At 37.8% G+C, this 288,358-nt stretch overlaps 19 protein-coding genes and 5 long non-coding RNA genes across 35 annotated transcripts; 8 read left to right on the forward strand and 16 right to left on the reverse strand.

The window, feature by feature from the left end:
- Positions 1 to 19,368: 19,368 nt before the first annotated feature.
- LOC135439215 (uncharacterized) lies at positions 19,369 to 38,540 on the forward strand. Its single transcript, XR_010438005.1, has 3 exons — positions 19,369 to 19,461; positions 38,215 to 38,321; positions 38,407 to 38,540. It is a non-coding gene; the product is annotated as an uncharacterized LOC135439215 (long non-coding RNA).
- On the reverse strand, positions 23,947 to 38,404 carry LOC135439214 (sodium-dependent nutrient amino acid transporter 1). Of its 3 annotated transcripts, XM_064697889.1 has the most exons (7): positions 37,850 to 38,404; positions 30,194 to 30,269; positions 29,772 to 30,081; positions 27,683 to 27,944; positions 24,735 to 25,476; positions 24,400 to 24,676; positions 23,947 to 24,327 (listed from the first exon to the last, which is right to left on the reverse strand). In XM_064697889.1, the coding sequence occupies exons 2-7, from the start codon at positions 30,266 to 30,268 to the stop codon at positions 24,083 to 24,085; spliced, it is 1,911 nt and encodes a 636-aa protein (XP_064553959.1). In that variant the 5' UTR covers position 30,269; positions 37,850 to 38,404; the 3' UTR covers positions 23,947 to 24,082. The 3 variants fall into 3 exon arrangements, with proteins under 3 accessions (XP_064553959.1, XP_064553960.1, XP_064553958.1); XM_064697890.1 differs by lacking the exons at positions 27,683 to 27,944; positions 37,850 to 38,404 and adding an exon at positions 25,595 to 25,832 and having other exon boundaries at positions 30,194 to 30,322; XM_064697888.1 differs by lacking the exon at positions 37,850 to 38,404 and having other exon boundaries at positions 30,194 to 30,322.
- A 7,471-nt stretch (positions 38,541 to 46,011) lies between the features above and the next one.
- Positions 46,012 to 198,906, forward strand: LOC135438898 (uncharacterized). 5 transcript variants are annotated; one of them, XR_010437954.1, is made up of 6 exons: positions 46,012 to 46,215; positions 60,483 to 60,530; positions 134,846 to 134,966; positions 161,068 to 161,503; positions 178,216 to 178,238; positions 198,743 to 198,905. XR_010437954.1 is itself a non-coding variant. In XM_064697447.1 (5 exons), the coding sequence occupies exon 5, from the start codon at positions 176,147 to 176,149 to the stop codon at positions 176,462 to 176,464; it is 318 nt and encodes a 105-aa protein (XP_064553517.1). In that variant the 5' UTR covers positions 46,012 to 46,215; positions 60,483 to 60,530; positions 134,846 to 134,966; positions 161,068 to 161,503; positions 176,092 to 176,146; the 3' UTR covers positions 176,465 to 176,519. The 5 variants fall into 5 exon arrangements, 3 of the variants coding, with proteins under 3 accessions (XP_064553517.1, XP_064553518.1, XP_064553516.1); XM_064697447.1 differs by lacking the exons at positions 178,216 to 178,238; positions 198,743 to 198,905 and adding an exon at positions 176,092 to 176,519; XM_064697448.1 differs by lacking the exons at positions 134,846 to 134,966; positions 178,216 to 178,238; positions 198,743 to 198,905 and adding an exon at positions 176,092 to 176,519.
- LOC135439008 (uncharacterized) lies at positions 87,098 to 87,859 on the reverse strand. Of its 2 annotated transcripts, XR_010437967.1 has the most exons (3): positions 87,599 to 87,859; positions 87,205 to 87,547; positions 87,098 to 87,136 (listed from the first exon to the last, which is right to left on the reverse strand). It is a non-coding gene; the product is annotated as an uncharacterized LOC135439008 (long non-coding RNA). The 2 variants fall into 2 exon arrangements; XR_010437966.1 differs by having other exon boundaries at positions 87,098 to 87,547.
- Positions 88,021 to 88,452, reverse strand: LOC135439007 (uncharacterized). Its single transcript, XR_010437965.1, has 2 exons — positions 88,311 to 88,452; positions 88,021 to 88,253 (listed from the first exon to the last, which is right to left on the reverse strand). It is a non-coding gene; the product is annotated as an uncharacterized LOC135439007 (long non-coding RNA).
- On the reverse strand, positions 91,648 to 92,634 carry LOC135439412 (uncharacterized). Its single transcript, XM_064698136.1, has one exon. The coding sequence runs from the start codon at positions 92,532 to 92,534 to the stop codon at positions 91,758 to 91,760; it is 777 nt and encodes a 258-aa protein (XP_064554206.1). The 5' UTR covers positions 92,535 to 92,634; the 3' UTR covers positions 91,648 to 91,757.
- Positions 148,310 to 149,796, reverse strand: LOC135439370 (outer mitochondrial transmembrane helix translocase). Its single transcript, XM_064698093.1, has one exon. The coding sequence runs from the start codon at positions 149,720 to 149,722 to the stop codon at positions 148,571 to 148,573; it is 1,152 nt and encodes a 383-aa protein (XP_064554163.1). The 5' UTR covers positions 149,723 to 149,796; the 3' UTR covers positions 148,310 to 148,570.
- On the reverse strand, positions 154,401 to 155,781 carry CSN1a (COP9 signalosome subunit 1a). Its single transcript, XM_064698086.1, has one exon. The coding sequence runs from the start codon at positions 155,699 to 155,701 to the stop codon at positions 154,475 to 154,477; it is 1,227 nt and encodes a 408-aa protein (XP_064554156.1). The 5' UTR covers positions 155,702 to 155,781; the 3' UTR covers positions 154,401 to 154,474.
- On the forward strand, positions 177,002 to 177,510 carry LOC135439392 (uncharacterized). The gene is made up of 2 exons (XR_010438047.1): positions 177,002 to 177,075; positions 177,195 to 177,510. It is a non-coding gene; the product is annotated as an uncharacterized LOC135439392 (long non-coding RNA).
- Positions 198,907 to 204,107: 5,201 nt separating the features above from the next.
- Positions 204,108 to 205,706, forward strand: LOC135439354 (E3 ubiquitin-protein ligase KCMF1-like). Its single transcript, XM_064698074.1, has one exon. It carries the CDS (start codon positions 204,304 to 204,306, stop codon positions 205,555 to 205,557), a length of 1,254 nt encoding a protein of 417 aa, XP_064554144.1. The 5' UTR covers positions 204,108 to 204,303; the 3' UTR covers positions 205,558 to 205,706.
- A 416-nt stretch (positions 205,707 to 206,122) lies between these two features.
- Positions 206,123 to 206,737, forward strand: LOC135439426 (uncharacterized). Its single transcript, XR_010438055.1, has 2 exons — positions 206,123 to 206,423; positions 206,507 to 206,737. It is a non-coding gene; the product is annotated as an uncharacterized LOC135439426 (long non-coding RNA).
- Positions 206,738 to 235,596: 28,859 nt separating this feature from the next.
- Klp59D (Kinesin-like protein at 59D) lies at positions 235,597 to 238,719 on the reverse strand. Of its 2 annotated transcripts, XM_064697867.1 has the most exons (3): positions 238,461 to 238,719; positions 237,231 to 238,395; positions 235,597 to 236,744 (listed from the first exon to the last, which is right to left on the reverse strand). In XM_064697867.1, the coding sequence occupies exons 2-3, from the start codon at positions 238,383 to 238,385 to the stop codon at positions 235,629 to 235,631; spliced, it is 2,271 nt and encodes a 756-aa protein (XP_064553937.1). In that variant the 5' UTR covers positions 238,386 to 238,395; positions 238,461 to 238,719; the 3' UTR covers positions 235,597 to 235,628. The 2 variants fall into 2 exon arrangements, with proteins under 2 accessions (XP_064553937.1, XP_064553936.1); XM_064697866.1 differs by lacking the exon at positions 238,461 to 238,719 and having other exon boundaries at positions 237,231 to 238,414.
- A 2,616-nt stretch (positions 238,720 to 241,335) lies between these two features.
- On the reverse strand, positions 241,336 to 241,868 carry LOC135439515 (ataxin-8-like). The gene has a single exon (XM_064698271.1). The coding sequence runs from the start codon at positions 241,833 to 241,835 to the stop codon at positions 241,443 to 241,445; it is 393 nt and encodes a 130-aa protein (XP_064554341.1). The 5' UTR covers positions 241,836 to 241,868; the 3' UTR covers positions 241,336 to 241,442.
- A 2,300-nt stretch (positions 241,869 to 244,168) lies between these two features.
- Positions 244,169 to 244,557, reverse strand: LOC135438967 (heterogeneous nuclear ribonucleoprotein A1-like). The gene is made up of 2 exons (XM_064697534.1): positions 244,546 to 244,557; positions 244,169 to 244,480 (listed from the first exon to the last, which is right to left on the reverse strand). The coding sequence occupies exons 1-2, from the start codon at positions 244,555 to 244,557 to the stop codon at positions 244,169 to 244,171; spliced, it is 324 nt and encodes a 107-aa protein (XP_064553604.1).
- A 1,856-nt stretch (positions 244,558 to 246,413) lies between these two features.
- Positions 246,414 to 251,733, reverse strand: Phlpp (PH domain leucine-rich repeat protein phosphatase). Its single transcript, XM_064698080.1, has 4 exons — positions 250,786 to 251,733; positions 250,574 to 250,727; positions 248,819 to 250,242; positions 246,414 to 247,673 (listed from the first exon to the last, which is right to left on the reverse strand). Exons 1-4 carry the CDS (start codon positions 251,104 to 251,106, stop codon positions 246,612 to 246,614), a joined length of 2,961 nt encoding a protein of 986 aa, XP_064554150.1. The 5' UTR covers positions 251,107 to 251,733; the 3' UTR covers positions 246,414 to 246,611.
- Positions 251,734 to 253,269: 1,536 nt separating this feature from the next.
- Positions 253,270 to 257,828, reverse strand: LOC135438890 (myb-like protein AA). The gene is made up of 3 exons (XM_064697435.1): positions 256,229 to 257,828; positions 255,519 to 255,983; positions 253,270 to 255,253 (listed from the first exon to the last, which is right to left on the reverse strand). The coding sequence occupies exons 1-3, from the start codon at positions 256,979 to 256,981 to the stop codon at positions 253,925 to 253,927; spliced, it is 2,547 nt and encodes an 848-aa protein (XP_064553505.1). The 5' UTR covers positions 256,982 to 257,828; the 3' UTR covers positions 253,270 to 253,924.
- A 301-nt stretch (positions 257,829 to 258,129) lies between these two features.
- Rpn3 (regulatory particle non-ATPase 3) lies at positions 258,130 to 259,894 on the reverse strand. The gene is made up of 2 exons (XM_064697439.1): positions 259,611 to 259,894; positions 258,130 to 259,539 (listed from the first exon to the last, which is right to left on the reverse strand). Exons 1-2 carry the CDS (start codon positions 259,775 to 259,777, stop codon positions 258,219 to 258,221), a joined length of 1,488 nt encoding a protein of 495 aa, XP_064553509.1. The 5' UTR covers positions 259,778 to 259,894; the 3' UTR covers positions 258,130 to 258,218.
- A 293-nt stretch (positions 259,895 to 260,187) lies between these two features.
- On the forward strand, positions 260,188 to 261,936 carry l(2)37Bb (lethal (2) 37Bb). The gene is made up of 2 exons (XM_064697438.1): positions 260,188 to 260,697; positions 260,759 to 261,936. Exons 1-2 carry the CDS (start codon positions 260,311 to 260,313, stop codon positions 261,902 to 261,904), a joined length of 1,533 nt encoding a protein of 510 aa, XP_064553508.1. The 5' UTR covers positions 260,188 to 260,310; the 3' UTR covers positions 261,905 to 261,936.
- Positions 261,887 to 262,764, reverse strand: LOC135438897 (calcium load-activated calcium channel). The gene is made up of 3 exons (XM_064697445.1): positions 262,607 to 262,764; positions 262,455 to 262,532; positions 261,887 to 262,384 (listed from the first exon to the last, which is right to left on the reverse strand). Exons 1-3 carry the CDS (start codon positions 262,665 to 262,667, stop codon positions 261,972 to 261,974), a joined length of 552 nt encoding a protein of 183 aa, XP_064553515.1. The 5' UTR covers positions 262,668 to 262,764; the 3' UTR covers positions 261,887 to 261,971.
- A 270-nt stretch (positions 262,765 to 263,034) lies between these two features.
- Acn (Acinus) lies at positions 263,035 to 266,456 on the reverse strand. Of its 2 annotated transcripts, XM_064697437.1 has the most exons (6): positions 265,591 to 265,713; positions 264,749 to 265,514; positions 264,465 to 264,675; positions 264,121 to 264,388; positions 263,951 to 264,063; positions 263,035 to 263,881 (listed from the first exon to the last, which is right to left on the reverse strand). In XM_064697437.1, exons 2-6 carry the CDS (start codon positions 265,495 to 265,497, stop codon positions 263,699 to 263,701), a joined length of 1,524 nt encoding a protein of 507 aa, XP_064553507.1. In that variant the 5' UTR covers positions 265,498 to 265,514; positions 265,591 to 265,713; the 3' UTR covers positions 263,035 to 263,698. The 2 variants fall into 2 exon arrangements, with proteins under 2 accessions (XP_064553507.1, XP_064553506.1); XM_064697436.1 differs by having other exon boundaries at positions 264,749 to 266,456.
- Positions 266,457 to 266,749: 293 nt separating this feature from the next.
- Ttc19 (tetratricopeptide repeat domain 19) lies at positions 266,750 to 268,347 on the forward strand. Of its 3 annotated transcripts, none has more exons than XM_064697440.1 (3): positions 266,753 to 267,679; positions 267,774 to 267,921; positions 267,978 to 268,347. In XM_064697440.1, the coding sequence occupies exons 1-3, from the start codon at positions 266,973 to 266,975 to the stop codon at positions 268,236 to 268,238; spliced, it is 1,116 nt and encodes a 371-aa protein (XP_064553510.1). In that variant the 5' UTR covers positions 266,753 to 266,972; the 3' UTR covers positions 268,239 to 268,347. The 3 variants fall into 3 exon arrangements, with proteins under 3 accessions (XP_064553512.1, XP_064553510.1, XP_064553513.1); XM_064697443.1 differs by having other exon boundaries at positions 267,549 to 267,688; XM_064697442.1 differs by lacking the exon at positions 267,978 to 268,347 and having other exon boundaries at positions 266,750 to 267,688; positions 267,774 to 267,899.
- Catsup (Catecholamines up) lies at positions 268,231 to 269,957 on the reverse strand. Its single transcript, XM_064697450.1, has 2 exons — positions 269,507 to 269,957; positions 268,231 to 269,450 (listed from the first exon to the last, which is right to left on the reverse strand). Exons 1-2 carry the CDS (start codon positions 269,859 to 269,861, stop codon positions 268,483 to 268,485), a joined length of 1,323 nt encoding a protein of 440 aa, XP_064553520.1. The 5' UTR covers positions 269,862 to 269,957; the 3' UTR covers positions 268,231 to 268,482.
- A 400-nt stretch (positions 269,958 to 270,357) lies between these two features.
- On the reverse strand, positions 270,358 to 277,294 carry mib2 (mind bomb 2). Its single transcript, XM_064697434.1, has 7 exons — positions 276,907 to 277,294; positions 275,846 to 275,942; positions 274,121 to 274,288; positions 273,317 to 273,986; positions 272,954 to 273,116; positions 271,119 to 272,886; positions 270,358 to 271,056 (listed from the first exon to the last, which is right to left on the reverse strand). Exons 2-7 carry the CDS (start codon positions 275,910 to 275,912, stop codon positions 270,698 to 270,700), a joined length of 3,195 nt encoding a protein of 1,064 aa, XP_064553504.1. The 5' UTR covers positions 275,913 to 275,942; positions 276,907 to 277,294; the 3' UTR covers positions 270,358 to 270,697.
- An 87-nt stretch (positions 277,295 to 277,381) lies between these two features.
- Positions 277,382 to 278,998, forward strand: Nthl1 (Nth-like DNA glycosylase 1). Its single transcript, XM_064697444.1, has 4 exons — positions 277,382 to 277,686; positions 277,745 to 278,125; positions 278,185 to 278,355; positions 278,415 to 278,998. The coding sequence occupies exons 1-4, from the start codon at positions 277,549 to 277,551 to the stop codon at positions 278,817 to 278,819; spliced, it is 1,095 nt and encodes a 364-aa protein (XP_064553514.1). The 5' UTR covers positions 277,382 to 277,548; the 3' UTR covers positions 278,820 to 278,998.
- Positions 278,999 to 288,358: the final 9,360 nt, after the last annotated feature.

Genomic DNA, 288,358 nt, shown 5'->3' on the forward strand with positions numbered 1-288,358 from the left:
TGGCAGTTGGCATGGCTGGCAAATCGGGTGAATCGATAATGATGATGGGTTTATTGATATGCAGCGGGCACATTCTGCTTCACGTTGGGTCGTTGGGGCTTCGCTTTTCAGATCCGACTATGGCTATTGTGCGATATCGAATGGATTTCGCTCGTGCCTGGAGCACTTAGCACATAATTACATTAAGTTCTGTGTGCGTGTGTGTGTGTGGGTGTGTGGGTGTGCGTCTATGTGCGTGTGTGTGCATAGCTTAGTTGCCTTTCACTTCGCGTGGGCGTGACACACACAGCCAACCAACTGCCGAATGTTAAACCTTAATTAAGCGATGTTGGCCCGTGCCACGTTTATCTGATGCATGCAATGCCCGTGCCTCTCACTCCCTCCCCTCTCTCTCTCTCTCTTTCTCTCTCTCCTCACTCCACCACCCCTTTTAGTTTGCCTGGCATATTGAATATTTTGGGCATCCTCTTTGTACCCTGCGGCCCGAAAATGATTGTCGACTAATGAGTTTATGTTTGAACCGAACAATTTGCTAACTGAAATGAAATTTAACTTCATTTGTACCGCATTAAAATCTTTGATCAGGTTCGATGTTTTCTATTTTCTTTACACCTGTTGAAACTGGGCCAATTGGGAATTATTAGTATTTTCTTTTTTTTTTTAGCAATTCAATTTTTTAAGCTACCTTGTGCCAAACTCATATGATTATCATGGGATACCGCTTCGCACATTTTCAAACCAGTTTAAAAGTTGTTTTCAAATTAAAATATACCATAAAGCGCACAAAAAAAACAATAACTTAAATATAAAATTCAGAGCGAATTAGTAGATAAATAATTAATTAATGACTAGCTCTTCGAATGTGGGCAAAACATGGACTTGAAAACTAATATTATATTTAACAACTATATTAGTTAGTCAACGCACTAGGACATCTACTTTGTACAATATAGTCCAAATATATCGTCCCCCTTTCTAACGAAAATCTTTTCTTGAAAATTAAAAGTTAAATTATATATCTGAAGCTCGACTTGTAAAAGAAGTGAACGTGCTTCGAAGCTATTTGCAAGGAACTTAAAACGAAGTTCCAGGCTGGATATTTGATTGAAAAATTAAAAGAAATAAATATTTCCCAATCAAATCATGTTTTGTAAATTTAATTGTCTATAGCAAATACAAATAATTATACTAAAACTGTAAAATTGTGTTGCGTGTATTAAATAAAGTACATTTTTTTTTTCTGATACTGCAATTAAGGCCAACCGAACCTGCGGCTGCAACTCACTCTGAGCTCAGAAATTTTGCTGGCTCAGCAGGACAAGCGAACTGCGGGCGGGTTAAATGTCGCTGTGTTGACCGGAAAAACGCGGGAAATTAAGGATAATGTAATTTATTGATGCATTGTAAAAGTTAAGCTCCAGTCGCCGTTGCCGCTGTCTCATATAAATTACAATTTGACAGCCTGGCGGCGACACACAGCCCAGACACAGATAGAGAGAGGCAGAGAGAGAGAGAGAGAGAGAGAGAGAGAGAGGGAGAGAGAGGGAAGAACTTGTGTAAAACCATGCGGGCAGAACAAAATGTTGATAATACTTTGCGCTCACAATTTTTCGCACAATTAGCAACTTTTGTTGTCTCCACACTCGATTTACATAATTTTTTATGCACGCATCACGTACAAAGAAATTACACAACCGAAATTATATCAACTTTTTATATGCCGCTGCACGTTTCAAAATATTTGCACATCCGGTTGAGTTGGAGCATGAGCAGCGGAAGCTGGCAATAGCCAAAAGTCAAAAGTTAAACATAAACAGACGCTTTTGTATTGTTGTTAATTAATTAGGAAACATTTTGAGAGGCTTCAGTTGCATAGCGGCACGAACTGGTTGGAATTGGAAATAGACGCGTGCCACTCATTTTGGCCATAGAGTGTTTGGCTAAGATGGCTAAGGCCAACTGGTGTTATTAGCCTATTGCCACTTCGCTGCAAACGTGCGGTTTATAACGTCGTGATTAAGCCGACTTGAATATACGGTTTCCAGATCGGTATCTCAACTCTGGACAAAGACCTCAGAAGGGAGACAGCCAATTCGGAGCATTCGCCAACCGGTATAACGAACACTTGCAGCCACAGAGCAACAGGGTTGGCCTCCCCTCGTGGGGAGGTGTGTAGTCAGAAGGCTTTAAAGAAGATCCTTTAATGACCTGCTCCGACTACAACAGAGGAGACGCTCCAGAGTCCCAACAACTCCCAATAAGCCGCTTTTGACCACGTTGTCCACGACAGAACCTGAGCACCCGAACGGCCTTGGCGAAACATGGCCTTAACTTCTTTCCGTTGGCTCTGGTTGAAATTAGAAATAAATTACTTATGTACATCTTTCCATTCAACTAGTTCAGACATTCCGATTTCTATATTGAATCAATGAAATGCGAAACAAACTTTCAGTTTGTATTTAGCTTTTAAATTTGCGACAAATATTACAAGAATTATTTTTGCAGCCTAGTTATATTCCTATGCCAGCTTGTTAAAACTTGTTGCAAGCCTTTTTCTGCAAACTCAACTAAACACAAGACAAGTGTGATGTGCATAAGTAAGTTTAAAAGTAGTCTGTTACTTTATAGCTCGACTTTGTCAGACTCGTATTTAACTTTTTTATATGTGCATAAATATAATTTGTTATTACGCACATTTTCAACGTGCATGTGTGTGTGTGTGCTTTTTTTCTTTGCCATAGCAGCCAATTATGTGTGATAATAAAAACAACACAAAAATGTGGACAGTTTAATTTGCGAGAAATATTTTTGCTGACCTTCGTCTCCGTCTCCGTTTGTGTCTCTCCCTGAGCTTGCAGAATTTGTTGGCTTGTCGGCGACACAGAAAAAACCTTTTAGTTAGCTACGACATTTTTGTCGGTTCTGACCAAACAATCAACACTTTGCCCAAGCACACACACACTCGCATTTTGCCAACTGCCTTTGGCTTTAATTTCGAAATATTCGAGGCGTTGGCATTTATTTTGTATATTTATAACACCCAGACAGCACATCCCGGCAGCGCAACGTAAACGCCTCAGTAGATGACCTCCAACCTTACCAACAACCCTCTCACTCATACCAACTCTCTCTCTCTCTGTCCTACTACAACTGCGAAGTTTCTAAAGAGCCGACTTCATAAACAAAGCAGAATTTAAAAATTTGTTAAGAAATAACTCCTAAACTAAGCGTATAATTGCAGTTTGGACTCAAATTCGTGATCATGAGCAATTGTTTTCCCAAATATCCTGTTCTCATATTTAACTATATTTCTTATTTGTCGTTGGTGCAAATACAATGTGTGTACATTGAAACAGGACTCTAAGGACACGTCAAACAATAAAAAGCGACAAAAATAGCAGAAGAAGAAGATATATTAATTATATTGTTAGACTAGGGCACTGTAAGTGAAAGTTTGGGTAAATATGATACCGCTGCCGGAAAGATATGTGAGCTGGCTGTTATTTTCATTTGTCCGAAACGTGTTCGGAAAATTAAATTTTTTTAGCATAGAAATAGAAAACACAAGTGGCGCAAGTTTTGACAGTTGGTTCCGTTTCAAATATACTGGCGCGGCCGTGCGGCCAACTAGTCCGCCCCCCTGCCTCCCCCTCCCGCCTCTCATACGTGAGTCTCTCGCATTGTTTGTTTATCATAAACAATAAAACTTATTTTGACATGTGGGGTAAAATGAAACAGCTACTCGGCAGCGGGCCTTAAACTTGGCCGGCAACTTTTTTCCTTATTAGCTGGGCGTGGCCAAGTGCAACGCCTACCATATGTGTGTGAGTGAGTGTGTGTGTGAGTGCGTGTGAGTGTGTGTGGTGTCCAAAAGTTTCAACATTTGCATGACATGCGTGGCGCCATCTGCCGGCACCGTTTGTCATAATACAAATTGCCAGCAGTTATGCAAACTTCAAAGTCCTGAAAACGTCAGACAAAAACGTCGCTGTGATTAATTTTGCAATGCGCAAGCAGCTGAGGCAAGCAGCTCAAAACTAATATTTGGCATGGTTCTCTTTCAGAATAACAGGACACACAGTCACACAAATACAAGTACAAATACAGAAGCAGCCTCAAGGAGCGCTAAATGTTTACTTACCCAAATATTCATACAAACGCACATGATTGTTCTATAGCCATATATTACTGTTGTATTCAAATACAAGAAAATAAGTATAGAATCGAGGCAACAGAATGCTTAAGTTTAAATGGAAACTCTGCTGACGTATTTGAATTCATGAGAATCGCATAGTGGGGCAGTGTTCAAAAACATAACCTTCCTAACTTCGAGCGCAGCGGAATCTTGGATTGCTCTAGGTATTAGTTAGTGTATGTATGTACACTCCTACATAAGCTTATACATAAGTAGATTTTTGAACTTAAACAAATTGAAGCCTTTCTAGCAGATAAAAGAGATATTTATTCCTATAAAAACCACAAAGTACTGGACAAATTAATGATTTAACCAATGGAACTTCTGGCTTATGCAGTGCATTCTGCAATCGGACAGAGCTCATTTCGTTTATCATTCATAGCCGGCAATATTTTCAATTATATCACGTTTTATGTTTTTGCATCCCACTCGAATCCAATTTGTAACCAACTGCTGGACAATTTTTTTGTTGTCCACTCATTTTTTAGTGCGGAAAATCGCCGTTGAAATTTTCATGGCGCACGCGATGCTGACCAAAGGACCTGTGGGAGAAGGACGCCACCGCGAACGGGGGGCTGGAAACATTGGCAACTCAACGGCTACTCAGCACAGGAATTATTAACGCAATGTGCCGCATTTACATGCAAGCCGCACAAAAACCTCTCCCCTCCTTCGAAACCACCTCTTAAACTCATCCCTGATATTGGCTCGTACATTTTTTAGTCAAATATTGAATTGTTGTCCTTGTAGCATAACAAAAAACAAAGTAAGTAAATAAATAAAAATTTAAAAGGCAAGTTGAAAAAACATATTGATGAGTTTGGAAAGGAGAGCTCGCTGGGGTGTACAGCAATTTGCATTGACGCATTTTATTACTCTTTGTGGAATGGGTACTTAGGTTTTGTCACCTTGTTTGTAGTGCCCTGGCATAAGCTTTAACCAATAATCTCTTAAAAGGGTTATCGGGCTGTGGAAATCTATTAGAAACTGTGACCATAGTAATATTTTTAAAGTTTTAAAATGCATTTTACACTTTGAAGCTGTAAATATGAATGATTCTTTAAGCAAAAATTTAATAGGATTGCCGACGATTTAAAATATTATTATTTAAAAGGCTTGGAAATAAATGTTAATGACATTCAAAAATGCTGGTCAAATTCGAAGATTGTCAATTTTTTAAATAATAATAATAATAATTAAAAATAATTATTTGACAGAGAAAAAAAATCAAAATATAAATAATTATAATTATATATATAATATTTTGTATAATATATTTTGTATACATAATCATAATCATAAAAATAAATAATAATAAACAAAAAATAATAATTAAAAAACCCCGAAATGTGTAACTATCGGTATTATATTATTTGGTCCTTTAGTATAATATACAATTTGTATATTAAATTAATCAAAATATTTATAATCAAAGTTTAAATCCTTTTGTAAGGCTTCTATATATTGTAAAAACGACATAGGAACTAGATAAAGCATGTTTATTGAAGACGCTAGAGATTTGAGATTTAAATATTTCTGTTTTTTTTTTGTTTATATTATTTTTAAATTGTAAATAAATTTATGTGAATTCTTAAGCTGCATGAAAATCTTTTAAAAGCGCATTTAAAATTTGAAACGATGCCAAATTTATGCCTCTATATAATTTCTTTCGTAAACATTTATTTAATATTTGGACTTTTTTCTTATCCAATGACAAATATAATTAATAGCGCACCAGGCGGCGGCCTCGTTGCATGCGGCACAGGCAAAATTGTGTGCTTGGCCGAGCGCTTTGCGCAACAAAAACAATGTTCGATAAATGCAGTTGCGCATATAAATTGGTTATTTATTGTTGGTTTAACGCTAGCCAAAATTTCGATGCCAAAAGGAGAGTTTTTTAATTGCCATTTGCCTTTAAAAATGTGAAATCAAAGCGAAGCAAAATGCTGGAATACTATGCTGGAGGATTTTTATTGTTGGGAATGGGAAAACTGGAGGCAGTCACGCACCCACAGGAAATTGTATCTAAATTCAATTTATGCGCCTGAAACCTGTGCCAGCTACACATCTCTGTCTCTGTCTGCCCAGGCACAGTGTGTGTGTGTGTGTGTGTGTGTGCGGTTATCCTGCGTCCTCTGTAGCTAGTCCTGGCCTGTGCCGGCATTAGCTGACGAGCCCCACATTAAAAGTACGTGTCAAATTAAATTGTTGTGCTGCAAAACAATTGAATTTTGTGCCGTGCTCCATTAGAGTGGCCGCCGCCTGTTAAAGCCAGCGTTTAGCCTAAAAGTAAGCCTGTTGCCAACATTTTATTTTTTTCTCCAGCAAAATGGCCGAGATTTATGTTTATGTGCATATGTGGAATATTTTGTTTTCATGTAGTATATGTGTGTTTACCTATATTTGTTGGTGTCCTAAGTGTTTTGCCTGGGTCACAAATTATATTTTATAGATTTTGCTATGCTTTAAAGAAAGTTCTAAAATATTTACAACATTTTAATCGTATTTTTAAATGACTTTAATCTTAACCAATGTTTAGTTTTACCTATTCTAAACTAACTTAAATAATTATAAATTATTTTATTATTTCAAAAACTACCCACCTGCTGAGGTGAATACAAAATGGAGCATAAAATATCTGGGTCACATTTTTTAAAATTATGCCAAGTTTTCAGTTCAAAATCAAAAATCAGTCTTTAAGGCTGTTTTTGATGTGCAGAACTTGATGTCGCCTAGAATTTAATGCGTTGCAGCTCTGAAATCCGTTTGACAATTGCCAAGTATCGGAATTGGAGTGAAAACGAGCTGTATGGAAGACGATGCCGGGTGAGGAAAGGATTTGGCGCACTCGGTTGGCCAAAACGTGCGCAACTTTTGTCGAAAAGTTGTTGATGGATAAAAACCGGGACAAGGGTCACCAGAAACACAGAGAAGAGGGAATGCAGAGGGGAGCAGCGCAGGGACATGGCACATGTTTTCCAGCGTCATTGCAGCACCAAGGGACATGGGTAATTATTGAAGACAATACGCGCAAGGCTACCAAGTTTGCCTGGGGCCACAGTGGCTCCTGGTTCAGTTTCGCAGATATATATATATATGTGTGTGTGTGTATATGTCTGGTTTTTACTGGCCAGGAAGTGCAGTAAATTGTGCGACACAAAAATAGTACCTACGACAGGACAATGGCGTTGAAAATGCACCATGCAGCGAGCAAAGGAGATGGACTTGATAGACAAAAGAGAACTAGAGAGCGGGAGAGAGAGAGTTACAAAGAGAAAGAGCGAGAGAGATGGTCAACTAAAGTGTGCAGGAACATTCAATATGGGTGCCAGTCGGGCGCAGCTCAACAGACGCTTGTCAACAGCAGACGTGACTAGACGACGACGACAACAACAACAACAACAACAACAACAACAGGAATAAGCAGCAGCAAAGACAAAACATGTTGAGGGTATGTTTAAGGGGGTTTTTGGTATGAGTGGGTGGGTGTGTGTGTGTGTGTGTGTGAGTGAGTGGCTGAGTGCTTTGAGTGGGTGGGAACACTGCGTCGTTGCGCAACGGACGCCTGACTGTTGCTCAAATAAACCCAAGCAATTGCGCATTAAATTGCACTAAGCCAGCTGGTGTGGATGCCACGGAGCGCTACGTTGAAAAAATGAATACACATTTATACATGCACATTATACAGCTAAATCTAGTTGCAAGTAGCGCCCTTAAAAAATAAACTAGCCAATTAAAATCAAGTATGCAAAGCAGGATTTGAACCGAACCGAATGAAACTAGCCAAGCCAAAACCTTAGGCTTACGAATCGTGAACCTAAGCAACGCCTGGGTTTTTTTTTAATTAAAGCTACGTCACTCAGTTTAGATAAAAAAAAATTTATAGTAAATACATAAATCAAAAATAATAAATAAATGATAAAAAAAATAATAAATAAATAATAAAAAAAAATAATAAATAAACATTAAATAATAAAAATATAATACATAAATAATAACTCAATAATAAATAAATAAATAATTAATAAATAAATAATAAAAATTAATAACAATATTAAATTTATTATAAATTTATTTTTTAATATTTTTTGGTTATTTTTAATAAAACATTTTCAACAAGCCTTTGAAATCGTCCTATAGATATCACATATTATTTCTATATTATGTATTTATTTATAAATTATATATTACTAATTACTTATTTTTAATTATTATCCGTTAAAGTTTTATATTGTTTTTCATTAAAACTGTTAACGACATCTATTAATATATATATCTAACATAATCATCTATCAATTATAAATTAGTTGTAAGTCCTTCATATATTTAAATAATATTTTTTAATACTTAGCGCATCGCAAAGAAAAATATATTAATACATTTTTAATTAAAACACAAGATTGAAAATGTGCTTGTTCAAGGAGTCGTTACAGCTGTTGCTCAAAATCAATCAACTTGACTTTGTAGCGCCAGAAAAGTTCATTAAACTGTCCGCTTTGTTACATTAAGCTGTAAATACCCGCTCAGCCCTCCAGGGCCAGGGAACTCCCCTAGTCTGGCAACCCTGAACTTAATATGTTGATTCGTGTAAGTTGAGCCACTAAAAACACAAACTGGCAACCAAGTGAAATGACTTTCCAATGTGAATAGACAAAGCGAACAAAGACGACAATGGGAATGAAAATGGGAATGCGAATAAAAATGGAGATGGGAATAGAAAAGTCAAAGGACGGGAGGCAAAATCATTTAATTAGTTGTACAGCTCAAAGCAGACAACGTAAAGCCACGGAATATGGGTGGAAATCGTTAGCTGCTCAAGCTTAAGGCAATATCCAATTACAGGGTATAGTCAAAACTTCAACTGGCTTAAAGGTTTTTTTTGTTGTTGTTGGAGCATATTGGAGGTTGGTTTGTGTTTAAAACGAAATGAATTCTTAATTCGCGTGAAACGAGAAATTAAACTCGTTACAAATGGGTTCGAAGTGCAACAACAAATGGCACAGAAGAAATGTTATCAATAAATTTTTGATTATCAATTAAGTGAAGCGTAAATAGAGCATTTAGCATTTAGCACTTTGCCATTGCCATTCGAGTTGTGAATTGCCGTGCAGTGGATTTTCGGTATTTCGGTAATCGCAATTTGGCATTTATTTTTGCGCGTCGAAGCGGAAGATGAATAGGGCAAACGGTTTTGAGTTGCCCCGTAGCCACCCCCTTGATGGGTGTATCTGTGTGTGTGTGTGTGTGTTGGAGTGTGTGAATGAGATTTATGTGAATTGACATCCGGCGCGGCAATAAAGCTGCGACTTGTGTTTATAATTTGTAAAATGGGTTTTAGCTTTTCATTAGTTACGATTCCTTTATGTACCTTAGAAGTAAACCCGAACTTATATTAACAATAACTATACTGATATACGTTTTTAAATATATATATTTAAGGTTAGAGGAAAATTGCCCGGCTTTGCCCAGCTCACAAACAAGCCTACTCCAGGCAGATACAAAGCTGAAGTCGAATTCTATGCACTTGTCCACAAATTTAGTCTAATTCAAATAAAATAAACAAAGATTTTTCTAAACGGAGCTCGGTTCGATTCCTAAACTTTTTACAGTCTAACAACGCTGGCCAGCTTTGAACCAGCCACCTCTCGCTTGTAAGTCCGAAGCACACAGTCTCATTGTCACGTACGCAAAGCAAACATATATGTCTAGGCTATTGTTCTTTGTTTGCTTTGGTTTTTTACATAGCAACTTTGAGCATCTTTTTCTTCCACTCACATTTGCCAAAGCTGCATTCCAGACAAGCTCTTTTATGTATATATTTTTATTGTTGAAAACTAAATTAAACTCCTTGCGTTGATCTAATTAAGTGCTTCTATGGTAACTGCATTTTCTAAATGCATTCCAAAAATCCCTTTGAATGTTTTTCCAAGCTAAAATACTCAGCTGTAGCCAACAGCAGGTGCTTCTGCAACTGAATTTCGAGGCGATGGCGTGGTGCTCTGGCATTGCGTTCTTAAATTGGCATTAAAAAGTATTTAGCATGTTAACAAGCCAACGTTGGGTTTTAGGGCCCTGTTGGGTGGGTTCTTAGCCGTACGCAAAAATCAAAATAATAATAACAAATTGATATGAGGCAAAGTTCATATGTAAATGCTAAAGAACACACACACACATAGAGAGTGAGATAAACACACATGCAACATAAATATAAACATCTATACGATATGTATATGTTATAGAAATTGGCTTTATAATCGGCTTATGTTTTGATATGGGGACAACAGGCAAGCAAACAAGCTTAAATTGAGTCTCATATATGAAAAGAGCAATAACAAAAAGTAGGCAGCTCCTGCTGGAGAGTGTCTGACTATTAAATACCCTTTAAACAGTTCTGAGACAGTCTAGATTTGATGTTAATATCGTTGCATTTTGATTGTTAACTAATATAATTATTTACATTTTAAATTTAGGTCCCAAAACAGTTAAAGGTCCTTCAAACTACCCAAGACTTTAATACACAGGCATCTAGATTGTATGTTCTAGCATGTCCATTTGAATAATTTATATTTATACAGGGTATACAAATATATATATTGTAGCAGGCAAAAGCTAAATTATGAGCATAAATAACATATTTACATTTTACCATAATGCTGATTGCAGCTACTAAAAACTGTAAGATATTCCATTTGGGAAAATTCCACAAAAAATGTATTTTCACATAGCCTGTGAAGCGCTTACGCAGAAAAGCTATGCAAATTGTTGAAATATTGTATGCAATTAAATATTAAGGTACTAAAAAGTTTGTATCTAATTGGTGATTAAGTCTATCGATATCATAGAATGTTATTACTGATGATATATTGCAAGTAAAAAGGAACAACTAATGGAAAAATTACGAAGAATAAAATGGAAATATCTGTGAAAATTCGAGTAGTTTGCAACATTGGTATTTAATTCTATATTCTTATCCATTATTTCTAAATAATGAAGATTGATTAACGAAATGCTAAGATGTTTATTTGACTTGAGAAAAGCCTCTTATGAAAAACAAATCTATTTTAATCATCTTCTCTGACTAAAATCAGTGACCTCCCATGGTACGTCAAAAATTCCTTCATTGAAAACCCACCAGAAGACTACATAAAAACTGCCGACCTACCAAGTAGGAAAAATATCATAAAGGATCAAAATATGCTGATCAAAATAATAAAATAATACTACTAAAAAAAAATAAATATATAAAAAATAAAGTTCTAAAAGGTATTGCAAATAATACAAAAGTTTTAAATATTTATAAGCTAATATATATTCAACGAGCTAAACAAAATTGTTTATAATTATTTAAGGGCATTATAAGCCTTAAGTGCTTTTTCACTTATTTTTATAATTATTGTTCAACTAAAAAAAGAAAGAAAATGAAGACAAATAAATGTATGAGATAATATAACAAAGAAAACAAGTTCGTCTATGAAGAAAGGACAAAGAAAATGAAGTTAAGTTAATGTATGAAAAAGAAACGCAACAGAAGTTCTTCTATAATAAACCAGTTATCCATGGGTATTATTCGTACCTTAAGCAATTGTAATAAGGCAGAAACAAGTGTGTACTTCAAACATTAATTAAGCCTTTATTCATAATACTTGCAGCTAGCAGACTTATTTGAACCCATTGAAATGTGCTTGCATTCATGCTAAGCATCTTAAAGCGACTTATTGTGGCGCCACAAAGTATGCAACTCGTTTATTGTTGCTGCCTGATGATAAGACGCTGAATTCCAAAGATGAAAACGACGGCCAGGAGAACCAACCCAGGACCATTTATAACGGTAGCGAGCTTCAAGCTGACATACAGCCAAAGCGTCGAGCTGCCATTGTGAAGGCATCGTCTGCAGCGGCTGCAGCAACAGCAATGCAGAAATTAATGCACATTGCGGCAGAGCATTGATGGGGGAGAGGTGATGGCGGGGTAAGGCGCAAAACCCAAAGCGCTAGTTGCTGCGCTGTCAGACACAAAAGACACTCCCAGCAGGGACGAGCAAGCGGACGCTGGGACAGACGCAGCCACACAAAACAAACGATGTGGTTGCAAATTAGTAGTAAACCACCAACTACATCAAGCGTGAGTCCAGGGCTGTGGATCAGCTAGGAGGCGCTGGCGGTGGCGGTGGCGGTAGCATGGGCGTGGCGCCCCGTTGCACTTAGGTGCAAAAAATATGCAGAAACTCGCCAACTGCAGCCCAGAGCCAAGCCTGGTGAAATAGTGAAATAAGTCAGTCAACCAGTCAGCCAGAGCTGGCGGTGGGTGAATGGCGGCAGCGGGTTAGCCGGGCAGCAGGGGGTAAAGTGTCGGAGATGGAGTTGCAGCTCTCGTCTGAGATGAGAGGACATCGTGTGCGCACAGCTAACAAACAGAATTATTTCGTGCATCCTGCAAACGGATGCATGACAAAGGCAGCATCCAGTGAGATACACAACATCAAGAATGCGAAATCTTCATTTAACTATAACGAAGTTTTAATGCCCTCCTGTAGATAATTTTGATCATGTATTTAATTGCAACCTTTAAGCTTTAAGAAATATAATTTCTATTCAATAAAAGAGTTAAAGCTCAGACGCTTGATAACTCTCACTTATTAATGCAAATTTTTATTTACTTAAAAAGAAAACTCATGTATTGTTGACAATAATTAATGCGATTTTACCTAATTTAAAAGATAAACAAAATTTGTATAAAAAGTGTTTTAAAAGTAAATAAAAGCTTTAAGACAAATTTGATTTAAGTTTTAGAAAAAATTCTCCAACTGTGAATTCCAAAATTATTAAATAAAAGCAAGATATTTTACTCAACAAATGGAATTTTTGATACAGGATGAAAATTAATACATTTATTTTCATTTATCAAAAAACCTAAAGTAAAATTATTTAATTATTAGTTAAGTTTCTTATTTAATATTTACTAAACTCATGTAAAAAAAATGTAAAGCACATGAAAGCTTTAGAACAATTATGTTTTTGTTAAAAGCACATGAAAGCTTCAGAAAAACAACGATTTTTTTGTTATTAACGAAAGCTTCAGAAAAATGGATTTGTTGTAAAAAAACACATTTAAGCTTCAGAAAATAAAGTTTTTGTAAAAAAACATTAAAGCTTCCAAAAAATAATTTGTTTGTAAAAAGCTTGGTATTCGCAGTCGATCACGCAAAAGCTCTACAAAGCTTTAAACCTTAAACATTTTATAAAGCTCTTATCTAGCAATTCTGGAAAAGATGTTGCCTTTTCTAAACTATTGCAAATCTCATGGCGAACCTTTGAGAGAGACAGCAAAGCAAAGTGTATCGTAAACTGCATTTGGCATCTCTGACCTCTCTTTCTGGTTATCTCGCACACAAACTCGCATGTGCGTTAGCCTTCCCACTCTGGCTGCTCCTGTCTATGCCGTGATAGTGTTGCCTTAGCGCATAAACTATGATGTGGCCATTGTTGTTGTTGTTGGCAGTTGTTAGTAGCACGGCGAACGTGTGACAAGGCCACAGGAATGCTGCCAGCACCAGCAATAGCAACGGCAACGGCAACGGCAACGGCAATGGCTACGACAGGCACAGAGAGCGAGAGGCCAGGCAGGAAATACCGGATGTCACCGGATGTGGAACTGTGTGCGCCGTTGTCGTGTGACTTTGGTCATGGTTATGACTCAGGTGTTTGCCTCTGCCTCTTGACTAAGCCTCGCCGTTGCCTCGCTCTTGTCTGTTGTCCGGGTGCAACCTGTGTCACCTTTGTGCAGTCGCGCTGTCAGTTAAATGTCAACAGGATATGTGACTATAATAATTTGTTGGTTTCACTCAAACCAAGCACCCTGCCCCCCCGCAGCCCACTCCTTTTTCTTTAGCACCATTCTAACTATTGCAGCTGCATTTTTATCGATAGCTGCTCCGAAATATGCATCGCAACGGAATGTTGAATATAATTATCTATTTTAATTACTTAATTAAGATATGGTTAAAATATTTTCAAAAAGTTAAGACAAAAGGTAAGAAGAAATTGGTTGAAATATATTTTAAAACCAACCTTGTATAATTAATTTGCTAATCTAATCAAACACTTCTATTTTCGTACTTTTACTCTGAGAAGACAAATCAAGAGGTTTAAAGAATTTCAGGTCTTCACCATAAAGTCTTTTTTCATATATTTAAAAAAATATTGTAACTTAATAGAATAATTAGTTTATCTTAATAAAACCTTTAAATTATGTAATTTGACACTGAGAAAATAGAGTAAGAACTTTAAATATCTTCATGACTTCATGATAAGTCTTATTTTAATATGTAAATAAATGTTAAACAAGGAAAAAAGATCAGGCACTTGAAATATCTTAAAATTTTACTAAGTAGAGTCTAGAACACAACTATCCCAACTTAAAAGATTATAATCCATTTTCCTTACATAATTGATAACATTGTTAATTTCCACAGTAGGTTAATTGAACAAACTATTATCATCCTCGAAGGAACTCGCTAATAACTTAATTATCCAATGCAGCAAAATTTCAAAAATCACATTTAAATTAAAATGACAGCTCTGTGAATTGTATTGCAACTTTGTAGGCTATCATCACACGGCGTGTTATAATTAATTAATCATAGGAAATGAAATGCCGCAAAGTTTCTCACCTGGCGCATAATTTGAATTTTCCAATTTCCCACGCCTCATTCGGCAATTTGCCAAACGGGCACATCGAAAACCCTCCCCCCACCCACCACAACCCCCGCACAACATCCAGTCAAACCGATGCGAACTCCTCTATTATTTTTCAAATGTATATTTATTACCGGAAATGTAAAACAACAACAATGAACGCGCCAGGGGGTAGATGCAAGGGGGCGGAGGGGGGGTTGGGTCTGTGGCAAAATGACAACGGCGGCAACAGATGCTCCAAATGGTGTATAATGCGGTTGGCTGTCGCTAGATGGCGCTGCTGCTGGCACTGTCATTGACAATTTTTTGAACAGGAAATTATTTTAATTGATTTTGTGTGGCATTTGTTATTACAACGTAAATGAGATTTCGCTCGGGCAGACACAATTGCGCCCAGGCATAACATGACTCAAAAATAACAGCTGCCAAATGCCTTTAGTAAAAATAAATCTATGCCACAAAATTCCATTTCATATCATAACAGAAGAAGAGGAAAGTGAGAAAGTCAACTTTTGGAGAATTTTAAGCGGTCGAAAAAGTTGCTCAAGGTCACAAAATTTATGCAGCGCAACAAAAGCAACAAAACTAACTACTTTCTGCGTTATTAAATACACTGTGCAACAAAGTCCTGGCGATAAATCAAGTAATTAAATCTTCGGTATCTACTTAAAAGACTGAGGTTTGATTTCAATATTTATCGATAACATAGAGGCAACTATTGAACGATAAAATCTCTATACATAAAACCGTTTGACTTGACTGACTGACTTATTGACTGACTGATTGGTGATCAACGCACAGCCCAAACCGTAAGACCTAGGAAGCTGAAATTTTCAATGTAGTTACTGAGTCACTGAGATGAAGGTGCACGTTGAGATGGGGTTTCGGAAAATTCCACCAGCATGTGAGGAAAAATCGAAAAAATTTGTTTGTTTACCATCCGATCGGGTCAAAATCATTTTCTATAATATTTGTGTGATACGTTCTTGGGTGCTGGTCAAAGGTTAAATAATCGAGGGTTTATTCTTCATCTTCAAGCTCATCGCAAGACTAACATGGGCGGAAACCGTTGATTCCCATGCTTGGTTCTTTATTGCACTTAAAACATATTTTTAATTAGAAGTGGAGAACAAGATGGGTAGATTTAAATTTTCCACGGGCGTGTTTCCAGTGGAAAGGCAATATCTAACATTTTTAGAACAAACGTTCCACGGGCAAGGCCGGGTAGTACCAGATAGTATATATGTATATATACGTGTGCATACATATCTTATATTATACTAATTCCCCATTTAAATGGTTACATTTTATTGCCAGAAACTCTGATAACCAAGTAAAGTTAAGAGTTAAAATTAAATATTAAATATTTTACAACACATTCCGCTATTTTGCTGATCAGTGCCCATTTAACCACTGTTAGACCTGACAGTACGTATATAGCTGCTAAATGAAATTCACGCCAGGAAAAAGCAGGCAAAACATTCAACCAAATCTGACAGACACCAATGGAGACATAACTTGGCCTGAAAGAGGCAACGGAAATTGGTTCGCTGTCGGTGTCCGCATTCACGTTCCCATTTTCTTCCCTCTCGCACCCCCCCCCCCCCCCAGACCCCCTTTCACGTTGGCATCCTTGTTTTGGTTATTTGTTCAAACAGATGTTGCAGATATTGCCAGTTGTTATATATGTAGTTGTTGCTGTTGCCGCTGCTGCTGTTATTTGTTTCACTGTGGTCGCCATTGGTTTGGTTTAGTTTTGCGGCCTGGACTGGAGCCGGAGCCGGAGCTGGAGCTGGAGCATTGCGCGAAAGTCGAGGGGCGTGCCGCCCGAAACTTTTTGACTAAAGGTGGGCACAATTGCCACAGTGGGGTGTGGCAAATGACTTCTGCGTTTTTGCTAAATATGTAATTGTAAAATTTGAACTGAAACTTTGTTGCTGTTGCTGTTGTTGTTGTTGAAACAGTCGTGCGAATTAAATAAAATATTTGGGAAATGTAAATTTTTGCGCTGTGCATTAAGCCACATAAACCCCAACAAAAAATGTTTGTTACGTTTTCAAAATATACTCCATGAGTTAATAGAGCAGCTAGAAATTCGGTGTAAATACAAACTGTGGTAAACAGTGCAAAATTTATAACAATTTTGTCGAAGGAAACCAAAAAATATTTTGGCATGGATTTTTAAACTAATTGTTCAAAAAGTCTAGACAAGGCTATTTTTTGATTAATTATAAATTATTTTAATAAATATATAAGAGCTTATCAGGCAAAAGAACGAGATCTAATTTCCGAATTTATTATTGAACTACAATTTTTAAACAAACAAAAGCAAGGAAGGACTAAGATACATTTGTTTATGCAATTTAGAATTAACTTAAAAACATTTCAAATTGTTTTTAAATAATACTTTAAGGTTCAAGTCCTCTCAAATATTTTGCCCAAAATTAACCGAGGCCATCGACAAAAACCACTTCCAAAATTTGCAGCGGTTTTGCTCCGTGCAATGGAAATCATTCCAAAATGTGCGTTGCTAAATTTAAGCAACGACCGCAGCCTATTTATAAACATTTAACTGAATTTACGCACACACACAAATATTAAAGTGTGGGTGAATTCATGGGTTGCACATCCGCTTGTGGCACACCACAAACGCTGCGGCAAACCCCGTTCCTGCTCGATAACTATTTTCTCTTTGCCATCCAAAAACAAAAAAAAACGTGAGCAATCAAATTTATGAAATATGTACTTCAAATAAAGCTTACCTTGATTCGCTTTAACATAATTTTATATTAATCCCGTTTCTTTATCTTTATTGTTCTTTTCTTGTGCGAACACAAAGCGAAAAGGAAAAAAAAACACACACATACACACGCGCAACAAACAGCTGCAGCTCGTCTGGCTGGCGTCTGGAAAACTTTGAATTCACTGACTAAAATGATAAATACTTTTACAACATTAACATAATTACAATATTGTTTTATTAACTTATATTAACATTTTGTACATCGCGAGTATTTGCGAGCAAATTGAGTATCAAAACAATTAATATGAATTCTTAGCTCTTCTTATTAGCCTTACAGCGGGCCCACAAAAAAAACAACTTGTCCGTAGCCAACACAGAACAAGCACAGCTTATCCGACTGCAGCTCAACTGGACAAACACTTTTGCATTTTTATAAACTTTCATATTGATTCACAATTTTATTTTTTAACAATAGCGACAGCACTCAAATTTTCTATGTGTATTTTGCTTGTTGCGTATATTCGGGACCAAGCAGAACTATCGATAAGATCAATATCGATTTGAAATAGCACCTTGTGACGTCAGACAAACAATTTTCTTATTTGGTTGGCACGTAAAAAAAAACTACAGCCCTGTGTCTCAACCGACTAAAACTCGGCTTATATTTAGACATACACTTGTTGTATTGTTGCAAGCTTCCGTGTTAAATAAAATAAATATTTCTTTTAAAATCTCGACAGTTTTTTCACAACACAATTTTTTTATTTCTGCTTACTGCGTATATTCGCGAACAAGCAAAGCTATCGAAACGATCAGCACTAAGCGCAGCCATTGCTATTTTTTGCTCAAATCTTACACAGCTCGTGACGTCATAAGATCATTTTTCTGATTTCGTTTAGACGCGGCGTCCGCCACAGCATGGCCCAAAAAAAAAAACACAAAAAAAAATTCGCAGCGAATTCATATGTATATGCATGTAGCTCACACTCAACAAGCACGACTCATTCGGCTGCAGCTTAGCTGCATATTGTTCATATAGCAAACACCTTCTTGCAATTGTTTTATGTTTTTGTACGCATTTAAACTATTTAATTCTTTAAAATTTCGGATTTTCCTGCGCAGCACAAAAATGTTACATGTTTTATTTATTTATTGCCATTGCAAAATAATGTTCAACTCTTACGCAGCTTGTGACGTCATACGAGCATTTTTCTTATTAGCTCTTGTTCGATCATGGGAGCATATACAATAATTTATCATCCAGGCACTTTCGATGGAAATGGCAATGACACCTTGTTAACCAACATAAATCTTGGAAGCTTCTTCTTCTTGTTTTGATGTTTGTTCATTTGAGTCATCCCGAAAGGATTGTTAAGGCCGTCAAATTTTCGACTTATTTGTCGACATCACCTTTTTTAATTGTTTTCGGTGGGTGTGCAAGCTAACGCGTGTCTGGTGAAAGGCCAAAGGTTAACACAGAACAAGGTTAAAGTTACGCATCGATGACGCGCGACGCGTCGCCTTTGATGGGCGCCTAATTAGCGACAAGCCGGTGCAAATTGTTTGCTAATTGGGAAATAAAGATTGTATTTTGAATTAAACTTCAGAACAGAGATGACCGCGTGCCTTTCTTCACATAAACCTAAATATCTATTTACCAAAACGTGCAAATCAATTGCAACAAAATAAATACAGTGTAGTATATTTTTATTTAGTGCTAATTTTTTTATTAAGATTCCGAGCGATGTTTTGTCAAGTTTACAGTGATTCGTGATCGCGCTAAATAAAACCTGCTTTACTTCAAAGAATTCACCTCTAAAACCCATCAGGTAAATAATTTTAGATTAAAATGTTAAATGTAGCTTATCTTTACTGTGCACACATGTACATACATGGCACAAAGAGAAGAAACTGTAAAACATAGCACTCAACTGCAAATAACAAGAAATACAATTGCAGTTAGGTTTTATATGCAGGCACTATGAAAATTCAATTACTTAATTTTTTGCTCACCACTTCGACCGCCGCACACACACACACATAAATATACAAGCACGGACGCCATCTGCCATCTGCAGAAGAAATACATACGTACATACACAGCTGGACAGAGATAAGAAAAGAATATGGACGTGCATAGTGGCGCCACCTGTCAGCTCTTCTAAGCATCAGACAAATTCGCGTATACGCCCACCCGACCCACACTAAATTACATAGACAATTTTCACATTGCCAAGTAAAAGATGTGTGCGAATGTCTGGCACACACTAGAACACAGTACGCCAAAAAGAAGTGGAAAAACCATTGGAGAAACTGGGCTCTAAAAAGCATATATACCCCACCTAGACCATCTGCACTCCGCACACATTTGCGGCTCTTTGCATGAGCGCGCAACTTTTCTTGCAAATCCCCAAAATTTTCTGCCTTTCATTTCATGCTGGTTTTGCTTTTAGTTGCAATCTTTTTCTACCCTGTAGAAAACAAGTGATTAAATAGCGGGTATTTTAAGATGAACAACATTAGCTATTTTGCTTAAATATCGGTAGACAGCTATTCTGCCAAAAAGATACTGGAAAAATAATTACAGTAGAATAAAATAATATATAAAGAGTTATTTTCTTTAAACCTGGTTACAGGGCATCTGCTAGTCGCACTCTCTCGAACGATGGTTGCTTGCTTCGGAGAGCGAGTCTCGAGCGGGTAACGTGATCGTACTTGTTTAACATAAGTTGATCTTTTCCAACATTAATTACAATTATTTATTAAAAATCAGATTCTTTAATTTGTACTCTATTTATTTTTATAAATTTATTTTTTTTTTTGTAACAAAAACATATCTAAGTATGCAACTATCGCTAGTTAATGTGAGTGCAATAGTTTTTTATGCGCTCGCATCTCTATCGAAGCTGTTTGCGTTTTTGCGTCTCCTTTGCTTTGTGCACACTTTCTGTTTTGTTTCCTTTTTTGGTCGCGCTGCTGATGCAAGACAAATGCGTGCGTGGGCGCTAAAGAGTAAGAAGGAAGGCAAATAGTAAAAGAGAAGGGAGGCACAGTATAGTAGAGAGAGGGAGAGAGCGCGCATTGAGCGTTCTCTATGCTGGCGCGCTTTTTAGCTTTTAGTTGAATAGAATTTTATTTGGATTTGTTCTGCCAGCATGAGTGTACTCATATGAATGTATGAGTGTGGCCGTGTCTGTGTGTGTGTGTGTTAGGTGTTTGTGTTTGCTGGACTTTCTGCTGATTGGCAACGTGTTAGCCGATTGAAACTAGCAACAAAAAAATGGAAAACGTCTTCGACAATTTTTGAAATTGTAAAACTTAAAAAGCAGCGTCCCGACCAAATGACTTAGCTAATTGTACATGTCGGCCGATTTGCAGGCTTTTCTTTCACACTTCAGCTCAAAAGTAAAAGCCATTCAATGGCTTCCCATTAGAATAATTATTGTCATTTAGTAGCCCCAGAATGTATGCTACATAAGAAAACATTAAGGTGCGATCGAGTAGAAAATGTAAATACAAAACATTTATTTTATTGAATTGCCAAATGAAATGATGCCCCTTTTAGGTTAATAAAAATTTGTACTCTCATTTGCATTGGCTAATTTGCAAAAATATGCCTTAACTAACTTAACATAAACAAGAAACATGATAACAAAGGGGAGCCGACTAAGCGGCATTTTCCTTTTTCGTTGCTTTTCGCAGCCAGAAAACTTAATTATGTTGCATTTATTACATGAAATAAACCTCCTGTTGCCTTTCATGATAATTACGCAACCAAACACAATAAAAAATATATACATAATGAAAAAAACAAACAAACAAACAAACAAACCAGAAGAAGAACAGCAACAACAACAAGATATAACCGCAACTACTTAGCAACATTATACACTTCCGTGCAGCTTCCAAAAAGCGGCCAAAACGTAATTATTGTTGCGGTAAACGCCAGCCACGCCCCGCAACCTACGGCCAGCGCCCGCCCACTCGTAACCACGGGCCGTGCTTTTTAATTTCTTTATAGAAATGCCGGCTGAGCGAGTGAGCGAGCGAGTCGGAGCGCGCGAGTGCGAGAGAGAGCGCAACATATATGACAACGTGCCGCGAAAATTAATCCATTTGCTGTGACAATGACTTTTATGCGGTTTTGCAGCAACGCGGCCGCCATCCGGAATCCCGGACACGGCCCAGTTCGCGGCCAGGAAGCCGGACAGTCGGAAAAAGTCAAGCCGCAAGCCAAATGCGGGCATAGGGCAAAAAAAAAACCAAAAAAAAAAAAGGTACAAAAAAAACCAAGTTGGGTTGCTTTACAATGCCGCGACATGTAAATATTTGGCGACATTTATAAAATAAAAAAATAAAAAACCAGAAATGTTCACCGTAGCGCTGCTCTGGTCCAAGTCCCCTTCCCGGTCCGTGTCCGGGTCCGGGTCCGAGTCCGAGTCCGGCGTGTCCTTATCAAAGCAATTATCTCGAAGATGGCGTCGCCGCCCGCAAAGTATTTCGGCTTTCCACAGTCTTTGTTTGCAGTTGGAAAACGTAACGGAGACAAAGCACACAACATTTCTCTTGATTTTTTCCTCCTCACCGAGGGACGGATTTTGCCAAATTCCAAATTGTCAATGTGATGGTCAATTTGTGGCCAACAGCCAAGAGTGGAAAAATGTACGGCGAGTGCTTAGTGCGGGAGTGGGAAATGAAGCTAGTGAATGCTTTTCCCGACCAAGGCCAAGTAAAAGTGAGCTGATTAGGTGCTAGATGGGAAGGTAGCCATGGCAAATAAATGTGAGCTAGATATTTGAGAACCTTAAAGTTAATATGAAGTAATTGTCTATTGCTGGAGTTTGAAAAGTTGCTCTTAAAATATTGAGTCTTTCGATTCAGAGCGTGTGGAAAAATATATACCCAAATATTACAGTGTCAGGATAAATAATTAAATATTGTTTCAATTGGTTTATAAATGGGAAAAGCTAAAGAATCCTGAAGATTCTTTGGTCAATATATCATATTGCTTACGATGGGATATTTTTTTATGAATATGAGAGGTTACTTGGAACTAAATTTTGGATTTGTTTGGAAATCAAAATTTAACAATAGATTTTATATTAACCTTTAAGAACCTTTATGTAAGAGATTATATTGCTAAGGTCGGTTTTTTTTTATTTGTGAGAAGTTCGGATCGTGATACATAAATGATTCAAATGATTTCTTTAGAATATTCTAAATGAATAAAAAACGAGAAAGAAGTGCTATCTTCGGCACACCGAAGATTTAATACCCTTGCAGACCCAACCTTTTCAAAATGCTCATAGTGCTTTGCCCGTATCTAAGAAGCACAGGGAAAATAGTTAATGCCGAGTATGGTTAAGATATCATGAAAAACAAAACAGGTTTATATACAACAACTTAATTTTCGACCGATCGTTCCTATGGCAGCTATATGATATAGTAGCCCGATGTGAATAAGATTTTGCATAAGTGGAGGGAGCATAGTAAAACTAATAAATGCCGAGTTTGGTCAAGATATCTTGAAAAACAAAAAAAATTCCATACAACAGCATAATTTTCGACCGATCGTTCCTATGGCAGCTATATGATATAGTAGCCCGATGTGAATAAGATTTTGCATAAGTGGAGGGAGCATAGTAAAACTAATAAATACCGAGTTTGGTCAAGATATCTTGAAAAACATAAAAATTGTCCATACAAAAACTTAATTTCCGACCGATCGTTCCTATGGCAGCTATATGATATAGTTGTCCGATCTTAATAGGATTTGGCATATATATGGGGAGCGTAGTAAAACTAATAAATAAAAAGTTTAGTCAAGATAACTTTTTAAACAAAAATGTTTTTCATACAAGAATCTACTTTTCGACCGATCGTTCCTATGGCAGCTATATGATATAGTGGTCCGATCCAGCTGATTTTGACTATATGAGCTGCGTACAACAAAGAAAGAGGGAATTCTGCAAAGTTTCATAAAGATAGCTTTAAAACTGAGAGACTAGTTCGCATAGAAACAGACAGACGGACAGACGGACATGGCTATATCAACTCGGCTGTTAATACTGATCAAGAATATATATACTTTATGGGGTCGAAGATGTCTCCTTCTATGCGTTACACATTTCACGACAGAATTATAATACCCTCTGCAAGGGTATGATAAATAATATAAGAAATAAAACCGTTTCTCAAAAGTGGGATTAAATAATACTTCTAATTTTCGAGCAAATCTTCTCCGTACAACATTCCTTTCCTTCTGATTTTCATTTCCTGCTCTCTTTCCTTCAAAAGAATAGTCGAATTTCAAATATATCTCAGTAAATTTAATAAAATCTTTTATAAATTCGTTACATTTTATTGGCACACTTATAAGTTATTATCGCAAAATACTTTTTACATTAATTTACACACAACTCTTACAAAAAAAACCAGAGATCTCACAGTTTAACCAAGTATATTCTGCTTAATGCTAGCCCAAAAGCCTTGGCCCCGTTTGGGCGTCAGCTCGTGTTCAATTTTCTTATTATACTGCTCCCGGAGCAGCGGATCGGAGGGTCCCCAATTCTTCTTCGGCTTGAAGGCGCCGCGTATCTTCTCGCGCCACGTATTGCCCGGCTCGCGAATGATGGCAACCAGCATCCAGAAGGGCAGCTGCATGACGCCGAAGGCAGTAATGGTCCAGCCAACGCCTGAAAGGAAGCGGAGAAAGGAGTGTGAGCGTGGAGGATTAGGTTAGCAGAGTAGGGAATCTCTCGAATTACCGTAGGCCCAGGCGGGATATGGCTGCTTGTTATAGGTGAGCGGCTCGTAGGTGGCATAGAAGTATATCAGGATGACGGTCATGATGAGCGGCGTGAAGATGCCCCAACAGAGGCGCCAGTAGAGGCCCACCTTGCGGCCGAGCATGAACTCAATATCCTTGCAGAGACGATCCGTGCCATAGATCCAGCCAATGGTATATAGTTCCGCAATGCCCAAAACCAAGGCTATCATCGAGGCGCCAAAGAAATCCACCAGTGTGAGCATATACTGACCGCCCTATAAAGAATAACAATACCTCGGATCAAGAACCCAAATCCAGCTCCGCAAACCTTACCGGTGTGATGTACATCAGACCTATGAAAAAGCTAACGACGGCAATGAGTAGGGAGCATTGCCACTGCTTGAAGTTGGGAAAGCGATCGCGTATCGCAGTCACCGTGCAGGAGGTCATGGCTATATTGGAGCCAATGCCCAGGACGAAGAGCATGAGGAAGAAAAGGACCGAGAAGATCTGTGGCAGCTGCTTGAACTTGGCTATGGCATCGGGATACGATATAAATGCGAGTCCGGCGCCGCCTTTGACCACCTGGCCAATGTCGTCCGTGCCGATCTCGTGCGCCAGGTGTCCCAATATGCCGAAGATGGTGAAGCCGGCCAATAGAGAGGTGGCCGTATCCAAAGCAGTCACAATGGTCGCGTCCCGATGCACATTGTGACCGAACTTGTTGTACGAGGAGTACATGATGATGTTGCCAAAGCAAACGGACAGCGAGTAGAAGCATTGCGTGACAGCCGCATACCAGACCTTCGGGTCCAAGATCTTGCTCCAGTTGGGCTTGATGAAATACCAAATGCCGTCCATAGAGCCCGGCAGGGTCACCGCACGCACCAGCAGTACGCCCATGATGACATACGGAAACAGGGCGAGGAAATAGGAGGCCTTGCCCGAACTCTTGACGCCGCGCCGTATTATCAGAAAAACGCAGAGCCAGGAGACTAACAGGCCAACGACTAGTTCCCAGTTGGGCAAACCAATGCCATCCGCAATCTGGTCCTTCTCGCGCAGCACCTCCTTACTAAGGAAAAGTTCAAAGTCGATTGAGTTGGCGACAAAAAGCTCACCCAAAGCCAACACCTCTAGAGTTTTAGACTAGATCTAACCCAACTAAGCCCAAAATAGACCCAAGCACTTACACATAGTACAGCTCCGAGCTGGATATAATGCGATCTGATATATTTTCTACCGAATTTTGTCCTCCCATCCAATTATTGGGCGCCGAGTCGATGCATTTCGCGCCCCATTCCGTACGACACGCTGCCCAGGGCAACGGGTCGTGGAACGAGTCAACGAAATACCGACAAAAAATGGCCACCAGTGAGGCGTAGTAAGTGCTTAACATGAACACCTGGAATGCCTGGCCAACGCCAACACCTTGATGATATTTGGGGGTAGGGAGGAAAGAGTTAATCACAGATCAATTAGATGCCATAGCCAAATGTTGGGTTTGTGAACTTTTGATGGAGACATGAGGCGAGGATGAGCCTGAGCTGAGATATTAGTTGAGTTGGGGAAGTGCACGTGTTTAGTTTAGAAAAAGTTTAATTTAAAAAAAACTTATTAATAAATTGTCTTAATACAAAATTAGAAACTTGCCATGCAATAACTCGTATGTACCTAAAACCATTCGTAAGAGTAGGATATAAATATAATTCATATTAAAAAAAAAAACAAAATACATTTAAATTCCTGAGTAAAGGAATTCCTAATCTCTTATATAAACATCATCTCTCTCTGCCTCTTAACCATAAGGACTCAGACTATAATCTCTGAGAAAGCAAAATGTGGATAATAATAATTTAAATATATATATATATATATATTTATTTAAGTCCCTAGGGAACTCGGAAAAGTTCTTCATATTCGTCTTATTTAATCATATTTCACCACATGAGAAAAAGTTATCTATGCCTCTTAACCGTAGGACCTCTCACTCTTCATACAATCTCTGAGTGAAAAATATAATAATTATAATAATAAACATATATATGAATAAGGGTGTTCGTCTTGTTTAATAATATAACAGCTGAACTTTAGGTTTCTATGCCTTTGACTTCTGACTATATGTATAATCTCTGAGAAAATGTATAATAACAATGATACAATACCAATACAATAACTCCACAAATTTCTATCCACCCTATTAAAAACCTTAATGGAAGATACCATATGAGAAATATGCTTGTGTGGACTATTAACTATTCCTCTTCAGATTTTACTAGAGTGTTTATCCATGAAAGCTATTTGAGGAACAAGCTCCAATCTCTCCACAAATTGCTAATAAACTTTCTTCAGCATAAGAAATCTTATATGATATTGTAACTGTCGATAGAAATTAGAGACAGGATTGGCACAGGAATCCTGTGACGGCAAAGGATTTTATAATATTCAGAAAGGGGCGGGATTTCCGTGTGATTCCGAAATTACTGACAGGTTCTGGACTACTATTTCAATTGCTAGTTTTCATTTTGGGAGAGTTCAGAAGTGAAGACTTTAAATAATATGTAAATTAAATTAAATAAATATAAAAAAATCAAAATTATTTATTGGATTTGTTATTATTTTCTTTTTAAAAAAAAAGTTTATAATAATTGAAATTTTTTACAATTTTCTCTATGGATTCTTCGGATTGTGACGGGTGAAAGAAATTTTAAAAAAAAGTCCAGACCACATCTCGTATAGGAACTTAAGTACAACTAATTTGTGGATTACTTTAAGTGAGAAATTAAGAATAATTATAAGTTCAGTTATCAGAATGATAATGTGATTTATTTGTAAAAGCCAGTAATTGTTATTCCTATGATAGATGTGAGGCTTGAGTTTGTAACCCTGTTCCTTCCGTCACGGTTAGATGTCTGTCAATTGAACTGGCCTTGCAACGCGTCACATTTCAGCTATTGGCTGTTGCAATCGCCTAGGGTATATTGCAGCATCGTCTAACCTCAGTGGTCAATTGCTGTCAATTTAGGCGCCACAAGGGCGGGGCGGGGCGGACCAGCAGATTTGTTGGACTCGTAGCGGGACTCATTCAATTAATGTCGCATGCCAATAAAGCGAGCATTGAACGACCATAAACTTGAATCTGGCGCTGAATGCTAGAGTGTGCCGCGATAAGATTACCACAACAAAGCGCACAAAAAACCAAACAACCCATGCCCCACACACACAGCACCAGGAACGAGCACTAACAGCTAGATTTGACAATAGGTAGAAAAGCCACTTACATAAAGTACAGCTCGGCGGATGCGACGGGCTGCTGCTGCTCCAACTGGGGCCCAAACGAATTTAAGCTGGAGCTCGGATTGGAGCTAATGTTGCCCCGACTGGAGGCCACACACTGAACGCTGTTGCCCCAAGCGGGACGGCATTCGGACCAGGGCAGCGGCGTGCGAAACGAATCGTAAAAATAATTTAACGTAATACCCATTATTCCTACGTAGTACGTGGTGACTAGCGATATCGATATCACCTGTCCAATGCCAATGCCTGGGAGTTACGATTCGTTGATGCCAGTTCGTTATGAATATGATAGATGAATTGTGCATGAATAATATAGATTCATTTAATATAGATTGTGAATCATACGAATAGCTTTTTGATTTGATATAATAGCTGTGCATTTTGCCAGCCTCCCGATTTCAATTACAATTTCAAATTAAGTAAAATATAGGTACATATTTCATTACAAAATAGTACTAAGTTTATGGATGCATAAGCCAACCTGGCTGTGGAAGCCGGTTCAAACCTTAAGTCGACCATTTGTTTGGAGCTTCCAATTACGAATCCATATCTAAATATGACGATATGTTGATAATAGTCTATGGTCTATTTCATTGAGTTAGTCTTAAAGCTTGATAAAACTTTCGGAGTGAACAAATAAATATATTCTATTGTTAATTTTCGCTTTCTATTGTACTTCACCAAGTTCATCTAGAGAAATGCACAGCTATTGCATTATTAACTAAATAATATTTATATACACTTGCAGTTGGTTGAGATCTGCCTTTGAATCGTAAAGAATTTGGCTTTATATAAGTTCTTAACTTTTCTTTTGGGGATGATATAAGAAATGTTTTTGTATCCTGATTAGACTTTTAGCTTTTTATTTTGCTATTATAATGTATTAAATACTTAGGTTTTGTTGCCCATTAATCAATAAATCAATAAAATAAAAAATAAAGAAGTAAGAGGTTCTAGTCGGGAGCTCCCGACTAGGGGATACCCTAAACCCTCTTCTTCCAACAGGCGATAGGTATAAAATGAAAGATATATATATACTATTCTAGAAGCTACATGTCAAGTTTGGTGACTCTAGCTTATGTAATTTACCAAAATTGCTCAAAAAACATAAATTCGATATCGATTATCATCAATTACTTGGAAACGGGGCAAGTTATCTAATATCGGAAACAAACTCGATCTGCGCGGGGACGAGGAGGACATACAACTAAAATTTCTCTAGTCTCTAGCTCTTATTGTACATGACTTTATAAAAGCCAAAAGCTTAAGAATGTCTTCTGGAATATCTCACAAATAATTAATAATTTATTTTTGTGTTATGATTAATATATTATTCACAACATTCGACTTATCTACCTTTGTTTACTTCAACTCCTCAGAATCTAAATTTTCCTTTGTTAAGCGTACTAAACAATATTCATTGTTAATAATAATTGAAATATTGTTATTACACAGAACTGAGCAATAACGAGTTACTTTTAATACTCCAACAACAACATCGCTCAGAAATGATTCATTAAATGGAAATTCAAAAATGTTAACTATCTTTAACTAAAACTGACAACAACTTGTCACACTTTTGTTGCACATTTAATCAAAATCAATCAATTAACTTATTCTAGAATAGCATGTTAAGATGTCATCAGGGCTGCAAACTGGATTTGAACCATACTGGTTCGAACCTAGAACTCACTGGGAACCCAATCTTAAACCAAATAAGTTGCTCTATAAACAGCTGACCCAAAAAATTAAATATTAAAATAGCTGCCAATTTGGGATAGAGATCAAATTTAGAATTCGCGCTTATAAATGAAAAATAAATTGTAACATTATAATTTGAGCCAAAATCATGGCTGGAAGCCAGTTCAAACCTCAAGCCGAGCCAAGCTTTTAACCCCTACAATTTTAGGAGATTGCAGAAATGTTTTTTGAATCTTCTCCATCCAACAAATATTTATTACTTCCCCTATTTAAATATCTCGCCAACTGTTCATCCCATTCTCGCTGCAAGTGCATAGAAACTTCGATTTGGTTCGAAGTTGGCATCGATAATTTCCGTGAAATTTCGCTTACCTTTCATGGCGGGGCACAAATCGAATACCTTAACGGAACCGCGACTGGAAAACTGCCCAATTACCATTTCCAGATAGTAAATCGGTTTGCCAATTAGGAATAGCACAATGAGATATGGTATGAGAAAGGCGCCGCCGCCATTGTCCAGCGCTGTGAAGGGGAATCGCCACACGTTGCCCAGGCCCACGGACATTGCGATACAGGACATTAGAAACTCCACGCCCTTGCCCCAGGTATCCCGTTCGCCCGGTCTACCGACCGATTTGCCAGCTTCCTGTTCGGCCTCCGTCTGCGTCTCTGCCGGCAGCGACTATGTGTGCGTGTATGTGTGTGTGTGTGTGTGTGTGTGTGTGTGTGCGGGGGGAGCAAACGATTAGTTTTGGGTCATTCAGATTCCGGCCATAGCTTTTCTGGCCACTTACCGACATGGCCAACGTGCTGGTATTGCTCTGTCCATCGTCGCCCACAAACGCTGGATTCCGCTGCGACATTTTCATTCTGGACTCGGTGTATTATTTGAAAGAGAGAGAGAGAGAAAGAGTTCTATGAGCTGCGGTCTGACAATTAACACTGGTTGTTATTTTGGTAGATTTTCAGCGGAATTGTGATCATAACAGAGACGCGCCATAAAACTGACAATCAGATAAACCGAGTGCAGATAAAAGCTGAATATGCGAGACTGCCCGACCTGGAGTTGCCCCTTGATTTCGTTTTTAAGTCATTTTTTTTGCTTAATTATTTATTGGTAATCTGTCTTAGGACAGTAAATAAATTGCTAAGAAATTAAAGTAAGGATTGTTTGAGCTCTAATGAATTGAAATATTAGGGCTCAATTTATGACGAAGCTCCAGATCCAGATCCAGAGATTCAGATCCAAATTATTTTCATGATTGTCTAAACTATTTTTATAGCTAACAGGACATATATTTATTTAATTTTTAACAAAGGGAATGTTTGGGTCTGTATGTCATAGTTGTGCATATACCAAGCAGCACCTGTAATTGTTCTTAGGGCTAAAGACAGGTACCTTTGCAGGATTTCTATGTTGGAACTGCTTGGTGTTCCCCATTGCTGCATAGCGTATGTCCAAACTGCTTTAATAGCTTATTTCCACTATCAACATTTCTTACATTTTTTTGCGAATGTTAAGTATGTGTTCTGGACGTTTTTCCATAACAGCCCTATTACTCGATCAACATTTCTTACATATTTTGCGAATGTGAAGTATTAGACTAATTCCACCATCAACATTTCGTACATTTTTCGAATGTTACATTGGAATGTGAAGAATGTTGCCTGTACGTTTTCCCATAAAAAGCCACATTTTCTCATTGTAGAGACCAAACTTTTTCCTTTTTTTTGCGCATTTATAATATTGTATAAAATCTAGGGTACTATAAAAGTACAGCTTATAATATTTGTTACTTATTTTAATTTAGCAAATACATACATTGCTTATAATATAATATTAAGATCGTATTACTGTATTATATTGGATATTGTATTATAACTTGAAAGTATTTTACTAGCTTAAAAAATTTTTTGCTTCAAGAAAATATTTTTCCACTAGCGGGTATAACCCGGCCTTGCCCGTGGCACGTATGTTATAAAATCAAAAAAGCTTTGAAAATGATTTTGAAACTGATCGGACGGGAATCAAACAACTTTTATGCAAATCGGAAAACTCTTAAAATTCACCAAAAAAATCTTAAAAATGCATTTTCCACCGAAGGAGTTTAGATTTTGCGAGAAATGTGAAACGTCTCTAATGATTTTTCTTATAGATCTTTGGAAATAAATTTGAACACTAAACGTCATCCACAAAATCTTCGACCCCCATTTGCACCAAGGAGGGATGGATTTTTCAAAAAGTGTGAAACACCCCTCAAATGATTTTGAATATAGATCTTTGAAAATGAGTTTGGGGCCGATCGGATGGTAAACAAAAAACTTTCATACAACCGTTTTCCGCCAATATACCACTGTTGCGGGTGGAATTTTCCAAATCGTCGAAACACGTATTCATTAAGTTCTTATTGAGAGCTTTGCAAATAAGTTTAAAGCAAATCGGACACAACTTAAAACTTCGCCCAAAAAATCTTTAAATCGCATTCCCCCCGAAGAAGTTTGAATTCTGCGAAAAGTGAGAAACACGTCTCAAATGATTTTTCATATAGATCACTGGAAATGAATTTGAGCGCGAAACGTCACCCACCAAATCTTTGACCTCCATTTCCACCAAGGAGGAACGGATTTTTCGAAAAGTGTGAAACACCCCTCAAATGAATTTGAACAAAGATCTTTGAAAATAAGTTTGGGGCCGATGGGATGGTAAACAAAAAAGTTACATACAAACGTTTTTCGCGATTTTTCCACACTTGCGGGTGGAATTTCCCGAAACCCCGTCTTAACGTGCACCTACATCGCATAAGGTAACTACAGTGAAAATTTCAGCTTCCTAGCTCTTACGGTTTGGGCTGTGCGTTGATCACCAATCAGTCAGTCAGTCAGTCAGTCAGTCAGTTAGTCAGTCAGTCAGTCAGTCAGGACAAACAGTTTTATATATAGAGATTAAAATGAAAAACAAATATCCATATCTAAGCCTTAAACACTTGAAATCTTTCGGACACTAAACGACAAGGTTATATATGAATGCATTTTCCGTTGTGTAGTAAAAACCAATTTGAATATTCTTTATTTATAGCTGCCTAGAGGATATCGCCTAGTCGGTCACAGCCGAAAAAAGCACTTTTACATTTCTTTGTATTGATTGAAGGGATTTAATTGTAAATTGTAGCCTTGAATATGGCTCGATAAGCTCGTCTGTTCTAATTGATCAAGATCAAAATTATATATTTATATATTACATATAGTATTATTTAGAGTTATATTAAAATTAACTATTTTGACTTTTTATTTATGCTACCTTCAACCAAAGACAATATATACAGTATTTATATTGTCTTTCCTTCAACCCATTAACCCATTTCTGCAAGTACAGGGTATTTAAATGATGTCACCTTCACAAGCCAAATAGCTGAGCGATAATTATAAGATAAAGGGCGGAAACATCCCGAACACAACTTTGTATTTGCAAGTCACCAAAAATGCAACAGTTTATGATTGGCATACGGATCGCATGATAAACAAATTATAATGTAGACACAAAAAAAAACATGATAATCTCTTGAGATTTTGTTCTGCATATAGCAACTGCTGATAAACGAAATGGAATTTTAATAAATGATTCACACATTGCACCAGAAGTTGAGAAAGCATTTGCAAGAGATATTTATAAACGAGAAAAGATTTTAAAGATATGATTTTATAGATTCATTTTGAAGATATGTGAGAATTGTAAGACTCGAAAATGCTGAGCTTGTTATTATATACTATATAGGAACCTACTTTTAACCGAAGTTTCCTGTTGATAAGATTTTGTAAATATGTAGGGAGCATTGTGCAACTAATAAATGCCGAGTTTCTTCAAGATATTTTGATAAACAAACAAGATTTCGATTCCTTGACCGATCGTCCCAATGTCAGCTACTTGATATAGTGTTACGATCCGGCCGGCTTCCACTTATGTACTAGGTAAAGGTCTTAGGATGATATCTTGAAAACTGAGACTAGTTCGCTTAGAAACAGAAATACGGAGAGTTGGGCATGGCTATATCAACTCGGCTGTTGATGCTGATCTGGAATATATATACTCTATCGGTGGGAGATGTCTCCTATGCTTTACACATTTCATGGCAAAATTATAATACCCTTTACACCAAAAGAATGAATATGATATCGTATATGCAAAATAATACTTCAATTTTCACTGATTCCATTTGTATTGCAAAAAATGAAGTCAGCTTTTTAAAAAATGCCGCTATGTTGTTTTGTTAATTCAATAAATAAATAAAGTGCAATAAAAATTATGAAATGCACTTGACTAATTTCTCGATTAGATGTCTGGAAGTGTTAAATAAAAATCAGAGTGTACACAAATAAGTGCCCCCCATTAAAATGCAGTCAGGTGTCATAAAAGATGTCTAATAGTGAAATTTACTGCAGTTTGCGGCACGCAAACAAACGCTTAGCCACAAATTCGAGCACTTCTATAAAGATAACGATCCCCAACAAGCCATTATAACTGGCCGAGTACTGCAGTTTTTGTTGATCTAATGATAAAAGAAAAAACTCGCTCTGTTTGTGTATTTGCAGATTTGTTTTTAACAATTTACACATCGTTTCATTTATGGCGATTATTAACCTAACAATAACAAGCTGTTAATTATATTTGGGAGACGGTTAACAACTTTATAATGTGTGCGAGGCTCAAAGCGGGTTTTTCAATTTCTGAGAATAATCGACGCGTTTAGTTTGTTTATTGCTCTCATCGGACAATTAGATGTCTATTAAAATTAATATATATAAATTACTAGCGGGTATAACCCGGCCTTGCCTGTGGAACGTATGTTCAAAATCAACGTTCTCAAAAAGCTTTGAAAATGATTTTGAAACTTATCGGACGGTAAACAAACAATTTTCATAGAAACGTTTTCCGCCAATTTACCAATGTTGCGAGTGGAATTTCCCAAATCGCTGAAACACGTATTCATTATATTCTTATCTAGAGCTTTGAAAATAAGTTTGAAGCAAATCGGACACAACTTAAAACTTCGCGCAAAAAATCTTTGAGTTGCATTCCACCCGAAAAAGTTTGGATTCTGCGAAAAGTGTGAAACACGTTTCAAATGATTTTTCTTATAGATCTCCGAAAACGAATTTGAGCGCGAAACGTCACCCACCAAATCTTTGACCTCCATTTCCATCAAGGAGGAACGAATTTTCCTGAAAGTGTGAAACACCCCTCAAATGAATTTGAGCAAAGATCTTTGAAAATAAGTTTGAGGCCGATCGGATGGTGGAATTTCCCGAAAGCCCGTCTTAACGTGTACCTACATCACATAAGGTAGCTACAGTGAAAATTTCAGCTTCCTAGCTCTTACGGTTTGGGCTGTGCGTTGATCACCAATCAGTCAGTCAGTCAGTCAGTCACTCAGTCATTCAGTCAGTCAGTCAGTCAGTCAGTCAGTCAGTCAGTCAGGACAAACAGTTTTATATATAGAGATTACTGCATTACAAACAAATGAGCTAGCTTGGCTTTGCTGCTTGAGCGTCGAACCCTCAAGCAGAAGGTCACTGGTTCAAACCCAGTATTATTTTGATTTATATATTTGTAATAATAAATTTTGGAATGGTCGGGAATTTGATCGGCTTTGTATCTCTCTGATATTGGCGCGTTTGTTGACCCGGACGAAGTCTGATAATTTCTTCTAGTATATCATATATGTTTTATCATACGTCTGTGATAAGACTAATCGGTCAAGGCTTTAAGATTTCGGATTGTTTGTGTGATATGCGAGCAAAAAAAAAACACAAAGCAATGCCCATTTGCTATGTTCAAGCAGAGACATTAAATTGCATATAAACATTATATTGCAACACCGAAGGCCGAACAGATAACAGATAAACAACTTTTTATAGAAAGAACCCTGCTTTAAAGATATGGTTATATCTTAATTTTAATTCAACATAGTTTTAAGACTTTTTATCTAGTTAATTTCTACCAGATTGTCTACTAGAACCGCAACTTTGTTGTAATTTTGTACACTAAAAAAATCTAATTATAATTTACGTATAATTTGCAAAAAAAAAACAGACTTCGTAGAAATGTTCCATATAACGTTTCGAAAATAATGCGTTTTTTATGCCCTTGCAGAGGGTATTATAATATTGAGATGGAATATGTAACGCATAGAGACAACTCCGACTTCATAAGATATATATATTTTAGATCAGCGTCAACAGCCGAGTATGTCCGTCAACTCAACTCTTGTAAACCTTAAGATCAAGCTCTTAACATTCAAATGTGGAATGAAAGAAAGAGGTAAATGTTCACAGTCAGCTTCCCAGGTAATTATAAGTAGATCAGGGCTAGGGCAACGCTCGCCAAAAATTGCAAAATAATGTGAATATAATTAATTTTTTAACAACCCAAAAATAGTTATTAACAAAAATTTCAACAAAACGAGCGCTGACTGAAATGGCGTTAACAAACTCCTACAAAAAAACAAAAACAAAGAAAGTAAAAAAAAAACCACATGTTTTTGGTAAAATTGGGAAAAAAAACAGGTTTTTAATTCTGCTTAAAAATGTTTTTGTTTTGTATAATGAGCAAAAGAAGAAGCAGAGCTGGAAACAATGTTAAATCAACTTCAGCTGATGAGTCAGCCAAGCTGAAATTATGTTAAATTATGTCGATTTTCAAGTACCACGCTTCGAAAGATTCTCAAAACTGACGTCACTTTTGCCATACGCAATCAGCTAAGAGCGGTTTTAGCTAGTTTCAAGCCGAAAACTTGAAAGTTGTTCGGACAACTCTAGAAACGGATGTAATGCGAGTTACTATCAGAGAAGTTAAGGTTAAGTTAAGGTACTCGTTTATTTTTTTAAATTCCTTTCCATTCGTTTTCCTTTTTTAAATTTGTTAGTTATTTTGTATATTTTTCTTCTTCTAATCAAAATATATTGTATAATTTTAATGGATTTCTTTTGCTAGCTATATTTATATCAGTTTTTATAAAATTTCATCTATAAATATTAATATTATTTGCATTATTTTTCTCTATTTAGAATAAACTTATTTAACTGCAATTAAATTTGTCTGATCCACTTGACGCTCATTATAAACGATAATATTTGTGTCATGTTTAACAGTACCCCCCCCCCCCCCCCCACCCCACCCTCCCCTCCTTCAGGCCCATAAACCAGTTCAATTGACGCTTGTTAGTCTTAAAATGCCCCAATGTCCGGGCCTTTGCATTAGTATGCAAAAACGTGTTTCATGGCGTGCTTGTTACGCTCGTCGCCAAAAAAGGCCCAAAAAAAACTACAAAAATACAAATATTAATGAGCATGTTGTATACATTGCGTATACGTCACAAGCCAAACACACATTAAGAAAGAAACAAAACAGAAAAACGACATTTAAAACAGAGTGTTTTAAGCCCGACGTTTATATACTCTTCGTTAGTGTTATATCGTATAAGACAATTGATTAGGTTGGCTTCTGTTTGATGTGCTTAGTTTTTACCAAGGAATAAATTCTATATTCTATATACGGCCTTTCGAATAGATCACAGATACTAGTACAATTCTACTTTTTTTTTATTTAAATTAAATTTATTTTTAATTTAATTCAAATAATAATAATTTTTATTCAATTATTTGTTATTTAAATTTATTTTGGATCACTTTTAAATTAAATTTTGTACATGCTAAGCGCTATATTTTTGTTAAATTCAAAATTTAAAATTCAAATTAAATTCAAAATAAATATATATATATAATAGGATATATATATATATAGATATAGTCGGATATATAAATATATATATATAAAAATATAAAAAATATATATAAATTTAAAAAATATCTATGACATATACAAAATATATATGTATGATATACATATATATTATATATAGATATATATATATATTTCTAGTATATTAGATATTTATTTATTAAATTACAAAATGAAAACAATATCGGAAAAAATAGAAAAATATATCGGAGAAGAAATATATGAAAACAAAATTGTTTTCAATTTTGATTTTATAAAATTAATCCCCGGACCTCGACCCACATTATTAAAAAATAAAAAAAAAAATTAAAAAAAAAGATATATATATACTATATAAATAAGTATATGTGTATCTAGCTTATATATTTAGGTACACCTTACATATCTAGGGTTCAGTTCAAAGACCACTCAATTCGACCAGCTGAAGCTTTTGTTAAGTCTCATCAGAGCCAATTAAAACTAACCTTAGCGAAGCATTTTATGCTGGGCTTTTATGCTGTCAGTGGCAGCTGTCCCTGGGCTTGCACCCCTCCCCCCCCCCCCCCTCACGCACCCCACCAGTCAATCTACCAGCAAAGACATTGCACAGTGGGCAAACGAGTCACGCGCTTGCGCAGCTGCTGCAATGGACCGTTGAGAACTTGCTGGGCCTTACCTGCACTTTAACTGTTAAATGTAACTGTTGTTGTCGTTGTTGTTGTTGTTGTTGTTGCTGCGCCTGCTGATGTCAAAAGCTTCCGCTGCTTGACTTTTAGCTGCCTGCGTCTTCTTCTTCTTATTATTTGTCTTTAACTTGGCTACAATTAAGTTTATGCTGATTTACAGTTGTGTTTGTTGTTGTTGTTGTTGTTGTTGTTGCTGTTGCTGTAACTGTCAGCCAGTTGTAACCGCTTTGAACCAGCCAAAAACCACTTTGCTTTGCCTTTATTCAACTTTAACTTTTGGTCCGCACTTTCAAGGCTGAACTCTTAACTATTTCTTAAGTATTCAAATTATATAATTGTTAATTTTTTATTGCAGAAACATCTTCAGATCTCTTCTGAACGCTGCTTCTTCTTGTTTTGCTGGGACACTTCCGCTAGACACTTTGAGGCGCACGCAAACGAAACCGAAATGTGATGCCGAACGTAAGAAAAAACCCGTTATTATAACTATTACTGCTATTATTATTATTATTGTTATTGTATTACGTGCGTATGACAATGGGCAAAGCCGTTAAGTGAACCGACGATCGCTTGGGCAAAGCGCCAGCAGCCAACTGAGTGAGCCAAGGCGCAGCTCGGAGGGTTTTATGGCGAACTTGACTTCAGCCGCGCACAGTGGGAAGAGTTACTATAAAATCGAACAAAATTCTTATTTGCCTTTAATAAAACTCACGACAAAACGCTTGAAATTAAAACTTAGCAAATATTTTAAATAGTATTTGCTTGAACAGAAAAAATATTTACTATGCTTAAATGAAAAGTAGAATATATTAAAATGCATTAGAAATTGATATGCCTAAAAGAAAATATATACAAGTAAATATATACAGTTTGTGCTAGGCATGCAAATATATTTCAACAAATATTGTGAATAATTATAAACCTGATTTTGAGTTTGGCTGCTGCCATTTTGTCCCACTGTGCCAGGCATCGCAAAACCGCGTCGATCGTTGTTTGTTATTGTTGGCTCAAAGACGGCGGCAGAGCGAATCACGAAATATAGGTGAAAGCTTTGCACACGACTCAACAGCTGACGGGTTCGTGTCGCGGCTAAGCTGATCTTATACAAGACAGTTTGAGAGCAACTGTTGCCTGAATAAAAAAAACGAAGTAAAATCAATTTATTGATACAACTTATACACTTGACTTGTTTAATAATATTTTCATATAAAATATATAAAAACAGTGAAAAATGTATGCAAAAGTTTCTTTGCCAAATCCGAAAACAATTGGTTGTGTGTCTCGACTAATTGATCTTCTACGTTACAGTTTTAGGGCTGCTGTGTGTGGCCTTAAAGGCTTTCAAACTGTGAGAATATCTTTTAATTAAAGGGGGAAAGTGTTTCAAAGAAGTGATTAAGGTTTGAGAGCTTTTGTTTCTGTGGGCGATCGGTCCTATTTACAGTTGAGGAGCAGCTGCATGTGGCTTTAGAGGCTTTAAAACTATGAGAATATCTTATACTTAAAGGGAAAAAGTGTCTTAAAGAAGGAGTTACAGTTTGACGGCCTTTGTGCCTGAGGTTAATGTGATTGACTTTTAATGTTCAAATGATCGATACCTAAATTTTAAGCTATAATTATAAATATATTTTTATCTATATCTACCTTTATATCCATCAAAATCGTCATCTTTAATTCCAAGCATCTTGCATACAAAACTATCTTTTGCTTCTTCTTATTTGTTATTTTGTTTTGTCAAGTTTACTCAACTTAAACGAAGCTTTCGTATTTATTTCTTTAGCCTCGTCTTGCTTTCTGTAGAAGTTGCACTTACACTTTTCTCATTAGGCGCAGGGCAATACACACACACACACACGCACACACACACACTGACAAAGAAAGTTGCTTCACTATGTGGCACACTTGGTCCATTGTTCCTGGACCGCAGTACAACACAAATTGTTATGATAAAAGTTTTTATCAAGTTTTCATTTTATTTTCGGTTGTTTTTTTCATGTGCTTCATCGTATTCTGTGTGCCGTTGATATACCATATAAGTAAAATGGCGACCAGAGTGAGAGAGAGAGTGCGAGAGAGAGAGAGAGAGAGAGGGAGAGGGCAAGGCTGAGGCAAGTCAAGTAACTGGGCAGCTGTATGCAAAAACAATGCCTCGGGGACGGCGCTGCCTCATAAAATTTTAACTACTTGCAAAAATACTGCTAACTGGTAAACTTTAAGCCAAAAATCATTAAGTCTGCAGCCTGGACAGTCACTAAAAGAGTTTCCACTTCAAGACTGTGCAAAATGCTAAACAGAGAGACATCCAGAGAGTGCGTGTGTGCGAGAGAGAGAGAGAGAAACTTTTAGCTGTGCTTGTTTTATGCTAACAAATTTGTTGCATGGCCATTTTGTGGTTCCTCCGGGCGGGATTGACTTTCATCTACATCCTTAGTATAAGACTGCCCTCTCTTCCAGCTATACACTGTTTGGCATTGTCATTATGACTGTCACTGGACCTTGGAGACACTCTCAACCGAGGAGTGGCTGGATGTGGGGTGGAAGGGGGGGGGGGGGGGCGAAGGCAAGTTTGGGGCGTGTGGAGCATGTGCCTGTCTACTCTTGCGGCTCTCTCAACTTTTTAATTGCAATTAAAAACTAAGCAAAAGACTTTTTGCAACCAGCAGCCATTTTTGCTTGCAAATTTTATGGCTTAGTCGATTCAGAATAATACATATAAAACTTATTTTTATATGTATATAATAATAACGGCTAGCCCATTTGCAAAAGGCAACTGTGAATTGGTTTAAATTGAAAACAAAATAATCTATGAAATTATTTTTATTAACATTAATAAATAAAAATTTTTAATTTTATGTTGTTTATTTCTATTTTGAGCGATTAATATTTTTGTTGTTATTATTATTTTTTTGTAATATTATTATTATTATTTGGATGTTATTATTTTTCAAATTTTATTTTTATAATTATTCTTATTCAGATATTATTATAATTATTTATATTATTATTAGTTTGAATATCAATTTTATTATGTTAAGTTTTATTATATTTATGATTATTATTGGAATTATTATTTTTATTATCAATATTAATATTGTTATAATTATTATTTCTATTTTAAATATGAATTTTTATTGGATTTAGTATTATTATTTTCATTATTTTTATTATTAATGTTAATGTTGTTATTATTATTATTGTTACTATTATTATTACTTTTGTTATTATTATAATTGTTTTAACTTTAAATATTATATTGGACTATAATGGCCTATTTCTTACAAGATATATATTATATATTTATACATTTTACACCAGCCACGGTCACTCTATGAGGTCATTTCTGATCCTCCTCCTCACCTTGGCCATATACAATACTTAAATTCTGCATTGTTTGTCTCGAGTGCATTTTCATTGTCTTGAGCATTTCCAGTAAAATAACTCTCGCAGGCCGCATCTGGCTGCTTTTGCGTGGATTACATCAACTTATGCCCTGCCAGGCCAAGGAAACTCAGCCAAGACCATTTTACGGCTATCCATTGCAATTTGGGTTAATCCTTGAGCCTTGCCTGAGAAAAAAACAAATGCACTTAAATTTCTGGACACATTTAAATGCATTTCTGAACAAAAAAACATATACCCACCCATTCAGACAGTTGTGTTGGCGCTTTCCAGAGGTCGTCAGCCGAAAACTGCTGAAATTTCGAACTTACTATTTAGCTATTTATTGAGCTAAGACATCGCATTAAGCCTTTTTAAAGCTATTTCAGCTTCTTTTGGCAGCGGCAGCTCTGCCCGCCAGCCAGTTAAAATTCAAATTTTCTTCGCAGGCAGCTGCAACTGCAGTTGCGCCTCAAAGCCGGCTCCGGCTCCGGCTCCGGCTCCATTCAGTGATTTTGGCTTTTGTGGTGTCTCGACGAGCGGCACAAAAAGTGCAGAAAATAGTTGTAGTAGTCCTAGAAGAAGAAGAACAAAAATATATATAAAATAATTTTTGTCTTTGGAGCCCACTCACATGTTATGTGTAGGTAATCTCCTTTATTACTGCGGCAACTTTTTGTGGGGCAAAGCGACATAAAACAGGATTTTGAGGGCTGAGATTTTGTGCGGCTGTTCGTTGCGGCGGGTAGGTTGACTCGTGGGGGGGGGGGATGGTTTGGCATTACCAACTTTTGCATAACATGCGAACGAGAGACAAACTGTGAGCATTACGTAAATGTTTATTTTTGCTGAGAAAAGCCACAAGTCATAAAACAAAGTTTTTGGCCCAAAATTATATTGTAGATGTCGTCTGGCAAGAGATGCGCTAATTGAAAATGACTTTGGGCCATAAAATGTGCATTTGGCTAATGAAAATGCTGCTACAGCAGCCTAATTGGGCCAATTGAGCCACTTGCCACAAGTATCTGGGCTGATTCATTTAACTAATTGAAGATAACTTGATAACCTAACCGAACAACTCTCTCGCTCTTCCTCTCTCTCGCTCTCTCTCTCTCTCTCTCTCCCAACTGCAACTCAAGGCCTTCTCAAGTAGTGTCAAAGCAAGGACAAAATCTTTCTCCTACACAATATCGCATTTGCTTTTGGATGAAAAAACCTCAGTTAAATTTGGAATCCCCATTTAAATTTGCACAGCCTTCGGTGCCGCAACAAGAAAGTTCCACATTTTCCGCCTTCGTTTTTTTTTTAGCCTTTTCCTTACTTTTTAGGTAGCATTTGTTTTTTACTGCCTTACGCGTGCGCCTTTACAATTTTATGGTTTTTCCTTTAATGGATTTATAATTTTTTGGCCATCGACAAAAAAATAAGCAGGTCCTGAGCTTTATTGCAAGTTAGTTGAAAGTAGAACCTAAAAGGAAAATAAAGAAGAAAGTTTACAGGATATTATGACAAATATTGGGTATGGTATTTCATTTAAGACTCACCTATTTAAAGCTAGAGTTGTTTGAAATTTTAAAATGAATAAATGAGGTTTAGTTATAGAAGATATCTGAGGTGTCTCCCATATAAAACCGACATCAACTGATTCTATTATTAATATATAATAATAATATATATAATTAATATATAATAAACGAAAAAGCAAGGATATCTTCAGCACGCAGAAGATAAAATACTCTTGTAGATATTTTCTTTTTGCAGATATGTGAGAATAGTGAAGCTCGTAAATGCTGAGTTTGATGTAAATTGACCCATCGTTCGTATGGCAACATATGTACTGCCTGTAACAGAAAGACGGACACATGTAAAGTTGTAAGACTAACTAAGACAGCTCGTCAATATATACTTTATGGGGTCTCCTTCTATGCGTTAAATTTTTCATGACAAAATTATAAAACCTTCTACAAGGGTATAAAAAACAGAATCACCAATAACCTGCCAGACATAACATAAATATGTAAATAATAAAGTAAATTAAATGATGACCAGACGTTAAACAGAGCTTAATAAGGCCTTTACAAAATTAAAGAAATACAGAACATTTAACACGTATTCAAAATAAACATTAAAAAGGAACCAACATTTTAAATAAAAGGAAGACACCGTATGTGTTAAATTGAAATAAACAGAGATCCAAAAATAAATAGCAGAGCTATTGAATATGCGCGTATAAAGTAAAATATTAGAGTTATGTGCCAATTTACATATTTTGCAAATGCAATTACAAATTGATGCAATGCCCAGTTGAAGTGGCCAAAGACATAACCCAATTTGTTTTGCAGGCTTCCTTTGGCCTTTCTACTCTAGCCTGCATCCTTGCGTTCTTTTGCCTGCTTCATGCCATCAAATGCGGTTTGTTCCAGTGTCCGGTTTGCTGTGCAGTTCCATTACGTGCATTTCCCGCATCGCGTGTCTTTAATGACGCACAACGGTGACTGCGATTTGCCGCCCACTTTTTGCATTTTCCGATGCAGCTGCCATAAAATTGCAGCAAGCTTCTGGCCCCAAATTGAGCCAAATCCGAAGTCCGAGGTCCAGTCCTAGAGGGCAAAAAGGCAGCCAGTTGCCTGCCAGTTGACTGCAGTTTATTAGCTCGGAATTGCAGCTTGGATTGCCGATCGGAACTACGAGCTGTTGCAGTTCAGAAGGATGCTCAGCTTTAAGGAGAGCCGGCCACTGGGTGTAGCATACAAATTTGTGGCATGCAACAGGTTGTAGCAGTCAATTTCGTACATCTATGGCATATAAATAGGAAAATTTTGTATTCAGAGACAATCAGTTATAAACATAAAATACCTGCATAAATAAGAATACGAATTTCTTTAGACATTTTAAAGCTAAAAATGGAAAGGAATCAGTTTTATATAAAGAAATTCTATATGTACTCACAGCTTGTGGCACAGCAGTTGCTTGACAAGACAAAATCGTTTCTCCGCTCAAATTTGAATGCTCTGCAATTAAATACAATATTAGATCTTAATTTTCCAATTAGCAAACAATTTTCAGCAGCTTGTCGCTAATTAGCCGCCCATCCAAGGCGACGCGTCGGGCGGCATCGATGCGTAACTTTAACCTCGTTCCGTGTTAACCTTTGCCCTTGCGCCAGACACACGTCAATTTTCACCGCCAACGCGCCGAAAACAATTAAAAAAGGTGATGTCAAGAAAACTGGCGAAAATTTGACTGTCTCAGCGAATCCTTTCAAGAAGCGCCCAAGTCAAATGAACAAATGCCAACAGAAGAGAAATAACTTTCCAGAAAACATCGTCGACTTTGTTGTTGGGGGGGGGGGGGGGGGGTGCATGGTGCCCTGTCATTTCCATGGCCATTGATATTGCTGTAAGTACTTGTGTAAGGGTCCAAATTTATTTTCTGAGCCATCAACTACTTATTTTTGTTTATAAAATGACAACTTTTATACCTTACTTTTTTTCCTATTTGCATTTAATAAGAAAAAATATTCCTTTACGAATCTGTGTGGGAGATCAAGAAATATTTATCGATAGCTGAACTTGTGCATTCTTCTTCGTGCTTATATCGATAAAGATAGTTTCGATAGTTCTGCGTGCTCGCGAGTGAAGAAAACGTGAATTAGTAGTGTGCGGCGCATAAATTATCCCAATTTTATAAAGAATTCAATTGTTTGCGTACGAAAATCTTTTAAAATGCAAAAAGGTGTTTGTCTGTACAGCAGATAAGCTGCAGCGCTTGTTCAGTGTACATGTGAGCATATGTTCTTGTGTAATTTTGTAGGCCGGCCAAGCTACGTGTGCCGCCGCAACTAAAGGCACAAAATTTATTTATAACGCCACGAGCTGTGTGTGAGTTGATCATTAAAATCAAAAAAATGTCGTGATCTGTTGCGAATTAAAGTATAAATCAATACAAAATGTTGTAAAAAAATGTCTATAATTCGGCCAGACTGCTGTCGGGTGGGCTGCGCTTGTTTTGTGCGTGCTACGAGCACGTACATACATATGTACATACGTACCCCTATTTTTTTTTTAGTGAGCTAGGCTTTGGTTGACGCTGCGCGTTGCGGGAAAAAATAAAATATTTGATGACGTCATAAACGGTGTGAGAGTCTATTAAGTGCAATTACAGCTTCTTCTTTCATTTAATTCAGTTCATTTCAATAATTTTGCTTGTCCGCGAATATTCGCAGTGAAGAAAATAAACAAAATTGAGTGACGCGGCTTATAAGGAATTAAAATTTGAATGAATGCAAAAGTTTGTATTTGTCTATAATGCAGCCAAGCTCCAAGCTATGAGCACGTACCCCTATTTGTTTTTGGTGAGCTAGGCTTTTAGGCCGCTGCACCTTAATGGAAATACGAAAAATGTTATGACGTCACAAGCTGTGGGAGAGTTTAAAAACAACGCAATAACAGCTTGGTGGATTTTGTTTAGTTTTGCGGGGTTTTGCGAATATACGCAATGAAGAAAATATATAAAAGTTTAGTGTTGCGATACGTAAATGTTATGACGTTACGAGCTGTGTTCAATATTGATTGTTTCGATAGTTTTTTTTTACATGTACGCGAATTTACGTAGTGAAGAAATCCAGAAAATTGATGTGTTGTGCGATAAAACTCACGATTTTAATTAATGAAATGCTTTGAATGTTCCGAAACTGTAAAAAGTGTTTGTATTTTAGATAACTTTGCTGTGTATTGCAGGCACATGTTGCAAGTGGAGTTTTTGTTTTGTTTTTGTTTCGCTTTTATCGCTTTTAAAAGAAACGGTAAAACACTTGCTTAGCTTATGTTGATGAAGACATGTATGTATGTGTATGTGCATACGATGCATACAGTTATTTGAGTGACAATTGAATGCCAAATTACGCAGCAGAAGAACGCGGATGAAGGGAAAAATAAAGAAGTAATAAATGAACTGAAGCCCCGTTATAGTCAGAAAGGTGAGTTGCTTAAATTCCCAATAGAAATTTCACAATATAAAATCTTTATATACATATATTGTAGATACTGCATTAATGCATACTAGTTTTTTTTGGGTTGTAATGTCGTTGGCCCTTGAGTGCTAAATTGTTACGCATTTTGAGCAAGCTGCACCCCTTTCACGCTGACCTCCCTCTAGTCAGCTGCTCAGCAGCGAAAATTATCATTGGCGGACCGCAGTGCCTGCAACATTTTCAAGCCCAAGTGCCTGCGAAAGTGGCCGCCAATTTTTCTGGCTTGTTTGACAATTGTTGCGGTGTGGCTGGAAAAGCATGGTCGACATTTAGTCCATTCGTGCGCGCAACTGCAACAGCCAGCGGAAGCAGCGGCACGTGACCATGACAACGATGCCGCCAAGCATCCATTTGGTTGCAACGACTTCGAGCACCGTGCACCGAGCACCGAGCTCTGCTAATGTTGTGCTAGTTGTTATGGCTGTTGTTAGACTCAAAGAGTCATGCAATACTACTACTTCTTCTTCTTCTTCTTCTTTTGTGGTGATTCTTGTACCCTGTAAACATAAAACGTGTACGAAAAGTGTTACAACCGAAGGAGACATCTTAGACTAGTTAAAAGTATGCATTATTATTTACTTTATTATTTTTTTTCTTATATTTTCTCATTATCATATATTACTTATTATAGACGTTTTATTTATTTTATATTTTTCTGATAATTTCATTATTTTTAATTTATTTCTTCTTAAATGTTTATAATTATATTTTTATTATTTCTTTATATTTATTATTTATTTTTATTATTATTTACCTAATTATTTTTGGTTAATTATTTATTGTACTAATATTTATTTAGTTTTTATTATTTATTTTATTGTTATGAACTTAATTTTTTTTTTAATTTTTTTATTTATTTCCTATATATGCCATTTATGCTATTTATTTCATTAACCTATATCATTCGATATCATTTGTTAAAAATGAATTTTTCAAATCTGCGCTGCTTTTGTTTGTAAAAAGAAACATTTTGTATATAGCCTGGATTTTTGCTGCCTGCATATATTTTTGTAAATAATATGTACAATGTTGAGTACAGGGTACCTTCTCGTCGTACACACTGACTTGTTGTCGCTGCTGCTGTTGTTGCTGTGGTGCGTGCAGTTCACAACTTCTCAAGTTTTTCGTAGTGAGACACACTTATTTCCTTGCCTCTCTCATTCTTTTCCTTCACCACACACCGACCCGAAAAGCGCCGCACTTAAACTTGCGTTCTGCTAAACAGTCGCTAGGAGACCGTTGATTGCGATCAGCATCTGCAACTTTAAAAGGCTTTAAAATGGGAACTTGACTGTGACTTAAGGCTGCACTTATAAGCCGGATATAGTTGAGATAAATAATGAAAAACTTTATCGTAATCTTGCTCTAAAATATATAACACATTGAAGGAGACATTTTCGTCCCCTTGAGGTGCACATATACTTAATCTGTTTTAACAGCCGAATTGATCTATATATGTTTTCCTGCCTGTTTCTACACTTACAAGTCTCTTAGTTTAAAGCCCATCTCAATGCAAGTTGGAATCGTGCAAAGCCTTCGGAACATTATTTTTATTTTATAAGCTGTTATTTAAAAAACATAGCTAACTTAAATGATATCGATTTGTTGTTACACAATCAATTGTTTTACAATATTTATACACAATCTGCGCTGACTTTACGATAGAAGGAATATATTTCAATGAGCAGTAGTTGGGATGAAATTGGCTTTAACCAAACGCTAAACTATTCGACTTTAAACACTTAAGCTCTAACATAAATATACATAAATACGGGGCAGACTATGAATAAATTAATTCGTATGTAGTACACATAGTTTTTATCATAGTCGAATCTATTGACACACAAATATCTTATCACTTTTTATAAGTAAATTGTGGAACATAATGTATTTGACAGTCCTGACTGTGTTTAAATAAATGTTGGGTGTAATTCTTAACAAATGAATATAGTTTGGATCAGTTGGTAATCGTCTTGCTTTAACGCTTCTGAAGTCCACGTATCTACTGTAATGCCTTTGCCATTAACGGCGTCTTCTTCTTGCGCATTACCAAGCGAAAGATTAGGAAAACAATTATAATATATGAAGGTGCAGCATAATGTATCTTAACACTTAATAGAATCTTATTGGGACATTGCGTTAGGCATGTGATCTTTGGTTATCCTTAAGTGATTCTCGTGCAAGGGCGGTCGCTCAGGTTAGTCGAAAACAGACTATTAATGAAGCCTTTTAAGTTTGAAGATATTTTGACCAAACCTGGCAGACGCGAGCTTTAATTCCTTTTCATATATTTACAAAGTCTAACATAGTTAGTATTTTAATAGAAACAATTAGTTAAAAGCTGAGTTCTTAAATGTGTTGTGTTGTAAAATCTGTTATTCATACATAACAATAACGAATCTAAAAGCATAAAAAAACATTAAAACAAGCTTAAGGAAAAGCTATTAAAAGAACTTGGGAACTATATCTTTAAGTGTACAACAATTTTACACCTACTTCTAAAATCTGATGCAAAATAGTTTTTTTTAATGGTTCCTATTAAAGTCTGATTTGCTGTTAAAACAAAAATCGTTATGCATTTGCAATTTACAGAGCTTTGAGGCATGCCGATTGCCTGTATGATAATTGGAGCAATCGAATGGATGATGATCAAGAAAGAAAAATATATGAATAATGTATAATAATGTAAGCAAAATGCTTTGTGAGGTATTTTTTTCTTAAGTTTTTTAGCTTGTCAGCTGTCGCAGCCATTGCGATTTACCGTTATTGCGGCCATGAGAAGCAGCAGGTGTGCCAATCCATGCCATGGATGCCAGACCGTTTGAAATTCACTTGCCTAATGCGACACACGCGCACGCATGTGTGTGTGTGTGGGAGAGAAAGAGAGTGTGAGTGTGCATAAAACTCAATTCAAAAATACTTAACAAACATTTATTTGAGTTTTCTTATTTTATTTTTGTACATTTTTATATATAAAATATATGTATTTTAGTATTTTCTTCTTGCATGTGGCAAAGCGACCAACTGCTTCTTTGTTGTTGTAATAAAAATGCAAATAAGTTGGATGGGTTGCGTTGTCGGCGGCGTATGCAAAGTGCCAAAAGCGAGTTGAGTTTTCTCTCTCTCTCCCCCTTTCTCTCTTTTTCTCTATGCAGCAGCAGCCATACACACATTCACATAATTTTAATGCCAATTCAATTTAATGGTTCATTTCATATGAAAATTGTAAAAAGTCATTGCTGGCCGAAAGAGTAAAATACCAAAAAAAAAAACACCTAGAAAAAAGCAAGTAGGAATGCTCGAGTTGAGGGTGATCGAGTCGTATATACCCTATGTAGGCATCAGATTATACCGCACCGCGGAAAAATAATATATATATTCATTTTTATACTTGTTATACGAGCATTAGATGAATGTGATTTTTAGTTTGTGGAAAAACTATTCAAAAAGAATAAAAAAGTATGGTACCATAACCTCAATGAATACACTGTTCGATATTTCGATACCCGATTCGATATATTTAATAATCTATGAATGTTCCAATCAATATGTATATACTTTAATATATATTTTATTATGCGATGCTTTATTGAATACTTTTCTGCACATCCCTCAATACCCTTTTTTTACCAATTTATATAGCTACAGGGTATCAAAAAAGAAGTGGAAAACTCAGCTCGAAATATTTTCCCTTTTGCCACTTGGTATTTTGTCATGCGTGGTTTTTTCTTAGGGCTTTTTTTCGAATGGTTTCGTGCGGGGGGCTTGGGGGGTATATCGGTTGGTAAGCAGTGGTCCATTGTGTTGATGCAGCTGTGGGTAACAGAAAGAATTTTTCATATACTTCCCCCTCATTCTCTCTCTCCCTTTCTCTTTCTCTCACTCTCTCTGTATATCGTAATATATATTTGCGTGTACACACACGACGCATTAAATATGCGAAACATGCATTTGCATTTTGATATCACAGAGCTGAAAGCGAAGCAAAATGCTCGCATATCTACAACTCCCTCACCGAGTTTTCTGTGCGTATTGTAATAGAAAAATCATAAATAGCAAGCATTTAAATGTGAATTTTCCCCTCAGCTAGCCAACTTTCTCGAAAGCATTTCTGATTTCTTTTTGCAGTTATTCGATTTCCCTATTATAGTGAATAACTGTAGTTATGGCAACTAATGCTTTATGCTCTGTCAAAGGATGTCCTTGGCAGTGTAAACGCAAGTGTATTCAATTAATGCTGAATTTTGTGGCACATTGAATGCAAAAACGATAAATATTAATAATGGCCTAGATAAGGGTTCTATTGAGGTAAATATGCAGTGATTGGAATTAGATTTAATCCTCTAATCCTCAAAAAGTATCGATTATTTTTTAATATAAAATATAACAAGTATAACTTAAAGATTAAAGAATCAGATGTTTATTAAAACATGAGATATAGTTGAGGAATGCTTGTGTTTTTAAACTTTGTAACTAATATGTTTATAATCTAAATCAGGTGTAAAATGATCACGCTGTTTGTACACATTTAATCGATATTCGATTATTCGTGAATATTAAATATTTAACTAGAGGAAATACAAATTAAAATAATTAAATGTTTATTAAAACATGAGAAATGATCAAAATATGTTAATAACATAGAAAGGTCGCCAAATCCAGCGTTAGATTAAAAATATGTTTATAAATCTTTTAATACTGAAATTTTCAAAGTTTTTATAATTTATATTATTTTTTATATTATATTTTATATAATTTTATATTTTATATAATTTTATATTTTATATAATTTTATATTTTATATTTTCAAGTTTTCTTTTTATGTTTTTCAAAGATTTTTATTTTTACTACTTAGAACTAAGAACCTTCCTTTTTAATTAAACTAAAAGTTGTTAATGATTCTAGTTAATGACAAAAAATAGCTAATCGTAGCTCTATCTAAACATATATCAAGCTCAACTCGAGCTGTTTATTTATAGGGTACAGGGCAATGTCTTAAATGCTCTTCATCTCAATTTAAATTGTTGTGTTCTTTTTTTTTGTCGTGCAATCTACATAATGTGTGTGTTTTGCTGCGACTTCGTCGTGTGGCCATTTTCAATTTGATGCAACCTTAGAAATAGCTCAAAACTCTTTGAAATTCACATGTTTGCGGTAGCTCAGGGTTTTTGTGGGTTGAGGGGTTGGGCTTGGTAGGGAAGTATCGCGGACATTGTTGGGATTTCTAAGCAATTTGTAAATGTTGAATGTTCCGATTTTAAAGCTCTGCTTGGTTTTGAGGGGCCGCGCAGAAAAGCAATTTTTTCAACTATAAAACATAGTGTCAATGGAATTATAAGAGCATTGAAAGGCGCGGGCGAGAAATTGCAATACCAGAGTCATACTTCCATTCGAAATAGATCTCCTTGTAAGCTTGCGCCAATCTTAAATCCTCAAAAGAGTTTCGGTTACAGAGGTACCTGAAATGTTGTTCGCGCCGCGAAAACTCATTTGCCTTTATGGTCCCGAAAAAGGTTTAGCTAACGTGTTGGGCAACTCCCTAGACAGCTTTCGAGATTCTATAAAAAGCTCCACGTGTTTTGCTCTACACGTTTGTTTTTTTTTTTGTTCCTCTTTTATTCTACACTTACCAAATTGAATTCGCGTTTTTTTTTTTCGACCAACTAACAGAAATTCCTATGGCGCTTTTTACCTTTTTTTTTTGTTGCTGTTTTTGTTTTAGGTGTGTGTTCCCGAGCAGATTTTTTCAACTGCTAGGCTGGTGGGCGGGTGGGCGGGGGGGGGGGTGTGTGTCTGGCCGGAGGGGAGGGGACTTAAACTTTAAATGTCCTGTAAGTAGGCAATGCGCCGAAAATATGCGGCACGCTAATGGATTTTGGGCTAATGGAAGCGTCGACCTTTAAAATGTAAATAAATGTTTTTTCTCTGGCTTGTGTGTGTGTTTTTTTTTAATGTTTTATTTTGTTTCGGGCTCTCGGCCATGGCTCACCTTGTGCTTAACCCCTTGGCGCCGACGGAGGACGGACGCTTTGCCGCTTTTAATGCCGCGTAAATTTTGCAGGATAATCCAATAAAGAGATTTTCGCTGTGGCTGCCGTTGACGGTGCCCGTTGGCAAGCGCGCTGCTAAAAATTTCCCAGGGACAAAGCAACAACAAACTGAACGAACGGTTTTGCAAAAGTTGGCTCTGAATCTGTAAACAATTGTCGCAACTCCCTGGCTCTGGCTGTTCTGGTTTGGTTTTGCGTCTGGCTTTGCCTCTGATATGTGTTGGGGCCAGCTTCCCGGTTGCTCCACAAAATGTTTTCTACGTTATTTAGTATTGTTTTCGAGCTTAAGCAAAGCGTGCAAGTTCTTCCCGATGCCAGGTTTTTCAGACATGAATGATATTTGTCTGAGCTTGGGTTGAAAACTAATTGAATTAATATGAGTTTATTTATTCGATGAAACGATATATATCAAATCAGTTGGAATTAGCATAGAATTAATAATAAGCTATATTAAATATTTAACATATATATGTTTCATATATTTGATTGCATAAACATAAAAAACAAAATCGTTTTTTGGAACTCAAAGTGCAAACTATTTACATTCATGGGACTGAACTAAATCAGTTGAGCATCTCCAGGGACAGCTTTGCAATCGCGACGCATACAAAGCTGCGCTATGGGAATTGTCATCAGCAGCGCATTGAAATAATTGTTAGAGTCCGTCAGAGATTCAACACAAAAAAAAAAATAGGTTGGAATAGGAAAAAAGAAGGGAAAAAGAGCTTTAACTAGAGTGTTTTTAAATCATTTAACACGTGTTTGCGGCAGCTTAAACCCCCCCGTTTTTTTTATTTGCAACATATTTCGATTATTCCACAAAAAGGCCTCTCAAGTGGATGAAATGGCCACTCGACAGCGCTAACTACTTGAAAAAAAGCCGTGAGTGTAATTTCCGAATAATAATTCATAACAACAACAACAACAACAACAAGTAGAACAACCATCGACATAAAAATTGTTTTCAACAACTAAAATTCATTGAAGCGTTGACTCATATGCATATTACTCATACGCACAGTTGAGCAAACACTTGAACAGAGCGCAAAGTAAACGAAAAATCCTTTAAACATTTAATTTGTTACACGTATTTTTAAAAGCTGTACAAAAAGTACGCGTCATAAGTTTGGATTACAATTTTAAATATATTTAAATACATTTCTTTTTGCAATAATAAAATAGACTTTTGGTAAAGCCGCAATCAAATCAACTTGCGGTTGCCTTCAAAATACAAAACTATTTAAATTGGGACAATTTAGACAGTAACTGGCATATACTAAGCTTTTAGTCAATATTTGACATAGATTTGTGTTTTCTTAACTGATGTTAATTTGTATTTTTCCAACCAAGTTGCCAGAGTTGTCTTCATTGAATTGCTCGATTAGTCAAACCTTATATATATTTAAATAACTTTTTTCTGCATATTTAAATTCCAACAAAGAATAAGATGTGTATAGTTTAAAATATTTATTAAATAAAATTTCTAACCACAAAATATTCTTTACAGACTTTAAGCTCAGTGAAATCTCAAAGCTAAAACTGAAAGCCAAAAGCGAAACTCAAACATCAAATGCGATTCATTTGCTATGTTGTATCTTCCAGTTGTTGCTGTTGCCTTCTCATTTCATTTGATTTCATTTCACATTGCAGTCGAGAGTTGAGTGCGAAAGACAAAACAAATAGCAGCGAAGCGTTGCGCAAATTCCTTTAGCAAAAAATCAATAAATTTCAAAGGAAATAATTAAGCAAGTAATTGACTTGGATTTCTTTTAGGAATTTCCACATAAATCTCGCTGCTAAGCCAGCCAAAGCTGAGTATCTCTCATTGACTGTGCTTGTGTGTGTGTGTGTGCCTGTTTATGTGTGTGTGTGTGTATTTCTGCTGAAATACGAGCTGCTAGCAAGAAAGGCAGCGGCCGACTTGTTAGTTATGTCCCGGCATGTGAACCCTCAGCCAACAGCTGAAGGGATGTGCGCTGTGGGTTCTCCAGAAAGTTGCAGTTGCAGTAACACACACACACACACACACACACACATATATATAAATATATATATATATATATATAGAAAATAAGAGAATGATATTGAGAATGAAAGGGCTGGCTGTAAAGTGGGAGGGTCTGGGTAAGTGTCTATTTTGCAGTTTCCACATGCTTGGCATGCGAACACTTACACTTGAAGATGTTTACGGTGCGCTGCGGTGCTCGGTTCGGGGTGTTATAAATAGACAACATAAAGGACAACGCCTCGAATATTTCGAAATTTCCAAATTAAAGCCAAAGGCAGTTGGTCCGAGTCGCATAGTTGCGTTGTTTTGTGTCAGTTTCTAACCCTTTTTAATTTGGCATATAACTGGTGAAGTTTAAGGGAAAACAGTAAAAGGTTCCTTAAGTAGCCACAACTCCTTAATTAATTGCCTAATGAAAACATAGGATTTTTGGGATGATAACGTATGATGATGAAAATTACAGCCCAAATTGCGATAAGAATCTTGGAATCTTATAATTTGAAATTTAAGGTAATTAAGGTAATTGTAGCTGCCTGCAAAGTAAAATTGGAGGAATACTTATTGATATTAATAAAAATATTTGATTTGGGAGATGGTCAATAGTTTCAGCCCGAATTGCGGTGAGACGCTTAGCTCAGGAGTTATGCATTTTATAAGAATTATTTTAACTTTTGGGAAGAAATATAAAAGATCATTAAATGGCCGTATCGTATAATTGTTGAAATTCCTGATCATAGTCAATATTTTTGGCACTTACATTTCCGCTAACCCGTTATTTCGAAAGTGGAAAAGGTTACAGCTGTTCCAGACTACTTTATGCCCTCAGTACTTGGCAATATCAATTCCATGGCACATTCAAATTTAGATGTGCTGCCAGTTGTGTCGTTGAGGGGGGGGGGGGGGGCACTATGGCAAAGGTCACGAGCATCAGCTACAGTGGCTATTTGAGCAATTTTCTATCTCGCCCGGCTGTGCGAAATGTTTGCAAAGCGAGTTCAGAAGTGGGCAGCCATTCCAACCGGGTTGCTGCGGTGGCCAGTGGCTGTCATATTAGTAAGAAGCCGTTGGAAAAAAAGGTGTGTATAGAAAAATTGAAATGCTTTTTAGCCAGCAGATTGCTGCCAGTTGTCGGTGTTTTTCTGGTTTAGCCATTTCTTTCTCTCTCTCAATAACCTCCATCCAATACAATTCAGATTTGATGCATTTACATTTGCACCTGTGCCACACACACACATTGCAGACGGTGTGTTGTTACCTTAAGTGCCATTACATGCAATCGAGTTTTGAGCCGAGTTGAGTTCCGTTTTGTGCTTTCAGTTGGGCAGTTTTGATCCTCTTCCACACTTGTTACCCATAAGCGCATAATGCATATTTAAGCATATTTTGTAGTCTACTTTTATGGGCGACCAGCAAGAGCGAGCGACCCAGGTTGCAATGTGAACTTCATCTAGACAATTTGCTGGATTTGCCCAACTGCCGCCTCTGGTTAGATTTCTGAGCGTCTACTATGCAACGCCAGCAAATACAGTTTAAATATTTAACCTTTTGGTAAACCAGGTGCTTAAAAGTGCAAGGCAATTTTAATATCGATTTCATGTGGATTTTTAAGGGCAGTCAAATATTGTAATGCCTACTTGGAAGCGATTTTCATTTTAAATGGTATTCGAGCAGAAAGTCTTGTTTTGTAATAACTGGCATGTGGTCTCATTAGTTTGATTTGTCCAGTATTTTAAACAACATAAAGCAGCCAGGTATTTATTTGGCTGTAAATTTAATGGATATCCTTTCTTTCCAATATTAGCTTATTATACCACGAAAGCGCAGCAAGAAATTTATTGTAAAACTATATAAATATTTAAAATATTATATATATATATATATTATACATAGTGCGTATTGCCCATGGAACGTTTTTCCGTACCATCTTAGAATCAACGTTTTCCGCCCATGTTAGTCTTGTGGTGAATCTGAAAAATAAACTTTGCTTTAAGTATTAAAGAAAGAGTTGCCAAATTTCCGAAATATTTCCACAGTTGCGGGTGGAATTATCGAAATCGCTGAAACCCGTGCTCATTTAATTTGTATGTAGGATTTTAAAAATTGGTTCTGAGCTTAAGCCTATTAGGCAGAACTTTTAAACTTCTCCCTCAAAACCTTTCACCCTCCAAGAGGGGCGGATATCGCGAAAAGTGTGAAACACGTCTCAAATTGTTTTCCAAAAACTTCGTTTTAGCGTGCAACTTCGGAAAGGTAACTACAATAAAAATTTCGGCCAGTCAGTCAATTTTATATTTAGAGATTGCTTTAGTTAAATCTCATCTACGTACTCTCTATTTGAGCTTTCATTACTTTTCTTAATCGTTGCTTAATTTGTTCGTTTTATATATTTATTTCTTGTGCTCTGTCCGAAATATGAAAAAAACCCTCTTTTAACTCTCGTAATTGTGCGAACATCTTTTACAATCATAAACCCATTAATAATCCCAAACTACTGAAACAAATACAAAGAAGCCACTCTTCGCAAGTGTCTACTATATACCTGGGTTAAGTACTCTTCACGAACAAATGCATCGCATTAGATCAGCTTCTACTGACTTAGAACACAACTTAACTTGTTGTATGACATGGACTTTTGACGCCGCCATCAACAGGCAAGCGTTTGGCTAAGGATGGGATAAGGATAAGTATTGGTGAAATAAAACTTAACCTTACCTTAACCTGTAACATGACTGAATAAACACAATTTTCTTCGGTTTTGCTGCTTCGCTCGCTCGTTCGTTTGTTCGTTTCATTCATTTCGTTTCCATCGTTCGTTTTCGTTTGTCAACAATTCAATTCATCAAGCGAAAGTTTCGTTTTGGCGTCGAATTTCGTTACTTTCAGTTCTATTTTCCTTAACTAAAACACCCTTGAGAGTTATTTTGTTTACTCTGTACGCGGTGAGAAAATGGATAGATTAGTTGCCGTCCATGGACGCGGCTTTGCACTGTTTTTAGCAGCTATTTAATGCGAACAGAGTATTTTTCAGTCTAAGCGTTTCAACTGCAACGATTTATACCCTCTACCCTTTGAAATGGGGTGTTCAGTAAAATCTTGTAACTAGCCGAAGAAGGGTTAAACACTTTTTGTATTATATTTGTATATTATATTAAAAAAACGATAAATATCGGTTTCCATTCCAATTTTATGAGCACATCTGAAACATTAGTGAGAGCTCGAGAATCCTTATGGTGCATAAATATGCTCACAAAATTTTTTAACAGATAAAAGTGCAAAGCTTTTTACAGACAGTGTTAAAAATTCAGCCTTTTTCTAGCTAAGGTCGACTTTATTTCGATATCGTCAACCGAAAATAGATAAAATTTTAAACTGATTTAGATATCTGCCTGCATTTCAATGACAGCCGGCAACTCTTTTTATAGCCAATTTCTACTAAAAATGCTCTGCTATTTTGAGTGGTTTTTACCACTATTTCAAGCTATTTCATTGAGGCGTTAGTTGACTACCCGAGATACAGGGTATTTGCTGCGCGGACACTTTAGAAAACTTCTAAATGTTGCTTGTATTTCGTTTGTACGACTTTTTTTTCTGTTTGTTTGATCATCTTGGCTGCCACTTGCAGTGCACACACACGCACACACTTACACCCACACAAAACACACTCAAACAGATACAGACACAAATACGGACACTCACACTCACGGTCGGGCAGACAGACAGACAAACAGTTTTTGGCCAGAAAGGCAAGACGACCTTCTGACTGACATCCTTGACTTGGCTGCCGCATAGACTTTTACTTTTGGCTTTCGCATATAGCAAATGTTCTACTATTTCGGTGGAAATGCTCGTGTGCGTGTGTGTGTGTCTGTGTGGGAGCAAAAAGTTTACAAACTTATATTGAAAAATGTTGTTAACACGGAAAAGTTTTTCGCAACGTTTACACAGCAGCTACAACAACAACAACAGCAACAACAACAGCTAGAAAATCAAGCTAAACAAGTGGAATTCAATAACTGGACACACTGTGCAAACAAATAACTGAAGCGTAGGTCATGTTAAAGTGCTTGGAAGATGCTCTGGGATGGGTCGCCAGCAGCCCCTGGGATTGGGTCTGGCACTGGGCGCCAAATGTTTTGGGGCTCAATTTGAATAACATGCGAATGTTTTTTTTTTGTTTGTTTGTTGTTTTTTCTTTTGGGAACGTGCTCACCTTTTCTATGGGCCTGTGTAAATATTTATTTGAGGTTAAGCTCAACAGCCATTTGGAGGAGCTAGCCCCGCCCCTATAATCTATAAGTATTTGCCTGTGTGTTAATTCAGTTTGAAGTAACTTTTTCACTTGTTGTTGCCTTTGTCGAAAGACTGCTTAAGCATAGGCTAATTTGATTTGGTTGCTAGCTCAAAAGATGCACTCAAAGGCAGCAATCCCCAAGCTGCTGCCCTTCAATCACGGACATCCTATTCAAAAAGCTGCTTCTTTTTCTGTTTGTACAAAGTTTTTATGTACAAAGTTGAATTAAGAAAGTAAAATATGGAGTGTTGTTATACTAGAAATAACTTGAATAGAAATGCATACAAAATGAGCGAGGCAAAGTATTAATATTAACAAAATTTAGTTAATACACTGACTGAAAATATAAAAAATAATGTAAATATTTATTAACTTAAATAAATAAACTGCTTAATTTCTTAAATGCTTCAAAAATGGAGCCAATATTAATATTTTCCTCCTAACCTAAAAGGTATAATGTTTATATTTTTATACTTAAGTAAATAAACTCATAGTTTCTTAAGTATTTTAAAACTGCGCCAATTTACTTTCTTCCAAGCATAATATTTTTCTTAAACTTTGTTTATCTTATACCAAAAGAGATTGTCATTAAGTGTCATTGAATTTTAAGCTAAAAGAAGTGCGCAATTACGATTAAATTTTAATTATTCCAATATTAAATACCTCTATATATTACAGGTAAGTTTTGTTTCTGCTCCGCTTTAGGTGGAAGATTTGTTTTGCTGACGAAATGAGTTTAATCAGTAATCGTTGCAGCCAGCTGGTGTTCATTTAAACCACTTCTTAGATACAATAAATTTATTATTCTATTGATTGACATTTCGTCAAGTGAATGTCTTCATGCGCTTGAAGACGTTTGCTTTTCACATTTCTATATTGATAGTAGTTTAGTTTAAGCACAAAGAGTCGAAAGAACCGCGCAACTCAACCACCGCAGGAAACCACAATTTCAATTCAATTGTTAACCCAGCAGAAACCACAGCACATTTGCTTTTCTGTCTGTCTGTCTGTTTCGCATCGATACATTCATTGATGCTAAATAATTCACACATAATTTAACAAAGAGTTGACATCGACTACGACTGCAACAGCCAGCGAAAGCGACAGGGACATTTGTTGTTGCTATTTGTCGCTTGGTTTTTTATTTATTTTTATTTAAATTATTTACCATATTATCAAACGTGTCACACGCAATATCCACACACCACACACACATGCCTTCAAGGATGCGAATGCCTGCACGTAGAAGCCGGGAATGGCAGTGGGTTGGGGTGGTTGGTGGTTCAAATGGTTGGTAAGGAGAGGCTTTGGGTGTAGCTCGGTTATGTGTTGTTTTCGTTAGGATTTCAAGTTGTTGCGATGCGCTCATACATAGAAAATGGAAATCATAAATTGTTTGTATAGCAACAAGCAAAAGAAACAAGCATATAAAGAGTTCTGGATACTCTTTTTAACTATATATATATTTATATTTGTTTGCCAAGAAACGGCCAGCGATTTTGTCCCTAGGGGCCACGCTTTATCGAATGGACATAGTTTAGGTGAATAGGCTGTTAAGAGCGTATACACATTTGTTAAGTGTTGTATAACGAATATAGAGTAAAGCTAACAACGCCTGAATATCTATGAATATCTTTAGGTAACCAACAAACAAAGCTTAAACAAATATGTGTGTGCAATTCAAGTTTAATAAAAGTGTTTAATAGGACTATTTACTTGTATATTCTGAAGACCGACATAGATATGTGTCTGATGTGGCAGTTGTAAAACATGGCTCGATAACTGATTATGTAAAATATATAAATCCCAATCCCAATAAAACCAAAGCAAACTAATGTATCCCTTATTTATTTTTCCATTTCAGTGTTGTTAAATATTATCCAGTGCTGTGAACCGACAGATTTAATACAAGGTAAGTGACTGAAGCAACTGCTTATATAAACCTATCTTATTATAGAGAATCTGTGACTTTCAATTCCCGCGGCAACTGCTGTAAGAGCAACTTTTCGCTTTCGTTAAATTTAAAGCAAAAATCTAAATAAAATCCGACAAGTTCCCGCTAGCAGGTTTTGCCAGCATATCGGTATACATATATGATTATATTGAAGTACTCGCATTGCCGCTGACACCCCCATTCCCTTCCATATGCCTCATTTTGCTTTTGTTTTATCGAGTTGGCGTTTTGGCGTTGTGGATTTTGGTGGGGTGTTCGCAAGCTGTGAGCCAGCTAATCATGATTTGCAATTTAATTTGTTTGCATTCGCGTGCGTGGCGCAAATAAATTGATGGCACCAGCCACGCCCCCACGTACAGGATGGAGTTCCCCTCTCCCCACTCTTACTGCTTAAAGCCAAAAACAAAAACAACAGCATAAAAAATTGTTGTTTGAGATACTTTGCGCGTAGCGCTTCGTTTGACTTTGCACACACATTTTCATTTTGCAATTATTTGCATATTTGATCACGTAGACACGCCCACAAAGTACCGCCCACAACTTTACCACTGTTGTTTTCGGACTGGGTGTGTGTGTGTGTGCTGCAAGTAATTAAATTTCTTTGCCTTTTACACGGGGCGCGTGTTAATTTGGCAATTGCATTTTAATGCCGTTTTTCATTTGGCGCCACTTTTTGTTGCCACTTTATACAGTGTCCGCTTTTTTTTAATACTTAACATATATATGCCTTGACAACATAAGTAGCTAAAAATATAACAAAAATGTTGTCAATTGCTTCGAATTATAAAGTTATCCTTTGTTCCTTCCTGTTTTGTTTTTGTAAGCCTTATAACAATTTCAGTTCAGGTTTTTTTGTTTACCCAAAGTTATGCCAAGACGCAGCGTAAAATATAAAAAATCATAAGGCCATTTGCACTTTGCCATAACATTTCCATAAGTTGAAAATATTTTAAGCCATTTAGTTTGCAATTTGGCCCCACTTCTTGCATCGCAACTGGCATCAAATTGAATTTTCTCTGCGAATATTTGCCAAGACCACTTTTATTGCATCTGGTAGGTAATCCTTGAACAAATTTGACTTATCCCAGAGTTTTAGATAGTTACGCCAAAAAAATAAAAATAAAATGATGCTGACATACCGCACAGCACTAGGAAGTTAGCTAATAAAATAAGCTAGTTTAATTAAAATGATATCTGGTTTGGAATTGAGCTAGAAAATACTTAAGAGCTGTTCATTTCGTTTGGAATGTTTACCACATGTGAGAATCATAAATTTTAAAGCCGGCGATTATGCGATATAGGTCTGTGTTGTCTTACCGTATATTCATATTTGTATATAAATTTATATAATGATAAATTCTACTTAGCCTGAAATTCCTAAACACACGCACAATTATCTGATTGCCGTTTTGCACAAGACTTTTGTTAATGCACATTACAAAAAGAGAAACAAGACGTTGAATATGGTGAGATTTTGATCAGCAGAGATAGCAAAGGATTGTCAACCAGAGTTGATTGGAGTAGGATAATGAGCTGAGATTAAGTTAATTTGGCAATAATTTAATATTTATATTTACAAGCAACGCATGATTTAGTTACTTGAATTCATGAGAATCGCATATAAGGGCAATATATACAAATAATTTGTTTTATGCGCAGTGCATCGGAAAGTTAAGTTGGTATGAATTTGTTGTAAGACAACATACATCCAAGCACATAAATAAACATACATTTGCCTATTAAAAAATGTGCAAAAGCGGCAGGCTACACAATTTTGTAAAGAACGAGCTCATATATCAAAAAGTATTTGAGATTTAATGATGACATTTTTTTGTTAAAAAAGAAATTAAAAAAGAAAATGTCGAATATGATTTCATCTAGTTATCGCTATGCTCAAACGTTACTTTTATAATAAAAAAAGAAATTCAAACATTCCACACAAATGTGTGTCATATTACCCATACGTTCGGTTGATCAAGGCCAGAGACAAAAGCCAAATTGTCATGTAACACAAAAATGAAAGCAAGCAGCGATTGAAATGAACAGATGAATATCGAAAGCTCGATATCACAGAAAGCAATTGAAAATGATTTACGTAACACGTTTACATAGTGTGCACAGCAGTAGATGGGGCAGCCTCACAGAATTTAACTGGCAGTTAATTACAATTGACACTCGGCTTTACGAAGTTCTAATCGTCTATTAATAAACTGAGAAGATTTATGACGTTGAGGCCATAGGTGCATGAGTGTGAGAGCGGCTTTGATGGAGTGTTCCGCTGTGCTAATTCTTTAAAAACGTCATGAGACAAGCGCAACAATGAAAATTGCCACTCAAATCACTTGAACACAAGCGGGGGTAGGGGTGCTCATTGCAATCTATACCAAGAAAAATGGCAAGGCAATGTACTTAAGTGCCTGCTCTAAACGACAAAGTGCAGCAGCAGCAGCAGCAGTCGCCCATTGTTGTTGCCGCTACGGCAGCCATACAATTCCACTTCCTTATCGTCAGCTCTCAAGTATAGGGCCCCCCTCCCCCCAATCCCCTCCCAGCACCGTCGAACCCAATGAGAACTTCAATTTACAGCGCCACAATGAGTTGTGCTTGAGTTTTAGCCAAAGCTAAAGATGAGGCTAAAGGCTGATGCTCAGACTTCAGCTTCAACTTCAATTGCGTCGGCGACAAAAGGCGACAGCATTTGATTTATCAAAAGCGCAGCAGAATCCAGCTAAAAAGTGGCAACAGCAAAAAGCGCAAATCACATCCGTATAGAGAAAAAAGACCAAATGCCAGGCAGGAGGTTGTTAGATCGGAGCCAACGCCTCAGCATGTTTATGACTTGGAATTTATTGCGTTAGATACGCGTATTTCCCAATACAGGAAGGAGAGCTAGCAAAGACAGAATCGAATGTTTGCAGGCACTTTTATTTGTAATATGTATAATATGTATAACCTTATCTTTAGTTGTATTTTGAGCATAATATATATTTTTTATTTATTATATTTTTAAATACATTTTTATATTTTTTTTTAAAATATAGTTAGCCTTATATTTTATTATTATTTTTATACGATTTTATTTTATTTTTGTATATTTTATTTTATGTTTTATTATTTTTGTAGTCCTTTTTATTTATAATATGTATTTGTAATATTTATAATATGTATAACCTTATCTTTAGTTGTCTGATAAGTACAATTCATATTATTTGAATTCCAATATTTTTATTTATATTTTTTAAATTTAATTGTTATATAAGCTTTTAAATATATATTTTTTAAATATATTTTATATTTATTTTATTTTAATAAAAATGTTTATTTATTTTTGAATTTATATAATTAAGTTTATATTTTGTTTTTTTTTTATACCAAATTTTTATTTTTTTGTAAATTTGTGTTTAGCTGTACGTATTTTTTTCTGTTTTCGTTGTGCCAGCTCCGTTCACGTTTGTTGCTAATATTTTTATTTCTATTAATTTATGTTATGTTTAATTTAAAAATATATTTTTTTTTATTCAGCTCTTTGTTTTCAATCCCTTTTATAAGAGTTATCTAGTATTCTATATCTTCTGTGGCTAGATTTTCTCAGAGATCAGTTCGTTGCCTTCGTTTGCATGCGGCTTTAGAAGAAAAATCGAGAGGAAAACCAGAAAAACTTGGCCACATGAAATTTGCTCAATACTCACGTATTTGATAGCTGATTCTGCTCTTGCTTTTATAGTTGTTGTTTTGCCTGTTGTCTGGTGCTGGCAGCAATGCAAAAAGGACCTCACATAAATCTTAATAAGCAAGTTGGGGGCAGCCACCGCAGCCTCTGGTTCTGCTCGGTTCTTAGTTTTCGTATCTCGGTTGTTTCCTTTAGTTTTACCTGTGCAGCCATTTGGTTTGAATTTCCTGCGATTTCCTTACACGTTTTCCCTCTTTCCCATCTTCAGCTGCTAACCGTCTTTGGTAACTGCTAATTTTTTGCACGCCTTTGCCTGTAAATAAAACACGTTGCAAATGGCACGCCCCCAAAGCAAATACACACAACACTCACCACACACACACACATGCACATGCACAATAGCCGCCATAATTCAACATAAAATAAAGCAGATACCTGGCTAAAAGAGCTGCTACTGCAGGTGCTTGGCCAAGTTTGGCTCAAACACCGTCTAAAGTTTTGTTCAAGAAATAGTTTGGATTTTGGGTAAGGACTTAAATATTAATAGATTACCTTTTGACATTCAATATTTTAAGGTAGTTGGAAATGTTTTTCCTCTTAGCTTGGGTGTAAAAAATATAACTAAATGCAATCTATAATTTAAAGTCTTTCTAAATAATAAACATATTATTTTATTAAGAACAGATTTTTTAAAACTAAAAATCCTTTAAATGATAGCACATGAACACCTAATTTTTTCTATGATATTTTATGCATATGTGTCGACTATATAACGCCGTAAATGTGCATTATTTATTTTTACTTTGAATTAAATGCACAGACCCCGAAACGAAATGAAAATTGAAAGTCAAGCAATATCTAATTTACAGCCGTCTACCGTTGAAAACTCAAAACTACAATAACACAAAAAATATATACATAATATATATCTACAAAAATAAAATATAGAAAGAAAGGCCGAAACTTTTCTTATTTCGCATGAAAAATGCAAAACTTTTTTAATATGCACAAAGTTAAATTTCATTTAAATCAAGATTGCTGCGGATGCTGTTGTTGTTGTCGTTGTTTTGCTGCGGGGGCTTCGCTTGCTTTCTTGACGTTTTGTCATGACTTTAACTCTTTTTTAAGCTTACCCAAAAAAAGGAACCAAAATTAAATAAAAGGAGTTGTCAATTGAACTTTAAGCGCGGCCTGAAAAAACTACACAAAAATAAAATAGTAAAAGAATAGAACATAAAAAAATACAGGACAAGAAAAAATGTGCTGGCAATTTGCGTTTGTTGTGTGTGCAGCCAAGCAAATGCATTGGAAAGGCAGGTGGGCGTAGAAGTGGGCGTGGGCTGGCTGTTTATGCATTGGATGTGCAGTGGTGCGCATGCTGCTTATTGTTGACAATGCAATAACAACAATAACAGCAACAACAACAGCAACAAAAACAACAACGACAACAACTATTACTGCAACAACTATAATGCGGCTGCTGCAGCTGAAAGTTTTGTGTGTACGTTGGGAATGCTTTAATTAAATTTGCAAGCTATATAATTCTTGAAAACAAAACCTTTCCAAATTCGTCACTTCAGAAAAACATTATAAATAAAAACTGAAAAATGAAAAAATTTAATATTGTTGTTACAAAAAGTACAATTTATTTACTTTTTTTTGAGTCATGAAGTGAAAGTTTTTTGAGCTGCTGATTTTTAGCATTCCAATGTAATAACCGGATTCCACTATGCTCAGAATATGTCACATTTACAAACTTCACATTCTGCGATTCCATTAGCAAGTTTCAGATATGAATGGCACAAGTACCGCTTCTTTAAATAAAGAGCTGATCGGTTTGATTTGATTTCAAAGGTCAAATAATACGGCCTCGAAGAAGAGGCTACATATGATGGACTCTTTGCGAGATTTGGCCATCTTAAAATGTTAACAACTGTGGAATTGGTAAAATGTAACATTTTTATTTAATTGTCCTTCTTTGTTATTTCAGCTGTTTGTGGTAATGATACTTTCATATATTCCATTGATACGAAATTCGATAAATCATCAATAAATTACAGCTAACATTCGAAAAATAAATGTAAGAAATGTTGATAGTGGAATTAGGCTATACAACTAAGAAGCCTTTTGCTCAAAAATGCTACCAAAATAGAATTCACGTTGCGTAAAATTTTGCATAGCATTTTCATTTTGCATTTTCTTTGGCGAAATGAAGTAGAAATCGAATCGTGTTACCAAGCATTTTGCTATGCCCAAACGACGCGCGGCTTTTAATGACATGCAACTGTGCAGTAAATTTGGTCCGTCTATATAAACACATACACAAAGAGAACGAGAGAGAACGAGAGAGAGCGAGAGAGAGCGAGAGAGAGCGAGAGAGGTAGAGAGAGAGAGAGTGAGTGAGTAAGCGAGAGAGAGAGGTAATGTGGGCATGAGAGTGAGACATGCAGTGCATGCAAATGCATGCATGCATGCCACATGGGCAACCACAAATGCCAAAATTCTCTTGCTGTGCTGTGCCCTCAACTCTCGATACTTCTTACCTCTGGCACGGCCCGCTGTTGCCCCTGCTCTCGGCTCTGTCTGCCGCTTGCAGTTTGGCAGTACGTTGCAAGTCCATGAAATTCATTGATTGCAACTGGTTGCAAAACAAATACAAACATTCCGCTTCCGCTTATTGGACAATAATTGGCGTACAAAATTATGCAATGAACATTTTGTTGATACTTACGTCACTTTAACCCTGCGCCTAAGGTTTTTTAACGCTTTCATTAGTCACAAAAATGTTGATAATTCAGAGAAAAAATTAAATATATAAATTTACTAAAAGATATATTTACACACAATTTTCTCTAGTTTTTGTTGAAGATCTAGCTTAACTTTTAATTAGGAATAAAGCTTATTTAATAAATAATATTATTTTTATAAAATGCCTATAAGACATTATTTAAAGCTTTGGAATATAAAAGTATATATATAAGATCTTCTATATATAATAATATTATTAATATAAATAATTATTTAATAAATCATTTGCAATCACTTAACCCCAATTATATGTTATAAAAAATATAAATAATAAATCTATAAAAATATAAATAATTATAATAATATAATATGACAATATAATTAACAAATACTTGAATGTTGCATGAAGCCATAAAATGTATACGCATGTCAAAATACTTAAGATCTTCTAAGGGTATTTCTTAGTCGACTAATTGTCCACTTGCCTAGCTTTATTTTACATGCAACATAATAAGTATAATATATAGCTTAAGTTGCTTTAAGCAGAGTTTAACTAATTGCCATTGGCGCTGCCAACTCGTTGCAAATTGCGTGTTCGTGTTGAGTTCGATGGAAACATCAAAGTGCGCTGCCCACTTGAGTTAGGTGCAAAAGCAATTACGCGCATTGACTTTGTAATTAAAATCGATGACAATATAATTAACAAATACTTGAATGTTGCATGAAGCCATAAAATGTATACGCATGTCAAAATACTTAAGATCTTCTAAGGGTATTTCTTAGTCGACTAATTGTCCACTTGCCTAGCTTTATTTTACATGCAACATAATAAGTATAATATATAGCTTAAGTTGCTTTAAGCAGAGTTAAACTAATTGCCATTGGCGCTGCCAACTCGTTGCAAATTGCGTGTTCGTGTTGAGTTCGATGGAAACATCAAAGTGCGCTGCCCACTTGAGTTAGGTGCAAAAGCAATTACGCGCATTGACTTTGTAATTAAAATCGATTTTCATCAAGTTTTACAGTCTGCCAAAGCCCTTTTGATTTTCAACACCATTACGCACCTCACACACACGCACACACACACACACATAGGCAGAGAGATGTGAGCCAACAATCAGTTTTTGTGTGCCGCTGCTGTTTTGTGGCCATTTTGATTAGAAATTGGGCCGTTCCCTTAGTCAGTCGTCCGGTGTCTGTGTGCCTTATCCCCCTTACTCGACCCTTTTTAACAGATTTACGCTCTTGAATTAATCTGCTAGCTGTGGAGAGTTGTAGCTGCAGCTATTCCTACATTTACTTCCCATCTGGACTTTGCCTATTGCAACTGCTTCATCAGTTCTGTTTAAGCCGGCATTTGGCATATAAGCGATAAGTGCTTTGCAGATTACTTCTCATTGTGCCAAGAGTTGACATTAAAAAACAATTCATTTAGTTTAATTCATCATTTAATAATATTAACTAAATATCATATAATATTGAATAAAATAATCTGTATTGTGCTTATTATGTTAGCTTACTGTCAATGTTAAAGTTAATTAAGCGTGAACACAATCTATTAGGGCATTCTTTTAACTGAGGCTAAATTATGCTAGCGCAAGTTTTATATTAACTCTTCACAACTCTTACTTAACAGTGTTCTCTGTTAACTAGCTGTCATTTATTTAACATTTCCATTTAATAATAAATAAGAAACTTGGCAGATGTAAAATATATGTTCTGTATTTACACAAACGCTTTAATTCCTTTAACATTTTCTTTATTTGGTTTATGCTAGTTTAACAGTAGTTATCTAGGTTGTGTAACTTACTTAAGTAGAAAACATTAGTGCTATCATTATAACACTTTTAATATAAGGACTCACTTCTAAGTGTTCCTACTACTTCGCCTATAAATTGCTTTTGAGAGTCAAACCTGCAGTTCTATAGAAAATACTATTTAATGGGAGTTCAACTTAATTAACAGTGGGTGAACATGATCTTGTTTGTAGCTTACAGAAATTCGCTCTTTTATATGAGAAGCTGTTAGGTATATGTTAATGTTTCATGGAAATTTATTGCTAGCAACTTAAACTGTTGCATTTATTGTCCCATTTTCATTTATTACTGGATCCGTATTCCAAAAATCATTTCTTTACTTTGCACCGAGGAAAACATGGATACATATTGGTAAATGTCTTTCTTGAATCTGATCCACAATAATATCTTCTCTTCTGTTATCTCATTTTGCACCTCAGTTCCAAAGAGAGCTCACTATAATTAAAATCTTATGTTGACCCTAAATGAACCTTATCTCTGGCTTCATAATGCAGACGAGAGTCAACAGAAATCTGTTATTTAATTATTGCCGTCCTGTGCCTGGAAACTCATTGCAAGGAATAAATATTCAACGAAAAGCATAAGCATACGCAATTTTATTTTATTCCGTTGATTTCTTTCTTTTTTCTGATTATTAAAATAAAAACAGGTTGATATAACGTCTGCTGCATGACAGTCGCCTATCTTAACGTTATGCCCGCCTTTGCTTTTGCTTTTACTTGTGATGCATTGTGCCAACAACAATTCAATTCAATTGAATTAAATTTAACGCCATTACTCGAGTGCTTGTCCTCGTCATCGTGTCCCAGCGCGTGGCCCGTGTAGTGGTCCTCGACTACAAGTCATGTCCTGCCCAGCGTATTGCCCATATGTGTAATCTGTTTGCCAATATTAAAATATTCATTCACCTTAATTGTCAACGGCCGGACCAGGGACCCAAAGACAGAGCCATAGCCATAGCCATAGCCAGAGCCGGGTCAGCCCAGCATATAGATCGCCACAACCGCGCCAAAAGCTCTCCACATACACACACACACACACCCCCTCGCACACACACACACGCACATAATAACTTGATCTCTGTTGAGTTGTCAGCAGAACATCACGAAAATTGTAACGAGCGACATAAAAACATGTTTTTCTTTTTGTTTTATATACACTTCAAACAAAAGGGTCTCTTACTTTATGTAAAACGAAACGTATTTTTAATGTTTACAAGTGCATAAATTATAAATTTAATTGCAGTCAATTATAGCTTATTTAGGCGTAAGACAACCTAAACTCATTGGATTTAATCTTGAAAATTACAAATGCAAAGCTGATATAACTTATAAAATATATGTTATAATTGAATATATATTAAATTTATTTGATGTGAATATTTAGAGCATATATTGAATATAGTGATATATATGGAGGATATATGTGGATGTATCTAAAGAATACATGTGGATATATATAAAGAATATATGTGGATGTATTTAAAGAATATATGTGGATATATATAGGTATATATAGATAGATATGGATAGATAGATGGATAGATAGATAAAGATAGATATATGGTTAACAAAATATATTGTTTTGGGATATTTTTAGTATCTATATAGTCTATCAAAACAACACTAAAAAATGTTTTATTTTGTTGCATACAAAAAATGCTAGAAAATGTACTTAAAATGAAAAACTTTGAAGCTTTAGAAAATATGTTTATTTTTATATTGATTTAATGTATATATAATATATTTAGATATATTATTTATTTATGTATATTATATATTTATATATATTATATATTTGTATATATATGTGTATAATCATTTTGTTTATTAATTTTTTCTTTGAATTTTTTTTAGAGTATATTGTAGGCGTCTTTCATTTATAGAAATCATTTTTATTTTTGCTCGTTTTAACATTTTGTTTCTGTGTGCGAAATTTTTGCCACGGCTGTCTGCTGCTGTTGTTGTTGTTGTTATTTTTATTTATCTGCTTTCGTTGTGCTTTTTACGGCATCAGGCCAAGTGGTGGCGGCACGGCTGTGGGTATGGTTCCGGCTATGGGCAGCCCACAGCAGCGGCCTTAACGGCAGCAGCAGCAGCACAACAATTGTAATCACTGAGAATCAGCATGTTTCACATACCAACACGAAAATCTGTCGAACATAAAAAGCAAAAATGTTCCCACCCTCATAAAATGAGACTGTGTAGGTGCCGCTCACACGTGTGTGTGTGCGTGTGTGTAGGTGTGCGTATGTGAGTGTATGCCGTGCCCATTCTGGTACAAAATGCTGTGCTGTTCAAAAAGCAAACGGACTGTGGAACCCTTGTCCTTTTCTCTTACCCATTTTTTTTTTGTTTCTCCTCGCTAAATGTACAAAGTTGCACCGTGCCACAATGCGAGGCAATGCAAAGTCCCCCGCCCATCCCCGACGCGTTTCACCTTTGCGTCGCATATGAAAATTCAATTTGCTTTTCAATATTTGTCTCACTTATTTTGTATTTTGTTCGTGAGCGTCGGCGAGCGGCATTTAAATTTCATGACGAGTTGTTGTAATTAATGATTTTTATGCGCTGCAATAAAAGCGCCCAACAAATGGCAGTAACTGACAGAAAAGGATGCAAAAGACTAAAGGCATCTAAAGGTCCTCAGCCGAGTTGTAAAAGCGCAGTTATTTGTGATGTTCAATTAGCACTGAGTGCCAGGCTCCAAGAGCTAATTACAATCTGAGATGGCAACTCGTTCGGCATGCAAAAATTATTAAGACCGAGATTGAAACAAAAAAACTTTGCAGCTACGGGGAGTTCTCCACTGGGCTCAAATTTCGGATATATAGATATAGATAATGATAAAGATATAGATATAGATATAGATATAGATATAGATATAGATATAGATATAGATATAGATATAGATATAGATATAGATATAGATATAGATATAGATATAGATATAGATATAGATATAGATATAGATATAGATATAGATATAGATATAGATATAGATATAGATATAGATATAGATATAGATATAGATATAGATATAGATATAGATATAGATATAGATATAGATATAGATATAGATATAGATATAGATATAGATATAGATATAGATATAGATATAGATATAGATATAGATATAGATATAGAGAAAAATAAATACATTTGTATAATTTTTTATATTTCATTTATTAAAATTTTAATTCCTCAGATATTCTTTTATCTTTTATATAATATCAAGGCATTTAATTTATTTATTAGGTTAAACAAAAACTGTAGAGTAATTATCAAGCGTAGCTACTAATTACATTTTATATAACACATATATTTTAAGCAAATATATATACCATATAAGCATAATTTTGAAACTTTCTTATAAGCAGAACAGAGTTGATTGATAATACAATAAAATAAAAATAAAAATAAATTTATATATGAAAAATAAGGTACGCAAAAAATAGCACATGTCTGCACAAATAAATTACTAATCATTTATTTAGATTAATAATAATTATAAATATGAAAATACTTTTTCAGTTCTTCATATGTTTATCGAAAAGAAAAGAAATGGAATAACCTATTAAATTAATGACTTTATCTGTTGCAACATTTTGCTGGTGATTTATCCAATAGCAAAAGCCTTAATTGGCAATTCGAATATGTACTCGATGAGCTTAATTTCCGATAAAGATTATTTAGTTACACACCCAGGGCTAATTTTGTATGTCCAGCTATTGCTGGTATGAGATTTATGCGCCTGCCTTTGTTTGCTTTCGCCCAGGATTTGGCCACTTTTTGGGTCTCAGACCCCTCGATTTCCCATTTCCTCTACTCCATCCACAAGCACCCTGGTGGCATGTCAATAAGCCATTTCGTGGGCTTCTCTCGCTTAGTTTCGGAAATATCGCCTGAATGATTTTCGTGTTAAATTAATTAAATTCAATGCGTGCTCCGCAAACATTTGACCACCAGCCGATAGAGCCAAACGAAACAGCTGCTGAACGCTTGCCAAATCAAATCGTGCCATAAATTCGCAGACCTTGTAATTGGCTAAATACAATGTGTTAGTTGTGTGGGTTTGTTTTAGCCAAGGTATCCAGCCTTAAGCAGCAAATGACAACAGCAACAATGTTTTGCACAGCTTTAGCAGCTGCAAATATAACTGTATTTCAATAAATATGTTTAAAAAAGGCTTTCCTTTAATAAAGCTTAATTGCAATGGCATTTTTTTTTTCAAGGCTAACTTATGGCAATTAATTGAATTGCTCAACTGTTTTTTTTTTGCATTTTATAATTTATATGTTATCATTTTACAGTGCATATGCAATCGAGTGATTAAGTTAAGCAGGGTTAATTAATGCAGCGTCATATTTAAGTCTTATGTTATGATATATTTAGTGAAATATTTTAATGTATTGATTAATGATCAATATTTATAATAATATTAATATTATTATTACTATCATTATTATTATCATTATCATTATCATTATCATTATCATTATCATTATCATTATCATTATCATTATCATTATCATTATCATTATCATTATCATTATCATTATCATTATCATTATCATTATCATTATCATTATCATTATCATTATCATTATCATTATCATTATCATTATCATTATGATTATCATTATCATTATCATTATCATTATCATTATCATTATCATTATCATTATCATTATCATTATCATTATCATTATCATTATCATTATCATTATCATTATCATTATCATTATCATTATCATTATCATTATGATTATTATTATCATTATCATTACAATTATCATATCACTATCAATATCAATATCAATATCAATATCAATATCAATATCAATATCAATATCAATATCAATATCAATATCAATATCAATATCAATATCAATATCAATATCAATATCAATATCAATATCAATATCAATATCAATATCAATATCAATATCAATATCAATATCAATATCAATATCAATATCAATATCAATATCAATATCAATATCAATATCAATATCAATATCAATATCAATATCAATATCAATATCAATATCAATATCAATATCAATATCAATATCAATATCAATATCAATATCAATATCAATATCAATATCAATATCAATATCAATATCAATATCAATATCAATATCAATATCAATATCAATATCAATATCAATATCAATATCAATATCAATATCAATATCAATATCAATATCAATATCAATATCAATATCAATATCAATATCAATATCAATATCAATATCAATATCAATATCAATATCAATATCAATATCAATATCAATATCAATATCAATATCAATATCAATATCAATATCAATATCAATATCAATATCAATATCAATATCAATATCAATATCAATATCAATATCAATATTAAACTACCTACTCCTCCTCTAGGTATAATAAAAATCAGCCTTATCCTTATCAGTTACAGAGGTCAAACTGCATCTTTAATCCCATTATTACCGAAAGTTCGCTTCTTAGCGACCTTAACACTATCAAGCCGGTTTACTCACCGGGCCCTGATGGTGTTCCTGCTTGCGTGCTTAGATACTGCGCTGCAGCATTATGTAAACCTGTTTTAAAACTTTTTGAATTGTCCGTAAACACTTCATCTTTTCCGACTATCTGGAAGGAATCATATATTATCCCTCTCCATAAGAAAGGGAGTAAGTCCGATGTCGAAAACTATAGAGGTATTTCCAAATTATCCGCTATACCTAAAGCTTTTGAGAGAATTATAACATCTCAACTGCAGCATTTATGTAGTTCTATTATTTCACCTTCCCAGCATGGGTTCGTGAAGCGCAGATCTACAACCACTAACCTTCTTGAGTTTACTTCGTTTGTAATTGATGGGTTTAAGAAAAGAAAGCAGACTGACGTCATCTATACTGATTTCAGTAAGGCTTTCGACTCTGTCAACCATTCCTTGCTGCTTCATAAATTAAGCCTTCTCGGCTTCCCAGTCAATCTTTTGAACTGGATTTCAGAGTACTTGCGTGACAGAACCCAAAAGATTCTTTTCAGAAATTCATTCTCTAAACGTATTCTGGTGACTTCCGGTGTTCCTCAAGGTAGTCATCTTGGCCCGCTACTCTTTACTCTTTTCATCAATGACCTTCCCTCGATACTGTCTCACTCTCGAGTATTAATGTATGCTGATGATGTAAAATTATGCCTTGCATATAAGGATATGGCATCATGTTATCTCTTACAAGCGGACATTGATGCGTTTCAGGCTTGGTGTCTAGCCAACCTGTTAAACTTAAACTGCTCTAAATGTAAGGTAATGACCTTCTATAGAAGCCCTCCTCAATTGGTTTCTTACAACCTTGACAGCATACCGCTTGAGCGTGTTAATAGTACTTCTAATGAAGTTAATGATCTAGGTGTCATCCTTGATCATAAACTTAAATTCGACTCTCATGTTAATACCGTGGTGAATAAGGCCAGAATAGTTATGGGTTTCATCAAGCGATGGTCGAAGGAGTTTGACGATCCGTACACGACAAAATCACTTTATATATCTTTGGTACGACCTATTCTTGAGTATGCCTCATGTATCTGGTCACCACAATATGCTACCCATCAGGACAGAATTGAATCCGTTCAGAAACAATTCTTGTTGTTTGCCCTTAGTGGTTTAAATTGGGATCCTCGTGTGCGGTTACCGTCATACTCCAGTAGACTTCTGTTGATTAACCTTCCTTCTTTAATTAATCGTAGAACCATGCTGGGTGTAATATTTATTCATAAATTAATTACTGGTGAAATCGACTCTTCTGTGTTGACTAGCCAATTAAATTTCTCTATCCCTACTAGACTAACACGTAATTTTGTACCTTTATCGCTTCAATTTTGCTCAACTAATTATGCCTTGCATGAACCGTTCAGGGTTCTCTGTGATGACTATAACAAGCATTACAGAGTATTCTGCTCGGAAGCTTCTCTTCCTCGTATAAAGTCTTCTATTCTAAACTATTTAGCAAGTAGATAGTCCTATCTTTATTTGTAATTGTATTTGTAAACATACTCGTAGTTTGTATCGACTTTTTTTTAATATTTTTTTTTTTCATATTTACTTTGCATTTCGTGTCGTACGTTACACGACTGCGCCCCTCGGTCGGTTGGGCGGGAGGTGGGATGCAGTACGTTGCATCGGGATTCGCGAAAAAAACAAAAAAAAAAAAAAATCAATATCAATATCAATATCAATATCAATATCAATATCAATATCAATATCAATATCAATATCAATATCAATATCAATATCAATATCAATATCAATATCATAATTACAATCATTATCATAATCATATAATTATGATTATCATTATCATTATCATCATCATTATTATTATTATTATTATTATCATTATCTTTATAATTATCCTTATCATAATCATAATCATTACCATTATCATTATCATTACCATTATCATTATCATTATCATTATCATTAACATTATCATTATCTTTATTAGCGATAGACTAACAAAAGTTTACTTTAAAATAAACTGTTCAATTGATTCTTAATTAATTATTAATAGTAGAAATCTTCTTTGTGTATTCTTATGTGCATTTTATAAATTCCTTAGCAGTTTTGTTCAGAATAAATACTTGCAATATAGATAACTATTTTTTATGTACTTAAATATTTCATTTAGGCCTTAATTAGTACACAGTCGGGGAAAGGATTTTTTAGCCTGTTTGTTGATTTTTTCATAAATAAAAACTGTTCACAGGAAATTCGCATGTGGTCAGCGCTTCTTCAACGTTTTTGTATGCAGCAGCTGTGCAAATATCTCTTATGCATATTTACTCCTTTCCCCTAAAAACTCTTTTTTTTTTTTTTTTTTGGTATGTATACATAGAGTTTGCCACCCATTGCTGAGTAATTAAATTTAACGCTTAAAACAACAGCAACACCATGGGAAAGACGGAGACAGGGCGAAAGTGAGACAGCAAAAAAAACTGTCCACGCAAACAGAACTGAAACCGAACTGAAATGCAATTGTTAACGGCCGGCAGTTGGTTTTGCAAATCGTTTGACAGCAAACGAAACGAAAAAAAAATAAAATAAAATACGCATTTAAAAACAAAATAAAAACAAATATTTCTGTGGTCGTGCAAAGCTAATGGAATCGACAGAAATGTGAGATGATGGTGATGATGATGCTTATGTTTTAATGGAGGGGCTGCATATAAATTGCCTGTAAATTATGTGCAAAAAACCATCGATTTTGAGGCATTTCAAAATTGTGGTCTGTGTGAAAATTTGTATTAATAAAAGCTCATATTTACATACAGTTTTTATATAACCCACTTTTGCTTTTTTTTTGGTTTTGTTTAACTTAATGTTCATATTTATTCATGTTTATCACAGCTGTTGCCTTTGGATTAAGCGGGTTTATTTTGACATTAATGACAGGCGTTCCGTGTAATTGGCATTTGTGGCATAAGCGGCTACGTTTAAAAAGTATTTAAATCAATTGTACACAATGCCGTTTTTAGCTAAAATGTTTTATAGTTAATCAACGTTTTTTGTTGTGCATGAAAGTTTCTTTTTATGTGATTTTATATGATTCGCAATTCCTTATTAACATTTAATAATAATATAATTAAATATTGTGTCGTATATTCTTTTATTTTCCTTTTATTCTTGAAATGAAGGTTGTTTCATATTTGCTTAAGAATTTTTATATTTCTACAAACTGGAAATAAAATTATATTTATTTATATTTAATGTTCAATTCCATAAACAAGATACTTGTTTAAATTTTTGCTGATTTTATTTATAAAAAAATTATACTTGAGTTAAATTAAGTTAAAACAGAATGTTTTCCTTGTGAACAATTTGGATTATTTTGTTAACACAACTTACATTAACCATACTACAAGTTTTATTTACTCAAGTCTATTGACAAAAGCTGGTTAAAATGCTTTGGTAAATATTTTATTCATTTCCATCAATTAAAAGAACTTTCCATGGAACACTTTTCATGGGGCCACTCATTATGAGCCGACTACGATCAGCACCCAATAAAATGAAATAAGCTAATGAACTAAACAAATATAAATGGTGCGGCATTAACCAAAAGCTGTGAGAGAGGGGAGAATGGGTGAGATGGGGCAAAGAGCAACAAAGAAAAGTTGCCGCAAAGTAAACAATGAAGTATGATTAATTGAGTGGCATTTGTCAAAAGGTCTTTGGGCTGCAAATTGAATGTAAAGCGTATAGATAAGAGAGCAGCAAATGCAGCAAATGTAATCAATTCGTGGCTATGTGTAGGAGCGCATGTGTGTGTGTGTGTGGTTATGAATGATGAGCAAACATTCACAATTACGGCAATTGCTTATACGCCCCCGCGTACCGCTTGTAATTTTAAGGGTTGGGTGGGATGGAAATTCAATTATGGCCAAGGCAACTTTGTCAACGTGGCCCGTTATTTGTGGCTAACGCAGCGAAGCGTTCCTAAACCGGATGAAGATGGCACTGGCAACGGCTGCTGCCTGGTCAATTGATGGGCTCAGCGAAAGAAAGAGAGAGAGAGAGTGAGAGAGATAGAGAAACAGAGCGATAGAGAGAGGCTTTCCCTCATTGCATGTAATCAAACAGTTTGCGTAGCAATTTTCGATTATCGTTTGACTGATTTCGTGTTAAATCAATTAAGACATTGCCCAAGTTGCCGGCCCAACGAATTGGGACGTGCGGTTGCCCAACGTATTCGTGCCTGCCGCCTATTTATCTAATAACCCTGGCCAATACATACGACCCGCACACACACAAGCACGCACACTCCCATCTATATAGAAAGTCGGAGCGAGACAAGACAATTGTCTTGTGCCTTATTGATTTAAGCGCCTGAGTTCATGGACTTGTTTTGTTTTGGCCGTCTTGATTAAAGCTGTGTAAGAATACTTTTCAAATTGTGCAGTTTTCAATTTATGAAACAGAAACCTTCGCCCCTTTCATCCCCGTATTTTGCATCTTTTTTGCCAGCTGACAAGCGCAGAAGTTGCTGCCACTGTGGCTAAAAGTTTGTCAAAAACTTTGGACTTTATTTTGTAGCCGCATAAACACTTTGAGATAGACCGATTCCAAACGTAGTCGAGGCGAGTGGAAAACTTTCCACGTTACACTAGCCCAGCCCAAACCCCCATCCTCCACCCGCCACCTCACCCTCTGCATAAATGCTCGCTAACAAGCCGAAAAGATTGCAACAAAATTCAAATTGAAATTTGGTATTTTGCAAAAGAAAATTTGTTACAAACTGTCGCATACTTTTCGGCCAAAATGGGGACAACGTCTTCAAACAAAGCTTGCAAACCAATTCAAAATGTTTCCTTATTTACATTTAAAAATTTTAAATAACAAGGAATGTCTTTAAATTAGAAAATGCTTAATTTGAAGAATGATTTTATTTTTATAGATTACTGTGTTCTATTAAAGACATTTAAAATAATTTAATAATGGGTTTAGAAATTCGCTTAAATATAGTTGTACTATATTCTTATTCCTTTTCAGCTTATATCCGTTTTTTGTTACAATTAAAAATAATTTTTTAGCTCCATTTTTTTTGCATATTTTAAATGAATATTTGTTGGTTTGTTTATGCCTCAATATCTCGCAAATCAAAATATTTAGTATAGTTTTTTGGTCAACTGCTAATCGCATCAATTGTATTTATGTGGCCTCTAAGTAATTGCAATCTGGTTGTAAACAATTATGCATGCATAATTGAACCTGGGGACTCGAAATGAGTGCGCAATTCGGCCCTTAACCTTTTACTGCCGCTGTGCTCAGTTCCAGCTCCAAGTGCCAGTTCCAGTTCCAGTTCTAAAGAGAGCGAGAACGAGACGGCATGAATAGCCGATGAAGCAAAAGTGCCGTCATATGAATTAATGAGCAGACACTGTACTGAACAGCAATAACAGCAGCAATTGAGAATGTGCTAGTATAGAGTAAACGACTATAAGATACCCTGTACTCATGGTCATATGTATGCAGTTTAGCATCAATGAAGCTTTGTACACCGAATATTATTCAGATAGAGATAGTCTGAAAAATAGTTTTTTAAAAATAAAGGGATGTTTTTACATATTATGTATTAGATGGTTTTATCCAGATCAATTTCATAACATATATAAAATCTATATCCATAAAACTAGAGCTCTTGTTAATTTGAAATATTCACTTTTTAACGATCACGGTTAATTCTCCTACCACGTTTCATACAGTAACTGACAACAGGGTATAACAAGCCAAACTATAACTCAAGATTCCTCGACTACACAAATATATACATATATTCACATGTACATATCAAATGGCACTATTGAGTGTTATAATCCGCAGGCCTTTTGCATTTGCTTTCACTTGTGCCGAATGCCTTTATGTTGCGTGTGAAATATTCATGTGTTGCTTGCCTGAGTGTGCGTGTGTGTATATATATATTGGATTATTTGAGTGCGACTTGCGTGCGTGTGTGTGCGTGTAGTGTCTTGTGTGTGGGAGCAACATGCAGCAATGTCTTAAATATTCTCTTCCTTTTTTTCTTTCTCTTTTGGGAAAATATTTGATGTACTTTAAGGATGCAACGCGAGATGAAAAATGTTGTTGCGTTAGAAGCTAATCAAAGAGATTGTCGTAATGAGAGTGGAAGAGAAAGAAAAAGGGAAAAACGTTGACTTTCGTATATATTCTGACCTGTAGAAAACAGTTACTGATTGATCTCTTGGCGGTTCAAATCACGCGATTAATCAAGAAACTATAAAAGAAACATGTTTTATATGAAAACAAACAGTGAGGTAGAAAAGAAATTTAATTTAATTTAAAACATTTTTTAAATTAACTATAAAATATTTAAGTGCAAACAAAAAAAGTTGCTAATATTTAAGCAATTTTAAGCTATTCGACATACCTAATAGTAACCGCTGCGTTGCTGGACTTGAATTCATGTGCCCCAAAAAGCATGCAACATAATTTGTACACGAGCGGAAATCAGTGTGACCAGAGGTGACAGAATAGCATGAATATGCTGCGAGCTGCAGTGCACCGCTTGGGGCTAAAGTGAAGCGTGGGTTGGGCGAGCCAAACGTTCATTTGGCAATGTCAAAAGGTTGGCCACTGAGCTCATTTTACCTAGAGCCACGCCCACCACTTTGCACAGATTCATGCATAAAATTATAATAAATCATGGCACGCAATAAATATGGCACCCACATCGAGTCAGATACAGTCTCTCACACACTGCGTCCGCCCCCTTGCTTTTCCCCTTGGCAGCATGTGCGTGGGCGTCGATAAGCTGTCCACCCCCGCCCGGAAAAGAAAAGCATCTAAACATAATCGAAAACGCGTTCGCATCTCTTACGCTGCTTTTCTTGTATTTAAATATAAATGAAAATGTTTTGCAGCCTGATTGCGGCATATTTTGACGCAGCCGCCGGGCGCTCAGCTGAGACAGCTGAGCCAGGGGAAATGTTGAAGGGGGGGCTTATATTTTGCTTTTCTTTGATAAAATCACGTACAGCTTCTGGCCAGAACTCTCCAAAAAGCGCTTCAGCTCTTGAGTTAAATGCGCCACAAAGAACGTTGCGCCTTTTTTTCTTACTGTTGTTGTTGTTGTGTTGTTTGGCCTCAAGTGTTGTTGTTAAGGATTCACTTCCTCATTGTCGCACTTGTGCTGGTTGAGAAGTCACACATATGAGAACCGTTCCGCCTGAATTGTGTTAAAGCCGGCCATTTTATAGCTGTTAAGCGTTACCACTTATAGCATCTTATTTTCAATTTCATGCCTGATTGCAGCAGTTGGCTTCGGCTTAACAATTGTTTGATTTTGTCATTACCGATAAAGCTAAGATTTAAACATAATTCCCAACAATTGAAGTGATATCAAATTAGATAGAACAACTGATTCCTGCAGACAGGCGTAAAGAGAAAAACTATTTTCTTATTTATTATGAAAAGATTCATAAATTTCTTCTAACAATAGTTATCATTTTTTATTTCGATTAACATCAGCGAGTAGCATTTATATTTAGATACATAGGTTATATCGACAGGTATTGCATTTGCTACTTGTTTAAATATTTAGAGGTAGTTTTACCTTTTTAGCTGATTTGCCTCTCGTATAATGAAATTTCAGTTGCCAATCGCGCCAGTCAGCGTCAAATGCAAATTTAATGGTCTATGTGAAAGGTAGCCCGGGCAAATGCTTTTAACCACATCCGCTGCCATTAGATGCTACAAAAAAGCAACAACAATGGAAAATGACGCCAGTGGAAATGTGAAAATCAATGCGCATTAGTGGCTGGCGTTATTTCATCTTATTCTCTGCCCGAGACGGCAAACCGCATCGCTAATAGCATATCAAGTAGAGGTTGTTGGGCCCCACTTCCGCTTCCCCATTTCGCTGGCTTGCGACGCATTTTGCATTTGGCCAAAGGTAGTAAAGCCCACTCAATTTATCCAGAAAGCAGACCACCCGCTTAGCTCAACCGCAAGGCTCATCAATTTCAATAATATAACTGAAATACACGGAAACCTTAATCAATTGCTCAGCTAGCTACAGTCGTTATTGCTTAAGTACGAATCAAGCAGGTGAGCAGAGAATCTACAGGATTTTTCACTAAAACGACGTCTGACATATTCCACACACAAGCGTGAAAAATGAATGGAAAACGGTTTTGTTTTTCATCAAAACAACTTTTATATAGCAATCATACAATTAATTCGTGTATCTATTTTGTTGGGGATTCAAAAATCCACAAATACACAAGGAATATGGTTGAAAAACTGAAAAATTAAAAAAAATAATCAAATTAAGTTTTTTCTAAACAGTGCTCACTGTAATTATATTGCTGTCATGCAATCCGAAATGACAACATTCTCAAACAAATGCTGACGGTGCGTACAACTTCTCGTCCAGCTTGGGAATGAAGTTGCTTTACTGCTGTTGCTTCTTCTTCATCTGCTGTTTCTGCTTCTTGTGGCATCGCCTGCCGTGTCCTGTCATTCGTGCATGCAATCCTCACACACACACACACACACACACCCACACACACACATTAGACAGGCAATGCATTCAAGCGCAAATTAAGCTTGACAAGCAAAAATTAAACTGTGCATTTGTATAGCATGTGAGATTGTACATGTATCTGTATCTGTATCTATGCGTGACACACAGACTCTCTCTCTTTCTCTCCCTCTCTCTCTCTCACACACTCTTTTCGTATCTGTATCTGCTGCTTGCTTGCAAAATATAATTTCCTCATGTACAGTTCATTAAACAGAGCTAACCAAGTTGAAGCCAGCACTTAGCATGGGATTCTCTGTGTCCCTTAAAATCAAATAAATATGCAAAATGAAAACAAACAGAAAAATAGGGAAAAACAAAGAGGTAAAATACAGGAATACTTTTTGAAGTTTTCAAACTAGAAGCTGCAAACACATTTTCAGGTAAAATTTGTATAATTAGTATTTCAAAATAAAAGAAATTTATTTATACTATCGATATCTTACCAAATAATGTTATCAGTGCAAGCAGATTATTAAAACTCAGCTATAAAAAATTCCACTATGATTGAGTAGCATAATAAGCCAAAGGTCGGCACACTGACTATCAAGTTAAGCTATCGTTTCCCCGAGAAGACAGAAAAATATGTTATCGATATCTAATGAGTCAATGTAATCGATCAATGCCGAATACTAAAATTCTTCTGTAGAAATATCCACTAAAGTGTAATACCCACAGTTTGCTGGGTAATATATTTCAATCATAAGGCCCCAGCCAGCATTACAATTAACAGCTACGGATCGCAATAATGCTTGGCATGGTATGCGGCATAAAAGTACTAAACGAAATGTGAAACAATTTATTATCGACATGAGGCAACATTTAATGAATTATAGTTTAGTTGTGATGCGGTTTTATTGAATAGCTGGCTTATTGAATTAGAATGCAGATATAAATATGTGTATACATCTATTCATGATGTTGTTCATGCAATGCGCTTAAAACAATAGAGACATAAATTTCAGCTTAACAGCGAGAAAAGCAATTCATACTCGCACCATAAATAAAAACCACTGCAACATAATTTTTATGTTGCTTCCTATAGCAAAAAAAAAAATGGAATAGAGTAAAAGAAAAAGTGGCAAGAAATGACAAAGGATAAGCTCAATGCGTCAAAGGACGCTTTTGTTTGTATTGTGGCACAGCATTGGAAGGGCCATAGGCGTCAAAGCACTTAACCGCTAGACACAAAGACAAAGCCCCACTCTTAACAGAGTTTGAACCTCGAACCCTCTAGTTCAAATCCAATGCCCGACAATGACAGCCATAAAATGTCTGCCCTTTATACGTTTGTTGTTGTTTTACTGGCTTCACTCTAGGCCTGGCCAAATCAAGCACTTCTGCAAGCCCATAGATTTATTTGGTTTACTTTTTTTCTTCTTATTTTTTTATTTCTTTTCTCAATTTGACATTGAAGCGCATTAACTTTGACATTCGCGTGAGTTTTCTACGCTCTGCGCCACAATGATTATGACTCTTGAGAGTTTTTGCCACTCTCTCTCTCTCTTTCATTTATTTTTTTTTTTGGCATGACTTTTGCACTTTGCTCAAAGTTGGGGAAATTAATATTAGCGACTGGCGCAGATACTTTTCGTAAATTGCAATCTCATCGCATTCTTATCTCAGTGCAGCTGTTGAAGTTACGAACTAAGTGCCCTGCATGACAGGGAATCTATATAAATAACTCACGATTGAATCGACCGCTCAATACTTTTGACTTTTGCCGTTCAATGTGTGATAATCCCAAAGTATTTCAAGTTGAATCACTCAGATACAAGCATTTAAGAGATACATTTATGTGGAAAGATTAAACTCTTGTTAAAGTGGCTTCCAAATTACGCACAGATTGTTTCTTTCATGCTCAAGGCTAATATAATTAATTGAACTAGTTCCACAATGACACTTCTGTAGGAAAATGTCATGCAATTAATATAATTTTAACAATTAAACTCTTATTAAAGTTATATAATAAATAAAATAGTTCAACTAGTTACAGAATAATTTTAGATTAGAGTTCAGTTATGGACTGGAATGTCAGAAAATACTCATTCGATATGAACAAGTTCCGATATGACAACATCCTTAGCCCAGTTGAAGGGAGCTTATGTAATTTTCTTGATTAAGATTCCCATTCATATCAAAAGCTATTCTTAAGCTTTTCAAATAGAAATGAACTAGTTCCACAATGACACTGCCATCCACTTCTTTACGAAAAGGTATTTTATTGTTGGGCAATTAATAGAAATTATAGTCAATTCATTAAAAAATTGTACAGAAATGAATAGTTCCACCGGTTACAAAAGTTATTCATATCAGTTGAACTAGCTCCGATATGACAGCATCCTTAGCCCAGTTGTATAAAGCTTAAGTTATTTTCGTAATTAAAATTCCCATTCATATCAAAAGCTATTCATTTGAATAGCAATCGCTATGCTTGAGCTAAATATTAAGAACCTTTTGAATAGAAATGAACTAGTTCCGCTTGTCTTAGCTTGAATATCTTTGAACGCATTGATTCACATGCCATTCATACTAAATCGTATATGGTTTAAGCCACAAAACAATTGCCCGCATTACACAAAATGTCAGCTCTGGCCCCGAACACTTGGCTTGGTAAACACGTAAGACAAATTCTATCTATATGCAATCAGCAAATATGGTTGGATGCCATACATAATGCAGGCACTTTTTCCAGGCAAGTGGAAATTATGTCAAAACAAACGCAAAACCCAAAAGCAACTCAAGTCATTCAGTTCTGTTCTCTTCAGTTGAGTTCCGACTGACAGTTAGTCATTCAGTCAGTCAGTCACGAGAGGCATTTCAATTATAGGCATGCACAAATGTTCAACTAATATGATATGCAGAGCGTGAGCGAGAGCGAGAGAGTGTGTGTGAAAGAAAGAGAGAGGGTAGGGCTGGGGTTTGAAATTGTTGAGAAATCGCGTCAAAGACACGAGAGCAGCTGCCATTTATCAGTGCCCAAGCAATCTGCAAATTTCTACGCTGCACGCTTCGTCTTCTTCTTCTTTTTTCTTCTTTATTTATATGCCATTTACAAATTCTTATTGAGGGGGTTGCCACACCGGGTCGGCTTGGGGGCCGGCTTTACTTTGTGCAATTGCAGTGCAGTTTTATTTTTGCATATGTCTGGCAGCATTTGTAAGGATTTGCCATGTCTTTCTCTCTCTCTCTGTGTGTTTGTGTTCGTGTGTTTGTGTTGCAAGTTGACTTCATTCAAAAAAGTTAATTCATAAATCGCACAAAGCACATAGATACGAGAGACGCACATGATAGCAGCAGTACCCGAACCCCTGCACCGATCAAAATACAAAAAATGCCATATGCAAAATGCATTTAGTCTCTAAGATAAAAGCTCGCCTGCAGCGCGCAGCGCGTGTAAAAAAGCTGTGGCAAAGGCGGGCTGCCAGCGGGGTGGATTGGTTGGCAGCTGGGCCGGGTGCCTGGTGGATTGGGCGACCTATTCAAATAAAAGATTTCTATCAGGTGGCTCTTATGGCGCATGAAAGTACTTAAATTTGTTTGACTTGCATTTGCCGTGGTGTTTCGGCCTTTCTTGTTCACCTCACCATTGCGTTTCATAATGCGAACAAAGCCGCTCACGACTAACAACTCACGACTGACGACTTGTTTAACTTGCATTCATCAGCGACTAGCGACATTCTGTTTGCAAAAGCGTTTAGCAGATTGGTTCTAAAAGATAAAAATACAATGCATCCTCAAATGTGTTAAGTGTATCTTGAGCGTGTCAAGCTAGCCACTTTTAAATAGCGACTAGGCTCTCTCTGGAAACAAACTGTCCTCTGATTAGGTCACACAAGAAACTACTTTGCGTTGGAAAATCCAATTGTACCTAAATTCTTTGGGAAATTCGCCGCAACTTCTAAGAGATGCAAGCCGCTCTCATATATATATAATAGATTTTTTTATTATTTTTTTCTTGTGAGTAATAAGTCCAATAGACAAACAAATTTTAAATTGCTAGTGAATTTGTACCTGCAGCTTCCCGCTTGTTAGTTCGATTTCCTGGCATCTCGATTTATTTTAATGATTCTTATATCCTTTTATTATATAGTTTTGGAATTTGAGCTAAGATTTTGTCTTCAGCCGGGTTGGTTCAAAACCCAGCTTCCCTTGATTGAAAACTGGCATTAAACCCGTGATAAACCAATTGCATACTCAAAAGTTGTATTCTATTCATTATAAAATGCTATATAAAGCAGTTACAATTTAGAAACATAATACAGCATTACTTAAATAGACTTGACAAATACTAACAGAATGATATGGCAGATGTAAATACCCAAGCGCATGGCTGTGTCATTGCTCCTAGTTTCCAAACACTTGGACGACCATGTGCAGAGCGATGCCAAATAAGGTGATATGACAAATACGACTAAACTGAACAAGCATAGATGGGTCCAAAAAAGCTTCTTAGTTTTAGAACTCTTCAGAGCCGAGAACGTTGGCGTTTCTTTCAAGATCATCTTAGTTGATTTCACGTTAATCAGCTCAAAGTCAATTCGGCTGCCAATTGTAACGCCTGGATGAAATCGCGCCAATTTGGGTGCAGCCAAGTTTTGCTGCTCCACGCTGATCCAATACACCATATTCTTGGACTCTGTAGAAAGGGTATTTATTGTGGATCTAGACGTTTTGTTTCCAGACCCACCTGGCATAATGTGTTTCTTTCGCCAGTTCTGCCTTAGGCCTTGCATAAACTTCTTTTGCCTTTTCATATTGCGTATGGGCGTTATGCGTCGTTTCGTCTTGACTACCCGGCTCGGCCGTGGAATCTTACGCGGAGCTGAAGTTTTGACTCTTTCCAATAGCTCTCTGCTGGATATCTGATGTACATGCTCGCTGCTAAGCAGTTTTTCCAATTTATATGATTTGAACACTTCTGTGTTCGATTTGATTCTCTTCGATCTCTCGCGGCCACCTGAGCTTGGCGGCACACGTTCCTTTGATGTTTTTGTAGCCATATTCAGCTTTATCACTTGATACAGACATTTGGCACGAATAAGTTCAAAGACATCAGCTGGGGGTATATTCTGCTCGATTGGGGCGACTTTTGGCTGTTTGTTCTGTCTGTTCTGCACTTCGACAATGTATGGCTCCTCGTAATTGTATATATTAATGCCCAATTCAGCAATATGTTTGTTCTGCACCCCAATCAATTCGCCAGTTGTGGTAAGCCATGTGGTTTGTCCGGCATTGGGTTTCTTAAAGATCCACGAATTTGTTTTCTTAGCTGATTCTCCCTTGCGCTTGGTTTGGCGGCGAGGCTCCTCGGGGCCCAAACGTTGTTTGCAGACTGTACGTTTCTTTGAGATGTCGATCAACCATATTATTCATATTATAATGGGCTCTCCAGCACTTACCATCGTTTATATTGTGTATATCCTATACGAGTAATGCTTCCTGTATGTTTTTGAGAAAAAGCAAACTCTCGAAAATATAAAATAAACTATCCCTGTTCAGCCTGAACTATGACTAAATTCTGAATCTAAAAATCATAGGCATTTATTTATTTTAAAAAAGTTCCTAAGTGTTTTACTTGAAAGAAATGAAGGCAATTAACTATGTTATATCAAAGGTAATTGTAATTAAATGTTAAATGTAAGAATAATAAATAAAAATATTTATAATATTGAACAAATAAAAATTATATTAAAAACTAAATAATAAATATAAATAACTGGTACATCATTTAAAATAAAAAAGATTTGAATTGACTTCTCTGTTAAATGAAATTTTTTTAAAAAAAAAACTGGGCAAGTGAAGAAGGAGTTTCAGACTTTCAATCTTGCCCCCAAGTCTGGTGGAAATTCTGGAATTACCTTAATATTTTTTTCTATTATAATAGACATTTTATAATATGCTATAAATATATTTTGATATATTAACAATATCTTAAATTCGTAACTTTTTATATACATTTTTAACATGCTTTAAACTCCTTATAAATGTACTCTATATCCTCTCCTGTACAGCCTGTATATACAAATATATTATATATATGTATGACACGTTAAATATGGCATATATTCAGAGTTGAGTCCTTGTGGCATTGTCGCCATAGAAAATCGAATCATTGTTAGCATCTGTTTGGGTAATACTCATGAATCATTCATGAAACGTTTGCACAAAATGCAAATCGGGTTAAATCCTTACAACAAACAAAGGCCGCTCGCACACAAAAACGCCGACTAAACAATGTAAAATGTTAAATAATTATTTAAAACAGCTGCGGGAGCTAACGAATGCAGCAAAACACAATAAACATTTATTTACTGTTTACTTTTTGGCCATAAATTTATGGCCTAATGTAGCTGCCCTAGCACCTATCGACTTATATTTCTGTCGCTTTCATATTATAAAAATTAGGGTTTTGCTTTTTTTACATAAAAAAATCATATACGCTGCGCAATAAATTGTAAAATTTATTTTCGTTAAATAAATAGTACAATTTATTTAAATTAATATAAATACATAAAATAAAGCTCCACGAAATAAAATATTGAAATAATAACATTAAAATAATTTCATAATTTCTATGAAAATCGTGTCAGACAATAGCGACCACAATAATCTTCGGGGTAAATATGTAAACTGGCATTAAATTAAATAACACCTTTTGCACACACACACACACACACACGGCACACAACGTAAAGCTCTTGGCTAGGTGTAGGAAGCGTGGCTTTAAATTTAGAAGTATTACGAAAACTGCTGCCTTCGCCCGACTGGCAATTATACACATATTTATGAATGTACCGAGGGGCATTCGCAGTGTTTACTTCAAAGCAATTAAAAGCAAACCAGAAGCAAAGGCAGCAGGAACAACAGCATCAGCCCCAGCGATGCGAGTGCTTTATCATATTTTGTGTTGCCGAGTATTTGCTAAGGTTTTCACTGGGGGGCAAAAAGCGGGTGGTTGGGTGAGCTTTTTCTTGTTTTTTCCTTTTGCAGACATATGAAAAGCCTTCCAGTAAAATGGCCACTCAGGAAACGAAGTTCGTTTATATTGTGTCAGGATATAGTATAGTAGCTTTGTGTTTGTGAATGCGAATGGAACTGGAGCGCGGGTACTACAAAACTGGGTGCTGGACACTGGAAAATAAATATAGAACGCAGCTACGTCTGCAGTGCACAAATAAGCCCGGGGCCATAAAAGAAATACGTTTACTATGTACTAAAATTGAGTAAATGCTGCCATTACAGGCTGCAGTCAAGCCAACGAACCCCTCCCCACCCTAAGCCAAGCCTCAGTTCGCCCTAAAGTGGTGCCGGCTGCTTGTCTTCTATGTGCTGGGCCATTATTTTGAGTGCACAAACACACACGCACACACAACATGGCCAGCACAGCAGTAAAAAAGACAACAATAGAATGGCCAAGCACCAGGGCTTCAATTGTTTGGCAATAATTGTGAGACTGTGTGTGTGTGTGTGTGTGCAACATAAAGGATGGGGTGTTTGAGGCTCCGTTGCATAACCGGTCCATCAGGCCCCTGGCCAAAGAGCCTGCGTTCAATTAATCGTTTGCAGCGTTTGCTAAAATCAATTATCGCCTGCCACTGCTATTGATATCGATAATCGAATTAACCTCATTCGACAGACTGGCACAATATCGAATGCCGTTTAAGAGCTCCATGGCTCGAGCAAAGGAATTCAATCTGAGCAACGGCAACTGCCGCCAACAGAAAGCCGGAGCTGTTCAAAGAGTTTTCAATTTTTCTGCAGGCAATTTCACAATTCTATTTTATTTAATGAGTATTGATATTTGTGAATACTAAATGCTTGCTTTTAATTTAAACTGTTTCTGACACCAAAAAAATGTCCAATAATTTGTACAAATTATTATGTTGTTTATTGTGAATTTTTAATTACAATTTAAACTATCATTAGATGAAGCTCAGACATTGAATATGGTTCTAAGATACAACATTTACTGAAATATCCTTTGCAAAAAGTATAAATCACATGTTTATTAAGTTAACCCTCACTCGTAATTTTCTAAAAATGATTTGAGCCATCCATGCTCGATGCATTTGCCGAGGCATCTAAATTGCTGTTGATTTCTTTTGCCATTTCGTCATAACAAAGCCAATTGTCGGCATGCCATGGCAACGGAGAAACAACTCAAAATGATTCCATTGGATTGGAGTTTGCAAATGCGATTAGCAGCATAAATGAAAATGCCAATGAAAATGAGCTTGAAAAACCGCACTTTAAATTGTTGTGATCCCGAAGCAGAAGCTAATGGAATGGAAGTGCCCCGAAATTCAACAGGAAGCAAACTGAGTTGCCACTTTGGCAACGTTTCGTATGCAAATTTACAAGCACACACCCACGTAAGAGAGCTTGAGATACAGATACACTTCAGGTAACAATCAAAGCATTTCACAGTCAAGTATTTTTTGTATTTTTTTTTCTTTCTTCAAGTGGCTTACCACAGCATTTTGCACTCTTGTATTGTTTGGTTAGCACTTGAGTTGCAGCGGCAACGTCTATCGCTTAAATTTACAAATATTGTCAGCATTTTACGGCTGTAAACATTGTTGTATAAAAGCACAACTAATCAGAAATGATTACTAATTTGCAAAATTACAGTACGCCGGTTCAAACCCATTGTTCAACTATTTGTTGTATTAAATGCTGATTTAAAGTCAGGATACAAATCCAATATCCGAACTGTATTTAATCAGGATTCAAAAGTTTTACACATTCGTATGATTGTAATAATTTTATTAAACTCAAGACCACAAATAAGTTCTAAATATATATCTAGAATATCTATAAAATGTTATATATGCTCATGTTTTCCCTCATGATGTTTCAGTATTGCCGTTCTCTTTGTTCTTCAATACCCTCTCAGCTTCCGTATAATAGTTCTTGTTGCGATTCAGCTCCAGCGAGAAATCGGATTTCTTAACCATTATCATGTTGGTGAGAAATGCACGCCGTTCGGCATTTCTTGTCTCACTACTGGAATATATATCTGTATCTCTATCTTTGTCTTTCGACTCATCTGCCTGGCTAGAGGTTGGCACTGTGGGCATAGAACTGGATGCCTCGTGGCCTGTATCATTGATGATATAGTGTTTGGTATTCTTAAGGAATTCCTCAGCTTCACTTAAGCGTTTGGTGAACTTTTTGTCGCGTGGTTTTTTCGTCGAATGCTTATCCGATTGATCCAGTTTCGAATAGATATTATGCAGATCCAGAAATATTTCAGCAATATCCTCGCTCAACACCTTGGAATGATGTATGTAGGAATTTAAAGATTGCTTAATTGTCTGCACCTCCTCGTGCAGCTGATCAAAGGCATGCAAATCGTATAGCACTTTCGGCACCACCAGGCTCATTATAGTATCGAAATCCTCGAAGCGGCACACTTCCTGCATCTGTTTCAGAGTCTTCTCCACAATTCGCGTCACCTCCGCCTGCTCGGGGCTGTTGGTGAGTGATAAGTTCGAGCTGCTGCTTATCTTCAGCATCGATTCCAATCGCTTGGGCGGGCTATTCTGATCAATTTTCACTTTTTGCTCTTCCGAATTATTCGGTATTTGTGTCCAGGAATTCTGTGGTGTTTTTGTAAACATTTTGCACAATTTATTTTTTATTTTGGTAACTATAACATAGAATTTTGAACATATATTTGTAAGTTTTCTCTATGTCTAAGCTAGTTTTATAAATCTCTAAAATGCTGACTGCTCAGGAAAAGGTAACTGTTAAGGAGAATAAAGAGAATTAAGAACAACTTTTGTTTTCGGTTAAATATAGAAGGTGAACCCTGGTTGTCCGGGTATCGAATGTTGTTGGCGTCAACTTTGGGTAGATTTAATTTAGCTCGAATCGAGACAGAGTCAACAAAAACTTTATCTCTTAAGGAATTGCCAATGCGGTTTCCGGCGGATATCTCTTACCTCCATTTATTCGTAAAATGCGAGCAACAGTTGCCACGGCCTGAAGCTCCCCGAATAACTTAAGTGTACTTGTTCTTATTAACTTCATAAAAATTGCCGCTGCTGCGAACTTTATTAACGACTTACTTTTTTACGCACAGCCATATCTTGAAATTCCAGAAAAAACCAAAACCTACATATATGTAATTCCTTTTAGCCAGTTTTTGTTTTGTATGTTTTTGCATTTGCAATGGCTGTCTAACGAAATTTGGTGTATTTGCTATGGCCACGAGCGCTAAATCAATTGCCAAAACAGAGAACTGCGCACTATTTCCTGCCTGCCATGGCGCTCGAACATATTTCGTACCATTTTTATGACCCATGCAAAAAAAAAAAACACACACACACACACAAAAAATGCCTACGCTCAGCTCTGCAGCAGGGATTGTGCGTGTTAGGGGGGATTGTGGAGGGGTACGACTGGTAGCTGGCCATTGGTCATGCTGCTGTTCATGGCATTCCGCGCGACGCTGTGCGCTGTCAACAATCACGAACCAATTGTCTATAAATACCAGGAACGTTAAGGCAAACTCACTCACAGCACGAGCAGCAGTAGCCAACTCCCCTACCTCTACCCATCCAGAAACCAATCCCCAATCCAGTTCTGTACCAATCCCCCGCAGACTACGCACAAAAGTGTCCATGGTCATGCCGTGCTCTGGCAACTGGCTGTGGCACTGGGTGCCCCATTGCAACTTCCGTTCTGTCGTTTTTCATTACATCGCATGTAACTTCCGGTTTGTTAAAGCGACACGCACTGCGACTCCCACAACTGCCCCATAGTCCCCCCCGCCTCAGCCCTGTTCGTTGTTATGGCTGCTGACATCCGTGCAAACAAACGAACCATCGAACGTATACGTACCCGACAGCCACTAGCCAGACTCGAGTTGTCCCTATGCTGCTTTCATTCCCGCCACCGCCTCCCCTTTCCGGGCGCCTCTGTTTGTCCGCACGTTTAGACTGGAAATGACAAATTCACTGTAGGTGGGCTCTCGCTCTTGGGTCTCTTGGCCGCTTCGCTTAACTCCTCCAACACGTTTGCGACTCAGCAAACACCATCATCAATTTCCGTGGGGAAATCACACAAAATTTTTAGCACAAACAAAATGTTTGCTTTTGCTACCAGCCAACCGATTTTTGCATGCCACACACTGTGGCATATCTCGGCTTATCTGACCACATCGGTTAGGAAGGGGCGAGTTATTTTTTTTTTCTATTTTTGTTTTGTCCCTCTGCCAAAAGCTAAAAGAATTAGTAAATACTCGCATAGCATACCGCGTTGTATTGCCAATCGTTATTTGATTTTACTGCTCGAAGGTTTTCCGCTGGCATTAAAGTAACCACAAGTTGGTGACTTTATTTACCATAAGCTTAACTAGAGGTTATTTCTTAACATAAAGAAATCCATATCATGTTTTAACTAATAGAAAATTATAGGAAAAAATGGTTTTAATAGAATCTCGAGCTCCTACGCTTTCTAATCAAGAATTTATAGTTCAAGAATTGAATTGACAACGACATCAAAGTCTGTTCTTTGGGAATTGTATGATCTATCGTAAAACTTTGTTTTATATATGCCTTTTTATCAAATTGTAGGCCATTGTCATTGCATAAATGGGCTCTTGTCTGACCTCAGAAGTCACTAGATGGAGAAAGAGAAAGAAAGACGGGGAAAGAAAGATTTTAAAGATTATATAAACGGCCATCAGAAATGTCCATGGAATCAGGTGATCCTTGCGAGACCCAAAAAGTGTATCAGACTCAGATACTCAAATTAATTTTATAAATATTTTTGAATACCAGTCAAAAGGCAGTCTAAAATCCGCCAGTAAACTAAATTCTCCACAGTCTAGTCGCCTTGGAAATTCTTCGGATAATTTACAAAGTAAAGGAGAGAAAGAGAAAATGTTGAAAGTTCTTTGTGGCATGACAACCTGGAATTAGCGCAGTTCTGTATTATTTCGACACGCATTCAAGTAAAACCCGCCCATAAACTCAACTGTAGCCAGTAGACTTGCCTTAGCTCTAGCTAATCTTACAGATTTCTTTTTAGAGCCGAGAAAAGTAACACTCTCTCGCTCACTTTTTCTCGGGCGGCATTCACTCTGTTCTCTACACTTTGGGCAACAAATTAACGCGAGCACTGTGAATGCTGGTGGAGTTAGCCAGAGGAGCTGAAGGAGCTGCTCGGGCAGCAGCTTTGTTGGAGCGGTGAATGTAATTACTTTAATGTGACCATTTGCCGGCGCACTGCTGAGCTGGCCGTGGCCCAGATAAAGATAAACTTTTGCAATTACAACGCGTCGCAAACGAAGCAGAAATACAAAGCGCAGCGCCAACTGATGGAGCTGACCAGACACGGGCGATGGGACAGCAAACTGTAGAATATATACACACAACCAAAGGCTGTGGGCGGTTTCGGGGGGCAGCGACGGCTGGCGGTATACTATAGCGCAGCTCGATAGCATCGAATCAGTTTATTTTTAGTGCATTTTCCTTTTGGTGCCGGCTAATTAGTGCGCACAGTTAAGACCGTTAAACTTAAAGTCGCGTCTCATAAAATTATGCTTACTTAAATTAAATCGCACAGGCTTTAAATAAAAAACTTTCCCAACTTACCGGCGTGTTGAAAATTCGTCCAGCAAGACAATAAAAGCTGTAAGTGCTCTAGTCGACCGAGCCCAACTGGCAGATACTCTGCACAAAATTAATTTTAAATCACATTTGGAAACTGACTACATAAGGAAAGTTCTGCGTTTGATATACAAGAATTTATAGTACAAAATTGAAGTCTTGTAGAAAAATAAAATCCATTTTTAATATTTTAGTTTTGGGAGTATTGTTACACAAAGTTCCAAAGATCTGTGCACATGAGTTTGAAGCCGCTGGGAAGGAAAATAAAGAAATTGCTTGCAACTATTTTCCGCGATTTTTCCACATTTGCGCATGGAATGTACCAAAACCTCAAGGCTTCCTAGCTTCCTAGAACATGCGAGTTTAACTATACTTTGATCTCCGGTTAGTAAGTCAGTCAGTCTATCAATCAGGCAGTCAGTCACCCTAGACAAACAGTTTTATATACACAGATTACACGATATCGATTATACCCTTTATGATATATTTTCAATGGGTGCAGGGTATTGAACAAAAAAAACAAAAAGCATATGCCAGACAAGGCTACGTAACGGCCGGAAGGAATCATGTCCTGACTTAGGTGGCCCTGACTACACATAAACTTTTGATGACTTTTTGAAAGTTTTACGTTCTGAAGTGGGGAACACAAATTACGCGAAAACGCGGCGCATACCGTGGGTAAAATAGACGGCCTCTGTAGTGGCAATAACAAAAACAATAACAACAACAATGACGGCAATGTTCGCATTAAAACGTCAACAGATTGCCGAAAATTGTGCGTCAAAGAACATTTGCCATGCACATAACTTAAAGCTTCAATTATATTTAAATGATTTTCAAACGGGACCCGAGTGGCGGGAAAAGATTTAATGAGTGGAGGCATAGAATTTAAGTAGTACAAAGTGAGATAAATCTAAAAAAGTAAATGTTGTACAAGTCGACAACATGTTTGTCATATTTCTGAACGCACAAACATATGCAGCAGATGATGGTCTAGTGTGACGAAACTAGCGACCGGCTTTTGTCTGCCAGTATCAAACTTCTTTACGATTACGTCAGATAATCTTTATAGTTTTTGCCAGATTTTAGGCACTTTGATTGCTTACAAAGTTCCGGTCTGTCTGGCCGTAGCTTTAGAAAAATGTGTCATAAATACGGTAGAAATCAATAAACACTTTAGAAACACAAAAAAAAAATCGAAAAAGTGCTATTGGAACCAACTAGCGTTTACCTGTCAAAAAGTTACAATTAATACATTTTTTTTATAAACAATACCAAATCATGGTTAGTAATTCGAGTTGCACAGTAGCTAAATTGCATATATTTTGTACAAACAATGCCCATAGAAACCTGTTGCCTCTTGCAAGCCTGATGAGGCGAATGCCAAGAGAGCCCAAGCTGCATCACGTCCCACATGCCGCGTAGACAACTATGGACTGGCCAGAAAGAACACGCTCCTAGGCATAACCGAGCGCCTCAACAGGCAATGCTATGATCTGTACAAGGTGGATAGAACCGAATGGCTTGTTAACGAGGCCGAGTCGATTGGGGTGCAGGAGAAGCATAAACAAGAACTGGGCATGATAACGCAAGAGTTCTTCAAGCCCAGCTTTAAGGGGGCACCCGAGCTTCTGCTCGATGGTCCACTTGTGCGGAAGGCAGTAAGCATTTCCAAGAGCCAGATCTGCTGCGAAGCCACGCTATGCGATGAGAAACCAAAAGATTCGGGAGCGTATAAAATGAATAGTTTAAAAAATCTGCTCAACAATGAAAGTGTTCAGCTAATTGACAGCAAAGAGCTGCAAAATCGCATTAAAACTGTCTGTTCAAGAATCACGACACGAAAATACAAAGTAGACAAGGCCAAAGAGAGAAGTAAGGCACCCAATGAAATACGAAAAATGACTCCAAAAGAGGTTCTGCGAGCGTGCAATAGACCAAAGCCCCAAGGGAAGGCGCTGCCGCCAAAGATGCCCTGGCGAGAGAACAAGAATGCAAAGCCTGAGATGGAGCAGTCGTCTCAGCCCAGGACGATAAAATATAAACAGAATGATACTCTATTGCCAATAAATGAGGATGTACGAAATTTTTATGAGAGATATAAATCGGTCGAACCTAAGCGAAGGTTACTCAACATGCCAGTCGAGCCAAAGAAAAATCAACAGAATAAAAACTGTGAAAATTGGCTGCAAAAAATGTTGCCTGCATCAGAGGTAAATAACAAAAAAGAAAGTCCACAATGGAAATGGGGTCAGGAGCTAAAAGCAAAAGTGATTGAAGCCAAACGAAAATTAAACGATTCAAATAGGAAAAAGTCGGAGATTTCTCAAAAAAAATGGAAAAATGCCTTAAATATGAAACTCGATAAGATGAACAAGAAATTACCAGTGGGCAATACAAAAAGGAAAAGTTCCACTGATTCGAATTCTTGTTCGTCAATATCTCAGAGCTCTAGCGATCCGGATAAGACGCCCAGGCCCGATTATTCTAGTGATCCGGAAAAGACACCAAGACCTCAAAACTCTAGCGATAAGAAGCCAAAACCTCTCACAAGTTCTGAGAGAAGAGATCCAAAAGAAACTAAATTGCATAATAACAAGGTGGAGAGTCGAAAACAACATAAATCAAAGCAAATACAACTAGAAAATTTAGGTCTATTTCTTGATAAAATTGAAAAGGAAGTTAAACCAGAAGACGTATTCAATGAACACGCTGAGGTATTAAGTAAGAAAAATATTAAAATGTTGAAAATGAAGGAAAGAGAAGAGAAGGAGACCAGGACACGAGACATGGTTGCCAGAAAGAAAGACTTGATGGCAAATAAGAAAATAGTAAAGGGGACCAAAAAACAAGAGAAGGATCCTAGATGTGATATCAAAGAGATTAAACAGAAACTATTAATAGAAGCTAAAAGTAAACAGAAAGATAATATAGAAAAGGTAACCAGGGAAAAGCTTGAACAGAAAGTATTAAAGCAAAATGAACAGAAAGTGAAGACAGAAAACGAAACCAAAGCACAAGAGCTCATTTCTAGAAGGAAAAATCTAAAGAATACCCAGAAAGTATTGATTGAAAATAAATTAATTGAAATCGAGCAGAAAGATAAAATAAAAAAGCCAGTCAAAGAACAAGACAAGAATTTCAGAAGGGTATTCGTTAAGATTGGAAATAAGTTGTTAAAGACGGAAGGAAAAGATTGCACAGAAAAGAAACCTAAAGAGCACTTGGAAGATTTGATTAGGAAAATCTTAAGTAGTCAACAAGAAAAAACCAGACAAGAGGTAGATTTCGATTTTGAAAACCTTACCTTAGAACGGCTAAAAGGGCTGATAATCAAATTAAAAAATATCCATATAATGAAAATACAAATTTCCATGGGCGGTATAAAAACAAAGAGTCTAAAGCGACTGAAAAAGAGGTCAAGAAAAAAGTTGACTGAATATAGAGAAGAATCCAAAGAGCTAAACAGCGGCGTTGAGAATAAAGAGAACGAAATAACTTCGTGGGATTTCAATATCTCCAAAGAATGTTTTGCCGGCAAATCCATACAGTCATTAAACGCGCCAATCGATAAAACTGAAATCCTCAAATCAATTACATATAACGTTGAGAAGAAGAAGACAGCTGTTGTAGAGGGTTTAAGACCAATGAGGCCGCTCTTTTCAAATGAGAAAATGGACGCGAGGCGGGCAGAATTGGCGAGGCAGGTGCCGGAGAATCTAAGACTATTTTGTCAGACATATATCGATCAGACCATCGAACATAAACTAGGGACATTAAACGAAGCCGACAGCAGTTCCAGTATAGTCGTAAGAAGTATGTAGCTAATATTGTTAGGCCTATTCAAATACCTAATCGCATAATCCATTTTTAGATTTACAGATTGCCAATGAAGTGCAGTTTGCTAAAATTCAGCCACATCCAAAATTAGGTATACGTAGGGAATACGATCTGGCGATGATATCAAGAGAGCTTGAGTGTGCAGTGTCTTTAGAGGCGCCCAATTTACGTTATAAAAGGGATTTAGTTTCTGACACACTTCAGAGCTTCTTGTTTTGCCTCTATTTTGTGCTGTTCATTTCTATTTTATTTATCGTATTTGCCGAAATGAATCCAATCTATTGGCGTTGGCTGCTGCGGCGATTAAAGTACTTTTATTTTGATAAAAAATTAATTTTGCAAAAAAAGTTAAATTTATAAAATTAATAATTAATAATTACCTTTGGTTAACAAATAAAGTAATTATTGTTAGAGGTAAATAAATGTGGTAATATTTTATAACTAGACGAACTAGAAAAAATGCAGTCTATCGATAGTCGATAGACTCGCCAGTTTAGAGGAGTCTTTATATATACAATCGATTGTTTTAAATATTCGCATTTCGATGTACTTAATTTAAACATGTTTGATGTCTTGAAAATGTTTCCGTGTTATTGCAAAAAATGTCTGTTTTTCACTGTTACATATTTTTTTTTTTAGGTTTAAAAATCCATTATATAAATTATTTGTCCTATTGATGGGGGCTAGGTTCAAAAGTGCACGATAACAGCTCTAAATCGATAGTTTCATCGATAAATTTATCGATTGTTTTTCAAAAAGGTACAGTTAGTACATAATCATGTTGTTCGCTTGCCAGCAAAGGACTTTGTAATCTGCTCAAAAATATTACCTCCAGCTTTAGTACCACGCGTTGTACCTAATCTCTTAGGCCTTAATTAAGGTTCAGTTCGCGGTCTCTTAAACCATTCTCTGATTCGCCGCTCCCATTTCGTTACCAACTTATAGTCCAGCTTAAAAGAAAAAAATAACAACTGGGCTGACAAACTTTTCAGTTCTTAGCCATAAACCATATTGGACTCGATGCAGCCTGGCGCGAGAGCAGCTGCGCTGATAGTCCAACAGGACGCAAATTGTGAACGCAGGGCAGGCAGAACGCAGCCTCCGCACTTAAGAAGATTAAATACCCGTTTCGTTAGTGTCCACATGGTTTTCTTTACCAGTTTGTAGTGTATTCGCGCTCTGCGTTTACATGTGTGATTGGGAGCGACTTTCCAGTTAAAAAGAAAAAACTGTTTCAATTTTAACATAAAAGAGAAGAAAATAAACAATTAAAATTTCTTAATATCATGCAATATCCATAAAGTGATAATACATAAAACTCCAGTTAGAGATATTTATACAGAAAATAAATGCAGTTATTTGTTTGCCATTTCAGTCGTCACGCTGTTGTCCAACTTTTCTTTCAAACAGCACCAATTTCCAATGAAATACCAGAGAGGGGGACAAATGGCTGATACTTAGTGCTTGCGATAAAGAAGGGGGGGGGGGGGGGGTGCATGGTAAGCGGGAATGTGTCAAATCAACAGCAGCAAATTCAATTGCAAATAGTGAAACACATTGTTCTCCTGTCTCACAGTTTCGTTGACAATTTCTTTTTTTTTTTTTTGTATACTATGTTTCGACAGACAGTTCGTCGAGAGCGAGGGGTAGGGGGAGAGGAGGTTTGGAATGCGCTTTGGGGATTTATTGAAAATGCTTCGATTTATGTTTAGTGCGATATTTGCATTTTGGCTGACAAACAAAACGCCGATGCGACAAATGCAACGGAAATATGCACTCAAAGTGTCGCAAAGGGGTGGCCAGATTAAGAAGGAATCGCAGCAATAAAATCCAGTGGGACGAGAACAGAAACCTTGAGCTATATATAGTTTTTTAAATAACAAAAAAGAATATACAGTTTATCTTGAACATGCTTCCATTATGACAAAGTTGTATAAGATAAATAATAAATAATATTAAATACTACAAAATTAAATATAGTCAGGATTTATTAATAAAGGTTAGGTTTATGTAATGAACAAATGTAAAAGATAATATTTACAATAAAGCCAAAGATGTGATAAGCAGATTTATACGAATGCATAATACATTATGATGCAAAGGCTTAGCGAAGACCCAAACCAGCGACATGCTGCTCAGGTTTGGTGTCAAATATCGAAAAATATATAAACCTGCTGTATACAATTGAGTTCCAAAATTTTATTTATTTGGTTATTTTATCAGAGTTGATATTTTATTTTTGTTTTATTATTTACCTGAATAATCTTATTCTCACAATAATAAACTATAACTTCAACAGAATGATAATATTGCCTGAATTATAAACTTTAGTTTACTAATAGTCAAATTAATACAATATTTTGCAAAAGTAAAATTCAAAATTAATAAAATTGATTTTTTGTAAGAAGTTTTATAATTTGTTATGCTTATATTTCAAAAATAAAATAATTATTAAATAATAATTTATAATTCCCATTTGTTTCTAACTAATGCAATAACATTTCTTGACTTAACCCAAACTGTTAAATTCAAAATGTAACGTACCGAATTTATGCCTTTATACCAATTCACATACTTGTCTCTTTTCTCTCTCTCTCTCTCTCTCTTCCTGTCTCATTTGTGCTGTCCGCTCTTATACGAATACATTTGCCGGCATTTGCTGCTGCTGCTGTTGCTCCAGTTTTAGTTTCGATTTCGTTGGTCTTGTCCTACCGCAAGTAAAAACTTGGTCAACATGTCGGGTCGAATAAATCGCACTCTCTTGCGCTCTCTTTCGGAGTTCGTATTCAGCGCTTGTGCTGTAGTTCTCCTTAGCTGAGTCCTAAATATGCTCTCTCGGTCTGCCTTCTGTACTTTTTTTTTTGTGCTGTGTCAAAGCTATGTTGGGCCTCGTTTGTAGTTTCGCTTTAGGCCAGTCGAGTTTATGTCTTCATCGCATTTGAAATTTATTTGCATGCCGGTCAGGCCGGCAGCCAGCTCTATAAATTAAACATAAATCAGTTGCACGGCAAATCATTTGATTTCATTTCGGGGCGACTCTTTAACAAAACCAAACCCTCGGCCATATACCCCTTGGCCCTCTAGCCCAGAGCTCGCAATTACACAAAAGACGCGACTGTCACGTAATTCCCATGCATGAACAACTTTGAATGCCCAGCGCCCAAATTATTTCTAGCCATAAACAACAACAATGCGACAATTGCTTTTGAATGGGTTGGGAAATGGGGAAAGCTGGAAAAAAAAAACTGACACAAAAATTGATAAGCAAATAGCCATTTAATGGACTTGAACTGAATAGCAAAGTACTCGCAATGATTAGCCGCGAATGAGCTGCTGCCCCTCCACGGGTCACCTTTGAAAATCGATTGAGAAATTGAGCATTTTGATTCCCCTGGCAGGCACCTGGCTCCCACACAGCCCCGCATCCCTATACACATTCACTCACACCCATCGACATACATATATATATTTTACGACACATTTTCCACTAAATTTACGAGTTGCCATGCGAAACTTTAAAAGAAATTCGCGAACGGTGCGTCGTTTCCTGATAAAAGGAGGGGGCGACGGATTGGAGGGGGCGCCAAAACAAAACGCACGTGTGGTCGTAAAAAATCTTAAAGGGTTGTCTTGTTCGATGGCAAGGCGAGGCCAAGTGCCCGGAAGTGGGGCCCTGGGGGTAACGTCAGTTAAGTTAAGTCATGTTCACGTAAATAACGGTACGTTTGGCTTTGCTTAAAATGATATTGTCCTTTTTCGTGAAAAGATTTCCGGAAAATAAACCATACGTAGCCGTTAATATTTTTTATTGTTCTTGGATCGAATTAACGTTTTACTTATTTATTTTTTAAATATTTTGTACCTTACATTTTTAGATATTTGTTTAATTTGGTGTATTTATTGAACAGCATGTATATATTTTTATTTATCTGTACTTCATAGGTAAAATTTATTTATTTAGTTTTTATATATATTTTGGATTTGGTATATTTCTTAAACTTAAACTTATCTGTACATCACAGATAAAAATGATATATTAAGATTTATTCATTTATTTTTCTAAATATTTTTTATTTCTATTTTTAGTTCAGAATATTTATTAAACAGGTTTTATATTTTTCGGTTAAATAAAAGTAGATCATAGGTACAAATTATACATCAAAGTGTTATTAATATATTTTTGAAATAATTTGTTTTTATATTATAAATCTCTTTTCTATTTTAATAACTTTCTTTCTTTTTCCCTACTTATTGTTTATTCTTAAATAATATAGTAAATTAAGATTATTTTTAGTTTCATAGATAAAATTACACATTAAAGATACATTGATTTATTTATGAAATATTTTATTTTATAAATATTATAATTGGGAATATTTATTAAACAGCTTTTATTTTTTTAATTAAAGATAAAATATATGTTTTTTTTAATGTATTTCTTAAATATATTTTATTTTTATATATTTATTTGTTTTGGTATATTTTAAGCAGCTTGTATTTTTCATCTTTATCTCTACACCATTGATAAATATTATAAATGCATTTGCCGATCCGTATTGCTATTCGATTTAATACAGTTAGTATAAATCCGCTTTTTACATTTGGCTAAATGCATGGATAAATAATAAATATATTAATGCTGATAACCAAACTAGCTTCTCATATCTAAATTTTGCCAACTATCTTACTCATTTGGATAGTACTCTGCACTAGATAAAACAATTTGTATAAGCTTCTTAAAGATACTATTTTTTTCAAGAAAAACATAAATCTTCATAGCCACACGCATGAAATTCATTGGAAAAATCACATAACTAGTGTATCATAGAAAACCATCCCAGCAGCGATTGACTTACAAGAGTGTTCGTGTGTGTTTGTGTGTAGATTAAATATTATATTTATATTTACATAAAAGACAAAAACTATATTTGCTCATGCTGATCTTCACTGCTATTTGATTATATAAATACTATACATGCGGATATATACATAAATAATAAATATATTCCCCGTAATTCCTGACTTGACTCTAAATATTTTTACAAAAGTTACCCATTATCTAAATCCATTTAAAGCCTCTCTAGACTGCACTTGATATAGGGGCCATTTAAACTAATTTATTTAAATGATAAGCTCCATAAATATATTATTTTGTGAAGAGAAAACACGTATCTAAGCTACTCGCATGAAATTCAATGGAAAAATCACTTAACTCGTATATCATAGAAAACAATCCGAACAGCGAAGGATTTACAAGTGTGTGTGCGTAGGTGTGTGTGTGTGTGTTAGGGTATGTTTTGTGAGCATCCTTTGTTCATTGTCTCAATACGTTGCCCCCACCACTAACGCTTATTGTTGTTGTTGTTGTTGTTGTTGTTGTTGTTATTTGCTGCTGTTGACGACAAAGTGAAATACGCAATAAAATCAAATCATGCTCAAAATTTTATGAATATTCATGACATTAAAAGCTCTTGAATTATTAACGAAAGATTTCCGACTAGCAAATGCGCACTGGAAAAGCACTTGACTAGCACACAAACAAATGCACACACCCTCACACTTGTGTACACACACACACACACACACACTAACAGATACAACTCCTTCCTTTGAGCCAAACTGTTCAATTATGAATTTTGACAATGTCTGCCTGCCAAAAGGTGCAAAATAGGCGAAAAACCTAAATGGGAAACATGCTGCAAGCGGCTGCGGGCCGTTAACAACCCTTAAGTGGGCTCCGATAAGAGCTTGCCTCTTTTGTGTGTGCGCGCGTGTGTATGCATTGGTGTGTGTGTGTGTGTTGAAGTGTCATTGAAAAGTGCAGCATGCCAAAAGGCGCAAGTGAAAGTGCAAACAAAGGCGCTGATTAAACGTTAGAGATAAGCACATGCAAAAGGGACTGCTCTGGTATGCATTGAATGCACGTTAATTGAGGAACCGAATCTCCCAGCCACACCCTCGCATAAAAGCAAGAAGCTGTGTCTGGCAAAAACCTATGGGCTGGAAAACAACCTTCAGCCCGGCTCTTTTACATGTCTGCATGTGAAATGCCAAGCCCGAAATTGGGCAACATTCGGGCCAGCCTATTCTATTGTTGTCTAAAACAATGGTTAAGCAAACTATAGTTTTCACCAAAGAATATCTGCACAAGTGCTTGTATAGTCAAGGCAATTGCTGAACCAGACGTTGGCGAAAAAGCCCAAAAAAGCTGACGCTGCAAAATTAGCTGCGACTACAAAAAAAAATACAAACAGAAAACCAACAAAATTTCCAAACTAAATTTGCAACTTGTGGAGTGTTTTCTCGTTTCTTACGCAGAAAAAAAGGTATGAAATCGTCTAGACGTAAACCTTTGACTGATTTTTGTTCATCAGGTTTATTGACTTTTTCGGATTGAGCAAATTTGCATAGCCGAAAGAGTAGAAGGTATATGCATCTAAGTCATTTCATATTTAATAATTCATTTGAGCACAAATCTGACTAGGCAACTAAATATTTGATTGGCAGCATGCAAAATTGGTAGCTGGCTAGAATTAACTTTGTGCTCGTATATACATGTGTTTTAATGTTAGCTTAACTTCTATTAGCTAAGGTGTATTTCTATGTGGTTGAGGCTTAAAAAACGGCAAAATATTACGAAACATTTTCTAATATTTAATTCATTTAAACCGACGCACAAAATATTTTTCAATAGAAATATTTTTTGCTTTTAGACAGCGTCTGACGCCAGAGGCTCGACAATATGTCTATGCCTAATGACCTACTTATAGACTAATTACCGCCACAGCCAAGGCCAAAAGCTACTGACTAATATAAAGTCTGGCCACAGCTTATAGTTAAAAAGCTGGCCCAGACAAAGCTAATGTCTGCACTTGTAGTTGAATGTTGAAGTGTCTGGCAGTACTTCCCTTGCACAAAGGAAAACTTGGATTTCTTTTTCATAATTATTTTCTACATTATTTTGGGCTTATTTAAAACTATAATAAATATCTTTTACTTTAGCTACATCATTAAATTTGTATTAAATTCGTTTAAAGTTTATAGAGATAGCTAAATTTTGCCATTGGCTGCAGCCTTGGCAACGGTTCTACCATATTTCCTGGAATGGGAATTTCAACTTGTTCTGCTTCTTGTTCAGGCACTTCTTCTCCTACTGCTAGCTGGCTGGCTGGCTGGCTGACTGGCTGGCTGACTGTGTGCAGTTGGCACTTGGCTGCTGGTGAAGCAAATTAACGCTGATGACTTACAGATTAACGAGCATGTTGCCAGCCAAGTGAGACGAAGTGTGAAAATGATTAAAACTCAGCATTTACTGTTATTACTGCTGCTGCAGTGACTATGACTTGTGCACTTGCAGTTGCAGTTGCAGTTGCAGTAACAGTTATTGCATTGCTCGGTTTTGCTGGGTCAGCCCATTGGAGCGTATACTTAATATTTTTAATAAACTCTTCACATAATGCAAAGCAACTTGCAACTTATTTGATTTGATCAATCAACATCGAGTAGCCTTTAACCGGTTTTTGGTCAGCATCTTTTTCCACTATTTGGGTTCAGGGTCATGTGAGAAATTAGTCAAGGGGCAGTCAAGGATAAAGCAAAACGTGGCATCAAAAGTTCAAATGTGGCCCGCGTTACAATTTTCGCTTCGCTGCTGCAGCAACTGCCAAAGGGCAACAACAACCACAGCAACAACAACAACTGCAATCAGCTGGCAAAAGTATCAGTAGACGTCTTTTTGTATCTACAGCGAAGTCGCTTCGAATTTTTTAGTATCTGCTGTTGCGATTGTTTGGCGGTCAATTTTTTGTGACCTTGTCCAAAGCATGGGAAGAGTATATCCAGGATTGCAGTCATGTTCTTGCAATTTGTGTATTTTCGATTTTATTTAGATATTTAGTGTATAAATTATATAAATAAGTTAGTTTAACTAAAGATTATATTTTATTTTCAGAAATTATTAGAAAATTATTCTTTTGACAAGAAATTACAGATAAAATATGTCGCAGTTTTTAACGAAAAACTTTGCGAGGAATTTTCTAATTTTTAATCAAATATCTGCTTAATAACCATACACTTAATTAAAGAAAATTTTATTCAATTGTATTTCAAACTAAAACTTCAAAAAGAATTTTTAAATTCTTAAATAAATTATTGAGCACATTTTTTCAAATCTTAAATAATATAATAATAAAAAATGCTGCAATTTATTCGCAAAAAAGCAGTTAAAAATACATTTCTCTTGGCATTTATTGAAAACTTCAATTATTTCCAAAAAGAAATGTAGGCAACATACTTCAGCTTTTTATTAATGTCTTATATTATTATTCTTCGAATCAATCACAAATTCATAAGATAAATCCTCAAGAAATGCTTTAAAAATTCCACACAGAATTAAATCATAAGAGCAACCAACAACTTATTCAGTTCTAAGAAATATTATTTTAGATAATAACAATGTCAGTTTAACAATTGAGAGTGTTTAGCCTTAAGCACAATTCGTAATATAATACTTGTCCTATCTTATTAGCTTAAAGTCGGGCGAGTGTATTTTTTTGTTTTGTCCAATATCAAAACCTTTGCAAGAGTATCTCAACTTCTGAACATTTATACCGGGATAAACTTTTGTTTATGTTGTTGTCGTTGTCGCTGCCGTTGTCTCATATTGCAGCACATATGAGAACGTGCAGCTCATCCTCGACGTGGCAATTATCGTGATACTCGGTTGTGGATGCTCTTATATGTATCCCTAGTTGTATTTCGCAGTGTCCTGCGACTTGTTCTTGTTGTGATTGCGATTGTCATGGCAACTGCGATGGTAACGCTCATATCCCTTGGCTAAATCAGAAAACAGCGACCACCGTTGTTGTTGCTACAGCTGCTCCTTTTTCTTTTTCCATTTTCCCCCATTTTTTTTTTGCTCCTCTTTTTTTTCTTGTTGCGTCCAGCTTCCTACGTGCTGATGTTAGAATTTCACTTTTGTAACGCTCGCTGCCAGACAATTGCAACATATTGTTGCGCTTGTTTGCCATATCTAGCCCCCCTGCCACTGCATCATGCCCCCTCTGACAGCACCCATGCACCCATCCAGATGCCCATTTCCATTTTCGATTGCTTTTTGCTGGTATGTTTTTTATTTTGTTGCTTTATCTTTTTCTTGCCGTTGTTTTTGATGTGCTTGTTGACAGCGGCCAAATGGAATTCAATTGCGTGAAAGTTGAAAATATTGCTGAGATAGTTTAGAAACACATGATATACAGATGCTATCACTTCTAATTAGGTGTCATGCTTGGCTTAGTTAGTTCGAGTCGGAATGTGTAATTAAAAAAGAGAAGAGATGGTAATAGAAAATATATTTAATTTATTTAAACCGATGCAAGATTGTCGATAGTTTTCTTCTTTGGCATTTTACAACTTATTACTGGTTGTGGTATCTGATAAAAGTATCGATAATTAAATTTTTAGAAAATATAATAATTACATCTAGCTTAACAACAACAATTAATACCATTTTACTTATTAAAAGCGACTAATCATAACTTAAGTAAATTCTTTTTACCGTATAAAATATAAAAATTGTTTGCACTGTTCGCTTGAATAATTACCCAACACTATACAAACTTTATCCATTATATAACTTATACAACACTATTGTTAGAGTATTCAACCGCTTTCCAGCACTACACAATTTTATTTAGCACTTAAATAGGCCAAGTTATTCAAAGAAATCTTTTCCATTGATATTTTTTGTTATAAATGTTAGTTAACTTAATTCGGAACAATGTTTGTTATATATATTTAATCTAAATTCGCTCAGGCTTAGGTTTAGTCATATCAAACATTTAGCAAAATCATCATTATTTTTGTTTTTATTTTTTGTTTATTTAATATTATTTATTCCTTTGATACTTGTCAGTCTACGCATTTATTGCGCATTCAAGTTGGCTGGCTTTAATTTTGTGGTCGCCTTTGAGTCTCATTTGAAATTTATTAAAAAAGTACAGAAAAGCACATCGCTGTCTCGCTTCTACTCACTCCATCTCCTACTGCTCACAGTCGCTGTCTCTTTCTGTGTGCGTGTGTGTGTGTGTTTGTGTGTGTGCGGGTGCTTTGCTCTAATCTGTCACGTAAATTTGTAACATTTTCTTGCTGAAAATGATGAACAGGCATTAGATTTATTTATTCCACAATATAAATGCGCATTGTATATGCCGTTTCCATTATGTCCAACCCCAACCCCTCAAGCTGAATGAAAAATAAAAGCCACAACAACAACAATAACAAGCTTACAAACTGCCGTAAGAATGCGAAGAGAAATTGAGAGAGAATCAATTTAATTTTACAATATCCGCTTTATACCTGGGCGCAGAGCCAGCGACGTGACCAATTTAGCCAAGTTACAAATATTTTGTTATTTATTTTGTAATGAAATCGACGTGCGGATATCCGCAACAAATACAGGACAATGGGACAGAAGTTGCACCCACAGCAGCAGCTGTGTCCTTGCGGTAATCGACGTTTAAGCATAATTAAGTAATAATTTGATTTGTTTTTTTTTTTTTTATGTCTGTTTGTGGTTTCGCTTTTTATACGGCTCTTTAAAGAAACTGTTTGCCAACTTGAGGGCGGAATTTTCCATTGCCCTTCCGTTTCATGTGTCCTTTTGCCATTCGACTACAGCTACTTTGGCTACAGCTACAACAGCCTGTCGCCTGTCAAATGGCGGGTTTGAGGTAAACCTCAATATCAGGCAATGCTTTCGGATTTTTGGGGCCAACGTGTTGACAGGCGGCGGCGACACATGACATCTGCGTCTGACAAAGTGATTTGTAAAGTGTAGCATACTTTTCAGCGAATTTCCTACTGCGTTTACAACCCGCTTTCATTGTCGCAGCTCGCTAACTAGCTGAAGTTTAACATTCATCACGGCATGCCCTTGGGTATTGCAATGCACAAATAGACCAAAAGAATTTGTACAAAATGCTTGACACAGAAAAGTGTTTACCAACACTGGCTAAAGATACGAGTATCTTTTCAGTGAGTGAATATTTTTCGACTGGTAACCTTTTTTATTGATAACATTGATCGATAGGACAAACTCTTCGATTACATTAATCGAAGCTTGTGAGGCATTATTAGTCTAACATTTAAACAAGGGTGCTTATTAATATTTTTTATTTATTTTTATATACATTGATGATTTTGGCGACCTTTCCATTTTTAAAATATTGGTTGGCTGTCTCGAGGTCCGTCAAACCGTCTTCAGGGCAACCGAAATATATTGGAAGCGAAATATTAAATAAATGTATTTTCATTGTTTGTCTTAACAAACACGGACCTCGAGCCAGCCAACAAATGTTTTATTTTTATATACTTTTATTTTCTGATAGGAGTTATCGATAGTAGAAATGTCTCAGTTATCACAGCTTGAATTAGGCCTTGAATGCATCAACTTGAATCTATTTTCTTAAGACACTTTTCAAGACCTTTTACCCAACTAGTGACAGTTTATAATAGCTGAAACTGTTGCTGCTAATTCAAGTAGTATGCCGAACGTTTCGTCTGGCTGCTTCCATTCACGAACTCAAAACTCGCATCCATTTATTGTGTAATCCGAGTTTACTTTACCTGCATTATAATCTAATTAAAAGCCAAGCAACGTTTTCCACTCTGCCAATGTTTTTATTTATACTTGCCTGCCTGACTGTCTGCCACGCCCCTTCGCTAAGCAGCGCCTTCAGTATAACGCCCCCATAGAGAATGGCGCGGAAATGCCAACGCACTTAAGCAGTAAAAAATTGTGTAGAGCAAAAGCAACAACTGAAAATCAGCTAGAAGTTGCAACAATGTTGCGGCATCAATGGGCGACCACGCCCACAAATGCGTTTGCGCTGTTATTTCATAAGCAGAAGAAATTAAAAGAAATTTACGTGTTATATATTTTTAGAATTCGACAAGAATTGAAAAATTGCAGTTATAGTTGAAGCAGTCGAGGAAGTTCGAATATGGCCTAGGAAGTTCAACAAACTATATTTAGGTTGCAGCCGCAAATGATGTGTGAAATGAATGTTGTCTCGCATTTCCTAAAAGCATCTTTCACACACACGCACACACCCCGAAGAACACCTAACTTTTGTGCGGCAAATTCTGCATACTAATACTAAAACACCGGCACAAAGCACATCAAAAAACCGCATTTATCATGAGGAGGTAAAAACTTAGCAAAACAGACAACAGTCAACGAGGAAGAGTCTTTCGGGTTTTTCCTGTTCTACCCATTTCAAGTTCTAGTTTCTGTTCTCGTTCTTCTCATTGTTGTTGTACTTAGTTGCAGCGCGACAAGTGCTTTATTTTGTTGTTGTTGCCTTTCTTTGTAGTTTTCTCTTAACTCAACATTAAAAACAGACAAGTGATGCTTTGTTTATCCTACTGGACTTGCCATGACTCAATTGCATGTGCTCTGCAAGGGGTTATTTGAAAGGCATATTTAAGTAATTTTAATTGCATTTTCGTACAAAAGATAATTTGAACTTCAATGCGCTGTTGTTTACTTTACTTTATTTATTTTCAAGTCGCCTAAGAACTTAACATTAAGTATTTTTAGTGCCATTTCAATTGTCTACCTTTTACATGATTTGTGTATTTATGTTTATCTTTATTAATTATCCTTTATCTATTTAATACAAAAGAAATTTTCCATATTTTACAATATTTATATAATGTTTTTTAACTGGTATAAATAACTTTATTTTAATTGATTATGCGCCATTTTATAAGCTTAACAGAAAAATAATTATCATAATTTTAAATAACGTACTGTGTGGGACATGCACGACTAGCGAGTACCCTGTGTTAAATACTATGTATTTAAAATCTATATATACATATATATATATGTATTGAGTTGAGACATCCCAATGATTGTTTTCTTCTAAAAGTTTAATTTGTCGTATTAAGCGTTAGAATCAATCAGTACCTCCGGATCTCTTCTAAGCGAAATACTGTAACATAAGGTATAGTAACAATGATCGCTAAATGGTATTTACATTGAAGGGAATTTACAATGGTGGGATACTTACAATGAAGCGGATTGAAGATATGGTCTAATACTGTAGGGTGTTTAGATGATTCGCAGTTAGGTCGCAGGAATATAACCTTTGGAGGCGCCTCTCTGTGATGGGGTCAGCCAGGAGCAGGTAATCGGCGAAGCGTCTGTTGAAGAAGTTGATCTGATCTCCGACCTTTGTTAGGCGGAAATCGCTCACAATCATTGTATAGAAAAAGGCTGGTGTGGAGAAAAACAAGTCTGTCCTGTTTCGTAGTTTATTCGCAAGAGAATATAACCATAAAGCTTCTGTAATTAATATTTTATTTATATATCACTTTATCGAGAAGTTATATGACATGGTTGCACTGATATAAACAATATTTTAATATAATATATAATAATAATAATTTATAATAATTACGTGGTATAGTTTTATAAAATGATTGACAGTCTGTCTTTCACAGCTTGAACTGAATGTTAAAGTTGATGTAGAAAAAGTCAATACGCTGGTAGATACAATTTTGGCCTGTGATACCTGATTAATATGCCCTTTCTTAATGCTTACAGGGAATATAAAATAATCCAATTAGGTTAATTGCTTTCCCCCTTATGATGAACACTTACCTCACGATATCTTCGAATATAGTTTGTATATATTTGGGTGCAACAATAATTAATAATTATTGTACGTTTTTAATTGCAAATTCACGATAAGCGCAAATTATTGAAAATATATGTTAAAAAATCGGCCTGACCGTTGGGCATGACCATCGCGCAACCCCAAAATGATTCAATTAAAGAAACAATTTGCATTCAGTATTTGTTGTTGTTGTTGTAACCGGAGCAACAAGAACAACAGCAATTACAACTGCAAATAAATTACATTAAAATAGGCAGAAAAACGCTTGCGTAAAAAAATTAAAATGAAAATGAAAACAAAACGATTCGAAATTCCAGCGAGTGTCAATTTAAGTTCATCAGTCGACAGGCAGGCGGCAGCGGTCCGGCCCAAAGAATTGAAATTATTTTCAATAAAAACACAAGTGAAGCGCTGCAGAGCGTGCGGCAATGCAGCTGAATGCCAGCCGAGTTCGTGTCCAGCGAAAAGCACATGCCAATAATAATAAACGCACGTGTTTGTTAAGCTCAAGCAAAAAAACAAATAAGTTAGGGTACTTATAACTGTGTTGTGCAGCGAGTAACAAGACTTGATCTATTTGAATTATCTGTTAACAAACGTAAAACTATGCCAAATTGTACTTAAGTCAGGCTAGCAATGTCTTTATTTGCATTTCATCAGACAGCAGAACTGTTGAATATGAATATGTTAGGTTACAGTGACTTATGATTAGGGTTTTGACGTATATTTATTAGTTATAAATATCATATGTGTGAAGTTGGCAAACATGAGGCTTGGGCTTTTCTCTGAATAACATTTGTTTTGAAAATTTGACATAAATATTTATTTTTAGTAAAACAATCCTTAAAAGTCTCTAAACATAGGCCTGAACCTTGTTTCAATCAAATTCGTATATATATAAAATTGGTATGTTTTCAAGAGTCATTTGTAGATAGTAGATAGTATATAGATATAATTTAAAATATTTATTTTTGGTACTAGAATGCTTAAAAAGTCTCTTAACATATGCCTGAACCATGTTTGAAACGATTTAAAAATATTTTACAAATCTTTTATATATATTAAAGTAGTATGTTAGAGACACATAAATGGGTAGATAGTATGAAAATAAAATCAAAAATATAAATTTAATATACTTGTTTAACACTTTTAATACCTAATTCTCAAAATATAGGCCTTAACTATGTTTTAAACAATTTATAAATAGTTTACAGATGTTATAAATTGTAGTAGGATGAAGTCTCGCATTCACAAAAGTGTAATCTAGCAGCAGATACGTAAAAGATAAAAGTTTATGCTAAGCATAAGTGTTAAGCAGAGTCAGTCTGTGACTAGCGTTGAACAAATAAAGAATCATGCAACCAAAGGAGAAATAATTACAGACATACATACATATACTTAATATAATAAATACACATACCCAATAAACTTAATCAACCGCTCACAATATACATTTAGTATGTTAAGGAGAGACATAAATTGGGATATATTATGTTATATAAAAACTACAAATTTAATCATATATGTCTAGCCGAAATATATCGGAAAAGTACAGATTAAAACAAATTTGTTTTTCATTTTTGTTTTTAATAAACTGAACCCCGGACCACGAGCCAGCTAAATAATAATCGTTATAAGCTTAACAAAAAAGCTATCTTGAGTCTTAGATTTAGGGCATAAATTGACTTTAGTGTTATTTATTTGTTTTCGTCTGCAAAGCTCAAAAAGTTTCTGAGAGCACGTCTGAGTATTATTAAAAAATAATTTTTCAGATTTTACGCATAATATAATATAATAATTAATAATATTATATTATATATTAAATAAACTAATTAATTAATTAAATTAACTACTAATTGAAACATCTATGAACTGGTTCAAAAGCTGGTCTACATTTAGAATTGATTTTAAATATTTTAAAATTTTAAAGTCCATATTCTAATTTTCCACATCTTCATATATTTTTTTTTTTTGCATTTTCTTCCAATATTTTTTAACAAATTTACCTAGTACATCGATATGATCAATTAAATAAAATAAAATAAATTAAAATGCAACTATAATAAAATAAATACTTCTTTTTAGAGTATTATCTAGTTAGCGAATCAATAAAACCTTGCCTCATTGTTGTTGTTGTTGTTGTTGTTGTTGTTGCAGTTGTTGCCACTTGCACAATTTGCATGTCAATGGGCGCCAATTCGTCTCTGGCAGCCAGCACGAACCAGGTTGTGGGTGGTGCTGGTGGCTGGTGGACGATCATCGGCTGCCACCTTCTCTGGCTGACCATCCATCAGGATATTTCCATATGTCGGCGTCCTTTTGGCCCAACGCAAGACTGAAAGGCGGCAATTTGTTGTTGTCACTTTGCACCTGGCAAGCGCGATGCGCGTTTTAAATTCTTTTAACCACAAAAATGTTAACCACAAAGCGTTAATGCCACGCCCACTTTTATGCAGCACGTTGCACATTGCGCTGCTGAATTTAATTACTCAAGTGGCAGGCGAAAAGGCGAAGTGACTGCTGCCGCATGTAAAATATAAAATTTATAGCCAACATTCGGACATATGCATTTTATTGTGGTTCGCATGTTGTGCACGCACACACGAGCACACACAGACACACGCATAACCAGACATACAAATGATGGCAAGTTATTTAAGGACAACACATTTTTATATGTATATGCATCTATATAAATATATATATACATACGAAATTAATTTATCTCGATTGACAATCTTTGACTTTTAACCAATTGTCATTCGCCAGCTTACAAAAATAATAAAAGGCAACGCATTTAATTATTTTCAATTTCTGAATTGTCATTATATACATAATGAATTTTGTTTTTAAACTGTGTAATTAGATTGAGTAGCTTAATGTACACGCTGAGCACTAAGAAGAATGGGCAGAAAAAAAATATTAATAATATATTATATATATTAGAGCTGTTGCTTGGTCTAGAAAGAGACCGAAAGAATTCCTGAATTCAAAAGAAAACCTTCTTAACCAAATATATATTTAAAATAACAACCATTAAATAATATTTGAAAATATTAATATTATTATATTTGATAATTTCGTCTGCGGTTTTCAAAATTTCACAAGAAAAGTACATAGGTATTTTTGAAAATATTTTTTTATAATTCTGTGATATAATTATTACTTTCTCTCCGACTAAACCTACCTGTAGTTCCATATAAATAAATATTTATATTTTACGCAAGTGTTCCTTTATCAAATATATAATTCGAGCAACAATGCAAGATGTTATTACAATAAAATTATTTGTATTTATTTATCTTTAATAATTTTGTCACAATTTTTCTAGTTTAATAAAAAAAGTACATAGTGTAAAATAATTATAGCTATTCCTGAAATTTTTTAACCTTATTTTATTTTTTTCTTTTTATTGTGTTACATATGCTAATTGCAATGTTATTAAAAAAATTAATTTAATTTAATTATCTTTTATAATTTTGTCAGCCTTTTTCTCTAGTCTTCTTAGATAAATTCATAGAGTAAATTAATTTAATTTTAATATCTTTTATAACTATGCCTGCAATTTTTATAGAGTTTTTGAATTCTGTTTTTTTTTTTTTTTTTTTTAATTTTGTGACATATGCTAATTGCTTACTCTCAGACTTAACCCATCAGAAATGCAGTCTTCGGCTCCAGCTCCATATAAATAAATATATGTACATACAAAGTTGAGGCAATATTTGATGTGCCTAAAAAGTCACGGCTTCACAGACTTAAATTGAAGCTGCTGTGCACTTAAGCCGTTTGCCATTAGGTTGTGCCTGGTGGCGGCTCTGAGTGGCAAGTTGTGGCTCATGGGGCAGTGGCAGCGGCATCGACGGCAGCAGCTGCTGGCAATGGCCAATTCCAGGGCGGAGTGAAGACTTCGACTAAAATATTCGATTTTTGGCACTTGCCAGCCAACTCTTTAAATATGCATTATGCTCCTTTTGAAGCATGCCAAGTACATACACACACACACACCAACACACTCACACCAGCACACACAGACACAGGGGCATAGCACAACAAGTGTAACACTCTCTGCGGAGCCTTCAGTTGCAGTGCCTAATGGCACTTAAGCTTAGGCAGCTCCTGCAGCCTACATATGTGTATATACATACATATATATGTAAATATAGCTATAGAACTATAGAGATATGCAGTCTGGTTGTTTCCGATGAAAATACATATATATATATATATATACACTTCTATATATATATCTATATATATATATATATTTCATGTGAACGTGATTCGTCGCCAGGTATTTGGTACGTTGCGCATTTTTGCAGGTGCAAATGCAAATTCATGGAATCTGATTTCGTCTATGGATGCCTTTTACATAATTTATATGCACTATGCAACAACAGTCGAGGCACAGAACCCAACACAGATATCACGCACACAACCTGAATGTTGAGAAAGAATGAAATATGAGTCTTGGGTACAAGTTTTATTGAGGTAATCGGTTAATGGAAAGTTCTTACAACAGGCTGGTGACAACGATGTTCAGTATGTGCTAAACAAAGGCACTTCATTTGAACCTATCAATTGCTCAGCGTGTCGTCAAATGCACTTACATAAAGCAAATGCTTTATTTTCCATAAGTGAACACCTCCATGTTCACATTATTTGCAGACCTTTAAATGCAAATCAATATTATTTTATCAGAAAGTTTTTCTACAAAGAGCTTTTGGTTATGTTTACAAAATTGGGAGACTCCATGGCTTACGTGTTCCAGCTTTGAACTAGCTAAAGATTTGGCAAAAACAAATATGTTTCGTTCAGTACGCTTGACAATACAGATAACATACAATATGATATCTGCACTTACTGAAATAAGTAAAAACCTTTTATTTTGCAAAAGAGGCAACATCAATAAATAGTGTAAAACAAACTCAAAAAGAGCAAACATGGAATAAAAAATAAAAATAAAAACAAATGACACCACAAAAGTCCGTGCTGCATAGCCGCGAGCTGCATTAACACAATCCTTGTAAATAAGCTTTTATCCGCTCTGGCACACGGGCTCCGACTCCGAATCAGGCGCATTGTCCAAATCCAGGAGGCTCTCTTTTTATCATTGTGTGCAGCGGCTTTTGTTTGAGCAGCAACAATGCTGCAGCCTCATAAAGCCTCAGACGTGCAGCATGGCGTATGCGTAATGCATGCCCCGCCCAACATATGTGTGTGTGTGTGTGTGTGTGTGAGTGAGTGTGTGTCGAAGCCTTTTGTGTGTTAACGGTTGTAATTATTGCGCCTGCTTTCCCCATATGTCTGCGTCCCTCTTTGCAACAGCGGCAGTTGCCTCAGTTTTTCGAGCTCTTTGTCTGCCGCTAATTAGCACAGTTTGTGGCCTCTGACTCTGAGTCTGAGCAGCGGCTCTCCTGTGCCCTTTCCTTTCCTCCCTGCCTGCTCTATGCGTCTGAAGAAAGCCTGTGAACTTGCAACATGTATTGCTGCGGATATGTTGCAGCTGCTTGTCGCAACAATTATACAGAGAAAAACAACCTGTCTAGGGGCATGAATTGTGAGGGCATTAGCCTCGACAATCATAACAAAATAATTTTCCAAGATAAAGTTACAAAAGTCAACGCGACCTTCTTTAAATTTCAACTACGAAAATGTTTGCTTGAAATAGCTTTTTTAATCCTTATTTTTTTTTCTAACTTTCAAATAGATACCAAATATCAAAACTAGTATTAAAACAAGCGCTCGTCTAGGGGATACCCTAAACCTTCTTTTACCTACACCAAATGCAGCTCGTACTAGAGGTGAACTAATACATACTTGGTCCGTATATACTATTCTAAAAGTTACGCAAATTTGGTAGCTCTGGCCATTAAAAATTAAGAAATTTTTTTTAGCAAAAACACGGTTTTGATATCAATTCTTTTCGATTGCTAATGGGCTATCGGAAATAATCTAGTACAGCGTAGAAAGTATGAAGACCTACTTTTAAAATTTCTCTTGCGCTATAAGCTCTGAGATCGACGCGTTCATTTATACGGACAGACGGATGGACGGACGGACAGAGGGACATGGCTAGATCCACGCGGCTATTGATGTTGACCAGGAATACATATATATATATATATATTTCTATACTTTCTTCAGCCTGTTACATACATTTGCACAAAAACATTATACCCATTTTCAATGGGTTTTAAGGGTACAAAAATGAATAAAATATAGAATAGTAAAAGAGCAGCGAGATATGTTTAAATTTAACTAATATACAAATTTGCTTTGGTGTTAAATTAACTCTCTATTAATGGATCCAAATAGTTAAAATACACTTTTAAGACTTTTTATTAAAAGAAAACATAATAATAAAACTTATATATTATTTTTCCAATTTGATTGATTGGGTTAATATATAAATTATATAAATTTTTAAATTAATTTAATTTAATACTCTTGGTTTCGCAATTCGATTGATTAAGTTAAGTTATATTTTTTATATAAATATTTAAATCAATTCAATGAATTCAGAATATTTTATTTCAGAGTCTGACTCTAATCGATTCGCAGGTTTATTACAAGATAATCTGCCTTGAATAGGTCTAATATCCGAAAACAAGAACGAGATTGAAGCCCGAAACCTCTTGTTTGCGGACAGCATTTCTTATAGATATTAGTTTAAAAAAATGCAGTCAAAAAAATAACATATTTTTGGTGTCAGTGGCATTTAGCTTACTGCAAAATTAAAGAATATGTTGGTTTTTTAAATAGTATAACAAATGATTAAATTATTATTTGCTTCATAGTTTGCCTCGTTTAACAATTAAATTTAACAAGCTTCATTGAAATTCAAAGTAAAGTAAATATTTAGATGACAATTACGAACATAGAATATTATTGAGAGCCAAACAAAAACAAGTGTACGTACACATTTGTATTCAGAATATATATATTCATGCTTGTATACTCGTATTCGTATTCGTATTCGTATTCGTATTCAGTAATGACCATAATATAATTTAGTGCCGCAATCAAGTGGTTGAGCTGGAAATGTTGTCGACTAAATGCTAGAAAGTTGAAATGAGCGCAGGGCAGGGCAAACTGATGAAGAGTAACAAACCAACAACAGACAGCACTCAATTTGGTGAACCAAAAACTGGAACTCAACTGGGCCTGGGGAGGGAGCAGCGTTACAAGGGACGAGGGGCGAAAGACTCTGCAGCTCAGTCGTAAAGCCAACGTATGCAAATTTCGTATTCACTTTGGCTACCAACACAAAGACACTTGAATGGTTCGAATAGAGAGATGTCCCTACACACACACACACACACCCCCTTACACAAACGCACACACATGCATCCGTCACCAGCCACATCATCATTTATACATTGTATTTGTCTGTGTTGTTTGTTGCTTTTGTTGCTTTTTTAGTACATAAAACTGCTGACATTTGTTGTTTTCAATTTAGGACACTGCCAAAAACCCCAGAAACTCTCTACCGCCCCCTCTCTCTCTCTCTATCGCCCCTCTCTCTCTCTCTCTCTTTGTTACATGCAATTTTTCATTTTCGGTTTAGCTTTACATTAATTGATTTACCATTTGTCAAAACTAAATTATGTTGAATTGACAATTTCTGTCGGACTGATAAAGGTTTTGCATATCTCAAATGTTCATAATTTATTTGCATAAGCCTAGAATCAAGAAATGTCTATCAATCATGACAATTTACAAATAAATAGTTGTGGAGTTTCAGCATTCAGTTTTTTAATTCGAAAACCATTTTTTAAGCCGAAAACAAATTTGGTCATAGTATAGAGTACGTGGGTCTATTTTTTAGATTTTAATTTAAGTTAATGCCACATTTTGCATATATGTAAAACAGATATTTAGAAATCAGATTTTAAAATATCTGTTTTATATGCAATATATACATATATCTTCTTCTATAATAAAACTGTTTGTCCTGACTGATTGACTGACACAGTCTGCACAGCCCAAACCGTAAGAGCTAGGAAGCTGAAATTTTCACTGTAGCTACCTTATCTGATGTAGGTACACGTTAAGACGGGGTTTCGGGAAATTCCACCCGCAAGTGTGGCAAAATCGCGAAAAACGTTTGTATGTAACTTTTTTGTTTACCATCCGATCGGCCTCAATTTATTATTTTTTATTTTCAAAGATCTTTGTTCAAATTCATTTGAGGGGTGTTTCACACTTTTCGAAAAATCCGTTCCACCTTGGTGGAAATGGAGGTCAAAGATTTGGTGGGTGACGTTTCGCGCTTAAATTCATTTCCAGAGATCTATAAGAAAAATCATTTGATACGTGTTTCACACTTTTCGCAGAATTCAAACTTCTTCGGGGGGAATGCGATTTAAAGATTTTTTGGGCGAAGCTTTAGGTTGTGTCCGATTTGCTTCAAACCTATTTTCAAAGCTCTTCATAAGAACCTAATAAATACGTATTTCAGCGATTTGGGAAATTCCACCCGCAACAGTGGTACATTGGCGGAAAACGGTTGTATGAAAGTTTTTTGTTTACCATCCGATCGGCCCCAAACTTATTTTCAAAGATCTTTGTTCAAATTCATTTAAGGGGTGTTTCACACTTTTCGAAAAATCCGTTCCTCCTTGGTGGAAATGGAGGTCAAAGATTTGGTGGGTGACGTTTCGCACTCAAATTCGATTCCAAAGATCTATAAGAAAAATCATTTGAGACGTGTTTCGCACTTTTCGCAGAATTTAAACATTTTCGGGTGGAATGCGACTCAAAGATTTTTTATTGCGAAGTTTTTAATTGTATCCGATTTGCTTCAAACTTATTTTCAAAGGTATACATAAAAATGTAATGAATACGTGTTTCAGCGATTTATGAAATTCCACTCGCAGCAGTGGTAAATTGGCGGAAAACGTTTGTATGAAAGTTATTTGTTTACCGCCCGATCAGTTTCAAAATCATTTCAAATTTGTTTGAGAACATTGATCTTATAACATACGTGCCACGGGCAAGGTCGGGTTATACCCGCTAGTATATATATATATATATATGTATATATAAACAGAGGGTTCGAATGTAACTCCTTTATTATTACATATCGTAAATATAATATTTTTTCCTATAATATATTTTGTCCCCATATAATTATTTATTACATAAATAATATCTAAATATCAATTGTTTGTATATTTGAACTGTACGAACGCTTCGATCTAAGAGCTTATAAGAACTAGAGACTTAAAATTTGAATGTAGGTTCTCCTAGTGATTGCGTATTACGAGTTTGTTTCCGATAATCGATATCTTGCCCTGTTTCCAAGCAATTGATATCGAAATCTCATGAGTTTTAATGGCTATAGTCATAAAACTTTACATATATCTTCTTGGATAGTATATATTTAATTCAAGTATTTTTCATTTTATAGCTACCACCACCCAAAATGGTGGACCATAAAAATGTCTGCTTCTTTGTCTGATAATGTTGTGCATTCTATATTTCTGAGTCACACAGCCCCTAGTCGGACAATAGTTTCCTGATGATTCATCTTCTTTCTTTCATTAATCTATAAGCTATGCCTGGTGTAATATTCATTCATAAAGTAATTACGGGTAAAATCGACTCTTCTGGGTTGACAAGTCAATTAAACTTCTCTGTCCCCACTAGACTTAGACGTAATTATATGTATTTATCGCTTGAATGTTGTTCAAATAACTATGAACCGTTCCGAGTCTTCTGTGATGAAATCAACAAGCATTGCAACGTTTTCTTTTTGGAGTCTTCTCGTCCTCGTATAAATTCATATACTCTAGTCACAATATCCCAAATATTGTTATAGATATTACATCTTCTAGTTCGATGCGTTACATTTTATTTCAATCCATTTGACTTAGCAGCAAACTTTAATTTTGTGCTGTTCTTTTATTCTACACAGAACTCCGCCGCCGCATTTGGCTGGTCGGCTTCCATTTTCACCTCAATTTCCACCTGTCTGTCTCAAAGAGCAAACGCAGCTCATTATGCAGTCTATTTACAATATGCTTAAGCAACCAGTATCTGGCTCCTTACCCCCTTGCCCGCCCCCCTTGCGCCCTGCTGCGGAGTGCATTGTAGTGCCACTTGCTGCTGCCTGCCGCAGTATGTACCCCGCCGTCGTCGCCGCTGATGTTGCTGCCTCTTCTTGGCTGCTTTCTGAGTGCTTCGCACTGAAAATTAAAATTACTTTGGTTACGTCAAATAATGTTGCCTGTGGGTGCCAGTTGGCAACGTTGATGGCAAAGCCGAGACGACACCCCCAACCCTCGGGACACCCCCGCAGCTTCGAGCAGCAGCAGGCAACAATTTATAGTGGCTGGAAAATAAAGTGCAGGTAGTGATAAATATGACATGACCAGCAATGCCACTGCCAAAGAAAACACAGAGGCAGCACCAGGTGGAGGCAGCATGCAGCCAAAGGAGCACAGTGTCCAAGGTAACTGAGGTAATATTTTTAATTATGCCAATGCAGACATTTTGTTTCAAGGTGTTTAACTGCAATAGAAGTGGCTACTCCATTTACCTTTTCAAATAATATAAGACTCGCATTTCTTAAAAGTTGCAAGTATCTAGGCACAAATAGTTTTAATTGTATTTCTATTTTGCATTTAAATATTTTAATTAAATGTTTTGCTTACATATTTATTTATGCCAGGCATCTGATTACTGTATTTCTACGTACACAAATTGATTCGACTTTTGTTTAGAATAGGTTTAATATATTGACAGAAAGTACAGCAAAGTAAAAAAAAACTAAAAATGACATAAATAGCTTTTTTTTAATTTGCAAACATTTCTTAAAGTTATAAAACTATTTTTATTCGCTTTAGATTTGGGCGAGGCATGGTTCGAAATGGGTAAAAATGGTATAGTAGTGTATTTCTAGAAACATCTCTGACCTCATGAAGTATATATATTCTTGATCAGCATCAATACCCGAGTCGATCTAGCCATGTCCGTCTGTCCGTCCGTATGCACAAAAGCAAGTAACGCAGCACATATAAGAGCTAGAGACTGAAATGTTGAACGTAGGTCCTCCTAGTGCCCGCGTTGTACGAGTTTGTTTCCGATAATTGATAACTTACCCCGTTTCCAAACAATCAATGAAAATCGATATCGAAATCCTGTTTTTGAGCAAATCTCAGTCACCAAATTTGACATGTAGCTCCTAGAAAAGTATATACTGATCAAGTTTCTTTCATTTTAGTTAGTTAACGAGTGCGTAATACGAGCTGCATTTGGTATTGCGAAAAGAAGGTTCAGGGTATCCCATAGTCTAGCACGAACTATGTTTGTTAAACAGTTTAAGAAAAAATATATGTATGGGCCATTAAAGTCTCTTATCCTGAAAACGGTGGGATTAATTTCTTTGAGTACCAAATATATTTGCATATCTTGCTTGGCCCTAATTTATAATTTTTTACTAAAATACTAGACATTTTTTTTTTGGTTTTTTAATAACTTTTGCCAATCTGGCAAATCAGATTAGAGTAGTTTTAATAATTGTTTAAATACAATTTATAAATAGAGATAGGTAAAGAACAAGATTAATTTAATAGAAATTTGTGGACTAATTGGCATTTTGCTTTACATTGTGTGAGTGGCAGCCCTTCAAAATTTAATTAATTCACAGGCAAATATTAAATGCTTGCCGGCTGAGACAAAGCCCCATTCAGTTTTGTTTCCAAATCCCCTGCAAATGGCGTTGAACAATGCCTATTATTAATAAATACACAATCTCATATACATATGTACAACATATATATTATATGTATATACATTTTGAATAGTAGCTGAATATTGATTCAGTTTTAAAGCACTTTAAATATTGTGTTCTTGTTGCTTGCATCATCCGCTGTGTCCTGTAACAATTTCTCGTGTTGCAATTATTCTGCCATGCACTTTTGCCGATCGTTTAAAGCGTTGGGTAAAGCAGGAAGAGTCGCAGCAGAATAGAAAAAATAAAATATAAAAAAAAAACCAAAGAGAATTCATAACGAGCAAAAAAATACTTGCTGGCAATATTTTATGGTAATTTTATGCAATAAACGTTGAAATGTTTGTCATCAATTTCCTTAACTCATATTTCATGTGCACCATTGGCAAAGTGCACCCCACCAACCGGCCACCCCTTGCTCCTGCCCGCGTCCCTGCGCTGCTCAACAAAGGTCGGCATTGGAGTTTTAAGGGAAGTTACTTCTATTATTTCAAAGACACTCCCCTATCCCTTTCCTTTTTTGTTGCTGCCATCTCTGTCCCAATGATTTTTACCAATAACAAAATTAAGTCTATAAAGGGTGTTATGAAGTTAACATAATAAAAACTAGAATAAATATAACACGCATTTAAAAGAATATGCATTCAACTGCATCTTTATTTATTTTATTTAATATTTATGAACTCTTCCATAATTTTCGAATTTATATACATATTCTAGACATCTAGGCTTAATATTTTAAATTTTTACCATAAACCTTACCTAAAATATTCATTAACTTTTTCATAGCATATGCATACATATATATCTTTATAATATATTATATTTTTAGCATATAAATGTATGTAATATTATTAAAGGATGTTAAGCAATATTATATAATAATAACCCTTATATATTTTATTTTAAGCACATAACTTATTTCATATATTGAAAAGATTTTAGGAAAGTTAATATTATAATAATAAACTTAATATATTATATTCTATACATATAACTTCAAATAATGTTTTTAAAAGATTTAAAGAAACTATATTATTCTATTTGTTGGAATGAATATATATTTTTTTTATACTATGTTTCCTTTTAAATCATGTTTTAGATGTATTTTTCACAATTCTGGACAGCACCAGCAAGACATTTTAATTAATCGTAGGTTGATAAATCAGATTCAGCAGAATCTAAAATATATTCTTTTATAAAAAAAATAGTTTTTTTTATATATATTATTATATATTATATATAATTATGATTATTTAAGTAAAAATGATTTATAAATTATATGAAATTAGAATATAAATTCATAAATAATATAAATTAATACTTATACTTTATGGTCTGCTTAACAATGGGCATTTTTCAAATAGACTTTCTTTCAAAATATTTTTCTTCTTCAAAAAAAAAAAACACCCTTTATAAGTGATAGTCCGTTTAAGTGTTGCTGCGGCAGATCCGTGCATTTTTCTTTTCAAAAATTTTAACGCGTTTCTTTGGTTTTATGCGCGGCTAATGTGATTTCCAGCGCATAAAAGCGATAAATCTATGAAGAAATAAAGGTGGCTGGAGGGGGAGCGGGGGAGCAGGACTATGCGGTAGGGGGACTGTGCAGTAGGAGCAGACCTTGGACTTTTCGTTTTCAGTCAGAGAGCGTGCAATTTTTATGTGCCTTCGATGGCCGGGCTAACGAGGCAGTTAAACGGCAGCAAACGCCAATTTCTGACGCCGCTGCAATCGGCTCCCATTAAATGCACATTTTTGTATGGAACGGCAGACACTTCGATTTCTGCATATTTTCCCTCTCTTTTTTTTAGTGGCACTTGCTTCTTTTTTCAATTTCTGCATAGCCACTAAAATTGTTTAGCCAACAAACGTTTGCACTTGTTTAGCCAAACAGATTTTCATTAAAGCAAGAAAAAAAAAATAGAGCAGCAGCCAATAGAAGAGTTGTTCAAACACACACAAACGCATCAATGGACTAGTATATATTTAATTGATTTCAATGAAGGCCATACTAGCTCCATAAAATTGTATTTTCAACGCAAAAACTGATTGTAAGCTGGCTTAAAATGAATAACGAAGTGCACTTGAATTTAATGCTCTTGCTAATCCTTTTAAATAAAATTTTGATATATTTTAGTTGAATTAAATATGAAATTTTCTATTTCTGATTTAATCAAATACAATTTAAAGAGGCAAGTTATGAAATATAGTTATAATTTATTCCAAAAAATTACTGCCATTCACGGCAATCTATTAATTATTAATTAATATTTTAAATATTTATCGATATGTTTCATAAATTTGCATTTTGTTACAAACGACATGGGAAACATTAGTTATCCCTTACTTATTTATAATTATGCTCGTATATTAAATTGGACTAAAAATGCCGCCCACAATGGCAATCGAAAATGCATTGAAAAGGCGAAGAGCTGAGTGGTTTTCGTGTACAGCGCTGTGGGCGTGGAAATTTTTAGCAAAAATTCAAAACAATTTCGCAATTTTATGAACAAGAACAAGAACCGCCAAAAACATGCCCCCGAATTTTTTTGCACATCTGAATTCCAATGCGTGGCGCACGTTGAGGCTTTAGAAAATTGTTATTTAAAATAAATTGCAGCAAAAATGTTAAGCCAATCGAAAACAGAAACTAATGTTCAAAATATTTTCTAGCGCTAAGTTAATAAAAAAAACTAGTGTTAAAAATTGTTTCAAGTGGTACAAGAAATTTATAAAATTCCGAAGATATTGCAATAGCTATCTAATATTATAAAAATGTATATAAATTTTTTTTATTTTTTTACTCACTCATAGAATGATCTGTTTTTAAAGTAAACAGAGTACATTTGCTGTAGGAACGAACTTTTTGGATATTTTATTAGCGTCAAAATTAACTTGTTTAAATTTAAATATATCTGTCTGTATCAGACAGATGTATATTAAAACAGATTTGTTTTCCATTTTTGATTTTAATAAATTAAACGCCAGACCGTGAGCCAGCTAAATAACTATTTTTTATATATTTTTCAACTTGAATTTTCTGATATATTATTATATGATAATTAATATTTGATATTCTATTTCAAAAGTATATAGGGTGGGTATGCACTCTTCTTGCACTCCTTAATAATATTATATTTGAAAAGTTAATAGAGTATATTTACCTGTATTCATGAAAACTTGCACTGCTATTTGTTAATCCTAACTGTTAAAATTTCCCAAATTTTTCAAAATTAGTTAACATTTTCACAATCTATTTGCTGCAAAGCCTCTAGAACACATAATTCAGCCCTTAAATAACATCAATATATTATATAATTTTATATATATAATATAACATTCTATAGGATTCATAAGTTTTGTTCATATTTTTATTTAATCAAACACATAATAATATTTATGACGTCTTAATAATTGATTTGGTAACATACATCTATTACCTGCACTAACTTGTCTATCCGCACACCCCCTTCCACCATCATACATATGCTGCTGCCGTCAGCAGGGGTGTCTACTGTGCCCCCATTGTACACTGTGCTCTGTGAAACTGAGGCAGGCAACATAAAATATGCAGACGAATAGCAAATGCGATGTGTCTTGTGCCGAGTTGAGTCGAGGCTGATGTCTGGTAGTTAGTTAGCTCAGTAGCTCGGCTCAGCTAGTTGTTGGGTAGTTGTCTCGACATGACACGGACAATAACAACAACAACAAGAACAACGACAACAACAAGAACAACAACAACAACAGCAGCAGCAGCAAGAACGGGAGACAACAGCAACTAAATACAAACATTTATTATTTTTTTTGGGCCTGGGCCTTAGCAAAAGCAAAGCAAAAGCGAAGCGACTAATTAAACTGATGAGAGACAATGCCTCATGTAAAACACAAACAACTAACAGCAACAACAGCAACAACAACAATAAGAACAACGAGGCCAAATACTAACCATACCCGCCGCCCGGCTCTTGTAACTGGGACATTGTTGTATCCAAAACAACAACAATTCAGTATTTCGTCTTGTTTTTTGTTGCTGTAACAGCACATTTAAACAATTGTACACAAACACACACACACACATGGGCAGTGGGCGGCTGGGCTGGGCGTGACAGCTACCCCCACATATACGAAATGTTGTCATGGCATTTGCACAATTTCCCACAATGAAAAATAAATAGGTGCAGGATTCATTAGGATTACAACATCGCACAACACAGCAGCAGCAACACACACATACACACACACACACACACACATACAAAATACGAAACTCTGGACAGACGCCATTTTGAGTGATATTTCAGGCTAGTTCTAGGCTCGTTGATAGAGTGTGTGCGAGTGTTAGGTAATCATCAAGTATACAACAAACAGTTGTTGCACTTGCCACACACCCACGCACACACACACACACAACATTTTCAAATACTCCTTCGTTCAATACAAAATGTTGCCATTTGCACATGTAAATGAGATGCAGCTGCTGTTGCACTCTATCGCATCTCTGCTTATATTATGCACTTCTTAGCTGATTTGTCATGACTTGTCAGGCACTATAAGTTCGAACCTGGGGGTAAGGAAATTGCTAACTGTGTGTTTATTTGTGTTAAGTATAAGCTCTTGCTACGGTTACTATCAGGTAGTAAGAAGATGCAGCGTCTTGGTCTGTTGCATGTAACGTCTGTAAGGCTGACTATCTTTATAGAATACAAATATATATTAAGATCTGCATAAGGTTTATTTTATTAAAAAGCTAATGGGCTAAAATTTTTGACTAAAATTTGTTCCTTAACTCTTTTACAAAAATCACAAAATTTAATTATAATTAAAATAACAATAATAATCATGAATATGATTAAAATTAAAATATTAATTAATTAAAAAATAATACATTTTTATTGCTTTTCTTTTAGTAATTTTTTAAATTCTATTATTATTTATTTAATAGTTAACCAATGCAGGTAGCTTTCGGGTTATCTTAAATTAAAATGATTTTACCTTATAATATCAATAATAAAATTAATATATTATAATATAAGAATAATAAAAAACATATGAACGTATGGCTCATAATTTTCTTATAAAATAATTAAAAACAAAAAAAAACAGCTTGAACTACATCAAAAAATAATTAGAAAGAGCATAGAAAAGTTGTAATATTTAAAAATAACATGGAAATACAATTTGTAAATGTTATTGCTATTGTTATGAGTTAGTGTTAGTCGTCTTTTTTTTGTTGTATGTGTGTTTTGTTGTATTTATATTTGCCACTGATAACTTTCTGTGCTCGATAAATAGTTACGAATTTGCATTCAGTCGGATTTGACATTTGGGCCAATCAGTTAGCATAGGCCACACAATACGCATTGTACCTGATTGTTGTTACCAAAAAGTCAGTCAGTTTATTAGGCTAAAACCGAGTTAGAGTCTGGTGGGGAAAATACAATAATCAATTGAATGGGTTTTGTTTTAATGATTAAGCACAATTAATTATGCACGCATATTGGGAAACAGAAGATAAATCGTAATGGAAATTCATATTTTAAAGATAAATTGCATTTAATTCTCGCATTAAATAAAACAATACACGTTGAGTGCCAGTTTAATTTTGATTATTTCCAGTTCGTTAGATTGTTAATATTAACTTTTGTAGCTGTCATCATTGCTCTCTCTCTCTCTCTCTCTCTCTCTCTCTCTCTCTCTCGCTCTCTCTCTCTCTCTCTCTCTCTCTCTCTCTCTTGTAGTATTATCTGTTAAATTACCTAATTGCAACTCCGTTTGTGAGCTCACATATGGGCCGTTGACTGTTGTTTACCTGAACATTTTGGAATATTTTACGCAGCAACGCCTTCTAATTATGGCGCAGCAGCGCTTACACTCACACACACACACACACACACAGGCACACACACACACAACAAATAGCATATGTTTACGCAACATAAACAGAAATCTCTGGCTCACAAAATGTTGAGCAAATAGTCGAGTCGAGTCGAACTGAGAACCGTAAGACAAAGCCTGTTGCCAAAATATTTGCTAATTTATAAAATGCACTTGCAACAGCACGTGACCAGGTTCAAGCTCTCTCTCTCACACACACACACACACACACACATTTATATATATGGGTGTGTGTATTCGGGTGTGTTTTCTGGAGCCTTTGACATATGACTGAGTGCAAAATAAACAACATGAAAAATGCCAACAATGACGAACTTTGTGCTCATCAGCCTCGGCTCTGTTATCAAAATTAAAAACTATAATATACACTGACTAACCGACTGCTTAATACCCTATGCAGAAAAATGTTCGTATACTAAAATGTTTTTATTTTTAAATGCAAATCAAAAATTGTAAGACTAAATGGTTATATAATTAGAAATTTTAATAATCTGATTTTGTGCTTAAATTTTAAGAAAAGTGTGCGTATTTTATTCCTTTCTTCAACTTTTACACATTAACATATTAAAATGATCGAAATTTACCAACTGTAACTGCAAATATATATGCCCCAAATATGCGCTACAACACGTTCACAGAGAGCATCTCAGTACTTTAACAAAATATCGAATACATAATAAGTTATATGCGAACATATAGCGCTGACTGCGTGCATACATAATATATATATATATATTTAATTATGTATATATAGTGCATAACGTGGCAAACATAATTCATTTTTGAAAATCGATTTGCTCGCTTTGTCCCGCTTACTATCGCTGGCGACTGCGGCGTCGACTGCGACGTCGACGTCAGCGACGCTGCAGTTTATGAGCTTATTGTTTACGCTGCTTTCAGCCATAAATATTTGCAAAGTGCTTGTAAAAAACAAAAGGTGGCCCAGAAGGAGAGAAAAAGAACGCGTTGGGCCGGAGTGGGTGTAAGCTGGTGTTGATGATGGTCAGCTGCAGCTGCTGCGGGCTGTAAAGGGAGCGGGCAGGGGCGGCTGTGGCAGCCCCAATAACTTTGTTAAATGCGGGCGCCGGGCTTTGTTACGTCTTGTTGTTTATGTTTTTCCCCTTTGTTGCTGTTGTTGTTTTTGGCTGGCATAAAACTTAACTTTTAGTTTGCATGTTGCGCCATTAATGGAGCTGAATGAAATTGAAGTGCACTTGGCCATTGCCCCAACCTATATATATACCCACGGCAGCCAGAAAATTCACAAAACCCACCAAAAATCAACCCAAAAATCAGCAAATGCCCGACAAGAACAACAATAAAGCGCAGCCAAACAGGCGACTAAGTCCATAATTGCCAACAAACGGCAATCAAAATTGTATTGACGATTTGCCCCGCACCGCTTACGCCTCCCTCTACGCTGGTCGCGATGCTAGTGGTGGCAGCACGCATTAAGTAGTCATAAAATATTGGCTTACCCTGCAGCATGGCACGCTGGCGCCCTCTATTGTCGGCACCTTCAGTGCACGGTGCTATAAAATTTAATTTATTTGTCTCTAATAATTTCCCATGGCAACTGTTTATTCAGCGGCCTCCACCTTGCTGCAGGATATATAACCATGAACCGTGCGCCCTAAATGGGCGTATTAGCTCTAGAGGCTACGTTCTTATAGGTCTTGTCAAGTTGTTTCCCTATATCTAGGTTTAACTGATGTATTTATGAATTATTAAATTATTATAGCATACTTTCTTGAGCTTCTACTTAAGTTTTTGAAGATGTTAATAATTATAATTATTTAAATATGTTTAACAAAACTATTTCACAATAAAACACATTGAAATAATTGCACACAATATCTTTACCACTTGAGCTTTCATTTGCTTTATTTAACTCAAGGTATTGCAAGATTGAAATGTTGCTTTTATTTTACATTCTAGAATGTATGACTTAATATTTCCTTTACAGGGTATCTACGCGTGTAGCACTTGACACTTGTACAGCGCACTTGTTGTCGCAGCGAGCTACTGTTTGCATGTCAACATCAAAGTGGCAACAAGAAGACGTTCCTCACACACACACACTCGCGCACACCCACTGCAACACAACATAACTTGATTTGGCTTGCGTGCTATTTTGAATTGTTCTATAACAACCGATGCGGCTCTGAGGAGCCCAGAACCAAGCCTAAGCCCCAATCCCAGTACCAGTCACACTGAATGGCAAGAGCTAGAGGGGAAAGGAAGAGAGCTCGTAAAGTTGGGTCCACTTAAGCGCAATTGTTGGCCATAAAACTCGACTGGGTCTGCGCCAGCTGTGAGCGATGTGTGTGTGCGGGTGTGCGAGTGTGCGTGTGTGCTGGGCAAACAAACTGAGCGTAACAGGGGCCAGGCCCAGGTCTGGAGACGTAATGCACAATTAGATCGTCGCCGCAAATTGAAACTAAATGCAGTTAATAATGGAGAACCCAAGAGCTCAAGTCTGTTGCAATTGTCTTCGCCCAGTTTTCACTCTGTGTGTGTGTTTTTCTGATGGCTCCAAACAAATCGCATGTCAATTGTTTATTTAGTGGAACTGCAACCGGACGCTGTTCATTATTTTGCGATGGAGCAGCAGAAGTGGGGATTCCAGACAACAATTGACTTATCATTCGACTTGTGTGCGGTGGAATTTACGCGTAATTCCCCGTAGAGAATTTCGCCCCAACTCTGGGCAAACGCTGTACAACAACAGTCGGACAATGGCAAATGCCACGCAATCGGCTTATGCTGACATTGCTGCGGTATGATGCCACAAACTACGACAACGCTGACGATTGTCAACCCAACAACAAAAACAACAACAATAACAATAACAATGGGCATCAAAATCCGACCACAAGCAAAAGCGAAACAATGAAGCGCTTAGGAATAAAAAAAACACAGAGAGAGCGAGAAATCAACAATTGTGACAATAACAACAACAATGGTGTGCGACCACGCCCCAAAGTCCCTGCCCTGTAAGTAATAGCAATTAAAAGTGTTTTGCCCCTTTTGTTGACTCTCAATAAAAATGCCAATTTATGATTTGAGTCCTTCGACTATACAAATTGACAATGCCAGCAATTATTTCTGGCCTTAAAGAAGTTTATTTGAACTACAAAAATGTGTGTAGATTGTATGTATTTATCTAAATTTCTATATATATATATATATGTGTTGGTAAGCACTTATAATATAATATATATATATGCAATAAGTACCTGTAAGCCTTCATATATATCTAAGTATATAAACACAAGGACTCGGCAGATGGATTGCCTAAGTAACCCGCACAAAGGGACTACTGAACAAAGAGTTTTCAGGTTTGAGGTTCATTCTAAAATATGAAACTTAAATCTGTTTTTAAAAATCGGACGTAAATATAAGTAAACATAAGTCTAGTAAGACTTAAGTTAAGTTATAATTATATTTGTTTTATTATTTAAGTAACTTCTAGACTAGATTATTTAGTTAAGCTAAAATTGTATTTTTACTTACAACTAACTTTTAGACTTTGTATTCCAATGTTTACATGTTAATATGGTTTCGTCTTTTGATGCTGATTAAATATTTGTATACCTTTTGGACTTGGAGCTAACCTCTTCAAAGAGTTACCCATTTTGTGAAAGACAGCGAAATTAAAAGTTGCTGGTTCAATTTAGGGTTCAAATCAAATCTCTGGCAATAGATTTGGTTCGTGAAGCTGAAGCCAGATTTTGGCTTAAGACTTAGGCTGTCATTTATGCATATTCAAATTTGTAATAAATAAAATTTAATTTAAGGTTCTAACTGCCCGTTCTACTGTAAATATTCTAAGCCTTAGATATTTTCATATAGAAATTGCAGGCTTCATTTTATATACACCTTAAGTTGGCATCTACCAAATATTGTTGGGTTCAATGATAACTATTTGGGGCTGAGTCTCCCCCTGAAAGGTATATAAATTTTAAGTCAAACCTTTTTTAAAAAAAGATAAAGTTCGGTTTGGGTTTTTGGAACAATTAGTTCTTTTAACTTCCAGGTTTGATGTGGTTTCAATCCTGTTTACAGTCTTGATTTCATGACATTCTTATAATCTATATAAATTTATATAAGTATTATAACACATATAAGATCGTTTATCGATTGTTTCTTTATAGGTATGCAATTGGGCTTCTGCTACACCTACAGCAAAGGGAAATGTTTACCATAAAATGATCTTAGATACCAAATTATATTAGTCAGAACTATCTGGAGTATAAAAAGCTGTCTTATCATTGGGTAAGTACTTAAAATACTTTCAATTTCCAATTTTTCTATAAAATTTAGCAGAATTTTGAAATTTAAACAGAATTTAAAATATTTGCCTCCACTTCTAATTGTTAATTCTGAGAATAATTCTTTCAACTCTTATGAAAGTACTCAGCAAAATTTGCATGAGTTTACATTGCCTTTGAATGTCTGCTGCAGGCATTCGCTGGGTGTTCGGTCGTTGCGTCTCGTCTGGCCCCAGCTCGAATCGAGTCGAGTTCTAATTGAAGCCTTTCACGGGTAGCGTTTAGAACAGAGCTGAGATAAAAATTCAATTAAGCCCCCGAACAACACCTTTGTCAACTAATTACATGTCCCGGCGACGCGTCGACGAAAGGCCAAAGCAATTTCTAAGGTGGCATTTTAGCTTTTAATTGAAAAAAAGCCGGGCGCATTGAGTGACAAAGGTGTGATTTATTGTTTGGATTGCTTTTTAGATTTCTTTCTCTCTCTCTCTCTATCGTTTCTCTCTTTGATTTGCGCACATTTTTGTATTTGCACTTCATTTCGGGCCGCTACTTTTCAATTGTCTGCAAAGTTTTTTTTATTCGGCCCAAGCAATTGGCATTTAAATTAAGCCCAAATTTGCCTCAATGCTTAAAGTAAATTTTAATTTCAGCATCGTTAAGCAAATGGCAAAAAGGGTTCCAAGTTGGCCAACTGGGTTAACAATTAATTGTGCTGCACAGGCTTAAAGGACAATTGATTTTAGCACTTTGACGATTGCAAATAATTTATTCCAAGAGTTTTACACAAATGTTTTGATTTCGCCATTTAATCGATTAGCTGTGAATTTACAAAAGCAGAAAATCAAATCCACGAATTCAAGATGGAAACGTGTTTTATTTGCTTCCAGCGAATATATAAATATCTATATAAATACATATATCTACAAAAGATTCCTTGCAAATATATATTATTTAAATATAAATTTGACATACCGTCGTGTCAGCTCGTGTCTGTATTTTGTGATAAAATCTAGTGTACTTTCATCACTAGCTAAAATTTTAATAGAAGAGTCGCGGCGTGCCATTCAAGAGAAAAAGGAAATTAATTTATTGAGCAGCTGCTGCCGAGCTGTTGAGATATTTGAATATGGCTGCAGGTAACAATTTAATTAAAAATGCCGTGTGCCGTGTTCCCTGACGCGGCCACATTTTGCGGCAGACGAACGGATATCCCTTTGCCGCAAGATTGATCAAAGTGTTCGATATCGATAACGATTTTAATTTCGATTTTTGTCGTTGTTGCCAGCTTTTGAAAATGATTTCTCCAATGCTTAGAAAGCTTGTGGCGCGCATTTTCCGCCGCGCTAATTAGATTTGTGCAATTGGTGCGAAACCGGATTCGCATTAATTTACTTTCGATGCATATTGATTTAAATTCGCGGCAAAGGAAATAGAACTGCCAGAACAACAAAAATGGGTCAAGCAACATGTTTATTTATTTTTCGTCTTTGTATTATTTTTGAAATAACAATGGTGAATAATTTATTTAAATTTTGGCTTACTTTATATTCATTATGCGTGTAAGCTCCATTTAATCAATATTGTTTTAGTTTCTATTATATTGAAAAAAATTAGTTTTTCCTCTTTTGAATTCAAAATGCATACTCTTTTGTTCAACAATATGATATACATGTTGTTTTTATTAGCAAACATGTCAGAATTTGCTTTCTAAAAAAGTAATTAAAACAAAAATGCATTCCACAATTTGAAACAAGTAAGAGGCTCAAGTCGGGACTTCCCGACTAGGGGATACCCTCGCTCTATTTAAAACAAAAATAGTTCCCTTAATAAGACTTGAGCCCATACTAACAATTCATTTTGACGAAAATAGCTAAAGAATTAAAGATGCTTGATAAATATATATACAACTTAAGAAGTAACCTAAAACCTAAGATTTGTAAAAAAAAAAGGATTTCGATGTCGATTTTAATCGATTGTTTGCAAACGGGGCAAGTTATCGATTATCGGAAACAAATTTGTACTGCGCGGGCACTAGGAGGCGCTACTTTCAAAATCAAGTCTCTTGTTCTCATAGCTTCTGAGATCCTTGCCTTCATACATACGGACGGACGGGCAGACATCGGACAAGGCTAGATTGACTCGGCTATTGATGCTGTTCAAGAAAATATATACTCGGGTCGGAGATGCTTCCTTCTGCCTCTTATACCCTTTTTACCCGTTTTTATTGGGTTTAGGGTATAAAAATGTGGAGTAGTGTTAAAGCAACCCAATTAACATTAGAAAACATATGATGCAAAACTAACTTCTTATTTAATAATTGCAAAAAAGAAGAGCAAGCATTTCCCAGTTTCCTTTTGGTTTGCGGCAACAAAGTGAAAAATTAATTTTGCATAAATTCATTGCGATTATTTGAGCATCTTGAGTGGTATTTATTCCGCAATTTGCTTGTCAACAAGCTGCTTAGAAACGTGCCGATAAACGAGGCAAGCTCACATATGCATATAAGTATATATGTATATATATATATGCATACTTATATGTATGTACTCAAATGCTACGCCCACATGCTCATAAATAATAACATACCTGGCTTGCCTTTTGGCAAACCTTAATTGCTTTTGAGTTCCTAATAGTCTTATAAAACAAACACGGTAAATTATCATGTGAGCGTGTGTGTGTGTGTGTGTGTGTGTGTGTGTGTGCGCTGCGTTTTACGTTTGCCATTTCCCTGGCAATATTCTTATCAAACACTTGCCGAGCCAATTGCACTTGCATCCCTTCATGATGCATACCCTATTAGTTCGCCAGGTAATTTGTCTGCTGCCATAAGCTTGAACCTTCAACTGCTTTTTGCCCTTAATAATTGCTGATACTGATTTTAATGTTTACCAACACTTAACAATGAAAAACGTCCTTGGCAAAATCAAAGAAAATATTTGTGGGTTAATGTTAATACAATGTTAACAATAATTTTAAATTATTTCATTTAATTTTATTTTTTTTAACACATGTTTTTAATTGATTTTTATAAAAACAACCTAAAAAAAAAAAACAATAAATTAATAAGTTAAAATTCGTATTGTTTTTAACGCAAATGTTTTCCGTAAATATTAATAACAATATTTTTTTGAGTGTAATTTAAAGAGCATCCATTTATGATTTAACTTCCCTTATATGCTCATCATGAGATGTTCGTCGAAAATAATTTCTTAGAGTGTAATTTAAAGTGTATCTATTTCTGATCTAATTGGCTTCATTGAAGCCAGCTCAATTGTATTGAATATCCAAGCATGAGTTTTATATAGAGCATAGCTATGGTAAACTTATTGCTGCTGTACACATAATTAGTTAACAAGTTGCATAAGCACTTGAAAGTTAAGAAGTTTAAGTAGCTTTTTAGCCAGTGCTACTTGGGCAGAAAATGCGACCAGAGCTATGGAGCCGGGGCCAGTAACTAGGGACTAGCAGGCAACGGGGGAGTTGGGGAGTTTCAGCAGAGCAAATCTAGTCGCAATTCGTTGCCACTCGGTTGGCTTTGGCCACTTGTGCTGCTGCTTGTTGTCTCTAGCGTATATATGTGTGTGTGTGTGTGTGTGCGTGTGTGTGCAGGCAAGGACATTTCATGGCAGCTAATGATGTATTCATTTGGCATATGAGAGCACTCGAGTCGTCAGTCTTTTCAGCCTTTCAATTGCGAGCAAATGAAGCTTCAACTTGTGCGACTGTCAGAGCGTGCGACAGGTTAGAGCACTGCAAATGCTTCAACTAGGATTCTTATGAGCAAATAATGCGATTTGTTTAATGAGCTAGACAGCACACACACACACACACACACACGCACTGACATTTAAACGGCCTGTCTGTCTCTTTTAAAAGTAGGCAATGCGGTCAGCGACTGGGCTCGACCGGATTCAACCTTGAACTTTGAGCCCAGCTCTTAATTCCATGCATATTAACAGTCCTCCCCCGGTCGGAAATTACACAAGTGGCAGGCCACGTGGCCTCCGCTTGACGCCCCGCAACCAGGCGTCGCTCCCAGGAGCACTATAAATAACCCTTTCGATAACAAACATTGCGATGTGTTGATAATAAAAGGCTTGATTTATTTCTATGCTATGTTGTGATTTATGGACTTTAATGGCATCGTCGCACAGCCAAAGGACCAAAGGAGTAGGAAGTGAGGCGGCGGCGGGCATGGGCATGGCTTTGGCAGAGAAGTCGGAAGCGCGACTGACGACTTTCGAAGTATCGGTTGCCATTTAACATTTAACATTGAGCAGAGGCAAAAAACAAGTGTTAACAGGGAGAGACTATTTTAAAAGCTGAGAGTTAAATACTTTAGACTTAAATGAGGCCTTTCGTAGTAGCTAGGCCAGTCTATAAATTTTTAGTTATTTTCTTTTATATCTAATAAAGGGTTGCATTGCAAAAGTTTTGTAAATTACGATGGTCTTCTCCACCATCCTTTCAGATCGAATATATGTATGTAAATATATATTACGTGGCACACCTCATATCTTACTTTTATAGAGCATATTTAGCTGGAACACAAACTCCTTCTATTCCACATAAACTTCAAGAGTTGTGAAAAAGCTTGAGATATGGAAAGAATGTAGCATAATGCGGTAGTGATGAAATTTATGCTCTCTACTGCAATAATTTCATCAGACATGTTGATGGGCATTTTGGTGGACTATTAACAGCTCCACAAAGCAATTCTCTAAAGCGGCTGCAAACTTTCCGTTTGAGCAATTAAAATGAACGAATGGCAGACCTGGAGCTGGGGCGAAACGCCTGGCTGTCCAAATTTCTAGGCAACAATACACATTAACTACAAATTACATTCACATTAGTGTTTTGGCATTTCCTGCTCCTTCTTTCTCTGGCCACATTTCTTCTCTCTTTTTTGTGTTTGAACTGCTCTTTAAAAATAGAAGAAGAAAAAAACAGGAAGCACAAAATAACAGGAACCACACACCTAATAAATCAAAGCGGCCTCCCTGCTGCCTCCCTGGAGTATGCTTGTTAAATGCTCGTAATAAATTAGCTGCCGCTCGGCAGACCGCGCCTCCCAGTCCTCCTAGCCCGCCCAGCCCCTGATTATTGGCTTAGCTGATGGGTCTGGCTTGGCCAGTTTACAATGGTCCTTCGTCCCGGTATCGAATCCAATCGAAGGCACTTCTCCTCCCCACACCGCTCTCACATGCTACAGACTCATTCATTTTGCCAAGTCCGTGAATTTGCTTGCAATTTTTCCTTTACTTTATTTTTAATGAAGTCAGCGCTAAAAATTTTCGCTGTGTGAGCGCGTTTCAGTGGGACGGGGGCGCTATGGAAAGAAAAATTGGGGTCTGACTGAAACTTTCGCGTATTTGGCTTACGATTTTCTGCAATTCATTTTTAATTTCGTTTTGTGTGAACTTTCGACTGCTTATTCGAATGCTGTTCGCTTTTTCTTCGAGGCAACTAAATAAGCTATTGGTTTTTTCCGCTTTTTGTTATCTATTTTATTTATAAATAGTGGCTGAAAGACTTTCCTTTGAGCATATTTGATCATTTATGCAATTCAATTTAAAGCTATAACGACTTGAAAATATTCGGCACTCGTAATAACAAAATTGGTAGAAATTGTCATGTAGATAAACTACCTGGCACACTTTAACAGCTAGATTAATATACTATAAAAGCATACCAAAAAATAATTGGGTATTTCCCTAACAAATCGTCATAAAGTAATAACATATAACAATCTTTAAATGCATTGATGTTTTCATGTCAAATATATAACCTCATGTCAAACTACCTGATAAATTTAAACAGTTCAATTTGTCAAATATATGAGCATAACAAATTAAATTGGGATACATCTAGCATAACAGCTGAAAAGCAGCAATGTTATCTTCGTGGCAAACATTTGGTATGTGGATGAAGTAGCCTGTATATGCTTTCTGCCAGATTCATCAAATATTTCTGCAGCAAATTATGCAATGATTGTGCCTTGTCAGTGTTAAGATGGGGGAAATGATTCGCTGATACTTTTACTTCCGCTTTGAAGTTAACAAAAATTATGAAGCTGTCACTGTCAATTTGATGCATGCGCTTAAATGTTGCATAATTGTCGCATGTTCGCATTGACAATGTTACATGCGCAGCTAACGAAGCGTCGACTGTGAGTAGCAAAGGCAAGTTGCATCAAGTCGATGCTAATTAGGACGCCAGGGAGACAGAGGACTCCAGCAGGACTCATCATACGCAGTGCTAGGCAAATTTGTAGCCTGAAAGTGCAGCTGATGACAGGCTGCCTCAAATGGTTGCATGGGGAACTTGCAACTTGCAACTGGCAAACTGCAAATGGGCAGCCTACGCTCTTCGCTTCTGGCACCTTTTTTCAGAGCGTCTGCAACTTTTGCTGCTGCTACTCCTCCTGCTGCTGCTGCTGCTGCTGCGAGGCAGTGAAAAGTGCTACGTCAACGCCTCTAACATAGACACCCGGCAAATTTAGCTGGCTCTGTGGCGCTGTGCATGTGCATGTGTGTGTGTGTGTGTGTGTGTGCAACTGTGTGTTTGCTTAAATGTTACGCTAATTTTCGCAGCTGGCTGAAAGTCACACGCAGCGGCAGGCGACGCGTGCCAGGCAAAAATTAAAATGCTTGCACACTCAAAGGCAAAAAAATAAGAAAAAAATCCTGCACGAAGGATGCCGCTAATATGCACGCTACATTTTATGTGCAGTTGCCTATGTCCTGGTAAAATGAAATGAGCACTCTAAAAAAAACTTAACCACCTTCAGTTTTTGGCTCGTGAAACTGGTTCTCCACATCCAAAAGGCTTTAGTTCAAACTTTGGCTTTTTTTTAGAATTTGAATGATAAAAGCAATCTACATTCTTTTTATATAACGATTTGGTATGGTTTTACGTCCAGCAGTTTTTTGAGATACTGATTCGGTTATATTTTTGAAACAAAAGTGTGTAGCCAGCCTCTCTTTTGACAAGCTCTGTTATTTAGAAGGTCAGGAAATATAATAATAAGGATTTATCGAACCTCATAATCTCATTCACATAACATGAGTTTATCTGTTACAAAGAACTTAATTGAGTTCTCCCAGCTCTCCTTCAGGCGTTTAGATTTTTATAAAATTTTAAAATGGGCAACTTTTCTTGAGGCTTGCCAAAGCGACTAGCCACATTTAATATTCTGAACACATTGAAATTGGATAAAAAGTGTAAAATGTTAATGTGAAAATGTATGTAACAGGCAAATGGAAGCATTTCCGACCTCATAAATATATATTCTTGATCAGCATCAAAAGCCGAGACGATCTAGTTCTGTCTGTCGGTCTGCCCGTTCGTTCGCAAGGATCTCAGAACTTCCAAGAGCTAGTGACTTGCAATTTTGAACGTAGCTCATCCTAGTGCCCTCGCAGTTAGAATTTGTTTCTGATAATCGAAAACTTACCCCAGTTCCAAGCAATCGCTAAAAATCGATATTGAAATCACTTTTTTAAACAAATCTCTTAGGTTTTAAGAGCTAGAGTCACTAAACTTGGCATAAAGCTTCTTGATTAGCATATCTACTTATATCAAGCATCTTTCATTTCATAGCTATTGTCGAGTTCGTAGCACGAGCTGCATCTGGTTTTGGTAGGCTGAGCTCAGGGTATCCCCTAGTCGGGAACTCCCGATTAGGGCCTCTTACTTGCTCACCTTTAGTTTGTTCGTAAGTTTTTTATGGAGCTACGAAAATAACACCAGAAGTTCCAGTTGCGATTCGCATTTATTATTCATATGCCCAAAAAGAATAATAAAAAAAAAAAATTCAAAATAAATGCTGCAAAAATATAAATAAAAAGTGTTGCATGTGGCTAAAAAGCTAAACAAAATTTTTAATAAATGCAACGGACCGTCGTCGTCTGGTTCGTGCAACTTTCTGTGCTGCCCTCAACTCTCGGGTCGCTCGTCTTTCAACTGGCTAGTTCTGTTGGTCACTTTTGCCGTTGCATGCGGCACGCGTTGCCTTTTTGGCTTTTACGCCTTGGCCGCCGTTGACACAACTGTTGCCCCGGACGGAGTCGGCAGGCGGCTGCCGGAGACGGACACGGACACGGCCTGGTGGCCAAATGAAAAATCACAGCGCCGTGCCAGAAACTGCTCAGCTTGCCCATAACTATGCGAGGCAAAAGTATTTTTATTGTGCGGCTGCCCCGGCTGCTGCTGCTCCTTCTCCTGCTTCTGCTTCTGTTGCAAAGTCATATTCATTCGTTCATTCATTCAGTTCAGAGTTGCAACACATTTTTATGTCTCCTTTTTATGCGCAAAGTGTGAATGTGAATATGAATGCTCTGCTCCTCCTTCTTGTATCATTTTATTTTCTTTATTATTATTTTTTTTTTGCTTTTTCTTTTTTTAGCATTTTCATTTCCTATTTGCACATTTTTCACTTGTGTCCGTTGGCTTTTTGATGCGTCCCGTTTGTGTTTTGTGCAGTTAAAAGATTTATAAATATGAATATTATACATTGTGGCATGAAATATGCAAATTCTAGAAATGACCAAAGGAAATAGAAATGGTCAAAGCGGAACTAGCACCTCCTCGGCTGCTGCTCCCCCTCTCTCTCTCTCTCTCCCCCTCTCTGACCACCAACTGGTCTGGACTGTATCTTTTCAAACGATTCCTGTAGCTTATATATTTTTTAAATATTTTTTTTTGCGCTGCACGCAGATGCATTTAATGACCGGCAACAGCAAAGGACATGAAGTCTCTACCAACTGCCTGCAGCAAATGCAGTAAATGGTCCATCGAAACCATTGAAAGGAGAGATTTAAATACCCTAATAAAAAAAACTGCGATTATTTATGGACTGCATTCCGTGCTGTATAGGTAAAGGCTTAAAATACCAAAATACCCTGGGAATTAAATGCTGCTAGAATCAGAACTTCTGATTCAGGGTAAACAATTTAGGGCTAGAGTTGATGCAAATTTACTTGTATTTATTTTATCTTTAAAGCACGGCTGAAGTAAAGGTATTAAGAGTCTAATCTAGAAGGCATGCTTAACCTAACTTAACCCGGCCCAACCACACTTTCCATACGTGTCTTCCATATCAATCAAATTGAATGTAAATACTCTACGTTATATATTTTACAATTAATCATAGGGTATATAAGCGTCGACTCAGCAGCTGTTCAAATAGTTAACTGCTAAATAATTAATTGCTATTTATATTTTTTTGGCTGTTCTGTTGTTATGTTTTTTCTGTTGGAAAATTTTTTGCCACTTTTTTAAATGAAGTTGTCGTTGTTGTTGTTGTTGTTGTTGCTGGGTGCCATAAATCAGGGCATTTTAATGCAAATGCTGTTGCAATTTTATGGCTTAAATTAGCAATTGGCCGAGCGGCTATTGGCCATTAATATTTATTAACAGGCGGCGCATGATTAATGTGAAATAATAAAATTAGTTATAGAAAAAAAGCAAAAATTTGGTATAAACAAAAGGCAAGCAACTGACATTTACAATTAAATTATTTAAAGTTCGCAATGCATGGTTTAATTAATGTCAAATGTCAGCAATTATTCTAATCAAACGGAAGCCGTTGAAGCAGTTCCTGAACAGTGGTGGGGGGGGGGGGGGGAGAGAGAGGGTAGAGGGCAGTGTGTGGTCTAGCCGCAACATTAAAATCAATTAAATTATGAATGTAATTAAAATAATTTAATGGCAGTGCTCTTTCGGCCACTCGATGACAGCTGTAATATTCAATTTGATTACGCAATTGCAGTTAATTAATAATTCAATAAATTACGCAAAAGCCACTTAAATTTAGTTGCTAACAATTGTCAGCGTCAACGTACGCACAAAATATAGAAGAGAAGAGATTCACATTAATTACACAGGTTTATCAACCGCGCAGACCCCGTGCTCAGGAATGGGTTTTACAACATAATTGAAAAATATTCAAATGTAACAAAAAATATTCGTTGCAAATTCCTATTTAGTTAACTATTTGTGACTAATTTGATTAGCATCAGATTATTTGTGTGCGGTAATAAAAATGATTTCCCAGCCATTTGCCAAGCCGTAAACAGAGCAAAGATAATAGTTGGCCTATCTGTACGTACACCTCACCAATTTAAGCTCAATTTTGAGAACAAGCGAAAACTTGCTGACTATCGACAACATTTGCAGGCTGGCAAACTTAAGTACGAGCTAAATCATCATTTGCTCTAAATGAATTCTCAAATTTGGTCATAAATTTCGTGTCAGTCTTCAAAGTTCTAAGCAAGATGCGTGGCTTGTTTTACGATTCCCAGTTTTATTCCCATTCTCATTCTCATTCGCATTCTCTGTCTGAAACTCATTCGCATTGACTGTGGCATTTCTCATCAGATCTGCCTGCTGTGTCGAGATACTCAAAAACTTTGATGGATTTGTATGCCTGCCTCATGCCGTTTCGCTGTGGCATAGAGCTCTCTCTGTGTGCTTGGGCAGGATTATGTTAATAGCTAAGTTGGAATTAGCCTGCAAAGGATTCCTCTGCGTGTGCTGCATTAAAATTTATCGACTGAGTGTCTATATGACTGTGGCGTATGTAAATTGATTGTGGCTCACGGTTAAGCCGCGGGCTGTTCCATGGCTGGCTGGTTGGCTGGCTGGCAGGGAGGGAGGGAGGTAGGTGGTGCGAATGTACAACATCTCTCGTAAAGTTCGTCTTGGCGCAATTATGACTTTTAGCAGGCAACTGAGTGGCCTCATCTGGCCGACGGGTTTTTAGGGGTTTACGACTGCGACATAAACCCACAAGTGGCCACAATGCAATCGTAAATTTTGTGACTGCAAATCAAATTAGTGCAGCTCTCTCAGGCTTATTTACATGTAGAAAATATATACGCTAGATGTACAGCATTTAATTCGTATGATGTGCTGGAAAAACAATAGAAATTGGGCTAAGCTCTTAACGAGACATATCATTTGAAAAAATATTTGTAAAATATTATAATAATATCGAAAATATTTATTTACGTACTTGAATTGAATTTTCTATGATTTTAGTGCTAAGTCATGTGCACTTTTTGTAAGTTTGAAGTTCACAAACATATTGGCCAAGGGTGAAGAACTTTTAAATATAACAATACATGGTTTTTCGTTGCATAGCGCTTGATAGAACAAAAGACAGCTCAGCTTATGCTGTAAAATATTGTTTTATACAAATTTTGATACCCACGCTCAATTAACAATAAAATGTAAACTCCTCAATTTGCTTTTGTATATTTTTGGTTTATTTTGTTCAAAATCGGCCAGCAGCCAAACCTTATCTGTGCTCAAACTTAAAGCTTAAGTGTGCAAGGACTTAGTTCGTCTGATTTACTTTCTTTTTATACCCCTATTCAATTTACATCTGAATCGATTTTAACTAAGTATTCTAGTAACAGAGATTCTGGACATCTTTTTCTTATTTTTAAAAGAATTTTGGGCTTTTGACCGACCTTAGTTCCAGTTATATATAACATAAGAACATAATTAAAGCATACATTTGCATTTGCAATTATATTTTCCGTAAAACAAAACAAGATTATATGTGTTAATTTACTGACTATAAAATTTATATTTTCTTCTTGGGAAAAACTTAAAATGTGGTTGTGGAAAGTTCCTCAATTAGTCCATTAAATGTTTATTTATCTGAGGAAGCACATTTGATTCAGTAAAGAATGCTTGTTGCTACTGCTTTCTCTCTATCTCTCTCTCTCTCTCTCTTTCCTTCTCTCTCTCTGTCTCTCTCTCTCTCTCTTTCCTTCTCTCTCTCTCTCTCTCCCTCCCTCTCTCTCTCTCTCTCTCTCTCTCTTTCTACCTTAATCTCTATCTCTATCTCATATCTCTGTTTCTATCTCCATTTCTATCTCCATCTCTATTTCTCAATTTCACTCGCTATCTCTGTTTCTCTCTTTCTCTCTCTCGTAGCTGCCTGTTTTCTCGCTCATGTACATATAGAGTTATTAATGCAATTAACTGCCTGCGGTCTGACCGCCTGCAACTTATTGTAGCATACTTTTCTGCGCCCACGAATAGATTCTGACTTATGTGTGCGTGTGTGTGTTGGGTTTTGCATATTTGATCGATAGACGGAAAAACTCGACTTGGCATTGTGTTGCTGCTGTGTTCTATAGAGTAGCTGCAGTTGTTGTTATTGTGTGGATGCTGCTGCTGCTAGTTGCTGGCTGCTCTGCATAGAAATGCGAGAAATGCGTGTTGCCCAGGCCACGATGCCAACGGCAGTCAATTTTCTTGTTTACAATGGCACCCACACACACACACACACACATGTGCAGCGTACACACACACTATGACAAATAACAAACAATTACAACAGCGCGGCGGTTGTCTCTCAGTCGTTGTTGTTGCTTTTTCGCCGCAATAAATACAATTTGCATGACAAAATAGCAAACAACGGCAACTTTTGCATACGTGCGTGCCTATGTGTGTGTGTGTGTGTGTGTGTGTATGTGTGAGCGTCTGCAGGTTCACTCAGCCAAACAAAACTACACACAAAAACAATCAACTGCCAGGGCCGTCCAACCGGCAGCAGCAACAACAACAACAACAACAACAACATCATCATCAGTTAGGCTTTATTCTGAGCTGCTGCAGCTTCTGCCTCCGCTTCTGCCTCTGCTTCTGCCGCCTCCCGCTCCCCCTCCTGCCGCTACTCTGTGGAACAACTTATGAATATTCAATTTTACATAAAAGATTTTTGTTGTTGTCGTAACTGTTGTTATTTTGATTTCTTTTTGGCTCGACTCTCGCTCGCTCTCGTCCCTTTTCTCTCTCTCTCCCGCTCTCTGCTTCACTCAGTACACTTCATGGGCGAGAAGACTTCATGCATGCTATGAAATGTGGAAAATATTGGATAGGCTAGAAGGCGAACTGGCCAGTAAGAACAGCAGTAGCAACAACAGCACTGAGAAAAATTTAAGACAATATGTTTAAATGCTAAAAGCCATTTTTGGATAAAATTAATTTGAAGAGTCGTAAGGTAACAATATTTAAGAGGAAAGTAGGAAAATGTTTAAAGCAAAATTGCGATACTAGCTGATACCCTGTACGGACTTGCTCTTTAAAACATAATAGCTAGTGTCCTGAAATCTTAGAAAACAATCGACTAGCTACCATTCTTTGCAGATTGAACATTCGTAGTCCAAACAGTGTTAGCTTATAAACAATTCTAAACCAATAAAAAAAAGTATAGTTGTAAACATAATAATACACATACATGATTTTAATATACATGCAATCCTTTTAAATGCAGATATTAAAGACCCTTTCCTTTCTCGCCCGCTTTGTATAGTTAACAAGATATATCTGAATATTTTTATTTAATATTCATATTTGTTTCGTAATATAACTAATATATCAACTTTCAAAGCACATAATTTTTGACTATAATTTTTGAAAAACACTGGACAATTATCATAATACCTTAAGGTCAACATTTTGAAAACAATTCGTCCTATTTGGCTCGCCAGATTAATTCAAATCAAGCGATTCCGTCAAACGGCAAATGTTCCAAAAATTTTGGTTAAGAATATTCGAATGTTTTTTTTTTGTTTTTTAAATTATCTAGTCCAGATCGATAGTTTTAGCCAAATAAGTATTGCCTGTTTGCAGCTTGGACATATTCATGGTGACCAAAGATTTCAATAAGTCATCCATGCTGATGACCAGATCGCTATCAGTTAGCAGCTGGTCGTCCATGACGCTGCCCTCCTTGACCATAATATCGTGCATAAACTGACGCATGCGATAGATGCTGGCATGCCGACACAGCTCCCGCAGATCGGAGCCCGAATAGCCTGGCGTCAGATTGGCCAAACGCTTCAGATCGACAGACGAATGCAGCTGCTCGTGCTGCAATATCACCTGTAATATGGCCAAACGTTGACTCTCAAGCGGCGGTCCAATGTGAAACTGTGCGGGCATTCGTCGCAATATGGCCTTGTCCAAATCCTGCGGGCGATTTGTGGCGCCCAGCACAAGCACCGAGCAGCTGGTGCTGCTAATCAGTCCATCCCACAGCATCATGAACTGTGTCTTCATCATGGCCGTTGCCTCATGATCCCCGGTGGCGCGCATGCGCAAAAACGATTCGATTTCATCGATAAATATAATGCACGGCTGCAGTTTGTGGGCCAGCGTAAAGACTGCTGTGGCCAGTTTCTGGGATTCGCCATACCATTTGTCCGTGAGCACTGCCACATCCAGATTGATGAAACGCATGCACGCCTCCTTGGCCATTGCCTTGGCTATCAATGTCTTGCCACAGCCGGGCGGTCCATAGAGCAGCACACCTTTTGGCGGCCGCCACAGCTGTGAGCGCTGAAATAGATCGCTGTGCCGCACAGGCAGTACAACTGATTCTCGCAGCTCCTGTATAACAGTGTCCAGGCCTGCAATATCCGACCAGCTGACATCGATGTCTGTCGGCGCAATCAGATGCGAGGCTATCATCAGTTCATAGCAATTGAAGTCGTTTAGCTTCAGTTTGCCTTGGCCCTTGCCCGTCATATCGTTCAGTTTCTTCAACTGTATCTGGGCCAGTTCCTTGGCCTTCTTTTTGGCCTTGCTGGTCGGATCTATTGAGGTAATTAGCCATTTGGCGCAGTAATAGGTAACTGCTGCAACAATGCCAATTCTCACCAGCTGCGTCACAATTTGACAGCCCGACCTCTGGGTCGCATCCATTGCCAATTTATAATTATTATTAAAATACATTTGCACAAATCTTAGAAGACGAGAAAACGGGACAGCTTGACAGCTGGTACAATGCAACAAATTTTATGTAAAATTGTTTTAAATAAACTGCTGATACGAGCACATGCTGTCAGTTAAAAACATTTCGATAGGTTTTCAAATTTCGGAAAGAATGTATGATTATTTTTTATGTATACGTTATTATAAAGGGAATTGATTTTCACGTCACGCGTGAATTCATTCCGTTTAATCGTGTCGACAAAAAAGTTTCTGTGCTTATTTTCTTATAAATAGGATGGAAAAAAATATTTGTATAATTTCTGCAAATATCTGATATAGTTAATATCTGCGTTTCTTTCATGCATATGATACATTGATTTTAGTTGATTTTCACATGTACACGTGAGTTCAGTCCGTTTAATCTTACAAAAACTATGCGCCGGTACAAGAGCAAAACTCACTATTAATATCGGCACAATTTAAAATTGTGTAGATAGATATACATCGATGATATCGATTTCCACTTTTACCAACGACATGACAAAGCCATTTCGCCTGCCTAAGTGAATTCAATTCGTCATAACTCAGGTAATCCGCAAAATCTTGCTGAATGAAGCCAATAAAACAAAAAGTGAAAAGGAATTAAAACAAAAGCAAATGCATTGCATATTTTTCTTACATTTTTGATTCCGGCAATAAGTCAAACCTGTTTGCTGACTCCATGCTAAATGCATTTCTCTCAGTGCATGTTGTTTTTTTTCATCTACTTCTCAATGGCGCTTTGGCCAGGCTGCGCTTAATTTCTGTTTAACTTTTCCTGTTTGCTCTGGCCCTGGCCGAGCAAAAAATGTTTTCTAGTTTAGCATCTTTTAGCGGAAGTCAATGTAACAAAAGATAAACTTGTCCAGCCAGCTGCTGCTGTTGCTGCTGCTGCTGCTGATGCTGCTGCTGCCTTCTTGTTTGCTGCGCGTATTGAATGCGTGTAGGACGCAACAAGGAGTATGTCCGGGCTAGGGGTCGGGGTTGGGGAGCAAAACGTTCAGAGAAGCACAAGTATTAACTAAACACTGCAGCAATTTATCTTGCTCGAACCGCCAGAGCTTCAGCCACGAACCTCTAAGCCAAACTTCGCTTTTGTCCAGCGAGGCGCGCGTAGGTCAGTTTTGTTTTAAAGTTTCTTAAGTCGCATCTTACATGCCCCCATCCAGGCTGGGCTGGCCCCGCTCAGCGGAAGTCGCTGCGCACTGTTGTTTTGCGCTTCCTTCCGCATTACAAAAGAATTACTCAACACAAAATGTCTGGCCAAAGTTGGCCAAGAGATGAGATGCTCTGAATATTCGCTGGATCAGCAGCGACTTGCCCAGGTGCCAGACGGCCTTTATAAGCGTGTCAAAAATAAAAAAACTAAAATAGAACAACAAAAAATCAAATCAAATGCAAAAGATAAGCAAAAATAAAACAAAAGTAGGGCTGTTCGTTGATTAAAAATATGCTCAAGATTGTGTGTGTGTTAATCTCAAAACAAGTTTTAATATTGCAAAAGCAGCTTTTTGATTACATTGAAGCTAGTTTTACCAAAATTACATATTTTAATATATTGCAATATGGAAAAGACACTCTATAATAAAATGTGAGTATAAATAATAATATATATTGCTTAAATTTGTTATTATTCCATTTTGCAAATATTTTACACTTCCTAAAGGCTTAGTTTTCCTAAAAGAATCAATGGACCTTAGCTTGTACAACTTCTATTACACAAATTTAAATTATAATTTTCAAATAGTTTTCTTTTATTTAATGCTTATTTTGGCTTCCTTTCAATTTTTAAAATATTTTTTTAGTTGGCTTGAAGTTCGCGTTTTAATTCATTTAAAAACATTTTTTTTTTATAAACTTATCCTCGGACCACTAAATATTTTAATTAATTTTTTTTATCTATTTTATCTGTCTAATAAATAAAAAGCTGATTTTATTTTTATATATTAAAAAAAAATAATAGGCATATTTCATTTTACAAAATTAAAAAATAAATAAGAACTTATATATACAATTTATAAAACCAATGATAAGCTTATAGATTTGGATAGTTCGAATGGGACTAAATTTTAAGGTACACACCAGTTGCTTGTGGAAAAAAACACTTTTATTTTCGCTTCATATATCTTTAGAATTATTTCCCTTTTGATTAATTATTATATTATTATGAACACTATAAATATTTTTCATTAATCTTACAATTTTACTATTTTAAAACATCTTTAAAATCCTTAAAATATTAGGATTTTCAAGTCCAATTATTTTAAAAGTTCACCTAGATATATAATATATATATTTCAACTATATATTTCCAATTTCGTAGCATTAAAATGTCTCAACAACTTTAGTATTAATTTTCGTTTAAAACTTCTCCAGATCTTAGCTCGTACAACCAGCCATGCATTCCGCAATCTTCTGATATTCCTTAGCAACTGCTGAAAAGCCTGCTCCTAGTCCTGTTTGCTGCACCTTGTCTGACGTATTCCTGGCAATTTCTATGCGCATTTCGGGCATCTTTATCTTTAAGCTCGTTAGCGTTCGCTCCTTGTCCTTGTGCGTCCCCAGCTACTTTTGAAGAGTTCATAAAAATCACTTCAACTGTGCAATATTTCATGATTTCGCGTCAATCTTTTGAGCGCCGCTCAACGCCATCCAGAATGTGGGCGCCAATGGGCGTGGCCATGTTGCTACTTGGACTTCTCTGCCTCTACTGCTACAATGCTCCACTCTTTGTGAGCGTCAAGTTCGCTCGTTCGTTCTACTGAGCACACGAAAATTTAATTATGTTGTTTGTTGCTCTTTTTGTTATTCCTGCTGAAGCAGCCGCTTTCACTCGCCGCCTTTTGTCACAGTTAGAAAATAATCACACAAAAAAAAAAAAAAAAATTTGAATTCACAAAAAATAAACAAAAGCAGGAAAAATATTTTGTCGTCTAGTTGAAGTTTTGATACACTCGAATGTTTGTGGGTTACACTTTTGGCAAACTATCTCAAAAAAGAAATACTAGTAAAAAACCAAAAAAAATATTGAAAATTAAAAAAAAACTACGAAAAATACACAAGTTTTCTGTTATATGTAAGCCCATTAATATAAGAGGCGTATCTCAAAAGGAATTTTTAATTTATATCGGAAACTATTTTTCTACTGTTTTTTTTATTCAATAAAACAAATATCACGTTTTCCAAGTATTGGAAATGTTTTTCTGCATATTTTTTAAAACATCCCACCCTTTCAGAACTCTCGAGGAATATTTGTCATATGGCTCATCCAAAATACCGAGCAACTCTGTTGGTTTTTTTTTTTTGAAGGGAATCCCGAAAAAGTCTTTTGACAGTCGTTGGAGTCGTGCATAAAAGAGCAGCATGAAAATCACACGCTTTTCATAAAAATATTTTCGCCGCTCCCCTCTCGTCATTCACATACTTGCACAACCCCCAAAAAGCCCAACTTTCCTTTCTTGTTCATAGTTATTGCCTGGCTTACTTTCCACTTTCTGTCAGCGGCAGCACAAAATATGCGAATATCTATGTAAAATGTACATTCCCCTGCCAACGCCTGCCCACCCCATCCTACCTTTACAGAAATGTGCCAAAAACGGTGAAAAGGTGCGCCAGCTAAAAAAAAATCCTCACAGAGAGGAAACTGCTAAAACTTTGCATCATAGAAGTTCCCCATTTCTACTTTCAACCTCTCCCCGCATTGATGTTCTGTTTCTTTATTGTTGCTCTAAAGTTAGGAATGCAATATTTTGGGCCACAACTAATGAAAATAGATGACAGCACTGAAGAATTACTTAGAAGTGCTCAACAGTACCAAAAGATTATAACTACTAAGGTAAAATATCCATAAATAAAACTCTTCTCCCGGCTAACTGACTAATTAACTGGCTGACCAAACAAAAGGAGCTGAAATTTTTACCGTAGTTATCTTTTGGGATGAAGTTTCACGATGAGACGCGGTTTTAGGAAATTTCACTCGCAAGCGTGGAAAAATCGTGGTTAACAGTTGTATAAAATATTTTTGCTTATAATTCGATCGGCTTCAAACTCATTTACAAAAATCTGTTGAAATTTAAAAAATGTTGTTTTCTAAACGAAAATTTATTTTTCGGCAATCAGCTTCATACCTACGAGAAAAATGTTGATTCCTAATTTTGCTTCTAAAATCGACAGACTTCAAACACACTTTTAAATATATTTGTAAGCTTTAGATGTGGAATTTAAGATCGTACGAGTAGATTCATAATTTTCCCGTGCGCGAAAAAGTTGAAAAGTGACTGTTTAAAATTACAAAAAAAATCTTGTAATATCCGAAATATATTTTATATATATTATAAAGTCGACTGCTTAAATTATGCAGCTCTTCGTACTCTTTAAGAATACATTAATTTAAGTCTTATTCAAATTGGAATACCCCTTGCGAGGGTCTGAGAAAACTTTCAGTAATAAACTCAAGATTGTCCAGCCCAACGTTTCAAATGAAAGTTTTCTACCATGACGTAATTTATTAAATAGGACTTGAATAAAAATTTTGAACGGAATTAGAATAGTAAACGTTCCATAAAATATTTCTATTGTGCACAATTAGACGTTTAACTTCCAGAATCTGTAAGGACAGTACGACAAACTAAATTGAGAAACCTTGTTTATGCAGGCACTATTCTACCCAGGAAATATTATACTTATGCATGTGTACATCTTGACCAAGTGAACTATTTTTTTTTTTTCCGTTTGTTACAAATCTGAATCTCTGAAATAAATGCTCGTTTCCCTTTCGGTTATTTTCAATTCCTGCATAGTTACAAGTGAGCTTTCAGATGATAACGAGCCACTGAGGTGTCTTCTCTCCTGAATTCTGGTCATGATCTTTTGATACAGTGCATCCACGTGCGGCGCCAGATAGAAATCTAAACGGACGCCACTCTCAACCTCATGCAGCAGCCGTATGCAGTGATCAAATTCGTTTCTAAAGAACTTGGACAAAATCTCCCACATGATGGGCGACAGATCGAAGAACGGCTTGAATGCCTCCGAGTTCAGGCAGCCCAGCTGCAGCATTTCGGGCTCCAATGTGGCCATGCCGCACAGGCCAGCATAGAATGCCACATCCTGTGGCGCCACAATCTTATCATAATCGTAACGCTCGAAGGGCGTCAACAGGAAACAATGCGCCGCCGTCTTATAGATCTTCAGGCCCATATTGGCCAGACCCGCAGCACAGCTTAGCTGGGCGGGCACGGCACGTGCCAGATTCGGAAAGCCGCACGCATACTGCTTGGCCTCGTCAATATAGCTGAGCACATGCCACCAGTTGGCCATGTAGATGGACACCTGAATCAGATTGCGGAACATATTGATCACATTGTCGCTGGTGGTGCAATAGGGACGCGCCCGAGCATAAAATTTCACAGCCAGCTGCAGATTGCCGCTCTTCACATGATAATCCCCAATCTCTTCCAGAATGCGTCGCACATAGGCGCTGCCCGAATTTGATTTCTTAAAATTGAGCTCAGCATCGAGCTCCTGCAGCAGCAAAGTCGCCTCCATCGTGTTATCCTCCACCCAGTAGGCGTCGTAGAGGTGTGCCTTGCTGGAGCCGCTGTCTGCTTCAGCATTTTCGGGTCTCGACGATGTCGTAGTCGAGCTGGAAGGTGCCCCCTCACTCGCCTCTGTGACGGCCATGCAGCGCTCGCGCTCAGTGCACAGCGTTCGGTACAACTCTTCGTACATCTTCACATTGTACGTCTTCTTCACATGATTGATGGCCAGCTCCAGCGCCTCGACGCGCAGCTTGGGGCACACCTGTGCAATGAACTTGAGCCGTATCAGCCGGGCAGTATCCATATAACGTTTCGCATAGCTGATCAGAACTATTTGCGGATCCTGCACAGTGGGACACTGAGAGACGGTGGTCGATTGCACAAAGCTAGTCTCGCTCCGGGATGCGGAATGGGAAATCATTTTTACAGCTGGCAAAATGAGCTGGCCGGTCAGCTGGAATATATTGTGTAATTTTGTTGATTATGTGAACTAAAAGCAAAAAACAAACACTCAGTTACATGCCAAATATTACCTAGCTTACCAGATCTGTGCAGCGAACTTCTTCAATAGAAGCTCAACAAAAAATAGCCAATATCGTCCACGTGCATCTATTTCTTTGTAGATGTGCCATTTATACAATATATTATATATTATATATATTCCAATACAAGCTATACGACATCATATATACATATAATTTTACTCATAAGCAAGGAGCACAGTAAAGTGACTGCAGAGTTTCTTTTTAAAATTTCGTGAACAAGGAATATTTTCTAATCAGAGCTGCAAACCCCCGAAAAAAAAGGTCGCTGGCTCAACTAATGGCTCACACCAACATTCTGCTTCAAATGTGGTTCGTAAGCCTGGTTTTCCACATTCAAAAACCCAAGTATTGGTCTGAAACCTTGCTTTGTCATGTATTTCAAAATGTTTAATACTTCTATTTTTAATTTTTAACTGCCCATTTTACTAAAAATAGTACATGTAATATATATATGTATATATTTTCATGGAAAGTCAAGTTTGGAATTTACCAAATATGGTTCGATAAACAGAATGTTTGAGTCGCAAGCTTTTTATGCCTTAGAGTTGAGTCTCAAAAATTTCTTTTGAAAAAAATTATTCGCTCCCGACTTGGTTTCAATTGTTTTTTATGGTAACTGGTTTGGTTAAATGTTTGGTTGATATTTAAAAATTAAATCGAAATTCTGGCTTTAATTGAAAATCTGTTTGCAGTCTTGTTTCCAGCACGATATAATATTAATTATCAATTGTTTCTTTGGGCGACATAGCTGTCAGATTCGCTTAAATTTTCTGAGTTCGCCCGAAAAGTCTTACCAGAAACCGTTGTTCATACAAAAACTCTACTAGTACTGATAGTCCGACGATGTCTTCCCCAATGCGCTACACTTTTTGGGCGAAATTTATTTCAAACGAGAAAGAAGGACTATTTTTGGCACGCCGAAGATTTAATACCCTTTCAGACCCAACCTTTTCATAATGCTCATAGTGCTTTGCCCGTATCTAAGAAACACAGGGAATATAGTTAAAGCCGAGTATGGTTAAGATATTTTAAAAACAAAAAGTTTTCCATAAAACAACTTTTCGTTTCGACCGATCGTTCCTATGGCAGCTACATGATATAGTGGTCCGATATTAATATGTTTTTGCATAGAATCAGACGGACGGACAGACTGACATAGCTTATTACTGATAAAAATTATAATACCCTCTGCAAGGGTATAAAAACACAGAAATACTATTTATCGCATGTGCTAGCTCCGCATTGCGCGCCAGTATGGAAAAACAGATAGACGAACATTGCACAAAATCCGTAAACTATATACATACATATAATTCATTCCGGAATTCGATCCCGGTGAAAGAGACATAAAAGGGTTGCAAAATACAAGTAATTCGCACGATTGAATACGCTGCCATTTAGCAGAAATCAAACATGCGAACTTTCCAATCTGACCGCCAGGTGGCGTGACAAGCTGCAATTGCACGTGTGCGTGTGTGTGTGTGTGCGCGCGCGCATGTGTGTATTTGTGTTCGTGTGAGACTAGAATTGAGCTGAGCTCAGCTCAGTAGAAGAAATTCTCATGTATCTGCAGCTGGGCAGCCGCTAACAATGTGCACACCCAAATTCCATTACGAAGATACAAATCAAATTGCCAAATGGCAATAGTAGCTGTCGATGGGGTAGCGGGGGCCACCAGCTGGCGGGCGGGAAGGAAACGTGCTTTCCTTTGGCAGTTGGCGAAAAAAAAAAGATATATACATATATATATATGTATGCAAAAATCAAATTACCCGAGCTTGAAAAATCGCAGACATCAGAGACACATAAATCAGAGGGCGCCAAAAACTTCAAAAGGCCAAAACGAAACCAAAGAAATTGTTACCGCTATTTAACGGTTTATTGATGCGTCGCTTTAGCTGAATTTATTGGCCTGGTCGTTGGCCGTTTTTGTGCTAGCCCGTCGCCTACCCCCAAAACCCAACCCAACCCACCCAGACCTGCAAACCGAAGTGCCAATGCAAAATGTGAAGCTTGAAAAACGTGCAAAATGCTTCAAATTGATTTGACTTCTTGGTATTTGCCTGCGGTAGTCCAGGTAGCCCATTTCTCAAACGAGGTGTTGATTCCGTTGCTACCCACAAAGGCAGAGCAAAGAAAAAATAGTCCAAAAGATAAAAGGAAAACCTCAACAATAGCCTATACTTGCGCTGATTTCGGTCTTAATGATTTCACTGATGATTCATCATGATGATCAAATGTTGATATCAATATTATTAATAGAACTGAATACTGAATGATGGAGATGTTAATATTTAACTTCCAAATGCTGCTTTAGAGACAATTTCTTTGTTGCAAATCGTGGCCTGCTAACTTATTCTCATTTCTTGGAACTTTTTAGAATATGGCAATGCTGTATTGTTAGGTTGGCAGCGACTGAACCAGCTCCAAAAATATAGCCAGGCTTAAACACATGACACTTAAGATTAAATGAAAATATAAATACTTAAAACTCGAAGTTTGGAGAAATCTTAAAAAAACCAAAAAATGAGAAAGTACATAAAAGGTTTCACTTGCTTGAGCAGCAGGCCAAGTTGATTTCTTTGAGGTGAGGAAATGTTTTAGCCTCCCCGAAGTTTATTAAGCTCAAAAATATAGAATACATTTTTAATTGCAAGCAACCGATTTTCGTTGTAAAGTGTGTGCTACCCTGAGGCAGCTCTCAATTTGTATGCTCATTATAAATATTTGCCATGTGGATAAAGTGCCTTGCAAATATAAAATAGAGAAAAACATCAATTCTAGTGAGGCATAGAAATGAATGTTAATTCTGATAGGCGCCTTACAATTATGCTCTTAGAAATTGCATTTTAGGTCCAGCTCTCGACGCGGTCATTATGGCTAGGCATGTGTCGGACGTAGGATCTTTGATTAAGAGTAACAGAATTTGGCGGCCTGACGACAATGTGGAGTCGCAGGCTGCCGACGGCAATCAAAGTCACAAAATGTTGCAATTGACATGTAATAGAACAGGACCAGGGCTGCAGTTGGGAGGGTTGGGGTCGAGCGCTCGACTATCGCCCACGCGCTGGTATCGCTTTCAGTTTGACGCTTTCGACGCGTGCAAGTTTCTAATTTCATTAAAATTTGTTCGTTCCGCTGATCATAGTGGGCGGGGTGGGGTGGGGGCAGATACGTTGCTCAGACGTTGACAGACACAAATCGACAATAGACGTCAACACATGAGCGCTGTGAAGAGAGGGCAAGCGGGGGGCGGGGGGCGGGGGCGTGGTCTATGCCTGGACGACAGCTTTGGCAATCAAAATGCGCCGATCAAAGTAGAAAATCGATTTTAATTGCAATCTAGCGACGCTTAGCGCTCGATGGCCGCTCGAGTATGTGCGTGGGGCGCGGGGCGCAGGGCGTGCAAAGGGCGTGGCCTGTCCTGCCCATCAGTAGTAGAGTCGGTGTGTGTGTATGTGTGTGTAGCAATTGCTTTTTGCAACAGCAACGCAGCGACATGGCGACGTAGGCCACAAAAAAAAAGGGGCCAACGCGAAATATTGAATCAAAATTTTGGATGCCGCAGCGAGATGCGCATTGGATGATGTCGCAACCAGACATTGTCGATATTTTGACTAATGTGTCGCCATTTGTAGCGTCACTTGCCGCAGCTACTCCACACAGATACACACGCACACACGCGCACACACAAAACATCGAAAACCATTAAAACTGCGGCACAATTGCCGCTCAAAGGCAACTCAATCCGGCTGTCAAATTTAACAAGAGCCCAATTAGGCCACGCCTACAAAAATTTGACAGAAAAAAAAATATGGAAACAAAGCGAAGCATCAGACGAGACATTAATTATCGCATATATGACTGCAAAAAGAATACACAGTTCCTGGAATATAAAGGCAACAAATCGATTTATGGATTTCGAGTGTCTGGCTTTTAACGCGCCTATTAAAGTAGATTTTAAAAGTACGTTTAACGTTTGCTGACCAAGAATACTAATAAAGATACATATGTAAGTGTATTTTGCTCCCTACATATATGCAAAGTATTATCAACATCGGATAGCTATATCATATAGCTTCCATAGGAATGGTCCTTCGAAAAGTTGGTTCTTATATGTACAACTTTTTTATATTAAGATATGGTATGATATATGTATTTAAGATCTTATCAGTATCTTATATAGCTGATTTAGAAAAGATCGGTGGAATAGTATGGCAAAATATTCTGTTTTCAAAGATGTTTTCAACAAACTCAGCATTTTCCAGCTGCACTATTATCACATATTAAAAGGCAAATTTCTACAAGGGTGTTAAATCTCCGGCGTGCCGACAATATTCTTACTTTCACGTTAATTTTTATATGTTCTCGTTGAAGATAACCTTGATTTCCATTTAAATTTATATTTTTTCTTTCTCACTTCTGTATTATAAAATTATTCTAAATTATTGTAAAATTTTCTCATAATGAATTTGTTAGCATTTTCTTGTTATTAACAATTATGAAAGTTAATTGAGCCACATAATTTCTTGCAGTGTAGTTGCACTTATTTATTTATTTTGCATGCACTTTTTTAAAGCTCTTTGTTGTCCTTGCACTTGACTTGATGCACCAGGACAATGTCCATTGCTTGTGCAGCACTTGAAAGTTGTCTGTCCTGCTCATAATTACGATAAACAAAATGTGCAACAGTTTTTGCCACACTTTTGCGGCAATGTGTGAAATTTAATTATATTTCAATTTAATTTACCACCCCTACCGACCCCGCCCCCGCCCTCCTTTGCTCCCTTTCACCGCAGGAAATTAACAGCAATGGACGAGCTGAAGCTTTTCCCATGCTGCCTTTTAAGGAACATGGGCGGGACATGGACGGGCTGCTGCAATGCGTCATATTGCCACGCCCACAGCACAGCCGCCTTGCCCTTTATTGCTGTGCTAATTAAGTTTGGGTTTTGCGTTTAATGTCAGTTGGGCTGAGCATTTGCTCGTATAGATGAGGTGTGTTGGGGGGCGCGGCCTATTTTCCGCCATATTCTTTGCATTTCTTTTCTGCTTTGACAAGTTTTTCATTATAATGTTGGCATTAAAATTAAGTTTAGCTGCAGATCTTTATAGCCCCAAGACTACGGAGAAGTTGTCCTCTCAACTTCTGTCCTTTGCGACTGCTTGAAAGCCTTTTCCATTTTTTCTAATTTATTGCAATAATTTTCTCTTTTAAATATCTTTTCATTTTCACGCACAGGCAAACTTAATGGAATTAAATTGCCTGTTCAAAGGCCGAAGCGGGCACAGGGATTTCACATTCTAGAGGCTGAAAAGTGGTATTCAAAATATATGAAAGTGATAAAAAAAGCAAATATAGTGAAAACATATAATAAGAACATATAACAATGTATAATAATATGATATAATATACATTTTTAAAACATACAACAAATTTAAAAGTCAAATAATAAATGGAATACGAATTAAAATATATGAAAGTCATAAAACTAAATTAAATTTAATAAATTGGTGATAATAATAATAATAAATAATAATAACAAATAAATTAAATTAAATAAAGTAAACAAAAATAAATAAAAATGTATTTAAATAAATACTGAAAAAAATCACAAATTAATGGAAGTCATTTGAATGTTCCTAGCATCTAATCACCTCAAGGATCATATTTTTTGGTGAGTGCTTAAAGTTTTTATTTTTAGAATAAGCCAGAATTTGTATTATTTTAATGGTGCATCTAACGATGATCTCCGTTTATTATCGAAGTAAATATTCGTATTAAATAAAGCCAGGCTTAAATCAAAGGCATGAAATGTTGTTGTGGACCTATCAATATAGGTTGAAAGTGTTTCAAAATGGATATATTCCATTAAAGAATGCGGGATGTTATTTAGACCTGTTAATTTTCCTCATATAATACCGGAGGGTATATTATATTTTTAAGACTACGGAATAATATTTCAATGAAACATTTAAAGATATTGTGAATTATTTTGCTAATAAAACTCCGGAGGTATTTCAATTAATCATTTGGTGGAAGTGGATCCTTTTCGCTTTTTCTGTTTCGTTTGATTTGATATGATAAAACTAAAAAACGTAACTAAAATAAGCCAAGTCCGTCCTCTCCAATGCTTGTAAACTCTTCCACCCCACTTTAGTATTATCCTTTGATGAGGCCTTGTAGGCAGAGCTTTAATAAATAATAAATAACACCATATATGCAAATAATTATGAAATGAAAGTGAGCAAGTGCCTCGAAGGCAATGACCCAAACAGAGCCATTCAATGTCTAGATAGATGAATAATTGTTTGTTTTCAACACAATTTATTGTTGCATGCACCTGCGGCATGCCCAGTGCCAGAAAACGACACACACACACACACATACATACACACAGACAGAGGCCAAAGATATTCAGCACAGTTTATACCCTACAGCCCTGGGGGGAAGCATGGGATCGAATTGCATGCGCATTTTATGCCTTTCAAAATTTTGTTGCCTTTGGTCTCGAAAATATGCCAGCTGTTTGTTGTTGCTTTTGGAGCATGTGTGAGTGTAAACTCGGTATAATTTGTATGGCAAACAGAGAGAGACTGAGAGAGAGAGCGAGCTAGTGGCATTTCAGTTTGATTTTGGGCCCGGTTGGGTTTGTTTTGGCCAGTTCTGTTGACCGTTTGGCTCATGTAAATAAAACATTTAAACCGATTGGCAAATATTTGAATGTACAGCGCTTTAAGCATCCCAGCGCGGTATTCGCACGCTTTAAGTGTACGCCCACCCGCAGGGGCAGGGGCAGAAACAGCAGCAGGATCAGGAGCAGGAGCAGGAGCAGGGGTAGTTAGGTAGTTGTTAACCAAAGCAGGCAAAACCGAACCCGACTAACAACAAGAACTATGGCCAAGCTCGAGCGGCAAAGTTCAAATTCAATTACCTTTCAAATATTTGCATTTTGCGACACAAAGTTCCGTCATAATGTGCACAATGGCTGCCACTCGAATGCCACTTGAAAGCCAAGCGGATGGCCGGGGAAGGGCTAGGAAGGGGGTGGGAAGCAGTGGGAAGGGGCGCAGGATAGCAGGCGGGCGAGCGGGCGAGTGGGCGAGTAGTCGACTATAAAGAACGAACCGACAACGGAAGGAGCACTCAAAACAGTTGCCGCTAATGTCGTTCTGCACGTCCAGGACGTCGTCCTTCTGCTGCTGCTGCTGCTGCTGCTGCTGCTGCTACTGTCGGGATCGCAACAGCAACAGCAAAAGCAGCAACAGCAACAATGACGTTAACTTTTGCCGCCTACTGCCGTCCTCTTTCAAAACAATTACAAAACAAAGGCCAACGACAGCTCGGGGCGCGGGGACTGTGCGTGTGGGTGGGTGTGTGTGTGTGTGTGTGTGTGTGTGTGTGTGTGTGTGTGTGTGTGTGTGTGTGTGTGTGTGTGTCGCTCGCATAAAAATACCAAATAAGCCAATTTCGAAACAGGACTTGCTGCAACATTTGCCAGCCACCTACTGTCACCCACACACCCCCTCCAAAGGCCCATCCCTTGCGTGGCCCTCTGCCGACGCTGCAACCAAGCCAAGCAAGGGCGAAGCAGCGAAGAGGTTTGGCAATTTTTTCAATGCCAACCCAGCGAAGTTGGGTGAAATAGTGTATTAAAAGCATATTAACTATATGGATTGGCTGGAAATAGATCGAAAGCAAGCAATTGAAGTTAATAAATCTTTAATTAAATTGAACAAGTAAAAGAGAAAAATATGTATATTGAGAGAGAGGTAGACATAGAGATAGAGGTAGAGGTACAGGTAGAGAGAGATAGAGATAGAGATAGAGAAAGACAGAGAGAGATAAATCCAGGTAGCAAAAGAGAAAGGGAGAAGGCTAGATAGACAGAGGAAGAGAGGGTGATCAAGGCAGAATGTATAGAGTGAAAGAGATAAAGAGCGTGCGAAACGGAGAGAGATAGAAAGCAAGATGCCACAATATAGCCAAAAGATCAAAACAACAACAACCACCAAGAGAGTTAGAGAACCACTGAGGCAGCGAGAAAGAGAGAGAGCGAGAGAGAGCTTGCAAACAGAATTAAAAAACTAATGAAGCAGTCCACGGATAGAGACACTAAAAGTAGAGAGCTTGTAATTGAGATTGGCCCAGAAAGTCTGAGAAAAAGAGCTAAGGATCTATTTAGATAAAACAAAAAAAAAAAACAAGATACAATTAAATGTCAAAAATAAATGTTATCCTAAATAAAAATTATGCTAGCAATAGTAATTAAGGCCTTGAGCTACATTTTTCAATATATTTCAGATAATATAAACGTAGTTCAGTTGTTAAATTTATAAAACTATTAGGAATTATATTAGTATTAATAATATTATTAATACTCGTTTTTAGTGTAGCCAAATGTCGCCCATTTGTCTTTTGATCCATATAGTTTTATTTTATTTGAGGGTGGGCTATTTTTTATTGTAATTTTATTTTTTATTTTTATATTTTTTAGAATCGGTTGTGTTGGTTTGACTGCCACGAAAAGTTGTACTTGGGCGGGGTTGTTGCTGTTGCACGTAACTTTTGCTGCCAACTATGTGAAACGTTGTTGGAGGGCCAATTTTAGTATTGCTTTCTCTAGGTTGGCCACTTCATGTGTCCTCTGCCCCGTCTCTCTCTCTCTGTCTCTCTCTCTCTCTCTGTCTGCGTCTCTGTCTCTGTGTGTCCTTCTGTCTCTATCAAAAATGTGGGCGCATGTGTCTCGTTGTTGCAGTTGCAACAAAGTGCATTGAAAATTATTTCTTTTGTTTATTAAAATTGTTTTGCGAGCTTTATTGAAAATGAGACGGAAATGGCATAGCAGTTGGGTCCTTGGATACTTGGGTCCTTGGGTCCTTGGGTCCTGCCCTTGGCCAGTTTGTGTGTGCGGCACGCACCTTCGCCCGGGCGCCTGACAAATTTTAGCCAACTCTGGGCGGGGAACGGACGGGGGGCATGTGACATGTGGCATGTTTTATGCATGCGGCTGCAGCCAAACCCGCTGAGAAGAAACCAGTTCCTATACCAAGTTGCGAGCTTATTTACATGTTGAACTCTTCTTCTTCATTTTTTACCACGCATCAAATGAACGCGTGCTGAGTGCACATTTGGATTAAGGACCAAAAGCTGGATATCAGCGTTCAGCGGGCTGAGGGTGTGGGCGTGGCAATGCCAGCGTCGAGCATGATGTAACAAGATGCGAGTGGGCGGAGGGTGCGGGTCGTGTTCAAAGATGCCTGAATGCATTTGGCGCCCAATGCCAAAGTAGATCTGCATACGAGCATATCATATGTACATATAATACACAGATATATGTACATACCTATATGTGAATGTATAGTATAGATAGATGTGGCTGCATAGCCACTGGCGCTGGCGGTATATAAAATGCATAGAATTTTCGCTTTATTCCATGCATTTAAAGGCAAATTTATGTTATGCATGTTGCTGTCTAAAGCGAAATTGCAACAAAGGGGCAAAGCAAAAGGTAAAAACAACAACAACATGCAACAAACAAGCAACAACCAGCAACAGATATAATATTAGACATAAATCGCTGACACGCACGTTATGCGAGTCCTTTGAATATGTTGCTACTCTTGATTGAAAATACAACAGCTAAAGTTCTTTGCATACCCTTTAACCGTCAAGTGGCTGACAAGGGTATGAAAGAGTTGTGTAAATGTTTGTGACAGGAGCTACAGCAAATTGCGATGTTTGTGCTTGTGTGCGTTAAATCTATTAGAAATAGGCAGCCTGTGCAGGGTATCTGCCAGTAGAGCATGTCCAGATAAAAAACGCTTGTAAATAAGTTATGATTAAACATTTTCTGTACACTTTGTAACTATTTCCGAACCAAACCCCAAAGAAACAAGATATTCTTCTTTTTTCTAATTTCGCATAAAGTGAACAATCTGAATGGAAGGAAGAACATACAAATAATGAAAGAAAAAAGCCTTTTTAACAGAACTTTCTACTCTTTAGTAGTTCAAGCCAAGTATTAGTACTTATTTAAACAGCATACTTAAAGCACATGCTCTGAAAATCCATTAATTTCAATATTTAATGCATTCCATCTAAATCCCAAAAGCAAATCACGACACGACAAGAAAACAAATCGTTAACATTAAAAATGCGATTCGTTGTCGCGGATGCGAATGCGAATGCTGCGAATATGAATGCGGATGTACTGCTGCGAATGCCAAATCCTTTACAAAGCTGTGCAACATTTTCTTACAATTTAAGTGGCAACGCTTTTAATTAGCTCGCCCAGCTACACTGGCAGAATTAGGGCTGAGTCCAACCCCCCTTACACGCCTGCAAAGGATTTATGCAAACGCATCAGCTGCGGGGAAGTTATTCGAAAGCTCTTTTCGCTGATTCCCTGCGACTGCTCGGTGCTCATTATGCTCACTATTTACCACCAGCAATTATGGCCATGGATTTCGATAGTCAAAATCTAGCAATTCCATAAGCTGGCCCATCAATCTAAACAGCTTACGAATGTCTCCAGTTGCAGTGCAGACACAAATTATTTAGTTGTGCTCGCTACAAATGCGCAGAGAGCGAGAATGCGTGTCTGACTAAGAGAGGAAAATATAGAGAATTTCGATAAATTTGTTTGTCGTATGTGTGCTATATCAAATATTTAAAAAGTATTAATTTATAAATGATTGTATGAGGTAATTGTTGTCTGAACAGGGGCTTTATTTAGCCATTTATAGCCGTTTGTAGCGGTTTTTAGATGAATTTTAGTAGTACTGCATACTTTCGTGCTGTCTACATAATACGTTTGAGACTTATTTTTGAAATTGAAATATCTCGGGTACCATATGCCCGACTTCGAAATGATATACCTCTTGCTTCTCGTACGGATTCTCGAATTCTAAGAAATGGCCCAATTTGAGAAAAACTATTATGTTTTTTGCAAAAATTACGATGTTGGCTGAAAACGGCTGTGACCACGAGTCGAACGAGACCAATCTTTCCAAGATCGGGGCTTATTTGGCCGAGATACAGCGATTTAAAAAACGCGAAAAAATGACATTATAATTTTGAAGATTTTTCGTTTTTTTGCGATAATTCGGCTAAAATGGTCCGATTTTGGAAAGTTATGCCTTTTTGAACTCGTACTGATCTCTGGAATCGACTTGCATACCACGTTTTTTGATTTTGTTTGGAAATCCAAAAAATATACATATTACGAAACTAAGCTAAAAGCACTGCCTAATTGCAAGCAGTTTTTATTAATGAACAGACAACATTTTTCTATACAATATATTTTACTCTGCATACTTGTAGGTAGCTTCTTATTTTGACTTAAAAAAAGATTTCATAGCTTTATTTTAATTTTGCTGTTATTATGAGAACAAAGTTCTTATTAACAAAGTTAGGGTGACTATATATGTATATCGATCTGGGAGATCCCCTCCGCGTTCGGACTCCTCCAATTCTACGGCTCTTAAGAAGGCGCCTAGCCAGTCGATTTGAATGGCTTCCCAGTCGCGTTATGTAGTTTGCAGTCAGTATGTTTATGACGTCCCCGATTTTGGGCTAAGTCTAAGTCTTTTTTCAAATCGGAGGTTCGCATATACCAGGGGGCAGCAGACTGATAGCGGAGCGTTTTTGCTTGATTTTTGTAAGGCGCGATTTGGCAACAAACTTGAATAGCATAACGCCAGGCGGGAGCTAGGCAGGTTTTGTATAAACTTACTTTATTTTTTAAAGATAACGCATTGCTACTGTTAAGCAGCCATCTAAATTTGCCTAATCTGCTTTTCAGGGCTCGTTGATTTTTGACAGGTGTCATTCATCCTAATATTTTATAAAAGTACAGCATGCTCTTATGCTGATCTGATTATTAAAGGGGCGTCGATCAAATATTTTATATAACTCTGCACTCTTTTCGGCACTTTTTTTATTATTTACGGGCGGCAATGAACAAAATATAATAAAAGTTCATACTTTTAGACAGTTTTGTCGATAATTTTCTTCAACTATTTGATATACCCCCGAATACTTTTAGGCAGTTTTTCTTATTTACAAGCTACAATAACGTGCAAAATAGAACTGCATAGTTTTATGCAGTTTTTATTTGTACGCAGACGATATTGTTTTCTTAAAAACAATATTTTCAAATATTCAAATATTCATTCCGTTTGGCACCTTGTCTAAACTTGCAATAAATAAATAAATCATAATAAATCTGAATTATGACAATATTTTTATATTCTAAATAGCATAAAATGATGTTGTTTATAGTTCAAGTTTTTACAAAATATTTCTCTACGGCTGACATTGTATTTAAAGCTCGAAATTCACATAATCAAAGAAGGAATAAAATGTAGCATGAAAAAGTTATCTCATACACAGATGGCCCATTTATGCGTATAATAAATATTTCCTCAAGTATTTCTTATTTAGTTTTGTTTTTATAGTTTACTTATTAAATTTGTTTATTATATTATTTGTACTCCCAGCAAACGTTTAATTATTCACTCAGTTCGAGTTCAAGTTGAAGGTTAATATAAGTTTTATACTTTTTATTTCATTTTTTTTCAACGTCTGCATTTTTGTTGATTCATACAATCAAATTGGTCGCTTCCCAATTATTCCCTACGACAGACACGTCCATAAATTTTGAGAGGCGCCTGTGGACTGATAAGCACCAGACTAAGTAAATAATGAGAAGGAACTAAACTCATTTTAAAGTCGAATACTAAATGCGCTTTTGAAAAATATATATTTTTTAATTTGAATAATTTATTCTTGATCAATGTAAAATACTTGCAAAGTTATGCTTAAGACTATTAATTAGGGAATATGCATTTAAATTTCGTTGTGTTCGGGCTCGACGCCTTTGCAAAGACGGACAGACGAACGTATATGGCTAGATCAACTCAGTTCGTATACCCGATCAAGAATATATATACTTTATGGCGCCCGAGCTGCTTTCTGATGCCTATTGCATATATTATCACAGATATATTATACCCTTTGTTTTGGGTTCAGAGTAAAACGCCCATTTTTGAGCAATTTACTCTGTGCCAGGTTTTATCAGAATCGAAATTTTGGTTTACAGATTAAACTGGCAATAATGACCAAACCCGTCACCACGATCAAGACCGTTTATTTTATAATACCCTAACAAAATACTAGCATATTGCATATGTAATCTAGTAAATGATAAGACATTTTCGTATACTCTAGCAGCTTAGAATTAAATTTGTTTTTTTCCGCTGCTTGTTTTGATTTTGAAATCGTTTCAATAAAAAATCTCTCTCTCGATTGCTGGGTATAAAAAGGCCCCCCAATTGAAGCTGTACAGTTAGAACTTATTTGAAAGTGCTGCAGCTAAATCAACAAATCAAAATGAAATTCTTCGTAAGTTCGCTTGAAGATCCTTAAATTGAGCTCAACGACTTATGTCCGAGTATTATTTACTTTTAAAGATCGTATTCTTCGCCCTGATCGTCGGTGTGTTCGCCGCTGGATATGGTCAGCAAGGACATGGCCAGGGCGGACATGGCCAGCAAGGATTCGGCCAGGGTGGACAAGGTCAGCAAGGTTTCGGCCAGGGTGGACATGGCCAGCAAGGATTCGGCCAGGGTGGACAAGGCCAGCAAGGTTTCGGCCAGCAAGGTCATGGCCAGCAAGGTTTCGGCCAGCAAGGTCATGGCCAGCAAGGTCTCGGCCAGCAACATGGTGGACAGGGTGGACATGGACATGGCGGACGTTACTAGGACGTTTTAATCAATAAAGATAAAGCTTAGCCTGATAACTTAACCTTACCGCGGCATTTATTTTATTGTGTTTTGTTGTTGCGCATGATAATGGGTAACAGGCAGAAGAAGGCATCCCAAAGTATATTAATTCCAGGCTAGCATCAACGATTCATGACAATCGAAATGGCTGTCAAATACCAAGAAATGCCGCCAAATGTCAACTTAAATCTACCTAAACATTAACATATATGCATATGTAGAATGTGAAAGGTCGGAGGAGCCTATCGCTGGCCAAGCCAATCCGTTTTTACGACATGCAATCTGCCATCTTCCTAGAACTCGGGTCGAAATATGCATTACGAAATTCCGATATTGGATGAGTGCTGCATATGCTGCCGATAAGCCGACCCACACAAATGTTGTTAAGTGCATTTTCCTTTTGGGTTTTATGGATATTAGGTCGCCAGGTATAATTTATGTTTGTGACTTTATGCCAACGCACTGTCAGCAGTTGCGATTTTTGGCTTTAAAAGCGTTGTACGCAGCGCAGTTGAGTTCAGAGTTGAAAGAGCAGTCGCCATGAAGTTGCTGGTGAGTTTCAAATATACTACTGAAAATATATATTTACTTTTGAATATTGCGGACAGATCATTTTATTTGCGCTATTTGCTGCTGCCTTGGCAGTGCCGCAGTTCGGCGGCGGATATGGGCGTGGCGGCGGGGGCGGCAATCGTGGCGGCAATCGCGGTGGCTACCATAATCCACATCATAATCCTCATCACCATCATCAACATCATCATCGCTACTAGTTGCAGCGCGGCTTTACGCACAAATATGAAGCGTTCAAAAGCGGTATAAATAAAAGCATTTCAATACTGTTTAAACAAAAGAGTGTTTATTTTTACAGTACACTATTTGCATAGATAAACTACGTGTAACCTGTATTTTTGTTGTACCCTTGTTTATGTTCCTCATGGCTGCTATCTTGCTCGCACACAGTCTTTGTTGTTGTTGAATGCGTTGCTAAAGCTGCTGTCCTGCTCGCACACGGTCTTTGCTGAGCATTCGCGCGTTCTCTCATTGTTTTCAGTCGTGCTTTAAGGAGACCTTTGTGTTGTTGTGACTGATCATATTCCTAAACTTTGTTTGCTTTGAGTTTTGTGTGTGTGTTTTCTTTTTACACTTTGTACACTTTGCTGTTATTCTTGCGACATTTTTTTTGCATTGCCTGCCTAATTTTTTTGGCGCTTTATTCTTCTTTTGTATTCTTCTTCTAATGTGGGGAGGCGGTGAAATTTAATTGTAAGCATGAGAGAGAGAGAGCGAGATACATATATACATATATTAAGGTAGCTATTATGTTGATTATGACTGCACGCCATAAATCATCTAGATTGAGACATGCAGAGAATACACATGCATGTTGTGTCCGCCTTGCTTAAGATTTTCCAGTTATTTTCTGACCCCAGAAGGAACTCTAAATTAAAAGCTTTATTTCAATTCGCAGACAATGAAATTTCGCGCTCTTTGGGATATATATTTTGAGTTGGACATAAAACGCGATACTAATTACTGAAAGATTCCCAGCCACATGTGCAGTGGAAGATTACCAGATTACCAAGAAACTTATTTGTATACTTTATGGGAGTTTAATTGTTTTAGCAAATGGCCCGAAATAATTACGAAAAGTAACCGACTACTAACACATGTTTGTTTGCCTGAGAGCAGCAGCAGCAGTAGCAGCAGCAGATTATAGTATCCTCATCAGCTTAGTTGACGGCGCCGGGTGGCGGTGGCGGTTGGCCGGCGCACCAGGGCGTGCAGGGTGGCAGCGTGGGACGAGTGGGCGTGTCCCGTGGCGGGCTAGCGCTCGCGCCGGCCAGCAGCAGCGATAACAACAGCAACTGCGAGAGCGAGTGAGAGAGAGAGTTGGTGAGAGTGAAAGCGCTGTCGATTATTTTTGTTTTTTACAAACTTACACAGTACTTAAAATTCATTGGATCTGGCGAACTTTTTTGATGCTCTGAAAATTTCAAGAACACTCTGCTTACTTTTATACGCACCGCACGGACTAGAAGCTTATCACTAAATGAGAATGTTTAGCAATTTAAAAGAAACAAATGAATATAAAAATAACAAAATTCTCTACAGAAAAAGTTAATAGAAATTGTACAATTGTGATATGATTATTTTAATATATATTTTTTCTTTGGTTGAAAGGAATTATATATTAAAATATTTCACAACAAATATTTGTCAGAAAATTTGTCAGTTTTGTTTTCCACAAGTGACTAGAATAATAATATTTAGTAATATTTTTTAACAATATGCATATATAAATTGTTTCACTTAAAATTCCAAGTGATATCTAAATAGTAAGAATAATACTTCAAAATAGGTTTTGAACAAATTTGAATACCTTTTTTTTAGATTTTTTATTTTAACCAGATCGTCAATTCTAAAACAATGAAGTATATTATTAAAAATTATATATATACATATTATCAAGCAAAAGCGTTCTTATCTTTTTTATTTAAATATAATATATTTATATCTTCAATTTTGAAAGAGACCCAAAAACTGTTTAGGTAAATGTACAGCCTTTAAGTTAAGTAATATATGTAGTTGAGAAAATGCCTTAAATTCCTCAATTGAATCAACTGTAGAGTGCTGTCAGTTGCCCAATAGCCGACTACTTAAAGTCCACATCTTTCGAAATTGTTTGTACATATTGTTTATTGGGCAAGGTCAATTTCCAGCTGATAGGACGCACTTTAATGGGTCATGTGTGTCGAGTTGTATGCAATCATTGCTCTGTTCTCTGATTTTCCCGTCGCTTTTATTTCTTATTTTTATTTTGTTTGGCTTACTGCGCAATTCTTAAATGTCACGGCTATCTGACCCAATAATCAGACAACTTAATTGCAATTGCATTTGCAAAATATTTTCTGCACACTTTGCCAGTCGGTTTGTTACCTTTTGTTTGCATTCCATAGGGAGAAATTTACCAGTCGGCCACCCTCCGTCCTGCTGAGAGATGGTCAAGGGTGCGAATGTTCCACCAGAAATGCACCCTCTGCTCAACCTATGCAAATGGGGCTTGCATATTTGGGGGGCTCTTGTATGTTGAACTAAGTGCCAAGTGTTGCAGTTACAAGAAATATGTTTACCGAAGAAAGTGTAGCTAATTTTCAGGTTTTTCTACTCCAATTGCTAACAAACACAGAACTATTGCTAAACTCATTTTAAAGTCGAATAATAATGCGCTTTTGAAAAATATATATTTTTTAATTTGATTAATTTATTCTTGATCAATGTAAAATACTTGCAAAGTTATGCTTAAGACTATTAATTAGGGAATATGCATTTAAATTTCGTTGTGTTCGGGCTCGACGCCTTTGCAAAGACGGACAGACGAACGTATATGGCTAGATCAACTCAGTTCGTATTCCCGATCAAGAATATATATACTTTATGGCGCCCGAGTTGCTTTCTGATGCCTATTGCATATATTATCACAGATATATTATACCCTTTGTTTTGGGTTCAGAGTAAAACGCCCATTTTTGAGCAATTTACTCTGTGCCAGGTTTTATCAGAATCGAAATTTTGGTTTACAGATTAAACTGGCAATAATGACCAAACCCGTCACCAAGATCAAGACCGTTTATTTTATAATACCCTAACAAAATTGTCCCAAAACAAATACTAGCATATTGCATATGTAATCTAGTAAATGCTAAGACATTTTCGAATACTCTAATATTTCCAGCTTTGCTACACCAATTGCTAACAAACACAGAACTATTGCTAGTAAGCTAGCTGGAAATTGTTAAAACTATGCTAAGAGAGGTTTATATAATATTTTTGAGTGACATCTTTGCAGTTGTTCATCCTCGAAGCGGAATACTGCGTTTCTGTTTGATGTTTAAAGCCAAATCAATTTTTAATAAATTTTGAGTATTCAATTTGCATAAGCTATTGAAGCTATGAAACTTTTGAACTATAATTGATATTTATGATTTAATATAACATATATATTAACATATATTAAATTGAGGCCTTTCGGATCCAATATTAACTTGTCACTATTTAACTGCTAAGATCTTAAATGCATGCAATCAAAAATTTGATTATATTATTAATTTTAAAAATGTTATAACGTTTTATAAATTGCACTATAATTGTTCAGTTAGTGTTTTTTCCCATTGTGCAGCAAAAAAGAAACAAAGCTTAATGTTTCGAATACAAACCGATTCCCTATTAGAAAACTAGTTACTGTTCAGATTCGTCAAGCAAAGGTATTGACCCTTAAGTTACTTAAGCTATTGTATCGCTTGGCATTGCTTTAATTACAAGCTATTTTTTTTTTGATTAAGCTCTTCACACAATAAAGAATATATATATATTTACTTGCTTGTTTTTTGTGTGTCGCTTCCAAAAGTTTAAGTCGAGTAAGGCAAAACCGGAAATTTATTTGTGCGGCCATTGCAAGTGGTAAATAAAAGAACAGCAACTGCTTAAGTGGCAGTTTCGGGCATATATACCCAATGGCCATTTTGCAACCTTTGCCCTTTGCCCTTTGCGCTACGTCGCCTTTGCTGTCTTAAAAATGCAGCCAAGTGCAAAGGCCACCTGGCAGCATCTCTTGGCCAAATTGTTGCTGTTGCTGTTGCTGCTGTTGTTTTTACTGGCATATCTGTGGGCTTCCGGTTCGTCATACGCACACATGCTGCCACGCCCACTCGCCACAATTTGGATGTGGGCGAGGCGAGCAATGTGCAGCCATTGAGCGCAAATGTGCCAAATAATGACTTGCAGGCGAGTGCAATTTATATGATAAGCAACAAAAATAAATTGCAGGCAATTCATTTTACTTAAATGCAGCAGCAACAACAACAACAACAACAGCAACAACAACGACACGCGGCAATGAGCTGCTGCAGCGTTGGCAACTTTCACCCATACGCACACACACACACGCACACACACGCTCGCCCACACACCTGTACCTCAGGTAACGTGTGGTATATCATTTGAAAAGTTTGTGCTTACCTGGCAACTGTGTTCAATATACTTTGAGCCTGCCTAATGAAGCCCCAGCGATATGACAAATGCAACCAGCAAAATATTTGAAATTTAATTTGTCGATTTGCGGGCGATTTGCCAAGTGTTGCATAGCTTTAGGCTGCACTTTTGACACTCAGAAAGTATTGCTAAAATTATTCATATATATTATTTGTCCAGCTTTCAGGATTTTTTCAAATGTTCGACAACTTTCCTCGTGAAATCAATAAAAATATATATATTACACTCGACTTATTTTGAACACATATGTATGTAGACATTACACGTTTTTTGCTACATCTCCACTTCTGATCTCAGAATTTAATTAACATTCATTTGTTTGCCACCTTTATGTCCAGAAATGTTAATAAAGATCGACCTGTTAACACCGTTAATTAAGGACTCAGTTTCTATAGTGTAGCCCCAAGGAAGTTGATGGGGTTAGGGTATCTACCAGTGTGGCACGCTCATAGTTTATTCATTATAAATGTTTATTATAGTCACTCGAGCGTAGAACAATTGACTCAGTTCGAGTTCAATGGTAAGGTTAATCATGAGCCGAAAAAAAAAACATTTACACTTAATTGATTCACAGAATCAAATTGGGCACTTCCCATTTATTAAAGTCCAAAGATTTTGAAGGGCGTGTGTAGACAGATAAGCCTCAAGACCAAATAAATAATGGGAAAGAACTGTGAGTCGAAAATAAAATATGCCTTTAAAAAAGTATTTTTCACCAAGAGCTTTGAAAAAATCAAATACAGTGGAAGCTCCCATAATATTTGGGTTTAAATATGTTTATTTCAACCGCTTTGTTGAGTTTAAATAAACAGAAAGAAATTTTATTAAATTATTTTTGTTACTATTAATTTGAGCGACATGCAATATTGCCAATATTAAACCTTAAAAAATAAAAATTCTTAGCAATTGAGTTTCTTAGAGAATAAGAAACTTGAACTCTTTGCAATTGCTGTTTATAAGTTCTAGTAGTTGAATATGTGCCAGGTTTTATCAGAGCTGTCAAATTATTTTTGGCACAGAAACAGATTAAACTGGATATAACGACCTAGCCCCAACCTGTTGTCACGATCAAGACAAGGCACATTACAAATGGAATCTTTCAGTTATAATACCCTCTCAAATGTGTGCCAAAATAAAGCATGTTTCATATGTAATCTAGTGAATGATAAGACATTTTCGTAGGCTCAGACAACTGAGAATTAAATTTGTTTTTTCCGCTTTTTGTTTTGATTTTGAAATCGCTTCTACGTAAATCTCTCTCTCGATTGCTGGGTATAAAAGGGGCCCCCAATTGATGCTGTACAGTTAGAACTTATTTGAAAGTGCTGCAGCTAAATCAACAAATCAAAATGAAATTCTTCGTAAGTTCGCTTGAATATCCTTAAATTGAGCTCAACAACTTATGGCCTAGGATAATTTACTTTTAAAGGTCGTTTTCTTCGCCCTGATTGTCGCTGTTTTGGCCCAACACGGTCACGGTGGTTATGGTCAGCAAGGTGGATTTGGTGGACACCAAAATGGATATGGCCAGCAAGGATTCGGTGGACACGGCCAGGAAGGATTCGGTGGACATGGCCAGCAAGGATTCGGTGGACACGGCCAGGAAGGATTCGGTGGATATGGCCAGCAAGGATTCGGTGGACATGGCCAGCAAGGATTCGGTGGCCATGGCCAGCAGGGCTACGGTGGACATGGTCAAGGTTTCGATCAGCATCATGGTGGACATGGACACGGTGGACGTTATTAGGCCGTTTGAATCAATAAAGATGATAACATCATCCAAATTTTGGTATTTATTGTGAATCGTTGTTGTGTAAACTGAATTCTTTAAAATGGGGAAAAAAAGCATAACTCCTCACATTGCTCACGTAAATTAAGTGTATTGTTTTGCAAATTTGATAACTTGAAATGTTTCCATGATATTTATAGAAATTTATATCGAAATCTTGTTGTCTTGGCATATCTATGTATTTAGTTTCTAATATATACAATTGTCCAGAATATTTAACTTTTTTATACTTGCTCCCACTCCTTCGACTCCTTACGCATTTCTGGTACTATAATCTTGGCCTTTGATATTTACACATATTGACGCCACATTTATGGCCTGCGCATTGCATAAAGATGGTCCTGATAGCATTTAAGTTCATCATGGACCTCTTCATCATAGTGTGAGGACAAGGGCAGAAGAGGCACAATAATGTTGAAATGTTTGTACGGGCAGCTTATTCAGTGTATCTTCCAGTCGAGTCCAGCTCCCGATTAGCGCACATCAACTTGGCAGTACAGATTGTTACAATACCCATGCATAGTAAAAATAAAATGGGCTTACGTAATATTTTCATTTTCATATTATGCGACTTTGATTATGCTTTAATCGAACTTTTTCAGTCTCTGCCTTGATTGTGCAATTGTAAGTATAAGATATTGAAAGAAAATCCTTGTTTGCGCCACAGCGTTTCGAACGTAGCCAAAGGCGAAAGCAGCATACTTCGCTGACGACATGCAAATTGAAACCGTTTTTTTTTTTAGATGTAGATGTTCGAGTTGGGGGCTTGCTGGCATTTTGCAAGCTGTTTAACGCTCTTACAACCCTTTACCTGTGCGCGTGTGTGTGCGGGTGTGTGTGTGTGTTTGGGCCAGCTCGAATTGCTGTGCTGTGCCTCCAGGGGGGGCCAGGCTCGGGTTGCTAATGAGCCGACAGCGTTAGCTAATTGAGCATGTCCGAAGCTACAAACGAAATTAATGTGAAAATTGATGCCCCGATGCGACGACCCTCAAAACTTTTGCATTTGAAAAAGACAGAGATAGTGGCAGAGAGAGAGAGAGAGAGAGAGAGTGAGAGAGCCTGCAAAAAACATGCCACTTTAAATGCGACCAACTGCTGCAGCTGCACAGCAGTGCAACAAATCCAATTGTCCGCACCGTATTCATATGCAAAATTAATGCCAAACTCTCGCAGGTCTCTCGAGCGACAACTGCAGACGGATAGCTGCAACTGGAGAGCAGCAATACATAGAAACAAATTAAAATACAAGACAAAACAATGCGACCAACTGCAAGATCGAAACAGACTTTAACTTTTACTATCCTGGTCTGGAATTATATAGATTATCAAGAGAAATTAGTACTTATATACATATATCGATTTAATTGTTATTGAATTTCAGCACATGAAAAAATATCAACTAGTTAAGTATTTATAATTCAAAAGCTGCCCTTAATTTATTATACTTTTTATTACATTTTTATTATTTTACTTTGATTTAAATTAAGAATTATTTTATTACATTTTTATTTTTATTCTTGAGATGAGAGATTATGTATATATATATTTAATTCGTATTAACTTAAACATTGGAACTATCCACAAATTATTAACACATGTACTACTAGAACATTCTAATCTTGAAATATAAACAAAAATCGAATTAATCTAAAAAAAATGATAAAATATAAAAACAGAAAATTGGGTTGTGAAAAAATTTTGAAAATTTACAGATCCCTAAACTTATTAATTATTTTTAAAATTTATTTTTTCTTTTCATTTCAGATCGTGTCACTTAAATCCCATGGGTGAGTTCAGTTCTTTATAAAATTAAACCAGTTTCTTGACAAATGGTAAAAGGCTTTATAATTTTTAATTCAATTTAGGAATCTTTTGTCAACAAAGTAAAGGAAGTATATACTATGTATATAGAATGAGAGAGAGAGAGAGAGCTTATATATGTATATATTATTCAGTTTTCTCACAATTCGAGAATATTTATTATGTATTTGTAATATTCAGCTTTCTGTCTCCCTCTTTCCTTTGCTCTCTGTCTCTTTCTAACTCTATATTTCTAATTCTTTATCTCTCCCGCTCTCTCTCCCTCTAGCACCCCCTCGCTCTCTCTCTCTTTCTATAGACCCCATTGTAAAGCTGTTTATGCCCATTGTCATGCCCTGGCAAAAAGCGCAGCACATCCGTTGACCCGACAGCTTCAGTACAGTCCGTCCGTTCCGCATCCCTTCAGCCTGCACGACTCCTTTTTGAGTGGCCTTCATTGTTGAAAGCTGAACCTTGGGAGCAATCAGTGGATTATACGCTGCTTTACAAGAGATGTGGCGCTGGCAGTTGGCCGTCACTGCACTTGAGTCTGCTTCCCCCCACGCCTCTCTCCCTCCCTCTCTCCCTATCTATATGTGTTAGGCTCTGAAAGAGAGAGAAAGAGAGAGAGCGCAGAGTTCGCGTTGTATGCAACACTTTTTTGCATTCATTGTTCGTTAAGAGTTATGCCAGTGTGTGTGTGTGTATGTGTGGCTGTGGGGTTGTATGGGTGTGTTGTAACATAAATTTAACTGCAAGCGCATGGAGCGTGTGACAAGGCCACAGGAATTCAAAACAAAAGTTGCAACAAATACCAAACACGCCATAAAGACAACAACAACAACAACAACAACGGCTACCAACACATAGACATAAATTGCAAGCCTGCCACGCTCTCCTACTCTCTTTGCCACTCTCTCTCTCTCTCTCTCTCTCTGTCTCCATCGCGCTCTCTTCTGCCCATGTTCCGTACCTCTGCCACCCTGTGTGGCGAAAAGAATGACAGGAAACCGGATGTGAGTGCATGCCTTTTGTGCATGCAACGAATTATTCAGTTGACATACAGGATGTGTGCTTTGTTGTTGTTGTTGTTGTTGTTGTTGTTGCTGTTGTTGCTGCTACTGACTGCCTGCCTGCCTGCCTGTCTGCCCTCCCCTCTCCACCAGGCCTGGCTATCCGCTCAGCTGACTCGCCAGCCTGGCCACTTGAAGGACAGCTCTGCCCTCTCTGGACCCTTTGTTAATTTCGTAAATTTCATAATTTTTGGCAAGCTGAAAAGTCCGATTTTAAATAGACAACTTAAGGGAGTAAGGTGAAAAATTCATTGTCTATAGCTTATCCTTGAATTTGTTATATTATTTTGTACTGTAATCGACTTTAAGGACAAGCTTTAAAACTGTGAAATCTAAAACGAAATCTACCGAAACTACCTTACCTTTTGGCCTGACTTGATAATATCGCCAAATTATCGCTTTGGTAAGCCATAGGCGATATAAGTGTTTTTGTTAGTCGAAAAACCATCTTCTGAAGTTATAATTCTTTTGTTTACCTTTTGACTTTACATATTCGTACGCTCTATTTGTGCTATTGCCAAATTATCGCTTGAATGAGGCAAAGGTTAAAGTTATATAAAAATTGTTTAAGTTGGCCGTTTTGGCTTTATTTCGCCAAACTATCGCTTGGGTGAGCCAAAGGCGAAATACATGTTGCTTACTGTTGTAAGTCGAAAAGCGATCTGTCAGAGTTGTAATTCTTCAATTCTTATAATTCTACAGAAAGTGTTTATGTTTTTCGTACGCTCTATTTATGTATTTGTATAACCGCCAAATTATCGCTTGAGTGAGCCAAAAGCGAATTTAATGTTTTGCTATCGGAAAGATTTTTATAGTTATACATAAACTGTTTATGTTTTGACCTCAAAAAATTCGTTCGCTCTAATATATATATTTTTTATTTATATTTTTTCTATTTTAATAATTATTTCTGCCTAGTAATAATTGAGTAGCAGTAACACATAAAGCTATTTGCAGGATATGAAATACCCTAACATTATTTGCAGAGCATTAAAGAGTTGAGATGACTTTTCTCGCTGCTTTGATTGTTATTAACTTTGCCGCATTCTATGATGGCGTGCTTTATGATTATTGTTATTACACCCATGTAAGTCTTTCATTTGAGTGCCACACACACACACGCACGCACACACATTACACCCACACACACACGCACACAGACAAACCGCACACTCGCACACTGACAGGCATTTTTGAGGCAATTTTTCAATTTTATGTAGCCAACTCATAAATAAAACCTGGTCGAGCTTTTCGGTGTAATCAAAAAGTGCGTGCTAACTAAATTGTTATTGCTTTCAAATGTCACGTATCATTATCATAATTTTTTCGCCTGACATTTTTAAGTAGCTGCCATAAATGTTTATAACTTTTACACACACACACGCTTGGAGTTTCTATTAACCCTGCGTTGCCTGTGTCCTTGTGTGGCCTCTTTGCGTTATTGGACCCCAGGGAGGCGCCAAAGGGGCGGGGCGGTGCCTCAGCCACAACACATACACACGTAGACACCTTGCCATTCATATTCATAATTTATGGCTGCATTTGCCGACTGCCTTTTATTATTGTTGTTGACGAGTGCGATAAGGCATAAGGCCGAGGAGCCTGCGAGGCGTTTGTGTTTCTTGAAGCGTCGAAGGACCTCTAAACGTTGCCAATGTCGCTTTTCGTTAACTTGCAATTATCATGAAAACATTTTTAATAACAATCTGCTGAACGTCGGCAAGCAGGAAATGCTTCCATACTTCACAGCAAACCCAAACTTTGTGAGAAAGTGCAATAAATTTAAGGAATTTTAGAAACATTTTAAAAATACAGTAAATACTGGATATTTTTTGCTGGGAATTAACATTGACTTTTTGAGATATTAGTCATGTAAGGGTGACAATATTTCTAAAATATATGAAAGAAATAAAAATTGGATGACAAATATATAGAGGCTAGCTGAACAAACGATAAATGAGCTAGTTTTATTTTTTATTTCTAATATCAGATCATATCATTAATTTTCAGGGTATTAGATCATTGGGATCACTTCTTCTTTCTATATTAATTTATATTATATTAAATTACATTGTAATAATACATATAAAATAATAATATATTATACTATAATATATTTGTATATATATATTTTATTAAAATTGTGTTTTATTGAAGAACTTTAGCTATATAACTAAGAAATTTGAATATTTTTAAAATTATTAAAATTATTTTTTTAAGACTTATAGTAGTTAGTAAAGAACGTTTTAGTTCATTAATCGTTAATATTATATAACTTTATATCAAATTTTATCATACATTATGTACCCATATAAACTGGAAAATATGTCTAGCTATTTTGATTTCTTGAGGCTTACGCACAATAAGAATAATAATATCGTTGACAACAAAGAGGACGAAAACAAAATTATAAATATAAAGTATTTTGTATTATGTGAAAATCAAATTTCGAATAAATGAATTTACAAATGCTGTCGCCGACGCGACTGAGCCAACTAGATAAAGCGAAATCGCGGGAGAGAGAGAGAGAGAGAGAGAGAGAGAGAATGAGTTTGACAAAGGGCCAAAAACAACAAATATGAGAAATTATTTGGCCAACATATTGTTGTTGCTGCTGCTGATGTTGTTTTTGTTGTTGCTGTTGTTGCTGTTGTTGTTGTGCGCAATATAATTTGCATAATTTTATTGCATACATTTTCGGTGGCATAATGAGTCTAGACATTTTGTTTCAATTTATGAAATTGTTATTTTATGCAATATGTTTGTGATTAGTTGACTTTTGCATAAATGTGCATAAATATTGCTATGGGCCGTGCTTGGGCAGAATATAATATATTTACGTTACGAATGTTAAAGTTGAATCAAGTAAAATGCAAAGTTTATAAAAATTACAGAGCGAAAGAGACAGCGCGAGAGCTCGAGCGTGAGCGAGGCAGAAACTTAAGAACTTGCCTCGCACAAACATTAAAAACTAATCAAACTTTTAAATACACTTCAACCGCAGCAGCCGCAGTCGGAGTCGCAGTCGCCGTCTTAAGGCGTTTACGCAGCTAAAGTGGGCGTGGGCCGGCACAGTTCGACAGGCGTCTTAAAAACGCGACGTCGACTTTGATTTGTTGCCCCCTCTGCTCCCTCCTCTGTCCCAACACCCCTGCCACGCCTTGCGCCTTTGCTTTTGGCCTTAACTTTGGCCGGACTTTTGCCTTGTTGTCAACGTCAACAGAAATTGATTGCTCACCAAGCGTCGCTCGCTATCGCAACAGACCCCCCGCTCCCCACTCCATCACCCACCCCGCCCCCTTCCAAATCACACACACACACACACACACATACAGTTCTCCCCCCTCTCGCCGATTGGAGCTTTCGGTTGCCTCTGTGGCATTTTCATTTCATTCAGTTGAGTTTACTTTGCGCAAAAGTTTTTGAGCTCGTCTCTCTCGGGCGGCTGCTGCCACTGAATTATCCTTAGCCAGCGGACCAGTAAGCGGCCCCCTGCCCCTGCAGCCGCTTCTCTTGAGCCGCCCAACTTTGACACAGTTTAGAAGCCAAAAGTTTAATGGAATTTGTCTATGGCGTCGCCTTGGCGGTCGCCGGAAATATATAAATAAAACAGCATTCAACTTGTTTTTGAAGCAATTAAAAATTCTTTAAGACGCCGCCGTCGCTGCAGCAGCAGGCCGCAGATTGAGTCTTCCCGCGATCGACGGGCACCCCCCTTCGACCGCCCACGCCGACCGCAGCCCACCCACTTTCACGCCCAGCGTAGCCGCAACAAATGTAAACACAAGTCGAAGTAATAACTAAAGTTCCTAATTTTAAAACGATTTATGTTTGTCCACAACATTTTTGAGAGCTGCAAAGCCCAGCAGGAAAGAGGCTTTGATGGGATTATAAATAAGGCAACTGCACCTGAGTACAAATTAAAATATATATGTACATTTATAAACCTCAACATTTTATACACGTTTTTTATTTAATTCATTTTTGTAAGCATTTATTTTATTTATAATTTTTTTATATTTTATTTGATTTTTAAAATCCTTTAGCTTAAGTACTATAAAGGTTAAATAATTAAGACTATATTAATCTATTTATTAAAATTATTTATAAATAAGTTCTTATCGTAATATATTTTGTATACTATTATCATGAATTGCATGTTTCTTATAGCAAAAGTTTTTATATAGCTTAATTATTAGAATCGAAAAAGCATATCATAAATTTGTGCAAGTACCAGAAAAAAACATTTAACTTAATAATTTAAAATCTCTGTGAAAATCGTCTATCAAATTCCTCAGTTATTCGAAGTATGCTACAAGTTTATTGGAATCTGCTGCGCAGAAGGAATTCGTGCACAGTATATTCAATGTTTTGTTTGTTTATTTGAGCATTTAAATCGACTGGCAAAACAATTGCAATCTAATTTAATTTGCTGTCGCTTAGTCGAACGCTCGCCCTTGCTCACATGGCGTATGAGCAATGCGGCTTGTTTATTGCTCCACGCACCCCACAGAGTGCCACACACATAAAACGCACAGTTCTCATTGTTAACACACACACATACACGAGAATCATTATCAGCACATACACACACACACACACAGACACAGTGAAAAAAAGAAAAGCATAAAAGTCGTTGGAAGAACTGCTCTTAACTACTTTCTGCACGTCTGCAGATAAAATCGATAAATTCCTTTTCGCAAAACGAATTAGGAAACTAATTGACTTGGATTTCGCTTAAAGAATCTCACATAAATCGTGAGCTTAAGCGTGATTCTGGCAGTCACCGCAGTTTCCATGACCCCCCACCCCCTTCGGCTCCTTCTTAGGAGGCTGTTAGTTTCCGCACTCTCTCTCTCAGTTTTCCTCTCACTCTTGGCAACTTTTGCTCTGGCAAATGGCAAATGCTTTTGCGGCATGTAGAGCACTCGTGAGTTTCCTTTATTTCTATATATTTATTTAGAATTTTAATTATGCTGCGCCGCCTGTTAAATGTCATTAAATGTTTCAACATCATGCCATAGCCAAAGTTGCCCCTCCGCTGTCTTCGCCCTGCCCACAGCCGTATCCTTGGCCCCTCATCATTCAGAGCCAGCGAAGCGTTGACAAACTAACAAGGCGCAAATATTGTGCTCGCATTTCCTGCAATGCCTTTCAATTTAATTTACCACACACATAACATTTTCAGCCTGGCAAATATTTATCCTTCCTGCCTGCAGGATCTGCCCAGCTGTCTCACACTCTCGCTTCCTCTCTCTCTCTCTCCCGCTGTGGACATTTTATGCTTGGCTTATTTGTGGCCCGAATTTGCGCCCTGTGAGGCAGCCTGAACACTTGCAGCTCTTGAATCTGGGCTGTAAAATGCACAGGTTAAAAAGACTTTAGACTTAACACCTCGGTGAAAGGATTAATAATAATATATCCATTATTATTATTAAATCTTTCTTTTATTATTTCTAATGCAATATATAATAGAATTAAATATCAAATGAAGTTGAAAACAAATTAAATTAAGCTAATTTTTCATTATCAGATATTATTACAATTAAAATTCAAATAGTATTATACATTTAAACTAATATGTACAGAAGATTATTATAAATTATGTATAGAATATTATAATATATAAAATAAAATATTATTATAATTTAAATAAAATAACTAAGGTCCAAGTCTTGGTTGAATAAAATATTTAAAATTTTCTTGCAGAGAACTTAACTCTTAATTAAGGAGCTCCTTGGTATTGAAAATATGTTGAAAGGTGTTGCACATATATTAAGAGCACATGACTGCTAAATTTAATTAAGATATAAGATAAACTGGTAAGCCGTATTAACCTTCCTACTGACACCTATTTTATATAGTAGTCTGATCCTTTATACTATATGCGCTTAGAGTTTATTTACCCTGCCTACATACCAACACATTTAATTTATTAATCAAAATTAATCAAATAATTTCCATAAAAATCGTACAGTTGGTTTTCCGGTTTTCTTGGGTTAAACTTTATCGTGTGCTGTTTGCGTTAAGTGTGGAACCTTTTCGGAAGCATTACTCAACATAAATGCCAGCAATGTCCGCGCTTTGTTAATGAGACACAGAAAAGGGCGTAGTACGCCCACCGCCCACGCCCCCACTCCCCACCGCTTGCCGCACATCAAATCGAGCATAACTTCAACATAAAATCGCAAGTTGCCAGTTGCCAGTTGCCAGTTGCAAGTAGCGCGTTGCAAGTTGACAAAATTGCGTTTCATATTTATAAATGCATATGCAATTGCAATTTTTGCCGCTGCAAGTTGCAACATTGCTGGCTTCGTGCCTCGCTCAAATTGCAACAAACATGCAAATATATAATTTTAATAAAGTCCTGAAGCTCTCCAGCTACCTGAGCAGCCAGCCGCGGGTAGTCCAGAGGGGGGGGCCTAACCGGGGGGTCGTGCTACGTGCAGCTGGCTCATCAAAAATGCCAACCAAGAACTGCGATGGCAAGTCATTTGGCACAGCAACAACAACTAGCTCAAGTTGTTCTTATAGTTGTTGTTGTTGTAGTTGTATTTGTTGTGGTTGTTGCTGTTGCTGTTGATGTAGGGCGAGAAGTTGGGTGGGGTGAGGTGGCAGCCACTTGATATGCCCCCTCAGAGCGGCTGCAAAATGTGAAATATGAAATTTATGTAGTACCTACAAAATATTTTCATGTAGATTCCCTGCCGTCAATGAGTGCAATTTATATGCAATTTGTTTTCCAGTAACAACTCGAACAACACGAACAACAACAACAAAATCAACATAATGAGCAGGCAAAAACGAATGGGGAGAATTTGTTTCGCAGCTACAAAAGATAACCCAAAATTGCCAAAGACAACAAATTAAACATATTATGAGGGTGCAATCCGAGTCAAAGTTTGTTAAGTCTGCTCAACAACAACAACTGCGAGCGATAACAATTATCGAATACTTCAAGCAAGTTGGCAAGTTGTATTCGTACAAGTTAAATGTTTAACAACATTTATTTAACTACATTTTGTATAAAATTTGAGCCCCTAAAGGAAAGTTTTTGAGAAAAACGTTTTCTTTTATACAGTTATTTATTATTATTTTATTTACTTATTTATTTAAGTTGCAATTAAAACAATTTTAACACAACTAGTGTGAAGCCTAAGAATAAGTATTATTTATAGGAACTGCTGTCTTTTCATTCTTTAAATAATATATAACATGATTGTTTGTTAAATATTTAGATAATTATTATATTCAAGTATTATTTTTGGAATATTTCTCCAGTTAATTTTGTTTTGACAGTTCTTGCGTTGAACCTATTTCTCTTGGCTTTATGATTTGATTGTATATAAAATATTAAGATAATTATATATAAAAAGTAAACAAGCATTTATTAAAAAGAGAGTTCTCCTAAACCAGCATTAACAAATTAGATATTTAATATATTGAAATAATATCTTAAGAATATTTCTCCCGGGAATTCTTTGCTGATGGTTCCATTTAATCATTAGATTATTATTATGATTAAATATTATTTGTAGAACATTTCATCAGAGATTTCTTTGTTAATGGATCCGGTGTAGAACTTATTTCTGTTATCTACTCATCGACCCTATTAATAATATTTATGATTTCTATTTAATCTATAGTTCGTGATTATAAATAAAGATTATTGTTAGAATATTTCACCAGAGATTTCATTGCTGACGGTACAGGCTAAAAACCTATTTCTGTCGATTTCAACGGATATCTTTTCTCATTTCTCATTTTTAATTATAACAAAAAAAAAGGAGGTTTGATGCGAATTCTTCGTAAGAATTTAGTTTTCTGTTAAACTTCAACTTACTACCTGTAACCAAGTTCATTTATTATGCCATTGGCACTAAAAATAAATTGTCCAGCTAAATTCAAAGTACAGCCTCATTGCTTTACAGATTTATAATGCTCATAAGTTGAATTTATAATATACATAAAACGTTTTCTAAAAATAATTCAACGTATTCACTTGATTAATGGCACACACAGACACCGACACACAGACACACACAGACATACAGCCCGGCAGCATGCAAAAACTTTACAGACCAGTTTCAACTTTCAACTTGCACAACCTAATAATAAAAATCCGTAACTTTTGCACGCCTCAACACTTTTGGGCCAGGTCAAAGCAATTCGAACTGGACACGGACACCTAACCATGAACAAATTTATTGTTTCAATGCAAACACGCAACATATGCTCAGGCTCAACTAAAAAAAATAAAAGAAAAGAAAGTAAAAAAAAACTAATATAATGGAAATTGAATTTCTATTAAACTTTGGTCGCATGCAAACGACAAAGTTTTGCCGGCCAACTTTGGCTGACGCTCACACATGAGCCTGGTTTTAAGGCGCCGGGGTAGGTCAGGGGAAGATCAGTCTATGTCCACCTATCGGGAGCAGCTGCTGTTGAGAAGTCAAGTTGTCAAAGAGTTAAGTAGTCAATCACTGCGCTCTCTGCAGCGCTCTTAGCTACTTTTTTATTCGTTTTTGTTTCAAGCGACGGCCACAGTGCACTCATGGCTCCATAGAGGGCGCTGTCAACACGTCGACTTCCGTTGGACGTCGTCGTCGCCGTCGGCGTCGCTGCTGTTGCTGCTGTCAGCAGAAATGTCACATCTTGCACATGCATTGGAATTGGCTCTGCAGGCGGGCGGCGGCGACAGCAGAGGCAGCGGCAGCAGCAGCAACGTGTGGCGCCCTCTGTCGCTCGTTGTCGTCTGTCCTCTTGGCCAGCGCATTATTTGCTTTTATTTTATTTTTTATTTTCGCTTCTTTTTTTTTTTGCAAGTCAATAGCTTTGGCTTTTAAATTTATCGACTGACGTTTGATGCGCTTCATTTAACTTGGAAACATTTTTCAACTCTGCCCTCAACCAGCCAGCCAACCCCCCACCACAGCTCCCGCGCCCAAAAACCAGCTGCATCCGTTGCCTTTGCCACTTTCCGTTGCAGCAGTTTTAGAAAATACATGGAAAACTCCTCTAGATAGATAAGTTTTGTGCATGGCAGACGTTAAGTGTCATTAAATTTTCTCGTACTGTTGTTGCAGCTGTGTTTAAGTCGAGATATACAGTTAAGCAACGCTATGACTAATTGACAAATTAGTTAGAAATTATAAGTATTAGTGAAATAAGCTATCCAATTAATTTTAATTAATTCAAGTATGTGTTGCTTATAATTGCTTTTATTTCAATTAATTTTGTTATATTTATAATTATCGAATGAGTAGCACAGTGTGTAAGAATTTTGCGGCTCAAACCCGCGAAAAGAAGAAGAAAGGAATATATTTTTAGAAGCAAACAATCTAGTTTTTCTTAACAAAAAAAAGGTTGCCCATACACACATGAGTATTGTAATTAAATCAGATAATCCTTAACACTAATTTTGCTTCTCACATATTCTCTTTGTTTTTTTATTTTGTTCTCTGGCTTACATAAATATGCTTTACAATTATGGCTTGAAGCTCTATTAACTAAGTGTACTTTTTGCAGTTATATTTAAAAAGTAGCTTAAGTAAATTATTTTTTAATTCCTGTAAGCAACTGTGGCCAGGCTCAACTGTAAATGGCTTCGACTTTGGTTTGCTGCTTAAGTATTAATGCATCAAAGTAGGCAGGTCGGAGCTGCTAATTCCACTGGTAACGAGTGTCCAGGAGTGTCGATGACCGTGGCAAAAGTTTCAGACACAAACAAGCGCCAAAGAAAAGAGAGTGAAGGAGAGAGAGAGAGGGATAGGGATAGAGAAATGGAGACAAATGCTGGCGCTGTCTAACTGAACTTGTGGACCTGAGTCCATAAAGCAAGTACATTTCGTATACAAAAACTGAATGGGGCTACTTGAGCGCGAAACGAACGTGGCACAGGGGCGTACCCGTAAAGCGTCAAGGAGGAGGGGGGAGGAGGGGTGTGCTACTGAAGGGGCACTGGGGCAGACGCTGTTGACCAGCATGGCATCCATTTGGTTATTTGCCAGGCCAGCCGCACTTCAAAACATTTTTACAAGCCCCATGCACAAGCACAACAACAACAACAAGCACAACAACAACAACAACAACAACAACAACAACAACAACAATGGAAGCCTGATTCGTTTAGGGTTGGCCAACGGTGCGGGCGGCGATGTGGAGGGGTGGCTGCGGGAATATGAAAGAAATGTTGCTACAATAACCAAAATGCACTGAACTGCAAAACATACAACTTCACGGTTATTTTCTCTTTAGTTAGCTGCAATTTTTTTTCTCTCTACTCCTCCTCTGTGTGGGGGCGTGGCCAGCTGACCCAGGCATCCACTTAACAAATATCAACTAAAATGGCTTTATATGTTGAGATAATAAAAATCCAGCAGCTGCAGCTGCATCTACCTCTGGTCAGCCAACCGCCCACCGCCCATCCCGCCGCCCCAACAGCTACGTAGATATACCTAAGCCGTGTCTCTCTCTCTATGTGTGTGTGTGTGTGTGTGTGTGAATCCTTTAGTTATGTGCCTGCCTGCACTTGAGAGACGGCGTTGAGTTTGTCAGCAACAGAATTGTCAGCTTAAAAAGCGCATTGAAATTTCAACACAACAATGAAATTCAATTCGCTAAATGCGACCTCCATTTGCTACATTCAAAGGAAACAAAATTCTTTTGTTATTATTTTTGTTATTGTCGAATCGTTTTCATATCAGTTAAAAGTAAATAAGAAATGGGCTGGAAGAATAAGTAAGAGTAGGCAAACCTATATATGTTTTTATTTCATCATTTAATTTAATTCCATTTATTTAAGTTTCAATCAAATTCAATTTAATCAAAATTGTTTTTATAATATACGCAAATGATTTGCCTAGTTAAGACAAGTAATAGGACCTCGTTTCCTAAAGGTTAACACTTATCTAAGCTCTCTCTATTTTTGTTCCTATTAAAAATGTTAACGTTTAAACCTTATTCAACTTGTTTACTTGCATGAAGCCCTAATATCCTAAAAGATTAAGTATATTATATGATATTTCTATAAATCTACACAGAGTATCTATTAGTCGATCACACAAATGTAAGGCACAATGATTCCTTTAGACATAAGCTTTATTTATTGGTGTATGATAGTTTATTTTATTGCTCATTTAGGCATCTAGAGGGCATAGAGGGAGAGCCCTCTCTCTCTTTCACACACACTTTGTCTCTATCTTTATCTAACACCTCTTGCAATTAAACACGTTCAATTAATACTCTCATAACTGGCGCATAGATTATCAGACAGCTCGTTGCTTAACAATTTCGAGCACTTAAAAACTTCTTAGGCCCCAAAACAAGCCCAAATTGGCCAATTGAAATTCAAACCAAATTGGCAATTACCTGCGCTGTAAGCGACGCCGAGAGAGAGAGAGAGAGGGAGGTGTGGGGAGGGGTCAGCAGTCAGGTTATAAAAGTATTAATAAGCATAAAAGTTGCATAAACTCAAATTAAACAAACGGACAGACAGCCAAACATTGCAATTCGATGCCGAGTGCTTGTCCCTTGTGCTGACGGGCAGCGGCAGAAGGCGAGAGCGCACACACACACCCGCACACGCACACACACACCTGCACAGGGCGCACTTCCGGCTAGGCACACGCACACACACTGCGGCCACCAGGGGGCGCCACTACAGGCGTCATCGTTTTGCTAATGAACTTATTTCGCATTTTGAATTCAAAAGCAGACTCTACGAAATTGGCTTATTACAATCAACTGCCGTTAAACAATCGATGGCGCTAATTGTAAGTAAAACAAGCAAGAATGCTCAAGTCGAGTGTGCGCGACTAGGAGATACCCTGCACCCAATTGTGAGCTGCCTAACTTGAGAATTGTATTTGCCCCTTTTACTTTAGCCACGACGAAAGAAAAACTTCATTCTTCAGTTTTTATTTGTCGATATATTTACAGTTTTGGATAGTGTTGGAAAATGTGCAATGTACCGAAAACCAAAAACAAAGCAGCGAACTTCTAAATCGCTGCTTTAATGTCAAAAATTACTTTCAAAACCAGAATGACTCGATTGTTGCTGCTTTTGCCCTTTTCCCACATTTTTGCACAACTGAAATACACAACTTTCTTGTTACCTATTTTTACCGGGTGCAGGGTATAAAACGGGCCACCAGAGTCGTGGCGCATGGTGCACGACGCAATCGCAATTCGAGTGCCAACGAGCTCATTAATTCATTAAAGTTTTTATAACCCAAATACCATGCAGGACACAAAAAAAAAACGCTACAATTAAATTGCATATCCAATGGCTTCTAGTGGCTGCGAAATCTACGCTGCCAATTACCAAGCGTACAGATTTTCCCGAACCGAGAGGACATAGTTGTTAAAGCGGAAAACTTGTGCAATATACATATGTATCTAAAACATGCTTATTGCAATGTAAATTTTAAGATGGGAATCGGTTTAAGGATTGCAGTTCTTTTAGAAGGCCTTGTGCTCTTTGGGGTGTGGTAAGACAGCAAAGCCTTGCCTTGAAAGAAACTTATATAACTTGATTGAAAATTTTACATAAACTTACAGGACTGTCCAACTATTAAGAGGACACATTTTTAATATTTTGTGGAATAAGGGAAACTAAGCCGAAAATTAAATGTTCCGCAGCAGAGTAATGTACAAAAGAACATACATATCAAATTTGGTATAGCTAGCTCTTCAAATTTCGAATTATCGATACTTATCGATATTTATCGATCGTAAAATAATAATAAACTTATTTTTAATCAGTTTGTAAGTCTTTTTAGTCCAATTGACTCGGTTAAAGATATGTTGGCTTTCTTTAACACAAATAAATGCAGAGGTATTTTTTTCTCTTTCTCCAACATATATTTTTTTGTACATCTATCCCCATTTTAAACATAAACGCCCCTAAGTTAACCAGCTAGTTGTCTTCATAGACTAATTGACTTGGAGCTCATCAGTGTCTCGCATAGACAGCTCGATCAAAGAGAAAGCTGATTATGCCAGCCACACAAAAGCCGTTGACAAAAGATAAACCTTTGACTTGGCCGAGTTCTATCTGGCGACTTGCATCTGCATCCCACCGACGCAGCGCTCTCTGTTGCAGTCAGACTGAACTACAGTTCCGGCTAGACAATGGGGCAAAGGCTTTGAGCAAGGCGGATGTGTGTGTGTGTGTGTTTGCAGCTATTGGCGTCGCTAGTGGGCGTTTGTGGGCGTGGCTGGCTTGTAATAACTCACGCCTTTTGACACAGATTAAACCAGCATAAAGACAATGGCCAGACGGCAGGCAAGCGAAGAGTAGAGCGAGATAGAGATATAGTTTGGTTTGACGCAGAGAGGGTGAGCGGGAGAGGGAGAGGGAGAGATAGAGCAGCAGAGAGGGAGACTAAAGAGAACGTTGACGATGACGAGAACAAAAGCAAACTTGGCCAAAGCATTTTATGACCCTTTTCGGTGAGTGTATGCGCATATGTGTGCGTGTGTGCATCTCTGCATGAGTGTGTGTGTGTGTGCGTGTGTGTGTTTGTCTGTGTGGGCGGCTTGTGTAAATGTTATCCTTTATTGTTTGGCCGGCTTTGCTGCACATGTCACTAGGCGAGACTGCAACCCAGTTGGCCTCCCTCCCGCCCTAACTGCACCCCTCACCCCTATTGGCTCACATTCTTGGCAATTCCTTGCCGAATACCGCTTCATTGTAAGTGACAGCTTCTATTGTCCTGCGAGCTCCAGCAACAGCAGCAGCAGCGGCAGCAACTCCTGCCGAGAGTTGGCGGCTGCATTTTTCGCGTCATGTTGTGCACACCCGCCAGCTCGTAGCCCCCCATTTGTGCGAATATTAAGTATAACCAGGCGTAAGTCAAAGCTGCCTCGCTCTCGCTCTCTCTCTCTCTCTGTGCCCATCCCCTTCCCCGGCCGGATACTACACTCTGGACGGCGCATCTCATAAATTTAGCTGAGCTGAGCTCATTCCAAGCCGAGACATGGCCAGACACGCCGCATGCTTTCATTGTTTTTATAATAAATATACACAGTTAATTTATGTAAAGCTGCAGCTATGTTTATGCCACACAATTGGCTGTCAAGCAGCTGCCCAAATGGGCGTGGCAGGCTAACTTTCATTGGGCCAGTTTTACTTAATAATTCAGATGTGTTTTCGTAGCACAAAAAGAAAACACAATGTAAAAGATATGAAAAGTGCTCAAGGATTTATTAAATCCATATTTCCACTATTTAAATTGCATTTATTCTAATGTAATTAAATATTAAACATATTATTTTTAATCATACATCTTTAATTTATTGTTTCTCATTTTACTTTTACTTATTGCATGCATAAGGTTATAAACATTTGAATTTTAATAATAAATAAGACAATATTTACATCCACAAATAATTTAGCAAACAAAACTAAATAATAACAATATAACAAAAAAATACTTCTTTCCAAAATTAACAACATAATACTTTATTCACTTTAATTTATTTATAAGTAATTTATTTTCCAAAATATATAATATTTATTAAAGTTCATAACCTTGCAAAACAGTTTAAGTTTTGCACAGCTTAACAAAAATAATACATATCTCATTTCCTTTTTAAAATATATAATATTTAAAGAGTTTTTAAAATCTTTTAATAATAGTAAAATAATATTTGTTCTTATTTTAATATATTTTTTCTAGTTTATAACATTTAACAATGTTTTAAAACTCGTGAATATAATAAAAAATACTTCTTTCAAAAACATGTAAATCTAACAAAATAATATTTCGCCCCATTATTACTTATTTTCTAAAATATATAAAATTAACGAAGTTTCAAAACTTTGTAAAAATAGCATAATATATTTTTTTCCATATGTTGATTTATTTTTATATTATTTAACAACGTTTTAACACTTGTAAATATAGCCAAAAAAAATCATTTTAACATATTTAAATTTATTTTCTTTTTTTTTATTTAACGTAACTAGTTACAATATGTGTAAATATAACAAAAATAATACTTGTTTCCTTATTTTAATTTATTTTCTAAAATTATACTTTTTTTATAATAAATGTTATTATATTTTTTTTTATCTAACGATGTTTTGGAAACATGTAAATATAACAAAAAGCAAACCTATTTCCATATTTTAATATAATAACTTAATTTTATTCTACTTAACTGTGCGATAGTCAAATATTTTAATACGTCTATTAAATATAATCTCTTGATTAAAATCTCTTTATTATATAAAGAAGAAGATTTCGAGTTATTTATCGCTTGTTTATTTTCCAAACCTTTTCTCTTTGGACTTTTTATTTCGACTACTTAAATTAAGCAAAAAGGAATCAAATAAAAATTAAAGTTTGAGGTTTGTATTAAAAAACATAATTTTCGTTATTTAAATATGTAGTGCAAATAATAAATAATGCCTATTAGAGAAGTATAGTATATATTAAATATAGTATATATAGTATATATTATATAGTATAATTAAATATTTAAGATAGGGTATTAGATCTTTGGCATTGGGAATTTGCATGAAAGTTCTCTGTTTTTGGTTTGTATTTTTGTGTGTTATGTGTGGCATGTGTGCAGTGTTTGTTATTAATTAAATAGATGAATGTGTGTTGGTTTTTATGCTTCTTGTACTAGTTGTTGTTGTAGTTGTTAGTTTTGTCTCAGCAAACATACAACCGCAATGCACAGCAGTTGCACAATAAATAAAATTGAGTTGAATGACTTGCATGCTTTTGACAAACACTCGCACACACACACTCACACTGACACACACACACACTCACACTCTATCTCTCTCTCTCTCTCTCGACAGACAAAGACAGTTGTTGGGGGCTGCTGATTCCGTTGGGTCTGGTTTTAAGCAATATGTCAAGGCAATTTCAACTGCAGTTTACGCTATGCTGACCCAACTCGACCCAAAAGCAAGCTATAACAATAACAACAACAACTGCAGCAACAAGAACAACTACAACTACAACTAGAATATTTGTTTAGTTCTTCTGCGGGTCACAGTGCGTATGCGCAATATATTTGCTGCAAATTTATGGGCAACATTACAAACGATGCCGCCGCTTGCTACGCAGCTCCACTAAAGCTGCGTATTTATTTACTTTTCATTTAGCAAAGCACAAACTTGCCATCTTTAGATTTGCGAGCACTAGCTAAAGCTAAAGCTGGCAAATTTGAAAATTTTTGAACCAAGCGAAACTTTAAGAGCTGAATCTTAATGCATATATTTGTGAAGAGCAACGAAAAAGTAAGAGATAATCATATAATGAGAAAATCAATGCGGAGACATAGTCAATTGATAAATTCACCAACTGATAAACTGCTATTAAATTATTAACAGTAAGAACATTATATTTGTCAGCATTATTCAATATTAAACCTTATTTGTAGTTTGGACCCATCCTAGCCCTAACGCAGCCCAAGAACTCAAACCTTCCGTGCTTGGCGAGCCAAGGATCAAGTCCCAGGTTATTAATCTTGCTGGCGGCGAGCACAGTTTGAGTTTTCTTGCTGAATTTGGGGCGACCGACCTTTTCGACGAGACGACAGCGCAGTGTCTTCTCATCTTAACTTTAGTAGAAAAGGCTTAAGGCGTGATCCTTGAGGCGGAGAATCAGGAAGGCATAGTCGTTCTTGCAGCTATCTTAGACTAGCTTCTCGCTGCGATATGAGGCAAGTTCATAAATAGAAGGCAATTTCAGTTAATTTTATATAATTCGCCATATCCGTCAATTTCAGACGATTTTCTGCCGTTTTGGATGGCTAGCAGCTCGCTGCTCTGGCAGACTTCGGTGTTTTTGTTGGCTTGATCTGGCCGAGTCTACCAATGCCCGCTGCTCGTTGTAAGTACAGGATCGCCATAGGTCTGTGGACTAGATAGGGCGTCCTCTGCTGACGACGCTGCTGCTGCTGTTACCACGCTCTTCAGATTCGAGGTATTTATTCTATTAAATGCAAATTTTGACCTCAAATAGGATATTTATATCTGCTTTCACAAGAGAAACTGCTTCACGCAGCAACATTTCCCATGTCGAGTCCTTTGCAAATTGCGCCGACTCCTCTGTCAAACAACTCAGCGAGCAGAGCTATCAACGGACATTCAAATCCAACTTGCAGTATCTGAGCTGTCAAGGATTTTGCGATTGGCATTCAAGGATTTCCAGAATTTAACAAAAAAATTTTGCTCAAATTTTTTCTAGGGGGTTATTCATAAAATTTTAAAATTACAAACTTTGCCATTTCAAAGACTTTCCGGATGTCCTTTGGTCAGTATTAGTCCTCATCTTTCTATTAAAAAATATGCAAGCCGAAGGACGATTATCTTTCAACCAGCTGAGAAAAAGGGACTTTTTATATACACAAAATAGGCTATAACTCGTCTATATTCTTGAATATCCTGACGAGTTCTGTGACAAAAAAACTGTATTGACTAAGAGTACCAGATCGCCAAAAGCACATCCAAATCGTCCTTGTAATTTTTTAGATATCAAAGATTTTCTTTACTGTCTAATTCCTAGTGCATCGCGATAAAAGTCCATGATTCTTAGAAGACCCAATAATGTTTTAATGCAGGTCGATGCAGTTGGTCCCCACGATCCTAACGCACCAGGCCTTCGAAAATCTGCAGGGATATGACCGAGTTATGGCTGTTTTTCTAAAAAGAATAGTATTGCAAAATAGGCCATAAGTTGGGCATTTCCAGGACTTCTGGCGTGTCCTTTGGCCATCAGACTGTTCGTGTCTAGCCCATTCAGGATATATAATGAAAAAAACGTTTGTCCCTCAAACACCATTGTACATTAAAATCGCTATATCCCAGCCGTGTCCCTGCGAATCCTGACAAGTGTTAAGTCAAGCAACTCGTATAAGACAACAACTCGACTAGGAATAGGTATATCAACTGGCCAAAGGACATCAAAATCGTCCTTGTGGTTTCCGAGATATGGCTAGTTTTCTTACAAGGACATTTTATTTTTAGTAGATAGACTTCATCCTCCCATTAACGATATACAACCCAAAGGACAAAAGTATTTAAGACAAAAAAGTTTTGAGGACAAATTTGTAAACCGAAAATAGTTTATAACTCGGCTTTATCCTGACTTATCCTGCCGAGTTCTGTTCCAAAAAAATTGTATTAATCAGGACCACCACCTGTCCAAATTACATCAAGATCGTGCTTGTAGTTTCAGAAATATCGTGATTTTACTGTAATTGTGTAATTTCATCCAATTTTCCTTGCGGCGCGCGATTGAAAAACTACCAAGTCCAAGATTCTTAGAGAACCCTCTAATGTTTTAATGCAGATCGATGCAGTTGGTCTCTTCGAACCTAACGCACCATGTCCTTTAAAAATCTGCAAGGATATGGCCGAGTTAGGTCTGTTTTTCTTAAAAGGATATTATTACAAAAGTTGCTATAACCTGGGCATTTTAAGGACTTTTGGCATGTCATTTGGCTATCAAATTATCCTTCTCTAACTTATTTAGAAAAATAAATGAAAAGGACGAAAGTCCTTTAAACAGCCAAGATATGAGGTCATTTGGTTTGTAAATTAAAATGGCTATATCTCAACCGTATCCTTGCGTATCCTGACAAGTCCTGTGTCAAACAACTTGTATAGGCTAGAACTTCAAACTGGCCAAAGGACATCATAATTGTCCTTCTGGTTGCAGAAATATGGCCACTTTTCTAAAAAGGACATTCTTCTAATAGCGATAGCTCGGCCATATCCTTAAGGATATCAAAAGGATATACCTTTCTGAACTCGTGAGGAGCAGGACTATCGATTGGCATTCAAAGATTTCCAGGATTCGACAAACAATTTCACCAAAATTTTTCCAAGGGGTTTAGTCAGAAAATGGCCAAAAATCGAAAAATTCGGGTCTAACTTCGCCATTTGAAGGACCATTGGGATGTCCTTTGGACAGCAGATAGTCCCCACCCTCCCATTTAAGAATATACAACCCGAAGGACGAAAGTCATTCAAACAACGAAGTTTTTGGGCAAATTTTAAAAGAGAAAATAGGCCATAACCTGGCTGTATCCTTGCGTATCCTGGCAGGACATGTGTCAAAAAAATTGTACTGACCAGGCCTACCAACTGGCCAAAGGACATTAAGATCGTCCTTATAGTTTCAGAATTATAGCGATTTTATTAAAATTTTATGATTTCACGCAATTTTCCTTGCGGCCCGCGACTGAAAAATTACCAAGTCCAGGATTCTTAGATGACCCCCTAATATTTTGATGCAGTTCGATGCGGTTGGGCCCTATGATCCTAACGCACCATGTCCTTAGAAAATCTGCAAGGATATGGCCGAGTTATGGCTATTTCTTTCCTCAATATACCCTTCTATCTCTCTTATGACATTTTCGATTCAAATATGTTTTTATCTTTTCAGATTGAAGGATTCAAGGACTCTAATCGATTCTAAGGACTTTTACGAATCTAACGAGGCTAATCCTTCCAGGATCGGACGTATTTTAAGCCTGATATAGCCATTTGAAGTGTAAAAACGAAAATACATGCATAAATCAACAAATTTGTTAATATTGACAAAAATAAATAATTTATATTAAATTTCCCGTTATTTTACTTCCAAGGGATATGGAATTGCAATCTGTTGCATACCCGTAAGGGGCGTCCGTTGGCGGCCGCTAGCTACCGAGATTTTTCTTAAATTCTGCTAAAATACCAGGCGAACAGAAACGACCAGCAGGTCGACAAAAATTTTCAGCCGACGAAAAATTTCTGTTGCATACCCAAAAGGGGCGCGCTTGTTGGCGGCTGGGTCCCAAATTTTGGCTAAAATTCCGCTCAAGCACCAGGCGAACAGAAATGCTCAGAAGGTCGACGAGTATTTTCGAATAAAAATTTTCGTTGCATACGCGTAAGGGCCAAAAATGTAACTCATTTAAAATGAGTTATGTTAAACGAGTGCTGTAAGGTCAGCTGTTAATTAGCAGCTGCAGCTGCTGCTCATTTACAGGGGCTGCTGAAAGAAAAAGCATACATGTTTTTGGACCATATCGAAGCAAATTTTGCAGGGATATGATCCTTTAGGTTGCCAAGGACTATATCGATGGTATGGTATAACCAAGGACATGGCAGTCAACTAGCAACCATCAAGGGGGGGCAGCTGAAAGAGAATGCATACATATTTTTGGACTATATTCTTGCGCATTTGCTAGAAGTCAGTCCTCTAGGTTCACTAGGACTATATCCATGGTATGAAATTACCAAGGATACATGGGTCAACTAGGTGCCAATATCTTTTGAATTTGTTCTAATGCGCTGCAGGTTTTGCTGAATCTAAAAATAAACAAATTTATTAATTAACTACTATATCTGGTTTAAATATAGTCCGAACCTGGTAAGGAAAGCATCGTGAAAGTCCTTAAAATCGATTAGTCATTGTGTTCTTCTATCTGAAAAGTTGAAAACATATTTAAATCAATAAGCCATAAATGAAATTAAGCAAACGACTAAGTTAATGGTCATTTGCATCATTAAGCAATTACATACAAACAATTTTAAGCAGGTGCACAAAATGTACATTTGCGCATACATCTATGCATACAACTCGCACTCACGAATGTTTTTCACAAAAAGAAAAATAAATTATTTATCGCGTTTTATCAGTTGAATCAAGTCGATTTGGGAAATAAATACCTTTAAGTATAGCAAAAGTCTTTAAAAACCTCACAACATTAAAACTCTGATTATAGAACCGATTCCGAACATTTAAATGTCAATTAATGCTCACGATTCGTACGAGTTAAATAACTAACGTATACAATTAAATTAACGGACGAGATTTACCCGAGAAATTAAAGTTAAAATATTTTTTAACAACTTTACTTGGTTGCTGATGTCTAACTAAAACAGAATTATGTTGCTAAAAGCGCTCAAAGATGGGCGTTCAGAAAGTTGAGCAGGCAACCAAAATTCGACTGAGCGCATTCAAAGCCAGATAACTTACAAGCCACACACCTGCATAAATAGATATCACACAAGAAGCACACAACCGAATAAGTGTACGCAGAGGGAATTGCCAAATATGTTTATACGCATGTGTAAATGGCTGCTCGCGCATTATCTATTGCGCTCTCCCGAATTTCTGATCGCTCTCAACAAGATTTGCTTTGGTGTTCGCTCGCGCAAGTTCTTCTTCTGATGGCAATTACACACATGCATACACACAAACAGGTGTATGCAAAGGCAATCGTCAAATACGTACAGTTGAATGTGTATATGTATACTCGTTTGAACATTGTCTACTTTTGCACAGACTCATACTTTTTTTTTACTCAATGAAAAATGAATTACTTTTTAGTAATGGCGTTGTAAAAGTCTTTAGAGTCCACGGAACATTGAAAATATAAATTTCAGAATTGACCCCGATTTGGGTAGAGTTTTAATATAAACCTTGCCATTTTTATTAAACTTAAGAACGTGATTTATTTAATGTTACTCCGTATTCGTACGAGTCTAATTCTGTAAGCAATTAGAGAAACTGACCGTATTTACCGAGAAATCACACTTAATTATTTCTAGACAGCATCACAAGGCTGCTGCCGTTTGACTAAAACCGAATTATGTTGCGCAAAGCGCTCAACAACGGACACACAGAAATCAAGCGAGCAAACGATCCCAAGATAAATTCGTGCACAGTTAACTCTTGCATTAACCAATCAGCGATAAGCACCTTCAGAAACTCACGGGAGCGCCATGCATAGAGAGTATGCAGATAATACAACAGCGAACACACACCCAAAAAACAAGTTTATGCGGAGAGAATCGCTAGGTGTGTACATGTGTGTATGTATGCCGCGCTCGTGCCTTATCTTCCTATGCATTGCGCTCTCCCGAATTCTTGATGCTGCTTATCGCTCTAAGCAAGACTTGCTATTTTTGTAGTCCGCTCTGCGCTCGCACACACACGTATATATAAATAAACAGATGAGATGAATCGTCAAAAACATGTATGTACATGTGTGTACAAGCGCTTATCGCTTCGAACAACACTTGATATATTTAATATGAACCGTTTTATTTTGGGCGCAACTTAATTATCAGGGTTAACCCCAATGCTCAATTGCACATTAATTTGGGATGAATATTCTCCACAGCCGCAAGTTGCAGCTGGGTGTGTAGAATGTGATGCATACTAAATGATCAAATTTTTGAATTGGAGTTCTTTAATTCTAATTAACAGTTCGTACAAGTCTAAAAAATATTAATATTAAATCGGAACCTAGATATATAAAATCTATTATATGAATTATTTTATGAATATGTATAAATTTAAAATAGCTTTAATTGAGGTAATTGAGGTTCGGTCTTCGGAACTTATACTTTTTAGAAGACTAAATCACTGATTAAAACCACAAATTCTTACATTAATAATAAATTAATACATTTCTTAACATAACTATTTGCCATTTTTGTCACTCCTTGTCATATTGAGGAATGCGTAATTGACTACTGGGCTCAAACTTACACAGAACTTAGTTGAGAAGGAGCAAAGCAGACGGAAAAAACGGCGCACATAAACTTGAGCCAGCAAACGATCACTAGATAAATTCTGTTTTGGAGCAAGAACATTCACACACGTACATAATTAGATAACCCAAAAGCATACTCACGCCCAAATAAGTAGATGAAGAGGGATTCTGCAGTTATGTGTAAATGTATGTGTATATACATAGATGTTTGTGCATTATCTACTTTTGCATTGCGCTCTCAAGAATCTATCAAGCTTCTTATCGCTTTATTTTCTGTGCGCCCATTCTTATTTCGTTTACTTTGCGCCCGCTCAACTTAAGTCTGAGTTGGTTTGACCCCAGTAGTCAATAAGCACAGGCTGAAGTTGTTGAAAACATTTGACTAAATTTCAATCGGAATCCATAAGAGTTATATTTTTCGCAAATTGTATTTGGATAACTTTATCGAATATTAAATAATCATAATATATATTATTTATATATTCCTAAATTCCCGTAATATTACAGGGCACTTTTTATGCTGCTGCTTGTGGCAGGCGCCAGCAACAGGATAAAATGATGCAACAATAAACTTTTTTAATGCCGCCGGCAATGAAGTAATTAAAATATTTTAACGCAGCTCTAAAGTCAAACAAAGTTGAACAGCAGACTAAGACAGACATACGCATAAGCACTTCGAGTTTGTAAAAGGGAGAGAAATATGTATTTACTTAAATATATATATAAATATATATAGAACGATGTTGAACAAATTATATTCAACAACTTGTTCACCACCTATGCAGGGTGTAACGTAAAGATAAAGTATTTAAAAGCGAATTTAATTAAAAAATTGAAATTAAAAGAAACATATGGCCCAAGGCAACAATAAAAGCAGAAAACTGACAAGCAAACGCTTGCTGGGATAAAATTAATAGGAAAGAAGCAGAAGCTTTGAGCTTTTAATAGACTTCAAACGGGAAGTCTACTAATATAGACTATGTATAAATTATAGTCAATTGAGTGTGAAATGGAGAACAATTATATTGGCAATTTGTAAGGCAGTTTTCCCTGTAAAAATAAATGCTATAAAACAAACTACAAATAATAATAAATAATATGTCATTTACATGTGTAGTTACTATACTTATATTTTATTCTATCTTAATCCAAAAATATTTAAATAATCTAAAAACTTTTTAAATCTTACTCTCCTAAGCATACATAATAGGATCTAATTTAATGATTTCTTCAAAAAATTAATTGTAAGATTTTGAACTTCATAAAATTGAAGCATAATAAAAAAAAAAGTTGATCATGATGAACATGACTTGAAAAAATAATTAAATAAAATCTCAAAAAAGTCTTAAAATGTCTAATATTAGAATATTAAAATGTTTATACTCTATTTATAAAACATTGACTTTACTTACGTAGAAGGATTTTAATATTTTCTAGAATATTTTATATGTTTGAAAATTTTGATTGAAAATCTGTAAAAAAAAAAAAGTACAAAATATTTAAAATAATTTATACGATCAAAAATTATTGAAATTTTCTAGAAATGCATTAGATCTTACTCTCTATTGAATATACATACTAATATCACCAGCAATTCCTCGTTCGAAAATGCAATTTAATGCTTTTCTACTCAATAAAACTAAAGCTTAATAAATGATTGTTAGTCAAAGAAAACGCAATGTCTTAAAAACTGACTATAATTAGAGTCTAAGATCAAACTTTACTTACGTAAAAATAACTAAATATTATCTAGAATATTTCTTTCTGTTTGAGAATCGATCGTCGCAGCTGATTAGAAATCTGTAAACAAATGTTTAATATATTATTTTATAAAATTATTTAAATCTATAATCACACTTGCGCTTACTCTTTTTCAACTTATAGAATAATATATAATTTGAGAATATTTGAAACTATTTCCAGCGTATGTTGGTGAGAAAACCGTAAAATAAAACGTATATAGTTTTAATAAAAATAAATGGTATTTAAAAAATATATATAATTGTTAATTGTTAATATTTGTTTCTATATACGATATTGTCATTTCTATTTTTTTCTATATACGATATTGTCATTTCTATTTTCTTCTATATACGATATCAACATTTATATTTGTTTTCATTTGCGATATCATCGCTTAATATCCAAGCATTTAAGTTTAACTATATATATATATATATATATATACATATATTCGAAACGTTTCCCATATATTCGAGCTCGTATTGAAAGTACTCTCCACAGTTAATCGCACACTATTTTTGATTCTTGTCATTTGATTTCATAAAATAGAAATTCAAAACGCATTGTCAAGACTTTTTCGACCCATATTTTTGCGTAATTAATTCCAGCCCGAGCATCACATCGCATTCTGTTCGACAACAACAAATCGATTATTAATTCTCTGTCCAATAAACGAAGAGGCGACAATTAATTAACTAATCAGAACAAATCTATGGGCCATCGAAATTTTTGCTGCGATGGCTGTCAAACACATAATTTCCAAGGACGAAGGTTTCACTGTTTGCGCTGTGTGAACTATGACCTGTGCGGCGAGTGCTATGACCAGCATGTGGAGACGCTGGACCATCGCTTGGAGCATCCCATGCAGCTGCTGCTCGACCAGGAGCGGCACCAACAGCTGCCCGAACTGCTGCTCAATGGCGAGATGCTCGAACTGATGCACTTGCCCAACTGCTATACGTGCCCCTATTGCGGCATCTTTGGGCATACGGCCAAGGAGCTGATCGATCATGTGGTCACCATGCATCGCCAGGCCGACAGCCATGTGGTGTGCCCCATGTGCGCCGGACTGCCGGGCATTGAGCTGGTCGCCATACGCAATCTGGCACGCCATTTGCTGCTGAATCACATTGAGCACGCCAATCTGCTGGATCCGAATACGCCGCCGTTGCGTCATGCCTTGGCGCGCGTGTCGCGTCGAAGGCGGCGCCAACAGCCGCCAAGTCCGGGCAATCAGAATGGCAATGGCAGCAATAGTCGCAGCTCGGCGCGATCCAATAGCAGCCGCATGGACTCTGAGGCCGGCATAGATATACTCTATCAGCTGTCCGAGCTGCGTCGCCTGCGTCCGGAGCTACGCCTGAGCCAGACGCCGGCCAATTACCTGGAGGGGGATCCGCGCTCACGCCCGACCACTCTGGCAATTGCCAGTCCCGAGGCGCTGACCAATGGCCCAGCCCAAGGCCCTGGCAATGAAGCAGCTGGCAGCTCGGCGCTGCTGTTGGAGCACTCGGATGCGGATCGCTATCTGCTGCACCAGTGGACGGCAGAGAAGCACGCGGACCTGGAGACAGCGCTGCGGGACAACAGCCAGCGACAGCAGCACGCGCTCTTCACCGAGCACCTGCTGCTCTCCATGCTGTGCGAGGAGCAGCTGCAGCTGCCACAACCCAAACTACAACCCAAACCGGAACCGGAACCAGAACTAGAGTCAGTGAGATTACAGCACCTGCTATTTCCAGAGATCGGTGAAGAAGAAGCAGATGCACAATCTCTGGACCGAAAAAACGAGTATCTGATCTCTCTGCTGCCGTGCAAATATATACCGTCGCAGATCATGATGCTGATGTCGCTACCTTGGATCAGGCCCTGGTCAACCCAGAGCAAGCTGCGCTACATTGAACTGCAGGGCGTCACCATGGACGAGAGCGCACTGACTAGCTCGGAGCAGCAGGATATCGACTAACAGCTCACCTCACCTCACAATGGCAAAAAGGAAAAAAAAAACTAATAAAACCAAGCAGAATTATTGCCAATCCTTACATGTATTCCGTAGAACACAAACATTCTAATTTTAAACAATACGCAAATAAAAATTTTAATGTGAAAATTTAACGAGAGCAAGATATAACTTTTGCCTAAAATGGGATTATCGTATAGTGCAATACGGTCGAAGGATTCAAACAACAAAAGACGGAAGAAACTCTCAAATATATTATCTAATCTTTATAGAATCAGTTCTTGACTTATATTTCAGTAATTATTTTATAAATTGTAACCAGGAATAAACTTTTGAAATTTTATAATTTATTTAAAGCAGTGCGTGCTTAAACCAGTTGAGAATTACAAGCATCACAAAGTATTGATTAAAGCAGAAAATTTGTTTACCATCTGCAGGCATTTAGCCTTAGAAATGTACAGAAAACTTCAGTAAGAAAGAGGTTATTATTGTTGACAATATTTAAAACTGGTTTTAAACATTTAATTTTGTTTTGCACGCATAAATAAATATATCATACTTTCTAGAAATTGCTCCTGATGTATGCAGATAACAGAACTACTATATTCTTAAATTATAATTCAATAGATTTTCAATTCTAATAGTCGTTGCTTAAAGCAGTTGAGAATTATATGAAAATTAACTCATCCATGACAAACTACTGATTTAAGCAGCCAAAGTCTCATCGCTTGCAGGCTTTGCAATATATAAACAAGTCGGGAGTTCCCGACTAGGTGATACCCTGGACCCTCTTCCACCAACTGAACCCACTCACAACCGACCGAAAACATTTGTAAAAGTAAGCGAATTTGTTGCAACTATTTACAGCTCAGGTAAAGAATTTTTGAACTTGAAATTCGGTTTGTTCATGTTTTGCATTCCTAAATGAATATTTTACTTTGCTTTAATATTGCAGCTCAGCCAGCAAATATGTATTTTGCGCCTTAATTTCTTTTCGACTGACTTACAGAATAATTTCGTCCGGTTATGCAGTTTGCCGACTGGATTTACCTGGGCAGCTTAACCCAAGAAAGCACCAAATTCTGTTGCAGCTTCCAAAGCAATTACTTTGATATGCGAATTTAAAATGTAGAAATTTGTGATATTAATTAAAGCTGCACTTTCTTTGATATTTATATTAAATCTATCCTGGCCTATATCTTATTTTTGCTATATTTTGGGCTAGCAATTAGCTGGAGGGGGTTAAACCGGCTCATTTTCATGCTGAATCTGGCTCGCCTTTTCGTAGCAGCTTTGCTCTGCTTCTACCTATCTGCTGCTGCTGCGCTGGTGTTGGTAATTATTTTATGGACTGTTGCTGCCTTCTATTCTGCAGCATCCAGTTCCGTTACAGCACCGTTCCCTCCCTCCCCCCCCCCCTTCCCGCGCTCCAACAACCTGCAGCAGCCACTGTGCGTGGGCAACTTATGTTTACCAAGTGCGAAAGTGGAAACGTGCTGCAAACACGAACTTCTCCAGCTGCAACATTACCATAGCCTCTCCCAGTCACTCTCTCTCTCTCTCCCAATCACTCTCTCTCTCCCCCTCCTCGCTAGCCCAGCCTGTGCCCCGCCTCCCACAGTGCAGTGCTTTGCGTTTTATAATAGGATTTGAATACAATGGCATTGTAATGAAATGTGCAGCAAACGATGGCGACTGCTGAAGTTTAGTTCTGCGGTTCTGCCAGTTCTCGCCAGGCATGTGCTGCTCCTCGCCTCGCCTCGCTCCTCGCCTCTCCCTTTCCCCCCTTGCCCAGCTGCTGGTCTATTCCTTTTACCGACGCCTTTTGCCTCTCTTCTGCAGTCCTTGCCAAGTACAAGCCAAACAGCTGTTCCAACGTTTTTGTGTTCCCTCTTGCTAAATGGCGGCCAAATGTAACTGAGCATGGATGTGCATGTGTGTGTGTATGTGTGTGGGTGTGCGTGCCCCATTGTGTATGTGTGTCTGGCCGTGTAATTTGAGTTGGTAATTAAAAGTAAAGCAAAAGGCAGGTACTTCTAGAAGCTCTGCATAAAATGACCGGGCTCCACACGCACACACTCACGGGCTGGTGTGTGTGCATATAAGTGCACATGTGTGTGTGTGTGTGTGTATCTAACAATTTATAAGACTGTTTACCATTGTGTCTAATATCGTTGCGTTTTAAAGCTGCCAAGCAGCATTAAGAAACTAATAAAACGCAAGCAATTAATAGGGATTACGTCAGGGTATCCTTAAGCAGAGTGTTTGCAGTGAAGAGATGGAACTATGCTGGAGAACATAAAGTTCATGGTATAAACGCTGCAACATATGACAATTCGTAAAGGGAAAAAATATGAATGTCTCAGCACGATCATACATTTTTTTAAAATATCATGAAATACATGGCTTATCCCTAAGAAAATTGTTAGCAATGAATATATGGAACTATGCTGGATCGATTTATAAAATAAAGGTTTCAATACTAACACTTGCTTTTGATACGTTTTAAGAGTCCAAAATTCGTGGGTTATAATTTAAGGAAAACATTGAATTCATGGCATAAGCCTTGAAAAATACGGAACTTCGTAAAATGAAGAAATTATAAATGCCTCAGCGTAATCATATTCTTTTTTAGTGTTTCTTTTAATATCCTGAAATGCTTGGCATAAACGCTGTAATCGGATTTCGTCAGTGTGTCCTTAAGAAGATTGTTAATAATGAAGTGATGGAACTATGCTATTTCGATTTCTTGATCATGCTTAATATGAAATTTGCCAAATTTTATAAAAAGAAGTTTTAAAGAATTACATTTATATTTTTAAATTTGTTTTATTAGTCCTAAGAGTCAAAAAATTCATGGGTTATTAAATTCATTAAATTCACGGCAAAAACATTGCAAAAGATGCCAATACGTAAATTAAAAAATATGAATATTTCAACAAATTCATGTTTCATTAAGCGTTTTTTTAACTATAAAAATATTGTGAACTACTTGGCATAAACGTTGCAATAGCTGCTCTTGCATTATTTGAACTTTTGAGGTAACTTTTTTTTTTGAGAACTTTTTTAAAATATGTAAATTTTGATGACATTGATTCATTGAATGCGCTGCCAACTGCGCACAGCTTGCAGGCAGCCGCGATATGTGTCAGCGATAATTACAAGCATCTTGTCAGACACTTCGCCCGCCCCCCTCTCTGCCCCCCACTGAGGCAGCCCTTTTCCGCTTACAATATCAATTATCGGGCGTCAAGTGTCGCTCAAGTGTCACGTCAACACCACAAAACACCAAAATGGAGCACGCAGCTCACATGACAATCAACGCGTTCTGTCCGTGCGAGCCAACTGGTTCTTTTGAGCTGACGAAACTGGAGATGAGAGTAAGTGAGAGAAAGTGTGGCAGCATTTTAGAAGCGCAGCAAGGAGCTTACCTCCTCTCACTCGCACTCACCCCCGCCTGGCCACACTCACACACACACATATTGGCCGAGTGAGCGCCCTGACTTTGATTGATTGCCAAAGCAATTGAGCGCAACTTTATTCTAAAAATCGGAGCAAAAAATAAAAATAAAATCAAATTAACATAAATAAAAAAGGGAAATTTTCTATTGACAGCTTCGAAAATGGAAAATGGTAGCGCAATTAGCTGTGATGTACCCTGGAGACCCGCGGGGCAATAGGTTAATGAGCCACGCCCCATCAATTTTTAGCGGTAAGATTTTTTTCCAGCTAGACGCTGCCATTAATTAGCCAAAGCAACAAAAGAAGGCGATGCCCGGCCAGTAAATGAAAATAAAATTCCAATTACGTTTTATTGATAAATGAATCGGCAGGCGTGACAGAAGTTGAATGATGTGAGACCCAGAACCCGATTCTCATCTAAAATATAAGTTTTTATGTGATATTTATGGCCAGGCTTGCTATGCCAAGGATATTAGAAGGATATTTCGTTGAAATAGAAAATATGATATACATTTTAAGGTGGACTAAGCCATAAAGCATTTTGAAATTCGGTCCCAGCCATAAGATATATCCAACTATATTTGATGTATGCAAATTTCCAGTAGAGATATAATATAATCGGCAAACTCTTTATAAAAATATCTACGGCATAAATCGGTATAAATGAGCAAATAAATATTTTGAAAATATATGACAAAAATATATGAACCAAGCAAAATCTGCCGAACTATCGACCCTTTTTTTAGTCCTACTTGAAAAAGTATGTAGGCAAATATTTATAAAAATTAATTTAATCAATATTTTCAGTCTAAAATTGGAAAAGAAGTTAATTGATCGAGAGTCCTTTTTGAATACACACAAATGTTGAGCAAAGGAATCCAACCAAAACAAAATGATTGCTTTACAAATTATTTAAAATTACAATAGAGTATTTAAAACTTCGAGGCCCATCGATTAAGTAGCTGTATTAATTAAAACAAGCCAGTTTTCCATTGCTAACTGCAGCAAATGTAATCTTTGGCTAAATCTTAACTGTGTTTGGTAAAATGTGTCAACCCGGCAGTTGGCCACAGTTTACCAAAAGTTGGAAGTGACGTTGAGTCGAACAAACTGTTGTCAGATAATTGTTAACCATCGGGTCGCACCGCAAATCAAGTGCAGCAATTGCAGCTGGCCTGCAATTCATTTGTGGCATGGCTACAGGGTGTCTAGGGGGTACCCTCCCCCCCCCCCCCCCTCCCACTGCACAGCCCACATCCAAAAACCAAAGACTAACCGCATGCAAAGTTGCCAACGTAACCAAAACAGTTGAAACCACGAAGCTACCCTGAATCCCGTCAGTGTAAAGTTTCGCAACAGGAGGGCGAAACAGCTGCATGTTATCCGAATTGTGGACTAAGAGAGGGGGTTGATGGGTGGGGTTGGGGGGGGTGTTCGAACTGCTTTCAGTTCCATTAGGCATTCGTCGTGGCTTATCAAACTCCAGAGACGGCCATTCATCAGCATTAGAGAGAGAGCGCGCTTTGAACTTCTCAACTATCTTTCGCATTTGGGACATATTTAATGTACAGATTTACAGAATTCCCAAACTCAAAACAATATCTATCATTAGTGTCAAACATAATGGCGAGGCGAGGAGAGGCACGGCGCGGCGCAGCCGAAAATCCTTTTAATGTCAGTTTAGCTGGAAAGCTGCTAACCTAAGTCAATCGGGTTCAGAATGTCAGCCATAATGAGCATAAAACAGACCCTGTCGCTGCATAACTGGATCTGCCAGGCCAACAGGACAACATTAATATTAATTTATTTGTATAAATTATTTATGAAATTTTGTCACTTTTGGTAATTATGCTGCGCGTCGACCTATGAGCCTTTAATTAAAACCTTCTCGTTGACAACTGAAACGAATTTCTCATAAAGTGCGCTGGCTCATAAAAAAAAACGAGATACAATTTCTCGCCGGGGTCACGGGTCGGGGGTTTGGGGGCTCGGGGCTGGGTCTGCTACAAAGTACAAAACGTTTCTAGAAATTATTATCAGTGCATGAAGACAAAAAATTAAGAAAGCAAAAGTTTTGGCGACAATCTCGACGCACTTTTATGGCCCCGACTTTGGGAGTGTAAACGAAGATAACACGGCCTTATCCCATGCAGCAGCTAGAGATGAACCTCGGATGCACATGAAACACAGATAGTTGCAAAGTTGTTTTTTTTTTGCGAACTGAACTATACTGAAAAAAATCTCCACGCCCTACTCTACAATCCGTTGTAGCTGTAGAGTTGCAAGCGTCGTGCTAGTGTTTATTTCCAACACTAAGTATTTGTTATTTGAAACATAAATAGTGTACACTCCAAATTAAAAAGTTGAATTTTCCAAATGTCGCCAAAGATCCGAAATACCTCAGTAAACAAACGAATACAATTAGAAGAATATGTTAAAAATCTGCTCGCAGAAAATCCAGCAAAATCTACTTTAAGCAGCTTTGCAGGGAACAGTGCTGTAAAAGCGACAAGCACTCACTGGCAATAGTTTGGAAAAGTGTTGGAAAATAGTTTGACGTGAAGTAAAAGAAGAATATACGAGTTTCGCACATACTCAAGATCTTTAAAATCTTTCCAACCAAATAAAAATGCGAGCGAACTATCGATTGTTCGTTTGCCATCTCTAGTGTCAATGTGTTATGTGTGCATATGTATGTGTGTGTGTGTGTGTGTGTGTGTGCGTGTGTGTGTTCATCTGCTTAAAGTATGATTGCAAGTGTGAAAATATATATGCTAAACGTGCCCGCCCCGTTGCGCTCCATGCGTTTTTTGTTTTATGACGCGGCGACGTGCTCGGAAAATTAAAAGCACTTGACTCGCCAAAGTGCTGAACTTGGCGGTCTGCACACCACCCCCCCCCCCTCCCCCCTCCTCCCTGCCCCTTCTCTCTCTCTGGCAGCCAGCATACAGCCTGCCACATACGATCCTGCCACACACATGCCAAATCGTAAAACGTTTCGTCTCTTTTTTACCAGCGTGCAATTTCTTGGGGAACAAAAAAAATTATACTGATTTTGGTAGACATGTGCTGTGTTGTATTCTAGGCCGGAGCTCAAGTAGAAAATGTATGCTCTATTAATTTTTAGCTTCAGATTTTCCGAAAACAGGTTGCATAATTGTAATGAAAAAGTGCATATACATGTCTTTTTGTGGATGGAGGGAAGAAATATATATTGAAAAATGGCATACGTATTTATATCCTCTTTTTTTCAAGTTGTCCATTTTAAGCTTATATAGAACAGATTTCTATCCTTTTTGATGCATTTCCTTTTATATAAGATTCTTAAGATTCGATTAATATTTATTTGTTGTGCCCCTTTTTGTCATGTCAAAAATATCTATAAAATTTTAATATTTGTAATGTTTTATGTTGGGTATATAGAATATATTTAATCCTTCTAGTAGGGTATTTTGCATCCGCTTATTCTTTACCTTTATCTAGAATATTTTCAATCTTTTATTCCTAGGCAGTACCTTTATCTTTATTTATTTACTTTTTTATGTAGGGTATTTCGCCTTCCCTTATCCTCTACCCTTATCTAGAATACTTTTTATCTTATATGTAGGGTATTTTGCATTCGTTTATGCTGTACCTTTAAGTTCTTGTGCACGCCTGCAAATGATATTTTCTCGCCTCTATTCTTTTCTCATTTGTTCGAACCATTTAAGAAATTGTCGCCGGGCCGATGTCTAACTTGATGTGCCACTCTACAGCGAGGCTCTAAATTTTATAGAGTAAATAAAGTATGATTGGGTGTTGTGTGTGTATGAGTATCTGTGTGTGTGTGTGTGTGTTGTAAGTTTCGCCTTTGTGGTTTATAAAAATTTAACACTCTATTTGCTTGCTGTGCGCTTTGAGTTAATTTCATTTGATTTATGTGATATTCGCTAGCTGCAACTGGAACTGGAACTGGAACTGGAGCTGGAGCTGCTGTCGGAGCTGGAGTTAAGCCCGTTGTTAAACGTGAGTAAACGTATATCTGCTGTTGTTGCTGCGGTCAATAAATTACCCGCTGTGCAGAGGCTTTGCGCATTGTTCCTTTACATATTGGAAGTGCACTTTATGCTTTTTGCATACACAATTCGCAATTAATTTAAAACAATTATGTTGACGCCATGCAAAAAGAAGTATTCAAATAAAAACAACAACACTAACAAACAAACAAAAAACCCCTCTGCGGTGAAATGACATGTCGCCTGTCAACCGCACATTTTCAGTTCGAGTGTTATGCAATTATGGTAGAGCATTTTCACGGCTGGATTAAAAAATGGCAGCCAGCTGAGTTAATCATTGCTTCTTGACTTTAAATGGTATATAAAAACTGTGTGCGTGTGTGTTTGTGTGTGTATTATGAAGAGGGCGCTAGTCGGCAAGTGTGCGCCGACTAGTAGATACCCTCTAGCTGATTTAATGTACTTGCATGTATGCAATGTACTCACATGCTTCAATAATTATTGATCCGATCATTATTATATTATTCCAGGGCTTAGAGAAGGCATCAAAATAGTTGCATGGGCCAAAAATCGGTCGAAACAATATCTGTAAAAATATTAAAATATATAAATTGAAATATAATATGCAAATACTTAATTTTAAGCTTCTATTTGAATTTTCATGTATGCAGATATTGAAAAATATAGTAAAATTAAAAGACTTGGCTAATAAGTGTCTCAATGTTACTAATTACTGATATAAGCAAAATATTATCTACATTTTTGGCTATAAGTTATATTTTGCACAGTATAAAATAGTCTCAAAAATGTTAAAAAAATAAATAAATAACAAATAAATACAAAATTAATAAAAAAAAAATCAAACTTATTTTAAAATTGTATTTGCTGATTTTAAAAAATGTTTAACTTTAAGAGCAAATTGTTTAGAGGTAGAAATATATGCAAAACAGTGGGAAAATAAGTTATTTCAAAATTAAATGAAGTTCTGATGAAAAATCAATCTTAAGAGCAAGCCATGACCAATGCGGGTATATACTCAACTCATTTTTAGCTAAGTTATACGGGTAGAGAAATATGACATGGTCCAATCTATATTTGACAGGTTATGGCATTTGTTATGCATATGGAAACGTAGCTAAAGCTTTGCATAATCGCCCAGCTTGGGGCAGGCTAATTGCAACCGTCTGTTGCTCCGGGCCTGACTGCACCAGGTGCAGCCGGCGCAGCAGGTATGCCAGGTACACGAAGCTAATGGATTTTTCCACGCCTAATTACCATTACTTAGCGAGACACAACAAGCCCAGTGGCAGTAACAAAAAATTACATTAAAAATTTGACATTCCTTTTTTTTTATTTTTTGGTGTGCTTTTCGTTTTGTCACATGCTTATTTTAATTTTATAATTTTTTCTGGCCGAGGAGTGTGCGAAAATGCAAATGGAATTTCATAGTCACCATTAACACCTTTTTGCACAGTCGCCTGTTGGCTCTTACATTCTCGTTTCCATTCATTTCTTGTGGTCCTCGGACCAAGCTCCTCTACTCTGCGCATATTTTATGTGACGTCATGGCCAAAAAAAAAGGAAACAAAAGGAAAAAAATATCTTAAAAAAATGAATTTAATTAAATGCCACACAAATGCGGCACGAAACGTTTTCAGCGTGTGATATTTTACAGCGCGTTCCGCTTGTCGTTCTTGCAACCCGTCCACCCCCCCCCCCCCCTTCCACAGCCTTCACAACATGTGTCCAGTGTGCTAAAATGCTCGTTCATAACGCCCAGCATGAGAAGAACGGGCGTGGCACATACGCTCTATTAGCAGGATTATACATTTTATAGAGATTTAAGATTGAAGTGCATGCGAAAAAGTATTGAATGGAAAATAAAGAGGGAAAGGAAAAGATGGAAAAAATGGAATGAAAAAAAAAACAGAATAATTTGAAAAAATTGGGCGTGAAAAGCTTGATGACAGAGTAAAAAGGACTTTAATAAATAAAGTAAAAAACATTTTGTAGCATGAAAGTTGCAGTTGATAAAAAGTGCACACATCCATTTAGGGAAGATATTAAAAGAATACGGAAAAGGTTTGAAGGACACAAACTCTAATGGGAGATATTTAAAGAGGGTAAATAAAAAATATGATTGTGGATTTTAGATAATGGAAACTTTAGTAAGGTTTGCTTTTGCTCATTTCAATTATTTTCTCTCTGTCTTAAGACAATAAGTAAATTAAGTCAGTTGTATTTAAAACAATTAAGAAGGTCTAGTCGGGAATTCCCCTGTGCCCTCTACCAACACATAACATAAAAATAAATTAAAAAAGCAAAAAAAGAAGTATCCCCAATTGCAGTCGAGCCCGCAACATGTCAAGTTTGGTGTGTCTGGCTCTTAAAATGTAAGAGATTTGTTTAAAAAAAACAGCATTTCGATATCGATTTGTATCGATTGATTCGATACGGGATAAGTTATCGGTTATCGGAAAGAAATTTGTACTACGCGGACTCTTATAGGATCTGAGATCCTTGCGTTCATACATACGGACAGACGGAAATAGACACAAACATGAGTAGATCGACTTGACTATTGATGCTGATCAAGAATATATACTTTAAGGGGTCGAGGACGCTTTCTTCTGCCTGTTGCATACATTTGCATAAAAACAATATTATCTTTTTACACATTTTTAATGGGTTCGGGCTTTAATTAACAGAAATAGAAAGTTTCCAGTAAAAGCTACTAATATATTCGACAAATTTTGTTTGTTAGTTTGCTGTTAAGCTCATTTGATTTATCTATACGGGAGATGGAGACTTTAGTAAGGTAGTAGGTAACGTGTAACAATGTTTGATTAGTTAATCTGGAATTAATTGACTTGGAATAAATATTTAAGCAGGATTAGTTAATTGTGAATTAATAGACTTTGAAAATATATTTTGGCAGAGAGATTAGTTGATTGAGAGTTTAGTTGATTGAGAATTAATAGACTTTTCGAATAACAAATCAAAATAATCAAGATCTCATACTTGAGTTCAATTAGTTCGACTATGTAAGAACAAATTGTTAAAATTCTGCACAGCAAGTTGTCAAAGTGAAATATAGGTGGAATTGTAGGAGTGGTAAAAAACAAAGTATAAAGTCGAGCAAAGTATTGTATGCAAATAAAATATATGTTGATAAAATAGGTAAGAAGAAAAAAGATTGAGCATTGGAAAAAGCCAAAGGTTAAGGGAAACAGATTAGCACAATCTATGGGGCAGAGAACCAATCTAAATGGCAATTCAAATGAAAAGTAATGCCTCTCAAACGTGAACCCATTTCATGGTTAACACTTCCAAAATGTCAAATCAAAGGCTATGCATATATTCAGCTCAGACTGTCCGTGAAACTTATTGTCGTTTCTAGTTACTAAACTCACTTCCTGTGCAGAATTATTTGGAAAATTTTGTTGAATGTAACAGCCACCTTGGGGCCAAGTCAACAGCAGCAACAACAACTGCATCCGCATCCGCAAGTGCAACTGCAACTACAATGGAAGCTCAATCTGTAGAGCTTTAGACGTTTGTTTCCTGGCCTTCGAGCCATTCCGTTTGCTGCTTACTTTGTATTTAGGCATTGCAATACAATTTTTGGCACACAGAATGCAACGGAAATTGTTCGGTAGGTGAACAAAAAACCGAAAATTCAAACCAGAAACCAGAAACGAGAAACGAACGAATGAATTTGTCATTTTCAATGTTTTTTTCCTGATTTTTCTTTGCTTCTTCCTTTTTTTTTGTTTACGCCGCCTGCCTGACAAAATTGCAGCCTGAAAGTTTGTCTAACCAAAACGCACAATAAGCCCCCGCCCCCGCCCCCGACCATGCCCCCGCAACCATGTTTGCATACGTGCCCAATGTGCAATTGCCTGGACGCTTCCCAATCATTGGCCGTCTTTGCCGCATCCTAGTTTGGCATTTGGGTTTGTTCAGTGTGCAACATGTAACTGACACAATCGAAATGGAAAACGACATGCAACACGACACAGTTACAATTGCAGCAGCAGCTGCTGCTGCTGCTGCTGTTGCAACAACAAACAGCTTGAGCTGGCAACACAACAATTTCTTACCTTGCAACCGCACGGAAATTGAAGTGTGAAATCTGCGGCAACTCTCTCTCTGACTGCAGGATTAGTCGAAGCCCCCCCCCCCCTCGAATGCCCCCATGCCAAGCTCAACGCAGCAATTGTTGTTGCGGCCCGCGTGATTTTTGAGTGTTTGATCGCCAGACAGGCGTCAGATTATGCCAGCCCAAAAACCCTAAAGTGCACAAAAAAAAACGTGCAACCTAAAAAAAAGAATAAAGAAACATTTGCGCACCAAGTGGGAACCAGGCGAAGACGCCTTCAAATGTCTCGTATGCAGCCGGCGGCAAATCCTGCGGGTCTACCAGTTGTTTACTTAGGCAAATGCAACTGGAGCGTTCCACAGAATATAAAAAAGACGACTGCCAAATGCCCTGCACACTAAAGTTCTTCACAAGCTCGAAAACTTCAGGAAAAAGTGGCAGATCACAGCATAGTATTTCATAGATCTTTAAGAATCATTTAAAGAGATTCGTTGCAATACAAAGGCTTTTATGCAATTGTAATCCACCCAATTTTCACCCTTCTAGGTGAAATTAAAAAAAAGGCTTATTAATAAAGCCTAAAAAACATATTAAGCTACAAGTTCTTGCATAATTTTAATATTTTCCTCCCTTGGGGATTATCACAAAAAAATATGGCCGAAACCATATTCAAATTAAAATATAATTTGTTACAAAACCAAGTGGTTTCATACAACAGTATTCCACTTAAATTTCACCTTTCTAAGCGAAATATAATCAAATGGAATTAAAGATTAAAAGTAAAGGCTATAGTAATATATTATACTAAGAGCTGTAGGACAATTTTAACTTTTTGTTTTCCACCCATTTTTCACTCCATGAATGGATTGTGTCAATTTGTGTAAATACGTTTTGACTCATTTTAAATGTAAGGCTTTAGGAAAAGTTTAAAGATCTTTCAGAACAATCAAAAAACGATCATTAGCACAACAAAGCTAATTCATACAACAATATTCCACCCAAATGTCACCTTTGTGTGTGAAATTAATCAAACACGAAGATTCGTTTTTCAAGTATACTTTTTGTGTGTTCTACTAGTTCAGCATATTCGAATGACACAGTTGAGTGCAGTGTATGGACTTAATACCTTATACCACAGACTACCGACAACTGCTCATGTGTATCCCAAGCAACAACCGTGTGCTTGTACTCAGTGTTGTTCTTTATTTTTTTCTTCATTTTGTTGTTGTTGTGTTTGCTGTGTTGCTCTTCCGGTTACGGTACATTGCACATACGCCGTGTGGTGCAGCGTCTGCGCTTAGCTGAGCCACATTTTGCCTACGAAATTGCCAAGAATTTGTTGTGTCAATTGTGTGACTCTGACTGTCTATATGTCTATGCGTCTGCCTGTCTGCCTAGCTGGCAAATGTTTGCTTTACGCATTAAATTCAGTTAGACAAATTGGCAAAGAACTTAAAGCGAGCTGTGCGCCGAAAATAAAAAGGCAAACAAACAAACAAAACAAAATAAAATAGAATTAAATAAAAGCAAGCAAAACAAACATAAGGAAGCCAACTCATCAAGTTTAGCAAAGTCTGCCAGTTGCACGTTACACGGGGCGTATGCGTTATTTGGCGGAAGCTGCAGTAAAAATCCAGCTGCAGATGTTTCGAAGCACGAAATTAATTACAAAAATACACACACACACACACATACACATACACATACAGGAAAGAACAACAACAAGCGCAGCGCCAAAATAATAATAATAATAAGTAAGAAAAATAAACTTTACACACACACACAACCAGCGAGAGAAACCATAAAGAAGCATATGCTAAGGCAAGGCATTAAAACAAACCCAAGAAGGCAGCACAACTTTGGCTATATTATCTGCATGCTTGTGTGTTTGTCTGTGTGTTTGTTTATATATATCTATTTTTTTTTGTATTACTCTAAGCGAAATTTCTGAGCATTGTTAAGGTCTGCACCGAAATTGGAAGGTGCTGCCTTGGTCATATCTATTACTGTGCAAATAGCAAAATGCATCATTCCAAAAGGCAAACTGACATATTGTACCCTTCATTCGAGTTTACTTCAATTTATATTTCCAAGGAACAGCCCAACCTCAGCCTTTGGCTTAGAAACAAATTTATGATTGAGCAATAATATTAAAAATAATATAAAATACTAAAACTTAAATAAATATAAGCTATTAATACTTATTTATAGCTTAAGGCTGCCGAATCTTAATTTTTAGCTTAACAACTAATTTATAGCTTTGCAATAATAAAAAAAATATATTTATATATGTATTTATTTTTAACTAGAAACAGCCGTGCCTAAGCTTTTGCCTTAAAACAAACTTTTGGCTTTGCAGAAATATTAAAAAAAAAATTAAAAAAAATATTAAAAGCATTATATATTTTATTACTATTTATTTCCCGAATGTTAATATATATTTTTTATTAATTATTTAAAAAAAAATACTTCAATTTAAACAAGACAATTCAGCTTTTATTATTAAAATATATATAATATATATTATATAGTAAAAACTGAATTATTTTATATAAAATGAAGTTGGGTATGTAAAATTTAATTTAGCTATTACTTTATAATATATCATATATCTTATATAAGTTTATTTAATTTATAAACCGAATTGTTTTAATCAAATTGGTAAATTTCGTTTAGCCTATTACTTAACGTGTTTTCAATATACATAATAAACCTTTCTATAATATTTGAATATTTTTATTAAAATTGGTAATCAATTACGGGTGTTTAAAATAAATAAATGCGCTTAAACTCGTTTTTGTTTTAGTCTCTCCTTTTTGCGTATTTTTACTATTATTATGAATTTCTCCAGTAGTTAAGTTACGCAGCTTGAAAGTCCAGACAGAATATTTAACAATATTTATTAGATCTAAGAACAAAATATTTGGGATTTAAAAGCATATAATATTAATAATAAAATATTCTTTTCTACGCAAATGTGGTATTATTGCTTCATTTCATTTTAGCTACAGCTTTATTTAAAGAGCAGTCGCCTCCAATTAAAAGCACATGTGTACTCATTAAATCCTAAATTGTGCCTTGTTTTCCCTCTGGAAATATTTGAAGCCCTTACAAGAGCATTAACAATTCAACAATGTCTATCAATATATCATCTTGTTAAATTTTCTTTGCATTCGGCTTTTGTTGCCTCCCGTTTACATTTTATTGGAAGCGTCTTTAGGACTTTGACTTGGACTTGGGCTGAGGCTTGGGTGTTCGGTTACTGCTGCTGTGTGTGCGTGTGTGTGTGTGTGTGTGTGTGTGTGTGAGTGAGTGTGCACAAATTTGAAAGGCAGCAATTAGTGTTAAATAAAGAAGTCATAAAGTGTAAATAATATTTTTGCAAAAGCACAAATGAAAAGCAAGCAATAAGAGTATGTAATAAGTGAGGCACGTATGTGCATATGTGTATGTATGTCTGCTGGCCATTATTTATGGCCAACATTGTTTGGCATTTAAAGTGAAAAGCTGGCCGACAGCTGGCAATCATTTTAAAGCATTTGCCAAGCAATTAATTGTTGCATAAATATTGTAAACAAATTGCATCAACAACAACAAAAGCAACAAGAAAATTTATACGATTACAAGTTGATTTTAGCTGCAATGTCAAGTCTCAATTTTCAATTTGATTTATGTCTCGCATGTTTGGCTCAATTTGTCAATTAATCAGTTTAAAGTCAAGCGAAATTACTTTGAAGAAATATTTACAAAGAATAAATTATTTACAAAGCATTTCGAATGCAAAAACATTTTTTGACAAACACTATCGAAAACAAATTATCGTATTTACTTAACTTAATCATTAATTTATTATTACTAAGTACGAAGACGATCGAGCGAATCGCACAAGAAATTGTCGAGCTCCGTTTTCGCCAAGCAGGGATGGATATTGCGAAAAGTCTGAAATAAGTGTGAATTTAAACAAATTGAATTTAAAAACGCGTTTGGTAAGGAAACAACTTTCATACATATGTTTTCCGCGTTTTTTCCACGCTTGCGGGTGGAATTAACTGCAATAGGCATTTCATCTGTGCTTTGATCAACAATTTGCCAACCAGGACAACAAGTTTTAGTATACAGATTAAAATATGATATGCACCAAAACCTAATTTTCCATAAGCTTTGCCAGTACAAATCATAACATGCAATCAAGTTGCATGTGTCGACATAATGCGAAGAGATGGATTTGCCAAATGGAATTCACTTGTGCCCAAATAGGGCATCATTTGATAAACAAATTGTGACAAATTTTTTTATGGGACAAACAATGCGTTCTATAATAAATATGCTTGGCGCATGCGAGAAATAAAATGAATTTACGACACTCGAACAAATAAAATATGAGACTGTGAGTGAAATTTTAACTTGTGTAACTGGCAGGAGACCGGCTGGAGATCGCATGCATAGCCAACATTGGTGCTAGGCACTAGAGAAGCATTCGTTCGAGTGTCCCCAGACAGCAACAGGAGCAGGAAGGGGGAGCGGGAGCGGTAACGGGAGAAGGTGGAGGAGCAGCTGAAGCAGAGGCATGTTGAGGACAATTTCTAGTGGGAATCACGTAACGAAGTGCATTGTTAAAATATAATAAAATCGCAATTTTGCGTTCATGTTGCAATGTGGCGTCATATCCTTTTTCCTTTAATTTTTCACGAGTTCGCCGTTTCGTAGTTCCGAAAACCGAAATCGAGGAACACAGTGGAAGAGTGGGCAGAGGAGTGGGAGGGAGGGAGAGAGGGTGGCTAGAGGGTGCAACTGCTAGCCCGTGCACTTCCACGCCCCTTCGTGCTCCCTCGTGCAGTTCATAATGGGTCTCCGTCTCCATCTCAGTCTTCAATTCAGGCTTGAGCATTACGAGTACTGGGCGGGGGTTTGTTTGTGTTTCAGTGTGTGTGTGTGTGTGTGTGTGTGTGTAGGGGGGTAGGTGGGTCACTAACGGCGCTCTCTATGCACACTCCATAGATTTTAATGCAATTTTCTACGGGTTTTTATATGTTTTTATTTCGCTGTTGTCATTGTCGCAGCTGCCAAAGCCTTTGTTCTTGCCGAGATCCGATGCCGTGGCGACCGCTGGCCGCTTCGCTGAGTTTGTTGGGAGGGGGGTCGGGTTTGCTCTGGGGTAGTCCGGGGGGGTTAGTTTGGAAGGGGCTTGGCTCGGTTTGCTTAGTTGTTTGGACGATGTATCCGCTTGCAAGTTTCTCAAGCGCCCCCCATCTATATACATTTCTGCACTCAATTGTCCTTCAGTGCATTTTGCGGTTTGCTTCGGCTTTTTAGTTTGCGTTGTTTGTGTTTTCAACTCCCTCTCTCTCTCTCTCTCTCTTTCGCACTCTTTTCTCTCTCTGTTGGCCATGTTGTAAAATATAATGCCTTTGTTTGTTCGCGCTATAAAAAATGATTACTTTAATTTCCGTGCACATAAAAAGCACGTCTAACATGAGAAATGGCTGTCATTGTGGCACTTTCTTTCACTTATTTCCTGTTCCAGTTTTTTCTTCATTTTATTAGTCGGCCATTACCCATAGATCAGTCCAATAAATGCATTTGGATATGTTTACTTTATAGAGTTAAGTGCGATATGCAGGCAGAGCTGTCTTTGTTTCAGGTTGCCAAGGCGAACTTTAAATCCTGTTCATAGATTAGTTAACTTTCAATTGACCTTGAATAGGCTTGTTGTTACTTAACCTAACTATTAATGGTACTCTACACATATAAAATATATATCAGCTCACTCTCCAGCACCTGCTTTCCAATATATCAGGAGTTATAGCACTGAACCGCATTGTTAAATACTTGTAAAACAATTCATTCCCATTTTATCCACCTAGCTTATCTAAAACTTCCTTAGTTATGAGTCTAAGCTATAGTTGGGATCGGAGTGGCATTCCCGCAGGAATCCCGCGCGCCTCGCAAAGAGTTACGAAATGGGCGGAACCGGAAATAACATTTGTATTATATTCATTTATTTAGATGAATAGATTGAATGACTTATACGGAAATGTAACGCATTGAAAGAAAATAAATATATATCAGGAATCGTTAGAGTCTGATTAAATTTAAGGACCTTCGGGACGGGCGATACGGCTCAACTTTCCTTTCTCGTACTTATTTCATTTAACTACTTTTGAATCATTAATTAAATTGAGTCGCTTTTTTAAATATTTGAAACCCTTTTTGTCCCAAAACCGAGAGACTCTACAAACCGACGCAAGCAAATTTTTGAATACTATTATAGTTTAGCTCAAGAGACTATTTATAAAACATTCTAAATTTAGTCTTAAATTGTGATCATTTTTCTGCTCTCAAACTAAGTTAATATTTAAATGTTGATCTTGGCATTCTATTCCAATTTATTGAAATAAATGACAAAAAAATGTGGGAAATATATTTTTCTCAACGTTTTTTTTTTCATTTTCCGAACAATGGCAAAAATATGTTTGTGATATGCATAAATAGAAAGGGGAAAAAAACGACACTTGTCTTCAGCATTGTCCTTTTTGGTCCTTTTGCTGCTGCGTTCAGCATTCGGACTCTGCTTTGTGTCAAACCGCATGGGCCAAAAACAGAAGTCAGGCCCAGGCCCAGGCCCAGGCTGTGGCTTGTGGGTCGTGGGTCCCTTCCCTCTCTCTCTCTGGGTTTGCTGCTAAGCGAAAAGTTTATAGACCAAATTGTTTTCACCTGCTGTCCCAAATTTATAACACCTCTCGGCTGGCCTTTATTTTTATTTGTATAATCCTTTCGCTTATGGCACGCCCCAACGCCCCAACGCCCACCAGCTTTTGCACATGACAGAAACCAGGCATTGGAATTTGCGAGCTCGCCAGCTTCGGATTAGTGGAAAGACAAAAACTCAAGCCAACGAATTCTCAGCACAACCTATGCAAAAACCAAAAAAAAACCAAAAAAAAAGAGAGAACATCCCGGCACAGTGGTCAAAAAGTGCGTTTCTTTTAGCTGCTTGCGTTTTTTATGGCCATTTCGTGTACTTTGCATAATGTTTGTTCGGGCAATTTTTACTGCCCTGCCCGGGCCAGGCCTTGAGGCCATAATGGCCGCAGCACTTGTTGTTGCCCCCCCCTCCCCTCCCCTCACCCTCGACTGCCCGGCTCCAACCACGGCTCTTCAGCATTTCTGATGAGTCGGCGCTGGAGAAAAACATTTTTCAATGGTCTCATTAAACGACCAGAAATTATATTAAATTTGCCAAAAATTCAGCTGCATTAAAAAGTTGTAAATATTTTTATGCCTGCATTAATATGCAACGTCAACCACTGTGGCCCCAGGTGGGGGGGCAGCAACTGCTGCGCGGTGGGGTCGCTGTCGCTGTCGCTGCTAATACCACCGCTAATAAAATCTTACTGCCGTAGCGTCGCAGAGCCATGAAGCACAGCTGTGTGCAGTCATTTTTACTGCTGCAGTAGGAAATGGCAATGCCAAAGGCAAAAGACGATGGAAACGACGGCAAAAGGCCAAAAGGGAATTGTGCGAAGCTGCCTTCTTCGACTCCGTCGTGGGCGTTGTGTTGGTGTGAACTAGTTCAAAGATTGCAATGAATGGAACCAGTTGGCTCTATTAAGCTTATTGTTCGATTTATGATTAGCTGGAACTAGCTTCAAGTTCTTTGAAGATATAAGTTAGAAGTCTTTCGAATCAAGGCGTTAGAAACTATTCAATTGTTCACTTCTTAATGAAGCTAATATTCCTTGGAGCTTTTCTAGTCCACATCAAGCAAGATTAAAGACGAAAATATTTTGGTATTAATAAGGATGAGATATGATAACAATAATTATAACAATTAAACATTGTTAATTATAGGACAAATTGCCGCCCGATATTTGGGAAAAAAATACATAAACAAAAAAATAGAAAATAATAATAATAATAAAAATTACGATAGTAATGTTAAAAATAAAAATAATGTGAATAATAGTAATAAAAAAATGTGATAATAGCAATAAATATTATTATATCTTAAATAAAGATAATATTAATAATAATAATTTTTCAACTCTTATGTCCTTCTGAGATCTTAAATTGGTTTGAACGTTTGATTCCGGGAACGGGACTGTCTTAAAGACAGCTATATTTCATTGACTATCTTTTGAACAATATATTTGTGACTGCGATTTAACTAACATGCGGCTTAGTTCTTATTTTCATTTCAATGAACTAGTTCGCAGTTCTGTCCAAAGATTGCAGTTACCCTATGCTAAGCTAACTAGACCAACTGATGGAATTTTGTTTATGGAACTAGTTTCTTCGTGGAACTAGTTTTCGAAGATGTTATCCTACGTGATGTTTGAGTTCTGCCAAGAAAGTAGGTACGACTGTCTTGCCCAATCCAGGTTTGATTATTTTCTTGCATTATCCACAATTATCTTTTTATCTATCTTATGGGTCTTACAGATAATATATTCTTATTTTAGTTCTGTCAATTTCATGTTTCTTTGTTCTAGTTCTTTGAATCAGTTCAAGGTTGGAAATTTTGATTTCCATTTTCAAATTAAATTTTAGTTTTATAGTAAATTTGTTTCTTGTACTTACATATATTTTTGGGTTTTGCTTCTCCGACGCAAGTATTACGAGTATTGCGAGTATCCTCATAACCTTCAAGCTATTATCTTGCTCCGATTAGGTGTGTGTGTGTTTGTGTGTGCGTGGGTGTCCCCAGGCAAGGAATTAGCCGATTATGACCATCTGGATAATAACAATTTGAGCACACCCTCAACATGTCCTCATGGCCGTGTGTCCTTGTCTTTGTCGTTGTTTGTTGATCTACCGTTTCATTTAAATACAAATTAAAAGATGACAACGTTGTCTTTGTTTTCGTCGTTGTTGTTGCTGTTGCTGTTGCGGTTGCCGCTTAACATTTAGATCTAATGAAACTTTATGACGACCACTTGGCCGGAGGGGCACAGGTCATTGGGCAGGTCGAACGACTTGGGCCACACCTTTAAGTGGCTGCCAGCCCAACCTGTCCGCGGGTTTTCTTTACTAATTTGCCGGCCAATTTACATAAAGGCCGCGCTGCCAAAGTTGTTAGCCAACGTAATTTCTCCATATACATATTTCGAGCTGAAAAAAAAAAAACAAAAAGCGAACAAAAATAAAATTAAGAAAATATGAAAAACAGAGAGAACAGGTATCTTCAAAGTGCCGAAGAATAAATGCCCTGCAAATTTCCAGGCATAGCCCCAAAACGGGGTTTAAATAAAAACACCATTTTCCTGATAGATTGGGCCCAAAGAAGATACTTATATGATAAAGTAGTTCGATGAGCATGGTAGAACCTGTCATCATTACTGGATTTAGTTAATAAGTTCATCAAATATCGTTTAGAACGATTAGAGAAAAGAAAAAGATATTCCTATTATTAACAGAAAGTTCCCATATGATATCGTTTTTTTGAGAAGTCTTCAAAAGTTGGAGATTGTACTAGATTTCAATTCGATTTGAAAAGTTAAGTAATTTAAGAGTTATTTCGAATCAATTTCGAATCATTTTCAAATCGTTGTCATTCTGACCCGATACAAATTGTGTTCTGCTAGAAAAGCTGGTTTCAATAAAATGTTTTTGCCAATAGATGATGATTTTTGATTAATACTGGAACCAAACGAATTTGAGAATATGTCGATTTAATGTCAATTAAATGCTCCATTTTTTACGGATGCTCTATAAATTTAAATATAATTTTCAAAGATAAAAACTTCAAGATTTCTCCAATATGATGATTAATATAATACTATTATATTTTTATTTAAAATAAGAAACGGGTCAACAAAGCATAACAATGTTTTTTTTTTTCAACAAACAAAAACTTTTTAAAACGTTAAAACTTGATCTTTCTCTATATAAGAAATAAAATTGATTGTAATCCACATTTAAAATATACTCGAATATGCGTTACAAAAGTTGTGAACAAATTATGAAACCCTCAACAAGGGTAAAAAAGTAAATGCTTCGGGCTTTTGCCTGCCACATAACTTGATTAAATTAGAGGTGATATCCGGGAACGGGCGGAATGGGGCGGCGTCTAATGACAGGCAGCTGCATTTTAGTGCTTACTCTGCGTACTCGATGCCAGAGTCTGAGTAGATTTGCCGTACTCGATGCCTGACAGCTGTATGCCTTGGCATTTCGAGCCGAGTTTTGAGTCGTAATTCGAGGATTTATTTATGCATAAAATGCAAACAAAATTTGAATAATTACCAACAATGGCCAAACTGACTGACTGACTGACAGCCAAACAAAAGCCAGAACAATAGACAAAGAGAGAGAGAGAGAGAGAGAGGAAAAGAGAGAGGCAAAGAGACAGAGACGAGTCAGCAATATGCAATTTCGGCCTTTGGCCTGTCAGAGTAATCTCATATATGAGGTAAAATAATGTTTTACGAATATAAATACGAGTCTGGCATATAACTGACAATTGCTCGCTATTATATGTCAGGAAGCAGAACAACTAGCAGCAGCTGACTTTATTAAGATAACAGTACAAAGCAAAAATGTGGGCGTGGCAGGTGAGCCGTGAATGAAGGGCATAATTGGAAGATATTTGATATTATGCAAAAATTAGCTAGATAAAATGGAATAGGTATAGGTATAGGTATAGGTATAGGTATAGGTATAGGTATAGGTATAGGTATAGGTATAGGTATAGGTATAGGTATAGGTATAGGTATAGGTATAGGTATAGGTATAGGTATAGGTATAGGTATAGGTATAGGTATAGTTATAGGTATAGGTATAGTTATAGGTATAGGTATAGGTATAGGTATAGGTATAGGTAATTGAGATATCCAAAAAATAAACTCCCACCTAAATATTTATGCTGACTGAGGCCTTCTCTTCTCTGTCTGATTTATCTAAGAGAGACGCAGAGCATCCTTCGAAACCTTATAATAATCGAGCTTTCTAGCGTCCACTGTGTCTATATCAAAGTAAACTTCCAACTAAAGCCTGACTAAGACACTTATCCAGAAATGAATACTAGCCCGGAACCAGCTCCAAGTAAATGCCCTGCCCACTTACTTAGAGTATTATACCCAGCAAAGGACTCTGCCAAAATCCAACGACGTTAAAAGACCCCCAAGAGCAAATGGAAGTGCATTATGAGCGCACAATAATAATTCTGTAAATAATATGCTTTGCATTTAAAATGTGATATTGTTTGATTGCCCTGAAACGTAAGGGGGGGTTAGCTTACAGGCGGCTTAAGGATTTGAAGCTCTAATCCTTGGCAGAAGCAATTCGTTTTCGCTTTTGGCCATTAAACACGTCAATAATCGCACTCGCTTTGGGGACGAAAGTTGTCATCAGCCGTCATCCGTTGGGGCCCCAGCTAACAATTAACAATTAAAACCCCAAAGAGCACAACTCAATTTTAGACAACACGAACTGGCACACACACACACACGCACACTCGCACCCACACATACAGACAAAGACAATTTCATATAGTTATGTATGTGTGTGTATACGAGAGATAGCTTGTGTCGATAGCAAACCGCAATAACAAGAAGAAGAGCAAGAAGCGGACCAAGCAGCAACAACAACAACAACGACAACAGCAACAACAACAACAATGGCCACTGTGAAAACTCCGAAGCGAGGCGAAGTTCTGCGCACTTACAACTAAAAACTTGTTACGTATTTAATTGCAATTAAAAAGTTGTTTGTAGTTGCGAATGTTGCGTTTTGTGTGCTTGCTGTTGTTGGTGCCAATATAATACCCTGTAGCCATTGAACGGTGCATAAGGCGTTTGTGTATAAAGCAAAAGCAGGCGAACTCATCCAGTGTATACAGTGAAGGCTCGCATAACCGGACAGCCAGCGTCGCTGTTCGTTTTTCAATTATGGAAGATGCCCGTTTTTGAAAATGCTTATGACCAGTTATGGGAGCTGTCCGTTTATGGGTAGCCTTAACTGTACCTATATTCCCAATTAAAACGATGTATTAAGACGATCTAGGGTTCTGCCTCTCTGTCTGTCTGTACTTTAATTAGCTTAAGGTCCTTGGGAATAGCTTGGCTTTACATTTTGAAAATAATTCTCAATATCACAAGCAAAATAAGCTTGTTAAATCTATTTATAAGTATTATTTTATTATGATTTTTTTTCTCATTTTCATAGGCAGAATGAGCTTGTCAATTGTATATATGTATATTATTTTATTAAATACTTTTTATTGTTTTATTATATTTTTTTCATATTATTTCGTTATTTTTATTTATTTTTATAATTTATTATTTATTTTTTTATATTTATAACTTATTATTTATATTTTTATAATTTATTATTTATTTTTATTTATTTTATTTTATTTTACTTAATTAGCTTTTAATATTATTGTTTATTTCATTACTATTTATTTTTTATTAGTCCTTAAATTTTCTAAAAATCGACAAATCGGTTTTAGGTCAGGTTTTTTTTCATATCCCTGAGATTATGAGAGCTACAGAGATTTGATAAACAAATTGGTAAGCCCCGCTCTCCAGTAAGTTAAAAAAAAAACAACAGATTTTAAGAGCAAATAGTAAAAAAGTAAAGTTTATTATCGGGTATTTGGCAAATATTAGTCTGTACAGCCGCTTGAATACCTTCTTTAAGGTTCTTCTGTAATACCAAATATCAGACCAGACACAAAAGTTATTATAAAGTTTGCAGGGCTTGAACTTAAGGAAAGGGGTTGTAGAAAAAAGAGGTTAGAAAAAGTAAAGATGTAGTGAAGTGGGGAAAATATAAAGTAGGGAAAGATGTGCTAAGTTTGTTTCTTAGGCCCTATAAATATATTACGAGAAGCTAGCAACAGGGTAGCTGGCAATCGAGCAGTCTCCACTAAAGCACTTTTACTTCTTATAATTGTTGTTGTTTTTGTTGCTGTTGCTGCTGGTGGTAGACACCAGGGCAATGGGCAATGCGAGCGCTGCCAAATTGTCCTCACACTGAGAGTAAGAGCCACAAAGATGAAGTCATTACCAGCCAAACCGAAATTGGCGCAGAGAGCAGCCAAAGGGTTTGCGCTTAATGAGTTTGATGCGGTGCACGGGGCAGAGGAATATGGGATGGAAACTTGGTGCCAGTCCTAGCAAGAGACCGCACACAGCACAGAGCATTCGATATGGCAACGACTCAGATTCTGGGCGATAACACTCATTAGAGTTTTGGCGATTCTGGCTTAGACACACAAAACAGCAAAACTTTGGCCATAACAATTGGCCATGAGAACACAATTGGCCAAAGAACTACGCACCACATCGAATGCGAGGGTACAGTAAATGGATTTTCTTATAAATCAAATTTCTTCTTTAAGAAAAGCAAAACAGTTTGGGCCTAATCCAAAATTTGTACTCAGAGACGAGCAAATCTTGAAGATAGTTTCTAATAGATAATTCCTGCATAAAAATGCAATTTCCACTTGAAGGCGGAATACATCTGTGAATCCCTCAGATTTAAACTCAAGAATTCAATAAAAAAAATAAGGAAGACTTCCCTCAATGAACTTTCAATATTATAAGATCTTCAGAAAAAAAAGAAATCATCAATTGCATGTTTACTACGCGCTGGAATAAGCTGTATACTCTGTTTGTAAAGGAATAAAGGGTATAATTGTTTCTTGCAATGCCTGTTACTCGCTTAGGTTTTAAGATCTCTTATCCCATATAATAGAAAATACTCATTACGATCTGTTTTAAACTCTTCGTGCTGGTAACAGAGTATTGTGAGGTCGGTTGCAACCGACTTTAAAGCTTTTACTGGTTTAATAAGCAACCAGCGATAAGTAAATCCAATTGGAATCGAGGAATATAATAACACTAACCTGTAGCTGAGATTTCCTTTCATCTCTTATGTATAGGACATTTGATAAATTCTTCTTCTTTTCTGATTCTGAAAAAAATCAGATTAATTGTTTTAATTTTTCTATCCTTTTTCTAAAGTCTTAGAACTCTCACGCATATAATTAATCTATTGTTGCTAAGAAATTAATTTTAAATATTACTGAAATTAAGTCAATAATATTTCTATCTTCCAAATAAATGAACTTTCTTAAAAATAATACTTATTAGAATTCTTAAAATGATAAGATATCTTATACAGCTATTTTTATATTCATAACATTTCCTTAAGAATTCTTGCCTTTCTTACAGAGATATTTATTAATTAAATATTTATTAGATTGCAGTCAAACAAATTAGTATTTAGCATAAATATGTATATAAAGATTTATCTATTTTTTTAAAAAACATTTTAATACAGTTCAAATATAGAAAAAACTCTTGTGCTAAGCAATATGCAAGTCAAATGCTAGTTGCGACTAACTACCCTTAATAAAAAACTTTTATTAAAGGTAAATGTTATGGTGTATTTAATAAAACTCTTAAATTGTTGACTGAATAAACGTCTGGTAAATAGATTCTTTTGCAATGAATTGAAATTTCTTGATACCATAGATGTTTACGTATCGTCATAAAAAATACCAATTGGATTAGTTAAAAGATACTTTTGAGAGTTGCCTGACAAGAGCAAAGCAAACGAAATTCTGTCAGCCATGAAGTAGTTACATTGATAGGGTTTTTGTGAGGGGTGAGGGGTGAGGAAAGCGCTGCAATGGGGGTGTAAAGAAATCACCTGCAGCTGGCAGCGGATAGAATGTGACCCGTCTGACTCTCGACTGTCGCCTTGGCAATTGTTGCAACTTGTTGTTGCTGTTTTTGCAGCTTGGCTTCCCCAAAGTGCAGGCTGCACTTGGCTTTTCCCCCAATGCGCTGGGGTAGCCGCCAGCAATTGAGTTTGTTGAATACGTGTTGGTGTGGAGCAGGAGCAGGAGCAGGATCACGAGAGTGGCGGGGGAAGAGGGGTAAGGGCTGAGTGGCGGAACCCCGCTGTGGATTGCAGTTGCACTAGTGACGCGTGTAAGCGGTAAATGAATTTATTTGGCTCATTTAGTTGCAGTTAATTTATTTTTATATTTATTGAATTTATTTAGCCAAACAACCCTCCGAGTACGGGCAAAAGCAATTGAAACATAGAGATCAAAGGCAGTAAACCGAACCGGTTTATGGTCCAGAATACATCTTTAATTGTCAAGGGCGCGCTTTCACAAATACCTAAAGGATCCCAGGAATATTTAAACTGGGTTTATGGTTCTGGAAAAAGAACAGCTTTACGAACCGAAATTAATGACGAATCCTAACTTTAATGTTTGCAGCCATGATAAATGTGATATATATGTTTTTCTAAAGAGATCTGAAAAGATCAACTGTTCAGAAAATATTTGTCTTGCTTTTAAAACAGGTTTCCTTCATTTCTTCCTTTGTACAAAAAAAAACATTTTAATCTATATTTAACTCTAGGAAACTTGAAACGTATAAGAAATATTAAAATATTTTTCCAAATGGGAAACTTAAAGAACTTAGTTAAAAATATATTTTTGGGATCTGCTAAGAGTGCAATTAAATTAGATAATTTATATGCCAGTAAGCTTAAGTCAGTAAGGAAAAATAGCTTGATCATAAATATTGATATTGGATAAGAAAAAAACCAAACAAATCAACCATATTATCAAAGAAATGTAAAGAGCAAACTTACGTTTAGCTTTATACTTTCAAAATATTTGCAAACTTCGTGTCACTTCAGGTGTTCGCTTTTCATAACCTTACAGCAAATGTCAGTCGAAGTATTCTTTAATTTTGCATATTCCAAAATCCACAACACTGTGGCCTAATCATAGGGAGCGTCTCAGTAATTTCCACAGCTTGAGTAAAATGTCTAATAGGTGCTTTTCGACTCCTCCCGCCCAGTTCAAATTGCAGTCCTTGGAGAATTTCTGTGTCGCGTGCCATTGACGCGGCGTCTGGTTTGAACACTTTTCGGCATTTTGATGGTCGCCCAACACGACACTTGGCCATGCATTCAAATTTGTTCAAATTCATTTCAATTACCGTCAATTTTCAATAATTTTGTTCAAATTATATTCCATTAGGCCAAAACATAATTAGCCGCAACACGCGCTCAACATTTTCAAGTATGCGAAGCAGAGAAAATTCTGAAATTAAATTTAGCTCCGCATTAAAACAGATAGTTGTAATAACACTCGATTTTAGACAAGGTTTAAAAAAAGATAGTTATAAATTATATCAGATTTTACGCAAAGTTTTAAAATAAATAGTTATATATCAGATAATTACACATGACATAGGATTTCAGACAAACCAAATATCAGATAATTATAAATGACATTAGATATTGGACAAGGTTAAAAGGAAATACAGTTACATATCGGACAGTTATATATCGGACATATTACATTTTACACAAGGTTCCAATAGGAAAAGTTATATCCTTTTAACCCATTTCCTTGGGCTCAGGGTATAAAAAGATAGTTATAACAAATGATATAGGATATTGAACAAGGTTAAAAAAATAGTTGTATCAGATAGTTATAAATGATATTCGATTTTAGACAAGGTTAAGAAAAATATATAGTTATATATAGTTATATAAAAAGAAAAAATATAGATATATATATCAGATAGTTAAATGATATTAGATTTTAGACAAGGTTTAAAAAGAAAAAAAAAGAACAAATTATACCCATTTTCAATGGATTCAGGGTATGAAAAGATATTTATATATTGTATAGTCATAAATTATATAAGATTTAAGAAAAAAGCTGACACAAGGGAAAATTGAATTAAGGGAAAAACAACATTCAAATGTTTATAAGATTTTTGAATTTTTTTTTTAACATTTGTATATGTTTTTTATAAAAGTAATTAAAACACAAAACTTACCAAGTGTTCAAGTTAGGTTTTTCACTTATAAGAAAGCACGAAAGGATATAGTGCCAATTTTATTTATATGTGTAATAACCTAAAACAGAGAAAATTCAATTGTTTGAGTACTTGAAATGATTAATTTAGGATGGTTATAAATCTTTACAAATACTCTATCTCGCCAGCAGCTGTCTGCCCTAGTTAATTTACCCTGCTCGCAGCGTATCTATAGCATAAGTGTGGGGTTTGGCGCAAAAAAAAAAGGAAGAGAGGGAACTCAACTAGAAAATCCAGCTACATTTAATTTTAAACTTTTCATGTGGCAACTTTTTGACTGCCTCTTGCCGCTGCGTGTGGGTTGCGTTGGGGTTATTTAAGAGGTGGCTGAGGTGGCAATGCATTAGCCAGTGCTGTATTTTATGTGTGGATACGGATACGGATACAGGTGAAAACGCGAAGGGTTAAGCGTAAGCTGGGAGGGAATTTGGGAATGGGAATGGGGATGGGGATGAGGATGGGGATGGGCGTTCGTTTTGGCTGCCATCCGGCTGTGCTGGCTCTTATGAATTTCACATGCTTAAGCCGCAAACTTATGTGCGCGCACAGCTTGAAATCCACGCGCACGTAAACTAAACTCTAACTAAACCAAAACTCACATTCCTGCCTGGGTATCTATTGCCTCGAACTTTGCTTTTCAGCAGCCTCCAACTCAAACTCAAACTCATACTGATGCGGTTGTCCTTGTTGTCGCCGCCGCTGCACAGCTGCACTTCGGCTTTGGCATGTTACCAGGGCTTAGGACCCGGTAACCGGTACTCACTTCTCCCAAACTCAGCAGCCGGCGGCATCGTGTGCCAAGTCAATGAGCAATTGACTGCCATCGCGTAGACGTTTCGCATTGCGATAAGCCCAACTAGCCCATATTCATATCTCATGCCTCTCTCCCCTCCCCTCCCCTCCACAAATATGCTTCAATACGAGCACAAAGTTTTCGCACTGCATTCACTCACCGTGTGGGGCAAAAGTCCTTTCAAGTGCATTTTCGGAAAATATGCGTAAAAAAAAACCGAATTCAGTTTTGAGTGATGTGTGACTGGATAAACATTAAGAGTGCCTCTATCTACGAGCCCAGCCTATAAAAATAAAGTGCAAAATAAATAATTATAAAATACATATGAGAAAATGTTGGGATATTTCTAGATATATTATATTATATCCTAATAAAAAAAAGCTAGTTTTAAATATATATTTTAACTACTAATAACCGATTTAAATAGTTATCGATAACTGAGTGTTTTATAATCGATAACATAATCGGATTATTTATCACTTGAAAGTTATCGATAACTATTGAAATGATTAACAAGAGTTTAATAGCTGGATGTATTCGACTAGAAAATACTCTGCACTTAGCTCCAAACTATTGTAACATACAATCGTTCTTAGTTCTATATATAAATATTTTCTCTATGACCCGTTTCTACTTAACAGATACATTTGTATCTCACTGATATTTGCAGACGTAGATATGGTTTAAAATAGTTGCAAACTCTAAAAAGGAAAAGGCTTTTAATTTTCATATACTGCCTCTGATGAAATTTATATAATTATTTAGAAGATCCTAAACAAATATATTACAATATGACGTACGATAGAAAATAAATAAATTGTTTGTTCATGTTTTGCTGGCGTCTTTCTAACTTTTAAGCCCTAATCTGAAAGCTGTTGTCCGTCATCCGGTTCACTCTCCAAATATCGCTGGGAATTGTAGGTGGTGACCAGCTTATGGGCCTGCTTCACAAGGGATTCCAGTTCGCATAGAGTTGGCTCCGCTTCCTGCAGAAACTTGGATAGACGCAAATTCTTTTCCAGGGTCTTGGGATCGGCCAGAACCTCCTCAAAATGCATCTTGAAATTAGAGAAAAACTCAAATAGTACATCGTGATGCATAACAACGTCGGATATCTGAATGCCTTGTTCGGGGTCAACTTCCCCGTCTCCGTCGACGTCGCCTTCGCCTTCGCTCAGGAGGTCTGGATTGCTGTCTCCCTTACGAAAAGAACTGTTGCCCTCCGAGGCTTGGCTGGAATTAAAGTCAACAAAGCCGCTGGGCTCATCCAAAAGTTCGGTGTCAAAGTCTTCCGACTCGGAGACATCAGAGTCGGGACAGGACTCTGTGTCGTGCTTGACATCGTCATCAAGCGAAGAGTTCTTCTCATCAATTTTAACTGGCTGATCGTAGTCAGCTTCTAGAGGATCTTCTTCCTTGGCCACCAATTCCTTGACACGATCCGCATAGCGCAGCGTATTCAGCGTATTCTCCACGGAGGTCAGACCCGGCGATATCATGGCTATCATGCACGTCTTGTTCTGCTCGCCGCCAATGAATGAATCGCGCAGCACCTGCGTCAGCTTGGAGCCACGGAACGGCAGATGACTCGAATGGCGACTCAAGGCGCGAATGCACTCCTTCAGCGCCAGCAGCGACTTGTTGATTTCGGCGCCCTCGCGACGCGTCTGCAGATTGGCCGACTGTGTGTCCGCGCCGCGCTCATTACCAGCCAGATCCACAAAGGAGCACTTGCCGCACGGCTCCCACTGATCGGGCATGAGCAGGCCCATCTGGAAGACGGCATGCGAGCGTGACGATTTGATGTTCACAGATGTTTGGCCCGAGGTACGCTCCCGATTGCCCTGCTCGATGATACCCAGCACTTCCTCCACCTTAGTAACTGGCATTTTGGTCAGGCCGCAAATCACAACCTGTTGGCGACCATCCTCCAGGACGCGCAGCATCGGTTTGTCCGGCAGCAGCAAATCGAAAACCTAATTAGGTAGGTTAGGTTACGGTTAAAAAAAAAAGCTGAAAAGCTATCGATACACTATCGATCTTCTGCATCGATAGCTTTTGTGAATACAATAAAAATGGCAAATATCGAAAGTCTAAACGATTCTTACGGATAAATTAAATTATATCTTAAAATATATACCACACTATTAATAGTATAAATAGCAAGACTTATCGATTTAACTAAATATCGATAGATAACAACGTATCGATTGTAGCTACTATCGACAGGTTTGCAACACTTATTCACTGTCTTTAAATTGTTTTAAGCCTAGATAAGGACGCTTATTAATCGATAGGCTCTAAATATCGGAAGCCGATAAAGTATCGATTGTAGCTACTATCGATAGTTTAGGCACACTCAATCTGTGGTGTAATATTGCATAATATAGCTATCGCTTCTTGAATTTAAAGTCCGATCAAACTATCGATAATTTTGCAATCGCATTTGATCGATATTTTACCTTACTGCCGTAGATCTCAAAATAGCTGCACGTGATGCTGGCGCCCATATCACGATATTTCGGCTTGGCCAGCTCGGCGAACACATCCTTGGCGGCCAGAGCATAAATGCCCGTTGTGCAATCCTGCACCTTGCCACAGAACTCGCCGCCCATGGTGTGCGTCTTGCCGCTGCCCGTCTGTCCGTAGGCAAAACAGGTGGCATTCCCGCCCTCGAACATGGTGCGAATCAGCGGACGGGCCGTGTGCTCATAGACCAGAGTATTGCTGCACTGCTCGTCGAAGGTGTAGTCAAAGCGAAACTTGTGATGCTCCAGGAACTTGGTCAGATCCACCTTGTTGCGCAGCTCGTGAATGATCAGCGAATCGCGACTGGGCACCGATATGATGTCCACGGCCTTGGCCTGCAGTTCGCGCCGGCTCATTGGACGCTTCCGCACGCAGACGGTGATCTGCTGGACGCGAGCACCGCGCGGACTGAGGTACCGCAACGGATTTAGTTGCAGCTGATCACGATAATTGCGCACCATTAGGGCCACCTCCCAGTTGGGATTGCCTGGGTCTTTGCTCTTCAGGGCGCACTGCTCCTTCCGCTGCTCGGCCTGCATGGCGCGTCGGCGTTCCCGCTGCTCCTTCAATCGTTCCACCTCGCGGACAACGCTCGAGCAGCGGCGAACGCTCGAGGTGCTCGATGTGCCCTTGACCGCAGTCAGTTCAGTGCCGTTAATTCCCGGATTGACAACGCCGAGCACGGCATGAATTGGCGGCTTCAATGGCTTTATAACGGCCGGCGAATTGGCGCCTCCATCGCAGCGATTGCCAGCGCGCAGGCGCTTCTTATACGGGCTGTTTGTGGGCTTCTTGCGATACATATTGTAGCCCGATAGATTGTGCGGCTTTGATTCCATTTTTGGCTGCTGCTGCTGCTGCTGCTCCACCTTTTTGTCCAACGGCGATTTCTGTTTGACCTTTGCTAATGACGGATTCAGCTCCAATACAGAGCCCCAGGGTATTTCCTTACCTTTAACCTTGCTGCCCTGTGTCCATTCAACGGTCACAATCTGTCGCTCGATACTCTTCAATCCGACTCTCGCGGACTGTATGCATCCGTCGGATCGTCTTATATTGATCTTGTCGCCAATCGCTAGCAATTCCATATAGCAGCGTCTGCGCATGTATCAGAAACCTAACTTACGATTAGACAATAAAAATAAAATTGTTTCGTAACAGACCGTTTGGAGCTAAGCTGGTCGAGTCTGTTATCCGAGTGTTGTGCCTAGGTTTTGTGCTCCAAACGATAACTCTGCGAATGGCAATCAATCCAATGATATCCTGATCAACTACTCAAATATGGCCACGCACAATAGATGGCCACGTACTCCCATCCAGGACATTTGCCTATAAATATTTCTCGATTCAACTCGCTTCTCTTATTCTTCTATAAAAAGTTTTCTTCGAATTTCCAAAAACGTTACGTTTTGTTTGGGGTTTGCAAAATGCAAGTGTTGTATCAAATGTAGTACGTCAAGTCGTTCAACAATTATTTTAAAAAGAAAATTTGACAATTTTCACCGTCTGCTTGTATCTATTTTTATACCCTCGCAGAGGGTATTATAATTTTGTCGTGAAATAACGCATAGAAGGAGACATCTCCTACTTTATAAAGTATCTATATATTCTGGATCAGTATCAAAAGCCGACATATGTCGGAACCAGCTGGATCGGATTACTATATCATATAGCTGCCATAGGTCGGTCGAAAAGTAAGTTCTTGTATGAACAACTTGTTTGTTTATCTAGATGTCTTAACCAAACTCGGCATCTAATAGTTTAAGTATGCTCCTAATATATATGCAAAATCCTATTAAGATCGGACAACTATATCATATAGCTGTGAAAGGAACGATCGGTCGAAAATTAAGTTGATTTATGGAAAATTATTTAACTAAATTAACTACTTTCCCTGTGCTTCTTACATACGGGCAAAACACTATGAACATTATGAAAAGGTTGGATCTACAAGGGTATTAAATCTTCGGCGTGCCGAAGATAATCCTTCTTTCTCGTTTCTGGTTATAAAAGGCAAGACGTAACTATGTCCTAAGCGAGAGTTCTTGGCCTTAAAGCGCCGAACTCAAAACCGATTCGGTTCGGAACAATTTCGCAACCTTCCAATAGCTGTACTCAAGATCTAGTTTCGAAAAAAAAGGAATTGCGCAATATTTAAAAAACTACTCAAAAACTGGATCTCTATTAAAATGAAAGTTTTCACTCCGAACAAACCGCACACACCTTGTGCAGGCATCATTATTTTTTGACTTTACCGTGCGACAGACTCTTGGCAAAGTTGGCGTCAAGTTATGTGCACTTGGCCTGGCAACAAATACTACTACAACTGGCAGATGACATCGCCTAACCTTAAGTTCCTTGAAGTTGAAGCCAAGCAATTTTCCGGTGCTTACCAAATGCAGATGCAGATCTGATACGGATGCAGCTGCCATTCGGGCAAGGCACAAGAAGCTGAAGAAGAAGAGCTGTAGGCGAAAAACTCTTAAAAGTTTAGTTTTAATTAAAGGAAATTTGCGTGCGTGGCACTTGATTTGTAGTGTTTCCGTATGTTCAGAGTCTCTGTGAGTGTGTATGTGCAGGGGGAGGGGGGTGATGAGGTGTTGGCGCTGGCAAGCCCTCATAAAAATATAAATATAATTGAAATTCTAAATTGCAATTGCCGCAAACGTCTGCTGCTGCAACTCCAACTGCAGCTGCACCTAATGCGGGCGTTCTTGGCTGCGGGGCGTGGCAGCAGCTCGGCCTTCCAACAGTTTCTTCCCCCAGCTTCTTCTCACACGTTGCTGTTCTACGTAATTAGAAGCAAATGCAAATTTACACGTCGAGTGTGACGTCGGCGCTGACGGAAGTCATTGAAAGCGCCGATGCGTTCAGCAGGCATTGTGGCAGCAGCAGCACCAGCAGCAGGGGCAGGGGCAGAAGGAGAGTAGTGCGATTCTGGCAGGAAGCTGGCAGCAGGTAACTTCAATGGATGTATGTGTGCGGATACATCTAATGAGAAAAGTTTTGGAGGTGTCTGAGCGGTAGCCGGATGTGTTGATAGGTTGCCTTAGTATTGCCAGCTAAAACCGCATCCGTTTCCAACCGAGTCGGATTAACAGTTGCCTCTAAAGGTGGCTTATTAACAGCTTTAGCAACGCAATTGAATTATGAATAAAATGCAGTTGGATTAGGTTCATTCAGTTCAATTATCTGGCCAGTAACAGCTGAAGAGCTCACTTTAGCCCATTAAATGATGATACAATATTAAAAGGGTCTGAAGCCCCTTTTGGTCTTAAAACTAAAGAAAATACATTATCTTTAAACGAGAAAGAAATGCGAGGGAGCAAAGTGAAATTTCAATATGCCGAGTTTGGTTAAAATATCTTAAACAACAAAAAAGTTTTCCATAAATCAACTTAATTTTCGAACGAAGCTATATGATATAGTTGTCCGATCTTAATAGGACTTTGCATATATATTAGGAGCATACTTAAACTATTAGATGCCGAGTTTGGTTAAGACATCTAGATAAACAAACAAGTTGTTCATACAAGAACTTACTTTTCGACCGACCTATGGCAGCTATATGATATAGTAATCCGATCCAGCTGGTTCCGACATATGTACTGCCGGCAACAGAAAGAGGCACTTCTGGAAAGTTTCATGACGAAAGCTTTAAAACTGAGAAACTAGTTCGCATAGAAACAGACAGACGGACATAGCTATATCAACTCGGCTTTTGATACTGATCCAGAATATATATACATTATGGGGTCGGAGATGTCTCTTTCTATGCGTTACACATTTCACGACAAAATTATAATACCCTCTGCAAGGGTATAAAAAAGTTCCAATTCAATTTTGTCTAAGTTTCTAGGTTCCGAATCGTAACGAGTTTCTCTTTCGGATATTCTCTGGCTTCTTATAAAAACATGAAAGCATGCTCTTTTTTGCGCAACTCATTAATAAATTAATTTATATATATTTGTTTACAGTTTTAGTTCATTCTCGTATACAAATATTTTCCAAATATTTTTGGTCAAAGAACTAGTTCCAGTCATTTGTACTATTTTCTGAGAGCTCATCTGAATAATTGACAAGGCATTTAGAGACCTTGAATTACTGGCTCATAATTAATTTCACTCTTTGCAAGAATTAGGAATTCATCCAAAAAATTCAAAAAGATTTTCCTGCTGCTGCTGCTGCTGCTGCTGCTGTTGTTGTTGTTGCCCACCGCCATTTTGCTGCTGCTGCTGCTGCTGCTGTTGTCCTAGATCCAGCTCAATGCCGCCGCCAAAGGGTCCTTTTATTATCAGCTCGTTCTCCGTTTGCTGCTGCTGCTGCTGCTGACCGCCGGCAGCTGATTGTTGTTGCTGCTGTTGTTGCTCCTGGATGAATTCGATGCCGCCACCGAACGGACTGTCTATTTCAAATTTCTCCACCTGCTGTTGCTGCTGTTGTCCCGACCCAGCCTGTTGCTGCTGCTGCTGTTGCTGCTGCTGTTCACCCAAAAAGTTCCAAAATCCATATTGAGCCGCAGAACAGGCAAAGCTCATGAGAGCTATGAAGATGAGCAGCTAAAAATCCGACTTATCTAATTACGTTCAGATATATCCAGTTACAAAACTTACGAGGAATTTCATATTGCTTGGCGATCTGCACAATTGTTGGCTGCCTTTGTGACTATTTTGTCTACGGTCAGCATTTGTCTTTTTATAAAACATTTTGTTGTTGAGAAACTAGTTGAACATTTGGCTAAACTCGTGTAGATCCCCTACAAATTGTAAACCCGTTTCGGTTTGTTTAGATTTCTTGTTGTTTTAGCCGACTTCTGCTTTAGTAGGCTTTAATAGGCAGCATGTGCGGTGTCAGCAACCTGAGAGGGTCGATGGATGCTAATCATTTCTCGGGTAAATTTTTACAAAAATTTGCTCAATCATCGCGTTTTAGCGAGGAAGCAAATTAAAATATTTTTGCTTTAATTATATGAATCATATTATTACGCCTATTTATGGATTTCGGCTGGCACTTTATAATTTGATGCCCTATTTTTTCATTAAAAACTGAAAGCTTGGTTATTTCCTCTAAATATTAAAAATGAAATTTGAGAGAGAAAGTGTAGAATATTTTGTTTAAGTTTTACCGAATAAATATCTGCCTTCAAATTTGAATATCCTTGCTGCGTTTATTAGAAATATGTTTTCTATTTCCTTCTCAACTAATCTAACGACTTTGCAAAAGTTACGCTGTTTTTTTGCTTCTTCTTCATTTACAATCTATATAGATAAAAGTAAATTTGAATAATCAGATTTAAGAGGAATCTGAATAAAGTTGTGTGTATTGCCATCAAGTTGTTTAATTCTTGATTTTTGTTCTATTTCGTGCACTTCATTCACGCCAAATTAATTACCACAAAGCTATTTATCAACACTGGCGAGATAAACGGCAGATAGAATCCGCGTCTTCTGTGGACGTTGCTTGACAAATCGCGCGGTTGGGTTTGGAATGAGTGAATCGCCCGAAAAGTTAATTTAGTGTATTAAAAGTAGCCACAGCAATAAGTTGCAATGGGCATTGTGATAGACATCAGTGTGAGGCTCTCAAGTGTAAAATGTTCAAAATGAAAATGGTTTTGAGCGAAATGTTAAATGGTGGAAATGGCTTAATGGTGGAAATGGGTGAATGGTGGAAATGGGTGAATGGTGGCCGAAAATGGAATTGTCATTTAAACTTCAACTCAAGTTTTAACTGATGGGCAACAAGTGGAAACAAATGAGACCGAAAAAGTAATTAAAATTACCAGCATTCCGGTGGCGCATACACTACTTAAGATCGGATAACGGATGTGCTTCCAGAAAAGTTTCCATATTCGCCCAACGCATTGCAGCCTGTTCGCCTTGTTAACGCGGCCTATAACGGTAATACACTTGAGCGGTTCGAAATGATTAAGAAAGCCACACGCAAATATCTCTCTGGCAACTCACCCCCCCCCCCTCTCTGCCACCCCCTGCCACTCTTCGACGACCATGCCCCATTGATGTCGTTGCCACTTAGATGAATTTTCTTGAGCGACGCGTCGCTAAAAACAACCGCAAGTAAATGAGTTCTGATATTGACATGAATTATGCGCCTCAGTGACCTTACAAATACGGGGCCTATACATATATGAATGTCTAAGGCATGTACTTATTACATGGATAAACTTATGTGCGTGTGTGTGTTTTATGCTTGTTAAATTAAGTTCTCAATTTTAATGGGCACTTTTGAGTGCGCTTGTTTGATGCCGCAATGAATAATCAGATCAATTAATGTAATTTTAAATAATAACATAAAGATTGTCAGCTTCGGGAAGCTCTTTAAAGCAATTAGTTTTCTAATATATTAAAGAACAAATCAATTATTCTTGATTAAAAACACTTCATTTAGCTGAAGGTGTGAAAATTACGGCTATATCATAAATCAATACAAAAAATATTGTAGCACTTTTAAATTTCTGCAAGTTTTCTCATGCTTCGTATTGTGTTCGCCCTCTATCGGCGCTCGTTTGAACTTAATTTTTTACCGATTTTCTTACTTCGCATTGGTAGCCCTCTATTGGCCAAATGCGCAGTTGCGTATGAAGGACATTAGCTAAGCAAGCAGTGCACACTTGGTTATGATTAAATTACAATATTAACTGCTTGCTTGAAAGATTCCTTATAAGCAGTTATTTATTGGCGCGGCAATTCAAGCGTTTTAAAACTGACATATTTTTAAAATATGCGTTCAAAATTAAAGTTTTGTTTTAACGTATGCTTTAACAAATTCGTATTTTCTTCTTTGAAGAAGTTTAATACTCTTAGAAAGTCTTCTGCCCCCCGAATCCTTCCTGCGGCTGTTGCTATTCTCCTCAGAAGCCCCCAAATCCTCCAAAGCTTTCCTGCTGCTGCTGTTGTTGCTGCTGTGCTCCGCCACCAAAGCCGCCAAAGCCTCCGGAGCTTTCCTGCTGCTGTTGCTGCTGCTGTTCTCCACCACCAAAGCCGCCAAAGCTTTCCTGTTGCTGTTGTTGCTGCTGTTGTTCTCCACCACCAAAACCGCCAAAGCCTCCGAATCCTTCTTGTTGCTGCTGCTGTTGCTGCTGTGAGCCGCCACCAAAACCTCCTCCAAAACCAAACTGAGCCGAAGCCGAAGCAAGCGTGGCTATCGCAATGAAGGCAACCAACTAAGGATCACACCAAGAGAATATTCAATTTTATGCTTCAGGCCACAACCACAAGCAAAACATACCAGGAGTCTCATTTTATTATTATTATTTTTGGGGATATTAACTGTACGATGCTCTTTTTACTACTATCTCGGCTGTGATGGGCACATCAGCAATTTATACGATTTTCGTTTGAAGTTTGTCCACGTAAAACGAGTTCAATATTAGGCCAGACGGCGGCCAGACGCATGGGCTTCTTCAAGCTGATAAAGTCAACATATTAAGCTAGAAAACCGGTTCATTATTTTCGTTTTTGTTTTGATAAGCAGTCGCCGACCGCGTGATAAAGTCCATCATATCAACGTAAAAGCATAGAATTTAAATGTATTATTATTATTATTATTATATTATGCCGGCATACTGTTACAACGCCCATTTTTTCCACAGAATTTAAAATTCCATTTATATTTAAATTTTCCATTCGTTTCAATTTTACCACGTGTAAATCACAGCAGGAAAAAAAACACCGAAGAGACGTCATATTATATTAAAATAATTAAAGGGAAATTAAACTAATTAAATTAAATTCTACCTACAAGTTTATTTTACTTTTTGATGTATCAGTAGCCTTTTAAAATTCCCCTTTTCTTATTACTAGATTTTCCTACTGTGCGGTTTTTTTGAGCTCCTGAGACTCATTTTCTACGATGTTACTTGAGGTCATGAAAATCGCATAGAAGGGCAATCTGTAAGAAAATTTCACTGCTATCTATCTTAGCCGACATAATTATATATCATTGACTCTTGCTCTTGCTTTTTTTCCGTACCTCTCTTCTTCTCTCTTTATATCTCTCTTACCAAGCCTCTGTTTTGTACAACCACCTATTCGCACTGTAGTTTTCTTTTTCGCCATCTCCCTCGCACACGAGATCGATATCCTAATCACTAACGCACTCTTTTTTCTCTCAACGGGGTGTCAATCAATTATATTTCTCACTCTTAGAGCTGACTCATTCCCATTTCCACTTGCTCTCCCTCGCTCTCTCTCTCTCTCTCTTGCTAACTTCCCCTGGCTTTTCTACTCGCTCTCTTTTTCTTTTGCTCTCACTCTCTCGAGCGTTGCAACAAAAACGCCCTTTTACTAAATCTTAAACTTTCTCCCCCGTGTAATATTTCTAAATATAACAAAAGATATATAATTATGATATATATGATAAAGATAATAATTATAATAGTGATAATTATATTGATCGTGATAATGACATTTATAATAATAACGATAACGGTGATAATAATGATAATGATAATGATAATGATAATGATAATGATAATGATAATGATAATGATAATGATAATGATAATGATAATGATAATGATAATGATAATGATAATGATAATGATAATGATAATGATAATGATAATGATAATGATAATGATAATGATAATGATAATGATAATGATAATGATAATGATAATGATAATGATAATGATAATGATAATGATAATGATAATGATAATGATAATGATAATGATAATGATAATGATAATGATAATAATAATGATAATGATAATGATAATGATAATGATAATGATAATGATAATGATAATGATAATGATAATGATAATGATAATGATAATGATAATGATAATGATAATGATAATGATAATGATAATGATAATGATAATGATAATGATAATTATAATGATAATGATAATGATAATGATACTGATAATGATAATGATAATGATAATGATAATGATAATGATAATGATCATGATCATGATCATGATCATGATCATGATAATGATAATGATAATGATAATGATAATGATAATGATAATGATAATGATAATGATAATGATAATGATAATGATAATGATAATGATAATAACAATACAAAATGTATAGAATAGGTATAATGATAATGATAATGATAATCATAATACAAAATGTATAGAATAGGTATAATAGTCTTTTATTTAATAAGGCTTTAACTAGTTATATACAACTGTGCATCCGGCTATCCTAATACGAATTGCAGATCTTATACGATAATTATAATATAGCAGATAAGTAGTTGATATAATGCGTCCATCTTCGTTCTCCTTTCACAAAAAACAATTGCAACATTTGTTTATACGCCTTCGCCTACAGCTCAGTGGTGGCCACGCCCCAATATTTACGCATGCGACTCTCATGCTCCGTAAAGCCGTCCTCGTCGAGCTCCTCCTCATCCAAAATATTGTGATCTCTCTCCTGTGTAACAGGGAAATCATACTCAAAATTAGAGGGCATGCGCCGCTGCAGGGAACCAAAGTAAGCGGCATGTGGTCCGCCGCCCAACTTGGCATAAACATCCCGTGACTTGCCATCGAAGAGATTGTAGCCATAGTTGGGGGACTGCTGGAAGGAGCGCATGCTGCCAAAATGTTCGGTGGGTAGCTGCTGCTTCAACTGCTGATAGGCACCCGACGGAGGATTGGGGGGCTGGGGGCTAGTCAACTGGGGTGTGCTGCTCGAGATGAACTTGTTGGTCACGTTGCGTATGAGATTGGACTTCAGATCGTTGCATTCGTTGCCGGCTGTGGGCAGTCGCTGTTTGGTAAAGGATTTGGATATCGTATTCAGCTCCTTGTCGAACAGCAGCTGGGTGTTCTGCTCCAGCATATATTCCCAGCATTTGAATTGCTCTTCGGATAATACCGACTCCGTCTCGTCCAGCATTTCCAGCTGCTGTTCCTCCTGCAGCACACGCGCATGCGCCAATATGAACTCGTCCTTGGCCACAGTGGCCACATCTTTGCTCAACAAATCCGGATTGCTTTGGCCGCTGGGCGAAGAGCGTCCAGCCAGCAGCTCCTGCTCCAAATTGCGATGCCGGCACGCATTGCTGCGATCACAGCAGGTGCGCTTGCTCACGGACAGGCTGGGCGGTGGTTGCGGGCTTATTAGCGCGGGTTTTTTACGCACACTCTGCTTCAGCTCCCGAATCAAATGATCCACATCGGTGCTCAGGTGACTGAACCGCACCACAATCACGCTGAGATTCGCTGTCGCGCCAAAGCTTTGAGCTATCTCCAGCAACCGTTTGGCGGCCAGCAGCGGATTCTCCTCCTTGCGTATCTCCCGTGCCGCACGTCCAATGTCCATCACAGCCCACAGCTGATCATTGCCCAGCACCAGGTACTCATCATCGTTGCTCAGTGTTATCTGCATAATGTTTAAGATGCGTTAATGGTAAAAACAATAATCATTTCAAGAGTGCGAAAATCAAGTGAAGAGTCAAGTGCAGTGCGACTATCTGGGCATTTTGTGTCCTTACGAGGAATCAGGAATCAGGTTAAGTTAGTTTTATCCAATCCTATGCAAAAATGCAATGACTTTTCCTGGCTTCTACCTCTTTTTTAAAAATCAAGGGTATAATCCTCCAACTGAGAAAGTTACATCCTGGAAGGGAAATATAGGAATACAGTGTCCAGAATGTGCTCCGAATTTTCATTGCTCTCAAAGCAGATTTTGCCCTTGTCATCCTCCAGAATTTTTAGTTCGAGCAGAAGCTTGCGCAGAGTGAAATGTCCTATCAAGGAGTCTACAGACCCTCTTCGGTTTGTTTATTGTTATCGCTACCTGGGACTTTAGGAGCTGCCAGCATATCTCGTTTGCTCTCTGCGTTTTTTTTTTTGTTTACTTAACCTGGAGTCATAGTCCAAAAATGGTTCGAGCCTCCAAAATAATGAGCTAGCCCATTTCTAAATTAATTTAAGCAATGACGACTTTTTTTTGCATGCCGTAGAAGAAATACCCCTAAGGGTTTTTAAAATCGGCGAGTTGGCGAAAGATATTTTAAAAAACAGCAAACATATTGCGCCGTCTTCTTAAAAAACTATATGATATAGGCGTCCTATGTTAATAATATTTTTCTCACATGTCAGAAGAAAAGCGAAACTCAAAAAAAACCGACTTTGTTCAAGATAACAAGGCACAAGATCCTAATTTTTAACCGATCATTCCTATAACAGCTTTTTGATATAGCTCTCTAGGTTCTGGCTAGCTTCAACAAATATATAATATATACAACAAAACATAGCAAAGATTAAAAGTGATTCTTGACGATTCATGAGTTTTAAGACAGAGTTTCCATCGTTACCATAGAAACGTAAAGTCGGACAGACGAACATGGCCATATCGAGTCGGTATAACTCAATTTTAAAAAGTTCTCTAAACAAATGAAAGCTTGTTTTCTTATAGATGATAATAAAGCAACTAGATCATATCACTATTTAATGTGTAAAGATGTTAAGTGCAACCCTTTGAAGGCGTTATCGGCATTAAAAAATAAGCTATTTGGAACTCACCTCCAGCAGTTGAGGATCGGGCAGCGTCTGTGTAGCTGTGACACGTTTATGGCCATCGCAGTGTGCTACAGACTCGGTCAATCGCAGGTGGGTGGTGCGTCGCACCAGGTACGCGTCGAAGTGGCCCAGATGGGCTAATCGCAGCACATAGCGCTTGGATTTTAGGGCGCGCACCTTGGAGGGTTGCCGGAGCAGGTGCAAGAGCGTGGCGCTGCGCAGGCAAACGCCGGATTGCCGCTGCGCCGACAGCAGTGTGTACTTCATGTAGTCATTCAGCGGCGACTCCTTCAGCGTTTGCTCCTGCCTCAACAGGCCGGGCACTAGTTGGGCCATTCGCTGTGCCTGGCGTGCATCGCTCTGCGACTCAAACATGCCCAGGAGAGCTTCGTCTGCGCATCCATTGAAGTGACTCGCACGCAGCTGACTGACAAGCAGCTTGCGCAGCTCACCAGGTGTCTCGGCAAAGCCCAAGGACCAGGGCAGCGTCTTGGCCTTGTGCACAGATTTGTTATACTCTGAAGGGAGGCGTCGCGTGCTGGTGGGCAATTCGGCGCGATTGTTGCCGGAGACATCGACTAAGCTCCAGACGCGCTGGCTTTGCGTCTTGCAGACCTTTAGCTGCTGCTCATCGACCTGCAGCTGCAAATTGCCAGACAGATCCAAGTACTTGAGATTGCGCGCTGGAACCAGGGACAACAGATTAATGCGATCCAAATGATTGTGCGCCAAATCCAGTATCTTTAGCCTGCTCAGCTTGGCCAGCTGCGGCGTGCTGAGCAGCAGATTGTTGCAGCAGCGCAGCACCTGAAGCTGACTCAGACTGGCCACCTGATCCGGCAGCTGCTGCAGCATATTGCCAGATAGCACCAATACCTCCAGCTCCGGCCAGTTGCGCACACACTCCGCGGGCAGCACGCCCAGACGATTGTGAGCCAGGCGCAGCACCTTCAGCCGGCTCGCATGCAACAGCGGCTCGAATATGTTATCGTTCAGCTGATTGGCCGTCAGGCTGAGCACCTCCAGCGCCGCATTGTTGTTTTGCTCGTAGCGCGGCAATTGGGCTAGTCTATTGCAGGAGGCATTCAGTTGGCTCAGCTGCCCATGGGTTACGGCAAAAAAGTTGTCCGGCAGCCGCTGCAGCTCGTTGCTCTGCAGCTGCAAGTGCGTCACGCTGCAGAAGGCATCCGGCAGATAGTCGAGCTGCTGCAGCGCATTGTACGAGAGGTTCAGTGTGCGCAGGCAGCCTATGCGATAATTTCTCAACAGTTCCTTGATGTGGCTCAAGTGATTGTGCGTCGCGGTGAGTGTGTCCAAGGCCACACAGCCACCGATCCACTGGGGCAAAGAGCTCAGGTAATTGTGCGAGATGTCCAGATGCAGCAGCTTCAATGGCACCGACTTCGATATGGAGATGCTCTGCAGACCTTTAAAGTAGAGCAATCAATTAATTAACTAAATGTACACATAAACTGTAGGGCTTAATGCGCTTGGAGTTATTGCATAGTCTAACTAAATAGCAGCTTCTATTCTTATCTACACAAACTTGACTTTTACAGGTTGTTTTCTAAAGTAAATTATTCATTTAAAAGTAAAAGTTAAGCAAAACAAACATTTTATACCTATTTTAGTCTTATTTTTAAAGAAACGTGCATGTTTTCAACATAAACAAAGTAAACTCCTAATACGTTTTAAAATTCTTCAACATTTTCAACAAACTCCAGTTGCATTAAACCAACCAGAACCTCCGATACATACAGTTATGATCCGCTATAAGTGTCTGCAGATTGGTGCCATTTATAATTAGCTCAATTAGCTTGTTTCGACTGCATTTCAATGTTTCCAATTGTGCCAAGGTGCTCAGATCCAAGACTTCCATTTCGTTCTCGCACACCTCCAGCTGTGTCAGGTACTGTAGAATCGAAGTAAATTAACGAATGTGAAATTAACAACTGTATATATTTGCTTACGTTGTAGTTGCCAATTAAAATGCTGCCGCAGAGTTGGTTGCCCTTCAGGCTGAGCTTCTTCAGGGGGGGACTGTCATTTGGACTGCCTTCTGGCTTTTGGCCAGAGATGGAGCCGCGTTTTATGACCAGTTCAGAGGTGTTGCTGTCGTTGTCTTTCTTGTTGTTGTTGTTGTTGTTCTCGTTGCCATTACTGGCCGTAACTTTTAATTTCGATTTGTTTACCTCGGTCGTTTTCTTTACGGCCTTAAGCATTGTTTGTCTACGTTTTCGTTTTTCCGGGCGGAGGTAAGGTCCGAATGGCAACAACTTACCACACTGCATGCATGAACAAACACGACGAACCAAAAAGGCCAAAAAACTGACTTAGAGCACCAGCAAAATTGGATATGATTATAAAAATAGTGTAAACATAAGCTCCAGAACAGAAATTTTCACTTGCGAACACACATTCGGAATATCTTAATCACATTTATATAATAGATTTTAAAATTATTTGCAACCTTTTATCTAGGTATTTAAAACAAAGATTAATCTCAAGATCTTGCTCTTGGCAAGACAATCCACACCGGATCCAGGTCTATGCACAACTGAAGACTACTTGCCGTTACGACAAGCCAAAACTGTAACGCTTGAGAGAACGCCACGGTTGCTGTTGCCATTGCTGTTGCTGTTGCTGATGCTACTCTGCCCCGTCCCCTCATATGTTTTTCATGGGTTCGTTGCAATACAACGATGTGTCTAAGCAGCTTTTGGATTGTGTGTGCCATACGAGGGCTCTGGCGCAACAATTATGTCTTGTTTCCGAAATACAGTGCACTCTCGATATATTGAACTTAAGTTTTACCATATTCAATTCATTAAAACTAATCTATCAGATATTCATATGGCATATATCCTATATGGTCGGAGTCTACTCTTTCTGATCTAAGCCAAGAACTTATGATAAAATAATAAGAAATTTAATATATACAGTTAGAAATTGAGTAAACATTTTGAAATTTTTGCAGACTTTTCTATTATTTAATATACATATACTTATTGTCGATTTCCAAATCCCGAATTGAATGTTAACCTATAGAACCTTACTTAGCTTTTATTTTATAAAAAAAAAATATTTATATATACATATATATATATAGTCCAATAAAACTTGTATTTGCATTTGATATCTGCAAACACGAAATAGTTTATTAGACAGTAATAAAATAAGATCCTGATTAATTAAAACAAAGTCTTTAAATTAAACTGCTTAAAAGTTAACTTAAAACTTAACTGCTACTCTTAGTCAGTATATACTGTACTTAAAAGGGGTTGCTCACAAAAATGAATGTACGCCTTGCCAGAGCCATTCGACAAGTCCGCATATCGAACGCGCACTCTAAATGGAGTTTAGCTTAGCCCACCAAGGTATTGGGGAGCGCGAGAGCTCGCAAGATCCATACTCACCATGCACTGGTTGCCTCGAAATACCTACTTATAGTAGGTATATACCTAGGTACAGTACTTATATACATATATGTATATGTATATTACAGCTTTTTAAGAATGAATGGTGAATAGCTTAACGAGGTATGATATAGTTATGTGAGAATGAATGATAGTAAAAAAAAATGCATTTGCCTTTTAGCTTTGTGTTTTTTTTTACACGAATTTAAGAAACAATTTGTATTTTATTTTTCACTGAAATATAATAATCGTTTGTCATGCACTTACGCATTAGCAGAAACTCTTTTAATAATGTATTTCATTTCATTTCAATATTGTTTTTGTTTTTTTGCTGGTTGATTTGTTTTTGTTTTTCTTCTTAATTTCGTTTTTTTTGTAGGTTTTTGCTCCATAAAAAAGGTAACAACGTTTTTACATAACGTAACCAAAACAAAAAAAAACGCAGGCATTTAGGTTCTAACTGTGGGCGTGATCTAAGCCATTACATAAATCTCAACTTGGCCATAAACTAAATATATATATATACATATATATATATACATATATATAGTTACATATATATTCATACGTATTGTTTTTGCATTACCTATGGTCAAGTACGAGGTTATATTTATATATAAAAAAATAAAGTAACGCGTTTTATACATAATATACGCCATATTCTATTATATGTAGGGTGAAGGTATATATGTGTATATATATACACATATATCATATATATCATAATCTATATAATACAATGTAAAAACCAATTCTAAAATCTGTTTAAACAAAGAAGCAGCAAAAATAAATAATTACTAGTATGAAAAATTGTAGTTATAATTAGATTAATAGTTAACGTTAACTAAGCACATTCTCTCTCTCCCACTCTCGCGCGCGCTCCCACTCTCAATTTAGAGTTAAGTGCGTGTGCGTGTGCGAATGTGGTGTGAGTGTGTATGTGTGTGTGTGTGCTACACTACGCTCGTTTTGTTTATACACATTTGTCGGATATTTGCTAACACTTTATTGTAATGCTAAAATTGTTGTTTTACTTGCTTTTTGCTTATGTTTTCTCTTGTATTTCTTCTTATATCCGTTTTGCGCTTAAAATTATAATTATTCCCATACATTACGCACGCAATTACACATAGATATTTGTTACGTCACAAACATGAATTGCGTGAAGTCCTGCTGCTAGCTTACAAATGTCAATTGAAATCTTTTCTTTTTATATCGATTGCTTCATTTAACAGCTGATTTAACTACCGTTTGATCGCTTTACGTAATGTAAACTGTTTTTTCTTCTTCTTTTTTTTGCGTATAACTAAAGTATAAGAAATATTCGCGCAATATACATAGATATAGTATTTTATATATATTTATATATAACTACATTTACTGTCTGCATAATTTCCCTGTGATCTGCAAGGTTGTTAATTGTTTTGTAATTTTTTTGTTATTTTCATCATTTTTTTCTTTCTTTTAGTTATAGGCGACTTGTTCTGGCTAACGCAATTTGCAAAAATGTCTTAAACTAAGAGACGTGGCTAAAGGCGTGAAATTTGATTTCCGCACTTTTACAAACGCTATAAATGTTCAATTGTGTAAGTAGTTAAGAATTACAATAAGTATTAATTATATATATGTATTAATTATATATATATATAGGTGTGTGTGGGGGGGGGGTGTCTGTGTTTTTAATGTACATGGCTTATTTGCCCATGCTGGTCAATGCTGCTGCCGTTGCCGTTGGCGTCGTCGCTGGCACATTCTTAAGCATATTGCCAACATCCTTGTGTTCCGTTAGAACGTTGGCTCCGTCCATGCTGCCGGGATTGTTGGATGTACTATAGTCCAGCTTGTAGGTGGCACTGCGCGTCACATCCTCCATGGACGCCTCCTGGCAGTCGCGGCCGCTGTGCGTCTGTGAGCCGCAATTATAGCAGGAGATGATCTTCTGCACGATACCGCTGCTCGCTCCGGTTATGGGACAAACAGTGAGCGTGCTGTATGGCGCCGCGGCAACCGTTGCGGCCAGCAACTGTTGCTGCTGCTGCTGCTGAGGGGCGGGCGTTTGCGTTTGCACTGTGACCGCATTCGTGCTGATGACCGCCGCTGAATTGCGGCCCAATTGTGCCGCCGTTACAGCGGAAGGGGGCGCGCCCGTCGGCGTCGCTGTAACGGGCACGGGCGGGTACGCCAGGCCGGCATGATATGCCGGATATATTAGCTCACTGTTATGCGGCGGTGGCAACGAAAACCGAAAGGAACTGTGCAGCGTATGCGGCGGCGGCGCATGATGCGCCTTTATCAACGTCGGAGGCGGTCCACGTCCGCTTGCCGTATGATATGAATATGTGGCTGTATTGTACGCTGCGGCTGTTGGCGGTGGTTGTTGCGGTTGCTGTTGTTGTTGCTGCTGCTGCTGTTGTTGTGTCTGCATCAGCACCGTTGTTGTTGGCGCATTAACTGCAGACGGACTTATGAGCAGCGCCTGCTGTTGCTGCAATGTCGGAGCCTCGCTGGGATTGCTCGTCGCATAGATTTGCTGATAGCTCTTCTCCACACCGTTGCGCCCATTCAGACGCTGCTGCAGGCTGAGCTGCTGCTGCTGCTTGTTGCAAAGATGATGCTTTTGCTGCTGCTGCTGCTGCTGATAACTGATGCCCACTGTATGGTTGGTCAGCGTGGGTGTGGGAGTTTCCGGTGGCGTTGTCTCGCCACACGAACCATTCGAGCAGCCGGACTCGCTGCTGGTCGTGGCTGCACTTTTATTAGAATTCATACGCGTCGAACCGCTGCCATCATCATTTATATGCATATTGTGCATCGTCTGGGCAAGTGTGCTCGGTTTTATATAGCTGTTCATCTGATAATGCTGCTGCTGCTGCTGCTGTGAATCTTGACTTACCGGCGACTGTTGCTGCTGCTGGTGCGAGGGCATATACGCATTCGCATTGATACGCTGATGTGCCACACGTGGATAACTTGCGTTGCGTATAATACTGGACAGGCTGTTGCCGCCGCCTTCACTAATGCCCTGCAAGAAATGAAAATACATATGATTAATAAGTATTGCTTGTATCATCTATATACATAAAAGACTGGCTGTTGACTAACGCACAGCCCAAACCGTAAGAGAAGCTTAAATTTGAATTTCACATGGAAGAACCTAATTTAAAAATATCTAGCTATTATAGACTCCGAAATTGACCAGGCTGAGGCTGTAGTATAAGCAAACACACAAACTGATAAAGACAACTCCTAAACGATCCTTGCTTAAAAGCTTTGCTTCTTAGACTCACCTCGTCGAAATGCTTGACATGCTGTGACGTCAAATTGACGTCTACGCTGCCAACGGACGTTGACATTGGCGGTGGCGTTGTCTCCACAGAGGGTCGACGTGTATGTTTGATGCCGGCCGCCAAACGTTGTGGCAAGCTGCGCAGTTGTTGCTGCTGCTGCTGCTGTTGTTGTTGTTGCTGCTGCTGCTGCAGCTGCTGCAGTGGAGCACTACTGCCGCGTTCACGCTGGGGACTGGTGGTGCGACTGCTTGACGGCGATGACTGCTGGCTGCTTAGCATGGGCGAGCTGGCTTGTGGCGGCACCTGATGATCCAGGCTTTGTGGCTGTGGCGGCGGTGGCACTGCATACATGTTTCGCATACACCAAGCGTTTGCCGCCGCTGCCGCAATGGCATTTGTGTCTGGAATGGTGATGTTGGATTGCATCAAATGCTGCATGCCGTCCACGTCTGCGCCGGCCATTAGCTGCAAAAGGAAGGGATTTCAAATTTTAAGAAATTAAGACGGTTAAATACAAAATAAAAATAAAAACACTAAGAGACTAACTCGCAGACAGGCGGGCATGACTATATCGATTCGCTGTTGATAATGAACACAAATATATAACTATATTTTTTTATGAAATAGATGTCATATTCGAGAATCCGTCCGTTAGTAGAGCTTTTACTGTATTACAAATAGCAATAACCATAAAAAAAGGGATTGCTTACCTTGGTCCAAGGCTGTGGAAACAGTATGGGCGGGTTCACCGGCTGCGATTGCATCATTTGCACCATGGGATGATGAAAAGGCGGCGGCGGTGGCTGCTGCTGCTGCTGCTGAAGCAAGTGTTGTGAATGCGCCGCCTGTGGCTGTTGTGGCTGTGGCTGTTGTTGTTGTTGTTGTTGTTGCTGTTGCTGCTGCTGCTGCTGCTGCTGCTGCTGCTGCTGCTGCTGCTGCTGTTGTTGGTTTATGATTTGCGTTGATTCATCCGCCATACGCTTGATTTCCTTAATCTTGGCCAGAATTTCGCCACATTTGGTGTTCTGATGATAGGAGAAGACCGGATGTTTTGCAGCCATTGTATAGACGAGTAGCAGCTCCAGGAACGTATCCTGATCGTTAATGGTGGCAAAATCGCGTTCCCCCCAGCATTCGAGGGTGCGAAAGATTTCGCTCACACAATTCCGATTGCAGGCACGTATAAGCGCCAAATAGAGCGCCATCTTGCGGCGAATCTTCTTATCTGTTGGCTCGCCCTTCTGGCAATTATACATATCGGCAGCCAAATCCTGCGGATTATTGGCGCGCAACTCCATGCCCCGTAATTCAGGTGAATCACGCCGACCGAGCTCCTCCAGACAGGTGCCCAGAAAACGCAACTCAAACGGCAGGCATGCCTCGAACAGTGAACACATGGTATCGATGCGATTATAGCTCTCCAGAGTCTTAAACCACTGTAGGACGTCTTTTGGACAAATCATTTCCAATTTTGTTGTGGCACGCACGCATCTACTACGAAGTCTAGCCTGGAGTGTTTATATGTAGGGGTGTGTGTGTGTGTATGTGTGTGAATTTGTGTGCCTGTATGTGTGTGTGTATAGTGGCTGCTGCTCTAGTTACGTGTGGTGGGTGCAAAAACCACAAGAACAGCAACAACAATTATAAACACAACAACAACAACAACAATGTCGAATGTCGATTTGTATAGAGCAGCAGCTGCTGCTGTTGCTCCTCCACTCGCTTCTGCTTTTGCTCGTTGCTTGGCGGCAGCTAATTAACTTTTACGCACGTTTTTCACTCTCTTGTTTTGGCGTTTACTTATTTCCTTTTCTTTTCTTTTTTGCGCTTGACGCTTCACAAAGACGACAACGACTGCTGCTGCTGCTGCTGCTACTGCTGCCCACTACTAGTTTGTCGCATACATTTGCGGGCGCTGCTGCATCAATGTGGCCAGAGAGACTCCACAATTTACTCGCTGCTACTGGACGACTCGTCGCTGCCACAGAATGCTGTGGCTGCTGGTTACTTGCATGTAGTTTTTCTACTATAAACGCGCACATGCACTGTTTTGTATCTATCTGAACACAATTTGCAAGCTCATACTTTGTTTTTTGTTATTTTTTACCATTTGCGCACTTTACATTTTTCGCTGCGTGGTGTGTTTTCACAAAATTTTCTGCTTTCTGCTCCAAGAATAATGCAACTAGATAGGGTTGTTGATATTGCAAAGATGTATCGATTATTTGCAATGCTCGATAAGTTTTTTTTTTGCAGCATGCGTAACTATCGATAGGGCATGGCCGCCACACACTATTACGAATAGTTTTGATCTACATTTGTGTCCTTATTTTAAAATCTAAAAGCTAGCTCATATTAAAATTAATTTATAATGTATGCGCTGTATATAATACCATGTATTTTAACGAAAATAATGTTCCATTAAAGTTATATATTGATTAAACAAATTTTCGTTTTCGTTTCGACGTTTAACAGCACTCTCAACGCATACTTTACAGCACTACAAACTTGCCTTATCCAAATTTTCGGAAAACCATATAAGTTAAATACGTTCGCGGGAAAATACCGCTATATATTATACTATTCTTTTGATAACAATTATGTCGTCCACTTTTACAAATTTTGAAAATTAATTTTATTATATTTATTGGTTCACACATCTATGAAATATTAATATATGTATGAGTGCATAGAATGCGCTTAGAAACCATCTTCATCATCTTCGGCCATCTCCTTGGCCAACTCCAAATCCTGTTGTTCGCGTTCGCGTCGCTCCTCAGCGCTCTCCAAGTCCTTGCCGTAAGATTTGGGCGGATAACGCATGGCCTTAACACTCTGATTGTGTAGGTTCAGACAAAAGGAGATGCGCTCATGGAAAGCCAATTGAGGCTCGCGTGTGCTATAAATATCGGTGCTCTCCTTGCTGCGCATATAATTCTGGGCGGGATCCAAGGTGGCTTCAATGACACCATCACGTATGGCCTTGGACACAATAAATTCAGCATCCTCAGCAGAGTCAAGCATCAACCGCTTAGCTATATCCTTGGGTGAGATGCGCGAATAGGAGAGTCCAATGGAGCGAATGGCCGTCTTGATGACATTGTGGCGCAGTCGTATGATTAACGTAAATGTGTGATCCATCTGGAATTTGGGTCCAAACTGTGACACAACATCACCGAAACGCTTCAGATTGCCCAGACGCACAGCCTGCGTGAGCTGGAAATACGGTCCCAGGGATTGGCGCAAGCCCGCCTGGCGGAATACCACACGTTCCGGTATGTTACCCAGCAACAGCTCCACAACTATAATCAGCTTCTGGACGGTCTGACGGAATCCAATGGCGGCATGCTGCGGAGATTTGCGCAGAGCCTGCACCAGATGCTTGTGTGCATCGCTGTACTCCAGCTTGGCGGCCTTGATGCGACCCAAGTAATAAAGGAAACGCGCCCACTCATTATTGCTGGCCGACTCTGGGTATACAGACTTCTTGACCAGCTTATCGGCCTGGTCGTACAACGCATAATGCAAATAGTTGCGCAGCAGACAATTCAGGAGCACTGCCTGTCCCTCGAAATCATTGCGCAGCGTTGCGGTTCGCAGGCGGGCATGCAAAAAGGCGCGTATGCCCTCCAGGGCATTGTTAAGCTCCGCGACGCGTGAATGGTAAAAATATGACTTAGCGCCAATCAGATCCAATGTGCGACGATTTTGTATAGATATTTTCGACATAAGAGCCTCCGAGCAAACGCCAGCGCGCTTCAAATCGCTGGCATCTATCAATTTGACCAGCAACAGCAGATAGAAATACGCATCCACTTCGGCAATGGGTGCTTTTGTGGCCACTTGCTTTTTGGTTACATCTGGCAATTCCGTGGCATCTTTTTCCAGTGCTGGAGTCAGAGACAATGCTGACTCACGATCGGCGCCAACCGGATAGATACTCTGTGCCAGGTTCCGGAAAACGACGCCGTTCAGCTTGCGTCGGGTGTTAGGCAAATTGCGGAGCACACGAAGAATAAAACTAAATTTGGTTTTATATTATATACATATTTTCTTGTCGGAAGCTTAAACATGTTTCCAATGACCACTTACCGCGATTCCTTAGAAGCCACGGACTTTTCTATCTGACGGATTTGCTCGCGTATTTCCTGCACAGCAGCGAGATCTTGATTTTTCTTTTCGTCCGCTACTGTTTCGGGCGTGGCATCAACCTCCATTTCAACTTCTTGTGTAACAGCATCGGCAGCAGCGTTTGTCATTTTATAAGAGTCTTGCGATTTGCGTATAATTACAGTTTCTATTTCTTAATATTAATTTTCTTCCGAATTCGACATACAAAATTGCCAAGTAATGCCAGGCTCTAGAGATGACCGATAGTTTTGACATACGCATTACAGGTCACTCTGACGCTATGTTAATGTCACAGCTATCGATATATCGCTGTGCACCAACAGCCACGGCTGCACGGCTATATATGACTAAATATAAGATTTTTTATTTAAAAATAAAATACATTGAAATAAGTATATGTTATTTTAGTTTTCTTTTAAATAAAACATATGCATCTTATTCTGACGCATAATAATTTTTCCAAGCGACAATTAGCTGTGAGCGCTGTTAGTCACATTTTTGCCAACTGTTAAGTTAACAGTTCAACGAGTAACTCCAATCAGAACCACTCAACAGCTGTTTTTTTCCTCTAAACGTTATGAGATAGCATAACAATAAATAGTTTATGAATTAAAATAAACTAAATTCAATTATCATTCAGTCAACAGAAGTGTATATAAATATGCTACGTTGCAGACATGTTATGCGCCAGCTTCAGGTGCCACTAGAACGTGCCTACTCAGCCGGGTCGAACACGCCAGACGGCAATGATCCAAATGATAAACATCCTATAAGGCGCACATTTCGTTTGCTTGGCAATGATATGCGTAAGATAAAGGAATTCTTTGTGCCCAAGGAAGACAGCTACGAAGATGAGGGTAAGCCACAGCCCATTGCCACAAGCAAAAAATTCAACTTCGGCGGCGACAAGGGAAATGTAGACGAATTCCAAACACACTGCGATGTGTTAATTATCGGAGGCGGCGGCATTGGCAGTTCCATAGCCTACTGGCTCAAGGAGAAGGCGCGCGATGGCCTCAACGTGGTTGTAGTGGAAAAAGATGAAAAGGTTCGTGTCTTTATGCCATCAAAGAGACAGCAAAGTGTATTCAGCCTTTATGTAATTCCAGCATAAGCAGTGCGCAACACATGTGTCCATCAATGGCCTCTCCCACCACTTTTCGCTGCCGGAGAACATACAAATGTCGCTGTTTGGTGCCGAGTTTCTGCGCAATGCAGCGGAGCACTTTGGTACCGATATACCCATCAACTATACGCCACATGGCCAGCTGGTGCTTGCCAATGAAGCGGATGCGCAGATGCTTAAGGAAACATCTCAGCTACAAAATGAGCTGGGCGCACGCAATGAGCTCCTGACTGCGGAACGTTTAGCCTCTAGATTTCCTTGGCTGAATACCAAGGGCATTGCACTTGGCTGTGTTGGACTGGAGCGCGAAGGTTGGTTTGATCCCTGGGCGCTGTTATCAAATTATAAACGTGCTGCCCGAGGCTATGGCGGGCATTTTGTGCATGGCGAAGTCATCGATTTTGTGTTCAAACGGCAAGATGATATCATCGTAACGGGCTCCAATGAAGGCAGCTATCAGAGTTTGGACAAGGTGGTCGTACAACTGCCGGACGGGTCGAAGAGCGCCATTAAGTTCGCTCTGTGCGTTATCGCGGCGGGCGTCAACAGTAGCAAAGTAGCTCGGCTGGCGCATATTGGCCGTGAGGCGGGCATACTGCGTGTGCCCCTGCCCATAGATGCGCGCAAGCGTTATATGTATAAGATAATCACGCAGGAGCAAAATGCGCCCGGCATGGCAATGCCCATGATCGTGGACACAGCGGGCACATTTATACGCCGGCTGGGCTTGGGTGGACACTATGTGTGCGGGCACAATGCACTGCCTGGCGAGGAAGTCAACAGCGATAATTTAGATATAGATCCAACATATTTTGATACGAAGATCAGGCCTGGGCTTATCGAACGTGTGCCGGCTTTTGCTAGCGCTCAAGTGGTGAATAGCATGGCCGGCCTCTACGACTACAATGTCTACGATGAGAATGGCATTTTGGGCCCGCATCCGTACTACCATAATTTGTATATTGCCAGCGGCTTCAGTGGGCAGGGCATACAGCAAACGCCGGCGTTGGGTCGTGCCATCTCCGAGCTTATTATGGACGGGCAGTTTCGTACGTTGGATCTGTCCCGTTTGAGTTTTGATCGCTTAATTGTAGATAAACCCATGTATGAGTTTAATGCTTTAAATTAAATTGTAATTTATTACTCGTGAAACCAATGAAATTTTAGCGAAAAAAAAACCCCAACGCAAAATCCTATTATTTAAATTGACCTGGTGCTGGGCCAAACAGTCCGCCGCCCTGTTTGCTAGCCGCACGCGATGGCGCAAAGCCCAAGAGTTTCTGTATGTTTTGGCGTATCGACATAGTGCAGAGTATATAAAGAAAGATGAACGAACAGTCGGTGTAATCATCGCCCGACAGATTCCGATGGCTCAGACCCTGTATCCAGGAGATGGGCGTAAAGGGCAATTGTGCCACAACGCGTCCATCAAATATGCTATTGAACATGCTCAACAAAGCGGTAAATGCGAATCCCGTGGCAAACATGGATTTCATTTTGACCAGCGACAGGTCACGATTATTATTCTTCAGTTTCTCCTCATATCGCTCGATTTTCTTTTTCACCGATTTATCCAAAGAATCTCCGTGTGTTTCCTTGCGTCTCTCCACTAAATCGATATCGCGTGACTTCAAATTAGCCAGCATAATTGATGAAAACATATCTTTTTGGCTACTTACACTTTTTGCTCTGTTTATCCACCTCTGTCTTTAGCCTCTGATATTTCTCGGTGCGGTAGACCAGCAGCCAAGTAAGTCCTATAAATGAATACGTGTACATTGTTCAATTTTTTTCATAGCGTTAATATCTAGCTAGCTTATTTAATACATACCTTCACCCAAAAATGCCGTGCATATTGATATAAATACTATTAAAAACGTATCAGACCACATTTTTTTCTTTTCTAAAGTAAAATTTTAATGAATTAATTCGATACCGATTAGTGCACAAGTATTACTATGACCGACTTAATGTTATCGAAATACAGCTGTACAAGCTATCGCAAAGCAATCGATACTTGTTTGCCTATGTAAAGTGAGTACTTTAGGAGCGAATTTTGAACTCTTTAACATACACTTGTTAATTATTTGGTAAACGATTTAAGCATTTTTCTTATTTCTTAATTTAGAATTTCATTAAACGTTATATCAGAAATAGCTAGCAATGTTTAGGAACCCTTCTCTACAACAATTCTAAAGATAACTATTAAAAAATAGTTGATCTATATACTATATGTATATTAAAGAATAAAGAGAGAAGTTAAATTTTTGGCATGGTCACAAGCTTGCCTTCTGTAATTTAGTTATATTTAAGTTCTTTAAAAATTTCAATTAGTTACAATAATTCAATTAATTAATTTGCATTTGTTGTTTAAATATATATTTATATAGTTATGTATGAATAGGCGAAATTAAACACTTGCGGCTAGAGTTTTAGGACTCCGGACAGAGACAAATCCAATGTGTCGCGATTGCCGTACTATTGACTGACGCCTGCTGTTCTGTTGTTGGGGAGTTGAAGTTGTAGTTGTTGCGCTGTAAAAAGCTACATTTGGGAAAGAAATCAAATCAAGTTATGTATGTATATATATATATATATATATAGGTATATATAGAACAGCAAATAGAGAAGGGGGAGGAAAAAAAAGAAATTGAAATCTCATTGTTAGGTTTCTTTGTCGAGTCATTAGGGGAAAAATATTCAAATTGAAGTACTTTGACTTCAAGTTGAATATTTTAACTCAGAACAAATGGCAAAATAAAAATTGTTGGGCTTTGATGAGAAAAACCCCTGAAATGAATTGCTGCTGTATTTGCTTGCTATTTTTCTTTTCCTTTTTTTGTTGTTGTTGTTTTAAAATGTTTTGTTGTCGCATTGACTTCATTTGTTTTTGTTTTATTTCGGTAGTTCATTTAGTTACTGTCTAGTAACGCCGTCGCTCCCGATCGCGACTGCGCGAACGTCGACGTTCGTTGGAGCGATTCCGACGATTATCACGCTGGCGATCGCGGTCCTTTTCACGTTCCTTAAGGCGCTCCTCGCGCTCCTTGATACGCTGTTTGTGTTCCTCGATGCGTTTCTGACGGAACGCCTCCTTCTCCGCAATCTTTTAGGACAATCAAATTAAGAGGCATTAGGTACCAAAATAAGATGCATTGGATCCACATTTACTTACTGCTTCGGGTGTCAGGGGCAGCCAATAAATGCACGGCGTACCCTTAGTTTTACGAAAAAGATCATCTAGTAGCCTGATGGGTGGTTCATTTTCCTTCTTTCTGGATTTTAACGCTGTGTTTGATGCATATTAATACACATATTTTCTTTATAATGCAGCATATTTCTTACCTGGTGAGCCGCTCCTGCTGCGACCATGCACTCGTTGTTCGCTGCGATCGCGTTCGCGTTCACGTCCTCCACGCTCGCGCTCGCGTTCCCTTGAGCGTTTGCGATCCTGCCCAGAGCGCTCAGCATCGTCGCCGGCTTTACCGCGATCTGAATCGCGCAATCTGGAGTCGATACGCTCCTTGCTGCTGCGGCGTCTGTCGTTGCTTAATTTGTCGCGCTCATTGGGCTCCTTTTTGCCCACATCCCATTCGCGCACCGGACGTGCCGGCTTTTATGAGGGAGAGGGAGAATTTCGATTTAGTAGGTGTTAAGTTAAAAGTTTGAAAATACTTTTGATTCTATACCTTTTTCTCGCTTGCATCCAAGCGCGACCAAGTGTTGCCCGCGTGCTGATTATCCCTGGTATTGTCCTGCGGATATTTGGGTGCCTCATTCTTGGTCGATTGTATAGCACGATCCATGTCTGTTCGGCTGCCAAAGTCGACGTTCAAGCACTTGGGATTCGAGACCGGCCAACGTACGCCATGCAGGGCATGACGTGTTTCAATAGCTTCACTGTAAAGATTAAAAAATAAACAACAGATTAGTATTGTGCGAGCAGAGATAAAAATGAAAGCAAAGTACGTACTCCTCAGTGGCATATGCAACATAGCATTTGGACTTGATGCGATCAATCCAGAAGCCATCCTCTTCAATGATCTTGCCCGTACGCGCCAGCAGCCCCTTGAGCTGCAGCACAGTAAACGGGCGCACCAGATTGGTAATGAAGAGCACATGGCTGGCACGATTGCGCGCTGGACTTGGTGAGCGGGCAACGGCAATTGCTTTGGAGGCGGCGGGCTCGATAGCTGTCTTACTTGTAGCTGTTACCGTTGTCGTTTCTTTTTCATGATTTGATTTTGATTGCGATTTCTGTTGCTGTTGATGTTGTTCCTCGTCTGTTGCGTTCCCCTCATCCCGATCTTTTGTGACACGCAGTTCGGGGGTTAACGACCGGTCGTCCGTTTCATGATCGCTGGTCACTAGACCTTCCTCTTCCGATGATGATTCCAGCTGCACATCGCTGAGCGGCACAGGATTGACCACATCGGCTATGATGTTCTTTAGTGAATCCGTTGATATAGCCAGCACGGGTGGTGCACGCTCGGCCACTTTCTTGCTTAGCCACTTGCGTTTGCGCACCGAGCGCTGTGTTTGTGTCACAGTTTCCTGTTTATCGCTGTTTGGGTGCTCCTTGTTCGTTTGTTTTTCTGCTGATTGCTCTACTTTTTCCTTGTGATTCTCCTCCTTCTGCTCATCGATTTTGACTGCCAGCTTGGTGTTGTCCAATTCGGGCTCTTCCGTTTGGTCCGATCTCTCGTTGTTCCGCTCTTCCATGTCCTCTGTTTGAATGTCTAATACATCGCTTGTGGTTTTTAGATGTACTTCATCCTTACTTGCTGTTAAGCTTAAAGAAGAAGCAACTTTTACCTCTTCCACGGCAGCCTCCTCATTGGTGCTGTCCTTTTCCGGTTCCACCCCTTCCACAGAGACATCATCGTTGTGTTGCTCCACGCTCTTCTCCGGCGTCTTCTCTGCGTCATCCACCTCTTTCGGCTTTATCAAGGCATCCGCTGTGACTGTGTCTGTATCGGTTACTGTCTCTGATCCTTTATGCTGTTCCATTTCGGACTGCGGCTCATCAGGTTTGCTGGCCGTTTCCTTTTCTGCCGATACCTTGTTATCGATATCGATGTTCTTGTTGCCGCTTGCCTTCGCCAGTACCGCATCCGACCCATTTTCTACTTCCTCGGGTATGGTTTCCACCTTGCGCTCGCTACTTTTCTCGCGCTGACTGCTAGCGCTTTGGCGCTTTTTCGGTGTCGTGCGTGTATTGCGGCTTTTGCGCACTGGCGATGCGGCATGTTCTTCGCTTGAGGCGCGCTCCCCACGTTCCTCATTGATTTCTTCAATTGTTGGTGGCGCTTTTGTTTCTTCTGTTTTCTCTACAACCGTCTCATCCTCGGTTTTCTCATTTTCCGATACTTTGCGCGATCGGCGACTGCGACGTGCCGGCAAAGGTGCTGGCGATGTAGATTTTTTTCGCTCGCTACGACGTCTCATAGCTGTAACTAAAAAAGAACTGTTCTTGCCGCACACTTATGCCACTGGTAAAAAAAACGCCGAAATAATGTGCTATTGCACTTGATTTTAAACGTGGGCAGTACGCGAATAAATCGCACGCACAATTCTGTCCTTATTTTGCGGCGTGCAACGTTTTTGATTACTCGCACAAGAAAATTTTTTGTTGCCAGCGAAAAGCGTCAATCCGCCATCAATAGGTAGGGTTGCTTTTTAGTTGCAATCAATGCTTTTAAACTATCGCAGGTTCTAGCAATCGATATTTTTCAGACCTTTGAGAACATGATTAAAAAAATATGTGGATAAAAGGGATACAACCGTTACAACGTAATATGATTCATTTTAATAATGAATTTACGCAAATTGTTGGCATTCTTAATTTTAGTCTTATGGGTTCATTTATGCTGTTCCTACATCAGCGACTACAACATTTAACTTCTAAGTTGGCAGCAGTGGCTGTCAGTCTCATTTTAAGATTTCTCAATTTAGGGAGCACCAACATAAATTGAAAAAAAAAATAATACATAAAATAAATGTGCAATTTTAAGATGTATTTTTAATATTTTTAGATTATAATATTTACCAGATGCGTTAGGTGACACTAATTAACCAGTCACGGACCGCTCTTTACAACACTGTTTTGACTCATATTTCGTAATTGGTCAGAACGACCAGTAAACGGATTTACCGTATAAATTTTAAGTTAACTATAGAATGCATTACCCTACAAAATGGTGGTAAAGAATTTTGGTAGGATAACACAAGTTTTGTCTCGGTTGCGTTTTGTGCGTGGCATTGGCGCAAATGCAAATGACTACACAGTCAAAGCGCAGAGCAACTACAAGCCGATAACACAAGGATCCCGATCATTATGTAGTGTTTACACCAGCCAACAACAGCGACAGAAGTCTAAACGCAGCAGCTCAACGTATCCCAACCACACAGCGCTGATATTCACGGCCGCGTTTAGTTTTAATTTTTTTACTGTCGGCGATGACAGTGAGACCGAAGAAACGCCCGAAACGAAACTGGTGGATACCATAAAGCGTTCTATATTATGTATACAAAATGAACAATATGACAAGGCCGAGCAGATGCTCCATCTGGCACTGCGTATGGCCCAAGATATGAAGTCAACGCCCGGCATTACCTATGTCTACGATCTGATGGCCAATTTGGCCATGGAACGCGAACAGTTTAAAAAGGCCGAAAACTTATTTGTGGATGTGATGAGGCGCCTAATGGCCGAGGGGCATACGGAGGACAGCCCCAAAATACTGCACATTAGCTCCAAAATAGCGCACATGTCGCAGCTGCAGGGCGAATTGGAAAAGAGCTTTCAGGGATTCACATGGACACTGCAACGCCTAGCTAAACTATTACAGGAAATGCCGCAGGATAGTGACATAATTGAACTATATGGCTTGACTAAGAACTGGTATTGAAGGTTGTTCCATGCTTCCTAAAAGCCAAAAGCAAAGATTCAGCTTAATATGTTTAAACTAATATTGAATTCTTTAACGTACCCGCAGGTTTGGACAGCTGCTTATGAAACAGGGCAAATATGAGGAGGCCAAGAACATGTTCAAGGAGGCCCTGTCCACACTGATTGAGGTCTATGGCACCTTCAACGATGCCTCGGTGACCATTTTGAATAACATCAGCGTGGCTTACGTGAATGTATGTTAATTAAACTCTGAAAATAACTATTAAATATTATTAATTGTATTGTGTAGCTGGAAAATTACGCCGAAGCCAAGGAAACGCTATTACATGCACTGGCCGTAGCCAAGGAGCTAAAGGATGCCACCCAGGAGGGTGTCCTTCAGGCTAATTTGGGTTTGGTTTATCTTCGCGAAGGTCTGCTCAAAGAAGCCGAAAACTTCTGTCGGCTCGCCTGGAAATTAGGCAAGAGTCAGAAAAATGCAGATGCTATTGAGCAGGCCGAGTATTGTCTTAATGAAATTAAATCCACCATAAATGGCCAAGGTCGCTAGAACATTAAATTTTATTTTGTATTAATTACAGCTTGACTTTTGGAAAAAGAAAAAAAATGTAATGCATGATATAGGCGCTATTAAATAACTTCGAACAATATTCTATTAATTAATTTTGTTTAATGTTTTATACCATTTGTTTTCTAGTTATTTTTTAATATTGTATTTTACATGCCCACAAATTTGTTTTGGAAGTACATTCGGGCCATATTTAAGAAACTACTCGGCTGCTCTGCGGCTGAAACTATTCAAACTTGGCTATAACAATCATTAGCGCCACACCCGTTAGCAGAGCAACAATTTCCTTTAGGGATTGCTTAAGCTTTGTCGACTCCTCCAACAGTTCAGGCAGCACACTGACGGTGGCTATGTAAATAAAACCGCCCGCCGTAAAGGGCAGTACCCAGGGCGCCGAGCTGCCATCACTGCCGCCCGCACCGAGCAGAGCCAACGCTGTGCCAGCTAAGGCGCCGAGCGCTGTCACCAGCTGCAGCAGCATGGCCTTGCGCCGGGAGCAGCCCGATTTGATAAGTATGGCGAAATCGCCAATCTCGTGCGGCACCTCATGCAGCAGTATGGTTATTGTGGTAACTATGCCAATGCTGTTGCCAGCCAGATAGGAGGCACCAATGGCCAAGCCATCGGTGAAATTGTGTGCAAAATCTGCAGCCAAATTTAAATAACCTGATATTTCCACTTCGTTCTCATCATCAGCTTTCTTGGCCACCGGTTTGCTTGGCTTCGTTGAGGACTTTTTCTTATCGCCTGCGGCATCCTTCTCCTTCTCCTTGATTACTGGTTTGGGTTTGGGTGCGCCATGACTGTGTCCATGTCCACCTGATGATCCGCCCTTGAGTATGCGCACGATTTTCTCCACAGCCAAAAAGGCAATAATGCCGCCGAGTACCCATAGGCCAACACTCATATCATGCACATGAACATGTCCCTCGCCATCCTCGTGGTGTTCATGATGATGATGATCATGGTCGTGGCCGTGTTCGTGCTCGCCATGACTGTGCGGGTGGGTTGCGTGTGGGATTAAATGTAGGAACGCATCACCTAGCAGACCGCCGGACGCAAAGGCTAGCAGAACTTTTAGACGTGGTTTCATTGCCTCGCTATTATCTAGCGGAATAATGTAGAGCAGCACAAATGGAGCGGCACTGATAAGCAGCGTAGAACCAATCGAGTGAAGCCAGATACTCTTCATATCTGTTTAAAAAATCGGTTACAATAACTAAATGCACTTGTTACTAGCGGAAGCTCACCCAGCGGCAACTTTGTGTGCTGGTGTTCGTGATGTCCGTGATGGTCATGATCATGATCATGATCCTGGTGGAGATGGTCATGATGATCATGGTCGTCGTGGAGATGGTCATGATGATCATGGCCGTGGTCGTGGTCATGATGATCATGATCGTCGTGATGCTCGTGTTTAACCGGCGGCGCATTCTTAGCATCAAAATTTTCATTTGCTTCGCGGGAGTATTTAAAACTGGGATTGCCTTGACTCTGGCATATTGTGGGCAGGGAGAGCACTATGGCTACGAGCAGAATGCCAAGTGCTATCTTCTGATAGAATTGAAACTTTGTCGGCTGCAAATCAGCCAATTGTTTTGACATAGCTAGCCGGGTTCCTCTACACACGCGTGGATATACTTTCTATTTTTTGTAATAAATTGTGACGTGTGTGCTTTTTCTTCGCGTTATGCTCAAGTACAAGTACGGCCGAAAGCGATATGTACTCAGTTTGCATGCGTTATCGATGCTATACAGAAGTTTTATCGATTAGCTGCAGTATTTTTATCGGTGCAATTTCGGTATTATTTCTCGCGAAGCGTTTAAAAGAAAATCATTTGCTTTGTTGCGCTATTAAAGTAATGAAACCCTAACTGGCTTGAGCAGGGCTTTAATGTTTATTTCAGTACTAAGCTAACAGAGCTTTTGTGTGCTGATTTGTGTGTAATTTACGTAATAGAAAGGTTGATGGCTTAAATCTACAAACTTACCCTGGAGGTGTTCTCAAGTTGTAATTCTACGTGGTTCGTCACTGGATCTTCTTGTTCAAAATTTGAAAATCAAAACAACACGAAGTCTTATTTAGCGATAAATCCCAATATACAGCTCAATTGCAATTAAAATGCTTATATTATTAATCATCTAATCGTATTTAGTTGGTTTTTCGTTGTCGTTAAACGATGCTAATAGACTATAGACATGTGCGTGCGTGCGTTTGTGTGTATGTGTGTGTGCGTGGGTATGGTACGTGCAAAATAATTCTGGTTGTTTAATAAATAATAAACTTGGGAAATGAACTCAAGCATGTGTTGTGGAACGAATGATAGTATCAGCTGTTTGATGACAGGCCACTTAAATCCTTGATAATATATAAATTGTAACATCTTTATGGTGTATATACAAGCCACTTTGGTTGCGTATTGCTAGAGTGCACTGCGTGCTCAGTACAGATTGATCTTCTTTAGTATCGTCTTGCGGCACATGTGGCAAGTGCGCAAGGTTTCGGCACAGTGGGAGCAGGCGCCATGGCCGCAGAGGAAGGCCACATCCCGTTTGCGTTCCATGCAAATACCACAAAAATGAGACTCTTCGAATTCCTGCACCTTGTTTTCCAGGTAGCGCAACAGATCACCGGATGGCAGGCGTGCCTGATCGCTGGGCGACGATGTCGATGACAACTGATGGCCGACCACCAGACGTCCATTGGCGTCCAAGCGCCGCTCGATGGCAACACCACAGCGCAGGCACTTCTTCATGCGTATGCTGCATTCTTCGCAAGCAATCTGATGCAGACATGGTTCTAAAAAATGAATGTATGATTAATATAGAATATCACTACAGATGGGTTTCATATTGACTTACCGAAGCGCACCAGCTGCAGCGGCTCATTGCACACAATACACTCCAGCTGGCCAGAGATTAGAGTCGGCAATGCTGCGGCTGCGACTGCACCAATCAATGCGACCTGCGGCGATCCGCCGCTTGACTCGCTGCTTGTTGCGGCGCTACACGTAGTTCCTGTTCCTGTTTGTCCTGGCGGCTTGGGTGCTTTTTTACGGGGCGCCACCTGAGGCGACACACTGCTGGCGCTGGCTGCATCCGAATTGAGTTTCTTGTTGCCTGGTGATGGCTGCATGCCGGCTGTTGCCTCGCTGGGTTTGGGCTGCGTCAACGATGGCGGCGGCGGTGGCAGCGTTAATGTGCTTGCACTAACAGTCGCTGCTGCATCCTCGCCAGCAGCAACAATCGCTGGGGTTTCGTCAGCTGTGCCAATGTCTAGCGCTTGCATATTGCGCTGCAGTGGTGTCGGTATCGCCGCCGCTGGTACAGTGGGCTCCTCCGTTTGCTGGCCAAAGATGAGCTGGCGTATATTACGATCGGTGATCCATTCAAAAATGCTGGCATTGGCGTTGTTTAGCTCCACACGGCAGCCGTGACGCGATAGATAGATTAGCACACTGTACATCAGACGATCCTCGCTGCGCACGCTTGTTTGGGCCAGGCTGACAAAGAACTTGTGTATTTCGGGCGCCTCCTCCGGTGATGGTTCGGCTGCCTGCTGTAAATTGGATTTCTTGATGACGCACAAGTGCATGGCATTGTCGCCATCCTCATCCTTGGCATTGATATCGCATGAGAGCTTCACCAGGCGCTCTATAACGCTTGCGTGTCCCTGCGAGACGGCCAACAGGAATGGCGTTTGCCGTCGATTGTTCCGTATATCTAGCTCGGCCTGGCCCTCGGTGACCAGCGTTTCCACGACTTGTGCATGCCCGTTGAGCGCAGCTAGATGTAGTGCCGCAAAGCCATCGTCCTTGCGCACATTGACCAATTGACGTGACAGCTGAAGAATGCGACGAGCGGCCACCACGTTGCCCTTGAGCGCCGCATGATGGAGCACATTGAAGCCGCGATTGTTCTTGACCGTAAAATCTAAATTTGGTGCATTGCATAGAAGTTCAACGACTTCGGTGTTCTCCTTGCCAATGGCATCGTGCAGTGCCGTGTCCCCGTAAGAGTCCTGTATATTCACATTGGCATTATGCTGCAATAGTTCGCGCACGCAATGCGGCGTCTTTTTGTGCGCGCAAATGTGCAGAGCTGAACAGTGACTGGAATTGAGGAAATTCACCTCGGCGCCATGCTCGAGCAGCACACGCATCGTTTCCGGTTGATTGCCAAATGCAGCATAATGCAAAGCTGAATCGCCCTCCTTGTCAACCACATTCACATTGGCGCCCTTGGAGATGAGGTAGGTCACCAGCTCGACGTAGCCCTGATGTGAGGCAACCTGTATGCAAGCCTTGCCGCCGCTCATAACATCCACCTGACTAGGATTCAAATCCAGGTATTGCTTCACAAAATCTAAATGACCCTGTGCCGCCTCACGCACTAGCTTATCGGGCACCGAACTGCCAGAGAGACCAGAGAGCGGTGTCATCACATGATCCGTACGGCGATGGCTCAGATCCATCATGCTATTGGAACGTTCCGCTGCCGTTGCCAATGGCGAACGCTCCAGTTTGACACATTTGGGATTCAGTGTCCACTCGAAGCCATCGTCCAGCTGCTGTATGCGCAGATCACCATCCGAGTACACCTTAACCACTTTACAAAGTTTGCCCAGAGCCTAAAACGAAGCATATTAATTAGTTGACTTGCAATATAATCGAATTTATTCCCATTTAGGAACTTACGTAGCGCATGATATCAATCCATTCGCCGTGTCCCTTTTGCAGCTGCTGTACTTTTTGTGCATCATTTATAATTGTCACCAAATCGCCCACGCGAAACGATACAACCTTGACGAGGGCGGCGGGATGAAAGGTCCAGCGATTGGGACAGTTTTCATATTGGACTCTGTAATTGGAAAAGTTTAATGAAACGTTAAAAAAATTCTTAAAATGGTCGGATGCAGACGTGACTTGAATGAATTTTTATACGATTTTTCTAGCTTTGTAGACTTTGATATGAGCTGCGCGTTCATCATCAATCATTCAATCAGTCAGTCAGTCAGTCAGTCAGTCAGTCAGTATTATTTAGATGCTTGCTATGCTCACCGTATGTCTCCCTTTTCGGTGATGCGATGAACTGTGCCCAGTTTGACCAAATGCTCGACCATGCGCGGATTCCAGCCACCATGTCCCTGTTGTAGCTTCATCAGTGCATCTACCTCGAGGCAAACCTTGACCCGGTCGCCCACAGAGAAGCTGGGCTTGACCATGGCCACGATTGGCTGCTGTTCCTCGGTTTGGCCTAGCACTGGCATGTGGTCCTTATAGTAATGTCCACCGCAAGTTGCCGCTATATATTTCAGATCGACGTTGCCCTTGTGGCCGAGTCGATAGACGTTGGTAGAACCGGTTACCCACGAGACGTTTGCTACACTGCGACAAGATTCGTTGTCCCAGCCGCGTATTTCCATAACACGCCCGGTTTTTCCCTCACCGCCGTCCTGATTGTTCCACTCCCAGTCTGGACCGCGCACAACCCTCGCTCCCACAAAGATGCCGCGTAATTGTATGCGCTCTGAGCCTTTACGCGCCGGTACGCGTACTCCCAAAGATGTGGGCGTTGTATAACGCACAAACGTATGCTCCAAATCGTGCTCATTCGCGCCGTAGCAGAAGGCGCACAGATGATAATTGGTGCACTGGGCACACTTGAAGACAATGCCAGCTATGCCCGCCTTTGAGCAGCCATCACACACGACATTCGAATGACGAACACCTGGAAAAGTCGAGGGAGGAAGAATTGTTTAGATTAAATCTAGTTTTATAGTTCGATCGTATCGGTGGATTTATAATCGATTGAACAACTATTCAAAAATTTCCTTTCCAAAAACCTTAATTAGTTTTACTTACCAACTTGTGCATTATCCACAATGATCAGATCGTATTGATTTTGATAACCCACTCTGTAGTTGGTGCGATGTCCCGAATCCCAATTGACCACAACCGTGTTCTCCGGTGAATGTGTGGATCCACAGCGTCCGATTTCACAAACGGTGCCAACGTGTCCTTCTCCGTCGTCTGTTGGTTAGAAAATAAAAATCAATTGAAATGGATTTTGTAATGGAGCTCAGTTTCTTAAATTTTTCACAGCTTCCTTCCCCCTAGTTTCCGTTTGCCCGACAGCTCAAGAGCTATTTATAAATTAAGACGCTTCACACCCCACAAGAAAACGCGCTACCAAGGAAATGTTTCATCCGGCGCGAATACCACAGCGACTCGCAGCTCTTGGCTCATGCCAAACATCTACCCCAGCAAACAGCGCGAGAGTTGTATAGGAATTTCAGTTGGATACAGATACGGCGTCTGCAGCTGCACTCTATATTTAAATATGCCGCTGCGCAACTTCCCAGCACCCCCATCCATTTGGCCTGTCAGTTAATAGGCAGTCGTTTGATTTATTTTTGACATTAACATTGTGTTGGGGCAGGACTGTAAATGTTAACATAGACAATGTTAAAGTTGCGCTGTTAATGATTATTTATGCTTTTTGTGCCCGACCATCGCTAGAAATTGTTAAAACGTAGTAACAGGCTGCGAATGAAACTTCGACCCAATAAATTATATATAATTTTAAACAAAAACAACAGCTTAGTTTGTCTGACTGTTACTTTGAACGCATGGATCTCAGAATCTATAAAAGCCAGACACATCAATTAACAGATCAGTACCAGATGCATCCCTTTTAACGGTAAATAATACGACTGAATATTTGGTAAGTAGGACAAGAATAATTCACTTTGTGGAAACGTTGCCAAGCCACCGTTTTTAATTGTTATTTGGTTGCCTTGTGACAACAAGAATTATTATATAAGAGGTTAAGCAGCATTTTTTTAATGTAATACCAACTGAACACAAGGTAATTTTAATATCAATAGCTTATTTACGTAAACCAAAAATCAAAAGTGTATGAAAGTATTTAACATAACCTACAAATGTTAGTTAAAAGCTTATAATAAACCATCAATGTTAGCAGCAACAACAGCCCATTAAACAGCTGGGAATATTGGTCTTGCTGTTCATTCTCTTCAAAACAACTGTTTAGCTAATAATTAAGGTTTAAATACTATTTATATAACTTTATTTCTCCCCAGTGCCGTGCTGCAGCTGCAAGTCTGGCCAGCCCCCCTGCTCCATGTCTAAAAATACAAGATATTCAAATGGCACGCGCCCCAACAGGCGACGACGGCGACGACAGCCAGCGCTGCACTTCTTTTATGACAGCGGAGTAAAAGAAAATATGTGGAAAGAGTCACATGGATGTATGTGTGTGCACTCTCCTGTCCCCACCTTCTACCTCTCCTACCACTAGCCCCCACCACATGTTGTGTATTATGTGCGTTTAAAGCGGCAGCGCCAAATGCAGAGACATTTGGGAAACATTCCGCTGTGAGTGCGGCTAAAAATAGCGCCCCGTCCTCTTTACACTCACTGCCAGCAATCAAAGTGCTGATCGTTTATTGTGTGTAAATAGGTACACACACACACACACAAAGACACCCATTCATTTATACATATTATAAACAAATTGTTTTAGCTAGTCAATGCCTGAAATGGGTAAACAAAATAAAATCCTACCTTGATTCGACCAAATCCAATTTGGGCCGCGTACAACACGTACGCCGGGCGGAATGGAGGCGCGCATTCCAGTATTTAATTGTTGCGTTTCAGTCGCCTGAAAAAAAATAAGTATATAATATATGCTAAATTATTGATAAATTATGATAACATTTCGAATTTGTGTCAAATACGTTGCTGAATTGTGGGGGGGAGCATCGAATATATTTGGGTCAAACGACAAAACCAGCGCATGTCTAACTGGAAATATATGTACATACGTATGTATGTTTATGTATTTCAAGATGACGCGGGCTCCCTTCTTTTTTGCAGCACCTTGAATGGCACAAAGGCAATGCAGGTAGCGCGAGTTACACATTAAGTGCCTAAATGTTATTAGTATTTAAGTACATATTGAGTGTTTTTCACAATACATACTACGTTTCATAGTATTTAAAGTATTTTTAAGTAATTATCTAAGCTGGACAGTTTACTTTGGCAGCAAATTGCAAAGTTCAAGACAAATGCAGGTAGTCCAAGCTTCACCTCAATTTAGTACATAAATACTATTACTTAATACGTGACGACTTTCATAGAATTTTAACTAATGTTGAAAAGCTGGGGGGCAAATCTGTGTTAGATAAACTATAAGGGCTATCAAATATTTTAAACTTGTATTCCAAACGCCAAATGACTAGCATTTGGGGTGCAAAAAACGCACTCTTTATTGGATAGAAATATGAATCAGAATAAATAATGATTAAGCATGGAAGTGTAAAAACAGTTGTCCTCACACTATCTGAGGCAGCTGCATTTGCAGGAGTCGCCCAGCAAAACTAAGAAATTGAAGTGACGCATGAGATAAGGCATATGGATACATATGCATACCCTATATACATATCAACATATCTACACCCACATGTATATAGATTCAAATATATACATATATATATTGGGGAAATGTACAAATTCCATCCAACGATTACGCATATTTTCCGCACTTCAACATCACACAACAACTAATTATTTCGAAATTATAACAATTTGTTTGTTATTTGTTGTGATGGGGACACACGACTTACCAATGCAATTTTTCGTTTCCGTCAAATGTACAATAGTGTGTGTGTGTGTGTGGAAGTATCGTATGTAATTTATACACTTTAATTCCAGCAATATGTTTACACTTGAATTCTTGAGTCTAGCAATGCATTTTTGTGTGCGTGAACTTCTTTCTCCCACTGGCACTTATAAATTTTTTACATTTATTGTTTTATAATATACACAAAATCCGAATCAAATACAATCTATCGCACAACCAGGCATTATGTGTAGTTTTATATATTAAATTTAACTTTATAATTTAGTTCACCCCGTTATCGTGGTTACCCTGCAACGCAGTAAGCATGTTAATTTATTTGTATTAACCAGAATGGTACTTTTTAAGTTAATTCTACTTTAATTTTATGAATGTAAAACAGTGTGGTTGCAAATTGCAATGAAAGTAAAGTGTAGATATTGCAAAAATTGTTTTCGAAAAATACTAACAGCACATGCTCCTCACTTGACGTGCGACTCCACACTGAACGAGTGTGTTGCTCTGGCAACAGGCATAAACACAAAACAGCTGTTTTACACACATGAAAACGGTCACACTCCAAGCCGGCTGCAGCGCAAGTTTGTTGTGCTTTTCTAAATTTGTTACAATATTTGAATTTTATTAATGAATGCTGCATATATACAAAAACTGTTTTAGAGCCATGACTAGTAAAAACTTCAGCGGTAAGACAACTTTGTCAAGCAGACTGGCTAAACAGATTAAAGTAACAAAACCAAAAGCCACAACTGCCAAACAAGAACTGTGGGTGAGTATATGTTAAAATAAGCTTAAAATTAACCTTCAATTTTCATTTACACATTCAGGATATTGAGGATTTGCCCAGCATTGCTGCTACAAGTGCGCCACGCTACTTTTCACCTGTGCAAACACGCAAGCAGCGACAAGTGAATAACTTGCCCAAATCAAATTTGCCCGCCAAAAAAGCGCGCCAGGATGAAGTTTCAAAAACCTCAAAAATTCAAATAGGAACAGCGACTATAATAAAATGTGAAGTGGTGCCGCCTAACGAGACCCTGTTGGAACTGAAAGAAGAGGAAGCTGCTGCCGTTAAGACTGAGCAGGATTTTCCAAATGCCAACTGGTTGCAGCATCTGGAAAACATTCGCTTGATGCGCTGCAAAAAGCCGGCGCCTGTGGATACTCTGGGCTGTCATCAGTGTGCCGATGAAAATGCCAATGAAAAGGTGAATGCAGAGTGGCTAAATTAGGTTAACAATATATTAACAATTATCTAAATTAACAGACGCAACGTTTCCACAAATTGGTTGCTCTGATGCTGTCCAGTCAGACCAAAGATGAAACTACTTTTGAAGCCATGAAACGTTTGAAGGCGCAAACTTTAACACCTGCCAGCATACAGGGTATGCCAGCGGGGGATCTGGAGCGCTTGCTGCATCCTGTTAGCTTCTATAAAGTTTGTACAAAACATAGCTTGAAAGTCAGATATGTGAAATGGTATTCTCTTCATTTCAGAACAAAGCCAAGTACCTGAAGCAAACCTCGCAAATACTCATGGACAAGTACAACGAGGATATTCCGGATAATATACAGGAGCTGTTGAAGCTACCGGGAGTTGGTCCCAAAATGGCGCACATTTGCATGGCCACGGCTTGGAACAAAATCACCGGCATTGGCGTCGATACGCATGTGCATCGCATTGCCAATCGCTTGGCTTGGCTAAAGAAATCCACCAAGGAGCCGGAACAAACGCGCGTGCAGCTAGAGAGCTGGTTGCCGCGTCCGCTTTGGGCTGAAGTTAATCATTTACTTGTGGGCTTCGGACAGACTATTTGTACGCCGGTTAAGCCTAATTGCTCCGAGTGCCTCAATAGGCATATCTGCCCGGCTTCGGCATCTGTGTTGGCCAAGAAAAAGTGAGCAAACTTTTTTTCTTTAACAATATTATGTTCATTCTCACTTATAACTTAAGTTGAAAACTTGCCCTATCAAGTATGAAAACTAATTTAATTGAAAAGTAAACTAAGGCTTCATGTGTATCGTGAAATTCAATTTATATAGATTTGAAGTATTAAATGTCAAGCTGGAAATTAAAACAACATATGCCATTTATAATCAGTTTATCCTGATTGACTGCTGGGTAGGGACTCGGACATGGACTTCGTCTGTAGTTTTCTTGTAGCTTTCAGACTGATCTTATATAAGATAGTTGCTGGTTCGAATCTCGAAAATAAAAACAATTTGATATTGCAATAAAAAATTGAAATTTGTTGTATTAGTCTTAGTTTAAGTAAAACAAATAAGTTAACAAATCCAAAGCTATGGGAGCTATAACAACTAAACTTGGCTTCCTATCAGCAGCTGTAGTTATAATAGAGAACATCTTTACACAATTCGTGTTCAAAACGAAAAGTCAAAGTTGAAAACAAACATGATATGCATATAATATATATGCACATCGAAGCTATATGTACATATGTACATATAGATGGGAAAAGTTGCGGCACGATTGACATGTACGCCACATTTGAATTCCAATACGCGGTCAATGTTCGACGCTGCCAGATCCTGTTGCCTGACACCGCCATTATCTCGCCTTTTGTGTATTGATCTCATGGCGTGAAAGTATTATTCAATAAATTGCTCTTCATTTCAACTTGGGCACATGAATTATGTGCACAAACAGAAACAGCAGCAACAGCAGCGACGGGAGCAACAAGGAACCGGCGCACGTGACACCTTAAGCCCACAACCCCAAATCCCTCATACCCCACGCAGAGTCATCAAGTTATGGCTGGCGTGCACTCATCATCAGCTTGGTTGCGTGCGCGCCTTGGTTAGGCGGTTAGGCAAGCGAAGGGAATGGGTAACGCGAGTTTGGGCTTGGGGTTTTGGTGGTGGGCGTGGGGGCATTGGTGTCGAGACAATCTGTGGCCTAGCATGGCTTATAAATGATGCACAGGCTGGGTTCAGACGTGCGCCCACAACCAGACGTACAGACAGCACCATGCTACCCCGACCCAAGTCCCCCACGCACCCGCGCCCACACTTACACCCACACACACACAGACATAACTTTTAAGTTCGAGACTTCAACGCCCCGTTTGTCAGGCTGTAATTCAACGCTGTTTACGTGTTCCTCGCCCCTCTCCGTCAACCATCCACATCCGGCGTGCGCAGCAAGTTGTCTGTGTTGCCGGCGCCATCGCCTGGCTGGGTGGCTCTATGGGTGTGTGGGTGTGTGTGTGGGCGGGTGGGCTATACTACTTAAGCGTGCGACAACAACAACAAGGAAACGTCCATCTGTCGGCGCAGGCACGGAGTCATGCGAAAATGTTTGTCTGCCGATGTATGTGTGTGTGTGAGTGTGCCTTGTATAAGCACAACACGCGCACACACACACACACACGCGCACACACACAAACACAGCTGCATAAGGATAACCAAACTCCCTGCCGTTAGTCAAGTCGCAGTCGCACAGTCAAGTGGAACTCCAAATGCGTCAAGTGAGCGCAGCGCGATATGCGTCCTTACTCCTTAAATCCCACCAACCTCCTCCTCCCGCCAGCGCTCTCTCTTACCGCCAGCCACTTGTCGCCCTTATCGTGCACCCGCACGAAACAGTAGCAAACTTTGCTACAGACATCCTGTGGCGAATTATGGTGCTTTTTTGATTTAAGCCCGGTACGGTGCGGCTCTATACTGTCCTCCTCCGGAGCAGTCAAGTGAACCACTTTACTAGTTGCCAGCGTTTCGCAGCTTTTCCAACTATGTATGTTTAGTGGTTTGTTGGTATGATGGATATAACGGCTTCTTAAACCAACACGTTCATTTTAATTTGTTTTTAATTTATCCTAACATTTATCAAAGTAATATTATTAAATGTAGTTTGGCCGAAACTAGTTCCTTTATTTCGGTTATTTTAGTCGTTTTTTTTTTTGGTACAAGATCAGTAAAAAGAACTGAAAAATAACCGACTCGGACTCCAACATAGATGTTTTTATTAACATTGCGATTCGCCCGCACTTCAATATGCATATGTAGGTATATGTATATACTAGAGGTAATTTCTTTTTAATATTAGGTCATTTTTAGTGTTTTTTTTTGCGTGAAAAGGCGAACGAACCGGTTCATACCTAACTGTACATGTGATCACTTGCATCGCGTAGTGTTCAATTCATTGGCTTCTAAACTGTAGTATTTATGAACCAGTTCGGAAATGCCAACAAAAGTCGCACAGCCAGCGCAATTAAGCACATATTTTAGTTCTCTGATCCGATCTCTACATAACCGCCCTCAAATATTCTGTATGCGAATTTTATGCAAAAAAAAAAAATCGTTATAGGGCTGCCTAGACACAGATGTTACCCACACGGCGCCGTCAGCTTTGAATTCAACTTAGTCAGCCACAAAACAAAAACAGGAAGAGGTGGATGCGGGCTGGGGGACGCCGGCGGTTGGGTTAAACAAGGAGCGGGGTGCGATGACAGCAACGCACCCGGGCTCACCCAAACGGTATGTAAGAAAAAGTAAAACGGGTCGCTTAAAAATGGCGCAGTTCGCGTTGGTGCGGGCAGCATAAACAAAATGACATAAACAGGCAACGTGAGTGGGCGGGGCGGTGCGGGTCGGTTGGTTTGCTAGGTGTCGAGTCCTTGCACGAGCGTGCAAATCCCAAGCACAGGGCACAAAACAACAAAAGTAAACTTGTGAAAAAAACGTACAAATAAAATCCACATCCACACGACGCAAATTGTATTTTTCCTTTCTTTTTTTTCTATTCTTTTTTTTTTTTTTTTGGTTTTGTTTTGTGCTGTGTCCATGTCCGTACGTTGTCCTACGTCCGTTCCAATTGCTGGCAACAACTGGCGGTCGCTGCCGTCACGCATCAAGCATTCATGCCAGGCAACAACAACAACAGTAGGCGCCCTGCCAGTGTGCGCGCACACACACACCCACACACAGAGCTTACACGCCTCCGCACGCGTCACACGAAAGCACGAAACCAATTTGAGCGCCCACATTCTCTCTCACCCAATTAGTCGCACAGACACACAGACACACACACTCGCACGCACGCTCAGACACACAAACACAAGCACGCAGCCCACTCTCCTTCTGCGTTTTGCCATCCACATCAGCCATCGTTGGCGTTCGCTTCGTGTCGTTATCCTCGCGCGCACGCTGCTGCACACTTTTTGTTGTTATTGTTGTTGTTTTTGTTGCTGTTGTTGCCCTTTTGCCATCATCAACGCCATCAGTAGCGTAAGTTGTGCTGCCAGCGAGCCTTGACACAGCGGGGGCGAAGGGGCGCACAGCCGCAAAAACGGCAACAACAACTACTTCAGTATGCCAGCCTGTATGTGTGTGTATGTATTTGCCAACGTTGCCGACCAACAAGCGACACGATAATCTCGCACGTCGCATTTTTAGTTGCCGCACCCACCGCACCCGGCACGAACACAGTCATGGTCCTGGCAGAAAGCCAAATGTGGCAAGTAGCTGCTGCCTGCGTTGCGCCAGTCGAGCATGTGGGGGCGGCCAGGTCTGGGGTTATGGGGTCGCCAGTTTGCCAGTGAGTGCGCCAGACGTTGGCCGGGGCGTCAGCGGCGGCAGAGCTACCGACAAATGCTTTCGAATTGCCATGACAATCAAAATGCTTACAGGTACAGTGTGGCCAGACGTTAAATAAAATATATTTTATTTGCTTAAATGTATGGTATATACCAGACGAATACTAATTAGTCTCATATTAATCTCATATATGCGCGTGTATAATTCGGCTGGCGACAACGGAATAATTTTAAACAAATTCTCAATTTTTAGCGCTCTTTCGACCACTGTGCTGGCGACACAAGTGCGACAATATCAACAAGCGTAGCTGCTGCCAGAGCTTGAGCCTGACGACGCCCATCAGACACACTTCAGCTCTGGCTGTCATTTCGCTTGCTCGTGTTTGTGTGTCTGTTTATTATCGCCAGTGCGACACCCTGTCCAGCCCCACCCCCCACAACGACATGCTCGACCCCTCAAGCAAACAGAACTTTGTCGTTCGCAACGTACAGTGGTACGTTTAACGAAAAAATATTCGAATTATTTTTTTAATAATAAAATAAATAAAATTAAATCAAATAAAGGAGAAAAACTCTTTGAAATATGTATAATTCACAATTCCGGCATTTGGTTTTTAAAATTTTTTTCTAGTTTCCCATAGAGTCTTGAACTCTACTCAAATTAAATTGTGTACCACTGTGCTAGCCCGTAACATTGCTAGTCAAAAGCTGCCGCCGCCAAAGACAAATAAAAAAAAATTCTATGGCACGGCACGGAAGCATGTTGGCGCTGGCGGCATTTGGGACGCATAACGACGTCGATGACTGCCCTTCTCGGCGTCGTCGTCCTGTATCCTTGCCGTGCTGTGCCATGTCGCGTCGCGACGCGCCGCATTGAGTCGCGTTGCCATTTCTACCCACCGCACCGCACTTTTGAAGTTTGAGCTAAGTGACATGCTGTTTATTGTTGAAGGGTGTTAGAATTGCGCTCGGCGCGTACATACCAGTTGATTTGTGGAGCGAGAAATTATCATGCCAAGCTTGAACACCGCACGCGCCCGTTGCCCGTTTACACGGCAAGCAAATATTTACATCTAGCCACGGCTCGCAGCCGTGGCCAATTAAGTCAAACAACAATCGTAAATTCCATCGATTGGGGCTACCATAACTAACTTCATGGGGGTGAGGGTTTATTCATTATGTTGAAGTGAACTTTATGAGATTTTCTATATCATATATTTCTATCCTTAAATACAACACTTTCATATTATTCACAAAATACTGTTTAAAGCAGAGCTTCATAGTTTAAAATACATCAAAATGTTCAAAATATAATAAACTCGATCTCAACTCAAAACAAAGTAGAAATTTGCAGACGACTAATAAATTTAAGTGAAGTTGGGTAAAAAAGGATAATAAGATATGGTATAACAGGAAAATGTTTACATTCTTAGCACTGGTTTTTCATAAAGTAGAAATGTGTGCTGAAAATATGACAAAGGATCACAGAGTCTTTAAGAAGCCAAATGTAATTTAAAATTTTTATATTTAATTTAAAGAAGTTGACTGATGAAAATATTGTATTTGATTGCAGCAACAATTTTTAAAGCTCTTCGCGTTATTTTCAAACAAAAAGCTAAAAAGTTCAAGAAATAGTTCAATCCCACGAAAGTATGCAATAAAAATTTTCCAACACTATTAACTCATGCAGCTGGCAAAGGCATACTTGTTGAGTGTGGCGGCCTTTTTGCACAGTGTAACTTTTCACTTTATGCGCAACGTCGGGAAAAAAGGTCCTGTTCACGCCATGCCATGCCGTCAAACATACAAACAGGACACGAGGACAACGGATTGCCTGCCTGGCTGCTGTGGTAGCTATGTACACCATGAATGTGCACAACGCCAACGTCGACGAGACGCCAAAGTTGCTGGTTGTGGCAACGGCTGCGTCTGTGGCAGGCCAAGCGCCGCAATGGAAAATAAAAACGAAGGCAAAGCCCCACCATCAGCCCCCCCAACACTGCTGCCCCCGTCTGTCCGTTTGTCCGTGGCACGTACTTTAGAAATTCCATGCAGATGTGCGCCGCACGCCGAGACGTGTGTTTTGATTTTCTGGCAAAAAAGGACGTCGAGAAGAGCAAAGCCAAAGCTCAACGAACGAGCCAGCGCGCGCGCACCCCTAAAGCCAAACAAGAAAACGGTACACGACTAGAAAGATACCCTGTTCGCGACACTGTATTCTCCCTTATTTATATACGAGTACATGTAAAATAGCACACATACACATATCACACTCTTTTCACCTACTTTAGCCTCATAATACCGAAAAAAAATATTTTTAAATAATTTCATCTGTTTTATCCGATTGTGACGGCAGTTTTGGGGATGTTAGATAACATTTATAGATGTGTTTATGAAACGAATTAAAGTTTTTTTATCTATATTGTAGCTACGCTAGTTTGACAAGAATCTGCAAACAAATTTTGGTGTCTAGTTTTTCGAATCTATGAAAAATTTTCCAAAATTCGAGGCTAGATTCCGATACTTATCAATTTTCAATTAATGATTTAGTGGCATGAAAAATATTCATTGAATATGTATTTTATAAAAGATTCCACATACCATATATTGAGCGTCTAGCTTTGATAATCTTTGAAATAGGCTCTTAAAATCGAGGTCATATTTCGATATTTATCGATCTTGTAACAAAATTGCAATACATGCTCAAAAAAAAGGGTGTAGATTTTATATTTATAGATTGACGGACAAACTGAATTCCGAATTAAAACCCTCTCTCCCAAAATTTAAGAGATAGATGCGTACAATCAGGCGGATGGAAAGACGGACTTGACTAGATCGACTTGACTCTTGCTGCTGAACAAGAACATTATACTTTATGGAGTAGGCGGTGCCTTCTGCCTCCTGTTATATACATTTGCACAATGGCAATATACCCATTTTTTGTTCATGCATACAGGGTACACCACAAGCAGCACAGTGTGCAGCTGGCTTTGGGGATTGTGGATTGCTGGGAGGAGGAGGAGGAGGGGTATGCGGGCGGTATGGGGGACTGGCGACTGGGACTGGCAACGCACGAAAGAGCAGCCAAGCGAGCAAACCGTGAAAAAGTGTCGACAAAAAACAGCAACGGCAACAGCGACGGGCAGCGGCAGCCCCAAAGGAAAAACTGGCAACAAACAGCAGCAGGAGCGGGAGGGACAGCAGCAGCAGCAGCAGTGGTTGCCGTGGGAGCTGTGGGTTGCACAAGTCGAAGCAGCAGCAGCAGCAGCAGCTGCGCCACATTTGGTGTGAGTAACGAGCCACGCGAACGCGCCCTTCCTGCTGTTGACTGCTCGACTGCCAGGATGGCTTGGTTGGGGGTGTGATCCAGCACTAACGGAATAATTGCTGGCAACTCCACTAACACCAACAACAACAGCAGCAGCACACACGAGCACACACACGCAAGCTGCCGCCGCCAGTACGTCTGGCTTCCGTTGGCTGATTTTGCACACACGCCCGCCCACGCACAGCCAAACACCCAGCTGGAAGGTTGTGCGTGAAAAGAGCACTGCAATTAACATGCTTCAATCTGCAAGCTACACTGAATATGAAAATACTTTTTACTTAAATTTTCTACGCTTTAAGCTCAAGCTTTATAAATAGAGCTTGCATAAAAAAGATGAGATTTCATGAGCTCTCAATGGCCAGGCAGGAGAAGTGCTTTTAAAGCTAGGATATAACTTTAAATATGTCTACAAAATGTATTTTGGTTAAATCAATATAGAAAATATTTCTGAAACGGTTAAGTAGAAATAAAATCCATTCCGGGAAGCGAAGACATTGGCTTTACATTTTATTACTTCCGTCACACTTATCATAGATAAATAGGAGAAAATGATTTGAAGATCGTTAACTTCACTCTAAATAAATAAAACTGAATCAAAAGGTACAACACAGTCGAATTCCCTGAATTTTTGCCATATGCCATGTTCCACTAAAAGATCTGTTTAATCTTTTTGCTCTTATACTTTATAAGAAATGATCGACTGCCTTAGAGCACTTGAAAAGTAAGTCTTTGAATACTGATTACTGATTGCATAGAACTTTAGAACATCACAGCCCTATAAGGGTCCGTCTACTGAGTGTTTGAACAGCTCAAAAGTTTCCTACAGGGTGTACAAACACATCCTCACAAAGGTCGCGCCAAAGGCCGCAGGGTACGTTTGGTCCCTTAATGTTGTGTGGAGTGTGTGTGCGTGCGTGTGTGCCTTGCAGTGGGTATATTTCAATTTGTCACGCAATTTGTAACATTTAAAAGAAGCCATACTCGAACCCATATAATGTATATATACATATATTTTATATACATATATCAGCCGATATAGCGATATAGCCATAGTCCGCCTGCCTGCCTATCCGCCTTTATCTTTCTATGCAAATTTATCGCTGTTTTAAAACTTTTTTGATCTAACTTGGCATAGATCGGCCTTATGTGTAACATATATATGTCTCGTTCCACTGGATAAGATAACTGTATAATATAGCGCCCATAGGAGTAATCGGCAGTAAATGGAGTTTTCCTATTGTACAGTTTTCCATTATGTTTCAAATGTCGTAGGGTCGTTTCGGACTAGGCTTCATGATCTTCACGAGCTACGCAACACTCCGCTTTAGCTATTGCATCTTCACATGTTATGCAACACTCTTCTTAAGCTATTCCATCTTCACGAGTTATGCAACACTCCGCTTTAGTTATTGCATCTTCACGAGTTATGCAACACTCTTCTTTAGTTATTGCATCATCACGAGTTATATAACACTCTTCTTTAGTTATTGCATCTTCACGAGTTATGCAACACTCTTCTTTAGTTATTGCATCTTCACGAGCTATACAACACTCTTCTTTAGTTATTGCACAATACTTAACAGCTAGTTGTCGGTTATTGAGAAAATAAATGTGGTGGCCTTTATTACACATAAGGGTATTTGCTATTCGACGCAACGTAGTTAACTGTTCTGCCTTGTTTTATTTTTTACTGGGTGTGGAGCCGTGTAGCTGTCTAACACGCCATGTCCATGTGGTGCCTGGGCCTGCTGTTGCTGTTGGTGTTGGTGTTGGCGTGTGTCGTCTGAAACGTTGCTGCTGTTTGGATTGTTGTTGTTGCTGTTGGTTGTTGCTGTCGTTGTAATAGGCATTCCGTCGCTGCTTTAGCTGCTGGCAGCCTTTGAGCATTGGCATGGCTTTTTAGCCGCAATGCCGCGTCGTTGGCAAGCAACGTTTGCTGCTGCTGGCTGGCTCCCGGCTCCTGGCATGAGTCTGGGCTGGCACGTCCGCTCATTCATCCGTTTGGTCCCCCCCCCCCCCCCCCCCCCACCGCATACACAAACCAACCCCCTGGCTGCCTGGTCTAGCTGGTTACATGAGAAAACTTTGAAACTGAAGACATGGCGGGGCTTGAGGCACGAACCGTTTGGACAGCCCGGACAGCTCGGACAGCTAGGGACGGACACACTGAAACGCTGCTGTTGCCGTTGGGCATAAATGGATGGCGTTGGCTGGTCGTCTGGCCCCGGCTATCCATCCCACACCCCGTAACTCAATCCAAAACCGGCGAGTGGCGGTGGCAATGTCTGATTGTTAGTTGGATTTGGACTGAAGAAGGGCAGCGCCAGTTCAGGCCAGGGCAAAGCCAGTGTTGCGTCGGGACCGACGTTGCCACTTGCCAGCTATAGAGAAATTGTCATAGGAATCATCATCGGCTTCGTTAGATGTGGCCTCAGTGGTAATTGTGGGACATTTTGTTGCCACCATTTTGTGCACACACACACACACACACACACACACACACAGACACTCACTCAAACACAATGACTGCGTCTGATTGCGCGTCACGGCGGCTCGGG

Source organism: Drosophila montana, unplaced genomic scaffold (genome assembly GCF_035044405.1).
Source record: "Drosophila montana isolate Dmon_TW-CO22-7 unplaced genomic scaffold, ASM3504440v1 contig_402_1, whole genome shotgun sequence".
NCBI classification, from domain to species: Eukaryota; Metazoa; Arthropoda; class Insecta; order Diptera; family Drosophilidae; genus Drosophila; species Drosophila montana.

Coding starts and splice junctions, on each gene's coding strand:
- LOC135439354 (XM_064698074.1), top strand. CDS start 204,304: ATGGGCCATCGAAATTTTTGCTGCGATGGCTGTCAAACACATAATTTC.
- Klp59D (XM_064697866.1), bottom strand. CDS start 238,403: ATGCGCAGACGCTGCTATATGGAATTGCTAGCGATTGGCGACAAGATC. Junction 236,745..237,230: donor TTGAGATCTACGGCAGTAAG/GTAAAATATCGA, acceptor CTACCTAATTAG/GTTTTCGATTTGCTGCTGCC.
- CSN1a (XM_064698086.1), bottom strand. CDS start 155,701: ATGATTTCCCATTCCGCATCCCGGAGCGAGACTAGCTTTGTGCAATCG.
- Rpn3 (XM_064697439.1), bottom strand. CDS start 259,777: ATGACAAACGCTGCTGCCGATGCTGTTACACAAGAAGTTGAAATGGAG. Junction 259,540..259,610: donor GTGGCTTCTAAGGAATCGCG/GTAAGTGGTCAT, acceptor AACCAAATTTAG/TTTTATTCTTCGTGTGCTCC.
- Nthl1 (XM_064697444.1), top strand. CDS start 277,549: ATGCTGCATATATACAAAAACTGTTTTAGAGCCATGACTAGTAAAAAC. Junction 278,126..278,184: donor ATGAAAATGCCAATGAAAAG/GTGAATGCAGAG, acceptor CTAAATTAACAG/ACGCAACGTTTCCACAAATT. Junction 278,356..278,414: donor ATCCTGTTAGCTTCTATAAA/GTTTGTACAAAA, acceptor TCTTCATTTCAG/AACAAAGCCAAGTACCTGAA.
- LOC135439412 (XM_064698136.1), bottom strand. CDS start 92,534: ATGTTTACAAAAACACCACAGAATTCCTGGACACAAATACCGAATAAT.
- Phlpp (XM_064698080.1), bottom strand. CDS start 251,106: ATGCAGTGTGGTAAGTTGTTGCCATTCGGACCTTACCTCCGCCCGGAA. Junction 250,728..250,785: donor TTTTAATTGGCAACTACAAC/GTAAGCAAATAT, acceptor TCGATTCTACAG/TACCTGACACAGCTGGAGGT. Junction 247,674..248,818: donor CCGATCCTCAACTGCTGGAG/GTGAGTTCCAAA, acceptor AACATTATGCAG/ATAACACTGAGCAACGATGA.
- LOC135439515 (XM_064698271.1), bottom strand. CDS start 241,835: ATGAGCTTTGCCTGTTCTGCGGCTCAATATGGATTTTGGAACTTTTTG.
- LOC135439370 (XM_064698093.1), bottom strand. CDS start 149,722: ATGTATTTTAATAATAATTATAAATTGGCAATGGATGCGACCCAGAGG.
- LOC135439214 (XM_064697889.1), bottom strand. CDS start 30,268: ATGAAAATGTCGCAGCGGAATCCAGCGTTTGTGGGCGACGATGGACAG. Junction 30,082..30,193: donor CCAGCACGTTGGCCATGTCG/GTAAGTGGCCAG, acceptor ACGCACACATAG/TCGCTGCCGGCAGAGACGCA. Junction 25,477..27,682: donor TCCGCCGAGCTGTACTTTAT/GTAAGTGGCTTT, acceptor ACTTTTCCTTAG/TAAGGAGGTGCTGCGCGAGA.
- mib2 (XM_064697434.1), bottom strand. CDS start 275,912: ATGCGCGCCTCCATTCCGCCCGGCGTACGTGTTGTACGCGGCCCAAAT. Junction 273,987..274,120: donor TGTGGATAATGCACAAGTTG/GTAAGTAAAACT, acceptor CGACTTTTCCAG/GTGTTCGTCATTCGAATGTC. Junction 273,117..273,316: donor ACCGAAAAGGGAGACATACG/GTGAGCATAGCA, acceptor TTCCAATTACAG/AGTCCAATATGAAAACTGTC.
- LOC135438890 (XM_064697435.1), bottom strand. CDS start 256,981: ATGATTTGTCCAAAAGACGTCCTACAGTGGTTTAAGACTCTGGAGAGC. Junction 255,984..256,228: donor TTCCACAGCCTTGGACCAAG/GTAAGCAATCCC, acceptor TTCCTTTTGCAG/CTAATGGCCGGCGCAGACGT. Junction 255,254..255,518: donor ATGTCAAGCATTTCGACGAG/GTGAGTCTAAGA, acceptor CATTTCTTGCAG/GGCATTAGTGAAGGCGGCGG.
- Acn (XM_064697436.1), bottom strand. CDS start 266,223: ATGAGACGTCGTAGCGAGCGAAAAAAATCTACATCGCCAGCACCTTTG. Junction 264,389..264,464: donor TGGATGCAAGCGAGAAAAAG/GTATAGAATCAA, acceptor CCCTCATAAAAG/CCGGCACGTCCGGTGCGCGA. Junction 264,064..264,120: donor CAGCAGGAGCGGCTCACCAG/GTAAGAAATATG, acceptor CATCAAACACAG/CGTTAAAATCCAGAAAGAAG.
- Catsup (XM_064697450.1), bottom strand. CDS start 269,861: ATGTCAAAACAATTGGCTGATTTGCAGCCGACAAAGTTTCAATTCTAT. Junction 269,451..269,506: donor GCACACAAAGTTGCCGCTGG/GTGAGCTTCCGC, acceptor TTTTTTAAACAG/ATATGAAGAGTATCTGGCTT.
- LOC135438897 (XM_064697445.1), bottom strand. CDS start 262,667: ATGTGGTCTGATACGTTTTTAATAGTATTTATATCAATATGCACGGCA. Junction 262,533..262,606: donor CACGGCATTTTTGGGTGAAG/GTATGTATTAAA, acceptor ATTCATTTATAG/GACTTACTTGGCTGCTGGTC. Junction 262,385..262,454: donor GGATAAACAGAGCAAAAAGT/GTAAGTAGCCAA, acceptor ATATCGATTTAG/TGGAGAGACGCAAGGAAACA.
- Ttc19 (XM_064697440.1), top strand. CDS start 266,973: ATGGTGGTAAAGAATTTTGGTAGGATAACACAAGTTTTGTCTCGGTTG. Junction 267,680..267,773: donor TATGGCTTGACTAAGAACTG/GTATTGAAGGTT, acceptor ACGTACCCGCAG/GTTTGGACAGCTGCTTATGA. Junction 267,922..267,977: donor TCAGCGTGGCTTACGTGAAT/GTATGTTAATTA, acceptor TGTATTGTGTAG/CTGGAAAATTACGCCGAAGC.